Here is a 288,358-nt window from a genome sequence, read left to right on the forward strand (position 1 = left end):
CCTCTCTTTCCCCATAACCTCTGCTATTCATTCAGAATGTCAGAGAGATGCAAACTGCTTTCAAACCCACTTTACTTTCACTTACTGGACCAGACTCCTCAGGACTTATGCAGATAGTCTGTGGGCATGGTTTTGTTAACGATACTTGAGAAGCAAACCACTGGGAGAGACAGGGACATGCTTTTGGCCAGTTGCTGAAGACTACCGAGTACTTTTTGGGGCATGCTTACACCAGGTGCTGCAAATCCTCCATCTGGCTACAGAACTGTTACATTACCTGGAGCAGTGCAAGTCCATATAATTAGACTAGGTGGGGTCCCAGGAGACTCAGTTTACCCACAGTGATCTAATGAGGTTTAAATGGTGTGGCTGTACAGATTACAGTTCTGGAACTAGTACAGTCAGCTCTGGGGGCATCTCTGTATTGACTGCACAGTGATGATAGCCCTTAATTGTTTCCTTTATTAAATATAAAAAGAATTATAAACAGTAAAGGTATATTGAAATACTTTTATAAGTGAGAAATTCAATAGTGTCAAAAGTAGAGTCAGATGAGTCACTGAGTACTGGTATATATGTACGTCACTCCCTGCAACCTGCTGCCCCTGAAGCATGGATGCTTGGGGCAGCCTATCACAAGTGTGTGTTTAAGACTAAGAAACAGAGAAATCTGGATTGCAGATTGTTTTGATGCTTGTTGCAAGAGCTGTAAGGTAATAGCATAATACAGTAACTTTCCTTCTCATTTGTGCTCTCTAAACAGGCTTTTCCTTGTCTCCATCCCTTGCAAGGTACCACCTTACCTGAGCTTAAAATCATGTCCTGTCAATTGAAAATTTACTGGTAAGCACAGCTGAACAGCTCACAAGTCAGAAAAATCTGTCAGCATCTTGGTCTAAAGATTTTTCAGTAACCCATTCTTGGGGGCAATTGCAAGCATATGACTGCCAGCAGAGATTTAACTGAGGTCCCAGCCACGTTAAAGGTTTCTGGTTGTTCTCTTCAATAGGTTGTGAACTATCCTCTCCTTCTGTCACATATACTCACCTGCATTTACATTTGAGTACAATACAGGCCAGTATACCAATGGAAGTCATTTCAAATTAAGACTCTCAGTCTTTTCTGGCTCTATAGTATAAGTTCCAATGTAAAATGTACAGAACACCCACGTAACCCATGGCTTTTAGATCTCAAAGTAAATGTTTTCACATAATCATGGATTGCATCCAAGCAAATGTCTGTAAGATGACATTTCTGGAAGCTTTTGCATCTTTACATTATATTTAGTTTACACAATATACTGTACAACTGGAAAAAATGGCCATATGAGCCAGACCAACATTTGACCTCTCGTAGAGTGCCTTTGAGAACAGGCTATTTCTCTACCCTCCTCTACGCTAACACCTTTTACATCAGACAATTTCCAAATCAGGAATTTCTTTGAAGTTTCTGGTCTTTCTTCCATAGTTTACTTTTCAAAACATCACAAGGCCAGTGGAATTTTTGTATTCATGTGCTGGGGGCCCCCATGCAACTGAGTCTGGATCACAGTTTCTTTCTCTTCTTTACATCCACCTTATTTCTCTCTCTCTCTGATGCAGTCCTGCTTCAGTCTGAGTCACTGGGAGTCCCCAGAGTTTCTGGATGGAGTTGAAGCTTGGACCTCCTGGCCCTAATGTCATGCAGCCTTTGTCCCTAAGGGACAGTCCACCGTGTTTCTCAACAGAGTTCACCACAGTCATCGTGCTGGAGCACCTTCAGTATAAAGAGAAAGGGGCTGCTTGTCCCTCTGAAGGCCCCCAATTCTGCATGAAAGTGATCCAAAAGTGTTTAGGGGAAGGGAACCAACACGTTCCTGCTGCAAATGTATCAAAGGGCAAAATCCAGCACCTTATATCATCTGGCTTACTAATACTACATGCTGTTTCCAGGTCTTCTGTCAAAATAAGTGGAGAGCTGTTTTGTTTGTGTGAACTGCTATGAAGAGGGTACAACAGGAGAAAATAATTTCCTTTTGACTGCCTCTGACTATCCTGTGGAGTCTGATCCAAAGCCCACGGCAGACATGGGCAGTGCTGCCAGCGTGCTGCTTTAATGTTTTTGGATCATGTTCAGCACATTTACATATCAGAAAAAAAAATAAAAAAATCTGTCACTAGTTTTATAGAAATTGCTATGATGCCATCTGGGAACACAGAGAGGGAATATCTCTGTTTTCTGAGTATAAGTGAAGAGGTTTTGTTTGCTTTTTTGTTTTAGGATACTATGAAATCCAAAGATGCGGGAAGAGCCAGTATTCTCTCTGCTCAGATATCTGAAAGCACAGCTTATCTTTGGTTTTGAGCTTTTATCTTTTGCTTTTCGTTTTTCCCCTATATTTCTCAAATATATTGTTTTGCCAGTGTAATCAGAGAAACAGAGCAGAGATCTTTGTCATTTACAGCTTTTTTTTTTTTTTTTCCACGCATTACTCCCCAGCTTGCACAAAAAGACAAGATGTCTTTTTGAATGGCAACTATGATTTGTTTTGCTCAAAGGAAGAAAAACAAGAAGTAGGAAAACATGAATGGGATAGCAAGTGGCAGATACGAGAATGCAAGTGACCTAGAGTTAAAAAAAAATAATAAAAAATCTAATGCAACAAGTAAAGTTGTTAACTTTTTAAGAACTAAATTAATTATAGTACTACCCAGAATAAGATGGTGAGTACTGAATGCAAAATAAGGTCATCTTCACTTAGTTTCTCCATCAGATCTTCATGTATGTAACATCGCTTTGTTCATACCTGCAAAATGATACTTTCTGAAATGAACGCTACCTTTTGGTGTCAATCCTTGTTTTGTCCATGCCTATTCATTGCCAAACTCAGCTATTCTTCACAGGGTGGCTGTGAAGAATATCCCAGAAGCAAGGGATGTTGTCCACATCCCCACCTGAAACATGTCAGCACAGAGTTCCTAAATCCAGCTGATTCAGATGTTTAATTCTGATTGCATGCTCAGATATTTATGCTTAAATTATGAACTCAGGACAGGAATGGCTCGCTGAAGATCTGTGCTTTGCGCAGCGCAGAAGCATAGTCTGGATGCTATAGGCATCCAGGCCTAACCTGGTCTAATACCACAGTGTGGGTGTAGAAATCTGACCCACTTTTGCGGTTAAGAAAATTCGTTCTGATGGAGTAAACAGAATTAAAATACTCCCTTCTTTATCCAGCAGGACAAACCATGTGAGGGGAACAATGGTGCTGCTTCTGTACGTGCTCCAGCTGTGCAGATAGAGAAACTCCAGGAGTGGCTGAGAGAACAAAGGTTTGTGTTGTGAAGTGGGCTCTCATGTGGGTTCTTTGATGTCCCATCACAGACAAGGTCAAGAGTCAGCCTTGTAAATACTTTTTTTTTCCTTTTTTTTTTTTTTTCTACCTAGACAACTATTTTCACAAAACATGTTTTTATTTTAATTTTTTAATCTGTGTGACTGCTGCTCCACAGTCAGTTTTGGTTACAATTGAGCAAGATGATCAACAGCTGAGGGCAAGAGGGTGGCAGAGGCACACACACACTCACGCATACACAGGAAAGCTATATGTGGTATGATGTTGTAAGTGTCTTCTTCATAAAGAATGACAAAAAAATGGTCTTTGCTGCCGAAGACTAGAGATCTAGCAACACGCACAACAAAAAGCTTATTCTAGCAAGGAAGCTAGAGTATAACAGTAATTATTCTCTGTTTCTTCACCAATAAATGCATAAAGTAAAAATCTGTTTGAAATTTTTAAAAAGCAAATCTAGCAAGTCTTTCAAAAAGAATGCCACAAAATACAGTGTTAGTGACACCAGTCTCAGTGAAGACAGAGCTTTTAAGAAGATGGAGTATTTATAAACTGCCATATAAACTGATAAGTCTATATGATTTTATGCACCATAATTGCTCTTTGCGACATCATAGGGAACACAGAGGGGAACATGACGCTTCCCATCAAGCTATTTGTCAGTGTAAGTAAGTGAACATTTAACAGAAAAATAAAATAGTTAACAACCTTTAAAACAGGCTTAAAAACTTGAAAGTAATGGGTGCCTTTAAAAACTTCAGATGTATGTTCTTTATGGGAAACTCAGAATTAAAAAAATGTTTGGAGTAAAGTCAAAATGTTATGAGCAGTGCTCTGCAGTAATGACACATATCAGCAGTATTTGTAACCAGAAGAACAATGTGATAAATTTTAATCGCAAGGGACTGAGCTTTGTGGGAAGTGCCTAATACACAGACATCCTTTATAGGTTTCCAGTTATGACCTATGTCTAAAAGACATTTTAATGATAACTAAAGAAAGTAGATGGATTGTCTTCCCAGAGTGTTGAAGGTCCTGCTTGTTGTCATCCGCAGCTTCTATAAAGACCAGAGATTTTCAAAGGTACTCTTCTGTCCTGCTATCAGCACGCAATACCGCAAGGATGGGACTATCTAAGATAAAACATGCCAGAGACATGTACTCCTCAGGATTTCCTGTGGGAGTCTGACCGAAAGAAGGCAATATTAATAAATATAAATTCTGGAACATTATTATCACCAGAACCGTGTCACGCAGTTTACCCTTGAATTCTTATAACCCCTCTAGTTTCTCAGGCAGTTCAAACATTTAACTGCAACTGGTAAGAGTGTTAGACCTCCCCACTGGGACAATTGTTTTCAGTTACATTAAAGACTCAAAGACTTTGATAGACATGCCAAAGCAAGGAGTTTAGCTTGCTGAATGTTTTAACTCTTTGAACTGATGTGGGATCTGGGAGTCCCCTTGTTCTTGGCCCTTAAAAATCCTTAAAAAATAGATACAATCTGGAAGCAGATTACTGCCAGAAATATGTAATGGTCCTCCCTTTGAGGATGCTGTTGCCTTTTTTATTTTCACTTTCTTGGTAGTGGTAGTCAGAGGGAGCACAACAAACACGTTTTTCCTGAGCAGGATGAACTAGACTGGAGAGAGAAGTCCCAGTCAACCACAACCTTCATCAAATATTTAAAGTGAATTCACCTATTTTTTAGCTCTTCAGAGCTGTCTTTAATTTCTGTGCTCCTCATTAGGGGAATTTCTTGGCAGAGGAATGAAAATACCAGTGCTTGGCAGTTGAAATGCTGCTCCTAGAAGGAAAAAGAAACAGGGAGTAAAATAATTAAAATAAAATAAAATAATAATAATTTAAAAATGCTGATCTTGCAGGATTCTTTGGCCAAAGCCTGTCACACCATACAATGTAGCGTATAATATCATTCTGCCTGTGGGAACGTATAGGATGCCGTTTCTTCAAGGTTTGTTTTTCAGAAATTGCTCTAAGTACTTCACTTTACACAACCATTTGGGCACTGCTGCTGCTGACTAACACTCGGGTCTGTCTAAATTGATGGTTGTGTTGGAAAGTCAAGTAAACACTTTGTTCCATACCAGTCCTTCCTTACAGTAATTTTTTATTATTGTATGGGCAGTGGCAGTACTGTGATCTTGCATGCTTTGGGGTAGTTGCCACTGGCTACAGCTATTCCCCTTCTTTTCCAGTTTAGGACAAATGACAAACAGCAAATAACAAAAAGTAGTTTGCATCAAGTCATGCTAACTCAGTGGAACAGTAGCTTCTAGACTGGAAACGGTTTAAAAGGCAGCTGTGAGTGGGTGGATCACACTTTAACGTTGTATTTTAGCTTTGTTGAGAATATTTTTCTTCATCATTTCCTAGGAAAGAACTGATTAAATCTCTGCCCAAGTACATTTGCAACAGACTTTGTCCTGCTCATTCCAAATGGAAAACTAGAGCCAGCCTTTCGGGCAATGTGATAGTTCTGTTGTTCAAATCAGAGCATGCTGTTCTTTTTGATGAAATGAGCAGCAGAAAGCAACAAAAAGCTTAGCTTTAAATTAATATAATATAAATAAATGCTTTCAGAAAGGAACTTTCATGATTTTTGCTTTCACAAAGATCCTATGAACTCTATAAAACATAAACAATACCTCATAACGAAACACTGTTATTTCAAAGTTGACATCACATCTGACTCAAAGCGTGACTTTTTGATTGGGATTAAATTTAGTTTATTTGAAGGTTTTAGTATAACTCCTTAGTTATCTAGGACACAAGATAAACATAACTAACATAACATTTATCTTACAACTAAAATGCTGATAAGTATAATTTAGATAGTTAAGAAATATTCTTCTCTGTTTCTTAAATTATTTGTATTATACATTTGAGAGCATTTTGCATATAGAAAAATCTCTGTTGTACATGTTAAGATGATCAGCTAACCCTTGTTGTTTATATATTTGTTGTTGTTGTTGTTTGTTTGTTTTGTACAGTGCAGAAAAGGGAAAAATATAAAAAATAAAATCCACATGCCTAAAAATCAGCAAGCCAGGACCTATACTAGAGAAATATATTTTTGCATTGACTAAGTTTCAGAATAATTTGAGAACGTTCAGCCTAGATGGTTGCAGAAGAGTGCTGGAAATAACACCTGTCTTCAGTTATCCTGATGGTTACAAACACGCCAGTCCCCAAAACAGCAATCATTGGTCAGAGCTCAGTCCAAGACATAGCTCTGGCTACCTTATTAGTGTCTTGGTTAAAACCTGGATTTGCTTTGCATGGTAGGAGAAGTGTCGTGGTGGGCAAAAATGAACTTTCAGAATCTATAAATTAAACAGATGAATGAAACTGCACAATGAGGAGCTTGGACTAACACCCCCAAGGCCAAGAATATACTTCTGGATTTGTTCAATTTGCTTCTTAAACTGTGCTATAGAATCCTAGCACTGTCAAAAATATAAAAAATACAATTTGAAATAATAGTAGTACCCAGAAAATTTGTTGCCTGAATTGGGGTTGCATGATCCCTGCACCCAAAAATGAATCACTTTAAGGCATGCAGTGACTCAGTGGTAAAGATTTCCAAATTCTGTAACTACCCGTGGCTTCCCTTAAGAATCTGAGATTGGTTTTAATACTTGTACCACAGGAAAGCTTACATCTCACCTCATCTAATTACTCAATTATTATGCTCATAAAATGCAGGTATCTAATATATTTGATATAATATCTGTTGCTGTATTACTATAAAAATTCTTGAAATAAAGCAAGAATGGTAACAGAAGAGGTCAATACTTTAAACTAATCTGTGAAATGTTCAGTTCCCTGTCCTTTAAGTAGGACAGGCTACAATACAATTATAACTTCTTAAACCCAGGGTTATTTCAAGCAATCATTCAAAAGGTTCCTCCAGGAAAGAGCCTAGCTGGACCTAAGTGAAGTCTCAGAAGGACAATATATATATATACTGTCCAAGTATACTCTAATAACCATTTATTATTCTTTTCTACTTGTTAAATCTGAAACAGAGAAACAAGGGCAAAAATTTGTAAACAGAAGAATAGCACATTGAGACTAAAAACTGAATTCATGATAACCTTAAGCAGCTAAACCTGAAATTAAGTTCCTCTGGTTTTGACAATGTCACCAGCCTGTTTGCAAATGCTGGCTAGCTCAGCACCCAGCTCTCATGGTTGTGGTTCAAAACAGTTGAGATTGACTAGTTTTTTGTTTTTTTTTTTTTTTCCTATGTATACTAAAGTACAAGGGAAACTATCTCATACTTTCAGAACATCCAGTAATTGCAAATTCAAATATGGCTGTCTATATAGCAATCCATAGGCCTCTGCCCTCTTTGCTGTACATGCTAAAGTGCACAGCCAGACAAAGAGAGGTTAAATTGTAGTGCTGGAGATGCAGCTGGGCCATGTTACGCTAACAGGACCAGCTGATGGGCAAGAAGGAGGATTAGAAAAAGGAAAAGGAAATAGACAAAACTGGATTGAGTACTGGCAGAGCAAGTCTGGTTTTTTTGTTTGTATGTTTTGTTTTGTTTTGTTTTGTTTAGGGGGTCCTTGTTTAGGACTTTTTAGGGACTTAGATTGTACAGAGAATTTGAATGTGTTTGTTGGCTACTCATAGTGTTAGATTTTTTTATTGGTTTTAAATTCCAAAATCTGTAAGGGCTACCATTCTGAAGGCACATTGCAAAGTGAATATTTAGGTGTGTTAAGTATGAAGATAAATCTTTCTAAGTAGGATTTTCTGGGTCATAGATGGAAGTGATAGCAGGGCAGTCTGATGTAGAAAGGTTGTATTAGTGTGGGACTGATGTGTACCTCACCAGAAATACAGTAGAGAAAGAAAATAGAAGATAACAAGAGAAGGTCTCCCAAGCTGTGCTTGGAGGTGGCTCTAGCTCTTGCTTTCTCTTCTGTGTTCTTCTTGTGCTACTGAGAACCTGGAAAGGGTTTTAACACTATGCAGGTGTTTGTGTTTTCTCTCAGGTGGGCTTTGGAGCTCACAACAAGCGTTATGCTGTCACAGCCATTTATTCTGGGGTTCTATGCTGGGCTGAGGGTTAATGAAAGTGCATTGCCTTACATGAACAGCAGGTTTCTCTTAACCTAATTCTTGGTTTCTGCGTTTAACCTGAGTTGGTGGCTGGAGGGAACTAGACTTGCTGTCCACCTAGAGATGGTTCAGTGGTGGTACATGTCTAGACTATCCTTGCCCTAGAGTATCCTGCTAGCCTTCTGTTTTAAAGTATTGCGGTGTGGCTGTTGGTCCAGGTATGACTTATTTCAAAGATGGTACCAGAGTTCCCAGACCAAAAGATTTGCATGTGTTTCAGAATCCTTAAATAATAAAATTCCAGATGAGATGAAGCTTTTCCCCATCCTGTCTCTCACCACAAAGAGACAGAGCACCCTCTCCATTCCTGCTGAGATTAATCTCTTCTTTAGAGCCTTATCTCCTAGAGTCTCTGTGCTTGTACAGGTAGATTAAAATTGCACAACCTCATTGCCTGGCATTGTGGCCAACAGCACGCACTGAGAGAGCTGACCCCCCTTAAGCTCCAAACAGGGTAGCTGGGAGTGTTATCTGACATACTGGTTTCAAAGTAATCTCCAAGAAGAGAGGAAGGGGATAATTTAGCTGAGCCAGGCCCCCCACATGGTCAGGAACAGCCCTAACAGCATCTTGTCTGAATAGACTTGTATGCAGGAGCAGCTGCTGGCACTGATTCACTAGTATAGGTATGGCTACATCACTGAGGGCACAGACTGCAGAGTCCTCCTGCACTTTGTCTGTACGGCTCGGGTACCAGGTCCTTACTGCAGCATAGATCTATAACTCAGGGCACACAAATTCAGTGTCAAAATGACTTGCTGTAGTCTTTCCCTTGCAGCAGAAGCAGTGCCTGCCACTACACTAACCTCTTTAATTCTGGGTTTCTGGATTCTGTCACGGGCATGGCCGCTGAGACAGAGGGGACTGAGACAGACCAAGTGTCCACAGGCAGGGGCCTGCTTGTGGCATGCTAACGTGAACAGTTACAGCTGACTAATGTCCGGGACCATGTGCCTTGGCTTATTACAGTTTGTGAGAGGTGAGAGTAATGAGCATGTGCTTTAAATCCATCTGGAGTTTATATCCAAATTCCCTCTTACTCTGATAACTCAGTATTTATTACAGTCCTAATAGACCTCCTGTTCTGTAGCTTCTTCCTGAAAGAAGACCATGAGACTACATAATAGTGCTGGCAGGGGGGGGATGTCATCCTCCTCTCCCTCTGTAACTCTTAGCCATTCTTCAGCTCACTCTTTGGGACTGCATTTACCATTTTCCCACAGGACAGCATTTAATTGCTCCTTGACTGACCTTCTGCCTTGTCCTAACAACTTTGCCCCTGAGGTCATTTCACCAATTCATTATTCTCAGAGAAGGAGAAAAAAAGCCCCTCCTAATGTCTAAACTTCTCTTCCTATTATTTCAGAGTTGATTAAACGAGAATGATTTAGCGTTATTAACCACCACCTTTTAAGTATCAGGTAGCAAAGCATTCCCTGAAAATAATGGCTTGAGAACCACCCCCCCACCCCCTTCTATACTGAGAAACTCTAGCTTTTACACCCAGAAATAGGGGCAACTTGATTTGTGATAGTGACTTAAATGTCACACTGGTTCATTCAGCATCATCTTCCTCGTTGCATCATTTGCTTTAAAAGTGGTAGTAGAGACAATTCAAATCTGTGCTTTCTGTAGCAAAATAACAATGTTTTGTGAGACACAACATTCCTAAAGGTTCAAAAATCTGGTAGTCTATCATGCTGATTACTGTTGTTTATAGCACTGCTGAAATCAGGGGATCACGGTCTGTGCTCCAAGACCATTTATTAATAGCCATGAGGGAAAAAGAGGCATAGAAATCATTTAATCATTTCCATGAGTGCTTCTCCAGAAGGCCACAAGGTCACCTACCTTTCCTTCTCATACACTCCCCTCCTGTTCGCTGGCTTTGGGCTCAGGAGGGAGTTACACTGGCATGGTTTTGCAGTAGCCCATTAACCCTTCATAAGACACTTGTATAATAAGAATGTACTATAAAGTAGGACAAGAGCAAACCACCTGCAACATTAATGCATTTTATGTGCAATCTGTTTTGTCCAGCACTGGTGTTCATTTGTCTGGTCAAATGGCATCAACAATTTTTTTCTTTTTTTTTTTTTTCTTTCCTTTTTTTTTTTTTAAGGAGTTTTCTTTCTTACTTTTCTTACTAGTGCAGGTTTTCTTTCACAAATGTATCACTCACTGGAAGTTTCAAAGCAATATTTGTAAAAGGTTTTCAAAATAATGATGAATTCCTAAAATGAGCATAAAAAAAAAATAAATCTAGAAACTATTCATCAAGATTACAAACTAGAAGTGTATTTCCTCATTTCTTCCAGCTAATATGTGGAACACTTCACCCTGGCATAGATAAATCATGAATCAGCCAAGGGGTTAGTTAGGGCTTCCAGTTTCAGTAGGTCAGCTTACTAAGGCTGGTTTTCTGTAAGTAAGGATGCAGAGGTTATTATTATTATTATTTTAATTATAAATGACTTTAGGGGTGAATATAATAGTAGAAAAAAATATTTTTTTTCCTTGTATCCCAGTGAAAAAGAATCTGAAACTGCTCTTATGCAGTACTCTCTCTCTTTTTCTGCACCAAAAAGAGCATCCAGAAAAGGAGAAAGGAAGGAAGATTTCTCTCAAGTGCAGGGCTACAATCCATAAGAAAAAAAACCTTCCTGTGCACACGTGAACAGGGTAAAGATTTACACTAAAACAAACAACAAAGTGGGGTCTTGTGTTGGATGTACTGACAAGGATGCAGGCACTGGCTTTAAAATGTTTCATCCTGAGTATCCAGTGTCTCCCAAAAGGACTTGCAGTAGGAGGAAGTGCGAGGTTAAGAATTCAATAAGATTGGACAGATAGTCTAAAGGCTTGGGTAGACGGTCTGAAATTCATTATGAGAGCATATCCCAGGGGTCACCACAAACATCTTACAAACACTGGTGAACTTTTTCTGCAGTCCAGAACTGCAGGAATGAGTGTGGTGAGTCATGAGATGTCTCCCCCTCTGTGCACATGTGCTAGGAGGGAGAAAAGGGAGATAATTATAGGTATCCTCTGAAGTGGTTAGAAATGTAGGTTGCTTCTATTTTTAAGATCTCCAAATTAGCAAATGTGATCTGACTTCCAAATGTTGCGATCGTTTCTTAAGTCACACCTCCTTTCAGTCAGCCCCAAGAATATCTCTTAAGCTGAATAGCCAAAACTCCTCAAATTTCTACCCATTTCTTAGTAATCTAATAGAAACCTGCACTTATGCACATGTACACCAATACCCTGTAATTACTAGGAGTGAGGAAAAACACAAGAGTGAAATAGAAAACCCATAGTGAAAGAAAAGTTATAGGCTGATGAAGCAAAAATAAAAGTGAAACAATTTTGCATTTCAGTAAATCATTTGATTAACACAACTGAACCTGTTCAGAAATATTTGCAGAGTGACTCAGTGAAAAATGTATTAAGTGCCTCAAGATCTTACAGTGAGGTTACCCAGCATGGCAAGCAGATATCATCTCGAATAACAGAGTTTGGGTGCAAATCCAGCATTGAGCACACGCGATGTATTTGATTCTGGACACCTGCCTCAGATCCCTTTCAAAGAGTTTTGGGCATCTCTGCCTTCCTCATTTCATTGCCTATGATGTTTTTAATTTGCATTAGCGTGTTACAAGCTTAAAAAGGCAATTATGCCTCAATGCTGTGGTGACATAGGAAATATAAATGAAAGAAAAATATACTAAAAAAATGAAATGACTGTTCTGAACTCCGTGTTACATATAAGCTTCAAATCACTCGAGTTTTATTGCTAAAGGCACTTTGCACAAGAGTAATCCTGCTGAATGCAGTGGGACAACTTTATCTCTGAATATAATGTATAATGTTAAGCATATTAACGGCTTGGAGAACTTGGGTCTAATGTCAGAAAGGTCTTTTGCTGTCACAAACCTGAAAGACCATACCTGAAAATAGCTTCATGTCACATTTGTTCAGGTTTCTGAACTGCATGCCACTTAGATCGTTTCTCTTGCAACACTGCCAATTTGTTGTCAACTTCTTGTAAAGACTTTTCATCTGAAAGTTCAGTTTTGCAAGTACAAGATGTGGGAGCTAAGATGATATATTGAGGCATATAAGTAATCAGGAAAAAATGCAGTTCAGCCCATGTATTCTTTGGAAATATGTATAAATATTTACAAATTATAGAGTTAAATCCAACTCATTTTGTAAATGAAGGGATATTCTGCCTTTTTTTTTTTTTTATGGGAAACATCAAAATCCAGGAAGCACGGGAGAAAAAGACATGAAATCTTTTCCAAGGGACATTCATAAACTCTCATAAAATCAAACATCATGCAGTCTTCAACCTTTCTCCTATTTTCATTGTGTGCACGCCTACACATCTGTGCATGTGTGGAAGCAACTTTCATACTTTTTTTTTTTTTTCATTTACCAATTACTTTGTAAACAACTTAAAGAGATTGGTGAGGGATTGCTCTGTAGAAATGATAGCACATCTGCAGCACAGGCAGTAAAAGTCAACAATTAATTAATTGTTAAGGGCTCTGTTCATCCAAACGTTTGGCTCTGTAGTTCCTGCATGATTCATGGTTTGTGATCACTGGTTTCCAGAGAACTCAGTCTGGTCCTCCATTTCAACCCTTCCCCTGCTCCCCAGTTCACCCTTCCCTGCCCACACCCAGTTTCAGAAAGGCCGAACTATTTTCCTGGTAGAATAACAGTGCTTTGTGACAAACAGCCCTTCCATACATCATCCAGCCCCTCTGAGCACACTCAGGGAACATGGGCAATGCTCTGCTGAAGTCTATCGGACAGCTTTCCTTGGCTGGTGCCAGTAAGGCACGGAGAGGCGAATGTTTACAAAACAAACAAGACACATGGAAGCACATGCAATTATCTTGTGTGTATCTGGATTTTGGTAGATTAAACTTTAAGTCCTTGGTGTAACACAGTGGCTGTCAGTTGTAGAAAACAAGTTTTATATCAACCTGTATGAAGTTGCACAGTGCTACGATCAAGGGAGAGAGTCTCTGGCAGTCTGGGAGGCACATTGTGTACCAGTTTGATTCTGAGGCTCCAGATAAGAAATCTCACAGTGATTTGCTACAGTTGCCTCTTAGGGCAAGACCTCCTATCTTCCGTTGTCTATAGGATCAGTACATTTATAGTGAACCAAATTTATAATACACATGAATGAAAATCTGTAGTTCATAGGTGAATTCTCAAGGAAAGCTGTCCTTACGTATGGAGTGTCAAAAAATTGCAGCAACGATAGCTGGGGTTAAAACATTGCTTACTCATTAATATTTTTACTATTACAAACTCGCAAAGCTCTCTTTGAGTAAAATAGCAGGGCATTAAAAATGTCTAGCAAAATAACAAGTGCCCATCACAGAATAATTAAAGTTGTCACAGAAGAAGCAAAATGTAAAACCATAAACAAGCCTTACACAAACAAGAAATAATCAGTGCATGATGATAAAGGGAACCAACACATCTGGCATCTCAGCCAGGAAACTTCTACAGATGTGTTCTGATGTATGATAAGAAGAAATAACATTTTGTAGTCACAGGCCCTCAGTGAAGTTCCTGCCTTCTGCTCTTGTTAAGTCACTTGGAGACACAGACAACTTTTCCTCTCTTAGTTGATCTCAATAGCCCTTCTGGTGAACTCTTCCCTTCCCTTCCCTTCCCTTCCCTTCCCTTCCCTTCCCTTCCCTTCCCTTCCCTTCCCCTTCCCCTTCCCCTTCCCCTTCCCCTTCCCCTTCCCCTTCCCCTTCCCCTTCCCCTTCCCCTTCCCCTTCCCCTTCCCCTTCCCCTTCCCCTTCCCCTTCCCCTTCCCCTTCCCCTTCCCCTTCCCCTTCCCCTTCCCCTTCCCCTTCCCCTTCCCCTTCCCCTTCCCCTTCCCCTTCCCCTTCCCCTTCCCCTTCCCCTTCCCCTTCCCCTTCCCCACCTTCACCTTCCCTTACCTTCCCTTCTTTTTTCACTGGTTCTGGTGTGTGGGGCAGAATCGGAATCTGATTCATCTTCAAGAATGAAGTTATAGAAGGAAAATGCTCTTTTTGATGCTTTCTTTGGGTACTCCTTTCAGATCCATGTGCTTCTAAAAACAGCTGTATAATAGACTTCAAAATTTGAGTAACCCAGGTTAGATGCTGCTGATGGGGATAGATGATTGGTTTGGTATGTGTTTTTCCTCTTGGATTTCTGTGTCTGGAAGGGGCAAAGGGTCTACTGAAAAGACATTAACGCTATTTCACAGATAGATAAGTTCTTCTCACACTTTCTTCAGATATATTCTTTCAGGCTTGGCTTGCAATTTATAACTGGTTGCCAGATGCCAGACTATGTTCTGTACATCCACAGGTACTAGCCGTCTGCCATTAAGCCAGGCATTCTACTGTAGGCTTCCAGGTGTTAATAACAGTAACTTCAGAAGGCATTACCTAAATTCAAAATCTAGTTGCTTTATAACCAGGTGGCAGGTTGCTAAATGAAGATTCACTGCTGCAATCCTTTAAGAGAAAAATAATTAGATAAAAGAAAGACATCTTGTCTGATTCATGATACATAAATAGAGATGACTGTGGATGCTCTACCTTTTCCACTGTATCTGCAACATTTTGCTTATGGCAGAACACACAAGAAGTCAATTTAAAATAAAAATTAAAAAAAAAAAAAACAACTTGGCTAGCTGTTGCAAAGATCATTTGTCAAGAGAAGAATGCTGTGGAGGGAAACTCTGACCTCTAAACCTGCAACAACAACAAAAGACAGTGTTTTAAAAAGTTATTTTGAAGCCTAAATAAACCTTGACAGACTCCCCTTAAACTTCTTTTCCAGTGATTAATTTCCAGCTAGGGAAATATTGACTCTGAGAGAAAATGAAAATATTTCCATCTTCTTTCTCTCTAACACTGCACTATAAGATCATCTGACCTACTAGATAGAGTGGAAAATCACTATCAGTCTTGATGTTATTAGATGGATCAGGTTTCACACCTCTCTCCCTCTGTTTCCCTTTGCTTCCCCTGTATCAGCATGTTGTCCTCGCCTTCCCTGCTCCCCTCCTTTCAGTCTGGCTGGAGGAGGCATAGCCCTCCATGCTCGCATTGCCTGGCAGTGCAGCAGAGGGATAATTTTGAGCATACAGGGGATACAGAGGATCATGGAAGGCCATGAGGAAAAAACCCACATTGCCCAAGATATTAAAGGGATGCGGTTATGGTTACTTGCCTGTGTGCTGGCTATGTGCCTTCCCCCCGAGAGGAGGAGTGGTCTGTTCTAAGAATGGTAGCCATTTGCCTTGTCACCCACACATCCTCCCTGTTTTCCCACAGATCTCCTCTAAGAGATCCCTAGATGCTCCAGGCCTTCCCTAGATGCTACAAATGCTTTGAGATTCTTTCAGTGGGTTTTTGATCACGTAATGCCTATGCATAGATTTAATGGGAGGTTAAATAAATGATAGTCACCAGCGCCAATTATTCATTTATTATATAGCCTACTCAAAGTCTTCTTCATGAGGGAGTCCCATCTGAATTTCCTAGAGTGGCTATAGTCATCGCTTAAAGCACATGCAAAGCCAGTGTGTATCCTGTTTCTTGTTTGCCTTCAGAGACAACAGGAGGCAAAACATCTTCTGTAGCATGATCCTTGTATGCTTGATCCTTGCTATTTCCAACAGAATTAACCAACTCAAATAAGAAGAAGAGGAATTAGAAAAAAAATAGCTTAACTTTCTGTGTCAAAGAAGACAGCAAAACCATCGATCAATCCCATGGAATACACTGTAAGCTTTCCTTGGAAGGATACAGAATGCCCATAGTTCATTGCTGTAGTAGCAGTGGTTGTAAACTACTGTGTGTCACTGCCCTGAGGATTTACCTCACTGTGTTTCCTTCCCACAGTAGACTTCTGAACAACAGAATTGTTTGGTTTTGCATGAATCAGAAAAAAAGCTGAGGAAAGTTAAGGTTTTTTGTTTAGGCAAAATATACTAGTGGTCAACAGATACTTTCTAAGTGCATAATACATTCACTCTTCATAGCACATGCAATTAGCATCGAACTGAATTAATGGGTAGATATGAACATAGAAAAATAAATATCCTTCTGCTATGGAATCCTCCCACCAGCTGAAGTGCTGACTTTCTTTTATGCCTGACAGTTGAAACAAGCCTTCCTGATGCTCATTTTCTTCCCAGATTTGGATTTTTAAGGTAGGGCACTATTTACCAAATCTTTTTTTAGAGGATTTTTTTTTTGGCTCCACTGTAATAGTCTGTTTCTAGGCATTCTCATTTAATGTATAGGTGTTAAAATTGGATGCTTCTGGCTCTTCTAAAATATTTCAAGTGTTTTTCTATAGATTACTTCATAATGGAATGTTTACAGTATTTTTGTTTGTCATGACATATAGTTCTTAGCTAAAGTAAGAATCATGGCTAGTTCGAGAATTAAGGAAGATTTGATGGGCTGTGCTGTTCTTACAGTAGGTGTCAGAAGCTAAAAATGGTAACCACACACTGAAAGGTGAAAGACCAAAGCCTATGTTACTGAGAGGAACTTCTTGGCTCAGGTCCGTTGATCACAATGCTGGTGTGCCAATTTACAGACCCTAGCTCAAAGATGCCAAATCTGTTAAATAAAAGCTGGATGAAATGGAAAGTTTACGCTTTTCCTGGCATATATAAATATATGTTCAAAATGAGCTCTTTGTTTTATCAATCTTCTGCTGGCAGTTCCCACTGACTTGGCTGTACACTGTGTGAGGATACATACGTGAAGAGTTAAAGAACTTGACAAGACTGAGTAAATATTTGTTTAGAACTGCAAATACACCACAACCCAAGGGGATTTTAGGCCCATTACCCTTCTTAAAGTCTATTAAACCAGACTGAGTCCAGAGCAGTGCTGAGTAGACCCATACTTATCTCTCATCCCTCTCAGTTATTGCCTCTAATTTCACAGTGCTCACTCCCTTCACTTTGAGGTTCCCCAAATGTTATTGCAGAAGGGGGTTCTCTGGTCTTTTGACTTGTTCTGGTTTTCAGGTGTAAAGTTCTGTCATTTCCCTTTGAAGGTAGAGGTACTTGACCCCCTCAAAAAAGCACTGACAGGGCCAGAAACTGTCCTGACCTCTCCTATAAGCAGCACAAAGCACAATTCCTTTTGCCTCCGGGCATCATTCCACCAGTTTTCAGTGTATGAAATCTTGAATGAATATGACCTTCTAATAGCTTTCATGAACCAGACACTGCAAGATCTTTTAAGCTCTCAACTTGCTTCACTGTAAAACTTTAACATTCGCATTTGCAAGAACAAATAATTTATTTTCTCAGTGAGTTTTTCTCTTTTATCTGGTGCCTGGAAGGCACCAGAACCTTCCACAGGAGAACAGGCTAATGGCCACTGCTCTCCTACAGATCCCCTCAGTATACATCATTTTTTCCCTGACACAGATTAGCCGAGGGAGAAACATTTCAATGCAAAACCAATTACCATAAAATCATATACTTTCTTGGCAAAGGTTGTCCATAACACTTGAAACTGCCTGACAATACTCTAACTTTGAGGGGTTTTCAAGATGAGAAAAGAAAAATGGTTGAGTGGTCCTGCCAAACTGTACAGGGGATCTGAAGGGAAAAGAAGGAGTTTTTCCCTTGTGATAAGAAAGTCAGGGCATGCCTACTGCAACTCATCACTCTGCTTAATTAGTAAGGGGTGCAAGGGCTGGCCGAACCAGAATGAGCAATGCGTATGTGGAAATACTTGGAACTGGGTGCTGAGCTGGTAGAAACCAGTATAGGTCCACTGAAGGAAACTAATATTTATATCAGGCCTGGATTTAGAATTAGGATGGAGTATTCAGAGCTGAGATTTACCATTGAAAATTGGCAGTTTTGTGGGGGCAGGAGAAGAAGGTCTGCCAAATAATTCATGGAAGGAGATAGCTTGTGCTCTTAGCAGAGCCAAACTACACATATGTTCTGTAGTTTCAGATGTGCCAGATTCTGAAGCCCTGTGTCTCCCATTCTCAAATGTCAAAATGCAACTATTATATATATATATATTTTTTTCTTAATTAGCAACTTACATATTGATAGCATTTGACAACTGACTTATCTTCACAATGGCTGATGGGCTCATTATCGTCCCACCTCAAAACCTGGGTTTCATTAAATTAATTACCTAGGACCAGACAACAAAACGGATATTCTTGTTTGGCAACAGGATGCTGCTTCTTCTAGGTCCAATGCACCAGACCGTTTCTTTAGTGAAGATGTCCCACTCACGTGCAAGTCCAGCTTTTTTAATGAATGGTTAACATAGCTGTAGCAGCTTCAGTAGGCACCTGATGTGGAAAAGTAAGAGTAGCAATGTATCTCATACATGCTTATTGGATTGCATGTCTATTGAAATATTTTTTTGTTGTGTGCTTAAAAAATTAGGCACCTTTTATTGGGAGAAGTGACAAGCATTTTTCATTGCATTGTTAGAAAAAGAGCTCCTTCAGCTGGAGCAAACAGACAGGACCTCAAAGGCAGAATCTCTTCTTCATCAATACTGAACACTTATTTCTGAGACAGACACAGCAGTCTCCAAGCTATGTACAGACTGGGAGTTACTGCCCTGTCTTCTGAAAGTTAAAACCTGCTGCCTACTTTTCCTCTCCGTTCCATATCTCCTTCTAATCCATTCAACTCGTCTTTATTACTTCTTCACCGCATATTCTTCATAGCCAGCTGGCTTCCCTTGTCTGCCTCTGTTTCATGCATGTACAGCAGTCACACTGAAAAATGTATGATTTCCCTTAAGGAATAAGAGAGGTACCTTAAAGCCATACTCCAATATTTGCAGGATACAGAGTACTTTCTCTCTTTCTCTCCAAGAGCAGAGCATGTTTCTCTTCCTGTTTCTTTCACAGGCATCTTGACTTTCAGAGAGTGACTTTTTTACATCTTTAGTTTTGCATCTGTAGAAGCAGCTGGAACTCAGAAGATGCCATTCCTTTTGACCACCAGTCACAAATTCTTTGGAAGCACTTGTGCCATTGTTTTTTTTTTTTTTTTTTTAAATGCTCTATGTTTTGTAGTATTATTACTGTTATTGACACTATTACAGGGGCTATGCAGTGCATCCAAGGGCTCTAGACAGAAATAAGGGCTTTATTTTTATTTTTTTTCTTTTTTTTTTCTTTTTTTTTTTTTTTTCTTTTTTTTTTTCAATGTAGATAAAGATCAAAAACACTGTCGCAGATGTAAAATAGTGTTACTCCTTCATCTATTCAATAACAAGAGGAATATCATGAAGCTGTGACAAAGCAAATGAATTTTTCACAAGTTATAATAATTGTCATTTTTTCTTGATCACTCCTGTTGGGATATGTAAGCATTCTGGAATGAAAGAGAATGAAGAAGTATTTAAAGAAGAAAACCTCAAGCTGTTAAAAGAGATGCTGAGTGACTGTGGTATTAATAAAGTTGCCTAAATTGACTGTACTAAACAAAACAAAACAAAGCAAAACAACAAAACCAAAAAAGCTTTATTTGCCTCCCTTTTCCTCATAATTTAAAATAAAACACAATAGTAATGGGAGGCTTGAGGTCAAACCAACCAGTGACAACACTGCTCTCCTGTGCTATCAAGGGTGTGGCTGGGGACCTTCATTGACATTGCAACAAGTCCTTCCAGGCAGGGCAACGAAAGGCCTGAAAAACAAAATGGGAGGGGAGAGTGCAGTACTGCAGTTTTTCCTGGCCACCCTCTCTGCTTAGAGAGAAGGATGAGCAGTCTGCATGCCAAGGGGACAGACAAAGGAAGGCTGAGTAGTCTTCTTCCAGAGAGCAGGAGGATGGGTTTCTCCTCCTCCCACTAGAAGAGGTAGTGCAGGGGAAAGCAGAAGGAGTGTATGTGGAAGAGGAAGAGAAAAAGGCCAGGGGGTGTCACACAAGAAGCACTAAGAAAAGAATGGGATGCAGCTAGAAAAAAGGGAAACAGGGACCCTTGAAATTGACAGGTTTAAGGAGGAGACCATTACCCTGGCTGAGCTGTCCTGCCCCCAGGGGTGAGCCCACAGTCATCGGCGTGTTCTTCTCCTCTGATGCAGCTCCTTTAGCAAGGGCTTTGTTTACTACTTTCTAAAACCATAAGGAACCTGAACTATGCCATTTTCTACTTATAATTTAACAACACTAAGTTCACAGAAACCATTTTGTATGAGGGACATGACCTGGCTTGTTAGCACCACATGTTGTAAGATACAGAAAAGGATCTTTCATACTTCAGAAGTCTTGTTTCTCAATTGCCGGTCTCTTACTTTTTAACTTCTTTGCCGTTTTGAATGGATTTCAAAACAAATCAACAGACACATAGAGTCTTTGGTTATTTTTGGCCAGAGTTGGATAAATGAATAGTCCAGAAAGTTTCTGACATCGTGCCAAATGTCTATGTGCCTAAAGTTTAAGAGTCGTGTTTTCCAGGAAACCTTGAAGTTTGCCGAGATTTATGCTTTTGATATTGTCATCCATTACTGTATTCAAAGGAGTTGTCTGCATAAAGGTTGATAGAGGGCAGTCAAACCTTTTGCACTGAACAAATTATATCATTAGGTGTCTGCCTGTGGGTCAACTTGTTCTCAAGCCCCAAAAACTAAACACAGCTGAGATCTAAATCCCCTGACAAATGAAGGCTGTGAGCAAGGATCATGAATAACATATGGCAAATGGAATTTCCAAACACCGCGCTGCCATACAATATACACCTGATAAATGGTTGTCTACAGTGATGCTGTTGAAAAAGGCACTTGATGCAAGCCTCATGCATGGCAGAGAAACATTAACAGGATTTTACAAGACGTTTCCAAGCTGACAAGGCGTTTATCCAAATGTGTTGTCTGGTCCCCCCATCCCCATGTAAGGACAGCATCCTTGTTTTCTTGTACATGAGAACAAAGAGCCATAATAATTTGACTTGTCGTGCCACAACCCTGTGGGGCAAGAAGTGCTCAGTAAGAACAAGGCATAATTATGATAGGGTCAAGAAAGAAAAGGAAGAGATGAAGGAAATGACAGCAAAATATTGCTTAAGATTAACATTTAGGAGCATTTTTAGTCGCTAAAAATGTGAAGATTACATAGTGTTGTCCAAAGAAACAGCTTTATCCAGTTAAATAAAAATGTGAGTACAAGAACCACTTTCTCTTGCTATATATAATACAACCAATTCTTATGTAAATCCAAAGTTAAACGGCACAATAAACAACTGGTTGTAGCAGAAAAAGTGTGGAATGGGGCTGCATTTAGCCCCATCCAGGCAGCATCACAGCCCCCAGACTAATATGTATTATATGGAATTTGGCCAGAACCCTACAGCAGCTCTCAGAAAGCAGTGAGGAAGCCTTTTGACCAGAGACAGGTTTATATCTTAGTTGAAATGGATACTTGGGTATTGTGTTCTTTCTGTTTGTGTGTGTGTTCGTTTTGGTAATGATTTCTGTAGTTGTTAATAACCTTGGGATCCTATGCAGAATTCTTTCTCTGACGTGAGAGCTCGTTCTTGGTGCTGGCTATTGTCCTGAGGTGCTACTTGTCCTTAATGAGGTGCAGGCAAAATAAAGTAATCAATAAAAATCATGGGAATCAGTTATTTTCAGAAAAGGTTTCCAAAATAAGTAATAGTTCTTTGTTGTATTAAAGTATTTGCTTTTGCTAAGAAAAGAAGTTGCAGGATAATTGGTACTTAGGGACATGGTTTAGTGGATGATATTGGTAGGTGGGGGATGGTTCAAGATGATCTTGGAGGTCTTTTCCAACCTTAATAATTCTGTGATTCTATTATTGTATGATTTTATGTTCAGTTTCCAAGATTTTTTTTTTTCAGTCCTTTCTTGGGAAGCAGTTTCATTTCAAATATGAACTAAATATAATAATTGTAAAGTGATTAAATAGTGCCAGGGAGTGAAAATAGCCTATACATCCATTGAAATAATTTTTTTTCGGATGTATTTTTTTTTCATTTTTTCACTACAGTGATAAAAAGAGAAAATAGGAATTCTTTTCATATTGACTCCAAATTATCATTCTTTTTCCAAATATATCAACACCTCCAAGAAGGGACATTGTTACATTTGGAAAAATAATAATAATTCTTTTTTAATGGAATAAGATTTTTTTTTTTTAATAGAATAGGGAAAAAGGTGGAGTTAATTTTAATCCTCATTCACTTTATTTCGTAACCTTGTAAACAGTTGCCTAAGCACAAATGAGAAAGTGGCACAAGGAGGAGTTTTGGCTTCCTTAAGCCAAATGCGTCACCAAGAATGCTGGAAAAGGAAACACAGGTCCATGGATCTCCTATGCCAAAGAGAACTGGCCGCTTAAGTAAGGTTAATGAGTTAAAACTGAGGTTGTATGGCAAGAATCACCATCACTGTGAGACCACAATTACAAGTGAGTCTGGCTGTTAGGTGTCAAGTTCAACTCTCACAGATTGCCCAGTGTTGTCTGAGCCAAATTTTCAGATGTTCGTCCATGCACAGAATAATGTACGTGTCATTCAGGGTCTGTGCTTGCTCAGACAACGCCTCCATTAAGGCTTCAGAAGAGAGATTTTCCTGCCTAGAGGTCATGTGGAGTCTGTAGTGTGACTGGTCTGTAGTTTGAGGCATGGCTAAGCATAGGACCATTCACAAAAGGCACTGTGTTAAGAAGGTAACTGCTTAAAATTCACTAATTGCATGAACTGAGTCTGATAATTATCCTTATAGCTGATATTAAGTTTTACAATAGGAATTACTTCTCCAGATGTTCCATAAAATGTATGGATGTGTAAGTCAGAATTGCTCGATGAAATTCTAGAGTCTGCGTTATGCAGGAAGTCAGATTAGATGATTGTAACACTTCTTTCATGACAGAAAAATTCATGACACTATTAGATGTTTTGTTAAATTGGAAACTAAATGATAAGCAAAATTAATAGATTTCTATATTTCTCTGGGTGGTCCATCCATAACATGGGAATGCTGCTTCTGTACTCTGATCTGCATGTACATGTGTGTATGTATGGACCTAATTCTGATAAATAAATGTAACCCTTTCTCAGGCTGATTTCTTAAAAGCTCCATAGAAGATAGAGACCTGCTGTACATATTCTTTTTGTGCATAAAAGTAACACTGAATCGCAGTAGCCATTCTAGACAAAAAAGCTGCCACTTGCATTTCAGTGGGGCTGTTCAAATCAGCAGACCTTTGCAAAATTGGACGCTAAATGTTGCTTAGAGTTGCAAAGAAGCTTAAGTGCTGAACATGTCTTCTGTACATATTTCTCTTTAGCCTGTTCCTGGCTCTATACCATTACACTTTCTTCGCAGGAAACATCTATGCTAAACATCACTGTCAATTCCAAGACAAGAGACACATTCAAAAGCACATGGAAGCTTTTTTTGTTACCATAAGTTGCCCGCAGAGGGTCCATTCATTCTGTTTGCTTGTTCCACTGTGTAATAGCTCAACTCAAGTATCAACAAGATAAGCTTTTAAAAGCAGAATATTCCCAGCTGTTGCGGTCAGGCAGCAGCAGCAGGTTCCTATCTGAGGACAGCAGAACAATCCAGTGCACCCGCAGCGATGGCAGTGTCGAGGGGAAGCATGTGTTCTCTGTACACAGTAGCGAAGGGTCCAATAGACAGCAATTAGCACCAGCAGAATGAAGATGAACGGTCATATACATAACCTTAATAAAAATGTCACAGAAGAGAAATCTCACACCATATGGATCCATGCTGAACTCTTTTTCCCATTTTATTTATTTATTTATTTTTATAAGGAGCAAGACAGCTCCATTTCTTTAGGGTCTTTTGTATTAATTTCTCTCCTTATTTTTTTGCAGTTTCCTCTCTCCATAAGCAATATAGGACTCTCATTTTGTATGATAACAAAGGAAAATTATGTCTTTATTTCTGTATTTTTATATACCTGCTTAGTCGCAGTGTTCCAACAAAAGTGTCTTCCACTCAGCCTTAGAAATGTTAGTATATTATTTGAATATAATCAGATCCTATTTTCATTCACTTTAGAAAAAAAGCTCCATAATAATTTGCAAGATTTTATTCCTGTCAAATTAGTGTAGTATGAAAGAGGGTATTGCTGGTTTTCCGATCTTCTACTTGAGTTTTGGATGTAGCAAATAACAAAAAGTTCATCATTATAAACATCATTGTTACAAATAATAGTTCTAAAATGATTTTGGCAACAAGGGTTTGAAGTAAAAAGCTGCTTGGTGATGTTATTTCCATCTTTTCATCTCAAGATATAATAAAATAAAAAAAAACAGTTTGAAAAACAACAAGGGGACACTGGAAGCAGGAAGAAAACCCATCCCCAAAAGAGTCATATTACAGTTTTGTACTTATTCTTTTAAAGTTGTTGCTTTTTTTTTTTTTTTACATACTAATCAAAAGAACATTGTCGATACTTTGCAAGCTCCATTTGAAGTTTGAAAGCAAAGTGTTTTGATCCTTTCTGCCTCTTCCCTACTCAGTAATAAGACTCCTGCCCTCTTCGACATAGTTGTGAATTTTGTCAATTACATTAGCAGAAGATAGGGCTGGAGAGGACCTCATGAGGTCTTCTAACAAACCTCTTGCCAGTACACAGGATCAAATATTCATAGATACCCGAAGGCCTTCATAGAAGGAGATTCCACCATCTCCATCTTTCCTTCATAGGCAAATAAGTGTTTTTTTTTTTTTTTTTTTTGTAACAGAAAAGAACCAGCTTGCTGTCTTCTAGCTCCACTGGTTCAAGGCTTGACATGCCAATAAGACGACAGACTGTGACTTAAAAAACAAAGAGGACAGAGAAGTTGTAAAAAGTCTCAACCATTTTACACAGGATTCAGCCCATCCAATACTTAAGTTATATGGTCTTTTTTACCCATGGGAGCATTCCCACTGAAGTCAACAATCATGCTCACATATGCAAAATTTGTTCACATAGCTAATAATTGAAGGATTAGGGCCAGGCTATTTCAGAGAAAACACAAAGAAAAAAATCCAAGTGGGATTTTGGAATACTCCTGCTTTTTGTGCCACCCGTTTCCTGTTAACACAGTGTAGTATTTCTAAGGACAGGGACAGCAGTGAACAGGGAGGCCCAGACCCAATCCCTGGAACATATCTTCCAGGAAAGCAAATTTAACAAATCTTTATTTAGAGAAAGAAAACATTATTATCTCAAGGAACAAAGCAATGCACAGAAATACCCACAGGAACATGAGTGTGGACAAATGCTAGTATGACATCTCATCTTCCCCCGGTCCCCCTCGTTTAGCTTTAGTGATGACAGCAATCCACTTACAGCATGCACTAAGCCATGACTATCTTCTTTTAACTGTGCTCACTTGTAGTCATACTGCCATATACCTCTCTAAACAGAAGGGAAACGGATGCATGCTTACAAAAATTACCTTTGACAATTTTAAATGGAGTGAATAATGAATTGGTTCTGGCTCAAAAGCCATGGAAGTCTTTCTCCCTTCCCCAGCCCCTTACTGAACACTCCCTCTGTGATCTGAACATTAACTCTTAAGGTCTATTGACTTAACATGATTCGGGGGTTGCTGGTTTGCATCAATATTTCTGAAATCCCTCTTATTATCTTGCATACGTCAAAGTTTGATAAGAAGGAAGAAGTATGAAGCTATTTATAATTCAGAATGACTGTTACCAAGAGGTATTTAAAACCAAATCACAGTAAGTCAGAGTTTACTTTTAAATCAGCTTAAACAAAAGACACAGTTTGAAAACAATTAGTAAATCTGACAAAATTAACTTTGACCTTACAATTTTATAAATGCCAACACAGCTTTTCTTCCAGTGTCAGTGTGCATGTGTGTCTGTGTGTGGATTTTTGGCACTGCAGTAATTTCACGGCAAAGAGATGTACTGTCATTTAACTCTCAGGCAAGAGTTATGCTTCACTGCTCAGGAGCTCCCCTTTGGGGAACGTGCTATTTCATTGCTCTGTTATGCTGGAGATCCATCTGTACAGACAAGTCATATTAGCATTACATTATTCTCATTATTTCTAAGCAGACTTCCTCTGCCAGCCCAGACTTTCAGTCATCCACACTCCTTGGCTCACAGAGAAGGGTCTTCTTAGATTTCTTCTTAATTTCTCTTAGCCTTCCTCAAAAACAAGTAAATAATCCAACAAGCAAACAAACAAAGATAAATAAACAAAACCAACCAAACAAAACTCACACAACAAAACCAAACAAGCAACCATACACACACACACAAAAAAAAACGTGAAAATGTAAACTTCCTACCTTCCATCCAGCCTGGGAAAGGCTTTAATATTTCAGTGAACATACAAAAGATGTGCTGGTGAATCTGTCATTTTGCTAAACCAGGAGGTGGAATTTACCAGTCCAGGTGTTGGCAACCTCTTGCCAGCCAGTGTCTGTATTTTCCTGTTCTTGCCCAGACCATTCACAGGCTTACCTTGTGAGAGATGTTTGCACTTCTCCCTCTATAAGGAGAAAGTCTTTTCTGTGTCCTGAGCAGACCTGAGCATCGTGGTCTGTGTCATGTCCAAGCCAGTGGCAGGGCGGGACCAGAGCCCTCCTTGATGTCCTTTCGTTTCCGAATTATCCCATGTTGTCCCCCTAGCTACCTCGGCCCCTTCCATTACGCTGGCAGAGCTGAGGGGACTGGTGGGAGGGCTCTTTTGGGCATCATGATCAGGGGATCCTCAGAGCCATCTTCCTCAGCAGGCCTACTGGTGATGGCTTGAGAGGGCACAGGCTTTTTTGCTCTTCTCTCTGTTGGGATGTTACCTTCCTCACTCAATGGTTCAGTCATTCCCCTCAGGTAGGCTTCATTTCTCACCACTGAATCAATTGGAAACACTATGTCTCCGGCCTATATCAGTAGTTAAAGGCACTTACCTCAGCTGCTGATATAGGCTGGAAACACAGTGTTCAGATTTGTCTCTCTAGGGTCAAGACCTGAAAATGTGGTCCCAAGCTGATCTGGTCCATCTTTGTTTTCTCATGTTGAGTTTTTGCCTTGTTCAGCCACCAGTCAGCAATATTAAGTAACTTGCTGACATTTGGGGGTCTGCTGACTACGAGATGACACACATTTTTCTTTCTGTGTTTCTGTGCTGCTATTTGTGTGATACTGGGTCTGTTTCAAGTTCAAGGACTGGGTCCATGCCCTGGCAGCTTGTTTCCTGGTTGGGATGGCAAAGCCTGGGCAAAATCAGTCCCATTCTTGTAGTGTTCCCTCTCTGTGACAGTTTTCACAGTAAGGAGACAAGCCAGAGGGACACCAAAATGAACTCCCCAGATGATGAGCTGGAGATTGAGGGTCCAGGGATGAGGAGCCCTACTCCTGCAGTGGCACATTCCAACATACAGGTTTTGCCAAAGCCTGAAAGCTATGCATGAAGTATCTAGGCTTGCTCTTGCTGTCATAGATCAGCTGCTGCTGCTGAGCTTCTGCTATAGAAACACAATGAAACACAACTTCTTCCATTTTGCCTTCTCATCATGATAGTTTCTTGCAAACTCCCAGACAGACTTAATTAATCCTTCTTTTCACAGGCTGTCAGAAATATTTAGATGCTCAATGGAGCATCATATCCCCTTGATGCTCTCTCAGCCAGAATTACATAACATAACATCTTCTCTTAGTAATTTTTTACTAAGATAATACAGACTTAAATTCATTTTTTCTTCTAATGTGGAGGAGCACACACCCACTTTCCTAGATTATTACACATACCCCTTCTTTCCGCACTGAAGGATACCAGACATCTGCCAGCTGAGCTGTCTGCCGTCTTTCCATAGCCATCTTTTTCAGCCTGCTCATAATATTTTGAACCATATTCCCTGGCCATCACCCCTCCTAGGACATGGCAGTGATATTGCCATGAAGTTTTCTGGACTTTGTCCATTACTGGCTAAAATTAGATACTGTAACTCTAGACCTTAGTCTGAGAACTTAATTTTTCAATACAGTGTGCAATTCATGCAACCCATAGAACAAGCTACCAACTTTGTTTTCTAATTGCTTTGAAACAACCCCATTTATAAATGTTGATTTAGTCCCACTGGTAATTGTTTTCCTCATCCCTTTAGATAAAAAATGGTCTTTCATGTAGGTTTTAGAAAAATACAAAGTGCAGGCTCTTCTGAAGTCTATTAATCAATTTAAAGATTAACCTATCAATTTAAAATGAATTATACTCATATTTCTGTCCCAAACTACATTTATCAATGTAGTAAGGAGAGCTTACGAATGTTTTTGTTGAAAAGTACTATCTTTGTTGGCTCTATTTATATCTTAAAGAGGCAGCTCCAGAACGTGGGCTTTCATTTAAATAAATAAATAAATAAAAAAGGTCACCCTCTATGGCAGTAAAAATTATTTTGAGAACCTGAACCAAAGTATGATGGCTTGCCTTCCATAGCCTGGAGACAGTGTAAAACTATAGCTGTGCTGTGTGAACCACTTCATTCATCTCAGCCTTTGCTCTGACTTTCCCATTTGTTATTTATTTACATGCTATAGGCCAGAATCTCTGCTGTGCCAGACCTCCACTCAGTTTGGAGATGGGTCATAAGGAAGTCATTACAGCTCCCTGGCCTCCGCACGATTTCTCCTGGTTGCCAGGCAGCCCTGTGATAGACCTCTTGTGCAAGGCTTTTAACGGTACACTAACTTCAACGTGACTTCAGGATACACCAAAACCTTGGCACATGCTTCTCTTCCTGGCATATACAATCCTTAAGGAAAGTAGCCTGATTTCGGAAAGATACTGACAGTTAACTTTCTTGGGTCTGCATGGAACATGATATCGTAAAAATTAGGCCATTTATGATGAAAAAAAATAATCCAAATACAGCTTCAGAATTATATACAATCATCTGTGATGGAAAATAGTTCACAGCTCTGTTCAATGCTTGGCGCAACAGAGCTGAAGGCTTTCAAGAAGTTCTGAAATATAAATACTACTTGTAAAGACATGTCATTGGAAGATGTTTCCCAGGATAAAAGCTTAGATAGCAGGATGGAGACCACTGTTGGAAACCCTTTTGGCCTCCCTGGTGCTCGGTAGCTTTTAACAGCACCACTGCCCAGGCCTTTCCCATACAGCTGTGCCACACGAGAAGAGCCTGGAGATCACCCCCTCCATCCTGAGCTCATCCACCCACTTCAGGCACTCAGAGAGTTGCCTCGTGAGGCTGGTCAGCATGAGCTCCTCCTGTAGCCAGCGGGGAAACATATCTCCAAATGGTGATTCTGGCCACTTAAGATCATCACCTACTTTAAAGGGAGCTGAGAACAGCCTGGATCCTAACACATGGGCTGCTGCGAAGTGTCTAAGGTTAAGTGAGTGGGCTTTTTAACTATTTATCTACACGTCTGAATACACTGAAGACTGTTATGGAAAGATAATGATGTATCTCCACTAAGGGCTTCCTTTCCAAGCCGTTTAACTGAAATGTTTATTGATTTGATTGTTTATTATTCCATGAATATTCTATTATTTTTGCAATGTTCCTGTTCAGTGACAGGACCTAATTGACAGACAGGGAACTGCGGCCCCAGAAAATGAAAATCAGGAGTTCCCACTCATCCTCAGGGCCCAGGGTGAGTCCTAATTTTTGAGATTTTTGTTGTTGTTGTTATTTGGCCACAGCACAATTCCTCTGGCTGGAATTGCTCAGTCCAACTGTAGGCAGAACTGCAGTGCCTCCTCAAGCACCCCTGTGCAAAAAGCTAGTGCAGAAGCCACACCTGGAGCCTCATTTTCAGCTGTCTGAACCAAAACTTGTCTTTTCTGTTAGTGTAAATCCAGCAAGATTTGCAACAGCGAGCTTCCACTGATTATTACAGCACATGAAGCAGGCACGTGGTGGGTAATGTCTCATTCATCATGCAGCACTGGAGCTGGTTCTTTGTGACTTATTATTTACACCAGAGGGCTGACCTTGACAGATGGACTAATGATTTTGCTGGGGCCAGGGAATTTGGGGTGGCTGTGGTCTGTGAGACTCCCCTGCTATCTGGTGAGAGGTGAGCTGAGTGAGGACACTTGGAGATACCTCTTCGCTTGGTGGGGCCCATGCTGTCACGAAACATGTGTGAGGCTAGTAGCTTGGAGTGGTGTCCCCCGGTTAAACTCATCTGAAAAAAGACAAGTTACAGGGTAATGGGGTAATTGACTTGCAAGAAGATAAGCAGACACACTTGCACACCCATTATGCACATATACATAGCACTTCCCACCATCCTCATTTATTCAGAAAGCCCTGCTAAAATGCTAACACTTATCTCACAACCTGTTACAAGGTACGGGCATAAGGGAACCTACCTCAATTTTCACAGTCAGCCTTACTTGTAGCATATTTCCTACTTTTCAACTCTTTGATACCGTAACAAATTTACAAGCTTTTTATACCTTTTTATAAAGTTAAGGTAGGTAAGCATTCCTAATTAAAATTGCAAAACCCCTGAAATACCACTTTGAGACCAATAAAGTTTGACGTGTATGTGTTTGGTTTTTGGAGACTACTTTCACTGTGCGTACTTTAGCTGTTTGTGTTAACAGAGGAAAAAACAGAACTTGTTGCCCTTTATTTTCATTGTGAACCACTATCAGATGAGGATGAGACAAGTGCCCTGCCAGTGGGTTTCAGAAATATTTATTTAAGGCAGTAGGACAGTAAGACTTGGGATGTTTGGGTTCCACCCCAGCCTCTGAATTCCTCTCCTCTGCTGCTTCCCTTCTGCTAGACCCTCTCATTTCTCCAGTACACATCTGATACCTCCTCTCAGTTTTATTCTGCATGCTTGCCCTGTCCAGATCTCTCAGACTTTCCTTTCTCTTCCCACTTTTGTTGCTTAAATAGTCCTTGTGCACTGCCTCAGACAGTTCCCCCACATCCTCAACCAGATTTCTGTCCACTGAGCCACAGGCTACTTTTCCAAGAGCTTGCCCAGTCTTCCTAAGGCATTGAGGGCCCAAGACACAGCATGCCAGCTGGATCCCACATGCAACTAAAGTCACAACAGACATGGAGCAGCATTGCAGGGCAAAGTCCTGGTATTACTGGGCAAGCTGCATGTGTCAGCTGGTCTGTGTAGAACTGTTTTGGTGCATCCGTGGGTTGTGAAAAGGTCCAGAATGCTTAGTGAGAATGGATTCATACAAAATTTTAGCTGCTAAAATCAAAACATCAGTTCATTACACTCAGTCTGATTTTTCAGAGCAATATAATCCCATTAGATTTGAATCAAAACAGAAAGTGGTATGCACTTGACCAGCACAAAGGACCCCATCCCTGCCAAGTCTGAAGTGCCTTCTGGAAAGCACAGGGGCATTTGGAGAAGAGGTTGCCAACATTAAAAAAAAATAATAAATATTAAAATAAAAATATATTCCCCCCCAAGCTCTTGGCTCAGAAATGGCTGAAGTATTTTGCTCCATTAAACAAATAATAATCAGCTTGAGGCATGGAAAATAACAGTACAGCCAGTTAAAGTCTGACAAGCCAGAGCCACAGATCTCAGGAACTTTCAGGGGAGGCACAGAGCATCACCCCTCATAACAGCAATGCTGCCTTAAGGCCAGCAAGCAGGCAGGCTGTTTCCACAGGGGACAGCAGCTTCCAGGAGTGTCTCAGTGTAGGTGCTTGCCTGCTGCTGGGCAGTGATGAACAGCACAGTGTCAGTGCGTGCCATGGGGGGATTGGTCAGGGCACTCTACAGAGTGGTGCACAGATTGCTTCTCTTCTTCCTCATGTTTCCTCACCCAAAAGACTTGAGGAGATGTTATTACTGGCAGTTCAGAGAGAAGGAACTACATGTTCTTGGTCTGGCTCACAAGGAGAGTAAGGTACGAGAGGATCTAAGCATCCTACTGCTTTAGGGAGGAAGCCAAAATGTTGCTGAGTGATGAGTACAGTATGAAAAGTGTATCTCAACCTGGGATGAAATTTAGCACCATGTCAGAGGCAACGTCCTCAAGCTGTCTCACATCTTCACATAGTAATGCAGAACTTGTGTTGAGGTGCTTCCACCTTATTTTCACCACCTCACCTGGATGCCTATTTCTGCAGCCAATGGAGAGATGTGGGCATCTCCAGTGGGTGTTTCAGCCCAGCTCAGACAAGCAAACAAGCTAATCCCTAAATCCAGCACACGCAGCCCTGCCTTACCTCCCACAGAGATCTGATACAGGTATTTTTGTGATGACACTTGTCTCACAAACATCGTTAAATAATGCAAAAGTGGTTCCCAGGCATAGTCTTCCTGTGGGAGGCATTTGTACCTAGCAGAGCTCCTGCTCTAAAAGGTGTGCCAGTCCCCTCCAGCACAGGCACCACCGATCATACCAGTCCCTCCTGGCTGAGTGATCCTGCAGGAATCATTAATATTTTTGAAGAACTGTTTCCTAAGGTGGGGGAGAAACACATTTGTTGCCTGGGGTGGCTCTTAGGTTGTAAATCATATGGCAATCCCACGTAAATACCTTAGAGAGCTTTTAATGAACTGTGTCCCATAGGTGAAAGCCAACAGCAATATTAGAAATGGTGTTTATTTTATAGCCTAGAAACTGCATTTTAAATGCTAGTATAGGTTTATATGACAGTTCTATTAAATATAAAATAGACCCATTACAAAGAAAGCCCTTTACATCTGCTTTTATCTGTGTCTAAATGGTATGCCCAGCTCTGCAATTTCTCAAATGAGACATTTTTAGAACTTTATTTATGTTACAGCCATAACAAACTAGCAACTAGAAAACTATAATGGGCACAAACGGCTAATAAAAATGAGATTGTTGAAAAATACTTCTTAATAGCAATTTACAAAGGATCCTGATAAAACAGAACTGAGGCTCTGTTTCCCTGGATGTTTGCCACCACTGTAATCACAGCTATTTGGCAACAGGTACTCCCCCTCTTCCATCTTCTGTGACTATTTCCCTCTGAGTGTGCTGAAAGCCAAGTACCCTGAGGTTATTCCTCACCCTGCCATAAGTTTGTTGGTGCCTACTGATCCAGAGACACAATGCAATGATTCCCCTTTTCTCCTCTCACACCATGCGCTGGGTGACCTGACAGAGGAGGCATCCCAAAGGCTTTGTTGTGTGCTGAGAGGGGAGCAGGGCAACAAGCCAGGATCCGTCTCACACGTGCAAAGGGTGCCCCCTTTCCTACTGAAACCTGCATCACCTCCCTGATGAACTGATCTGTTTATACAAGCTGGCTAAGATGAGCAGGTCAAACTTTCTGTTTATAGACCGAAAACTATTTTTCCCCAAGCTCCCCAGGCAAAAGGTTGGGGGCTGAACTGATTTCTTTTGCAGGACAAATTTTGTGGGATTCTGACAATGTCCATGTGGCTGCTCATGTGACGTCAGGGAGAAACTTCCTACCACCCAAGGAAAAGATGCCTTCTTCCAGATGCACACTTGTCTGCAGCAGACATACTGGCTAGCCAAGGAAGGGAAGGGCAAGGCAACACTTTTCAAGTAAAGGTCAAAGTCCTCGGTCAAATCTAATTTCAGGTAGTGATGAATATCGTGGAATATAAACTAATGTCTTAACCAGTACAGCATCATACCTACCTAAAGAAGAAAAGTTCCCATTAATGAGTTTTATATTTCCATGGAAAACAACCAAATTTTAGGGGGAAAAAAAAGAATAGAAAAGAAACGAACAAAACAGTTTCTAGCAAAGGGCTGAAAGCACTGAACATTGCATTGGAAAAAAAAAAGATAATCATACATCATAACATCACTTAAGAACTGTCCTGGAAGTTGGGTGTTCATGACACTACTTAAGCTTATATAGTAGGAGATAATCCAAGCTCCATGCAAAGTAAGATTTAAATCAATGTGGGAAGCCACTCACCCAGCGTCCACAAGGAGGCTGCCAGAAGCAGTAGAAATAGCACCTACATGCCAGGAATCTCAGTCCAGCTCCCTTTTGGACTCATAGCTTTCTTCAGGCATTCACTCTAACTCATCCATTATGCTTGCTTCTATTTACAACGAAGACTATACATTATGTCCTTACAAATTCTTCTCTTACCCCAAATAGATTCAACTGTATAGTCTGAAATATCTGAAACTGAAATTAATTGCAAAATAGAGCATACAGAGGTATGAAAAGAGCTTTGTCAGTACAGGTACAGGTGCACATACAGGTATGTATTCAGATTCAGGTATAAATGCAGAGTGATAGCTAATTTATACACTGTGAGGCTGTAGCATTGCCGGGATTTGCAAAAGCTCAATTCGTGGCAGCTTTGTGGCTGTCAGCATAAAATGTTAGGCTTCAGCTAGAGTACTGTTGGCTTTTTCACTGAAAATGAAACATTTGGACAAAAACTTTCCAAGCAAAAGGAAATAAAAAAGCATAAAAGTATGCCTATTAAACTCCCCCCCCCCCAAAAAAAAATCACCACAGCAAAAATGGCAGGAACTGCAGAAACAACATCTGTTTAGAGCTAGGCTAATCACAGCATGTGGATTGGCCAGGCCTGTGGATAATAGGGTTTCCACTCTGAAGTCAGGAAAACGTTTCTTCTTTCCTTGTTTTCATTCTGAGAGAACCAAGGAAAATAAGTATTTCCCCTGAAAAAAAATTGCTAACGTGAATATTAGTATAAAATCACAGCCCCGTTAACTGATACAGAAACACAGGACTCTAGTTTATTTGAATTGGTCCTCAGGGAGTTAGCTAAACAGAAAGAGTAAGCAAAATTTGGGTTGCTTTATTCTCAGGAGTAGTCAATAAGAATACTTGTGTGAGCAAGACAAGTAAGATCTGACCCAAAGAAAATACATTTGGCAAATTCATGTAAACCGGAAAGTCAGTAGCAGCTATTGAGAAATCATAGTCATATTTTTAAGTTGTCCTACTGAGGATTGCCATTAACCACATCTCCCCTCCCCTTTCTCTCTCCCCCTTCTCCCAGACTTTTGTCCCAAGTGCTTAATTGTGAGTAAAATATTTGTACTGGGAAGACATCAAAGGCACTGATTTTAGAAATTCAATTTTATATAACGCAAGACCCCTGAACTTTAGCAAAAGTTCATTTCATCAACTATCACTAATCATCTGTGAGTCTGGTGCTCTACCAACTAAAACACAGTATTATGAATAATGGATTTTCCACACATTTGAAGTGTAAGAATAATTACAAATATGAATACAAGCAGGGATAATGCTTTGCATGAATCTTTTTTTCTGATTTGGCAATGAAGTGCAGAAACAACCTAACACTTTTGGTTTAAAAAGCACATAATCTGCAAAGACAAAAAGTGTAAAACAAATACTCAGTGAAGGGTTTGATTTTTTTTTTCCACATTCGTTCTAGCTATTATTTCTTTTAATCTTCCTCCTTCACTGCTCTTCATCTCTGATGGAGATGCATCTCTTTCAAATCATGGCATTTGAAAATGCAGAGTGCCTGCTAACAAACATGAAAGGCCCTCCACTCTTCCATTCCTACTTCTCCTACCTACTCCTACCTCTTCTACTCCTACCACTCCTACTTCGTTCATTTATGGAATGAGCCTTTGGTGTGATTATGACACTATTGCCTTTACCTGAAGCCGAGTGATTAGAAGATGGGAGGTTTGCCCTAAGATGAGATCTACTGCATTCCTGCTGCCTCCAGTGATGCGAAACAGCCACTCAGCGGCAGGGAAAAGGAGATGCTCTTGGAAACATCCATCCCTGCCACAGGAGAGCTTTCCTCCTTCTTCCCAGCAGATGAAACAGAGATATTATCAGGTTTTGCGAATGCCAAGCATACATACAGAGCATGATCCTTTGCTGGATGATAAAAATTCATTTAGGACAAGAATAGCCAGGGCCAACATCTCTAAAATTAGACAGAATGCGGACCAGCGAAAGAAATTTAAAACTAATAGGAACATACATATATATTAATGGAAGGATGGTTACACACGACTTCTCCTGAAAAAAAGAATGTAGTAATTTAACATATAGCTTTGATTGGATGCTGAAGTTATATTTTCTATCTGTAAAGAGTGATCTCTTTCTTGGATGATATAAATAAAGAAAATCAGTAGTACAAGAAGAAAAATGAGTCAATACTGCAGAAAAGAGCACAGTTCTCATCTGCAACAAACTGGTTTTGAAATGAAAACAAAACAACAGCTACTCCCACAGATGTAAAGGTATAATCCACAGTAAAAGCAAAGGCACACTCCTATATCTCTTGGAGGTATCACTTGAACATCAGAAATGAATGCTAAAATGAGGTATGACCCATTCTGTGCTATGATGTCTAATAGTTCTGAAAGAACTGGTCCCTGATTACGTTGATTCTCTCATATAGAGTTGCAGATCTCTCTAATTGTATAAATTAGTATTTTACCATCAACCTCAGTTAGAGAGAATAAAACTCCTGAGAATGAAAAACTACAAGAAGAAAATTGCATGCTGCATTCATCCGTCAAATTAGAATTGCATTGATATTGTTTTTCTGATCAGCTCTGGTGCGTATTTGATTATCTTCTACAAGTTCAGAGATCTATGTTATAAAATCCCAGTTCAAAGTGAGAGATGTGAGCCAGAGATTTTGTATTGACATTCATAGTTTTTTTTTTAAGTTATTCTTTTCTATTCTGCAAATATGCATGTGTCATATACATATATTTTTTTTCAATGGTTTACAGTTTACAGACCCCTGAAAGTTTTCCCATGGAAGTATGGATGCCTGCAAGGACAGCTAAAGTTGTTCTTATTTGGGAATAGTTTTGTTTTCCTTAGATACCTTTTGCAGATCCTTCAGTGTTCTTCTTCCCTATAAATCTTCAAGTAATTTCCAACCTCATATTGAAATTCAGGTCTCACGCCGATAATAAACAAGCCTCAAAAGATTTAGGTTGCATTTATTTAAGCACCACAAGTCTGAATACATTCCAGAATCTTTTGTGTCTGAAGAATTTCTGAAGAAAAAATGTCATCTCTTTTTTAATTGGTTAACAAACACTAGAGAAAATTTTGTCTGTCTTCTTTTTCTTTACTACAAAACGCAGTAAAAATTAATTCATCACTTGCAGATCATGGAAGGTTACAGAGGCTGAGTTACCCTATCTTGCACTTTAGAATGAATTCCAGTCATTTTATTTTTAGAAACTAGAACTGGAATAAGAGGAATATTATCCTATGTATACACCAATTTAGACAAACTCTCCTCCCCTATTTAAACTTTTCGAAAAGTGCTAGACATGTAGATCTTAGGTTAAGCAGTAAAAGGATTAAAGATTAATCCAGGCCATTCTCAGATCACTTTTCAAAAATAAGAATGAGCAGATTGGAGGGAATTTTATTCTAAACACTTAAGAGTATACCAGTTTTTGCCAGTGAAAGTGATACAGAATGAAAAAGGTAAGTGAGCAACTGAAACTGCAATTATATTGAAAATGTATAAACACATATTGCGTTTATACAGTCCACTGACTTTTGTCTTAGAAGATCATGGCTTATATAAGGTCAGGAAGAATTTATTAGAGGAAGAAGTAATGTCGCCTAGAAAGATCAAATCACTTGACCTGGTAGCACATCTATGCAGCTGAGACTGGACTTCAGCTCTTCTAATTCAAGGCACTGTTTCTTAACTCCTAGGTTATACTGCATGGGTGCATTAGCTATATTGAGGCACCATAATGAGATGAAATCACGAAAGCATCTGTGAGGATGTGTGGTTAATTCCTAAAATCAGCTTGGTTGAAAGATCTGATATTCTTGCAGCAACGTGAATAAATTTTCTTACAGGGGTCTGGTAGCAGTCTTACTTTTCTGGGTGTGAGGAGGAAAAATCTTACTATATTTTAAAAATTCCAGCTGTTTTCTGTTGGCTTCATAGCTGACACCCATAATACAGAATTGTTTGGCTAGATATAATCTGAAGACCAGAAGAGTCCTTGCTGGTTCAAGCTTCCATGAGCTTCCCCTCTGTCTAAACCTCTTGTGACTTTCACATGATTCAACTGGATGTCCCACCACAATCCCTGCTGGACATTTGTGTCACCGGATCACACTCACAGCCTGGATGACTGGGCAGGCATCTCCATCATCTAAACACTTTTTCACTAACAGTTGAAAACAAGACAAAACAAAATTTAAAAAAGGGAAAAAAGACCTAGAAGGGGAAGTTACTAAAGATCCTGTCACCCTTTCTCCCAAAAGATGCAAGCTAAACCACCCAATGATCTGGGAGGAGCTCATAAGGAAGCCAAAAACCACTGCAACAAATCATGGAAAACATCTGCGAGTGACTTCAGCTAAAATACGTGACTCGAGGATATTCTGTGTCCCAGATATTCCTGAGTTCAACTTTCACCAAAAGCAAGGACCACCACCTCTGCTTCAGTGACTTGAAGCATCGGGTTCACAGCTCATGCACTGAGTGTCATTGTCAGTACATGCAAAAGGTCCTGTTGTCCTCTGGGCCACTGAGGAATTTCCTCCTAATAGCAAGTGGTTGCTTTTCTTAAGAGTATTTTTAGAGATGCAAAAAGAATTGTTGAAGGTAAGATGGCTGTGTACAGAGGAAGATTATATTCCAATAATCACTTCAAAGAGAATGGGGGAGAAGGCATGTTTCTAATTTCTATACAAAAACAAAGGAAGTAATTTCTTTCGAGGTTTTTTATTTGTTTTTCAAATTGCACAGTCCTCAACTTTTAAAATAATAATCATTCTTGACAGCCATTTAATAATTGTTAGTGATCTATAGCTTTATTATAAAGTACTCATCTAATGATGTATTTCCTTTACCCTAAGGGCCAAGTACAAAGCGGGGAAATTATCTTGGTGATACTTTTAATAACTTCCTGTGGGATTGCAAACTCTGGCTGAAGCTGTCTCTGCAAAAGAGTTAATCATGTAATTTCACAGATTAGACAACACAGGGTTACTAATGAGAAACTTCAGTTCAGTGATAAACTCTTTTTTTTTTTTCCAAGAATATTTTGAGAGGCCTGTAACCTTTGGCTGACACCCAACGAGGCTATTAGTTTAACCATGGGATGCACTACCAAATGTACAAGAGTCAGCAGAACTTTTCCTTCTGAAAATTGCTCATAATACTCTGTGAATAAGCCTTCAAAAACCCAGAAGGGATAGATGGAAGGGAAAAAAATCAGGCAAAAAGGGGCTGACTTATCGGCTTCCGATAATTGGCATGGCTTCAGCTTCCCGTTTCTTTTCAACAATGTACGCTCACTATAGCAACCCCGGATCCCATTTAAATGTCATGCTGCCCTCTGTTCTATAAACATGTATCATCCATCACTAAATATTTAGATCTGAATTGTTGGAGCTGAGTTCTGTGCCAGGGGTAAGGGGATTAATTCCTTTCAAGGCCCTCACATGATGGATTTTTCACTGAAGTAAACATCCGAGAAGAGCTCACACTACAGCCATAAAATATATAAATAAAGTTTAAAGTTTAATTAAGTCAACATTATTTAAAGTGGTTGTCATATTTTATGGTGAACTCTTCATGTTTATTTTGTATGACTCCTCATAAATAGTCTCTCCCCTTCAGACAAAAGGCAAAGCTGGGTTAAAGTGAAGGGTCCCATGCATGCATGGTAGGGGAAGGAGGATCTCCTGGGCTTGGGGGATCCGCAGAGCGCCATATCGGGCCTTCTGCTATCTCATGTCTTCCTAATGAGCTGAGATGTTGTGCAGACACAGGAAAAGCATGGTGGAGTTTACAATGGATGTGACACAGGGAAGCCCTCCGAGTGGCTATCTGGGCTCAGCCAGGGGAGGGCCTCATCCTGCCAGGTTTGGAGGCCTTCCCTGGCCACAGAGATGGAGCTGTGGCTGGGAGGAGGCAGGTCAAGAGGAGCAGTCTGTCCCAGGAGGAAATTACATCAACTACTTGGGGAGAGCTGGTCTTGCTCCTATTCTTCTTCCACCCTTATTTCTCTCTCTCTCAAAAAGAAAAAAAAAAAAGAGAAAAAAAAAAAGAAAAAAGCCAACCTAACAAGGTGCTTTCAAGAGAAAAATGATAATGATGTTGTTATGTTGCCTAATCCTTTGGAAGAGTAAGAGTCATTTAAAAAGAGAAAGAAAATAAGTGGAGAAATGCATTGAAGGGATTGTTAATCAGTGCTCTCCTGTAGGGAGGTCTGTAATGCCCTGATAAGGACTTCTGTATGATTAGCTAAGCACCCAGAGAAGAAATAGTGAACCAAATGTTAGACCTCCAGGTCAAACCTCAGGAAAACTTGAATTCAACTCCTTCACTCCCCCAGCTGCCGTGGGCAGCTCCTGCCCACTCTCTGCCTCTGTTCCCCATCAGCAGTGGACTGCAGCCTCGCAGTTAAGTGTCTTGTTGTTAGGGCAAACACAGAACTGGTATGAGGTGCTCATATCCTCAAGGGACTTGAGCTGTATGAGACTGAGAGCTCTCTTTTTGTATCTTTCTCAGGATTTTCTATATCTGTGACGGGACCAGAAACATTATCAGTACAGTAAAGTTTAAAGACTGGACTGGTAGCAAAGGTATTTGCTGTGATAGGAGTGAATCACCTCCTAGAAATGATAAGAAGATCATCTCCTAGATGACTGAGAACAAGTCATTTTGTATTTTTGTTCCTTATTAATAAAACTGGATCACTGGCACTTTCTCTTGTTTAACATGCTTCATCTGTAAAGCTGCTGTGGCAGGGCTGAACTTTCAAGCTCTCTATACTGTGCTCACACACACACATACACACACACACAAAAACAGCCTTTAGAAATAATTGCGTATAGCTGTTATCACACTGCAAACACTGAAACCTCAGCAGAGTATATTCCTCTATTTGGTTTCAGTTATTCCGCTCTAAACAGCTTTTTCTGCAAACATGTAAGAAATGCCAGAAAAATATAAGGGAATTTTATTCCTGTACCTATTCATGCTTGTAAAATATTAAATAAATATGCATGTATATACATATCTGTATATGTACACATGCACACACTTTACTGATTCTCAAATACCAGTGTTTTATCTATTAGCACGGACGTGTTCATTCAAATTCAGAAACACAGCAATCAATTAGCTTAGTCCAGAAAGGGCACATACAGCAACACAGACCAGACTGAACCAACAGCGAACTGTCTTCCCAGCAATTGAAGCCACTAGCAGCCATATGATGAAATATCCCTCTGTTTTCATTCCGTATCAGTGCCGATTATGTTTCTTCAAAATCTTTAACATTAGGTAACACGATCATGCTGAAGGTAGTATGAAATTTAATGAGGTCTTAATCTACATGACAGGTTAAAAGCTATGAGAGTTTTTAAGGCTATATGTGGTATAAATGGAGTGCAAGCTAATATTATTTGATAAGATAGAAAGAGGCCCAGCTGAAGGGAAAGCATTTTCCTACAGGCTCTGGACTGCAGTTAGAAGTGAAAGTGTTAAAACTAAAAAGGAATGACAAAGAAATAGGGAAATAAAGAAGGAAGGAAGGAAGGAAGGAAGGAAGGAAGGAAGGAAGGAGAAGGAAAAGGGGATAATGAAAGAAAGGGATAATGAAAGAGAGAAAGAGAGAAAGAGAAAGAGAAAGAGAAAGAGAAAGAGAAAGAGAAAGAGAAAGAGAAAGAGAAAGAGAAAGAGAAAGAGAAAGAGAAAGAGAAAGAGAAAGAAGAGAAAGAGAAAGAGAAAGAGAAAGAGAAAGAGAAAGAGAAAGAGAAAGAGAAAGAGAAAGAGAAAGAGAAAGAGAGAAAGAGGGAGAAAGGGAAAGAGAGAGAGAGAGAAAGAAAGAGAGAGAGAGAAAGAGAGAGAGAAAAAGAAAGAAAAGAAAGAAAGAAAGAAAGAGAGAAAGAGAGAGAGAGAGAAAGAAAGAAAAGAAAGAAAGAAAGAAAGAAAGAAAGAAAGAAGAAAGAGAGAAAGAGAGAAGGAAAGAAAGGAAGAAAGGAAGGAAGAAAGGCAATGAACTAAGTAACTTCAAACTATAGAAAAGCAGCTCCATCATTCCAGGGCAATCAAAGAGTTTTGAACAAAAAAGAGGAGAAAATGTTTCATTTGGATTTCATTCACAAGCAGTAAGGATTTGCCAAAAAACAGCTAAGGAGTGAGTCCTAAAGGGGTTAATGGTGGGTGGGCAGAAGTCAACAGTGCTACATTTAATGACAGAGTGAAATTCAGCCTGTGGAAAAAGCTAACATTATGTTTGTTCATCTCATAAGCCTTGTCCCCTCTGTTTGCCAGCCAAGCTGCCCACAGAGTCTGAGACTTCCTTTTTGAGCTGACAGAACTGGGAAATGGGAGACAAACTTGATTGCACCTCTATGTCTCACTCCAAAAAAGTATTGGAACATATAACGATATTCACATCTCGTAACAGCTTCTGCTGCATTTCCCTTGAGGGGGCTCCCACTGGAGTGTTGTGGGGAGGGGGCAAGAAATGCCTACCTTTCCAACTGAAAAAACAGAGCAGGACTGACACATCAGAATTGTTTTAGTCTTGCTCCCTGACATGGCAATGGACTTAGATCTCAACTTAATGACCACACTTCTGACAGGTTGTGCTTTACTCTGTCATTCCAGAGGCCAGCCAGTTAAGCCATCCATAATATGTACTATTAGTGTTAAATTCCCCTCTTTCTGCCTCATCCCTCTGCCTGTTATCAGCTGCTGTGGTAAACAGTGCAGTAGGAACATGGTGTCTCTCTGGCTATTGGTCTAGCATGTACGTATGTAAAAAGTTTTTCTCTTAGTTTGTATCCCCAAGTACCCTGAAAAATGAGTGCTTAATGAAGTATTATTTTCGTTTCTGAAATACTGCAAGTGGGAAGCAAATATATCAAAAGTTATTGGTATAGACAAAAATATAGATTTTCAAAGTAAAACCAAAATTAAGAAATACATCTTATATTAAGAAATATAAGTATTTTCAGAGAAGTGGGTGGAATGTACAAATGTTCAATCTCATTATCATTTCTGACCAGTAAAGAGTTTTCCCAGTACTCTAAGATGGACATAATCCTTTTGCAGCAGGGGGTGTTTAAGCCAATGCCCTGTTCATTCAGGAACAAAAGTGCCTGTTAAGAGAACAATCCCATGGAAGGGAGGAGAGGTTCAAGTTATTCCTTTTCCTGACAAGAACACAAAGCTACCAGATGGGGAAGTGATGATGAGGCAGTCTCTTTCACAATTAATACTGAATTTCTAGAACTGCATGAAATAGCTCCAAGTGAAGGAGACTGATGACAATTCATCCTGGTCAAGGGATTCATCATGGACTGTGAGAGAAAGGAGCACTTCTGGGAAAGCATGAATATGAACGTTAGCCCTCTATTTGGCATGAGTGCTTGTTGGCTGTACTGTGGACATTTGCTTTCTCTTTATCCTTGATCAGAAATGTGATCACTGCCAAACATGCCGTATATATTTGTGCGGAAATGTTTAGTTTTGACAAATCAACAGGTTTTGACCAAAAAATAATGTATATTTTTTTTCCACTGGAAAATTCTTTAGCAGCCCTAGCAGTCAATGCCCTCAGAACTGCCTTTAAACAGCCAAATCATTCCCACAAGTATGAATGCGCAGTTCCAGCTACTTTAATGGAATTTGCATGTGTATATCAAGGGGCAGAATTTGGCTCTTGTTCTAAAAAACATTGAGCAGTTTTTGAAGAGAAACTCATTTAGCAATGATGTAAGTCTGCAATTTCCCTGTTTTGTCTATGCAAGATTCCAATTTTATAAAAATGGTATGAATACATGATATGTATTTATATTTGGCTTTTATAGCAGTATACAACTGTCTAAAAAGCCAGTCTTGAACATCTCAGACAATTGATATTTACCTAAACATTTATCCCTCAATTGCAATATTTTTATTCCAGTAAAAACTACAATGATTGTCTGATTTTTAATTTCACTGCTTCAATGCCAAGGGAATTCCAGTGATTTCAGCAGAGTTACCCTTGCATACAACTCATCAAGAGAAGTAGTAAATCAGACTCCGTGGAAGAAATCTTAGCCCATTAAACTCAGCAGGAATTTTGCTGTTGACTTTAAGGGAGCAACATTTTCATTTTAGATCTATCAAATAATAATTTTTCTTTGTGTAGGTGTAACATAAAATTAATATCTCAGTTATAATGAGCAGATATGCATTGTATAATTACTGTTTCATTTCTGCATATACAGAAAAAACAGGACTTTTTAATCTTGATTTTTGTTTAAATATGCTGGTAAGTATATTTTGGGCTACAATCATTCTTGGAGAAATTATTCAGATAGGTATAAACAAGGTAGCTTAAGCAAGAGCCTTATCCAAGGCATCCTGAAGTCGAAGTTTGGTGCAGCTGATCTAGAGATTTCTTCAAGAAAAGTGCAAAAATAAACAGTGACATGAAGTGTTTGGGTTTTACTTGTTTTTTGGCAAACAACCTGGCCCTGATTCACCTCTCACTTAATTGTATAAGTGCTACAAGCAATAAAGTCAGATCCCATCATCTGGAAATAATAGAAGAAGGAAAAAATACTGTTGAAATTGTAATGGGGTCTTGACCATGAGAATGCAAGCTTGCTGTTTATCAGTTGAAACATTTTGGTTGAAAAATTTCTTGTAGGGACTGACCTTCTCCAAGGTAGTGGCAGAAGATTCTCTGGTATTCTTTGAACCCACCTATTTTTTTTTTTTTTTTTTTTTTTTTGGATTATGTGGGACCAAACACATACATGGGGATAAGAACAGAGAAGAGTTCATGGAATGACTAAGAACCCGTTCAACAAGCCCATCAACGTGCTCATTGGGGCTTCTGTCTTAGAAGAAAAGACCAGAAGAGCTAGTATTGTTTAGCAACACAATGAATCCTGAGAAAAGACATGGTTACTTTCCACAAGTACAATAAGGAAGAACAGAAGGAGAAATACCAGGAAGAGAAGAAATTTAAATGAACAGAGAATACTGGCACAATGAGAAATGGTTATTAACAGTTCAGGTATTAATTCAGGTTTCAAGGTAGAAGATGGTTTCTGAGTCAGGTGCTCATGAAGGCAACAGACAAAAATTGAAAGGTTCAAGGTGGAACCTAATGAGTATGTGAGCTGACTGTGTGAGCTGGGTTTTGTGAGAATGGGGACAAACTCTGTGGCTTAGGATCATTCTTTTAGTCTCAAATTCCTCTACTCTTAATCAGGTATAGTTCTGCTGACGACTGATTCACAAAGTTGGTAATAGGGAAGAGTGTATTACGTCCTCCCCCATGACTAATCGTTCTCCCTTTACTGACTTTGCTCTGATATCTGGGTAGCCTCAGAAAACCTATTGGCCACCAGAGGGGTGAGCACTTCCTAAGGAAACAGGTATGACCCACCGACATGCATGCTTCACTCCTCTCTGTGTCTGGGATGCCTCATATAAAAAGCGTTGACAGCTCCAGTAGGGATTTTACAAGAGATTGCCATTCATATTCCACAAGGACCAAAAGATCCACATGGGAATATTTAATATAAACAGCAATAGTTTCCCACATCTTTGTTTAGAGAATAGCCCGAGGATTTCTAAACTTTAAGATCATATTCATTCCAGAAGAATAGTTTCACTTATAGCCATATAAATCTTTCCTATACTTAAATTATGATTTTTTTTTTTTTGCATGTATCTGAATTCTTAAAGGTGATATTCAGGTAATCAGACTGCAGTGGGTAGCACAGGTAAACCTCACCTCAGCTAATTTTACTTTACAGTGAAAGACCCGAACTGCAAGGGATGTTAGCTATCTACTATTGTAGTGTGAGACTTGCCAGACTTCCAGGAAACACAGATTTTTAAAATGAAACAAAAGAGGAAAAAGTTTCCCTGAGTTATTAAGATCTAGGGAAAAACAAAAACAAACAAACAAAAAAACAAGGCTGAAAAATCAAAGCCCTACAGGGCTGGTCTCCTAATCAGAGTGGTTAGCTCATGGAGCTTAGTACCCTTGAAAGCCCAGCCTTGCTGTTAAGTGCCTAAGAAGGAGATGTTAGATACTGAGCTTGTTGGAGTATCTGTCCTGAAACATCCAAAGGGCCATTTCTCTTGGCTTGCCTTTGGGATATTTTAAATGCCTTTTTGGCCTAGTTTGTACTTTAAAATGTTCCTAACTTCCTCAATAAAGTCTCCTGCTATATCACTCTTGTCACTACTAGCCACAATCTGATACAGCACATGCAATCTCCCAGGGAAATATAAGGAAGGGGAGAAAAAGCTATATTTTTGTTAAGAGATAGTAATACTGTACTGCTGACTTCCAGCATTCATAAGTCAGGCTCACAGAAAACTCAGAGACTACAATACCTTCCATTTCTTTCTGTTTGTCTGCCTGTTTCTGGGATTTGTAAGGATTTCATGTGTCAGCTTTTCACCACAGCCATGTTGTCTCAAGTGCACCAGAAATGAACAGTTAGTGGATATTGCCTCAGAGTGGAGTGCTGCATATTAGCTAGTCATGAACCATTTTCCCACTCACACGGATCTTTGTTCTGAGTTCCCTTTTTCATATCTATGCACTCTGGTTAAGTTTAAGCAATGCTGACACTCTCTCATTGCACATTGGTTGAATGTTTGTGTCCTGTTGTGTTTAGTGTTCCTGGAAATAGAAAGGATGGATGAAAAATAGAGGTCACAGGTCACTGTAAAATCAATATCTGTTCCTTCACAGCCACAGTTAATCCTTCTTCAGACAATAACTGATATCTGGAGATGAGAGTAGGGTATTTTGCTAAAATTTTCTGCCTGTTACTTCTGAAGAGTGTAGGGACTCAGGGAAAATTTCAAATAAAATTGAGACTTTACCCCTTAACAGCTCTATGTGACCTGAAAGTTTTTTAACATGCATTGTTCCTCACATTCATCACTGTTTCAAGAAATGCATGGTGACATAGATCTTGCTACAACTAATTCTTCCAAATTGTGAACTGGGCATATTATCATTCAGTTCAAGAGAGAAAGTCAGAAACAAGAGAAGAGCCAAACACTCTTCTGTTTGTACACCTCAAGAGACCATTACAAAAATGGTCTCTTGACCATTGGGAATCACTTGTTTGAAAGACTGAGGGAGAAGACTCTTTTATAACCTTGTTGACTGTTAGGTTTTCCTACTGGGAGTTAATAGAGAAAATGCTTTCAGGTCTGTGTGTGCAGCTTTAATTTATTGTTACTGGGCTCAAGTTTTTGATATCAGGAGGAAGAGGGCAGAGGCTTTAGACAGAATATAAAGAGCCTTGTCCACTTGTCAGGAGAACTGCAGAAGTTAGAACCACTTTCTTCCTTTCTGCACAAATTATATGCTGTGTTCCCTTCAGATATACTCATGAAAGAAAAGGAGCTCAGGATTACCAGTGTCTTCTCTCACCAAAGTAGTGATTAAAGAGAACTAAATTTAAGTAGGGTACTTTTATGTAGCATTAAACAGTAATCCATTCCTTGCAAACAGGACATAATTTTTTGTAAAAAGTATATTCAATATGAAGAAGAAGGGATTTTTTTTTCTTCTTCTTATTTTTTTATATACAATGGATAAAGTAATCTAATTCATCCATTTCCTGGAATTCATGAAAGGCAGAATAATATGGAATCATAGAATGGTTTGGGTTGGAAGGGAAGTTTAAAAATCATCTAGAGTTAATTTTGAATTAATTAGTACTTGATTACTCTTTTAATACTCAAGTGTGTAACTGGTGACAAAGGCAAAAAGCCAAAATATAAGAAAGTATTCACGAAAGGCCTACTTTGTAAAACTTGATCAGTAGCAGAAATAGCTGGTGCCAAACTTATTTTGAGCTCATAGTGAATCACAGTAAATATATTAGGCTGGTGCACTTGTTTCATCATCTGAAATTTTGTTTTAATTGTAGCTTGCAATGGGTGAAGTATCTGTATATTCAAAAATTCTTTCTCTGATCATGTGTTTGATAAAAGTATTTATAACTGGGCTTTAGCTGTTTTGTTTAGTTTTGTCTTTCCCTTCTGCAGGCTTTCTCTCCATTCTGTTCTCTGGACTCTTACCAACTTTTACTCCGAGTACGCTAGTATTTTATGGTGTGCCCTAAAGGACACTACCCCTTGAAAACATATTCATAAACGTTAGTACAATACTCAAGTACAACAAGTTCAAAAGAAAAACAGTCTGGAAATGAGCTTTGAGATGAATGTTTTAGAGTCATTATCTGAGGTAAACTGGCAGTCTCTAATGAGACATTTGTAATTTAATTGTGTCATGGAGAGACTATAAATTTCCCCCAGAGCCCACATCCAAGTTGTTTCTATAATGAAGATAAAGTAACACACATACCAAAAATCCTTTAAATACACTATAACTTCTTCCAGAAAGATAAAGACGGCCTATATCCTATTTATGTCACTACACTCAGTTGCATAACAGAGCTTACAAGTAAGATAGAGGGCAAGAGTCAGTCTGTAATCATTTAATGCTGTATAATTCTTTACATTTGTCTTTTAATCATATGATAAGTTTTGGGGGACAGGTTCATATCAATACAAGAAAAGAAGAAAAATAACAGGATTGCAAATGGTCATTCAACATAATCTTTATATGGGCTTATGTTGTGTTTGATGCTTTCCCTGGGAAGAAAATGTTCTAATACTGCATGACTAAGACTCTCCTCATCAGATTTCTAAGACTTTGGAGGGAGAGTTGTAAGGATTTTTATTCCTTAATCAATAGCAAAAATGCTGTCTATTTACTCGACATTCCTAAATAAATTAGGACAAGCATGTCTTTAAGATACAGAAAATAGATTGTGCAATACGCTCTCCTGATCATACTCGATTGAGCCCTCTGGATCCCTCAGCTGCAATGGTGTACTTACTCCTCTTGCAGTTTTAAGCAGCTTTTTGTGCCGTTTTTCTGTTTGTCAAATTGTGCTGGAGAAAATCTTCCAAGTTCCAGCTTGCTGGGACACCTTTTCCTCAAATGCTGAAAACAATTTAAAATTGAAGCAGCTTTTACAATCAAACTCAAATTTCAATAGATATCTGAGCACTCATTTTTTTAGGCCAATGTGGGACATAAAACCTGGGAATGAAGATAGAGGAGGATAAAGACTGCTTTGTGTTCTAATACTATTGAGAATGTTGCAAAAATATCCAGTTTTACAACAACCTGTTTTTGAGTGTTTTCCTCTGGCTTCTTCCTTTAACTCAAGCTGGAAACACGAGAACTGTGATCTAAATACAGGAGAGGGAGTGATCATTCTTGTATTTTAATTCAGTGTTCGACATGAACTGTCTCTGTGTTTTTAGAAAAAGATATCTCACACTAAAATAGCTTTTCAGAAAAGCTATTCTGAAATTTCGTGTGAAGTCTGCAATGTCAGACCAAGAATCTGAAGCTGCCACCGTTGTAAATGCTGTTCACAGTACAAGGTTTCAGATGAGAGACATGAAACACCTCCCCAGAAGCAACGTCTATATGTCTTTTGCCCCATTTTTGAACCCCCCCCTTTTTTTTCACCCTCAGTAAATGTATCTTTCATATGTTTTTTGCCATCTGACAGTGAATATTTTAATCTTTAAATAGCAATTTGGTTAACCAAAGAAGCAGAAAAATAATCTCCACCTAAAAGCGTTTTTATTTTTAATCAAAAATGAGTTTTAGCAAGATCCCTTCCAAACTCTGCATAGTATAATATTTATTACGTAGCTATTTCATTTTCTATTCCAGAAAGTACATACAGATTGCAGTAAAACACTACTGAAACCTGAAATAAGAGATAATTAAATCACTATGCATAGGGATATATGAAAACTGATCAGGAGAAATCGCATCTATTTGACCATTTTAGTCTGAATCTTCATTGCCTAATACATTATAGAGTTATTTACTAGCATGTATAGGGAATAAGAAACTGAGGAATGCAATTGTGAGTGATACATTTCATATTAACTATATAGAATAGTAACAATAGAAGAATATGAATGTTAAGCAGGCAATATATTACTCTCCACACTGCAGTAGCTAGATGATGTTAATGACATTTATTGTACAGGAACTCAGGCTAGACAATGCAATTGCTTTTTCAAGCCTTAAAAATCTAGGAGCTGTGGAGTAAATAATTATATTGGGTTCAAGTCAATGGAGACTGAAGTTCTACTGAAGCTAAAAGGGATAGGCGTTTGCAGAAAGTATAGTAAAATATATACCAAAAAAGGAATGGGTTATTTCAAATAAAATGTTGTGTGACTTGTTGCTAATTGCAAAGAACGAGGTTACATATTGCAGATGAGGCATGAGCTGTAAACTATTCGGGATGACTTTCATTGCTCAAAGAGTATAATTAAAAGTATGAAACAAACTGCCAAAGTCTACAATAGAAATGAATAGTGTAACACCAGGTCATCTGGACTCATTTCTGGAAGAAGAGACAATGCACAGCTGTTAGTTTGGCTTTTTAAAAGTGAAGATGATCAGTTACTATATGAATTGATTGGTATTTCCTGGGCATGTTCTGTTAGGTTTTTAAAATCTTTTCCTGGGCCTTCATGTATCATTGTTTCTTTCTGGCAGCTGCATCCATACAGAAGTAAATGTCTTCCAGTGACTGGAAATTTATATTGTAGAATAAAATTGCTGTAGTTTCCAGAGAAAATTCCTTGGTGCAAAGGAATTTTAATGTTATTGCTGTGACATAATTCAGTTCAGGAAAAAAAAGGGTGGGCAGCTAACTCCATACTCTGGAGTTATCTTCACTTAAATCATCAGGATCTGGGAGCATGTACCTAACCTACTGCATACATATCCATGCAAATAACATCTGAACAATTGCATAAAGCTTCCGAGTCTTGCTGGCTCTACAGTCTGTGTAATATAACTCTGTCCTGTAAAAAATCAGAACAAGGGACAAGGTAACAGGTCTGGTGATAATCTGATCAAAGGACACTGCAACCATCCGTGAATTCCACCTTAGTAACTCATCTAGCTATTTCAGAAGCCAAGCCCAAAAGACACCATGCAAAATGAATAGAGGCAGGCATAGGCAAAGCTAAAAGGCTTTGGAGAACCTAAGGCTCACAAACTTCTTGAGTGTTGTAATCCCCTCAGTCATTTAGTACCACTCAGACGTTTCATCTTCCGTGAGAGAGGGGATTACCACTTCTGCAACAATTATGAAATCACTAGAATAACAGATGTGACTATGAGGAGTCTATTTCCATACTGCTGCCACAGAAAAAGACACACTCTAGAGGAAGAGGTGCTGGGGTAAGAAGAGGTTTATATTTATTGGATATGGGTTGGGGAAATTCTGGGAGATGTCTCTATTAAGCTGAAATACTCAGGAGCACTGCCTACTCCATTGCATTCCTGGAGTTTGCATTTATTTGGGTATGGAAATGACTGCTGCACCCCTTCATGTGACACAAGCAGCTGGCATGGAGAACTTCATGAAGCTGGGTTGCAACCACTTTTTCCACTGTCTGTAACAAAGAGCAGTGACCCACTTTGACATTACCAGACTGGGGAGGACAAGTGTGAAAGGTGAAGAGCTTTCCTGGATCTTGTTGTGGGCTACCTGGGACAACGGCTGCAGTCTAACATGAAACCTGCTTACCCCAGAGCAGAAGCATAAAGAAGTATGAAGGCTGTGTCTGAACTAGCTGGCACTGTGGCTCCAGTGCAAAGAGGTAATAGTTGCTTATGGCTTATCCCCAGACTTGCAGGGCCTTGGGAAAAAAAAAAAAAAAAAAAAAAGAAAGAAAAAAAAAAGAAAAAGAAGAATAGCATGTGGAGGAAGGTCCTGTGGCTAAACCTGGTGCTGTGCAGCCACTCTATTTGATACCTCTTTACTCAGAGGAATTTGTAAAATTTAGGTTATTTTAGTATCCTACCTATATATGGAAAAAGACTATGGATAACCAGTTTTGTTCCTAGGCTTTTTTCGTAATAGTCTGACTCACCCTCATTAGATGTAGGAACAACAGAAATAGAAATTCTCACTGAAATAGACCTAGAGAAGTCATCATAACCTCAGTCTTCACTCCCTCCCAAGTTTTTCTAGGCACTGCTTAGATACATAAGACTTTCCATACCTCAGAGGGGTTTTAATCTAAATGTTACCAGAGATTTAATAGCAGTTCAAATGTTTCAAGGTTTTCCAACTTCAAATATCACATGTGTTACTAGTGGTACAGCTCTGCTTAAAGCAACTTGAACTGTGCAGGTGAACAGGCATGTGGGGATGGGTAGTTTGTGCAGCCACTGAATGCTCTGGGAAATTATTTTAAATGGATTTCCTGACGTGTGTGATGTGCTTCTGTCCTATTTTTAACATCTGCGCACCAGCTCTTTAAATATACTATTCCAACTCAGTTTAGGAAGAAGCCACCTCAAACAGGCAAACAACACAAATTACAAGTTGTGTTGTCAATTATCAGCTGGGTGTCTGATTTGTGACTTTTACTGCTGAGTACACCTACACTGGCTATTAGTGAACACACTTGACTTGAATCAGTCAGTCTTCATTCACCATATCTTATTTCAAGAATAAAGACTGGTAATCCTGATACCAAACACTGTATAAATCTCCTTGATTTGCATTTGTCATTCCTCATTTCTACAGTGTTTAGTGAATTATCTGTAGTAGTTCAGGACTGACTCCTCATGAGATGGATGAGACCTAGATTTTCCTGGAAGTGTCTGGCAAACCTTCCACTAACTTGAATAAGGCTGGGATCAGTCTCTTTTTGAGGGATTTTTATATATGTATATATTTCTTGTATTATTTTTATAAAATATTTCCTGTTCATAACATATTTACAGAACATCTGATAGAAAATAATGTATTGGTGTGAATCTTTCAATAAGCTTTGGAGCTTCCTTCACAATACTCTTCCTTCTTTAGAGGAAAGTATTCAATGGAAGTTGTGCAAGCCTCTCCCTTGTACTGAGTTTGCCAGACCAAAAAAAAAAAAAAAATACAAACTATGGAAAACCTGTAAAAGAGACATTGAAATGCTGCACACAGATTGAATTTTTCACTGGTCTTGCTCCCATTTCAGCTCCAAATACTTTGGCACATCCTCAGTCTTAAACACCTGGCCCACTGCCTTGCCTGAAGAAAGATGTTTGTGTGTTAGGCATCCAGGTTTCAAAATATGTTTGTGTCAGCACCAGCTGTTTTTGGTAGTTTGTTGATCATATATAGGAGAAGATTCTACCAAGCCTTCTAATACTTTAGAAAACCTTGCAGTGAGAGATTTCTTCAGATGTGGATAATATAACAATAATATGTAACAATACCATTTTACGGAACTGGTATTACCTGACAGTAGAAGTTCATTTACAAAGACTGTTACATGGACTAATTCTAATCTGGATTTTCTTGATTTAGATACTCTGATATTACTCTGATATTTAGGTTTCTCAACCCTTTAAAGCAGAATTTTATATATGCATGTATTTTTTATAGAAATCTTCCTTGATTATTTTGCCCCATGGTGCTAGTGTATGGACAACACTGAGAAGCAGACTAATTCTGGAAAAGCAGTCCCAGGACCATAATGAAACTGGATAGGTCACTGAGACTGTAAGATACACAATAATATTCATCTACACTTGTTTCTGAAAGGCTGACGGCACTCACCTTTCAATTTACAGAGGTATCTTTATTTGTCCATTTCAACCATATTCCTACATTCCCACCTGGGATTTCCTGACTGAGAAACCATATACAGAAGAACTTGTCTTTCCCAGGAGATCTCTGATCTGCAGGCAGATTGCAAATATGCACTAAATCTAGGGCTTTCAAAGTATGTTGGACTTTGAGCTTAAATGCAAATGAGCTGTATACCTCATGTGCAATTAGACTGATATTTCTGTGAGCAGCATACCATGTGGAGTCATGGGGAGGACCGGTGCAGCTGATCTGCTTGTGCATTGACAAAGAGGTCCCATACTGTGGTGCATATAGCAGTTAGGTAGGGCGGAGCACAGATCTGCTTCTGCCAGACACCTAAGAATCCTCAAGTGTAAAAATCCCCTAATATTTTTCCTAGATGACATTTTTGAATAGTAAAACAGTTTTCGGGGGAACTCCAGGCACAAGGTAGCCTTGCCCACTACAGGGCCCAGAGGCTTTTCACAGGGATGAAGTTTTGGGGTAGCTATGTTGCTTTGCCTTGACTCCTCACCTCCTCTTTGCCCATCTTCAGTGGGCAAAGTCCACTGAAGCTCGCGGTAGCTTCCCATTTGCTTCTTTGCAGTGGGGAATTAGGCTGATGACCTTCAGCATGGGAGTTTGTCCATTTGTCAGGAGCACAGGAGGGCTGTAGAGGAAGAGAGTGGAGCTAATGCGCATTGCTCTTTTTGTATGTTTCTTCCACATGATTGCTGGCAGATGTGACCTGTGACAAATCCTTGAAATATGTCTGTGCAGACAGAGATGGGATAGATCCAAGGATAAAAAGCCTGTGCTCAGGAGATGCTGTGCTGTGACAGATTGCATGAGATCAGATGTATCTCTCCCCCATTGCATGTTTGCCATTGCTTACTTAGAGGAAAGCAGCCACAGATCTGTGGAGGAAAATGTCTGGGCTGGGTGCATTTCCTTGCTCCCAAAACCTACAGAGTGGGGAAACGCACGTTAGTCCAAACACTGAGGCTCCCCTAACAATATGGATCATTTGAGACTGAGGAGTGGAGCTGAAATGACAGAGACAGCTTGTGCCAGAAGTGCATTTTTTGGGAATGCTGAAATCCTGACATTCCTGGCTAGCCCAGTGTAAATATGGCCACCCAAGTACCGTGGCATTATTGGAGTTCATCTGCTGAATAGTTGCTACGTGGTTTCTTTGGCAGCTCAGTGATTCCCTGAACTGAGAGAAAACTGTGTCCCCGGTCTCCGCAGCTGCTGCGCAGGGGCCAGAGCTACGAACAAACCCAAACACGCCGTGACCCCATGAAGGCCCGCCGGCCCATGCAGCACCAGTGCTTGATGCAGAGTACGCGCGTGGGCCTGGCCTTGGAGACGGATCAGCCCTGAGACTGCATGGCCGTAGCCAGGCCCAACCTGGGAACCGATTTCCCTGGCCCCCCTTAAACACAAGCAATTTCTCACCACTGTAACTGGAGGGAGAGACAGCACATTTGTATTACACTTGCACTTGGCTGCGTGTGTTTACGCTGGGTTTCTGAAAACTGCACTGGGCATGCTAGTAGTGCAGGACAAAGTTCAGTTTGTATGACATAAAGAGGGCTGTGGGGAAAGATGACCTGGAGGTCAATACTGAGGTTCCTCCCTGGGATTTTTTTTTTTTTTTTAATATTTACAATTGGTTATAATCTGGTCCCTCCCAAGGGAAATAATTTGTTCTCCTCAAAGTCGTTGCACAAACTCCAAAGAGAAACCCTCACTTTGCTGGGATGAGAGGAAGAACCATAACATCCCAAAATGGTGAAGAAAGATTCATCACTTTCCCTTCAGACCCAAGAGGGATTTTAGTGATTTTTCAAGAAGGGAAAGAGGAAGCTTCTTCTCTAGCAGGCTACAGCAAAACAAAATACTGATACCTTTCTTCAAACTGAAAAGGAAAAAATCACCAGAAATGCTGTGGGGCTGTGCCAGGAGCTCATGGGCCTAGCCCTGGTTGAGATGACAGCTCAGGATATTTTAGCACCTCTCTGGAGCTTTTTGGTCTCTCCAGCCATAATACGGGAGTCAAACATCAGCCCACGCTGTTTTTTATGGTTAGTGGATTGCACTACTGCACTGTGAAAACCCATGGTTTTATATACCTTAAAGACCTGTAAACACACCAGAGTTAAGGAAACTAAGGATCCAAAAACAGATGGTTTAACCCTAACAGAGGTCTCAGCTCTGCAGTACTCCATTCATTTGCAAATAAGGGTTACACTCCCGAATCCCCTGGGCAGGAATGAAGTCTGTTCCTCTGCCAGCACATACTTGGGGCAGGGGATGGACAACACTGCAGCCCCTAGGGGCAGAGCGGGATGCTTGCCTTCATGATCCATCTCTCAGTGCTGGCATGGGGCCTGCATTTCCAACCTCCTGCTACCTTGTTCAGCCCAGCCCCGCAGAGCTTTCTATTTGTTTAACACTGTCCGACAGCCTTGAGATAACGTGGATGTTGCAGGAGAGAGCAGAGCCAGATTGGGGCAGGTCTCAAAGCTCCCCAGCGCCAAAGGACCTGCAGCCCCAGGCTGCCGCAGGCACACTATATCCCCAGGTGGGTCATAAAGTCCAACACAAGCAGGTCAGAGCGCAACTGCAGGTTGCTGCAGGGGCTCTGAGATGCTTGCTAAGCATCCAGGAGCTCTGCTCATCCCCTAGCCATCTGCAAAGTCTCTGACAGTCCTGGCCATGGACATCCATGCCAGTGTAGGAAATGTCCTTCAGCTCTAAAGAAATAAAAACAACTGCATCAAAAATATTGCATGTATACGCGTATTCATGCATATGTCTACATATATGTATGAGCTTTCATTTCAGAAACGTGCTGGGGATGAGAAGTTTCACAGGCCCTGCAATGAAGCAGTGCTGTCCAGCAAGGGGAAAATAGGAAAGTACAGCAGCTGCAAATCCTCATACAACATCTCACTTAAAATGTCATGTGTGCTACTTGGTTTAAATTGTCACCCCTCCAGCAACCACAAACAATGCAGAAACAGCAGATGTGTTTTCTATTTAGAATTAAACAGTTTATCTCAACCACTGTCATTGTTACAGAGGGAAAATAAATAAATATCCATGTTAATGTAAACTTCAAAAGGTACTTTCTGGCATGAATGGCTGTTCTGAATCCAGATTTCACTGAGAAAACTAGGATTTGACAACAGATTTTTATATATATATATATATATATTTTTTTTTTCCAAAAGGGATGCTGGCAGCTCAGCATGTAGTAAAACTTAGACTGGTCAAAAAGATTTTTTGGCCAGATATAGCATCCAATAACTCATGTCATTTAGACTTAATGGTCCAGAAAATTTAAGTAAACATCATAAATGTCTTTTGTTATTAAACTTTCCATTCAAACATTTTGTTTAACTCTTACTTAATGGAGAGTAAAGATGACATTTTGAGGCACGTATTTACCTACGTGATAATCCTGGAGTCACCTCTTTGAGATTTAAAGTTGTGTCGCAAACTTAGTCAAGGCTGGTGTGAGCATGTAATCAGGAGACTTTAAGGTAATGATGCATTAACCCTTCACAGGTTAAGGTTAATTTATTGTATAACTCTTAGTTTTGTAAGTCTATCATTCTGTTCTTAGCAGCGTCAAGCAGCAGCTCAAGCAAGAGTGACCATGTGAATATAATTGGATACTTTTGTTATTTTTAAGAAGGGATGCTAATTGTAAAGGCTGTTATTGAGCAATGTAGTTGGGGCAGGCTTTAGGAAAATATAGTCTTTTTGTATAAAAAGCAAAAATACAGCTTCATTTATGTCCTCTGCTTACATTTAAATTGCAAAAACAAAGCAGAACTCTGTCTAGTTGTGAAGATATTTTGACTAAATGAAGCTTGATTTGTTTCCACAGTCTAAAGAAGTTTCCAAAACTGTTCTTTGTGTGTGACATGGCCTTCACCAATACCTTTCTTGTGTTTGATTTGCAGCCAGTATTTTAAAACTTCACCAGCCAGCTTGTTTCCAGATTTTATGTTTTTACAAAGAGTTTTTTTTTTGTCTTTGAGCTTACTTCTTGGTCTAGTAACACATTCAATTCAATGTTTGTTTCTCTGCAATTGTCACAATCCTGCAACTCTGCAGGACTTCTCAGTGGTTAGCACTTTGGAATGGCTGAGTGGAATCGTGCAACACGTCCTCTGGAATCCGTGTAAGAAAGGAGCAATTTGAGAGCCACATATTTTCACATTGGTTAAGGCTAGAAGGGAGCATTTGTTTGTCTCAAGGGCTGACTATGAGCATATGATTGAGATTCACCAATATAAAACCTCAACAATCCTTTTCACACCACAGAGAGTCAATCTAAATCAGTTCTTATGTCTTTGGACAAGGTCCATTCCCAGTTTTTCAGATGAAGGAAGAAGAAGCCCTTTCCTCTGGACAAGATGATATTCAGCTGACACCAGTTGAGTTTTGTGAGTGAGTTTCTTCTTCGTCTCTCTAAGTAGTTGCCTCTAAAAGTGAGATTAAAATATAGTCCTCGATTACTTTAATATAATGGCCAATATCATTTGTGTGTGTAAGCTACAAGCATTTTACCTTGTGTGCCTCAAGAAGAGGTAGCAAGTGAGTTGGTAAGGGCACAGTTGATTTCAGGGAATCGTAGTTCTGATCTCACCACTGGCACAGGCTCACTGCAGTAAATCTGCAAAAATAAATGAAACCCCTTGGAATCAGAGCAGCAAGTCTTGACTGGACTTCCGGCATCTCTGTTAATGATTTTCTGCCAGCCTAGCTGATGTGCATCACAAGTTCTTCTGACTGTCTTGGTTCCTCTACTGGTTCATATGACTAGAATATGGATCAGAAGGACTTTCCCAAATGTGGTATTACACCTAAATAGTTTTTCTGGAGCAGCAGTTCTGGATCAACATTCCTGGACAATCCCACAAGCGGACAATTTTGCTGTGCAATATTAATATCTACATGTAGAATTAAACAGAAATAGTTTTTGTGTTTAGTTTTCTACCTGCATTTGTGCCAATCGAGTTTCAAGTGTAAATGATCCCTAAGAGGTTACATATGTACCCAGAGGAGGAAGTACATTCCTTTATTACAAGACTGAACTTGTACAATTAAAGGAACATGTAATACAAATGGAATGGACAGAAATCTGTTACTAAATGGAAACTGAAGAACATAATTAAGTGCATTGTTGAATGACTAAGGCATTTAGTCCTTATTAATAACTGCTTTGAGCATTCATATCCAGGAGCAGCCATGAAATCTCCCAGCAATTGGATTGTATATTTGCATATATAGCCTGTCCTTCTGAGTTTTAGCTTGAAAATATATATAAAAAAAAATATATATTTTTTCTGATAACTATTAATGTTATCCTGCTTCTCAGCCTTTAGTAATTGAATAAGGTGAGTGAAAGCAGACTTTGGAAATTACAGCTAAAGAGGCAATTTATTTATTTTTTAAATTCTTCTGCACAATTTAAATTTGATTTGTGGTAACCTGGACACTTGAGCAGATGAATTTGAAGCAGGCATAACTTTCTCAGTCTTGCTCGTATTTTCAGACAGGCTTATTTGAAATAGTTTTAGTCTATCACTCTTCAGGGATCTTGAGGTCAGACTAAAAAAATCTTCCAAAGCAATAAGAAGTTCATACTAAAACAATGTTATCTGATAGGAAGGTAAATGATAATGTTATCTACATGTCAGAGAATGGTTAAGTTCTTACAGCATTTCTCTGGCAAAATAGATTTTCTTCCTTACTATGGAAATTATGCTATTACTATTAGTCTTAGCAGAAACAACACTAAATTCTGTTTCAACTATTTCTGTATAACAAAGATAAAAAATAAACAAACAAACAAAAAAACCTTTTAGAGAATAAGTAACTACATATCAACTACTTGGGTTCTTTTCCTTTTATTGAGTTGCCTAGAAAGAGCAAACTATTTGCTGAGACTTTTACTTTCTTAGTTTGTTTGCTACGTCAAATTTTGCAACTATTTACACCTCACTTTAAAGTATTTAAGCTGTGCTGATAGCATTTATTCTTATGGAATAAAAACTTACGGAATAAAAATATGGAAAAAATATTCTTACACATAAAACTTTCACTGTCCTGATTCAGTGAATAATTGTCAGACTCCTGTTTCCAATAATCAAACATGCTATGTCATTATTTATTCTCTGCTATCAAATAATATATCTAATATTGCTCTTATATCCCTTTTCTCAGTGAACACATATGGTAGCAAATGTATTCACCAGAAAAAATCATCACCACAAAGGTGGCCAAATTTAATCTGTAATGAATTCAGTTTTATCTGAGTGTCTACATTGGCAAAATTGATAGAAATTCTATAACCCAAGGCAGTACTCTTTCTGTCTCAACACAGGGCATACACCTCTATGCAGGTCAATCATGTCTAGCTGAGATTGTGCCAAACATTTCAGGTTATCTGTAAGGCAGATTTTAGGGGTAAGGCTACATTATTCAATTGTATCTTTTTTTTCTTTTTTTTTTTTTCTTCAATTTTTTGCTTATCTTTTAAAACAGATAAAAGTATTAGGATTCCCCAAATGCCTCCTCCAAATCCTTTCTTTCCAGTGAACAACAGTATCTTAAAGTAAGGTCAAGAGTTGCTTCACTGCTGTAATGTTATTTCTCAGGAATTAGAGGGTGAAAACTTTGCTCTCTGCCTGAGAAGACAGACCCTGCACCCTCATGTCAAAGATAAAATTAACATTCTAGTTTCTTTTCAGTCCTGCACCCTGACTAGCCTCACAGCCTTATCCCATTTCAGCTGTTATTATCTACCTTTTAGGGACTCTTAGCATCCCTTTCCTGGCAGGGCTGACAACAGCCATCTCACTCCATGCTAAACCCTTGTGCCCACAGAATAAAAAGTTTCCATTACATTGAAATGGGTTGCCAGCCACTCCAGAGGCAGTGGTGCCCTATGCACCTCCAGGCAGCAGGAATGGCACAGGATAGCAGGTGTTTAGAAGCAACACTCCCAGGCTAAGAGCATACGGTATATCTAATCCCTCCTTCTAAGAAAACAGAAAGCATAATTGGGTTCTGATTTTCTTTATAGACAATTTTAAACAAATTAAGCTTCAGAGCTCGTTTTCTTCAGTTGAAACACTGATGATGGGAAACACAAGGGTGATGACCACCTCTGTCTAGCCATTTGCCCTTATCACAGTAAAACTGTTGGCTTTGTAATGGAGGAAAATGTTCTTTCTAAGAAAAGGGAAGATGGAATAAGTTGGAGGAGATGAAAATAGAAAAGAGGAGGAAAGAATGAAAGAGAGACTTTGAAGCCTAAAATTTAAAAACACGTTAATTATGATTCATATGATGATGTTACTTGCCACCTCAGAATTACATATGATTATCAAATTATCAAATTGTGTGGTTATCAAATGATCAAATTAATTAAGATCAGTTTGTGAAAGGGATACTTCTGAGTTGGTTGTCTTGTGTGACTTTGTCTGTTCATGGTCATTAAGAAATGCAAAACAACAGCTGTGTTTTCCTCAGTTCTTTTACTGATGAACGAACTCTATTTTGACTTCCTAAATTTCAAATAAAAGAATTATCATCACGATTAAACTATCACAGCTCTCAGAGTGAAGGTAAGCTTTGCTCAGATTTCTTTCAAAATATGGAAGGAATATGAAGAAAATGTCAGTTGTGAACAGTGAAAAAGGAGCTGCCTCACATCTAAGTCAAGAAAGGAAAGAGTTGCCTTCTCTGCCTTCGATTTCTAGTGGCTATTGTGGGTGAATGGGAGGTTGTTTGATGCTGACTGCTAGTAGTTTGCTATGTTTTTTTGGCATTGATTTGTCATTCCCTAACTTATTAGGGCACCTTCTGGCTGATGCACTTGACACATACCACCAGATGAGCCACATGTAAGAGATGACAACAGCAGCATATATAACTAGTGCCATCATAGATCTTTGCTTTACTCATGTTTCTGTAAGGTCTGATTGTGCTTTCATTCCTCAGCACCTGGCAAGCCATCATAAATACAGGAAATATTAACAACAGCCGCATCAGTTGTGAGAGATTAGGTACAGTGTTCAGATGGTGTTTGCTGTCTCTGGTCTAAGCAGAGAAGTTGGTCTAAAGCTGAATTTAGGTATATCCACCTAATGAGCTTGCCTATGGAATTAAAAGTTTAGACTGACTGGATTTTTTTTCCATAATGAAATGAATATCTGTAAATTTTTATTATCCGTGTGGTTCACATACTCATTGCTGCTATTATCAACCATTCCATGCAGGATGTGGTCATGATCCTTGGTATATTTTTGATTGATGGGGTATTTTGCAACAGACCATGGGATACCAGGTATCTCTGAACTGAGAGCTGAGTCAAGGTATTGATCTTGCAGTAACTTCTTTGAGACATTCTCTGGGTCTGAAGGATGCCATCTGTTCCTGCTTTTAGCATAAAGATGCTCTCATTGGAGCCAGTAAAATCTTGGAAGAGTGAAAGAAGCATTAATTCCCATCTTGATTACCTCTTCAGCTTTAAGCTGGAGCACTCCAGCTGGGGTTGAAAGGCCTGTTCAGTGTCCTGCTTTCAGAGCTTGCTGGAACCTTTTCAGTTTTTTTAAAAGCTAAGGGAAAAATACTCTTCTGTGGCAAATTAGACCACTGAGGGACACAAAAACGATAAGATGAACTTCTGACTTTGACTGAACTTTGAATACTTATCTCCCACACCTCCGTTAATTTCCTTAAGTTGTTATTAATTCCACCATAAATTATTATTAATTTCACTATTCCTTTATATATATATAATGTTGAACACTACATAGCAACATTAATTAAAAGTGAATGATATCAGTGACATTTCATACTCTGCATGCAGTTATCTGTGTAAGAACGTCTTGTTATTGCTCAGTGCATATGAAATACAAATCATCTTCCCATCTGGGTAAAGCAGTCAGGGACTCCACAGTACAGAGCTCCTTAAATTGGCATGGAAAATGAAAAGGAAGGGGAGAGAGGCCAGAGGAAGTAGTCCGGTGTTGTTTAGTCACAGCTGCAGCAGCATCTCACAGGAAGTATCTCCAGCCAAAAGGGAGAGGGGTGGTCCCCCTTCCAGTGCTCTGCCCCTTGCAGTGTTGCAGACCTGTCTGCAGGGTGTTACAGCCAAGGCATATGCCTCTCAAGAAAGCCTGAGATGTTGGAGCGAAGTAGTGAATCATGAGCAGTGACTACATCTTCACTGGGCAGGAATCCTGCAGGCTTGATGCTGTCTTTGAGGTGACTGACACGATGCAGGTGGGTGGTGAGCAAACAGCTTTCAAAGCTCCGCTAGCAGCCAGCACTGCAAACTTCAGTGCTTGCGCACTGCACCATGATTTCTTCATTGCAGCCTCCCTTTTGATTCAATCAGATAACATACACTAACAAGGCGAAGAATTTCTGCTTATCAGTTACTAATAATGCCAACGTTAGACACAACAGTCGGCCAGATGAAGATAGTCACTTCCAACAAAGCTTGACCATGGGCTTTGTCCCACACTTAGAAGGAGGGAGGATTCTTCAGCAATACAGCAGGGCCAAACTAAGGCTGTGTTTGGTTTTTAAAAGGAAAGCAAAATTATGCAGATGTAGAATTTTGGGAGGCCAGATGGATTGTATCTGGAAGTGTTTATCATTTTTAATATTTTGAAACCAGATGTTGATGCACAGACATTGCTGGTTGCAGCCATAGGAAGCTGTGTTAGAAGGACACTCGCTAACCTTTGGTAAGAAATTACAATGTTTTGATCCAGTTAAGATCAACTATTAGTACAGAACTGGCCAACCACTGCTGTAAGCCGTTAAAAAAATAGGAAACAGATGCTCAATAGAAAGAAAGCTATCAGCCATAGCATTCCTGATCTTTTTATAAAATGTAAACTTAAATACTTTATGTGTCCTTTAATGAACTGCTATGGAACAACTTTAGTAGTCAAAACATTTCATAAGATTACACAAATGCAATTTGTCATTTATTAATATTTCCACAGAAGTGGTGTCCCTGGGAAAAAGGGCACAAAGGTGGCACATGCCAGGTGATAAATGTAAAGCATTTCTGTGACAAGAGCTCAACGCAGATCTGATACTCGTAAGACTGATGGAATTCTGATTGTAGGAAAGCAGCAGCTTTTATCCCTCAAGTAGACTGTGGCTGTGGGGGAAGGAACAGTCCCATCTGCATTATGAGGCAACATCTATAAATGTTAACAACTGTATGATAATTGATCATATTTGCAGGAAAGACAACCACAGCAGTGCTCAGAAACTGCAAATGGAGTAGAAGTAGAGATTTTGCTGTTGCAGCCCATTCTGTTGTTAGGTTGAAGGATTAACTATGCTTTTCAGTTTTTTTTTTGTTTTTTTTTTTTACCGTTTTGCAAAGCCTCATTTTCCTAACTGAGAATGTTAATGAATGGCTGGCCCACATCAGTGCAGTGCCTGCTGCCCTCCTCAGAACTGTGACTTCTGTGTCAGAGGAAGAACAGAGCTGGACCAAAACCCCTGAGTATGTAAATAGTCTGAATTCCCCATGTCTTCACTTATTTCTTCAGAATGGGAATAATGCTTACCATCTCCTGCTACTTGTTCACTTCAATAATGACCAATAATCAAACATTGCCAAGTTGCTTTAGAATTTAGTGGAGCCCACACAGCATCTTTTCCTTCAAACTGCATTATACAGATTGGCTTGCTTCTTCAAGCAAATTGGACAGCTGGATCCTCCTCCCATGGGGACAGCAGAAGCAAGTTAAAAAAGGAAAGACATCTTCTAGGTATTTCTTAATGTGTGCTGGAAGCCAAGGAAGAATGATCCTTCCTTACAGGAGGGCTCTTTTGCAAAGCACCTTTGGAGAAGCACTTAAAATATTGCCTGTCCTGACTGCTTTGTGCATTGCCCCACGCTCTCATGGAACAGGGAACAGTTGTGGGCAGGCAATGGGATGAACAAAACAATCTGATCTATGTGATCCTTCTGCATTTCCTTCATCATATATATGGCCTGGGGGAACACTTAACTCAACAGTCAGGAGCATGGCTTAATCAATCATAAAGTGATCTGAGATGGGGCTAGGTTAAATATCAGTAAAAGACAGTTCAGAATAAGGTTATTTGTTCTCTTTTGTGGTCATATAGGTTGGGTTCAGAGTACCATAGGTAGTTAGTCCCACTGTAGCTCAGGCCCTCCATCCTACAGTGTAATCATGGGAGGAACTGACCAACAACATACCGTATACCTAATAGGGATTCTCAGAGCTGCTGTCCTGTTGTGAATCGTCCCAGCTGATTCACATTTAAAAAATTCAATTTCTCAAACGGAGCAGCAGTAGTTTGTTAAAATGTTGGAATGAATTGCTGCACAACCAAAATAACACTCCCCAAGATCTCCTCACCATTCAGCAGAGCCTCCAGTGTTTATCATATGAATTCAGCACAACCACAAACTAGTTTTTTTTCCTTTTGTCTTTTGCTCAGATTAAATGTGATTTCCACATGGGGCAAAGGGAGGGGATACCTCCTTTGCGTGTATTTTAGCAACCAAATAATTTAGTCTTTTGTTCACAAACAAGCTGCTTCTTCTCTTCTCCCTGTCCTTGTTTTTGGAGACTATCCCACATTTCTGTTCATGCTAACCAGAGCTATATTACATCTGGCACTGTCCCTGTGATTGCTCAGGCAGCTGGAACAAGTTAGATTGCATTGTTTCCTATGACTTCCCCTTGCATATCGGTTGCCATTACTCCACCTCTGCTGGAGCGCTTTTCCATCTATGTTCTCTCCTTCTGTTCTCTGCAAACTGCCAGAAGTCTTCACTGGTTCTTCATTTCCACTGTGAAGCAAAAATATCCCAAAACAGATGCTAAGGAAAATATACTATGACTTTTGGGTTAAAGCAATACACATTACAATAAATGCTACTGCACTGCTGCATTTGGGCCTGTCTCTGTTAAAGACGGGCATTTTCCTTTCCTGAGGGAGCACAATGTGAGATGCTTTCCAGTTTTTTGTTTTTTTTTTTTTAGTTTACTAATCTGAACACTTCCAAGCGGCGTCCTAAGCTCCAGGTCCACGGTTCATGTAAAGCAGCAGAGACATGCAGCTAATTTCTTCCCTCCTAGGTGTACCCACGTGTGACCCACCCCAGGCAGACCCTAGCCCAGGCGGGCTTTGTGGCAGATGCTGCCTTAGTTTGAGTTATCACTGCTCTATGGCTCTTGTGTTCACACCTCTGGTTTATGACTGGGGCTACCACATGGGATGGTGGGTTTTCCTCACTGCCCCACAAGTGATGGGCTGGAGGCTGTTGAATCCCAATCTTTCATGGTTACAGAAGAAAGAAGGCATTGGATTTGATGGAGTATGGGTAAAGTGGAAGATGTATACATTTTTTTATAAAGTACAGATACACCCCAGCCATTAATTTCTGGTCCAGATTTGGATTACTATTGTTTATTTGTTAAGTGCCAACAATGTGCTCAGTGCGGTAGAGACTTGAAATGAAGACAGTCCCAGCCCTCAAAAACTTGGATCTGAATTTCTCCAAAAGTCAGAATAGGGCTTAGATCAGGTGTTCCAGTTCAGGCTCATCCCCATTATGAAGTGGTGCTGAAAAAATCCAGATGTTTAATAAATAATCACTGCGTTTTCTTGTAAAAATGTAACATTTATTGTAAATGACTAATTTTTTTAATGAATATTTTGGAAATGACATCTATGTGGAAAACCTATAAACTGCAATAAATTGTACAGGGGTTGCCTGATGTTTCTGGGGGCTAAAGAGAATGGAAACTCTTGGCCAAGATGATGAAAAACTTTCAGACAAGCCAGGGAGTGAATGTCGATATGGTGTAATCTTAGGCATCCATTAAAGGTTTCAGGCTACATTATCTGTATAAGTGCTGAACAGGCATGGACTGAGGCATCAGAGCCTGTTACAGCAAATAAATGTTAAGGCTGAGCAAAGCTCATGTGTTAATGCACATTGGGAACTGAGGATCTCTCTTTCTAGCTATTTGCCATGAAATAAAATGATGCACTTGAAGAGGTAAAGGCATCCTTGTAAAGCATAGTCAGGAAGGAAGGGTTTAACTTTCTAGTAGGTATGTTTGGGCTTTAGGGCTCAGCCCTTTGTCCAAGCCACATCAATCCAGCCTACTCATGTATGAGGTGAAATCCTCAACCATAGAAAAGTGGCACACAACACGTGTGTGTGTGCAGCCTTTACCTTCCTCTAAATTTGCACCTCTGCTCCTCTGGGATTCTGGGCCTCAAACACTTTGCATTTAGCATGGTAGTTGACAGAAAGTGCAGATGTGTTAGATGTGTAACCTGCTTTAACCAGAAGCAAATCCCTAGGTGTTCTAGCCTTAAACAGTCTATTCCTCATTACTACTCCTTTGACAAATAAATTCAGTTGACACATATGACATGATACAAAGCCCAGGGAAAGCTCCCATTGATTTCCATGTCCTTTTGATCAAACTATCACAGGGTAGAGAATTACTTAAATTTTAAATAAGATTTATTATTAAGGACAAAAACCCACCACAGTTTTGCACATGTCATGGGAGAAAGCAAGCACCTGTTCTGGGTGATTTTATTCCAAGTTTCTGTGAACATTTTGTTCAGCTTATTTTTCTCCCATATTCCTTTTTCTCCCCGTCTCCCCATACTGGTCACCTCTGACGTTGCATTAACATGACTAATCTCTGGGTGGAAAAATTACATTCCACTGCGGATGTCTCTAGTCTGAAGCAGGGTGAGTGACACACCTGTGCACCAGACCTACGGCGTTGTTTAGTGTGGATAATAAATGAGTGGACGTGATTTGTTCATGGAATGTGTACAATTACAGGCAAATACTGTAAACCACTCAAAAGCCTTTCCACCGGGACAGATCCTCCTGTCTTTACTCAGACAAGATTCCCACCACTTCCCTGTCTAAACACAACCTTATTTGCAGTCCAGGTTTATCGCGGGCAGTCGGAAGGCAGGGGAGAAGGGGAGAGGTGCTGCTGTCCCTGTAGTGCCGAGAAGCGGCTTTCAGGTGGAGCTCAAGGGTGGGATGACCCCTGCTGCTTCGGCTGGGAATTGCCGGCCCCCGGAGCTGCTCGGCGTGGGAGCAGCAGCTCCGGTTGATGGCAGTGATCTCCGCAGCTTCACGGAAAGGTGTGCGACTTTCTGCTGATTTCCAGCACATATTGGGGGAGCTTTGGAGAAGAAGATGATGCTATAGCCTCTTTAAAATGCGCTCAGGTGAGCCCTCCTTAGCTCCGTGTGGGTGACACCAGTATCCCCAAGGTACCAGCAGTGGCTGCAATCCTATAATGGTCAGACCAAAGCTGAGAGCTCTTGAAATCCCCTTCAGCCGGTGAGCTGGAGGCAGGGGCACTGCTGCACGGGGCGGAGGGAAAGAGAAGCCGGTGCAAGGCAGGTGGGCACACAAGCAGAGCTGCCTGGGTTTTCTGGCAGACCAAATTCAACAGGTTGCAAATACTGAGTACAAACAGAGGTAAGTTTAAGATGCAGAAATTTCAAATTCACATCCAAACCTTTTTCAGAGTTCAGGTATTTAGAATCACAGTTTCAGCAATCACAGCAATATCTCCTGGGATCTCTCTGTATGAGAAAAGAGGAAATATGGACAGATAGTGTACTGCAAGTATCCACGGGTTTCAACAGTGTAGGCAAGAATGATCACATCAATGTTCACCTGTGTCATGATTTTGGCTGGGATGGAGCTAATTTTTCTTGTTGAGGCTCACGCAATGCTGTGGTTTGGATTTGTGATGAAAATAGCAGTGATACCAGAGGGATGTTTCAGTCGCTGCAGAGCAGTGCTCGCACAGAGCCGAGGCCTCTCCTGCTCCTGGTGCTGCCCTGCCAGGAAATGGGCTGGGGGTGCCCAGGAGCTGGGGGGGGACACGGCCAGGACAGCTGGCCCAGGCTGCCCAAAGGGATGTCCCACACCGCGTGGCGCCGTGCTCAGCAGTAACAGCTGGGGGAAAGGAGGAGGAAGGGGGGTGTTGGGGTGATGGTGTTTGTCTTCCCAAGAAGCCGTTACGTGTGACGAGCCCTGCTGTCCTGGAGGTGGCTGACACCTGCCCACCAATGGGAAGTAGTAAGTGCATTCCTTGCTTCGCTGTGCTTGCACACCCAGCTTTTGCTTCACCTGGTGAACTGTCCTTATTTCAACCCATGAGTTCTTGCACTTTTACCTTTCCCACCTGGGGAGAGCGAGTGAGCAGCTGGGTGGTGCTGAGCTGCCTGACGGGGCTAAACCACAACAGTCTGTGACCTATAATGGTTTATCTCTGCTTTCAGAGGCTGGCCAATAGGAGAAATAATACCTGCTTTCCCAGGGAGTTTCAATGTGAGGCAGAAAGGGAGGCTGGCATTCATCTCAACACAAGACCATGGCTGGAGAAGGCAACTGCCTTCCAGCAGCCTCCCAGCAGCACAGATGGCTCAGGAGCAGTTTGTTCCCCCAGTGCTGCTGCAGTAACAGCTACACTGATCTCATGCCCTGACCTGTCCCAGCTCTGCTCTGTGCTTCTCCCAGACCAGTTTCATCCCCCAGAGCTCTTTGTGCACCTAGTCCAGTTTGTCACTGAGGAGAGGCTATGCTTCCCAGCTTCTTTCCCCCTTAGCTTTTCTTGTCCCTCAGCAAGCTCCACAACACATCTCCTCCTTTGCCCACCCGTGGTCCTGGGGACTCCCAGGGTGATGGCAGGAGGGTCCTCAGCCCAGAACGCAACGGAGGAGGGGGAGGAGGAGGGAGCCCTGTTCTGGTCTTGCCCAGAGGCTTCCACGGTGAAATGATCTGCCCCAGCCTCGTCTCCCCTCCAAGTCACACTGGCTGCAGCACTGGGCGATACAAGTCATTTACGGCAGTCTCTCATTATTATTATTATAATTATTTTTTTTCAGTAAAAGAACTAGAAAACAATTCTTAAACGAAAATGTTTAGTTTCTCTCTCTCTCCCCCTCTAAATAAATAGAAAAAAAAAAGTCTCTACAAAGTTTTGCCTTCTACCTGGAATTATTTTTCAAAAGCAGAGAGTTTATCTCTGCATTTATCTTTTTATGTCCATCCCTTTTCTCTTCCAAAATGTTTCAGGATTCTTCCGTAAATTTGAGAAAGAGGATTTTCTGACCAACATTAGTAATATGCCTCCATCTGAGATTACTCTAGTCGGCCCAGAAAGTCAATGGGTGCATTAGTAACTGCTTCCAGGCTTTTTTATTTTATTATTATTTTATTTTATCTCAGAGGTGTTATTGAGATACCGAGTATTTCACAAAGTCTTTTGCCAAAACATCATATTATTAAAATCAGTTCTACTTCCAAAATGAAAAGCTGTAACCTGCTTGCTGTTTGTGTGAGGAGCTGAATGGGAGTGTAGCCAAAAGGATCAAGGGATATCATCCCAAACTTCCATGGATGTCTTCCATGGACTGAATTGTAGAAAAATTTGTTAGGTACTAAGTACACAAATTGTATCCCATGTTTCTGAACATTTAGATTTCTGCTATTAGCAGTAAGTTTAAGTCAGCTCCTAGAATAAACTGGACAATTTGATATTGCAACACTGCAGTCCATATCAGTTTGATGTTCTTTCCACCAGTTTTACTGAGATGCTGTGTAGCAGGAAAGACTTACAGAAGTCACTGTAGTTAGAATAAATAACACAGATAGACTATAGCTAGTCTCCTCTCTTTAGAGATGAGAGGCATTCAGTAGTACCCTATTTTTCAGGAAAGAAATTAATATATCTAGCCTCACATCTCTCCTCAGCACAGCAGATGCTCTCCATCAATTGAACTGAAGTATGTTGAAAGATGTAATAGCACTGGCAAAGTCTTTTAGAGACCGACAACTACTGTGAATAATGCTATGACTAAGCCTACTATTTAAATGGCTGACGTCCAAGGAATTTAAGGGTATCAGATACCTATGAGATTGGCCCACCAGCTCTGTTTCACTTGCTTCTTCTAGAATAAACCAATACAGAATATTTGTGACACTGAAACAGGCATATAAGAGAAGGACCACAGCTTGCTTAAGGTTGCTGGCAACTTGTTTTGCTATTAAGCCTCTCTACAAAGAAGGGTATGGGAATGCTGTTTCTTTTTTTAAGTGAAGGAAACTGCAGATATACGAATCACTGTGTCTCAGTATGCTATAACGTCAATAGAAAGGAAACTCATTCAGTGAAAATACTGTATTTTTTTCTGGCTTCTTTGAAAATCCAGTCGTGGCTCCAGAGGTCTTATGGAATGTCTCCTGGGAACATCTCTATGGCCAGCGTGTTGTCTTGTTAAGCATCGGGTGATAAAGTTACAGAGATCCCAATCTAACCATTTATCTCCGCCTGTTCTAACACGTTGAGAGCTGGAAAAGCCCCACACACTGCAGCACAAACTCTGTGGACCACACTCCTGTCATCTCTGAAGGCTCTTTCTTTTACTTCTATAGGCAACAATAGGTCTGGTCTGCTTTGCTGATAAATTATGTGATTCGTCTGAGACATAAATTTGGCTTACAGCAGAAGCGTTTGCCTGGCTGAGAGGCGTACTGTAACAACAAATGTACTTATTGGATTGTCTGCCACCACTGAAGTCATCGTCTTCCGGCTGAGGCCAAATGTTACAGTGCACATGTCTCCCCTCATCTCTCAAGCAAATCACAAGACTGCTTATACAACTCCAAGAAAACTTAACTGCAGATAGTATGCTACGGAGCTGACACTTCTGTAATGTTACACGTGCGATCTGAGTTTATTGGAGGATCATCAGCTTTGGAGACAGCAATTCCAGGAGGTTTTCTTGAGTAACACTCTCAGACCCTCACTACCTCTCAGTAAGTGGGCCATGGGGCCATGCAGTGTAATCTTCTCTTCAAATGACCTCCAAGACATTTTTGCCACATCCTAGGGAGATGTTCGACTAGTCCCAAAGGAGGGATAATACCAAGGCACAATGGATTTTTAATCCCTCCACCTCCAAACTTGCTCAACCATTGTGAAAAGGTTATCCCTTGGTGTGCCTCATACATCAACTGTAAGGGCCATAGTCAGCTGAAATTCTGTCAAAATCACTGGCTCCAGCGTCCTCTATTGACTGGAAGCACCTAACACAAACATGAAATGAGAGAAATGGTTAGAACTGTTTTAAAAGGAAAACAATAATCCTGAAATAGCTCAAGTGCTTGATTAGAATTTAAGTAGGAAAAAGATAATTTTTGAATGCACAAATGTAGAAAACAAACTGGAGACTGTGTCAGAGACTAGAATCAAAGTAAATTATAACAATACTGCATGAACAGAGATATTCCATCAGTAACGGGTGAAAAAGAGAAATATCTAAATGTTGTTTCATCTATTCCAGGCATCTTTGCTGAATGCAAAGCTATGCACTAATTAACTTCTTGAAAGGTATGAGTAAGAAGATACCAGATAAAATTGCAGTATTAGTGTCAAGTACTACTAAACTTTTATGACATGCCATGTCCATTTGACAGAACTAGACAATAATTGTTATTTTACTTTCCCTATATTCCGTATTTCTCTTTTCCCTATAATTTTGTACAGGCAATACCAATAAGATTGAGAAAACACATTCATAACAGAGAGATACATTTTCAAAACAGTTATAGCTGACCTGTAATTTTGACTGCCAAGTAAAGTTTTGAGGGAAAGAGCATGACTGATTTCAGAAAAGACTAGATTTTTACAAGGCAAATAAAAATATCATCAATTCTGTAAGTGCAGGTAGTTAATTATACTGGTGGCCAGCCTGCTTTATTAAACCAGTAGCTGCTGAAAGACTGCTGGAAGAAACCTTTTCAAGATGGGGTACAGTCTCTACATCTTTCCTGAGAGCTTTTTTCTTTTTTTTTTTTTTCTTTTTTTTTTCTGGAACTATCTGGTGATGGTCCCTGTCAGAGACAGAAGACTGTACTTGACGGGCAGTTGGCCTAGTATGTCTTTTCATAAAACACATGGCATCTACCTAAGTTCTCCTGAAAAACTTTGGAAGAAAGACTGAAACGACTCACACTTGTGAAAGCATCCACAAAGCCTCAAAGCAGGAGGCTTCCTCCTTTGAACAACAGCTGGAGCTGACCACAGAGAGCTAGTGAGGGAGTACAGGTCTCAGAACATATGGACCTGGGTTTTATTCACTGAACCTTTCAATTTTCTTCTTACTAGGCTTTGTCCCACGTTGGAGATGGCTTTCTCAATGGACAAATGATATAATGAGCTCAGGGTTTTTAAGAAACAAAAACAGAAAGTCTTTTTCAGGGGAGATCTGTTTATCTGAAGAAATGACTGCAAGTAGGTAAGTGAGCTCCTGCTGAATGGTCAACAGAGGAGAGTGGCCATTGCCACAGGTTTGGGACTGCTGATGGTTCTCTGACCGCCTGCTCAAATCTGTAGGAAAAAAAAAAAAAAAAAGGCAGTCTTCTTTTATTTGGTCAGCCTTAGTACCCTGAAGAAGCCAAAAATACATAACTGAACATGACTTTTCCAAACCAGGCATTAATGCTACATAGCACAGATCTGCTGTGAATGGGGACATGTGATCAGCCATGGAAAGGCAAGCTGGACCAGGAGAAAGGCTCTGCATTTGGGAAGTAATGTACACACTGAAAACTTTTGAGGAACTCTGGACTAAGTACAACGATGGAGAAATAGGAAAGAAGCTGTCAGCTAGCATCAGATTCCAGAGTCTACATGCTCTATTATTCGGTCTGTTGTTTTTAACGAAGCAAATATCAACATGATTGTTTTGTTTCTGACTGTTCTAACAAATCCCAAAAGTGAGAAAAATGTTCTGGCTTCTTCTCCTCATTACACTTTCCTGAAATCCATGAAGATAAAGGCTATGAAATTGTTGCCTCTCTAGATAAAAATGTGTCGTGGAGACTGATTGTGAATTTACTACTGTGACAGTTAAGAAAGAAAATTTAAAGGAAAAAAAAAAAGGATTCTAGTTACAAGGCTAGGAGTATAATGGGATGATTTATCATGACAAATTTTCCTTGTGATACATCTCTCTGTTGAAATCAAGGGTTACTAGAGATAAAGAGGTTCACCCTCTTTTAGTTCAGAAATATACTTTAGCAATGTTAACCACTTCTTTACACCCCTCATCCTCTTAAAAACATTTAAAAGAAGCTGTTGTTACAAGGTCCAATGGATGCTTTCTATAGCCAGATGTTTTATTCTTTAGTGTTATTGCATCACCACAGAAATCACTGCTGTTGTGTCACTGCAGCTGTCACTATTGCAGAGTCTTTGCAGCAGAGATAGGCTTCATTAACCCTGGCTGTCAGTGTGAGTGCCAAGTGTCTGTGGCTTTGCATGCCTGCATGCAGGAACTGGCATCTATAGGTGCAAGAGCTCAGCTGTGGACTACCAGTGGAGGTACATGGGAGGTTGAATTGCCTTCATGGGAGGTTGTCATTGCCTGCAGCAATGACAGCGAGCTGAGGGAAGTAAGGAACCACATGTTCTCTGGATGTTTTCTGCTCTAACATAAAACCACAGAGTAGAGTCTGATGGCTGTTCAGCAGAAGGGAAAAGAGATGGCTGCCAATTAAAGATACATATTCTACCGACATCTATGAAAATGGCTGAATTGCCAGATGGAAAACCAGCAAAGCCTTTTTCAGCAACTCCTTAAAAACAGCCTGCTTTCATTATACATGCACACCACCTTCTTCCCACGGAGCAGAATAGAAAAGTTCAATGAGGAAGTAAGAAGCTGTGTGGGGGCTTGGCCAGAGAAGAACAGGCATTTGATTTAACAGCAGGTACAGGCAGGGAGATGAGGTTAGCCTGGGATGTGTGATTCATGTCCTGCCATGTTGTGCATAAATCACTTAATGCTTCAGCGACCTATGTGTTAGAACAAAATAACAGCACCTTTCCACGCAGTAGGAAAAGAAGCAAGCTGTGGCTCTCTTAAAAGCACTCTTTCTGGGCTTGCTCAGCACCACATCACTCAGAGTGGGAATCCCATGAAGGGCTTCAGTTTGTTGGGAGACTGGATGATTTCCATTTTCTGGTAATTTAATACAAAGGGAAAGAAAAGAAAGGAAAACTTCTGATCGTTAAATACCAATCATGAAGACGCTAGCTGCCTACTCTGACTGCTCTTTTCTACAGGATTTTTGAGAATAACCGTGCTGGGACCCAGCAGTAAGTAAATGAGCCAGGAGAAGGTCCATGTTGTTAACACCTCTAAGCAGGCCTCTATGAACATGATGTGAGTGATGGGTGATGGTGTATTTCAGAGTGTGGGAACAAGTGACGTGTAAGAGGTAAATAAAATACTTCTCTTGCCATTCAGAATGGGGGGTGTTCAGCACAGCTGCAGTGAGGTAGGAGCCGTCTTGGGAAACCACATGTAAACCATAGCCTGGGATATGCATCACCATTCAGAGTGTTTAGAGACCCTCAATAAAACCCAAACTCTGCAGAAATCAGTGTACAAACCTCCAACAAATTACACAGGACAACTTCCCACGTGGCTTCCACTATTCTCAGCTGTGGCTTACAAAAGGGTCTCTGCTTTTATCCACTTCAATGGAAATGACTGAATCCTCCTCACTTTTCACAAAGGGATGTGCACTGGATTTACAGGCTAGATTAGGTGATTACAAAACCCCATAGATGCCGGGGCATCGCTGCCTCTGCCTGTGTTGTGAATGCCTCTGCTTGTAGATGCCTGCGTTACATCCAAGAAAACACCATGGCAGCAGCTTTCTCTTTCCTCCCCATGCAGCCTGGTGCCAGCAGCACAGACGTGTTTCTCTGTGCTGCTCCAGGATCCACAATGCAGAATCTTCCCTGCATACACCTGACGTACACAGGAGATGCCAGGGGCGTTCTACACAGAAATTAATGAGGGGGCAGAGACCAAGTTTTAGTGTGCAAAATGGGGGTGAGGGTTTGAGGAGGGAAGGCAGAGAGGATGAGGAAGACTCGTGGTGAAGAGGAAGGGAAAGACTGGGGCTCCCACACAGCTATAACTTGAGGTGGATCCTTGACAGCATCTTGAGGGACTGGCTGCCCAGGATGGGACAGATTACTGTCCTTCAAAGGAAGGATCCCAAGCGTTTCCTTAGCTCCATGCTGCCACATGCCTGGGGGTGATCTCTTTCCCTACCTGTGCCCCACTGCTTTGGCTGCCAGCAGCAAGGGGGGCAGCCACCGCGATATATTATTTATGTTGAATTCAGGCTTATTATTGCATGGCATTCCAGCACACAGACTCCACAGCATCTCGTGGGGAGATTGCTGTGTGATGAATAGACTGAGAAAGGCCAGGCAAACGGTATTATTATAACACTACATAAATATGTTTTTTTTTTTTTCATTTAACATTAAAACACCTGATTTCCTTTAACATTGTAAACATGTCACTTTATTAGGTCTGGGAAAGCTGATGAATTTAAAGGCATTTTCAGCAAGCAAGTGGCAGCCTCTCTGTGCTTTATTTTGAGGTGAAGGAAAGAAACCTTTGTCATGGCAACATATGGAAGACTGAAAAGGACAGGAAAAACTTGTAACCCACTTTGAATTCTCCTGTAGAGAGGGAAGACTCATCCAGGTGATACTGGTGGAAAACAGTTAGAATATGGGGGAAATATGGGATACAATCTACTTGAAAGAGTTGGCTCAGGTTCTCTGTTTTGTAGCTAATAAATTCATCTTTCAGGAGGAAATTCAAATAAGCTGCGTTTACTAGTTTTTAAGAATGAAAATGAATGCATTAATTATGTACAATGTTACCATCTGCTAAATGAGGCGATTTTGGCCAGCGTTTGGAAATTTCTTCCCGGACATGAAGTTTAAAAACAAGACTTTTCAACCATAAAATTACTGCCCTGTAAAAGGATAGATAAATGTCTAAGCAAGTGCCTCATTACTGTCAGAGAAATGATTTGTTGTTTCATTTTACGGTTGTTTTCCTGGTGATTAGAGCGAAGGTTGAGTCAGCCTTTCCATTACAAATAAACTGCTTTTAAGGAACTGCAGTATGACCAGAGAAGAAAACTCACTTTGAGCATTCAGGCAAAGGGAAAAAAATTAAAAACACTGGCAACTGCTTGGATTTTTAGGAATACCACTTGGGCTGAGAGGTTCTTGACTTCTTGAAGACTTGTGAATAGGTTCTTCCCTGCTAGGACCCCACTAGAACCAGCTTTGTCTAAAGAAGATGTAAAAGCAGCTCAGTAAAGAAAAAAGGAACTGGGGTGGTGGCAAGCTGAGAGGTTGGGTGAGCAGGATGGGTGCCCACCTCGAGAAGAGACCCGGGCAAGGTTGTCTCTCCCCACTCCCAGCCTGCCATGGGGGACAGGCAGCTACGTGGACTCCGGTTTGGCAACCAGGCAGCTTGATTTTGAGCACAAACTTGCTTGTGATAAAAAAAAACTTGTTTTAGTTCCCAGTGAGTAACAGGAGAAGTTAAGCTTTGGTAATTACCTTACCTCCATCATCTCTCAAGTGTCAGTGGCCTGTGGTAATTGTTGAGAATAGGATTGCATTTCATAAATCAGTGTACATGTGCTGTTTGAGCTGAGCAGCCCTCCCCTGCATTTGGCTCTATTCCTTCCCTCCCCTCCCCCTCCACCCTGTCTCCCCCCCTTTTTTTAGCTTGTATTTCTTTAAGCGTGAGTGACTGCAAGGCACAGATGTCATTAAGATTTTCTGGTAAATACTCCTTTGCATAGACTGAAGAAGTGTAACACATGTGCCAGTCATGGCTTGTCCCATAACACCAAACAACATTAAAAGTTTTATGTGTGAGAAAGATAGCATTTGGACCTGATGCACTCTTGTAAAGACAGCATTATAGACAGCTAATGGGGGCATGCTGATGAGATAAAGGCAGAGATCTCCCGCTGATGCTTCACAACCATGTGGCAGCGGTATTTGCTGACAATCTACCTGGCAGAGAAAAAAATATCAAAGAGGGCTGATGGGGCAGGGAGACACCAAATTGCCCTAGCAAGGAGGTACGTGACCTTGCTCATCAACATGCTGGTGAAGGCAGCAGGGACAACCTGCAAGAACCTTGCCTTCCCTCAACGGGGCTCCTGAATAATGGGGATGGGATCACGTACTAGCAGGATACACCTACTAAACCCTGTAGATAGATGAGGAAGGAAAAGGCATTTAATTGTTGCTATCTCAGCTCTTGCCAGGAGGAATGAGTTGTGTGTGGAAGGACTAAGCTTGCAGCTGGACCAGTATGTCCAGTTCTGTACACAAAGCACAGCCCGAGGGGGACAGACCAGGACTGCATGGAGATGGCAGGAGAAGGCACAGAGAAGGCCACACAGGAAGAGGAGTGATTTTGCCACCAGAAGCAACAGCTTTCATGCTGAAGCAAGTTTCACGGGGCAATACACACACGTCTGTCACCAACAGGACAGCAATCAGCATGAGTGAAAGAGAATATTCGTTTGTTGCTAAAAAAATTCTCAGAAGATATCAGTTTCAGCCCCCATTCACTACTGCCTATTCCCACTGGATAAACTGTTTATTCCAGGAGAAATATATATATATATATATATATATGAATGAAAATAATCTTTATAGCCCATTAGTGTGTTGCAATAGCAAGGGATTAAATCAACTGCACCTGATTGTTACTAAGGTTTCACCATAACAGCTAACTATTTCCTGGAGAATTAATTTATTTAAATGTCTGTGTGCAGCAGATGTCATGTGGTTGTGAATTGTGGTGACCCCCCTTGGGTTGCAGAAAGCAAACAGCTCAGCTACCAGGGCAGATATCCCTCCCCTGCCCTCCTGTTTTGGGTGTGGGTGCCCAGGTGCTGGCAGGGGGCTGCAGGGCCTCTGTGAGGCAAGGGCTGGGCCCCGCAGCCACGGGTGGACACCTCGGGACAGCATGGGGCAGGAAATATGGCACAGACAGAACAGGAGGGAACAGATAAGAGAGAGAAACAGCAGAGGGAACACCAAGGTTAGACAAGGAGGAGGAAGAAGGAAGAGTTGCTCTATGTTGCTTGGCGGCCTGGGAGGCCCACAATACTAAATGTGCTGTCTTCATATTAACCCAACTAGCTGTTCTACACACACCAGCCCTCAGCTCCACTGGCAAGGAGACACATCTATTCCATGTGCTTCTTCCACAAACCCCATAAGGTCACTTCTGTACTTCTGTTCCCACCCTGGAAAGGCAACTCTGCTCACCTTGCTTCCTGGGGCTCGGCAAAAGTATATGGCATCTCCTGCCTGTCTGCTCTTGCAAAAGACAGATGTGCTCACAATTGTGCTGGATGTAAGCAGAGTGGCAGAGAGAAATGTTGGCAGCCGTGCCCGCCAAAGGGAGAGTGGCACATCTGGCTAAGATGCTGCCTACTGCTGGTCCTGTGCACGCTCCTCTCTCCTATAACGCCAGTATCCCAAACAGGCCTGGAATCGTAGCTGCAGGGGCTCAACTTGGTAGCCCATGTGGCGTAAGACCACTGGGAGCCTCTTTCTTTTCCCTGCAAAAGCTGTAAGGAGCTGCTACACTTTCAAGGCTATTTGGGATCCTAATACACTCACCCACAGCAAAGAGCAGCTATGGTATGAGCAATGTGGTAACAGAGAAGTGTGAAAACAGAGAAACAAGGCAGCAAAGGGATCAATCAAACCCACGGACTAGAGTTGGTGGACAGTTGGAGGAGCAGTGCTGCTGTGTGGGGTGGGGATACAGAGCACAAAGAACACAAGTAAATTTGTCCTGTGAAACAGGAGAGATCCCCACACTGCACAGACAAAATGCTCTTTCTTGCTGGTTATTTTCCCATGCCTTATCAGCCTGTTCCCACCCTGCAGGCAACCAACCAGCTCGCCATAGCTTCTCAGTTGTTAAATACTGTCCAGGAAGTTTTCTATTTCCATAAGCCTTCACAATGGGCATTCTGGCTTTAGAGCTGGGAAAAGAGAATTATTTGTTTATTTGTTTATTTGTTTATTTATTTATTTATTTATTCCAATTCTTCTTCTCTTCCTTTTTCTTCACTTTTTTTTTTTTAATTTATTATTATTATTTTCTGTTTTCAGAAACATTCCTGTTCACTATTGGGACCAAACCTTTATGAGTCAGAAGACTGGAAATCAAGAAGATACTAACCCAGATAAGATTTAAGTGTATTAGGAGATGGAAAAACATCAGAGGCTTGATATCCCATCTGAAATCCACAGTCACCAGGCTCTTGCAATGGCTTATACTTTTTTTATGTCTGATCCAGTGTGCTCCTGATTCATTCTTTCTCTACGCAGGTGAATGTTCCATTCATCAGTGTTGGTATGTACACACATTTTGGTTTCAATGAGTCAAAAATTTCTAATATTTTCCAAATATTTCCTTTTTATTTTTTATATTTAATATATATAATAGAAAAAGTATGTGCTTCCTGGTGCACGGGAAGTTGTATAGTAGCCTAGAAAACATGAATCACTTTCCTTTTGCTGCTCCTCTGCTGTACTTCATTTTCCCAGACACTGAGAACACAGCAGAAAAAGCAAGACTAATTAACATCTATTCTCAACCTGACTCCTTGGTATGATCTAGTTCATTTAAAATCCGTATCCTTCATGCTCCTCTGCTCTCTTGCTTTATGTTTATTGAAGTGCATATGTGAATTTCTAATTTAGATGGATGTTTGATGACTAATTCATCTGTGAAGTTTGAGAAATGGTGCTTTGTGTGACAAAGGATTTTCTTTGCTTATCCAATATAATTAATAATAATAATAAAATTGTGAAACTTGCTCATGCTTTCTCCCTGTTCTTCCCAACCAAATAAAAAATCCCCCTTCATTTTCATTGGTGGTTTCAAGTCAAAGCCTCAATCTTTGGAATATCAAGCGTTGAACCTTGTAGAGAAAATGACAGGCAAAAATAAACTATTGAGATGTTTTGACTTTGTCAGCATTTCTCCTACTGACTGGGCTTTTGGCAACTGAAACAATTCCCTCAAATTTATAAACATTTGCAAAATGTTTCAGAATCCATTATTTGTTTGGAAAAGAGAAAAACGATCAAACAAGTCATCCATAAATGTGCATGCCCTAGTGATAATATGCATCAGCATACAATGGAAAGGACACGTAGCAAATAATTCCAATCTGAATTTCTGCTTGGTTTTCCTTGGAGATTCACTATAGGTAATGGATACCTATTGCATTATTCACTGCAAGGAATATTTCTGCACCCAAATGAACGAGAGTTATTTCTCCATCCATGCTTATTTTCAGTATAATATTTTTACTTAAGTTCAGTGCTGCAAACTATCATGTGCCGGACCTATTGACAGTCATGGAGAACACCGAGTTTCAGAACAATGAGAAATGAGGCTAATGCTGTGCTATAATCCAGACAAAAGCTGTTAATGTTGAAGCCCCAGATATCTCATTTTTTTATCCCGATGTTTAAAAGGGAAAAGTTCTGATATCTCCCACAATTTTTAGTGGTAGAGAAAAAAAACATTTTCAGCCTACCTTTTAGCTCAGTCTCCTGAAGTGGTACTGAATATTTATTTCTCTTCTCTAGAGTCACATCTAAACCCATCTGAGAGATGAAATGTTAAATCTACTGTTAACAGTGTATCAGTCTGCTCAGTAGGTGAGTCTTATTTGTGTTTTGTCCACTCTATTTTTGATGTATCTTCCTTCTGGTTCCTCAAATTGGAGTTGAAGGCAAATGTACCACGCATATGTTGCATATTACATTCCACTGTACCCAGTAAACATGAAGAAATTTATTACATATTTTTAATTCACTTGAAAATATGCACAATTTTATAAGGTTTTTATTTGTCAATAAGCATTTTCAGTATTGTGCAATATCCAGATAGCCACAGTCATCTATATAATGTTTCAAATAACACATAAATTTTACCCTGTCTACTGATGGACACTGGGAGAGCATAGACATTAAAATTAAACAAAGGAACATTTTATCAGAGAAAACAGTGTCTTTGTTATCACTTGGGAATCTTTACACAGAAAACAGTTGTCTGTGTAACGGAAATGCTTTAATCTAACTCCTGGGAAAAATCTGTTTATGATCTGCCTCTTGTGGTTGAAGCACTGTGGTTACTGAGGATCTGCCACTTGCGATGTTGTTTCCAAGACTGTAATGTCACATCTATGTGTGCTGATAATCTTGCAGCCCTGCTTTTGAAGTGACTGCCTTAAAGCCTGTGCAAGCAGACTGCAGAGGCACTGCATCCTGCAAACCAAGGCCAGCTCCTGACATGAAGCACCACTCTCAAAGACACATACAAAGTTTCACGAGGCTCAGCTTTGACTGGAACGGCCACTTGCTCCTCAGTAGCTCAATCTGTCTCCCAAACAGTCCGTGCTTTGGAAGTAATTGTCCATAAGAAGGATATTAGCATAGCACTAGTAAGTGAATTGGTAAGTGAATTTAAATTAATGTGTTATGTGTCTAGGCTTTCAAATTGGTTCTGTATTTTGGCCATCACAAAAAAACGCATTGTGTCTCAGGCTGCAATCTGGAACAAAACATCTACTGGCTTTGGTAAGGAAACTTCAGTTCCCCACAAAGGCTGCACCTTGCAAACAGCACACAGAGAAGCCAGTCTTTACCAGACCACAAGGTCACGGGGTTGTTCCTGACATGGATCACTGAGATATCATGGACATACTTAAGAAGAGTTCAAAGTAACACTCAGTTCCCATAAGAGGCATCCTGTACTGACGATTTCAACCACAAACCAAACATCTTGCAACATAATATAGTGCAGAAAATGACATTTCCAAGTGTATTTATTGAGAAATAGTAAAGATGTACATAATTTTACAAGCTTTTAATTTTAATTTACATTTTCTTAAATTATGTAGGCCCTAATAAACTATAATCTAATACATGACAGAGACCCTTGGCTTCAATTATATCTCAAAAATGCTGCTTTTGCTGGGATTTGGCTCATGTCACTTCAGCTCCTCTTCAGAGATACTAAATACCACTTTCATTTAAAGCATATGCATGGTATCACTTTTGTAAAGTAGAGATGACTTTTGAACCAAAACCCTGGATCTGGATACACCCTCACAGCTAAACTCTAGACTTGCTGTTGTGTGCCAAGTCCATGTTTCCCATAAAATCTGCAGTTCTGATTGGCCGTGGGACTTCATCTGCTCTGATATTATGTGTGCTTGTATACAGGATTTTGGGTTGGCATCTCTCTTGTTAGTGCTTACACTGGAATATACTCTGCATCTACTGTGGATGTAAACGCTGCTGCTTCTATTGAAATCAGTTCTGGGAGCTAGCTGCCACCTATACCTTTGTTCACTATCTCCATAGGCATCTAAAAAGAAAAATCATTTTTAGCTTTTGCTTCCTCTTTTACTGATATACTGAGCTACATGGAGTTATATATCTATTACGTTAATACTTTGTGACTGCGATCCCACTGTGTTTGTATTCTGCAAGCTGACTATTCAAATGCCTAATGAACATTCAAGTTCTGTACTGACTGAAAACTGCTAATCAGCAAAAGGCATTATATCCTATACTTCATTTTCACAAAATACTTGCAAACATGACATTGTGCTCAGTCTTGGTTATTCAGGAGAGGCAGAATGGAAGGCAGTTTCTGATGAATACGCTGTTGAATTAAAATGCACTCAATGTCAAAATGACCAACCTTCAGTTTAATCTACTCAGGCCCATCTGAGACAGTCTGACATGACTACAACTCTGCCTTGCTTATTTTCTCCTCTGTATAGTTCACACAGTATATTATGATTATCAGAGTAAGTTCTTTCTACAAGGCAGTCTTGCAAAACATAGTTTCATTCAAAGATATATATAACAAATTTTGCATAGGAAGAGAGTATTTGTACTCTGAAATTTTGCTTTAGAATTTTAAGATTATGAAGGTTTTTGAGATAAATCTTTGATTTTCTTGTGCATTTTTTGTGGATTTTTCATTTTTATAATTAACTTCTGCTACGTTAAGACACAGAATCCTAGTTAAAATCAGAACTTTGTCTTGTTCTGAAAAACTTCCATCCTTTTACCTCCATCTCCTCTCTGAAAGTCCGGTATATTAATTGAGCCATACCTGCCATGGAGAGTTAAACACAACTCCACTGCAAACCTTTTATAAGAACTAATGGTTGTTGCTGGTTATTGTTTGTTCTTACTTCTGATTTGGAAAAGAACACTGAAAAGCTGAAAAAAAAATAACTGAGAAATAAAATTTCTTCATGCATTTAAATAACACTATCACTTGTAAGAAACAAAAAAAAGAAAAAAGAAAACAAATATAGGCTACTTCACCATACCAATTATTACTTTTTATTTTATTTTATTTTTTTAAACAAAAACTTTTATGCTGAGATTCTCATGTGATGTTCTGATGCTGGAACTTGAGAGGGGCTTTTTGTTCAACCTTTTTCCTATTCCAGTAGAAACCCATTTTTTCTCACCTGAAAGACTATGAAAAGCTGGTACCACAGGTTTTATGAGAATGTACTTCTAGGCCAAATTTGACTAAGCAAATACTGTATATATAAAGAAGGTATTTGTCATTTTTACTTGTTGGACACACAAATTCATCACCCAAGTAGCTGGTGTATAATGATTTCATATGTCGCTAGTCTCATCTGATGGTTTCATACTTTCCAGCGATAACAAATCATTAGTTCATTGTCTGGTGACTTGTATATTGAATTCCAAAGCAGCAAAGAAATTCCATTTTTATGAAGTTATAAAGGAGTTTTGTATTGGTCTTTTAGTGGCTTTAGGCTTTCACCTACCAAATAACTTTCATGCAATCAACAAAGATGAAATTTGTTTAATATGTGATGACTAGACATATGCTGGCTTCACAGCACATAGATGGAAGAACATCTCAGTGCTGACTACTGTGTTTGTGTAAGCATTCCGGAGTGTGCATTTAACATCTCTTGCACACTCGTAGCACAGGAAACCTTAGGCATCTACATGTACAGTGATATACACCAAAAAGCGGTTTCCTTCTTCTGCAATGAGAGATGAACCACTTGTAGTTTCTTCAGAGTGCTCAAGCTGCATGTAGGATGCTAGGGACCTTGCGTCAAATACAGACCTTGCTCATTTTCCAAAGCTGAAAGGCAGCATGTTCAAAACTTGCAAGGTAATTATCACTATGTGGACCATAATTATTAATAGAAATGAATAAAATTAAGGTAATATATTTCTCAATATTTCTTCATTAAAAATCCCTTCCTTATCCTCTCTTCATATATCTGACATGCTATTGAAATTTCTGGATTCAAAGACTCTTAGGGTTGCTTCTGTGTAATACTCTTGTGTAATCAAAAATAGGTGAAGAAAATCATGTTGACCCAAGACAGAAGACAAATTTATGTGGAACACAATGGAAAAGCCACCAAAATGCTGTTATATTTACCAAAGTAGACTGTGCTCTGAAAGGGTCAATGTCATAATGCCAGCAATTCCAGCAGCCTGTGTTGATCCTGAATATGCTAAATGTAGAATAATTTATGCATCTGACTGGTAAGAGATTCTTTGGGATTTTTTTTTTTCTTTCTAAAGAACTCGTGTTTTATCCCTCACCTGTGCTTAATACCACATTTTCACCCTCCAGTAATGCCACCAGTGATCTCCAGGTACCTTTTTCTGCTGGGTGGGAATTTTCTCTTTCATACACAGCAGATGTACTCACTGTATGGCTTTCAATGGACTAAGTAATTCACGAATATGGCTCTTAGCTCTGTCATCGGAGAATCAAGAACTGATATTGAAGGAGTTAAACCCTTTTTTTTTTTTTTTTTTTTTTTTAGCTTTCAAGGTAGCGGTCCCCAATATCAAACTCCCAACATATTCTTAACTTTCCTCAAACAATCAGTGGAATTATTGAGAATCCAAATAAAAACACAAACTTTCCTTTATTATTTTTTTTTTCTTACTGCAACAAATACTTAAATGCTTTGGTGCAGCCCTGCTCTTTGATTTCTTTGAATTTCAAATTTGGTCATGTCAAAAATTATCACAAAAGCTTTTTTTTTGTTTATCTACATAGTTTTTAACCAAAATTACATTATAACACACAAACACAGTCTTTTCTTTAAGGCACAACACATCATTATGCACATTCTGTTTGCCAAACTTATAAAAGAGACAATATTATATAACCCTCTCCCTCCCCTTCCCCCCCAAAAAAGAAAGAAAAATTGCATCCACTTCCAAAATCAGCTGCTAATAAAGTCACAGTAAATTATTTTCATCAATAATTTACACAAATTACAGGTCTAGACAGGATTGTCATTATACAGTCTGAGTGCATTCCAATTCAGATTTTCTGGGTTAGGTAGGTTAAAGTCTGGTTCAAACCTCAGTGCTGAGAATATATCCCATTTTGAGGAATGTTGTTGAACACCACCTTGTCGGTTGGAAAACGCGTGTTGGTGCTTTGCCAGTTTGAGTCCTCCTGTCAGGGCTCATTTGGTGTGTACCAGCAACCTCCACAGTTTTAATTCATTTAAAAACGTTGCATATATAAGACCATAGAGCTTCCTTACGTAGCACTAATGTTTTAACTCCATTCAGCAATCTGAATTCTTCAATTTGGAATTTTTAATTCCAAATATTTCTTCCCTTCTTAAGACAATTCATATGTGTAAAGCCAGAGGCATTGAATCACACATAAAATTTCAGTGTACTTGAAATATATATATATAAAAAGGATCGCCAACTTTAGAACACAGTTACAAATACTCTAGTTCCAGTGCTTGATGGAGAGCCAAGAGGTCCGAATGACTGGATATCCTCCAGAAAGGCATGTTGTGCTGTGTTTGTCAGAGGGGGGAAAAAGGTCAGGAACAATGAATGCTATGACAGAGGGTGGTGTCTGATACACAAGTCTAGTCAGATTACCACCATGGATTTTACATCACTGTGTTTCAGGATTGATTTTTGCCAGTAAGGTGCTAACAAAAATCAGGCCAAAATAGATCTGATCTTAATAGTCCAACTGGAGGTAAAATAATTAGACAGTCTTTCTTAATAGTTTCTTTGGAAAGAGCCCATTATTTGGTAAGCTATTTGCTATAGTTTTAGCAGGGAAATCCATACAAAGGAGCTTTAACAGTTTCTGCTCCACTTGTTATACTTTGCAAGCTCATCTGACGAAGTTATAAGACTTTCATTAAATGAGGGTTCACACACAACACTTTAAAACAGAGTTAAATTACAGTTTTATCCTTCTAGGAGAAAAAAAAAATGGAGAAAATAACACATTTCTGTTTCTAAAAGAAGATAATGTGTTACAGAAAGCATCAGTATAAGAGATGTAGTGCAGGTATATGCACTATCTTTTCAGCAATTGATCAGAATAGAATAAAAATCATACTTTCATGTTCTGTTCAGATCTATTTGTAACAGGCATCTGTCCCTCTGAATTCTGTATCTATTCATGCAATATAGCCAACATTAAGAAAAAAGCATGCCAAACTGGAAAGTACACAATCCAACCACCTTTGTTTAGCACAAACTATGAAAGACCCATCACCAGTACTGTACCTATATCAAGGAACCATTTGGAATGAGCATTTTAGATATTTTCATTTTCTTTTAATTCTAATTACACCGTAAAAACTTAACACTAAAAAGACACTTAATTTTACTGCTGCTAGCAAAGATGTTTATGTAAATTGCCTTGTGCAGATGTCCTGAGGCAAAATTTTTCAATTTTCTGCACATTTCCAGGGCCAGTACTATGAAATACAATTCAAATTATTACCATTTTGATCTCTTTTTGAACATGAAAACTTATCTGATGAAGTTTAGACTTTTACTCGTAAGATGAGGAAACAACCTTCCAGATTTATTATTATTATTATTGTTATTTTAGATACACAGATTTGGTGCACAATCTGTATGCTGTTTTCTTTTTTAATTTGCAGATGTGTCTTTCTTGAAGCAAACTATTAATGTTCATATTCATCATATTTGCTCCAGCTACCTACAGATCTTTGTTAATGTTAACAAAAAATCTTTACAATCCTTTTAATGGCTTTCCACATTCTCTGTAACACTTCTCTTAAACCACTCTGCTTTCACTGTTTTAAAACAGTGAAAATGAACACCCAACGTTCATGTCAAACCCCTGCTGTCTTCTTTTTATATGTAATTTGCTTGAAATAGTCAGCCATTTTTGACCCAATCATTTTTTGTCTATTTTTAAATAATTTTGCATTTTTTTTCTTTCCAAACTGAAATGAAGCAAATGCTAGAATCCAAATGGTTCAGTTTACTATAAGTGCTGATCTCATCATGCTCTTGTTGCCTTGCACCTGTAGACTGAAATTATATTTGTCATTCTGCCATTGTAAAACATTGACAGAAATGCAAACAGAAAGGCTTGCATTAGTAGCTATGTATCACACCAACATTTCAGGAGACAGGTTACCTTTTTTGCTGCCTGTTCTTCTTCTACACCATCCCCAATTACAACATATACTACTTTTCTGCCAAACCTTTGCATTATTCGTTCAAAGCAACTTTCTTTTCCTGGAAGATAAATGAGATAAGAGTTCAGAGTGAAGTTACCTGATTAGCTGCATGCTCCTCATCTCGGCCATCTCCAATCACAACATAAGTTATGTTAGTGCCAAATCTGGACACTATACGCTCAAAACAGCTCTCTTTGCCTGAAAAACAATGCACTACTTGTTCAAGCTATCAAGCAAGTTATCATGACGCTCTACAAAGGATAATTGCAGTGGTAAGACATTGCTACTACTACTACTTTTTTATAGTTCCCAGCCTGGTGACTTAGAGCTGAAGCTGCTGAGAAGGAATTAGTTCCCTTAATGACACTAAGCTGATTCGGATAAACCTAAATCTATTAAGAGTCACAGGAAAGCCACTAAGTAAGATGAAGAAATTAGAAGCATTGTGAAAATGAATAGGTTAGTGAAAGAATAATTGAATTTAAATATTTCCCTATTATTGTAGTATTAATATTTCAAGGACAGCTACAATTTTAATTCTAACATATCTGCAAAAATGCTTCATGGAGCAATGGAAAATGTGTTTGGAGAACAACAGACACAGAAAATAAAATTAGACAACGGGTTCCTGGGAGAATTTCCATGAAGTATTTGGCACTTTAGAGGAAAGTGGAAACAAGCAGGCTATACCAGTATCAACAAACAATAAACTGCAAAGTCATCTACCCGTCTTCCCAATGTACTACAGCTTCGGTTTTATCACCAAATGCTTATGCTATTGATAATTAAACTGTTCAGATATGATGATTTCACTCTTTCCACAGGCAATATCCATATTTAATTAATTTTTCCATTAGGAAATTTTTATTTGCAACCTACACATGCATCATTGCAATTAAATCATCACTTATTGTCATACCTCCCATCAATGTGGAGAAAGATTCTTTCTTTCCTCTTTGCAATAGCTTCATACCTGGTTTGTTAGTATGTCCTCCCCATATACCCTACACCCCATCCCAGGCTTTTCAGTTTCTTCTCACAAGCTCCTGAGTTCTAGATCTATGATTCATAGTGCTCTTCTCTTTCTTTTTTTTTTTTTTTTTTTCAGATGGTCCATAGGAAGAGGCTTATGATTACAAAAACTGTTGCATGTATTAACTGTCGAACAAGGATGAGATTTCAGTATGTGCAAGCAAAAACTACAATTTTTGTCCTGTGCTCAGCACAGTGCAGAGTTCACTGAGATGAAAAGTAGATCTTGTACTCAAAAGAGTTTGCTGTGTTCCTGACATGGATGTAACTCTAGCCACACTGCTGTTAGGAAGGAAATCCTGGTGCAGGTCTCCTTCCAAAGAGCCTCCAACGACTGTATTTCACTCTTTACCTCCTTTGGTGATGTTGGCACGATTTCTTAATGCACCTTCCTTTGGCCTGAGTGCAATCTCAATAACTGAAGCCAACATATACAGGCTGTATGACAGATGACATTAATTCCAGAGGCTGTTCAATGTCATGTTGTTTTGGGGATACTTTGTGCCTTGACTTTTTTTAAAGGATTCGAGGCATTTCTGTGTCAAGGGATGAGCTACAGCTAATTAACAGATAATGGAGATAATTGATTTTCCTGACACTGCTAGAATACACTTTATATTTTTAGTTTTTCACTTCTTTTCACAAGTTTTTTCGCTTGTGAAAATCATTAAGGAGATGAAATGTAATACTTTTGTAAAAGAAGTGTCAATCTCCTTGTTATACAAGATATCACAGGTATTGAAATTAAGCATTCTTAAATGAATAAATGGTAAATCACAAATTCTGCCAAAATTATCCGTCATTGTAGGCTGTGTCATATCACACAAGAATGGTAACTTTTCTTATACTGCAAGACAGTTTGGGATGTGATTTCCAAATGCCATGAATTTCCAAATTGTACACAAGCCTGTTCTGTTGCATGTTAGCAACAGATTAAGGACATGCCCTTGTGGCATCCATCAACCCAGCTTCTGTTGGTACCAGTTTTCATTACCCTCGGTGATATACTATGTTTGCAGGTAAGATTGTGAAGCTGTGGTCTAGCTTAAGAAGAGTTAAGGGTCAGAGCATAGACTATTTAAAACAAATAAACAAAAAAACAAAACCCCCTTGTGTTTAGATTTGAAATAACAAAACAATTTTCTTAATTCTTTTCTGCACATTTTATATTCTCTGTATCTGAATTAGGACTTTCTGAGGCTTTTAATCAGTATTGGAAACTATATGCCTTTAGGGATAACTGAAAGGAAGCTGAATTTGGATTATTACTGACATAAACAACTCTAAACATGCATGTTTTAAATAACAATGTAAGCGTCCGGAAAATCGTTTTGAATCCATCCAGTACAGGCAAAAAATTATTGATAATGCAGTGTAGTCAGAATAGATAAAAGAATAATTTTCTTACCTATTTTGGTTGCACTGTAAATATTTTCAATAGGAAAAGCTCCTCCTAAGCTGTATAGCAAGACTTTTGCAAGTGCTGGGATAAGCTGGGTTGTTGTTACCAACACATTTACACAGTTACTCCTAAAAAGAGAGAAATAATTCAAATTTGAATAGTTTAAAATCATTACGCAAATGCTGATGAGGTGAACCAGCTGTAGAGCATATTTTCAAGAATCCTCTACATTTACTTTCACTCACAGGGTTTTGCTACTCAGCGTCGTCAGTTCCAGAAAAATATACGTAAACCTTTTGGCAAAATCCTTTAAGACTTAGGTTGGCATGATTTGCAGGAAGTATTCCATGCTAATTTATGAAAACCAGGTCCTTGAAGATGAGTCCATTGAAATAGACATATAAGATCACTAACTGCCTCTGAGAATAGACATCCCAGTGACTTCAAAGCATCATTTTCCTGCTGGTGATTACTTGGCACTAGCTACCAGCCAAACTCAAGTGTTAGGAGAAAGCAGAAACACCATTTGTTACTCCTGTCTTGAGGGAAAATAAATGACCAGTACACATTTCTGCACCCTGACATCATTTTCTTCATGTTTCAAGAGTAAGAGTTTTTCTGAGAAAAGGGAAAGAGAATCATAATTATGTTAAGAAGATAGCACTGAATGGAGAGGTTGAAAAGTTGAATGGAGAAGCTGAGCTAGCTGTTACACAACAGAAAACTGAAGGCCAGTCCATTGCAGACACAACAGCAGTATGACTGTGGTGTGAACATGCAGCTGAGAGCCACTAGTTGTGACTTTTGATCCTGGTCCTTCCAAAAGCTCCAAGCAAGACCTTAGGGTTCTATTTCTGTGTTAATGTATCTCAGTTTCCTGTCAGTAACATGTAGGTAATGTTTTGCTGCCTCATGGGTATATCTTCTGAAGATTTATAATTGTACAATTCTTTGAGACAAGATGAAAGACTATTATTTAACAGTCCTGAGCAAGTGATAACTGTATCAAATTAATCTTCCAGTGCTCAACTAATCTTCACTACACAATGCTTTTCTGAAGACTAGCAGTTCGGAAAGAAATGCAGAGCTACACATAGTGGCATACACAATTGTTTTACATTTTTTTTTCTCTTGAGGTGCTTAAGACTATTAAAATAAAAAACAACAATAGCTAAGTGAGAAGCGTATTGCAAAAGTAATTACATTTAGAGTAATTTTCCACATTTTTCCATGTTTGTTCTTTTAATTTAATGCTGATTGTTTTTTCCCAGACTTGTTCAGAAGGCAAGATGGTTTAACATTGTTCTTTTCTTATAGTTTTAAACTTTTTTTTTTTGGGGGGGGGGGGGGGGAGGGGAGGGGGAGATTTCTAATGAAATACATATTAAATGAGTAATCAGCAGCATTGCTCACAGCTTTATTATTTCAGAAGAACAATTAATTTTATGTCTTATGACTAGGAACCCAGACTTTTATCTCAGTTGTAATATCAAACACAGATATTCATTCTTCTGAAAACTTATATATATATACTTAATCATACTGATTCATTTGGAACAACTGAAGGAAAATGTTCTGGGATTTATACAGTACTTAGGTACCACTGTGAATAGGCACAAACATTGAAGCCCAGAACAGAAACCTGGAGTTCAGAGGATGCTGCCTGCAAGACAATAACTTAAAGGCTGGCTCACAATTCTAAAATACCCTTTCAATGTACACAGGACCATATACCACATTTTGAAAGACCTTTCATACTAGTAAATGCTGGAATCACAGAAAATGAAATCAATTTCTGTAGAATCTTTCCTATGTCCTGTTCAAAAGTCATGTTAGACCTATAATGTTCTTTGAAAGTACTAGTGTATTGCAACCTAAAATGTCAGAAATAGCCATTGCATATCTACAGCTAAAAAAATATATATTTTTTAATAGTAGACTCAATACATACCTTGTGCTGATAATTGATAATGATTTAAGTGCATTTGTTAGCCAGGAGTCTGTCAGAGCTTCGATCTCTGCTCTTAATTGCAACCATGCATCTCTTTTAGCAGGTCCCAGGAGTCCTTTTATGTAAAAAAGCAAGAAAATAAATAAAATTAAATTCTGTATTAGTTGGAATGTATAGATTTTTGCTATTTGTTTCAATTTTACATTTCACCAAAATATGAAAAAACATCATCTTATTATTTTTCATATATTCAGTATACTTGACTATGTTCAAAGTGTACTTCTCAAAAGTACACATTTTTCAAACCAAGTTCTTACATTTGTCTTACACTCTATCAGAGTCAATGAGAAGTGGATACATGCCATGGGGATCATAGGCAGAGACACTCAGAAAAAAACAACTTCAGAATAAACTTGCCTTTGCACTATCTGTGTATGTTAAAAACTGCCCTGCTTATGACTCTGTATATAGGTAAACCTCAGGTTATGCATATGGAAGTACATTTGTTTACTGATGGCTTGCTCTTCACATCCTATTGTAGTTAGTAATGATAGCTCCTTTTATAACATTTACAGTCCCAAAATGTCTGTACATCTTATGTTCTTGTACCTAGGGTAGTCTTTAAAAGCACCTTAACATCTCCTTTTATGTATGAATGGTCAGATTTCAAAAATACCCAGCTAACTGCATGTTGAAACCTGACTTCTTCAGAACCAAGCTATTTTAAATTTAGATATGGTACTGGAAGAACAGAGAAGCAGGCTTCATGACCGTTATTATCCATCTTCTCTGTCAGAAAAAGTGTGAAACAAATCAACTTAAAATGCCTAGCTTGATCTAGCCTACTCTTGTGTACTAACAGCTATTCTGAAATACATATGTGATAAAAAGATTATTTAAAAACAAACAAACAAACAAACAAACCATGTAGTGGATGGATGAAGGAAATTGCTCAGAAAGGATGGATTATATTTCTGAAGCAGGATTTGTGGAAGAGAATAAAAACTTTAATACGATGCACCAGGTATCTGCACTCTGTCTTTGTAATGATGGTACTTCCTAGTATGTTTGTCTATGCCATGCTATTGGATATAAACTGATAGTCATGTTAAAGGGTTTATGAAGTGCAACAGTTTTGCAATTGTGGATGCGTTATGAGATTCTATAAGAAAAACTCAGTAAACCTATGGATATTAATGATTCAAGTATTCTTAATATATAACAACTCCATTCATGACATCAATGAAGGGCAAGGCAGAGCAATTAAAAGCCATCCAACTATTACTAGCCTTTGCTCCTGTTGCTTTATCCTGTGGCATTTAAAGACTCTGAACTACTAAACATAAAATACATATATATGCCAGATTTAGGTAATTTAGAAAATCATTAAGCTAACAACTAATTCACTGTCCATGTTAGTAGACTGCTACCCATTTCTGAGAAGGCAAGAAGTGCTAAAAGTACACCAAGCTAGTTTTGCTGAAGATGAGACTTCCTTTGAGTTTCAGGTTCCTCTAAAATAAATTTCATCTGAGTTGAAAAAGTCCATGTTGTAGAATGGGAGAGTGTTCACTTGGATTGCTTCCTGGTTGGATTGGCCTTGTTTCATCCTCAACTGTGGCTTTAGAAATATTCCCTGTTCTCTCAGTCTCTTCTTGAGGTAGTCAGTTGACCTATTTCCTTCCTCAGAAGAGGCCTCTGCAAGTCACACAGGACTCTCTAGGCCAGATTCTTGCCACTAGACTGCTATGATTTCCTAAAGGATTGCTGGCACTGACATGAGTGAGTACATGAATGAAAGTAGTAAGAGAAGAGTTCTTGTCACAAAGGAAACTGGATTTCTTGCGAACAAAATTAACGGTGTAAGCTATAGAGTTAACAAAAGGGCCTAGTGGTACGGCAATGTTAGAGTTTTTTTGCATTCACTAGAGAAAACAGGCTAGCAGGTGCAGAGCAGAGAATTAAGCAGCAAGTATGTTGTTACCAACTGGTTCAAGAAATTGTAGGATGTAAAAGAAGGCCAGCCAGAAGCAATTTGTACTGTGGAAAATTACACAACCTCTTTCCTAGAGTAACAGCTTGTTTGATGTAGAATAAGTGTCTCAACCTAAAAGTAAGTCAGGAGGATGTAGGTACAGCTAATCTAGATCTGAAGGAGAAAAGTGGCCTCTGTGCAAATAAAATGGAAGCCTGTCTTGCTTCTCCATCTCTGGTTCTCCTGCACAACAGGACAATGTTGGATCTGTCCTTACAGTCAGGGACTTTTAATAGCTCAAGGTCCAGTCAAATAATTTTCTATTCACTCTGTTGCTTGCAAGGCAATTTCATTTGGCAGAAGTTCATTGCCATGCAGTTGAACCTGACCAGCATTCTAAATTGTTTGTGACAATTAAACTCACCTCCTATGTTGTTCTTGTAAGTATTATACAACTCTTTTACTCTTCTGTAACGGAAAGCCAGCTTCCTCATCCAGTCAACCCCTCCTCTTACACCTGTTGGCAGACAAAGGTTTGCACTACTTGCAGCTGCATGGAAGCCATCAGTTGCAAAACTGTAGGTACTGCAAACACCCAAAATACAGTAAAAATAAATACAATGTATTCCTGTAAATTCTCAATGTATTTAATCTTTAAAGAAAAAAAAAAATAAATAAATGCTCTATCTTACCTTAGGTCTTGTCCATTATCATCAGAAGAAACATCATCTATGTGAACTTGATCACATTCCTGTTGAAAAAAACATCAAATGATAAATTATTTTAAAGGAGAGTATGTTCACCAAATGCTCAATACAGATGAAGAAATGATCGTTGCAGGCCACTAACTGTACCAGGAGATGGCAGTGTATGTACACTTACAGCTTTTTACCACCATCAATTTCCTTAATACAACCCTCAATTCCTATGCTGTATAAATTATCAGTTAAAACAGGCCTTTAGAAAAGTGCTCTGTAATTTTAGTGTGACTTTCCATAAAATTATTTTAATTGAAAAAAGGACAATTACAATTCACTCCTGTAGTCTCTGTAGCACACCAATATTCCAAAATCACTGAAACCTTATTCCCCTGCTCCCTAAAAGCTAGCGATGATGAACCTTAAAAGGCATGTAATTTCTGTTGAGTGTCTAGGAGTTTGGATGCTTATCAGATTCTTGTCTTGATTTCTCCAAATCATTTTGGCTGGGAAATTGCAGATAATCAAGGAGAACTTGACTATTTCCTGGTTTCAGAAGGGATGGAAGTAATTCCAGGGAACTGAGGTACATTGAAAACCTGACCTCCCCCCCAGTCTGTTTTTATAATTGGGTAGCTATTAAATATCCTTTTCTGCACAAAGGTTACAGCAGAAAGATAGGAAAATGCAGGGGAAGCACAAATAAAAATCTCAAGCCACCATGCAACAGTAAATACAAACAGGCATCGTATTACTAATTTCTGTAGTTGCTAGCAGTAATAACCTACCCCAAAGACACACTAGAAATCCAGTATCCAGAGACTTTACATTATTCTATGTAAGTGATTTTTTTTAATATTTAAAATAGCTGTTATTAACATAATCCCATTTTATTTATGAAAAAGTTCAAGGATGTATTTACATACAAATGACTCCCCAGCTAATGTTTTCTGATTTAGTATCACCACTAAGACAAAATGAGGCTGAACTTTCAAAATGAACAGTTTAATGCTTCAAATAGTCATTTGAGTCATCTACTTCAAATAATATTTCTCACAAGCAATGCTTAATTCAGAGTCTGTGACATGCAAAAGTACGCAGTTCAGATTTTCAGACCTCAGTCTAGAACTAGTGTTAAATTGTCCAGATGAAGGATAAATCTGATCAGAGGTGTGATTTCCAAATGTGTGTACCACAAGTTCCTAGAATTTTGGAAGCTTGATTTCAGGGAACTACCATTTCTGTCCAAAGTTTTGTTTGCTTTGCACTGAATGAAAACATCAATAGACTTTTATCCACATGAAGTTAAAAAAATAGCAATTTGTGTATAAAATAAACTCATAAGACGTCATTTTAATACAAGTGATCATAATTAAAAAGTATGTACCAAGTCTAAAAGAATGAATGGCCAAATTGGGCTCATCTAGCTTAATACATTAAGACAAGCATGAAAGACCTGCGTTCAAGGAAGACGAATCATTCTTCTCCCCAATGGAGAAATAAAAGTTTTTGGTTCTGTCTAAGAAGATTAGCTTGAGCTTTAGAATATTTTAAAGAAGGTGCTTTTGGATGTAAATAGCGGATGAAAAGAGAAAGAAAAAAGGAAGTGACAGCTGAAATAAAAGATTCATTCCTTTATCCTAATTTATTATGTAAACTCAAAAAAAAGAAAAATGCAACTGGACTCCACCCAGTGTAGAAAAGGAGCTAAAAACTCAGAGGAAAGGTCCCACTGGGAAAAAAATCTAACTTGATATTTTGCAATATCTGAGCAGTATCTGGTTTCCTAATCACCTTTACTGATTACACTGGAACTGGTCAAAGCATAAGATAGTTCTAAAAGTTTAAAAAACAGTCCTGTGGATTTGACCATGTACTAATTAAATGGAGGGTACACAGAAGTCCTCATGGATAAGAAGGACTCTCTGTGCTGTTTGGGTTTTGTTAAGCTGTTCAGCTATATTGTTCCAGCCTTGAAAATTACAGATAACTGTTCCACTGACAATTTAATTATTAAGTTTAATATGAGTGGGTGGCAAAGGCTCAGCTGTTCACTTTTACTTTTTTATCTAACAATTTTTTCATTGGCTCCAGCAACAGAAGAGGGGAACATGATTGATGCCTCTTGTTCCTGAAATAAAGTTGCTAAGTTTTCAGCCATATGAAAGGATCCAAATCAACAACATCCCCTACCTTCCTCCTTTTTCCCCTTCCTCTTCTCCCCTAAGATCTATTGCTCACCTGCTAAGCAATATGGCAATACCCATTTGCTGACCAACAGTAAACTCATGTGCCCCCCACTCTTTGCATCATTTTATTTTGTCTTCTTGTTTACTTCATCAACTTCAAGTAAAATGATTACATTTTACAAATTGGGGTGAAAAAAAGAAAAAAAAGAAAAGAAAAAGCAGGCAGTTTAAGCAGATTGGAGATAGTTCTCATCAACTGGTGGCACAACGCTAAATCTGAATTGCTTGTAAAAGAGACCAAACAGCTGAGGGGAGGAGGGAAGGAAAGATCTCTGTTAATTTATATGTTAAGGTGAAATGCTTTTCACAGCAGCTACAGTATTGACTATACTCGAGTCACAAGTCAGTGCAAGGTCAAAACTAAGAAAGATAAAATATATTTCATAATACTGGGTGTACAGGAAAGGAATCTAGGTATAATAACAGGCTTTTGCTTGAAGCAGTACCAATTATATCTGAGTACAGTCAATTCTTTGCAGCAATTTTTAGAGACTGAAAATTTGAGAGTACAAAATCAACAAATCACCCTTAAAATATTCAACACTATGCTTTCTCAGATTATACAGAAACCTCCCTTTTTATGTATTTGCTTCATTTTCTGTTAAAACCAGTTTGACCTGCCTCCCAAGTTTTGAGACTTATTTATATCTATTTTTTCTCTCTCATTTCCATTTCTAATGAGAAAACAAAACAAAACAAAACAAAACCTTCTTTAAAATATGATACGATTATGATAAAAATGGAAATGTAATTCAGTTTTTTTGAAATAAATATGCTTTTCTTACATTACTCCAGAGAATGGAGGATGATAGAGTTTGAAGACTCATGTCCAAATTCACGCTTGCAAACTGTAGAAACTGTTTTGTGGGTGTGCATAGCATGTTTTATCAACATTTTTAAAAGCTGGCTTAAAATTAATACTGAGATATGAACAAAAACTTCCTTTTATTCCTTACCTGATTGAGAACAGAATGCTTTACTCTGGCTATTGTTACTGACCTTAGTCCCAGCTCTAAACATTGCTTAGGCATATGAACTTTCTAGAGCACCAGACTCCTATTTTCATGGCAAAATACCAACTGCCCTCCCAAGTGATACTTCTCAAACTAACTAAAATTTATACACTGAGAATGAAATAGCTGGAGAACAGCCTAGCCTGAAATAAAACTGCAGCTTGGCTGATTAGGACATGGGTTACTGGGTCAGTGGGGAATGTCTCAACAGATTGGAATTTCTGCATCAGCAGTCATTGTAGTGAGACAGATTTGCATAGAGGAAGGAAAACTTTATTTTTGTATGTGATAACTTTCAATAACTTGGTTGTTATTACTAGACCTTGGTATGCAGTGCTTGTAACCTAGACAGAGAGAGAAAAAAGGGGAGCCTAGAGGATGCTATGACTGAAACATAAAGGAATATAAATTCATTAGTACATTACAATTGCCATATACAGAGACGTTGTTTATTGTGGGATGTAGATGAAAGCAAGGCAGAAGGTATGAGACCTGGTGGCTCAGCACTAGGAAAGAGAGATGAAGAAAGTATAAGTAATCTCAGTAATCTGTCTACTGAAAAAAAGAAAGACATATCTCCAGCGAGAACGGAAAATCTCATGTCTTGATGACCATGACTATCAGCAGATCATCACCAAGATCATAGCCTACCACCCTCCTCCTGCGGGTGGATGGAGGAAGGAAAGCAGAGAGAGAAAAAGAACTGGGGAACTGGGGAATTCTCAGGATTCATCACTTGGTCGTCGTGTAGGTGCACCGTAATATTTAGTGCTTAGAAATGGCCATGTGCCCTGCAAACATATTTAAACAGACAGATCTAATCATCTGTGTATTAAAGGATGCATCTATGTACTTTGGCACAAGATGCCATGCTTCAAAGTACAAAGCTTGGAATTTTGGTAATCTTATAATAGAGTTAGTTTTGAAACAAAGCTGAATTCCAAGCTAGAAAAGACATAATTGCATATAGAAATGCAATCAAATCTAATACATCAAATTGATTGAGTTATGAGATTTTAAAAGAGCATCCCCAAGAACAATTTTTTGATTTATCTAAACCTGAAAACTATCAGGGTAATGTTCAAGCTCTGGAATGAGCTGGTGTATGAATTTTTACATAGGATATTAAAACCACCCTATGAAGAATATACAAAATATGATTACTCAGATTTGAGAGTCAACTATGACAGCTGAACCTGAGATCTACAAAGAACATAAATAAAGAATGGAATGAAGCTTCAATGGCCATAAGCAAGAATAAAGTATATAAAGTGGTCAAAGCTCCATTTTGCTGAACTCTTCCTCTTGAACGCAGCACAAGCTTGAAGAAATCGGGGCACATGCTACTGAAAGGCTTAAAGTTCATTGGGTGCCACATGAAATCTGAACATGCAGGGGCAAAGGTCTGCTAAAAAGAAATTTAAGCAATGCTTTGAAAAATTGATTTGGAATCTATCCCTGGTACAGGGCACTAGAAAGAGAACATTCACTGAATGCACTCGCATTGTCAAGTGATGACTCACTTAGACTGCAATAAAACACTGACTGGTGAAGGCATATCCAGGGTTTTACTGTCCTATGTTTCTGCTGCTGGAAAGAGGAAGTACAGTGCAGGTATAGGGTGAAGTAGATCCTAGTTTCTTGACATGAAAAGAGCTGAGAACAAGTGAGGTCTGCAGGGCATGACAAGGAGTTCAGCCCGGTGCCTTCTGCTTTTCCCACTGCCCACAGCTGACAAAGAAACAAAAGAAGTGCATGATAGAAAAACCAACAGCCCAGTGAATGGAAAAATCTCATTTATCCTTTTTTTTTTTTTTTGTATTCATTCACCAAAGATCTTTCTCTAGCATTTTACACAAAACCTCAAAGTCTTCCAGTTGCTGTTAGTGGAGAAATATCTGTCCACAGAGGGAAATGTGGGATCCACTCTAAGACAACACTGATTTAGGTGAGGGGAAGGTCTGATAAGCCTGCAGTTCAATCTGAGAGCTGTTTTTCACCCACTGTCTGTTCCACAAAATAAATAAAAAGATAAATAAACACAGCTGTAAGACTGCCACATTCCACGTTAGCAGATACAGACTTCTGGAGAGAAACGAACCGTCTGTGAAGCACTGCCGATGGGCCCACTCCCCAGGCAGTTGTCCCTTTGGAGGTCCGTCCGCGTGCTTCCCACAGGCAAGTGATCCCCAGTGGTCGCTCCCCAAGAACAGGCCTCTCCCTTTTCTGACCAGATGCCAAGTGGCACACCCTGGGTATGTTGTGACAAAACGTATGGTCTCCTGGTTACCTCAGGAAGAAAACGTGGGCAACCAGGAGGCTCCACATTGTCAGGATGTGACACACTACATTCTGGATATTTGAAAGCCTGCCAGATCTAAAATTTTGGATGGGAACTTCTCTCCAGATTTCCCCCTTTTATCTGGAAGGGAAATAAATAAGTAAAAGATGAAAAAAAATAATCCACAAGCTAGACAGTACAGGATTTGATGCACAACAGGCTTTGATATGCAGAGGCCATAACTGGATTGACCAAACTCCTATCTGTAATGCTTCCAGAAACCTGGTGGTGAGTGTATCCCAAGTGCAGGGGACAGTGAAGAACCCAAACAAAGGAGTAGTTGTGTTATTGATCATGGCTTACTCAAAGTCTCTGAAAGGAACACATGGTCATAAATTAAATTACTGGGAAGGTAACCAAAAAAGTATGGAATTGAATCAGATGTATAAATGGTGTTTTAAACCTTTAGACTCACAAAATTTAGAAATAACTGTGTTCTTTTCAATGCTTACAAGTTCTTAATGAACTTTTCAGTCCTTTTAACAAAAAATTAAATAAATCCAGAAATTTCTTAACTAAGTTCAGAAAGGCCTCTTTGTTAGTTTATATGGAAATGGAGACTTTTTTATTTTTTTTTAATGTTTTTAATTTTTATTCCATAAACCACTTTGGCATTTTTCAGAATGAGCCATTCCTGTCTGTAATCTTCCACTTGAAACTCACAGTATCCTTCAGGGGGCAGAGAAGAATAGAGGAGATGACTTGCACATATGCTCCTATATTCTAATAGCAAGGTTTTGACACTGATGATCAGAAGAAAATTTAGATTGTGTCCTTAGTTTCTACAACACTGGAGATGACACAGTCACAGTTCACTAATGCTGCAGTCTTTGAGGTAAGTGAAGAATATTCTATCTTTGAGCAAGAAGGGTGGCCAAAAGGCTACTCAGGAGTGTGAAGAGAATAGTGTAGTCTCTTAGGTCAGATGATGCCACCCCCTCAAAGCGAATGTAGAGAACTTCAAGAGAAAGAATGGGAGACACTTACATCTCTCCTGGAAATCACTGCAGAAAATTCTAAATCCATAGGCATTGAAAAGATGGCCATAGGAGAAAGATCTGTCTTGGAGAGGAAGGTGTAGTTTACAGATTACACATCTCACTAAATTTCATGGAAGGAGTCTGGTGCCACAGGAACTCACTGCCACCTAGCTAACCCCTCTCTGATTAGCATATGACAAATCCAAAGTCTGGAAAAGCATATGGCATCACACATAACAAACAGCAATGCACAGCAAAACCACTGTGTCAAAACCCCAGGTATAACAGCATTTATGTTCCTTTGATTCTTACCTCTAAATCATTAAAAAATAAGTGTGTATCAGCAAGATTAAAAATCATTTCTTCCATTCGTAGTCCAAGAGTCACTGCCATTGGTGGATCCTTAAGAAACAGAAATCAAGGTTAACTACTTGAATACCTTTAAGTTACATCATGACTTTAAAAAATGTATTTTGAAAAATTATCACTGCAACAAATTTCTCTAAAATCCTTTCAGTATTAAGCTATTTTAGTGTAACACTACAAGAAGAGTTTGCTGAACCTGTGTGAAAACATTCGGGGAGCTGGGTATGTTTTTTGAAAGTTGAGACATTTGTAACCTGGCTAAACTATGGCAAAGGGGGAAGGCTGGTGGCCCTATGTAAACCTGCATAAATAAGGCTGTAAACAGGCAGGGTACTTTCTACTAAATATACCTATAAGAAAAAAAAATATTAAAATAAAAATATACTACATTTTTCATCCCTGAGTCTTTTATAAAAATATGTAAGTATCTTGATTGTCAATTTGTGGGCAGAAGAGAAAGAGTCAAGAAGCTGTAACTGATTTTTCTGAGCCCATGTACTGTTAGTGGCAGAGGCTGGAACAAAATTATTCCATGTGATACCCAGTCCACCACACAATTCCTCTGGCCTCTTAGCTTGTCTTCCCAATTTTTGGATGCACAGAAGTCCTCAACAAGGCTGTGCTAAACAGGACTAGAAAAGGTAGTTTACCTCTACCAAATGATTTCTTTGTAAGTGATTATCCTACCCTTTGATAGGAAGGTATGGTTTATGAGGCCTTTTCAATTTCTAATGTTTCTGCTTTAGAAAAGTATAAAAGGCAGTCTGAACACTTGTCCATTTCCCCAAACTGAGTTTCTCTTTAGATAAATCATCACTGCCTTACCTATGCTTATGCCTATATCAGTTCTTCCCTAAACTCTGCTGCTCCAATATGCATTGTCACTGTGCTTTGTCCTTTCCAGTCTAAATATGTACTGTTCTCCTGTGCACTCACTGAAGAATTCCCAGGATCTCCTGTATGGTTTTATTGCAGGTATTCTGCAAAGTGCCTGCAAGCATTCTTCTAAGTATTCTTCAGCATGTTTACAATCTATGGCACAATTCTTTAAGTGCTCTACAGTAATGTGAAAGCATATGCAAGTTTGATTTTGTTACAGATAATCCCTTCACTTATTTTGAAATACAGGATTCCTGTCCCTGGATGGGATTCATTCAAAATGTTGCTATCTGCTTGTAGGTCAGCTTTCATTTTATCAAATCATGCTACCTCAGCAAGATACAAGAAATTTCCTGTTCTGCAATAGCTGTTTGTCTAAGAGCCTTTATTGTGCAGCAAATGTGAGGCAATTAACTTGATTTTGCTAGGCTTGCTAGGAAAGAGGTTGAGGCAAATTATATTATCTTATGTTTCTTTAAGGATAAGAGCTCACATGGACAGTTTCTGATGTCTACCTGATAGCTGGTAACTAGTTATTCCACTGCCTTAATCATCTGCCTGAGCTTGTGAGGTTCAGCTAACATTTTACACTTAAGATACTACAATATTTATCAAAAGTGGATGTGATACTCTTCTCATTAAAACAAGAACAAAAATCTAAATTTCATGATTTAAAGTGATTGACACTCGTGAGTTTTTAGAAATCTTTTTTTAAAATACCTTGAGATTACAAGTCTAAAAGTTTACCAGTATGTTCCCATCTGGAAAAAAAAAAAAAAAAAAAAAAAGAGAACAACAAGAAACACCCCATTCAAAACCTCAAATGATCATTCATTAGTATTAGGATCAAAGGCTTCCCAATCAGGATCATACATCTGCTACTCTAGGGCTTCACAAAGACAGATTAAAAGATGGCTTCTGCCCTGAAGCACTTAAAAAACTAATGGTAAAATCTGAAACATAGACATATTTTGACCCTTGCTCATGAAAAAGTCGGACTTGAGAAGAATAGTGTGTAAGAAATTGTAATGATCCAAAGTTAGATCCAGTTCTTTGGCACTGAAAGGCAATATTTCTATATTGACCTTTGAACTGGTCTAGACTACCTTTCAGAAGTAAAAACCAAAGGCAGTGCCTAGTAATGTAACTTCATCCCATACGTCTTCTGCAATCATGTTCACTGGATCTGAAAGCCATGTGGGTGAAGGCAGCAGCAAGTGTAAAGGTCAGTTTTCCAAGGGGATGTTTAAGGAATGCACGTTAGGAGATTTGCAAAAACTCGTGTAAGATACTTAGAACACAAATCATAAAAATACTTTGGACTCATGAGATTCCTCATCAAGCCATAATGCTTTTATCAAAATGTCATCACATATACACGTGTTCCTCTCTCCTTTCTCTTGCAGTTTCTTCTGTGCACAGTAAATTATGATTTTTTTTTTCTCCTTAGATACAATATAATAAAGAGTTTCTGCAATATGTTTTTTTGCCTCAGTCCTATGAACACTAAGGTATGTGCATAGCTTTATGCACAGGTGGTAACTCATTATTATTTATGTGAGTTAAGTTATTCACTGGAGTACTTCCAAGACTGGAATCTTAAACTTCTGATTCTCAGTCTCTTTTTTCTCCTTCCTGGGTAGAAGTGGAGTGAAATGAGGAAATATGCTATAACATATTCCATTATAATCCAATTTATTTTTACAGAAACTACCAAATATGTATCACAATTTCCTGCCTTGCCTAGTATTCTTGAAAGATATAAATATGACATAGCTTTTACGATTTTCTTATTAGTAGCATTTTTGTAACCAACTATGCCTGACTTTATTACTGTTAAAATGAGATTTCTTACATTCCTGTTTTGACAAAGGCATGTGTAGGATATTGCCAGGTACTATAAAATAAAATAGAACAAAGAGACTTCATTTCAGTTTAGCATGAAATCAGTCTGGGATCTCCATGTAACAACATCTACTAAGAAGAGTCACTGGAATTGAAATCTCAAGACAGGAACAATTCCTCCTTTAATAAATTTGAACAAACACGCACTGCAACTGTTTAACAAGAATTAGACATCAAGTTCCAGCTCTTGCCATGTAAGTCCATCCTTTCACATACAAAAATAAACAGAGGAAGCAGATTTGTCAGTGTCTTGTGGTTTTATAATGTTTGCAGAATGTGGGGGAACATCCCAATCTTTATTTTACTGTCTTTCAGCTCAAAACAGGAGTTGCAGACTGACTCAAGTGGCACAAAGAACTGAGTTGAAAATAGAGAAATGTGCAGCTGATATAGATTCGAGCACAGCAAATTGAGAAATTAAATAAAAGGCAGACTGTTGTTCTGTGCTACTCTGCACAAGCACATACAAAAGAGGAAATAATAATAATAACAATAACAAAAACAATAATAATAATAATAATTAAGAAACTAAACAAAACAGAACAAAACTAATCTGGAAGTTTTCCCCAGATAATTTGCAGAATAAAGAAGCATAACTCTTTGGCCCTCAGAAGCATGATCTTAGTCAGATGCATGCAAAGGAAACAGGACCAGCTATGGCACTTCTGTATACCAAAATACCACTTTAGTTACATTATTTTGAAGGCACTAAACTGGAGCCAGACTGTCTGCCTAGGGACTTTTCTACTAGACTGGTCCATCCACTAGAATGCCTCCTGGGAGACTAGGTAAAAATATCCTGGGACAACCAATATTTATATGTTTTGACCAAGAGAAAAGTGGCTTGAATAAAGTCCCAAAAGCTCAGTGGTCATTAGTGGAAGAAAACTATTTAATATTATGTTGGAAGGTCAGTTTTCAGCACTAGATGTTCAAAAATAACTTAATTTCTTGGAAAAATAAAATACAAACATACCAAACAATTTTATACAAAGCCTCACATAACAAACAGGTAAACAGGCAGTCAGGTAGATTCATTTTGACAGGAATTTGTATGCACCAAGTGTTAAACATAAGCAAGAAATCAAACAAGCAAAATATATGAATAATGTTCTAAGAACAGATTTTCAATGGATGGCTGTCCTGAGCAGACTTACAACAGCATTGACCTCTGGAAAAAGATTGGAAATGTTTAAGTTATATACTAATATTTTTTAGCTTAAAGACACTTCCCTACATTACACAGGAATCCCAGATTTAAGTTTAGCTCTCACAATCTCATAGGGGACACTCGTTCCCAGGAGAGTTTCACATAGGTGGTATTGGAGGAAGAGAATACATCTCTTAAAAACCATATCTGGTGGCTGATGAAGGACAACTCACGTACTCCACAAGGAGTTTCTGTTCCGTGCTCTCCAGAAGGCAGTAGGAAAATGGACTCAGAGGTCTCAGACAATGAGGGAGTGAATGGAGAGCACAACTGGAAGTTATGAGAGATACACGATTAATATAGACAAACTAAAGCATGTTCATGAGTGAATTTGAGAGTGTCAACGTGTGCTAATAGTGACAAAGTTTTTCTGTTTAATGACTAGACAAGCGGCATGTGAGCAATAAAATCCTTCGGAGCCTGTTCCAGAGAAGTCTACAAGGTTAACACGGCCTCCCTGACAACTTTCTGGCATTAGCAATTCTATAAAAAATGTCAAGATGTGATCATGAAGTGTGGATTGGTTTTGATTTTTGCACTTGGAGATCACATTCTCATCTTCCCAAGGGTATGAGGGACTTTCATACTTTTTTTTTTTTTTTAACCAGTTTCACTTTAAGTCACAGCACTTATCTGTGCATCCTTGCCCTCTGGTTTGACCTGGGGGAAATGAGTGAAATATAAATGCTCTGAGGTAGAAAAAATGCAGCTTAATCAGCCTTATATCAGTGAGAATAACTGGAATATAACGGAACAGAGAATATATGCTGCTCACAGGGAATAAGAATGTACCTCATAAACTTTTAACAGATGATGAAATATAACACATGTCCTGTCACATCAACAAATCCTTACTTAAGAGTTCAGCATTGTAGAAGAGTGTATCTGCCAACTGGTGCTCAGCTGCAAAAACCATCATCAGCCACACAAGTCATAATATAACAGCTCAAATGATGATGTTCATGATTTACTACTGTAGTAAATAATTAAAAATAGAAATGTACTAATTTTATGAAGTACGAGGCAGATGAGCAAATGAGGTGAACAATGAGAGGTACTTTCAATGCTGGGAAGCAGCACAGTTACCCTGAAACCTAACAGAGGTATAGGGTAGTTTTTATTCTCTCCTTATGTTAATTCTGACCAATGTGATCAAATAACCACTACACCAAAAGTCAGACAGAAGCACCAACAGGTAGAAAACAGCAAGACACAGAATCGTTCTCTGGATATGCTTTATATCTTGATATTTTAAAGTGATACATTGATCCGCCTCTGGCCAAATCTCTCCCACTTCAGTGGAGTTCAAAGCTATACTACCAGTGCTGAGGTAAGAGGCAGCAATTTGCTGGTCTCTCCCCCTAGCTATAACAGCATGACAGCCAACCCCACATACTGCACTACATGCAGTCTATAATGCACAGAAAAGAGAGATTTATTATTATTATTATTATTATTATTAATATTTTGTTTTTACCTGCTCACTGGCAGAAATTAGGTAAAGACATAATGAAAAAGGAGAATGAAAGTTCACACATCAAGAAATAGATGTAAGAGAACTGAGGGTAAATATCCTTGCTTGTTTGTGTATTTGCACTGGTCCTAAACACAGCATTTTACCCTTTGAAAGTACAAAGTGAGCACACTTGGTATAAAAAGACTCCTTCCCTTCCCCAGAGTTCACAATAAAGACTCTCTAATCTCATTTAGAGTATTAAAATATAGAATATTTAAACCCAATTGTTATACAAAATACATATGGAAAAAATACACATGTGCAACTGAGCATTTATGTAATATTACACACCTTTAATTTTATTTTTATTTTTTTTTAATCAGAGAACAAATCATCACAAAAAAAAATTTAGTATCATTATTATTTTGTAGTACCCTGAGAATTTTTAATTGTACAGGCTTTCTGGGAACAAGTAGCACCTGCAACACTTTTGAAAGACCACTGTGCTCACTGGGAACTTCACTATTCATGAGTTATTTATCCTCATAGTGATCCAATTCTCATAACCTTGGTTTGGATTAAGACCTTGTTTATAGATAGAGATCACATGCAGGAATGATAAGGGCTACATCTGCTAGAAAGGTCATGCATCAGAAGCTTACTGAGGTGCAGCTGTGCTATCTTTCCCTTCTCTTATGTCTAACCTCTTAGGCACTTAGGCTCAGACAGATCCCATCTTAAGTTTAGACAACACTTCAATGACATGCAAAAGTTAAAGCCTACTAATGATAAGCTCTCCCTGTATTCCCTTTTGCACTGCCCCAGTCTACTGTTGCAGTCAGCAAGACACATATTCCAGCTTAATTGGTACTTTCTCATTAAGTTCTCTATAAATATGTTAAAGGTAGTTACTGTAGGAAAAAAAAAAAAAAGGAAAAAGTCTACTAATTTTCTATTACAGTCCCTGGAAATGAACACATTTCTCTATTTATATGGATGTTGTTTATCAGTGTACATATATTAAAAAAAAAAAAAGTTACTTAAGAATTCCACTCCTTTTACTTCATGGTTGTCCATGACATTTGTTTACTGATGCTGATGTCAGCAGTATAAATACATTAATTTCACTTGCCCTTGGGATATTTTTGGTTTATACAAGCCTACTGTATCTGCTGGCAATACTACTGGCTGTTAATATGCCTTTACTGTTTCTAACATCTCTGTATGGAGAATCAAGTATAGTAACAGTTGAGTTCTTAAAGACCAGTAGCACTGGTCTTTCTGAAATATTCAAACTCATAACAAAAGCAAGAATCCAAGAGGAATTACTTTTCTGTAGCTGTCTTTAAGACAGTTTATAGTTATCCATAAATGTTTGAGAATTAGAAAAATCTGCTCTGATTTTTAAAACTTTGTAATAGTTGATTCAGACTTTGCTTATAGAGTATGTGAGGTGCATGAGATGGAAACATCCTATGGGCACAATCAAACAGGGATGAAAGAAACGACAGCATCACTGTGGCAATTCTGCAAGCTCTGTGGTAGTCTGTGGGCTACACACAAAAGTAATACAAATGTTCATGTTCAGCTAGGTTTCTCTCTTGATTTGCTAATTAGAAATGTTTCTTACAAAGTAGCTGTTGTTACAGTGTTTGAAAAACAGTAGAAGAGAAGTTTTTGACAGGGTATTGAAATGCATACTGATATGGCACTGTTAAGCTGCAACATAAACAAGCCTATTTTGTACAAGACATGAATAACTACTCTTATCTTAGCATTCCAGAAAATCAGATTTTTGTCTGGGCCTGTGAGTTTTCTTATTAGCTTTCTCTTTTTATAACCGCAAACATCTGCCTTGAAACACAGAGGACTGGCCCATCAGCAGTTATAATCTGCAGGTTCTGGCTTTGGAAATTTCTGGCCCATTGGCTGGGGAGTTTGGGTGTGGAAAACATTTCTCTAATGTACGCTTTCTCACAGGCTTCTCTTAAGCATCTGATTCTGGCAGAGATAAAGAGGCAGGAAACTTACGACAAACAAGCAGTTCTTCTGCTTGTTTAAGTTTTTCTTAAGAAAAAATAGGTTTGCATTTATTACTCTTGAATGGCAAAGCACCTAGTAAACCTTTTGCATGTGTACCAACATTCTCCCTGTCCATTTTTCTCCCGTCTATACATCTGCCCTAATGGTTTTGTTTGATTAACTTCTGTCCCTCTTGGCAGCCCACTCCCACTGCTACATGCTGTTTTTTTCCCCAACCCCTTCTCCCCCTTGCTCCTGCCACCAGCAGGACTCCCTGCTGACTCATCAGGGCAACCCCACCTTATCATCCAGCGGACTGTGGCTCCTTTCCTCTCCCTCCTTCACTCCCTCCCTCTTTTCCTCCCTCTTCCTGTTGCTTTCCCACTTGCTGCTCTGTGACCTGAATGTCTTTTGGATCTCCTTGCAGGAAAGAGAATGAGTGCAACTGTCTGGTGGGGAGAGGGATTCACTCCCTAGCATTACTCAGACTAGAGCCAGCCAGTGGGACCAAAGATGCAATGGAAAAGCTAGGGAGTAAAAGAATAACATCTGCAGCTGGCGCTTAAACAGGTCTGTCTTACTTATCCTGATTCATCAGTTTCCCTGTAAACCCATCATTCCAGTTTTCTTATTTCTTCCTCTATGCATCCAAATGCTGTCAGTTATTTCCATTTGCCCGTCGAATCCATTGTCTGCCTGGAATGTCTGTTCCAATGTACCTCAGGGACCTTGTCCTTGTTCTTCTATAAACTCTTCCCTCATTTGTAACATCTGCTTCAGTCCTGCTTTATGTTTTGTGCTTAGAGTCTATCTCATTTCTATCCTTGACTTTTTCATGTTAACCTTCTGAAAATGGGGTTTACTGCACACTTTCCCTCTACCTTCCCTGAAGCCATTATGAACACATAGGTGTACAGGCCAGACAGCTATGATACAGTGAATCAACACGAAAATCATGGATCACATACCTTGCCATACTTTTGTGCATAGGATCCCGTAAGCAGCGAATGAAAAACTATGATTGTTTCATCCAAATCCCAAACAAATACACGCTGAAAACAGAAGTGGAGACAGTATTAACAAATAAATAACATCAGAGTCCCACAACCACCCTACCCATGGTGCCTAAAATTCAGCTTAGTCCTAAACTTTAACTGTAACTTAACTAAGCAGGTTTTCTCTGAAAATCAGCAAGAATAGTATGTTATGCATCTATTGGTAAAAAGTCAGACGGACAGTAACACTTAAAGGTTGGACTAGGTGATCTTAGAGGTCTTTTTCCAACCTGAATGATTCTATGATTTCAACTGTTCAACCATTTCTTATTCTTCCCTTAAAAAGCTTTTCAAAAAAGTTGCATAACACAGATTTCAGAAACATGATGGGGGTCAAATGCAAGTGTTATCTTAATGATAAACTCAGATACTCCTCTTAGTAACTTAACAAATCTGTGACTCAAGATTCTTTTCTCCTGCATAGCGAGAATCAAGTCCTGGGTAAAAGTACTACCTGCCACATAGAATGTCATACAGGATTTAAATCTTATTTTAGGATTAAAAAAATATATGTTAATAACAGTTTCTGTATAAAAGCAATGTACCTGGCGTGTGCATTCAGTGCTTTGCACTGCAGCCTATCCTGTCACCCCAACAGTGACTGTGTCATCAGCCAAGTCCTAGCCAAGTCTGTTTTCTGCTGTACCCAGAGGTGTTCAGTGAAGGCACAGGCAGCGTGGCTGTCTGGGGCTACCCACTCCGAAAACCAGTCTCGTGGCAGTAGGAGGCACAGCACACAGGCGCGCAGCACATTCTTCCAATGCCAGCGTTTCATACATGAAGGCACTGAGCTTCTTCTCCTGTTGCATTAAGGTAGCACGCTGCTAATGCAGGAGTACTAAGACTATAATTACCCCCTTGCTAAGAGGTCATCTGTGTTTTAAATCATCCCTGCATATATTAGGTAGATATATTTCTTCACTAAGGCATCAATATTGCACTTACTTAAGTACTGTCATAACTTTACTCATGTCAGCTGCATCACTGAAATCCACTGACATCAGTTAAAACATAAAAACAGGTCTGTTCATAAGTACTTGAAAGGCTATGGCCAGATGATCCTGCATATTTACACTGCATTCATAAATAAATGTAGTAAGGCTGAGAAACATATTTGAGATTTCCTATTCCAAAAACTGAAAGAAACTCTGACTATTTTGAATAAACAAGTCTCACAATTTTGTGGTTCTATTGTATGAAGAACTAAAGGACCCACAGTCAGAGCTAAAAAGTGGAAGGCTGAATCACATTTACTTTTCTTTGTCGTACAGAACTGTAATGTCTCATTGTACATGTATATTAAAACAGCAGCTAATATCTGTTAAGTTCAGTTAGCGACATCAAGTCCATTATGTTTTCTAAAGTGCCTTAAGCTATTTCCACAGCTGTACTTTTCAGAATTTACTTTTCATCAGAAGAAACTTCCACATTACCATTCATCAATTACTGCAGGCATACCTCCAAGTCACTGTCCGGAGGGGGTGATGGATTATTCTTCCGCCCTCTACCCCGAGACTTTGACCCAGAACTCCTACATGTTCTCTCATCAAGATCTTTGATTGGCGTGGAGGGGCTCTGTACTGTGTCAAACTCCCCTGTAAAGTCAACCATTCATAGCAAAATTAGTGCCGGATTTTTAAGTAATAAACTTTTTTTCCACAGCTAGACAGACCTGTATGCAAACACAACCACGAAATGTGCCTAAATAAATTGTACAAAATGACTGATAAGCAGTTTGTCCAGTGTAGAAGGAGTCTGCAGATGCCACAAACACTTTTGACTTTACAAAGGAAATGTTATAAATCTTAGCAGAATAAGAGAGAGATAAAAATAATACATACGCTTGTGCAGACCTACACATACATACATGAGCATAAGCAAAATATTGATAGAGCCAAGGAAGATGTATTTTAGAAGTCATACGAATGAACAAATGACTTATCAAAACATGAAGTGTGTTTTAGTTAAAAAAAGTTTATTTCCCATTTTTGGAGTTCACTTGGACTTATTTCCAAGTCCTGTGTTTTACCAGAACACCCTTTGGTACTCATCCACACACACCAGAATACCAAGACTGCTTCATCTCCTCCTCTGTCTCCTCCTCTAGTAGAGGTTTTTTTTTTTTTTTTTCTTCCCACTTTAACTCTGACCATGAATTGGCAGAGGAAAGTCACAATTTTAAATGTATTATTCCACTTACTACCAAAAAAAGTGGAAAGTCGTATTTGCTGTAGTCTGATCATCTTTCTCTAAGTATTGGCCACTGTCTCCTGCCAGAGAAAAGACATTGAGCTAGAAGGACCTTTGATCTAGTATGGCATAGTTGCTCTTAATGCTCAGGCTTATACCCCTGACTTTTTAAATGTAATCTGCTTTGCCTCTGTTGGTAACAAATGGCTTTGGAGGTGATCACACACAACAGCAGATATGTAAGACAGACCAAAGAAGGTACCTCCGGGAAGGATGGTGTGTAACTTGGCCTTCTAAAGCATTTTTACACCGCATCTCAGTAACTGGAAATTATCCTTTTCTTCGTAACACAGTATTTTCAGTGCCCCTTTAAAACTGCTAGCAATAAATACAGTTTGGTGAAGTTCATGAGTGCTAAATTACATAAATACTCTTTCATTATCTAGACTATTAAAGATTTGTTTTTTTCTCTACCAGTGAAGGAATGGGTACAGCTTAGATCTGACATCTACTATAGAGTTTGATTCAAGGGATTCCTCGTGCTGCATGTAATTGTGATTTTCTGGGCTTTTTTATTGTTGTTTGTTTGTTTGGCAATATTTGTTAGAAGTGCTCATGATGCCACTTCTGAAAAAAAACAAAACAACAACAACAACAACAAAAAAACTGGTACAAATGTTTCAAAAGAATTATCTATGATGAATCTGATTTTGAACTGGAATCTGAACACCATACATTTTTAGTAAAGAGGATTGCTAAGACTGCCAAACTCCACCAGGAAACAGAGAAAGTGGCCAGCAGATCAAGAAGAGTGATTTTCTGCTCTGTTCAGATCTTGCAAGACAATGTCTGAAAAAAGGCTTTGTTCTGGGTCCCCAGGTACCAGAGAGAGATTGACAGCTGGAGTTAGTCCAACTGAGAGCAACCACAACAGTTAAAGGGCTGGAGCACATAGGAGGAAAGGCTGAGGGAATTTCCGTGGAGCTGTAGAGAGAAATGACAAGAAACAACAGATACAAATCACAGCAGAGGATATTCCTGTTGGTTAGAACAAGAAAAAGTTCTTCACTGTGAGAGTGGTCAGGCCCTGGGACAGATGCCTAGAGAGTCTGTGAGTTCTCCATCCTTGCAGATACTCAAAACTTGACTGGAGAGAACCCTGAGCAATATGATATAAATTGGCTCGTCCATGAGCAGTTTGGACCAAAAGACCAGTAGAAGTCCCTTCCAACTTGCATGATTGAAAGTTTCTATGACCTTCCCTGAGTCATTCACCTCTTTCTCTCTCCACAACAAAGAAAACAATTCTAGTCTAAGAAGAAAAAATAGAACACAATCTTAAGTGAGAGTCTGAGTGTAACGTAACACCACAGTTAAATTCTTCGTCTCTTCCATCATTTATTTATACCTTACAGTGAACCACATACAAAATATTATTAAAATAAATATACTAGGAAGATATACTTACATATCTTGTATGGAAAGAAAATACTGTTGTATTTCTTGGAAGAATAAGATTTAAGCCCATAATGTTGCATTCCTGAATGGGAGCTCTAGGCATTATGGGGAAAGAATTCAAGATTTAAGGACAGGGCAGAACATGAAGAAAGTTAGATCCTGAGCATATTGGTTAGGATATTTACCTGGAAGAAGGACATATCTAGGTTCTGTTGACCTCTCTGAGGCACATTTGTTTATTTGACTGAATGACTGATATATATATGTATACATAAGTATAAATACAGAGATGCTTTCATGACTCAGAATCCATATACCTGCACATCCAAGTGGAAGATGATGAATCCTCCATGAAACAGGAGGAAATCAAATCTGTCTCTCTCACTTCCTGACAAAGTACCCTAATTATTCTACCGTCACCTGGAAGAGTATACTACTATTTTCTTCTCAAAATAGATGATGACTAGTTCAATGTTGTAAAACCAATGTGTGTCTCTGGCTGTGCAGAATATAGCCAAACTTTCAGGCAGCTGCTAAGAAGAGATATTCAGAACTGTAATTTGAGAATTTATTCCAGGTGCCATTTTAGATAAGTCTGTCCTGATCATATATATTCTGTGGTATTTTCTCTTGTCTTTCAGCTGAAACTCTTATCAGAAAAGAAATGATGGGGAAATTAGGCAGCAATAATAATATCTAATTAATAATGTTCCCATAGTGTTTTTACTTTGTCCCTACACAATGGGGAGAGAGTTCTTATTGACTACTTATTTCTATTCCCAGAATGGTGTTGATGTCAATAAGGACACTGCAGGTCGTGGAGCAATCAATAAGATCACATTATCTTCGTTCTTTCTCCATAAGTAGAACAGCAAAATATACTTTTCTAAATGTAAGAATGTACAAAAAGGTGTTTCAGAATCACATTCCTTGCACAGCAAAAACTGATACTGACTTCAAAAGAAGTTTTGAGTATACAAGTGTTATGTACAAAACTATAATTTCCCAGCTACTCTGACAGAATGGAAAAAGAATCCAAAAACAAAACCCAGCAAAAGAGTCAAAAACTAAATAACTGAATATGAATGTTTACATTCTTATCACAAAAATTTTCATATTTATAACATGCCAAGATTTTACAAGAAAATCAAGGCTCACTTCTACAGTAATCTACAGTAATATATTAAAACATCTGTTTTCAATGAGCGTGCTTACTCCAATCTACCAAAAATAAAATATATATAAAAGAACAACACCCTATTTTCTAAATCTTCTCTGAAAGTATCTAACAACTGAAGTAAACAACTTCAAGTTTCATTTAGCATTAGCCATTACCAGTTGCTCCAGGCCTCTGCTTGGGCCAACACTGTATGTGATTGCATAATTATCCATTAATCAGCACTGTAACTAATCACTGTACGTTCTAAGTCCTATATATTTAGAGCCAACTTTATTTCATTACACTAATCTCTAAATCAGAATGAGCAGCTGTCTCTTACTTGAATGCAAGGTATGCATCTATTTTAGAACTGCATAAGTCTGTAGTGATTTTTATTTTTATTTTTTTTGAAAAACTGTAGGCTTAATTGTTTGATTTGCTTTTTACCAACAGCAGGCTAAATGAGCAACTGCATTTTCTTATCTTTAATTTGCTTTAGAAATGAGGTCAATACTGATAAAAGGAAAACTTATTAAAAATTCAGCTCTGTAAAAGAATCTGAGAAATTCTAGTACCAAAGAGTACCAAAAACCTTACCCTTATAAAGATTTTCTACTGCAGTTAACATTAGACAGAAATTTTTATTGTAATATTTGAATTCTTTTAGCTTTTCCAATATTTAGCACATGCCTAATAAGTACACGTCATAGCCTTCTCTCACTGGAACTATGAGCAGCATCAAAGATCCAATAAAACAAGAGGAAAATGTTAAAACTGGAACGTTGAATGACCACTTCATCACAGATGTTCGTGCACATATTCATACACTGGTTCATGTCCAGCATGAAGCCTTCCATGCCACAGAGACCTTGCAGCAGCTCCAACCAGAGGTTAGGGAGTTACACCAAAACTGGTAAAAACAGAGGTAGTTCATATTCAGAACATTTTTTTCTCACCTGTACTTTGATGCAAGCATCCCCTCCTCCCTGTTAAAACACAGTTGTGCCACTTAAGCTGGAGAAAAGTGTGGGCACAGGCCAGAACAAGTCCTCAATGAGACAACTTCTGGCGTGTGTAATGGTGGAAAGCTACCACTGACTGTCTTGTGTGTGTTTGTATCCTGTTCCAGCCGAGCATGTCGCAGCCTCTCACCAAATACTGTCAGGAGCAGGGGGCACTGAATCTTCTCCCTGTCTTCCAGTGAGACTTCTGTGGAAGTGGCTGTCTCTGGATCCCAGCAGCCTATTGACAGTCCACAAGCTCCTCAAAAAAACAGGACTTTTGCCAAGAATCCCTTTCTTTAGTAGAAGCAAAGACCAGACCCATAATGTGTTATCAGTTGTTATGAGTAGTAGAGAGAGTAATGCCTATTTCAATTTTCATCTCATTTTCTTTACTTGGTCAACAAATAAAATTATAACAGATATTTAAATCTTGATCTGATGGGGCTTTTTATCACAAGAAGTCCTGTGTATATGGAGAGTACTAGAGACTAATTTGAATTAGCAGCTAGCAGAGATGGCGGAAGAATGAAGTGCCTTACTGTGTTTAATCTTATGTTTTAATTGGAGTAACTCTTAGGACCAAGCAATGAAGGTCTGTTAGGCAGCCAGCAAACATGTTGAGTACTGAACCTCTGCAGTATGATCTATCTGAAGTGATTTCTATATCCAAGACACTGAATCTCATGCATATAAATTTATTTTTACAGTGACACACAATGGCACAGGCATGTCATGTATTCTCAAAGTGGGTGTTGCACTCTCAATAAAGGGTCTCATGACCAGTTCAGCACTTCACAGAAATAAGGAGTGAGTGGGCAGATTTGTAAGTTCAGATGCACAACTTACTTAAAAGGAAAAGAAGTTCATACGCTTAAACAATCCACAAATAAGAAAAGTCCTTACTGTTTCATAGATGTGCAGCCTTCAATATTTTTTCTATCTGTTTAAGCTATGTAAAATTCTTTTCTTTTGTCAATTCCTAATTTGTCTGTTTTGCTATTCAATATTAAGGTAGTTTTAAGACATAAGATATCTACACAGCATTTCTAGGAAACAGATACACAAGGTTGAGACAAAGGGAAAATGCTGTCTGATTTTCTCAAATAAAAATATAGAATAACAAAGGAACAAGGAAAAGTGCACCAGACATGCACAATTATCAAAAAATCGATTGTGAATACTCTTTCCACTCTTTTGAAAATACATTACATAAGATCGTGCTTTATCATGAATGTTCTGCAACTGCTGGAATTTCAATTGATTTTAAGTTGTATCTTTTCTTCCTAAAATTGCTCTTTGAGGCATTTTATGTTTTCATCAAAAACCAAGAGAACATGCATTGCCCAGAGAAGTTGTGGATGCCCTATCCCTGGAAGTGTTTAAAACCAAGTTGGATGGGACTTTGGGCAACCTGATCTCTTGGAAGGTGTCCCTGCCCATGGCAGGGGGTTGGAACTAGGTGGTCTTTAAGGTCCCTTCCAACTCAAACCATTCTGTGATTCTATGATCTCCCCATATCCATACCATGCCATACCACAAATATGCACATGCATGCACATATATACACAATTTAAAGATCAGTCTGAGGAAAAAAGCTAGCAGGAAAAAAAAATCAACTCATGAAATTAAACATTCTAAAGTTTTCAGTAAATTTAAGCAGCTTACATGAAGTATGAGGCCTTGCCTATACTCTTCTACACAGTATTACCCTTCCTTTCTACACACTATTATAACAATTTTACCATGATGTTTATCAGTGTTCAGTTGTTAGGATGAGAATTAGGAAAATTTACAGAATGAGTTGACTTTGTGAGCAAAGCACATTTTCCCTTTTCAGACCCTAATCCAAAACCAGTTTGTTAGTGTATTCATAAATTGTCACAGCCTGTGGGCAAGGCAGACTTTAACCACGCTGTATATGTGAAGCCACTGTCCCTACAAGATTGCTCTAACTGCACTGGGCCAGGCAGCTGGCAATTATCTCCTTTCTCACAGATGCTACATGCAGCTCTAAGTAGGCTGTTTAGGATATAAATATGAAATAAAACTGGGATAGATTTTTAAGGAATTCCTGAAATAATTGAAACAATATAGGAAAGTAAGGATGAAAAAACAGGCTCTATTCACCCAGTAAGGTTAACCACACATCTGACTGTGGCTGTAAGTTCCTAAGCCAGCCCACAGAGAAGTTTGAGACTCTGAATTGTACTATGCATCATTTCAAAGGCATAATTTTATCTTGATGTACTTTAGTCCCATATAGATTAAATGTGGGAAAATACATTGGTGAGATGTTCAGGAACTCTAGTATGGAAAAAAAAATCCTTGGTTAACATCTGCATTTTCATGACATGTATAACAGAGAAAATAAATGACTGTGAACTGGGTTATAATGATAATGAGAAAAAATGAGGAGCTGTCATTATCCAACAGTGATGCCCTAAAACACAGATGCTTAACTAAATACTGTGTTGTAATGCATATGCACAAGGGGGCAGAGTTGGGCAGGCAAAATTAGTCTCCTGATTTCTCTTTGGAGCTATCTTTTTCACAGTTTCAGTTACTTTAATTTTTTGTTTGTTTGTTTGTTTTAAAGAATTGTGTTAATAACTGATCACTCTATTCTTAGTCACCTAAATTTGTGAATTAGCAAGTCTGGCTTCTATACGTTTTGAATAAAATGCATGTACACTTGCTGGTATGATTGGGGCATAATTAAATGAAGAAAAACATAGTGTTTTAAATCATTTGCAGTAACACTTCAGAATATGCAAGTAGATACCAGAATGTTACACTGCCAGTAACTGGGGATCTGACTGAATTTTTATTTAAGGTTTATTACTGTACATTTGTTTTTGGTACTAACAGATCCCTAACAGACCATTGCAACAATTTCAGTCCACTCCTTCCACAGATAATGTCAAACTGCAAAGAAGTGGTTTGGTTTTGTTTGTTTGTTTTTAACTTACAAACAAGTTACACAGATTTCTTAAATAAACAAACAAACAAAAACAAACAGAAAGCTTATTTTGATTGGTTTGCATGATAAATAAAGTTTCCTGAAAGGCATGAGCTTAAAATGTCAAACAGTACAAAATCACCAGGGTAGACATGGAAATCTTGGCTTTATACAAATACAGGATAAGATTAAAATTTTGTTTTCACCTGAATGTAGATCTGTACCTGGTTGACTAGTCAGGCCAGGGAGAGATTCCTGTAACTGGTAGGTTGATGATGATGATGAAGTGACATCAGCCGAGTTGTTTGAGGTCATATATGCACCATATGTTGATGCTGAGTAATACTGTGCATACTGGTTTTGGCCAAAAGCTGTGTATGATGGATAATCCTAAAAGGGCAAATGCAGTTAACTGAGTAGAGTAACAAGCAATTTTTCCATAAAGTATTTCTGTATGCAATCAAATGACTTATGCAAGGAGCTGCCGGATTTTATTTTACATTTTCTAGTTTAAGAATATTTATTAGAAGACTATGGGAAGATTGATGAAGTATTTAGGTGCCAAAAGATGAAACTAGGCATCCACTGGGACTTTCATTGTTTTCCACGGAAAATAGCACTGAACCACAGTAAGTCTCATTGAGCATAAAAAATCTAAACTTAAATAACACGCCATCATTAGAGTTACAGAAATACTTTTATAATGCACAAAGAAAATGTTGATATTCATACCTGTTGTGAACTACTGAAGTTTGTAGAATTTGAAACAGAATTGTTTGCATAAATAGTGGATGATGGTGTAAAACTAGAACCTAAAATTAAAACTGTGATTAGTTGCAATAACTTGTGAATCAAAATACAATTCTAAATACAGAATTTCATGTTAAGGCATAGATAAATCAGAGGAGCAAACAATTTTTATTTTTCATTTAAATAATAAAACATTATAATGAGACTTTAAAAGAAATGAAATGCTACTTCCATGCATACAGGCATACAGCCTTTTTCTCACAATTGAAGGAAGGTATTGACAATAAGTCATTACAGTAATCTCAAAAGCAATTTTCAGTGTATTACAGTGTCTCACCTCTGTTCAGATATTGTTATTCTCTTTTTCCTTTATTTCCTTATAAGTTGTAATGCTTACATGTATGTTCACTTATGAAACAAAAATCTTTTTTTTTTAAAAAATAATATTTTAATGATCTGGTTGTTTTTAATCAACCTGTAATGAGGCATTTCCATGTTTTCAAGATAATTCAGATGATTAATATTGCACTTGCAATATTTAAAAAATTTGCCATTGTATTAGAAACTAAAAATGTATTCAGATAAAGTATCAATGATCAAAGGGCAATAAATGAATTATAAATTGAATAATAAATGCAAGAATAGATATGAATTAAGGAGAAATTCTAAAACAAGCATCTAATGATGTCATACTCAGAAACATGGAAACAAGGGAAAGTGACTTGTGTTCTCCGGTAAATACAACTAATGCTTCCAGTCTTGCCATGTGATTTTACCCCATAAAAAACTTAAGTTGCAAATAAGGACTGCATTGCATGTCATGATTTAGATTAGATAATGACCAAAACGAATATATGTATACATGTTAATACTGGAAAAAATAAAATAAAATCTGGCTTTATATTGTAGAGGTGAAAGTAGCTGCCAATGACACGCATATTTGCTAGAGATCACAAAAATGAACTGAAAATATAAAAATGAGGGAATAGCGGGCCATCGACAGCAGCAGGGCAGGATGATGCATGACAGCAAGGGCTACTCACCTGGCATCTGATATGAATATGGTGTTTGGCCTGGCTGTGGGGTGGAAAAACCTGGACTGTAACTGAGGCACCCACTCTGCAGTGGTGACTGTGTCTGCGAGAGCCCACTTTCTGTCTTGATGCCTGGCAACATTACACCCAAATCTGTATAAGAAATTAATTTTCAACTGATTCTTTAAAATATTTTCTTACAGTGGGGAAAAATAATAATAATAATAATAATAAAAAGGCAAAAATGTTCACATCAGCATTGCTCTTACTTCTATGTAAGGAGAAGTAATAAGAGGTCAAATACCGTAAGTAGGTAGGCTGTATGGCTGTCCTGTCTGTGAGTAGGCTGTATAGACCGCTGGTTGCTGCATTCCTGAATACTGGGTTTGTCCGGCATAGGCAGACATTGTTTGAGCTGCTGGTGTAGAAAGAATGTGTGGATAGGGCCTAAATATCAGGAAAAATAGCATTACTGTGGCAACAAATACTTTGTATGTTTATTCAAGCAATAAAGAACAAGGTTTAAAGATGTCCAAAGGCAGTTCATTACTCTGCTAACTCTTCCTCTTTGGGAGTTATTCCATCCCCCACTGAAATAAACTGAAAAAACACTCTGGCTCATTCTCCAGGGCACTATGAGTATTTTGTGCTGTCCCATCACTACAATTTAATTCTTAAGCTTCTGTGTCCAGCTCTAGGTGCGCTGTACCACTGCTGTAACAGTTTTGTATGGATTTGACCCTTTTGAGCCAAGATAGGCATGCTCAAATGAGAAAGTCCCTCAACTTTTTTAATCCAGTGGAGGGACAGTTGGACTGGAAGAATAAAGGAAATACAGAGGAGTACATTAAAGCTACTACATTGTGTTTTCTATGTGTGGTTCTGCTTCAGCAGACACCTAGCAGACATCTCTGGCTTCAATGGGAGGTGGATCATGCCCACAGAGAGAAGCATGAAAACTATTGACAGCAATACTTTGGTAACCAGATGGGCTTTAAACAGTTGGAAAATATGGGCTAGGGAAGCAGAATGAAAATAAAAATGGCTTTAATTTATAAATACTGGGGTTTTATTGAGAGATTGAATAAAATCAAGTTTAAAATTTTTGCCCTCCAGAGTTGCAAAAACATACAGAGAAACATTTGTCTTGGATTGTTTTGTAAGTCAAATAAGATTTTATGGACTAAGAGTTGAATAAACATATTCTGCAGAATTAAGCTAACTGAAACCTGGCCATTAAAGCCATGACTAAATTTCAGATTCTAATTTATTTTTCTTTATTCCTTTTTTTTTCTTTCTAATTATTTCAGTACAGTTGGCAGCCATTGCTATCAGAAAAGGATTACTCATTAATTTAGATGATAGTAAATTATTACAGTAGATTAAAAAATCTATTAAATCTTGTAATGTATTTGGGCAAAGGTATCTGATATAGTCTGCCAAAACTTGTTTTAAGTGGAATAAGGAGGAATGTTTTTAGTTTAGGCATCTACTTTCTCTATCAGTAAATACTGGTTAACATGAAATGAATGCAAATTTGTTAAAGAAATTTGAAAAAGCTTCACTTCATCAGCTATAGTTTCAATGTTTTCTCTGTATCAAATATCAAAGTTGCATAGGTAGATGCATTGAATACACTGAAAAAAATATATGGCATACTGAAATCCAGCACCCTTTTCCAAAGCACTTATCACAGGTCATGCAATTTTATAGGTTGTCAGTTTCATCAGTTTCATAAAACATCCTCAGTGCTTTCCATAATGTTCCCACTCCTCAATTTATATGATTGACAGAGTTAATTTTCCTCAATAAATAAAATAAAAATAAAAATAAAAATAAAAATAAAAATAAAAATAAAAATAAAAATAAAAATAAAAATAAAAATAAAAATAAAAATAAAAATAAAAAAAAATAAAAATAAAAATAAAAATAAAAATAAAATAAAAATAAAAATAAAAATAAAAATAAAAATAAAAAAATAAAAATAATAAATTGGAAGTAAGGTTCTAGTTTTAATAACCTCCATTGGCTTCAAAATAATTTTAAAAAGAGAGAGAGAGATTAAAGTTAATCTGATATAATTTGTTTGATTTTTAGATCTTACGGTCTTGGAGAAAGAGTAGGAAAGGGTGGTTCATAACTCTGGAATGTTTGGAACAATTTGGCAGTACTGGGAGGGTTACCCTTAAGTACGCATCTTGCACATGCAATTGTAGTTTCTAAATATAAACTGTCTTCAAAATATGTCTGTATTTAATGCCAGCACTATTAAGACGCTGATGTGTAAGAAAGTAACACTCCAATTTTTTCCTTCTGTTTTGTGCAGAAATTCAAGGATATCTCTTGTGCAGCAGTACAGTATTGCACAGAGTAAGATCTTACTCTGCAGCCATGTGAGAACAAAAAATTGGACGTAGAACTGTAATAGATTCCGTACTGAGGCTTAAGTATTTTACTTTCTTTCTTCTGGTGATGAATATTTGTTTGCAGCAAACCACAGATCTGCCTACAACCAAGGTCAATTCCATATACAAGACAAGAAGAGGTACAGACACTAACTTGGAAGGATATATCTGTGGTGAGTATTGATGCGCTGATCTTGGGCTGTAACCACTACTTGTTATTACTGCAAAACAGAAAACAAAGAGTTTGACAGTTAAAAACATCATGAGACCAATACAGCCAAACAGTCTAAATACAAATACAGTCACATTAGCAGAAAATCTCATTGAAATGAACAGCTTTTCAACAAAGATGTCACCTGAACTGTAACATCTTAATACACAAACTAAAACGTTTGGCAAACTCAACAAACATTCATTGTTTACAGTCTACATTAACAAGTTTAATTTTGATACTGTATAGTAAAAATATGTTTTATATGGGTATGATCAATTTTAGTTTGCTTAGGTGATGGGAGATACCCAACTGACTACTAGAAACCAAATAAACATCATTATCAACAGGCTGATTAGAACACAGGCACTAACAACATTTGTATTTCAAAAGTAAGCAAAAACAGCCCTGTACAGTAGCCATCAAAATTATGTATGTCTATACTATTAACAGCTGCATTCTTCCAAGAAAGCTAACAGAACAATAGTCACATCCTATTAAAATTTCATTCAAAAGCGGTGCTCACACTGGATTAATTCCAAGTGTTTGGAAGTTTCTCTTTCCTTTAGCCATCTGTCTTGACTAAGACAGATGTATTCCAAATATATGTACTCTAAAGTGTTGAACCAATCCCTTCAGACCAAATCCATACTGGGCAAACATACAGAGTGTCTTTATTAGGCCATCTGCTGCTCATTCACTTTTCAAAAGATTAAAGTAGTACACAACGAAGCACTGGAATTTCTTTAGTCTAATCAATCATAGTTGTACTTCAAAGTGTACCCTCTTCCTGAGTTATTCGTAATGGTAGTAGAAATGAACTTTCAGAATTATATAAGTGACAAATAGGTTTAGGTTCCTAACTATTTTATGAAACATGATATATTTCTACATCCAGGTCTAATTAATGTCTTTGAGATCTATTGCTTTGAACATATGCAGAACTTCATATTTTTAAAGCTAGTTTAAACACATTTAGAACATGTACGACTTAAAAGGAAATACAGTAGAAGAAAAACCATTAGCTTTTTTTTTTTTAAATGTGCAGTTGAGAATGACTTGAAAATAAAAAAGTGAATAATTTTTTTGAACATGTGCTACCAGATTTCATAAAAGAGTTGCTGACTGAAAAGATATTAAGTATTTGCCTGTGATGGAAATCTGCTGAATTTAATTTTGTTGGTTATTCTTCTTTTCTGAGAATGTCTTTCCATGGTTTAAGCTTAATCGGTAGAGTGATCTACTTGGTGTGCATAAAGATTTTCCCAGATTTAGACAAACCTTTAGCTGTATATATCAACATAAACTGCCCATAAAACCCTAAAAAATGCTGGTATTTATTTAACTCTTGAGGAGTAATTAGTCTTGCCTGTTGTATCACTGTGACCTTTCTGAAGACAAGCAATAGCTAACACAGTGACCTTGGTGATTCTCAGGGCAAGGAACTTTCATGATCCATTACCGGCTTATCGGATCTTTTTTAACCATACTGCTCCACTTTTTGTCTATTGTTTGCTGAATGACACATCACTCGATTAATCATCTTGGTTAAAGCACATTTACCATTCTACTAAAGCTGATATAAACTACAAAAAATGAATGACTGTTCATTTGTCTCACTTCAGTTATGAAAAACTAATGTTTTTCAGCAAAAAAATAATATCCTGCCTACTTTTTTATTCTTTCTGCATATACCTTATTTCATAAATTCAGACAAGCAAAGAACTTAGGATTTTTTTTTTCAGTTGACCTAATGTCACTAATGACTGTAGAGAGGAGACAGAACGGGGGCAAGTGCCCCAGAAAAAAATTGTGCAACATTCAAATTAAAAAGTCTCTTCCTTTCACTCTTTCTCTTCTTTTCACATCTATTTTTGAACATTTTAGAATGAGACATTTGAGAAACATAGGATATAAGACCCACAATAAGAGAACACTATGACTGAGCAGGGCTTGTGGACTGTAATTCAGTCAGTTATCAGATTTAAACAACTTTTACTGCTGTAACCCTATTTCTCTTTTGGTGGAGAGGACTGGTGATGGAGGAGATGGTGAAGGTAGGTTGCTATGCTTTTCATAGCCGTGTCATTTTCTATAGCCATAGGAATCGGGGGTAGACAACTTTTTTTTTTTTTTTTTTAAATTAAAAACAGATCTGTCTCTTCTCTGAAAAACTCAAAAATTTCTAAGACTTCATTACTTGACTTTAGCAAATGAATGGTCTTCTGGGCAGGTATAAGACCCTTTATTTCTCAAGTGAAAATCCATCAAGCTGCATACTTCTGAAAAGAAAAAAAGTCACATTTTGCACTTGCTCTGTAAAAGCAGCATGCAGATGTTGGCAGGTAAATTCTCTATTCACTGGGCCCACTTTCGCCGCAGGTGGCAGTTCCGGCTGAACTGTGCCACACAGGGTTCCAGCATCTCCACCCTCTATCCATGAGGAGGGGTGGCCACTGGAAGGAAACATGGAAGGTGGAGATTCAGAAATGGCAGTGAGGCTTGAGGACAGATGTGTAAGAGAAGAGCTCCTTAGACTGGAAGTCTGAGGATGGGGTAGGAAATAGGATGAGGAATGAATGTACTGGATGGCAAAAGACATTGCTGACAAGGGTTGGCTGAGATGAAAAGACAAAGGTTTGCAGGAGATAGGAATGGATATGCTAGGAATGGATAGGAATATCTATGGAGAAAAAGGAGATATACGTGGGCCCACTGAGGTGAGCTCCAAACAAGAGAGCCTGGGAGAGCTGAGGCTCAATACAATGCTGAGGACATTTCCCTATCCCAACCAATGCTGATTCACAGAGGGGGCAAAAAGCTGACGGCCATCTCTTACTATTTACTCCGTTAGCTCAACTGTCCAAGGTGGATGTGGAGAACTGAAATGACCATAAATGATGCTGATAGCATGTGTTGGGTTCAGTAAATTAACAGAGACTAGATTTCTGTATTTTTCCATTAAGCATCTGGAAAATTCTGTGTAGATGATAGGTTAAAAGGATCTCATTTAAATAGTGAATCACAATTTCTACACAAAAGGGAACCAAATGAAGGTTATGCAGTGGTGGCATTTCCCAACCTTGCCTTTAGAGCCTTCAGATTTTTTTTAATTTTTTTTTAATATCATTTTTCTGGGTGTCATAAATAGTAAATAGAAAGGCTGACAAGAACTTCAAATGTTTCCCTCAGCTCCATTAAAATGATGAACAGTTCCCAAATTAATCTAGTATTCTAAGCAATTCAAATACAAAAAGGCATGCACTCAATATAGCAGCTGCAGCAAATTTTCAGAGTATGAAAATGCTCAGTTTAAGATTGTTCTGCAGCTCTCCACACCAAAAAGAGTCTGCTACAGGATCACAAAGATTCAAATTGTATACTGATAGTAATTACCAACTGCCATCCTGAAGAAAAAGGAAGAGGAAGAGGGGTCCACAGTGTGACTCCCTACCTTGCTACCCTATGCTAAGTGGTGTTTTTTTTTCTCAGGGGGTAACTCTACAGAAGGGGGAGAGCAGAGCTCCTAGCATGAGCTGCAACACCACAGCCAGGACAGGGCCACCATTCTAACTCTCATTTTAAATTCATTAGATCTGCATGGTTTATTTTTCAACTTAAATTTTGAGATGTGAGGTTTCTTATTGAGTATATTGAGTTTATGTTATTTAAGTGAGACTCAAGGCTAGCACACTCAGTATCAACTTGCAGGTTTATTGTCATGGACTCATAGAATCATTTGGGTTGGAAAAGACCTCTAAGATCATCTGGTCCAACCATTAACCTAGCACTGGACATAGTCATAAGACCATGAAGACCGTCTTGGAGGCACCTCTGACTGCAGAATGTCAGGGAAGGAACAAGCCTGAGTGTAAGACAGCAGTTTCAAAAAGCTGCAGTGTTTATCCATCAAAAATCAGGGTTCATCCGTTACCTGGGAGGCCTCCTCTGTCTCTCCTGCCATATACCTTGCATGGTACATCTCATCATCACTTTCTGTGTTAAAGCTGGTCATCAGAAACAAAGCTGGCTACTTTATACCCTACAGAGCTTGTTCAGCCTTCTGCTCAGCCCCAGGACATGTCACGGGTTTTCATTGCCCTTGGACCATGGAAATCAATTTTAATGGGTAGAATATTTGAAGGAGAAGAATTCTGCATGGCAGACTCTCAAGTGAGCCTTTCCCCTATGCGATTTTATTTCATAAAATGTTTAATAACATACCTAAATATTTCCCTACTTAACAATAGTTGCTTGAATTCTTCAGACCTATGTTTGTTTAAAACAGAGAAAGTGATATCCCTGCTAGTGGCTAGTGGCTTATGTCCAGGCATCCTCGTGAAATGAGCTCACAGGTGCTCTGAAAGCTGCAGGAAAGTACTAGCATTATCACTTTGTCACAATTGGGAATAACATATATTTGTTACTGATTTTTGGGAAAAAGCAAACAATGTTAAATGCTGGGCTTTGCTATGCATTGTTTTCAATTGCAGCTGGTTCATCTGAAATGGCATCTTTCCACTAGTTAATATTTATTGTCTTTAGCAACACATCAAACTTCCCAAATCACCAATTAGGTTAAAAAGTCAGAGAGATGCTTTTTTCTGTGAGTTTTTATTTTTATTTTTTAAGACATCTGCCACAAAACTGATACAATCATATTGTCCAGTTTACAAGTACCAGTAAAATGCAAGTAATGGATTTACTCCTTAAGAAAGGCTCAGTACATTGTGAAGGGAGCTCTGCCTCTCATTCTGACGATGAAGACTGCACATCACTTTGACAGGCAGGCTACTAATTTCCCACTTTGAATGACCATACTCATTGAATACTTGAGTTTGTGGCTTAAACAGAGAATCAGGCTCATTTTTCATTTGAATATGCAGGTGGCTAACTGACAAAAAAAGATTGTGTAAACCTCAAGTTCCTTCATTTTTTGGCAGCGCCAACTGTTTTCAAATCTCCAAAGATCTCAATGCTTCTTTTCCTGTCAGTGGAAGCTAAGGGGTGAGTGGCATCCTGAAAAATCAAGCTGTTATTTAGGTACCTAAGAATGAACTTGAACTGCAATTTTTGGCACCTCCTTCCTGCAAATGTTGCCTTAGCCATGTTTTGCATGTGTGATACAACTCAGATGTCTTAAATACATGGGACAGGCTGATAAAAATCTCATCAACAATGCCAAAATCACATATAGTCAGACATTTTATAACCTGTAATCATTACTAATAAAATCTTAGGACAGAGTATCAATAATCACAGGGAAGAAAAAAGAAAGCCAACTTTTTTTAGCCAAGACTATTTTTTTTTAATGGAACATATTAGATTTTAAGTTGATGTTGTTTCTTTCATAATGAGAACTTTTTTTTTTCATTTTTACTAATCAGAAAAAGTATATGCTGCTTTACATCTCATAAAAGATCTTTATTTCAGGCACAAAATTTGTTTTCAACTCTTTTTTGAATAACAAACTTCAGAGTGTATCAGCATTTACTGATGCCTAAAAACAATTCCAGAAGCATGTGCTCAGTTTTTAAAACAATGTAATTATACAGAAGCATCGTTATTTCCAGAATATTTTAAATAGGCTGTGACTACCTATGTCTACCAAAAGTGGCATGGCAATTCTTGGTTTCAGTGAAATTTCAGTCTTGAATTGGTATTTCCAATACCACTTGCTGAGTTGGTATTTTCAGACATGAAATCAATTCTCCTCTCTCTCCCTTCTAATGTTATTTTTAGCAGGATTCAGCCTAATAATTAGAAGGCAGTTTTTTTTCCATATTTTTTCACAGTCCATCGCCTTTTAGTAATTTATAGGAAACTACTTAGAAGTTGCTGCTGGCTTAATTTTTTAAGAAGTAACTGAAATTTATGATTAACATTAAAATATTTAAAATGCTTAAACTGAAATATTTACATGGAGAGAAAGCAGCTAAGGGAAATCAGGCTAGTGTTTAAAATAACACAATGTTCATACAGATAGAAAGGTTAGCATTGAAATATAACCCTTAAGATTTAAAATTTTACAAATTAGAACAGCCTTTACAAAGGTAATCTATTTTTTTCTTCCTAAAATCATACAAGACTAGCACTGAAAAAAAGCTACGGTATAATAATAACATTATTACTGTAAGATTTTTACATACAGGAATGGTCTTAGTCATTATTAAAGCTGCTTTTTACAATCATAGCTCATGAAAAATGCAATTATTTTTTTAATCTACATAAACAAACAAAAAAAACTAGAATTATTATTTGGTATTAAAATGTTACTTTTTGTGGCTTCTAAAAGATCACTTCCATGCACTGCAATGCTCATTAGTGAAGGTTATTAAATACTACATTAATGTGCATATAGCGATACATGATCTCATTATGGCTTTACCTGACCCAGTAAAAGTGTCAAGCGATCCATCTCCAGTTGTTGTTGTTGTTTCGTTGCTGTTCATGGGCTCTGTTTTGACTGCAAGAAGAGACACTACATAGAAGAATAAGTAGACATGAGATTTTACTTCTAAATTTATACTGGAGTCCTCATGCCTGTCTCACTAGTGGTAGTCCAGATATAATAATCATGTGGTGCAACAGCTTCGACCTTTGCTCTACCACTGCACTGAGACACTCTACCATTGCTACCATCTGGAATGGCCATGCATCTATATAGCTTTTTATCTGTGCACTCGGCTATCTACTGGCTTTAGCAACTGAAATATCTTCTGGGGTGATTTCAACCTAAATCTAATTGATTCCAACAATTCCCTAAGAGTAGCAGAGAGGAAGGAAACATTAGCTGTCAAGGGATATAGCACATCACAAAAATAGTTTTGCCTGATGAGTGAAACAATAATAATACGGTTTCATGCTCATATGGAAGCAAATTACTTTCACAGTGCCAGCATTCTGCCTTCTCCTTCACCTTTTTCACTGTCTGTGGGATTTTATTTATTTATTTGTTTTGAGCTAGGTCACCAGCAAGCAATTTTCCATAAAAGAAGAGTGAAGTTTAAAAGAAAAGAAGTAAAAGAACTACAGTGGGGCACAAATGACAGCTGTAACAAGTCAGCTTCTAATTCAGAGGTTACCAAACATTTGGGTCCACTATAAACTCAAAATATTTCTTAGAGATAATCACGCAGTCCTACCATCCAAGCCATAACTGAAGGCACCACAGCGGCAATCCAGATTTTATAGTTTAACATGTTACCTACACAGACCATTTAGCATGGATTTTTGCAATGGAGTTTGGGAACCACTGACTGATGTGGTAAGAAACAGCAGTGCAGAATATGCTGCTACTTTTAATAGATATTTGACTGGCAAATGTCAAAAACACTAACATCGGCAAACCCCAGCGTTACCACAGTCACCTTGTGACGATCAGTTAGGCATGTGTGAACATTTATCAGACATATCAGGGGCCTGCTAATAGATCACAGCACTGATCACAGCCCAGGCATGCGGAGTGCAGTGGCGATGAGAACCTGTACGTGCCACTGCCACAGTCATGTGCCAGGCACTGGAACTGGAAAGACACAACCTGGGGTCTGTGGAGAAGCCTTTGCTGTGACAACCAGGCTGGCTGAGCCCCTCAGCAGATGTAACATATCCTGATCAAAAGCATTTTCTGCCAGCTAGCTACCTGACCCCTCCAAGGGATGTCAGCTAAGCCATCAACATCACTGCACCCTCATTTGACTTCATGGGCAAGCCTGAGGTTGGGGGAGTTTAAATAACAAACAACAAAGCAAAACAAAAACTGGCAAAGATTACATAAAATGAACAAAGTCATTTGTAACTGTTCCCATTTCTCTATTTAAGTGTGAAAGGTACTTTTATTTTCATCAATAAAATCAGTAAAATATGTAGCAGGAAAAAGCTTAGGGGTCATTTGCTACAAAATAACAATCACTCCGCTGAACCTCAGGCCTTTCTGATTACTAAATACAGATGTCTGCCTATACCTCAGAAGGAGAATGTCAAACCATAGTATGTGGAAAAGTTTTTTATTTTCCCCTCTGAAGATCTTTGGTCATATGTTACTTTATAAGCTGCATGTCTCTTTTCTCTTCAGAGTGCAGACATTTACCTACATGAAAAAAAACTACTTTTCAGCACCTTTAACTCTTTCTGTTCAAGCAGGTATTGCAGTATTGCCCATACTGAGCTACAAACCTATGTCTAGTATTGCATCCAGAAGAACACTTCGGTTTGCACCTAACCATTTTCTTTAACCAAAGCTTCAGTAACAAACTGAAGTGTTTACTACAGTTTTGTCTATTTCTGGTTAATGCCAGCTGCAGTGCACTTCCATCAGCACAAACATTCACCAACTTTTTCTCTCCCTGTCAAGCAGAAAATGATCTAAAACAAAAGAAACCCTCTCATGTACTTAACTTGAGGGAAAAAAAAAAAAAGCATATTGTCACTGTGTTTTGTTGAAAAATACTTGTAGCAATTATTTTTTTATGTGCTTGATTTTAAACAGTTCTACTTTGTTACATTCAGATTTTATCACAGTAAGGAATTCATCAAGGTCTTTCCTCAGTGTAGCTAGACATTTGGACTAATACTTTTTTTTTTTTTAAGTTGCATGTCATTAAAACAAGAGGGTGAAAAAGCACTACGCTAACTAAAAAAAAAAAAAGAAAAAAAAAAAGAACAATTCTAACATCAGACAAAGCAAACAAACAAAAACTTTAAAGCTGAAATCAAAACAAGCTGACACCAAATCAAAACACAAAATCATCCATAGGTTTCCTGACACATGTGAGATAAAGTGTGGTTGTAATACTACTAAGGCAACTACTCTAGACATAGTGCAAAGATCACGAGTTTGAGCCATCATTGTGAGTGAATACTTAAAAGAGTATAAATTTAATATTCTGATGTGTTCATTTTTATTTATTTATTTTTTAAGTGTGGATTAAGTTTGGATTGTTTTAAGTACTGAAAGAGCAAAAATAAAATGAAAAGTGTTCTCAAGCATTTGAGTGTTGCTAACAGTGAAGACTGCAGATGCTAACAGAGGAGAGCTACCATGATGGTCAGGGCTGGGGCACATGATGTACAAGGACTGACAGAAGAAGCTGTGGTTGTTCAGTCCTAAGTAGAGAAGGCTGATGGGAAAACTAATTGCTAGCCTTCAGCTACCCAATGAGAAAGTGCAAAGAAGATGAAGAACAAAGGCATGCTCTTCTGTGAATGTGTCCTGTGAATGGAGTGGAGGCAACTGACACAGGGGAACAATCCAATTAGATGTAAGACATTCTTCACCATGAAAGTAGTCAGGCCCTGGGACAGTGCCCAGAGTGGCTGTGGCACCTCCATCCTCAGAGATACTCAGCACTGGACTGGACGCTGCCATGAACCCTACTCGGAGTAGGACTTGGCCCTGCTGACCTCCAGGGATTTCTCCCAAACCTAATTACTTCTAAAGTAACCCCTACTACTACTCCAAACAGACAGTAATTTCTACAATATAAGTTCTTTATTTGATGAAGAAACTTAACAGGTCAACATGACTTTTACTCTGACTTTAACAACCTCTTTTTTTTCCTAAAGAACCTCTCTGTGTTAAGGACTGAGAATGTACACGGAGTTTTAGGGGCAGGAGATGCTACTACTATGCCCAAAGCTGGACAAGCACATGCAATAGGTAGAAGGTAATATTAGAGCAAACAAGTGTGACTACAGGCTCATCTTCTTCCGATTTTTTTTCTGTTGTTTAGCCAATGAGCTATGAAAGTTGTACAGAGGGCAGCAGCCAAATGCAGCACTTCTCTTGTGGTGGCTGGCAGCTGCCTGGCAAGCTGAGGCTCAGCTTAGAGCTGTGCCAGGTCTGGAGGGCAGGAGATAGGGCCCAGTTTGGGCAGAACATCTGAGATGAAGGATGGAGATGGCAGGCACATGGAAGCAGCCAAATAAAGGCAGCCAGGGAAAACCTATAGCATATACACCTCATGAAGGGACAGGTTATGGCACATGCAAAACTCCACACAGTTTAAGCACATATCCCGTAATGACAGATATATTAAAAAGTACAGATGTATGAAAAAGCACAGATACAGAACAAATTGGGCTCACCAGGACATATTCAAGCACAGATCTAAACATGCTACTGCCTTTGGAAAATTTAATTTCAGTTTGTACCAAAGCTGAAGTGCCCTCAGTAATGCAAGTAGTTTCATACTACATTTCCCCACTGTTATTAATTACTAGTTAAATTATTACCTTCTATATTTATCTCAACATACTGAATAGTTAACTGAGGTGACAGACTAAATTAGCCTTCCTTAAACTTAAATTCCTTAAACTTAAATTCAGCAGGAACATTCACATGGAACCATTTATTCTAATGTAAAATATTATTTTGTGCTTGTCTGATTTATCTATCTGTCTATTTATCTATCTTTTATTTATTGTTAACTCTGACTTGCAAATGGCAATCTATTCCTATTTTTTTTCAGAAGGAAACTTTTTAAGATCTTCCTAAATTTAGTCCAAACCGTCACAGCTTAAGCACCTGTGTAATGGCTTATAGAGAGTCACAGTGATGAACATTTACACCTGTGATTAATCCCACATGTACTGTGACAATGACACATATATAATTATTATTAATCATTGTATCTCATAACAATTAATAACACATGGGAGAGGAAACTCCTAAATGAAAACAACATCTTGGAAAATTTGGCCAAACGTTTGTGAGACACATGTGGCAAGTTACATGCAGTAGCACAATCAGTACTACATTCCACATTCAGTGGAAAATCTGTTGGTCTGACTTACAGAAATGCTGAGAATTAGCCCTTCCCGGCATGTTCACCACACGGGGCTCTCCCAGGCTCTCAGTGCATCTATGCAGTTAAGCTAATTTTAAGTTTACTAAAATTCTCCTTGCTCTTTGAATGTCTTTCAAAGTACAGTAAGATAACTATATATTGCAACTTCCCTCCAGTTTTCTGGCTGTGGGAATAGCCTCTTGGGAAAGGGTGGAAAAAACAACATGGAAACGTTCAAACCAGAGAACAAAAGAACAGAGCAAACCAAGAGAAGTTACACAGCAGTCACAGAGACACCACCACACACATGCACTGTACCAGGATCTCTCATACTTGTTGCAGAGGAGGGAGTACTGCAACTCAGCAACCAGTCTGCAGTATTTAAAACTGTCATGTTGTCTCCTGAGGACAGGAATGGTACAATGGTTCATTGTCCGAATGTCTGTTCAGTGTACATGAATATTCTTCAATGCAAGTAAGTGTTTTTACTCTTTGAGCCAAGTCTTTTAACTGCACTGTATTGTTTTTATGAGCATTATTTTAACCAGTTTATTTATTAAAGTATAATATAGGGGCATATATTTATTACTGTTCTTTAATGGTATGCTTGAAGTTTTCCCTTCTATTTAAGCTGGAATATGGATTCTATTAAAAATAAATAAATAGGTTGAACCTTAATGGTTCAGCTTTTTTTTTTTTTTTTTTGTAGGGCTCTATTCCCTTCATATGCATATTCACTTTTTACTGAGATTTACAGATATATATATAAATATATTTAAAATAGGGATAAGTAAATAAAATGTTTTACATCATGGCCAGAAAGAACAAACTACAAAGGTCTTTTTGGTGCCAGCTGTTAAACTACAGCCATGTATAAGCTCCAAAAAAGCAGACTGAAACTCCAGCTGGACTTGTATCCATGGTGTCACTCTCGTGAACGGTAATGGGGCCAGGACTCCAGCTCAGAATGTGGTACCCTTCCTCCTACTCCTCCGTCTCAGCTATGGAAGAATCTATTATCTGAAAATATTGGAACATCAGTATTGTATCTGCACAGCAGTGCTGTGTCTACAGTAATAGATACAGCAATAATAAACAGTAAGTTTTGAGGGAAACCTAAAAATCTCTTTATGACAAATGTTCATTCCAAGAAATAGAATTAGCAAGTTCATCATAAAATAAAAATTACCTAAGCCAGCAGTAGTGACAATTTTGATGCACTTCTTTCAACAGAGTTTGAAAATAAATCTACATGGGTATAGTTTAGGGCATAACAGTAAATTATTGTTTAGCAATGAAGTATGAAGCAGAAAATGCAATATATGTCAAGTTACCAACAGGTATAACCAAGCCTTTAAGACCTGGTACAACTGTACAATAATTTTCTTAGTTTCACATTTGCATAGTTCTGCCTCTTATTTCAATTGGTGGAAATTGGAGAAATAGGGATTAGTAGATTTACACTGGTATGACTGGAATTTTTTAAATATTTCTTTCTGGGTTTATAAGCGGGTTTATACTCATCATTGAAATAACGTTAAAAATGCATATGACTAAAAGCTAGCCCAAACTTTCTATGCACCAGAAATGTTTTACACTTACCTCCTGTTCCATTTGTTGTAACTGATGTACTACTGAGATTAGGTTTATCCAGTTTGGAACTACCTGGTGCATCGCTGCTTCCAACAAGATTATGAGGACTTGCTAGATCTTGCATTTCCATAGACCTGTTAAATAAGGTGATGGTATTTATATATATTGTGGTACTACCTATAATAATCTACTTTTTGTAAAAAAGCATTTTTACATGGAAAATTTTTAATGTAGCTAGATTAACAAATCAATACCTGTTCCTGTGAGTTGTTGTTGTTTTTTACTAAACCTAAGAAAGTAGCAAATAATTTGTTGTGAACAGCAACACCAGTATTACCCACTTTTCCTCCAACTATTATGAAGTAAAAGACACAGGCTTACAAAACTGCTCAAAGAGCTTGTATAAGATGTACATAAGGCAGTGCATATATATATATATGTAAATATATGTATGCTTGCACACATGCAAGGATGGATGGCTAGATGGATAAATGTATGTAAGTATGTATTTCTTAGAAGAAAACAGAGAAATTAAGTAAAAAATCAGTCATTGCAGAGCAAATCAGAATAAGAACTTCTGCCTCCCGTTATCTGTGTTCTAACCACCAGTAGTCACTCAATTCATACTAAATCATAGTAACAGAACACACAGGTAAATTAACAGGCCTTTTCCATACATCTGAAAGTTTCTTCACTCTTAAAAATGCATATATTCTTACTAGTTTACTTGATATTTTTTCTTCTGAGTCGTTTCTAGGAGACTCAAAAACTTTCAATAAAAAACAATGATGTAGATATAGACCACAATGGATTCCAGTGTCAGAGTTGTACTGAGGGACTGTGGATGGCTTTCATTCAGTGACAACAGATCTGCCTTTCTCAGACAAAGCAGACAAGGAGTGTTTCTTGTTAGACTGGTAATAACAATCTAATTTGCAGTGTGTGCTTGCCTTTTCCTTGCTTCAGTTATAAATTAATTACTGAGATTTTTTTCCCCAAAGAAGCCTTTTTTCTATGTATAAGCAAAGTTGCCAGCCCATCTGCAACAGGAGAACCATTTACCATATGTATACTACAATGGCCAACAGAAAGATTGTCTTACACAGCTGTAAAGACCAAATGAATTGTAGAAGGCTGAAATGACTAAAAAGAGAACAGTTTTGATAGTTCAATAAGCACAACTGCTCCTGTATCTTCATATTATGGCCAGGAAGAGCAGTGGCCAACTGCATATGCAACACCCAGCATCCTAATTATTTATTGCAAGTTTCATTTTGAAACTGTCTTCTGTACTCCACACATCCTCTTCTGGGAAAAACAAAATAAAACAAAACAAAATAAAATCAATAAATCAATTAAACAAACAAAACTCACCATATTTCCATAAAATATGGGTCTGCTGTCTGAATATATATATATATATATATATATAATTTTTTTTTCCTCCAAGATATGAAAAATATCCAGAATGACAATGTTTTCCATTTTGTGCTCCCAGTTCAGCTGAAATCCTGGGTCATTCACTTTGCCTCTCATTACATTCATTTACTCCAAGACACAAATCGCAGAATCACAGAATGGTTAGGGTTGGAATGCACCTTAAAGACCATCTAGTTCCCACCCCCCTGTCATAGGCAGGGACACCTCCGACTACACCAGGTTTTTCAAAGCCCCATCCAGCCTGGCCTTGAGCACTTCCAGGGTTGGGGCAATCCATAGATTCTCTGAACAACCTGTGCCAGGTCCTCATCACCCTCTGAGTGAAGAATTAATTCCTTATCTCTAATCTAAATCTAACCCCTTTCAGTTTAAAGCCATTCCCCCTTGTCCTATCACTACACTCCCTGACAAAGAGTCCCTCCCCAGCTTTCCTGTAGGCCCCCTTCAGGTACTGGAAGGCTGCAATGAGGTCTCCCTAGAGTCTTCTCTTCTTCTCCAGGCTGAACAACCCAACTCCCTCAGCATGTCTTCACAGGAGAGGTGTTCCAGCCTTTGGATCAACCTCATAGCCCTCCTCTAGACTCATTCTAATACATCCATGTCCTTCTTGTGCATGAGTCCCAGAGCTGAATACAGTACTCCAAGTTGGGTCTCACGAGAGCAGAGCAGAGGGGGAGAATCAACTCCCTTGCCTTGCTGACCACGCTGCTTTTGATGCAGCCCAGGATACGGTTGGCTTTCTGGGCTGCTAGTGCATGTTGCTGGCTCATATTGAGCTTTTCATCTGCCAGTACTCCCAAGTCCTTCTCCTCAGATCTACTCTCAATCCATTCTCTGCCCAGGCTGTATTTGTGCTTGGGATTGCCCCAGCTCAGGTACAGGACCTTGCACTTGGCCTTATTGAACTTCATGAGGTTTGTACAGGCCCAACTCTCTCGCCTGTCCAGGGTCCAGGTTTAGAGCTTTCGAGTCCTGAGTATCTTCTAGTTTAGGAAATACTACATCTCAATTGGGAAAGTGCACCAAGGTCTTATCCAAAGCCAGGCAAAAAATCTCATTTACTCCAATAAATGCTTGAATCCTGCCTGAGATGCACCACTATACTGTTGGCAGGGCAGTCTTCCCAACAGCAGCCTGGATGAGCCAGGGTAAGCTGATATTGCAGAAGGTCATGCATCAGCAGGTAGGAATTTTATTGCAATATTCACGGAAATTCAAAGGCATAAACTGAGATTTGAACTGCTTTGACCCAAATTTCATCATCTAATTGTATATACATTTCCACACATCTGTCAGCAGTGCATTATATTTATTGTCTACTGGAAATGTGATCAGTGTTAGATGAAATAAAATGAACTCAAGTGGTTTACTATTCCGTCAGTTTTTGTTTAGTAGTTTCTGTACAAGGATAGCAGCTAAAGGTTAAAAAAAGTATGTGAGTTTCCATCTTGTATGTATTTAAGGGAGCAGGAGAATGCTACACAAAATAAACAATGTGCGTTTCATTGCATATACAGTTTAATACTCCCCACGTGTTCACTTAGCAGTTAAAGTGTCATGATTTCCTGTTCAAGTACAATCAGCCCAGAGATCCCTAATGAGCAGTTCTAACTTGAAAAGTTCACATGTATTTTTTTCTTGTTTAGCATGAAAACTACAATAATTTATTTTCAGACAGGTATTTATCATGGCCACAAATTTAAATGCTTCAGCTACATTTTCATAACCAAAATCATTGATTTACCCAGATACTGTATGTAAGAACTATCCATCTTAAGCACTCTTCACACTTCAATCAATCAGATTTTATTAATCAGAAAACTAAGTCCACTGGTTTTCATTTGCTTATCAAAGAACATACACCAGTTTTATAAAAGGAAATAGTTTTTGTCCCACACCAGTATGAAACCTTTTATGCAGAAAAGTATAATGTCTTATATTTGTTTTCTACGGTCAGCATCTAGCAAAAGGCAGATAGATGTCCACACAGGGCAAGTTCATTAATTAACACTATTTTTAAAATAGTATATTTACAAATACACATTTTATTTAGATGAGTAAAATACATCTTGCACTTGCAGTCTATTGAGGAAAAAAGAAAAAAGAAAAAAAGAAAAAAGAAAAGAAAAAAGAAAAAAAAGAAAAAAAAAAGAAAAAAGAAAAAAGAAAAAAGAAAAAAAAGAAAAAAGAAAAAAGAAAAAAGAAAAGGATTTCCAAAACACTAAAAGGCTTCACAAAACCACTTGTATACATTTATGCTTATCCTGGGTGCTCTACCCTGTGTGAACAAGTAAGGGGATTATTTTAATATATCTCTATGTGATATATTTATTCAAGTGCACATTGCCTTCTGTGTAACAGATGTCATTCAATTCACCTTTCTGGTTGCATTTAGTTTACCTTTAGCCTAAAAAGTTCTCGAGAAGATGTAATAGACCTACTCAAATCTTACATTTTCATTGAATGAAGGATTCAGGAAAAATGTTTAATAAAATGGATGAAATAATTCCAACATCTTGAATTCATTTTGTCAAACTAAATGTTTATCAGAGTCCTGCTTTCACTAACTTAATCAGAAGCAGGTTTGGGTTCAGTACGTGTTTTCCTGAACTAAAAAAGAGAAAAGAAAAAAAAAATAAAGAGTGATCTCTGAAGGATCAATTAATACTTGTAATTTTATGCTTTTATGTATTAAATATATATATATTTTAGTAGAGGCAGTGTGTTTCAATTAAAGAAAATAATAATAAAGCCCATTGTTAAAGCTGCTTTAAAAAATACATTGTATACCTTTTTTTCTTTTTTTTCCTTCTTCTCTGCCAGGAATTTAACTGTTTGAGCTTTAGTTTTCCCACTCTTTAACTGTCTAAGGCTACTTTTCAGAGTAATTAAGTAAAACGTTAAATTGTATAAAAAGAAATATTTTGGAAGGAAATGTTTTTGCAAGATGTTTTAAATTCCTCATCTGTTTGTTTGAAGACTGCTAACAGGACTCCAAGCTTCTGAGCAAAAACCTGAAATCTGGCAAGATGGATTTGTCTTTTATTCTGCTTTGGCTGCGCTTTAAGTCTTTGAAAATTGGTATTTGCACATGTTTAGTGGATCATTTCAGAGGCTTACTGGAAAAGTCTCTAAACCACCCCTTTTGCACAGAACAGCCTCCCAGACAGACCCCTGTGGGCTTCAACTCCAACCTGAACAGGGACAACCGCAACAAATGGAAGTTGTTTGCATCTGTGTATGAATACTGGCTTGCCATGTTAGAGCACATTTTGTTCCTTGGCATGAAGTGGTATCTTTTCAATGGTTAACCTATGTTCTGTAGTGGGTTAAGGAACAGCATCCAAGGAAATAAATTTTCCCACCTGTCTTTTCAATGGCTGCTAAACAGAACCTGTGATGCATCTTGCTCCACTGAAGAGTACAGCTGACCATCATAATCTAAACTAGCATAGGAAGCTTTCAGCATGGATAATTATGGTTGCTCAACTTAACAGTTCCATTTCTGTATAGTTTCTATATAGTTTTATAACAAGTTCAAGCCTTGCTTCTAGGGTTCTGTTTTTAAAACTCTCACCTCTCTCTTTTCCCCCTTCCCCCATTACAATCACATTTACGTTAGTACACTGCTTTTCTTTGGCAGAATTAAAATCTATTTCTAAAAATTCTGAGTTGTTACAACACTGTTATCTGTTTGCATTTCCAATTAAAATATAATAAACATGTAGGAAGAGCTGGGTTCTTCCACAACTAAAAAATTAATTGATTATTCATGAATTCTACAAGTAGATCATATTTAGATTTTTTTAATGGCATAATTTTTCAAATGCAAAATATATAAAATATTTTTACTATATTTCAAACTGTTTTCTACTAATAACTTTGAAAGTATGAAATCATTTATCAAAGAGCTATAGAAGAAAAAATATTTTAATGTGAAAACAAAGTGTTTTACATCCTAAATGAGTATTTTACAAATCCAAACTAAAAGTGAATTGAAAGGACTATTTAAGATTAAATAACTGATTAAATAACTGTATATAGTTTCTATATTAACCAGAACAAAAGGCATTTAAAAGTATTTTTCATTTCAAAATTCTTTAAAAGGAATTTTTCTACATAATTTTCTTTAGCAGAACCTTTACTAAATTTCACTGTCGCAAAATGTACCCCACTGTTGGGGGCAGAAGGAGAAGGGTCGTTTTCCCTTTTTTCTTACATCCCTCCTGTTGTAACTCCACTTACATATCCATATGTTCTCACAGAAACCTGGAGCCTTCTCCAATTAAGATGTCAGCTACCTTGGAGCTTCTAAAATTAAACAAAAAGGGCATTTCCCTTTATTTAACTTTAACTTATAGAGCAATATGAATATTGAGTAACAGATCTGTTCAGACTCAGCTAAATCTGTTTCCTACTGCTGTCAGCTCAACTCTCTGACCAACTATACAGTTTTGAAGACAAGTGAGCTGTTGTTATTTCCATTCCCCATAGATTTTTTTTTTTCCCCAGGTCTTCCAGCCATGTTCTGAACATGTCTCATAAGCATATCTCTCTTCCACATTCAGTCTGAGCTAGCTCCTACAAGCCTTTCACCCTGACAACAAATCAGAATGCATACACATACACAAATGTCAGTTCAACAAAATTTATGTAAAATCTGCAACAGAGATTAAAATAATCAATAACAACAGGTATATTTTTTAATATATACAGAACTGTATCATAACATTTCTAATTATTATACTAACACTAAAATACAGATTAATATTGTCTTTTCCAGGTGCTTTTACTTTGTGTATGGCACTTTTGCCACTGTAAAAGGTAAGGAAGAAACAGAAAAACTGATGAGATAAATTTGCTCCACTGGGGTGACTGTCTCTCTTGTTTTCTCAGGCTCATCAAAGCCTGCTTTGTATCTTCTCAAGCTCAAGAGATGGCCAAAATACCACATCTCTTGCTATTCTAGGCACAATCTCACAAAAGCATACAAGTTCTGGGAGTCTGCCAGAGAGTTAAAAACAAATAATGCTGCCGGACACTAGCAAGAGCTCCTTTCCACTCTCCTTAAGGCCTCGTTTCTTAATGTGTAAAGTGATCTGATACAGTGCTAAGAAGCAGTGAAAAATGTCATGTTATAGGGATATAACCAGCAAATGTTCTTCAGAGTTTTATTTTATTGCCTTTTTTTTTTTCTTTCTTTCTTTTTTTTAACAATCCAGAAAATAAGTGCTAAACTTTTTGCAACCATTTGGGGATGGAAGGTGGATTCTAGCTATATAATTTCTATTTCTCATGGTCTGGCAATTAGGATTTCAACTTCCATATTAAAAAGATAAGAGGAAGAAGCAAATGAATGCCACAACATTGATATTCTGAAAAATACTCTGTCAATCTGCAACCAATGTCAGATAAAGGGTATCACAGGTAGGAATTTTCAGTGAAACGAAGAACAACATTAGCATTTCTACCATGTCAATAAATACCACCTAGTTAATATATAATAAAAATACCATGGGGTTCGGCTTCATACAATTTTAACAGTACAATAAAGACTGTACTAGAGTTCTTATGACCATGGATGATTCATTGCATACTTGAATATTATCATGCACTTACACAGTGCATGAGTTCAAGCTCACAAGAAAATAACCTCTACCCAGGCATTGCAGTAACAGCACTGCAGAGAGGATCCTTCTAGTACAGAGACAATAAGTTGAAGAAAAATCAGAACTACTCAATTTTGTTTTATAGCTTTTTAGATCTCAACAATACTGCTTATCTTGCAGGGGATGGGACTCCGCTGGTGATCCTTTGGGGCATAAAGTGGCGCTGGCTGTGATCGTATCTCAATTTTCTTTCATGCCTATTGTCTTTCTCTTGGCTATTTAAGCTCTAATTCTAGGAGGAAAAAAAAAAAGAAATGAAAGAAAAAAAAAAAACACTCATGTAGACAGTATTACTTTACAGGAGATGTCTGCCAGGCAGTCAATGTCAGTGCTTAGGCTGCACTTGGTGCAGAGGGCTCAGATGAGACTGTGAGCAAACAGGTTCAGTGACAAAGGCCAGCATTGTAGTGTGCCTCTGGACAACACTTACAGCTAGATAAAAAGTATTTTTCTTTTAACAGCACTGCCACTTCTTCCCCAGCCCCCCTGCCCAATTCCCTAGTCACAATTCTGCTCTTACCCTCCATTTTTGGCTCTGAGCCATTCTGGGATTCTGTGTTTCCTTACAGCCAGGTGTCAGGTATTTTTTGTCTTCATTACATCCATGCTCCCTTCTTTTCTCAACATGTTCTCAAACACCAAAGGCCATATCTTTTGTTAGTCTAGGATATGGCTTTTGCTATAGTAATAAGAAGATACCGTTTTACCAAAAGGAGTATATGGATATCTTCTCAGTGGGTCTAGTGAAAAAAATATGACTAAACAATATGAAAAACAACTGCTTCCAAATTCAAGTTTTCTTTTGCTGGAGAAGAAACACTGCTACTTTCTTATTCTGTTTGAGGAATAAACTGAAGGTGAAAAGGTTAGATTTATTCTGGTGATGTCTAAACACACTAATGAGTTTAGAAGGCTCAGATTTTTGTGCTACATAATTGCTGAAAACTATTATTTGCTTGAGAGTCAGAAACACTATGGTCTCTCTGGTTCTTGATTGACTGAGACATTTTACTTCATTTTAATGTCATTTAATGTGGTTTCCAGCAAACCACAGAAAACTGTCTGTTCTGGTGCAATTGAGTTGGCCACAAATCCACAGAAAATTATTTTTTCACTCCCCTCTGACTTTGCTGGGGATCAACAACATTTTCTTGACACAATTAATAGAAAATGCAAAATTAACTTTGATTTCCACTTGTGGATAAAGCATACAATAATTTCTAGGAAATGCTTCTGGTTTCTCCTATTGGGCATGGTGTCCATTTGTCCAATGCCAAAAAGTATTAAAATAAATACATAAAAATTGAGACAACTCTGCAGCACAAAAAAAAAACAAAACACACACACACAAAAAAAAAACAAAACCAAAAAAAACCAGCAGCTTACTAAATTATTTACTTCAGCATAAACTTCCAGCTCACCCTCTCTGTGCTCAAGAGGTTTCTTCAGTTATACAACACAGGTCTACACTAACCACTAACAAAAACAGGGAGACTGTCATTAAAAAGATTTTCCCTGACAACCTTTTCCCTGTGTGGCTCCCCTCCGCTCCACCTCCCCAGTCTGCAGTCTGAGATTTGTTTGATTTGATGAAAGCAGATGATAGCTTTATATGGGAAACTCTTATATTCTGCTGCAATAAATGGATGCTCACAAACAAAAAAAAAAGTAAAGCTACGTTGACTGATACCTTCTGGACAGCTGGATCCAAGACTTTGAGATTTCTTTTGTGGGTTGTGATGGGCACAGGTTTGTTATGATACATTTTTAGTTCAGGGTATTCGCTCCAGGCTCTGAAGGAAGTATCTGTCAAGAGGTAATGTGGCATCTGAACAGATATTTCCTATTTTCTCCTTGAAAAAGGTAGATGGTAGGAGAAAATCTAACTCTAGGATCCAGGCAGAGAACACCTCAACTGGTAGTCAGAGTGAACCAGAGGCTGTTCTCTGGCTTATGGCTACCTGAGGAGGAGTAGCTGAGAGAAGGGTAAGGAGATAAACTTTCTTGGTCTGCATAAAACCTGGCCCACCATGGACCCCATGGTACCTACAGCCCTAACAATTTCATGGCACGAATGCTCCCTTGTCACAGCCCTGGCTCACGCCTGGACGTTTAACACCCTGCCGTGAGCTTTGCCATACAGTCCACAGGCTGGGTTACGGACTTCTAGTCCCAGTGTGAACAGAAAATACAGGAAGGTACATGGGAGGTTAAACCCATGTTTAACCTACTGCTTAAAAAAAAGGTGACTGAAGTAGTTTTTGAAGTCATTATGTGGGCATTTAAGTAAATCAAAAGCGATAATGACACTGCAGTTCCACAGGGAGCTGTCAAATATTGAACTTACATGAAATACAGACTACCAGTTTACAGATACGTAAGGTCTAAATACCGGTCTTTGGATCACAGGGACACATTTTCAAAGAGCAGTTCACCCAGCAGCTCCCTTTCGCACTTCTGATCACTTCCAGATGTGATCAGCACTTACGGACCCTGTGGTTCTTACGACATGATGATCTGTGTCATAAACAAATAACAAACACTTCTGTGGAGATGGCTAACACACAACCAACAAGCCTGCGGCCTTCTCTCCCACACTACAACTTCTGTAGCACAACTGGTCAGGGGAACTTCGGCTTTTCCTGCATCTCCAGCAGGTGACCTGACCCAGAGGAACAGGCAACCACCTGGACAACTGGAGGATCTCGCTGAGTCTTTATTTGGTGCTTTTAAGTCTCATTTGGGCAAAAAAGACATTTCTTACATATACAGACTAAAGCGCACTTAGACAACTGACGATTAGCTCTGCCAACTACTAGCCTGTTGCAAATCTGTCTTTTGTTAGAAATGGCCTTTGAAGTCACCCAGCTCACTGCATATAATTTCAAAACATCTCAGGGAAAACACACAGCACCATCCTTCATTGCATAACAGCATGACTTTAACTGGAACAGTGAGACGACCGTCTGGGTCCAGATATCAGTTCCTGGTATGTATCTACATTATTAATTGCAACATAACAACAGTGCCAACTTTAGTCATGTACCACAATATTTAAGCAAGCCTAAAATTGGGAAATCATGGATGAGAGACCTGTTAAAATTTCTGGGAATTTTGCTGTTGGCTTCAGTGGAGCCTGGACTGCACGATATAAACATTAGCTCACGTTTTCATAACAAGACAGCAGAGGGTTAGTTGTGTCTCTGACTCCCTGAATTGAAATGTCTGTTACATTTCAAACTAGTGGTTGAAACACGTGGTTCTTTGTCAGGGATTGCCCAAGGGAAAGAAGGTCTTTCAGGTGTGCAGTATTGTACCTAATTTCAACGTAATTTCATTAGCCACCAGTACAGGGGCCTGCAAGAGCTCCATCCATCTCCAGAAAGAATGAGTTATGATCGTTGACTAAGAGTTGTCAAAAACATATCACTTTCACACTCAATTCAAACTTTATATTTTAATGCAAACATTCTGAATCTTCTCTCATTTTTTTTTTTGGTAAAGATAAAATACAGACAGCTACTGGCAAGCAAGCTTAACATGGGAAACATTAGCATGTCTCACTTTTAACAGTGAAGTTCCCCTTAAAAGTTAAACCTGATCTGAACCTTGGCTCCCAAGACAAAAATTCTGTAGCTTACTTCATGTGGAGCACATTATGTTTGGCTCTAAAACAGTTTGTGTCAAAAGCAATTATTTCTCTTCTCTAATTGCAGTCACAATAATGTTCTATGTTTAGAATATGAAATAAGCATATGCAACTTTCTGACTGCCCGATGCTTTAACTGCTTTACCGTTTAATCATTGCTATTAAGTAATAAGGTGTAGCTATGGGTAACTATTCTGGATAGCAAGGTACATTGAATGCATTGCACGCATCCCTTTTCAATTTGTCCTGATAGATGATGTCCTGATAAATATACTCACGCTGGTTACTCTTTACAAATGATATTGAATGATTACATTTAATTTTGCTTCACTATTTGATTTCCCTAAGTCATTTTATAATTTTATAATGTAAGACCTAAAGAACATACACAGTTTTTATGTACCTTTTTTAATTTGGGTAGAATTACACAATCACAGAATCACAGAATCGTAGGGATTGTAAGGGACCTCCAGAGATCATTGGGTTCAACCCCCCTGCCAAAGCAGGTTCCCTAGAGCAGGTTGCATAGGTAGGCGTCCGTAGAAGTTGGTGATTTTTCTAAGAGTCAATAAATACATGTAGCTGAGGACTCTAGGGCATAATCCCTTCTGAATTATCCCCTGAAGCTGTAAGGAGTGGCAGGTACAGATGCAAAATGGGAACCCTCCAGTCTCAGCTCAGACTGGATTCTGACAAGTGAGCTGCAGTAGGGGACACCTGCCTGTCCATGCAGACAGAGGGCAAAGGCAAGGACAAGCACTGGCTCCAGCTACTCCATATCCCATGCCCCACCCTTACCCCCTCCCCCCTCCCCACCCCCGAACCAAAAACCAGCATGTCTGATGCAAACTGTAAAAGGTTTGCTGGTTTGCCTGTACTTTATACCTCTGTCTGCTAAAAGCCCAATTTACACCAAATGGTTTGACCTCAGTATGACTTCTGACATACCATCCTGCCTTTAAAAATCATAATATACCCACTTCTGTCAAAGTTCGAGGGAAAAACAGGGTAGGATGAAACAAACTCTGTGGTGTTGTTGGTTTTTAAGGTCATGCACATCTATACTGCAGACTTCCTGGGGCTAAGACTGTAATGTTACCACACTTAGCACAGATTGCCCAGTGGTTAAGGACTGGATTAGCAATACAGGGCACGCGACTAGGAGACATTAATAACAACATGATTGCGTTTTATATGTTTTGTTTCTCAGTAAATTTTAAAATATTACTGTTGTGAAACATAGTATAATAATTAAACCCTAAAGGGAATGAGTATGCTTCTCTAGTACTATTTTGAGAAAGACTTGAAAAGCACTACATTATTTGAGAACACAAAGTTTTTTCCATTGAATTTAATATATATAATTAGAAGGGAAATAAGATAAAACCCTGAAATAACATAAGAATAAAAGGTGATCTTATGTCTAGTCACCTGCCAATTACTTCTACAATGAAAAGCAAGTAAAATAAATACAAAATTTTAAACATTAAAGTCTTAGAGATACAGTTGTAAATTTAAATAGAAAATTCAGGAAGGAAGATGCATTCCCTTTTTACCCTCTTCTTCGCTCGGGTCACACAATAAATAATTTTGCTAAAAAGCCAATCCATTAAATTGCTTTATTTATTTGGGCATTGTATATGCTTTTTTTCCATAGATCTGCCAACATACCTTCCCAAAGAATTGCTGCTGCAGTCCTGGACCTCTCTTAAATGGTAGACAAGAATCTCCTATGAATTAGATTGAGACCATCATACTCATTTTCACTTATAACCAGATCCAGATTTGAACTTAGGTTTTCAAAGGTGGAAGGCTAGTAGAAGGCAAGAATATTTCATGCTTTAAGGGGAGGTAAAGTTACCTCTGCTCTACAAATGACATAAAGTCAATCCCACAGAAATTTGACAAACATACAGACTCAGATCACAGTAAATTATATCACTTGGCAGCTAAACTGGAGAACTAAGTCCAGAATTGCCAGCAAAACTCAAGACACACATTTGGATATATGGAAAGCTTTGAGATTTCTAACAGAAAGGAGTATGCACAGGCATCTTATGAGACTCATAAAGAACCTTATCAGTTGGGAAGGACTGTGTAAATTCTAAGGATCAGATGAAAGTTTTTTTGTGTTTTTTTCTTTCTTTCTTTCCTTTTTTTTTTTTTTAAATAAAAGCATTCAAAAGGAGAAGATAGAACAGACAGACCATCTGCAATGTAACCACATAAAAGACCCCTGGGCAAATCCAAACCCATTAGCAGAAGTGCTTGACAAATCTGCCAAAGAGCCAGATGCTGCTTATGGAGGAGTCTTTTTCCCTCCTTGTCATCTGGATCCTCTGACTTCTGTTCCCAGAGCAGGACAATGATGACTGGTGCGCAGCCTAAACTCTGTGTAAAGAGAACTGAAGCACAGGAATTAGGCTACCTTAAAATAAATAGATGAGACCAAGTCTGAAATATTATAAGGAAAACATTCTGAACATGCATACAAGTCATGTATAACATGCAGATGTTAGAAAACAGAAAGCAAACTTGCATTTACTTTATTTCCATGTGGTCTTTATATATGAATTTTTTGCAGTTCATTCTACTCATTTCTTTTTTTTCTTCTTTTTTTTTTTTTTTTCTTTTTTCTTTTCCTAGTGACTGATCAGGGTCTGGCAAGATGGCAAAGAGGTGATTTTTGGTGTGCTAAATACTAGCACAACATACTAACTACATGGTGTTAGTTAAGTACTTATAGAACACATAGATTGACAGATGACATTTAAAATGTATCTGAACATGTTGTGAAATATCTAGCCAATGAATTACACCTAAAAATATTTGAGAAAAAAAAAAAAAAAAGGTGATTCATTTAAACAGCAATGTGTAACAATCTCTGAATAGGGAATTTGGATCGAACTGGACAATTTTTTAGTATTGCATTCTTCTAGGAACTTATTCAATTGGATTTGAAGTGTAAACTAGGTGGAACCAAATACTTGTATTATTCAGGCTCACCATTGGTAAAATATATTTGGATTATCTAAGAGGTCAAAGAAGCTGGAACAGAATTTGAATTAGTTCTCCTGTGTGCTGCTGTAATGTGATATGACAGCAAAAAATAGACTAGGGAGAAAGAAAGAAAGAAAGAGAGCTCTTTCTCATTGTGATTAAATGTGCTGAATTTGAAGAACCAACACCGTCATTTTATGTCTCAAAATCCAGTTCAATTTTAGGAAAAAAATCTGTAAAACTATTGGTTTAAGTAAACACACTTGCAGGTATAATCTCAGCTTATATTTTTTCACTCAAAACCAGTATTTCCCTTATCCCAAGACACTCCTGAAGGCTCAAAAATATTCAGTTCTGATTAATACATTATTTAACTCAGAAATATATGTACTTGTTTTCCAACTCTCTGAAATTCAAGTAGACTTTGTATGAAAAAGTACTATGACTTTGCAGATCAACACATTCAGTCTAAACTGGTCACAACGGGCAGGGGTGGGGGGATGACAGAGAGGGAAAGGGAAGTGTAATGAATGCTTACTTTTAGAGGCCAAACCCTTGGACCTCACCTTGGGGCACAAAGCACCTCGTTTTGCAGAGCAGCAATATACTCACTTTAGACAGAAACTAATTTCAGCCTGCCAGCGACTGCCAGACTGTCACCTCGGAACGGCTGGCAGACAAGAACGCCTGGTGGTGAGCTAACGCACGCTGCCCGAGCTAATAATGCAACATGAAGAACAGGCAGAAAAGCGAACTTAAATACCACCAGTCTATGCAACTAGTGACAGCTCAGGCTTTATGTTGGGCTGCCAGTATCCACACCATGATTTAAGAGAAGCAAATTGTGTCATTTGCAGGTGGGGAGGACTCTAGCCCACCACCCACACTGGTACCTGCTCAGTCCAAAATAGATGAGTAACAACCAGGTTGTTACAACTAAGTCACTGGGATTGCTTCAGTCCTGCTCCCTCTGTGCACCTGCACCTCCAGCTACAGAAAGTTGGTGATGGAGAGTGACAACAGCCTTGCAAATGGACTTAAATTTCAACTCCTGCCGTCTCCATGTACATCACATTGTGTCACCTGTTTATTCAGTAGTAAAGGCAGTACATGTATTATAATTCCTTTCTCATGGAATTAGCTACTGTAGTTGCCCAAGTTACATCGTGCAACAGCACCTGTGTATAAAAGGGAGAGAAGATAGCATTGTGAGAACTGCCCTGTGCACTGCTGTATCTGTGCTGCTACCACACTGTTCTACAATGATGACTAAGGGATTATATTGAATATTTCAATGTGCTTGAAAAACTTTGATCATAAAATTCATATTGCATTTGTTTATATGCTTATAGGTATTGCTTATAGGTTGCCAACCCCAGTCGAAAGCTATTACTATGAGTTTTTTGTGTCTACTTCTTATATATGAAATTTTGGAAATTTTTGTTGCATTCTTTTTATTTCTTCAGTTGGTTTTTTTGTGTGTTTAGTTGTTGGGGGTTTTCTTCATACTTAACTGCCATTAATACTTAGTCATTGACACAGCTTTAGAACGTCATTTCTGCAAACCTTTCCCAGCCCTCACAGAGAGCACCAGCATGCATTTCAGTTGAAGGGCACTCACAATGCCCCTGTCTGGGATGGCTGAAAGCACCTAACAGTAGCTCAGCATGTGTGAAGGGTTTCATGACTGGGGCATGCTAAATAACTTGTGCTCTTGGAGCTGGCTCAGAAATCACAAAGCACTTTGGAAGTCTCAATTATATCAAAACTATTAATTATACAATTACATGGCATGGTTCTAGACCTCCTCACAATTAACCAGAAACATTCACAAATGGAAATTGTTGCCTCTTATAGGGCACATAGAAGACAAAACTGTGAGAGGACTTTAAAACAGAGATGTGGACACAGCAATATCCTGGGAGTCACTGCTATCATTCATATATAATAGTAGTCTGTAAACTACTAACTACCCAAGATGGCAGAAAATTTTCACACAGATCACTATGGGATAGCAAAAGGGACTTGATTTATGTCTGCTGGTTATAGGATACCTTGGATGAGATCCCCACTCTAAGAAATATGCAATATTTTTACCAAGTGAAATGGCTTAACAGTCTTATGTTTAGGACACGTACTTAAGATATGTAAGACATGAGGTCAAAGGTCATATCCAGTGCATAAATGTAGAAAATAGCAACTATTTCTTGAAACACTTTAAGTTTAGATAGTTAGACAGTATTCAAAGGGATTTTAACTATTTTCAAAATACACCCTAAAGAGCAGGAATGACAGCACCTCTTTAAGGCAACAGCAAATAAATAAATACTTCTAGTTTAAATTAGCACATTCCAGCATGTAGTTGATCAGTATTTTGTATTATTTACTCTATCTCATTAATAAGACACAGTCCAACCAACATAAAAAATAAATTCAGAGAACTCAGAGCTGTTAAAATATGTTTCTTTGTTTCTTGGAGAACTTTCAATTTCCAGATGTACTATTTTTCTTTCAGTTTTTAGTATAGGTTTAAAATTATTAGCAGTGGTTGGTTCTTGCATTCTAGCAGCACAAATGCATACTAGAAAGCACTTACCTTCATAATATGTAGTGTTAGACAAAAGTACTATGTGATTGCACGTAAGAGTAACTAAAAAATTTCCAAATTACTACTTCTACTAACACCTCTGTTAAAACCTTGTTTATCCTAGTCTTTTTTTTTTTTTAAAGGTTATATAAGTTTCCAATAGCTGTTCAAAACCTCTTGTTTTTTCCTTGTTGCTTTTGCTTGTTTCAGAGTCTGACCCACAACTGATTCAGGTTAGTGGAAGTCTTGATACTGACATGATCTGGCTTGGCATCACACAAAGAAATTATTTGTAATATAATAGAAAATATGTTATGCCTGATTTTAGCAACAACAACAACTACAACAAAAAACCACCGGAATTTATAACAGAGGAAAAATATAAAAAATACATTAATTTTATCGTTAAAACCACAGGGATCTGTTAATATAAACCATTCCAATACTTCTCTGTGATGTCATCAGTTACCATGTGTTTGTACTCTAAATAGATTATTGCAATTTCTGTAAACATATCATGTATATTTTTAGAACTCTTTGGGGGCTTGGTCCAGAGCCAATGAAAACCAACGGGCAGACAGTGACCAGCTTCAGTAGGCTCCGGGTAATCAGAAGACCAAATTTCTAAAGTTAACGCATGAGAACATCAGGGTATGGCATGCAGAGAGACACCGCACAGACTGCTCCAAAAATAGGAAAGACTTGTGCTGTCTGCAAACTACATGCCTGAAAAGCATACAACACACATAGCAAGAAAACATACTTGTTGCAAGTGCCATGTGATGGTCATGGATGTAGTATGTCATTCAATTACGTGTATCTGCGCAGTCATCTTGCTAACTGTATTACTTTGATTGACTCAAACTGCTGAAGTGGCATGCAGACTAAATATGTGCACCAAACCTTTAATAAGTAACAGATTTGTGTAAAACATTCTCTTGACTGCAAGCTATGCCTGTGTGTCCCAGAATGCAGCCTTTATAAGAAATCTTATTCCACAATGTAGTTATTTTAAAATTGGAAAATTGTGAAACATTTTTTGCCAGCCACTGTCTTAACTGAGAAGTCTGCGCTGGATCCTGCCAAACGTTTCTCTTAGGTGAAATGTTTATAACTATAGAGAACTCACTGACATGAATGCGATATTCTGACAATCACATACTGTACCTCCTGTTGACTGATTTTTTTGTTCCAATTCCTAAAATTACTTGTGGCAGTCTTTCAATTTTAGCTTTATTTATTCTGCCTTTTCCTAGCAAATTCATGTTGCTGTATCTGTTCCTCCTTATAGTTTGCCCCAAACCCAAGAAATACTAGCAGCCAGTAACAAAGCATTAAGCGCCCTTTTTTTTTTTTTTTCCTGACTAAAGAATAATTTTATTTTTGTATGGATTCCCTTATGGAACTGAACAGTTTTGCAGAACAGCAGAATATGAACAATCAACATAAATGCTTTCATTGGTATATCTAGCTGGTCTTATGCAAAATCAGCAGTGCAGTAAGTAATTGCTGGTGGAGTCTGCAAGGATATTCAGGAAAAGAGGAATACATTGTCAATAGAGAGAAGCGGTTCAAATAAATAGCATCTCAGAAGCATCTTCTACACATCTACTTCACCATGAGATGAATGTGACCTTAGGAGTCTAAATTAAACTGTCATGTCAATATCTCATTTCCTCAGATGAAGCCCATTTATCACGTCACCATGATCTACAGGTTATTCAGTGTAAGATAGAGTGGTGCTACACTGCTCTTGACTCTGAAAAGTGTTTCAATTAGCCTCTAACCTAAATAAGCTACATTTGTCTCATAAACAACAAATCCCTACCTTCTAATGAAAACTTTTCAGATAGTTGAGAATTAAATGTAGGAGCGCATTCAGCTAAACAACATATCTGAAAACTTGAGAGTCTGAGCTCGCTCCCTTTTTACTGCACAACCAATACTATTTATTTTTTCTGTTATAACTGCTGAAACATTAATGACAATTTCCATAGCTGTTGCTGGCTTTTCTTGCTTGGCAGTTCAATCGTAAAGGTCCTCTTCACCATGTAATAATAAACATTTATTGTTCATCTGCTGAGCTGCAAATAAATGGAAAGGTACTGCTGGTCTCACACTCCTACAAACTGGTATGCAAATGGTTGGGTATGCTCAAACGACCCTGGGAAAGGCACAACAGCTTCTGTCACAGAACCCATCAGACGACCTGTTCTGCTTGTATTTGGGTTGAGAAGTTATTAGACCTGGTAAATACAGATAAATGCAAGGTATCATAGAATCACAGAATAGTTTGGGTTGGATTATTTAATTCCAATCAGCCATCAAACCTGAGCTAAGAATGGGAAAGTTCTGTTGAACAAATTAGTGCAAGTAAAATTTCAGGTTGTGTTTTAACAAATTGTTAGCTCAAATTGTTATAAATGAAACACTTTTGATGATCTGGTTGTCCAGAATAAGGTGCAGGAGATATGCATCATTTCCTTTTTATTTTTGTTAAATGCACTGATGCCCATGGAAACCCTTTTAGGTAATGCACTCAGTGTTAACATGGCTCTGGTATAGCAAATATCGTGAAAACTGTATTCATACCAGTGTCCCGAGTTACAGGGGAACCAAGCCTTGGTCTCATGGATGCAATGTGAAAACTGTGGTAGCTCTCACTGTTATCCAATACCATCTATTTACCTGTTAATGCATTAACTACAGTAATTGTCTCTGGACATGTATGTGCTATATCCTACAGCATTATATCCTCACAAAACAAAAACAGGAGTAGGTATCCAAATGAGAACAATGAAAAAATATAAAAGCCCATTTCTCATTCAGGGGGGTTGAAAGAGACTTTTAGGATGAAGGAAGAGAAAAGGAATGCATACCTTTTAAATCTTACAATGTGGTGCACTTTTAAGAAGGTGGGTTTGGAAGGCCAGAACAGCAATCATCTGATGAACAGCTGCAATCTATGCTGAAAGCCTCACTGAAACCCATATTAAATTGAAATATTGGAGATCTTTTTTAAACATGAAAAAATCCTCTGTGTTTTTTCGGACAGCCTATTTATCTGGCAACTGTGTCTCTGTGGACGTGACTCACCAGTAATCAGCGTCAGTGAATTTGCTTTTCAGCAATACATAGGAACAAACTTTGTCTAACTGGTACTAACATAATAGTTACCTCTCCAGGAAGAAAATAAACTGTCTCATCTGTCAGAAAAATCTATTCATTCTTCTGCAGATTCTTCTATCCTCTACAAAGGGCAAAAAAGCCCTATAATCAGTGGACTTAGAGGAAGCTGCAGAAGACTGCTAAATTTTCCCTTTGCAGGGACTTCCTCTTCCTCTCCTCTCTATTTGATTTTATAATCCAGTAAACTAGATATCTTGGGCCAGATCTCAGTTTGTGATGTGACTTTGATCTTACAGTAGAATCTCTGACAGGCCTGGTAGGAAGGGGAAGGGAGAGGGAAAGGGGAAGGGAAGGACTTTGGGCTAGCAGTGATATGTTCATCAAGCAGTCTGTTGTCACAAAGAAAGATGCTGCCCTGGGTTGTATAGCCAAAACCAACGTGTTGTAGCTGACAGTGAAATGGAGAATGGGACCCAGTATTTACCATTTTACCAGACTTCACATATATTCTAGTATTTAACTCATTTTCATAGGAATATCTTGAGGTATGAGGCTGTAATTGTAGCTTACAAGTTTTAAGGCAACAAAACACTCCATTATTAGTATTAAAAATACTTCTCTGATTATCTATGTAAAAATGGAGTTATAACAACTGCAAACAAGTTAACTTTCATGCATCACACTAATTTTCAGTGTTTCTTATATAATATTAAATAAAATGTAGGAGCTGTTCAGCATATTTGGGGGATCGGTCCCATTTATACCCAGTATATAAGACAATTAAAAGCAATGTGTGTTTATAGGCTCTGAACTTTTCCTAATCTCACTAGTGAATTTAATACATGGCCAGAGTGATGGAGTTGTCACCCATGCATGTTGCTCCTGTCTCGTCAGACCTGTAGTATGACAGTCAGCAAGTCCCAACCTTTCTGGCTCCAGGAAGATATAAACATTTTGTCCAACTAGACAGATATTTAGACATGCAGGGTGAATTTGATTTTTATTGCAAAATTATGTAGAAAGAATGCCTTAGTATTGCTATAGCCACAATAGCACCGTGATAGGTTTAATGCGTAAACAATCTGAGAAAGGTATTTACAAACAGCTCATACGGGTTTTGCAAAATAACCCTCAAGAGACTTAGACAGAATTTGTAAAAGTAAGGAATTTGTGAGTTACAATTTGTGACAGAGATACTGAAGATCCATGCATGGTTTTTTGCGTGTTTATAATGTGGTGGGTGCCTACCCACCATGACTTCAGTTCTTAACCACAGTTACCTGTGCATGTCTGCAGTTTACCTGTGGAGATAATAACCATTTTTGTATAAAAAAAAACACTGGTGACAGTTGATTTTTACTGTCTATATAACTGGATACTTCTGGAAGGCATATTTTGATATGCTTCATAGGTTAGTATTTTTTTTTCAGAAGGGAATTTACTAGTTACATCTGCAGTTTGAATGTTTCTTTCTAAAAGACGAACCAAGGCCAAGCAAGACAAAGAATCTGCTGATACACACATGTCACTCCAAGAATTCTCCTGACAAAGTTCCCACACCCAGTTTAATTACTTCCCTACTGTAAAAACACTTTCCATCTGCATTTATTGTAATAGTTTCAAATCCAAAACTAACACGCTATAAAGCTAGCTAAATAAATGAATGATTTTGGCCTTAGGTCCCAAGCCAGGAGCTATTCTGTAAGGCTGTGTGTCTCCAGCATTCATTTTTATGCTGATGTTTCATTTTATGTGCAATGTTTTCACTTAAGACTTGTTTAGAGAAGAATTACCTTGCTCCAGGCTTTCAAGTGTTTTGTGCTGTGCGGTGCCCCCTAGCGCTACTGCAGTCAAAGGCCGTCAGAGATTCCCCTGGAAGACCCAAGTCGCACCGCGGATCGAGATCTGACAAAAAACGCTTGCTGCAGGCTGAATACACAGCATTACACACACACGGGCCAGGAACGTTAATTTCGACTGTTTCTGATATATCCTCAAACTGAGACCATGGAGCTCCAAATGAAAAAGTATTTTGGGTTTTGCTCATTAAAATAAATAAATAAATAAACAAATAAAAATTACCTGATTTCTCCTCCAAATTGACTATTTGTAACATGGTTTCCCTCTTAAACTTGGTAAAAAAAAAAAAAAAGTTTTCTGTTCCTCACACCTGGTATGAAGAATTTAATTACAATTCTTAAGAAATTTCCTAATGTGCAGAGATAATGACAGTATGTTATATCCTGGGTCCTCAAGCTTGTTGCAATTCATAGTCTGAAGAAACAACATCCATGGATTCTTCAAAATTTTAAATCATAATTTTAAATGTTTGAGATACAACAGTCGTCTTTAAAATTACATACATGCACAAGTGTTGTGATAAGTGGAGATTTGTTATGCCATCAAAGTAGTTGGAAAGAGCTTGATCTTTATAATAAAATTTAAACCAAAGCAGCAGGACAGCAGATACATTTTCCATTTATAAGTTATTAAATGAGAACCAAAGGACGAAATATGCCCCAAAGTATGCAAAACTACTACTGACTTCACTGGAAGCATATCAAGACTGAATTTTATATTCCCTTATACATATTCATCTCTTACCAAACTAAATGAAAGGCAAAGATGTATTCATAAGGGACACAAGAAGCTAATCAAAGAAACTCAGACAGTGCACTGCATAGCTCAAGCCACAGATACTACATCGGACTTTGACATTACATGTGGCCCCCAGCTCCCAAAGGATGCTGCTGCAACAGTGACACAAAGCTGAGGATGGGATTTGGCAAACCTTGAATTACTTAGCTTTTCTGAGTTTTAATCACAATGTTAGCATGATGTCAATTTTTGTGAAAATTAAATAGTTCTTCTAAACAGAAGCAAGACAAAGATAGGCAAAAAACACTGCAAACCACCAAATCTTAAGAAAATCACCCATTGTGGCTCGACAGTTTACTAATTAACAGAAACACACAAACCTAAAACAATTGCTACTTCACCTGCTCAGAACTATACGTACTTGTACCTCCACGTGCAAAACACAGAAATTAAATGCATCTCCTATTCCCCATGTACATGAAATTAGCAAAGACAGTGTTTGAAAAGTTTCATTTTAAAGAGTACATGGCCTCTTCCTAACTTATAAACACAGTGCCATGCTTTTCGGAAGTGAAAAAAAAAAAGTTTTGATAAAGGTAAATTTTCACAAATTACGACAGAACTGCCAACACAGGAAATAAACTGTATTACTAGTAAACATCAGGTTTCTCATGTATGCAGAAAAGGGACAAAAGAAAAAAAAAAAAGTGAAATTTGATTACATAGATTTCTTTATGATATTTCTTAGGATTTTCTTTTAAGTTGAGAATGATAATTCAGCATTATGGCACAATTTATACTTATCAACCCTGATGACAGCCCCCATCTCAGACTGAGGGGGGAAAACCTTCTAGAGTGAAAAGCACTTAAAATTAACCCAGTCCTTCACTCTTTGCAAAGCAGGTCTCTCGCACACAGTGCTATGTATCTGCAGCTCAGCTCTGTATCATGCTGCACCACCGAGCTGCAGGCAGTCAGCACTTGCCTTTCGTTACCATACCTGGTGTTCGGAGGCTCTGACACATCTGATTCTGTACACGTTTTCTTTACCTGCAAAAGCAAAGGATTTCCACAGTTACTCTCACTTGAAACACAACTTCCTTGCTCACCGTTCACGCACTTACATTGCTTAAAGTGGATGCAACTCTGCTCACCATGATCTCTATAAAATACTTCCCGCATTTTACAGCAGCAGTATGCAGTACTAAACAGTGTGTTTCATTATTATCCCGTGAACGGCTGCCAAATGCACTTCCCTAGGCTCCATTAGTATGTAAAATGTTCAGCTAAAATAGCTTGGGAGTAGCCTAACTGGGAACAAAGAAAGCAAAGAACCAGGTTCCCCACTTGGAAACCAGAAAGCCATACTGTTCTCAGCTCAGTAAAGAAATGTTTTCCCAATTGATACTGCTTCTGTTTCCTGCTAAAGCTCACAATAATAAACACTAGATTCTGGGGCAAAGTGCAGTGCTAGCTAAATAATTCATACACTAATTTTCATTTTGTAATCTCCTAACTGTATGTTAAATGTGTTTTCCTAATGCATCAATGAACTTAAAACACCACATACAGCATTTGCACACATATTTGCAATATATAATCACATAAACGGTAGTTTGACTTCCATATTAATCTTTGCAATACATTGCTGTTAGCCAATTAAGGGTGAAAAAATCCATTACTTTCCAATAAAAATATAAAACTGTTCTCTTACTATCAGCTATCTCTTTGGGATCTTCAGGATTTCTTGCAAAAATTTAACTGTACCTTCTGTACAACTTTTCATACCTTCAGCAGAGAAACAAGCATTTTGATCACTTGTGTGCTAATGCAGAATTCAGGGTTGTACAGGAGGTTTCAAAATTCCTTTTCAAAGCCATCTAGAAATACTCATAGTCACTCAAATTCACTTCATGTGACTTGCACAATACAAAGAACATTCCCATTACAACTAGCACGTGTTCAATGACAGTTTTTGAGATTACGTTGCATCAAAAGATTTTCCTATAACTTCTTGCTACTTTAAAAGTATTTTTGAAAAAAAAAAAAAAAGATTGTGACTCTGACTCAGTTCTGTTGAAGTCAAAACTACAAATATTCACCAGGTCCAAAAGAAAAAGGATTAGGTTAATGCTAAGTATTTTCTCTGAAAACCTTGGCTGAATGCCATGCAATATCACTCAAAGATGTCTAAGCACAAGCATGGAGTTAAGGATGGTCATTATTGTTCTTCATTTGAGTTCTATATACTCAGCAAACAACATAGTTACATACTTGGTTATTCATAGAAATCAGTTTTCGGTAGCAATAATGACAGTTTCCCCCAAGAAAAGAACAACTTAAAAGAACTTAAAGCTGTATTTATTACTATACAGTGACACCCTAAACACTAAAAAAACATAAAACACAAAGAATCTTCTAAATATTTTGTCTTGCTTGATTTTTGCTACAAAACCTTTTTCAGCCTATCCATTTATCAGTTTCATCACTGCTGATTTTCAACCTCATGGATTTTTTCTTCACTGTTCATACTATGCTACTCCATGGACTGTAGTTTCAGCGTATTGTGGAGACGGTGCAGAGACTCAGCCTGAAGGACAATGAAAGCCCATGTAAATCTATTCCATAAGTATTTAGACACAAATATCATTGCTACATTTTTTTGTTCACTACACTATTATTAAAGTAATACTAGATCTGAAATACATTAAAAAACTTGAGATATACGCACGTAATTGAGTACCAAGTAAATGCCCACAATTTGTGTTAAGGTACAAACAAAAAAAATACCCACTCAGATTAGTGTACTGAGTGTCAACATTACAGGCAATTGTTCAAAACAGTAATTCAAAATCATTCAAAGAAACTGAATTTGAAAGAAACCTTCCTTGAGAGGCAGGCGTGTACTTTCAGAAGCAGACTTTCTCAACAGGAAGTTATGGAGGGACTTGACCAGAAAAATAACGTTTCAATTTTACATAGAAAATTAATATATAAATGCATCTAATTAATGTATGCAGTAAAAACCCCAGTAAAGCTTTTTCCTTTCTCTAACATATATTACTTCTGGGCCATTTTTGCCATCTCTTTGCTGTTAAGTTTACAGGCATTTACCTTTGTCAGTTCCCACCAATAGCACTCTCAGTTATATTGGCACCAGGGCTCAGATCTTAATCCCCAGGTCAGGAGAGTTCAACCAAGCACTTCAGCCAGTGCTTGCAGAGTCTGACAGTCACCCAGCACATCCTAACACTCTGATTTTGCAAAGTGATGACAGGTCCTTTGGTGGGCAGTTACCACGGAAGCCCAAAGATAATTCAAACATACACTAAAGCTATTTGAGCACTTTCAACACACACAACACACTAAGAGCCCTTATGTTCCTGGGCAGGGAAGAGGAGGACTTCTCCAAGTTATGCAAAAGTTGGGTATTCACAGCCAAGTTGTCCTACCCCTGCTCACACAACTACTGCATCGTGTTTTGACCAACATTAAACAAAGAAATTGAGATGACTGAGAGATTATGCACTACCTGCATGGTGAACATATACACTACCTACATGGTGATCATATGAAAAAAAAATAATATATATATATGTATACTGTTATACCTTAAAAGGTAGAAAAGCCATGGTCCAATTGTATCAAAAAGACTCACCTGTGAGGTGGAATAAACTCTAGGGAGAAACAAAAACAAAACAAACAAACAAAAAGAGTACTAAATATTCAAGAATATTGCAATGAAAACAAAATACTTACAAAATAAGAATATTTCAAGTTTTCAGCTTGGTATATATGCAGTTTGTCTGTGATCATTGTCTGAGGAAGCGTGCAGTATGAGCACACTGTATATACTTGTCTTTTCCTTTGAGACTGAATGTAAACTTCATTATGCATCTTTAGGGTCTCTCTTTGAGAGAAAAGACTTAATAAATAAAAATGTTATTTCTTAAAGGAGGATCAGGCATGTGATTTTCTTTCAAGTGGCTGTATGGAATGAACACCATTTCTCTTTAGGGCTACTCAAGTAGCAAAACATATTTTGTTATTCATAAAATTATGCCACCCTTGAAGGTGAACAGAAAATCACTGTGAAAACTTATGATCAAAGACTAAATATCGTTTCCTTTGTCTTCAGCTGCACTGTTTTTCCTCTTAATCTGCTTTGCTGACTGTTTTCAAAATAATTAACTTTCACTAACACCACATTTATTTACATTCGCATGTGTTAAATGTTATAAAAAGAACCTTTTTCTTTACTCCTACTCTGTTTTCCTTTTTTCCCCCCTCTGTTTACACAGGTTTTCTCATCATTTCAGTTATATGCTTGTTGAGAATCATTCACTAGAGTGGTAAGATATCAGTTTCAGTTGTTTTTGAATTTTACCAAATAGTGTTGAAATCTCCTACCCTGTCTGCCTACTACAAAACACTTGAAATGTTTCAGCTAAAAATACTTAAATCCAATTTTTTAAGAAAACATGCTGTTGAGTTCATATTTTAAGTCATCTAACTATGCTGTTGAGTGGCTTTAGTGCCCATAAATTCTGAGGCAGAATCCCAGAACTGGAAGTGGGTGAGTACAAGGTGTACTGGTACCCAGGAATCATCATCTCTGTGAAAGGGTGTCCAAATTTTTTTTAGGTTTATAAGCTTCTAAAAGTTGTTTTCACACCATTAGTGGAGTCCTCTTGTAATCTGGCTCCTGAATTTTTGAAGACCCTATCTGTACTGAATGCTCTTGATCTCAAAGAGGCTGGAGCCAAGTAAGAATTATTAACTACTTCTCTTGACTGCCAGGAGCACCTGTGGCATCAGGAAGGGGACTATCCTTCTTTACTCGGTCAGTTCAATGTCCCTCCATGAAGACACCTGGGCAATGTCAACAAATAGAAAAATCCTGTAGCCTCAAATATGGGGACGAGGAACAGGAGAAAAATCTTAACAGGGAGAGGGGACAGAAACCATGATGCAAAAGAAGAAAGGGATCTGCAGGTAGCAAAATCACAGGAGGTCAGAAGCCAGCTGAAAAAAAGTGGCTAATGTAGGGATGGGTGTGGATAGTGGAGGAGTACTGCGTCTTGTTGGGACAGGACAGAACAGCACATCTTGCTCTCCTGTAATAGGATTTGGGAGTAAATACCATAATGACAAGCCTGTGCAATCATCAAATATCGATGAAAGTCACTAGTAGAGGCTTTATTTACCAGTCTACACAGAATAACAGGCTATTTCTGGTACACCATCTACACTGCACACCTAATTAATGATCCAAGCTGGGAAACTATACTTTGAACTTACAAGATGGTGCACAAATGTTACGTTTAACCAGAAAAATGATGGTCTAATTTGCCTCAAATTGGTGACAACTTTAGTCAATGTTTTATACAATTTCTGCCTTAATTCCTGCCTTGGTTCTTCAGATTTCAAACATAAACACTGTTTTAAGTGTCTGATACTGTGAGAGCAGCATGAAAACGAGACGCATTTATTAAACACTGAAGAACTTTGGTTAATGTATATAAGAAATATCTACAGGACAAAGAATGATTTTATAGTCATTCTGGAATTTAGATGCTTCATGTTTAACAAATATAGACTGAGGAACATAAAAAGAAAAATCTAACTACGCATTCACTGAAAAAAAGTAGACATCCACTGGAAAGCCTAATGTGTCACGTAATAAGAGCCGCACCATAATGCATAAGAGACTGGATTTCCACAGGCCATATTAATTCTGGCATTTCCTTGCTTCTGATGTTTTCCTTTGCAACGTTAACATCCTTTTAACATGATTTTATTGGACCTCATTACACTAGATGTTAAACCATGAACTGGTCCTGCTCTGCGAGGTGTTCTCACACACACACTCACAGTATTAAACTCATAATGCAACACAGGTGAGAAATCCCTTCTAGCACTTACAGTAAGCACAGCTGAAAAATCTTGCAACATCAGCAGTAAATTATTCTGGCAATGAATCTGCTGAGCTCCCTCACCTACGACATAAAATACGGCCTTGAGCACCCCTCCCAGACTGGTGAGCATTTAATGGGGAGCCTGCAATGCTTTGGGTCTGAATGAAGTAGCTCTGCATGGTGGAGCTGTGGAAGATGTGATATTAAGGAGACAAGAGTGAAGCGGGAAAAACACTCTTTGCAGATGCAAAGACATATCAAAGCATGTCTACATGTTTGTTCAGCCTGTGGTGATGCTGCCTCTGATTGGTCTGGAGCATGGGCACACCAAGTGCACTTCTACTGCCTAGATGCTTCCCTACAGTAAGTTACTGTTGTGTGAAAGCTCACCGGCTCCCACTGACCAGCAAGGGAGAGGTCCAACTCTGTGGAATGAGCAGGGGAGGATGGGGAATTCAGGGGAACATTTTGATGGACATATAGGAAAAGAGTTTAGCTCAGGATGTCTGTGCAAGTGAAGAGTAAGGAACAGTAGCTTATAGTTCAGATATTTTTTATGTGCTGACATCAACACTACTTACATACAGCTCTGTAACTGTCTTGATGATAAAATGCTTAGAAAAGAGACTGTCTGTACAATGTCTAATATAACCAGGATTTCCTTTGCTACCATGACACCCTTCATTACTACTATAAAACAAATAAATTAATAATTTCTTGGCCTGCAAAAACAAGGCAAGGACTGGCTTAAAGATACAGTGCTAAGGTATAGTAACAAGTTGTAGGCATTCTATACATGCATATGCTTTCAAACTGATTTAAAGAAAATATATAAATGTTTTTGAGAATTAAGCAGGCTTTTGATGACCAAATTCAAATAATACTATAGCTATGCATATATATATATATGAAGAGAAAATCTCAGTGAAGGTTCTGCAGAGAGAAACAGAAATGCTGAAGTCATTTAGAGAAATATCTGAAAATAATTCTAAATAATCCCAAATTCTCAACTGAATTTTTCACAGTAAATCACTTATGTTACACTTCTAGGTCTCATCAGGGTTTCAATTACTTAAGACTAATAACAATAAAATTTTATAACACAAATTTATATGAAAGTATAAATAATTAATGCAATGCTTTAATTACTTACCATCAGGTGGTAACTAGGTTTCTGACTTAGTTAAAAACTCAAACACTGATGCTACTGCTGACGGACAGATCTTGACACAACAGTAAATTGATTTTTTTTTTAAATTATTTTTTTCCACAGTGAAGAACTGTACATCATTGTATTTTATCTGAATCACATCCTGAGGTAGATTTATCGTATCTCAGTGGATCTAAAAATACAACAGCTCTAATTTCAATGGAAGAATGAAGGAAAACTTGCTATAAGAATCAACTTAACTTCAAGGAGAAATTTGAAGAAATTCACAAGATTAAATTTAGTTAAGTATTAAAGTTCTGGTTTTTTTGTTTGTTTGTTTGTTCAGGTTTTCCATTAAATCCTCTATCTGAAACACTCACTACAGTAATGAAGAGGGATAGATCCTGGTAAATTTTTGTGCTTCATAGCCTCAGCTTCTCTGAACTAGTCATTGTCTCTACTAATTTGAAGAAGGCACTATCACTGACAAAGCATGTATTAATCTGTTAAATGCTTCCAGTTTTTGAGATGACTCTCTGTAATCGCTTATAATCACCAGTTATCACTGTAATCACCAATATTTCAGATCTCCTGAATAGACTGTAGATGATAATGAGAATGAAACATTGACAGGAACCAGCCTACAGACAGGCCAAGAGGCTGCAAAGCTGTGTTGTATTTCCCATAGATCTTCTTGCACCAGGCTGGAACGATGAGTATTGCCACACTAGAGCCCTTTGCTGGAGTGCACAGTACATAGGAAATGAAGTAACAAGGGATTTAATCAATCCAGGTAAATGTATTTTTCATACTTACTGACCATAATGACTGTTTCTTTCAGGAATATTTCACAGTCTTATGGCTGACACAAACCCTGGTGCTAATTTAATCAGAAAGATTTACCTAATATAAAACTGGGTTTGTATTTGCAAAGTTTTACAGAAGGAGGTCTCATTAAGATGTATTCACGGTATAAACTGATAAAATCTGAGACAACCTTACCTCGTCAATTTCCTCATTCATAGGCTATCTTTAGGGTCAAAACTTTCCTTCCCTGGTACTTTCTTACCAGTGGAAGGGTTTCATACATGTTTGTTTTTGCAAACTGATTAATGGGTTCACTCGGTTCAGAGTTCTAAGCTTCTTTCAAGTTTTTTTTTTTTTCCCTCTTTTATATATATACCTGAAAACATTTTTAAAACACATTTTAAATTCTCTTTGGCACAAGTGCACTTTCAAAAATATCAAAGGGTGTGATGGTCTAGTCATAATTTAAGTCATGGTAAAGTACTATCTTCTTGCAATGAAATGCCTTTATTTATACACTGTGGGGAAAAAAAATCATTCTTTTTTTCTTTTTGTTTGTTTGCATTAGATGAAAGAAGGAAATATGCCTTTCCTTAACTGGTGGAGCAGGCAGGGCAAATGCCATACCACAATAGCACTTTTTGTTTCAGCATCAGTTACCTAATAGCTCAGAGCTCACAGAACACTTTCCCCTGCCCTGTTGGGAGGATGGGCCATCGGGCTGGCTTCTTTCCCAGAAAGAGAGAAAGGAGCTAGCTCCCCATTCAGCAGTTGCAAAGGCAAGGAAGCTCCACCAGTCTGGAGGAGGGAGAAAGTCGTTTATCGACCAAGTCAGGTTCAGGAAGAAATACTAAAGTACTACCACTGGAAAACTCTCTTACCCCCCCCCCCCTTTCTCTTTTTTTTTGACCGTTTGTTTTTTAAAAAATGAAGTTAAGTCTGTGGTCTGCTGTTGTCAAATCAGCAGTATGCATCAGTGCAGCTGAATCTGCAAGTACTACTTCGGTGCCTCCCCACTATCTACAAACTGGAAATCAGCTAGAAGATACTGAAAAACACTTCCTGTTTTTATTTCAGTTATGGTCCCATGACCTCCCTCACACTTGTTATAATCAAACCATTTTTAATTAGTTTTAAGTGTATTCTTTTTTAAATCTCAATATTCCTAGATATCATTGATCTCTTTTTCAGCAGAGAAACACAGTGAGATGCATGAAAAGAGCCGTGATACTCACTGCTGTCTAGATTTAGTTTTGTGATTCCCCAGCTCCACAGATGTATCGTAAGCAAAAATATCGAAAATGCTTTGGAGTTACCATTTGATATTCAAAGGAATAACAAGTCATCTCCTGTTATATGCATAAAATTCAGCGCCCCCTCAAAAAAAAAAAAAAAGAATTATTTTATTTCCTCCTGCTTTTCAAAACTAACCAGGGCCAAAAAATGCAAAGAAAAAAAAAAAGTAAACTTTGAAGCTGAAATTTAAAGCAATGAAAGTCAGGAAGTTCAAAAGTTAATGTTCCTATGGCTGTGTTAACTTGGCCATGTTGCAAATACATCATGCAAATACTTCAAGTTATTTTGTTAAAGGCACATAGTACTGTGCCATAAAGCACAGTAAAAAAACATACTGTTTTCTTTTCATGTGGAAACCATCTTGTATCAACAGCGATACAGTGTCCAGTGCTAATGCTCTACCACAAGACAAGTACCTCTACCACAAGGGGCCTCACTGTTCTGAAGATGCTGATGCTTCTTTGGGATCCAGCTTTCTCTTAGCTCACCCAACAGTCTACATGCTGACCTTCCAAGTAACAACAGCCAACTTATCTCCTGAGACTTTTGCCTCACTGGAAAATAACACCTTTCCCCCACTAATATCAAAGAAAATTTGCATCGCTTTTCCAACCCTCATTTAGAGGAAATTTAAAAAAAAAAAAAAGGCCTTGTCCTTCTACCTAGGAGCACTGCTATCCAAGTGCCTTTCATGGGTATAGCAAACATGGTCACACATCCATTGAATATTCATCCTCACCACAGATGATGAAATACATATAGGTAAAATTTCCTCTTGTAATAGAGAAGTCCTTCCAACCATGTGTTCTTTTTGTTTGTTTGTTTTTTGTTTGTTTGTTTTGTTTTGTATTTTGTGTTTTTTAACATACATATGGTTATGTGCTAAGGTTAAAGGTGATGAGCTCCCAAAAATGTGCCTTAGTCTTGGCCAGCAATCTTCAGTTTCTTAGCTCTGCTGAGAGGTCCACTCCCTGAACTTTGGTGAGCCTTGAGGAATATCCATCTACACTACCACCAGCTTCACCCTCTACTCTGTTTTAGAGGTGAACATGCATCAGCTGCATTCTTCATCTCAGAGCTAAAGGGGCTTTAAAGACAAGGCTTGTGGATTTGTACTATATTCAGAAAGTTCCGGGCATGTAGTTTAGGGCAAAAAAAGACAGACCTAGTGTGTTCACAATACTGTGATGTGAACTTTGTACTAATTACTTTTCTAGCATCAAAGTCTTCATCAATGTCTAGCCAATTTAAGAATAAATGAATACCTGACTCAAATCACTCTCGGATAGAATGGCATTGAATAGTTTGGGTCCACTGAAAGCATAATATACGGAATTGGCCACATAACAACTTTGTTCATTAATGATAAAAAGGACATTCCCAGGTTGACTTGAATTACTCAATTCTACGTGGTAGATACAAGCCGTCTCGAGTGTAGTCACTCATTTACCACTATCACTTTTTGTCCTGCTCAGATACACTTTTGCTTCACTGTTGGTCTTATCCCAGGCTTTGGGGTCCTATAGCTATGGCAAATACAGCCAGATGTAAAGGCAGGGGATCAGTATATTATCTGTGTCTGGCAGCCCAACACAAGTTTTGTGACCAGCCCAGCACATACATGTCATACAGAGTCAGAAGAAGTACTGATCCATGTAGATGTGCTCACGGAAAGCAGAAAAACTAGTGATGAATCACAGCTTTTCATTACAATTTTTAGTCCATTTATTAAAAAGGACTCAAGTCACTTCTGTATCTTCTGGATCCCTCTTCATCTCTCAGGAGAGAAAACGATTTTGAGCGGATAGTGTTGTATGTGATAGAGAACCAGAAAGACAGGAAGGTGTAACTGAGTGTTATTCACAGATCAAAAAAGATCATCTAACTTTTCAGTTAAAGCAATTCACTTCCACATCCTGACTTGAGCTCAGACTGTACATGGTCTAAAATATCAGCTTGAATTAAATTATCTTTTAACTGGCCATTGGGTAGTTTTGCAGTGGTCAGGTTCAGGAAATGGGAGGCTTGACTATGGCTGCAGAAAAGGATCACTCCAGACTCTTGGCTTCTCCAGCCCCAGTTGAACTCCAGGATGCTTAACAAAAAAAAAAAAAAAAAAAAAAAAAAAAAAAAATTCCTGCTCTGAAAGGTGATTATTTTTGCCAGAAAGGATGACAGTTGTTAACTGCTCTCCTTCACAACCCTGAAAGGCAGGAAAATTTCTATGTTGAGTACATGTACTAGGATTTGGGAATGCAACAGGCAGTGACTAACTGCACTAATCTCAGGAAATGATATGCTCCTGCCTATATTCACATGGGCATGCATTGGTACCTTCTTATTTCAACAGCTCTGAGGGTAACAGAAATAGCTAATTGAGGCTATGTTGTACTAAGTCCTTTAGCAAAGGGCATTTGCTGAGCTAGAGTTGTCAAAGATTGGGGTAAACCTACGAAGATTTAAGCATAAGTTTAAATAAGAACATGATGGTTAGGCTCATTATCCACAGCGAAACAATTTAGAATAAAGAAGGTAAGCATGTGAATATGCCTTTGTAGGATGGGGGCAGGGGGGCTAAATTAATGCCAAACAGCAACAGGTGGATAGAGTGAGTAGACAGGTTGGAGGGAGGACAATCACAGTAATATGAGCAGGTAATATGAACGCGATCTTAGCTCAGCACCTGCCTACCATTATCAGCTAGCAGAGTCCTGTAGGCATTCTGGAAGATGGGAGATAGATGGAGACCAAGTTAAAACAGTATTCAAATAAAAATAATAAAACAAACCAAACAAACGAACAAAACCAAAACAAAAACAAAAGCTGCCCTCCTATTCTATTCTTACTAGTTTTAGATCAGAGATATTCAGCTGTAAGTATCTGTCTTTTCAACAGGTACTATCTATGAATCTGAACATAAATAGATAATTCGGTCTAGGAAAATAGTCCAAGGTAAAGTCATCAGCTAATTGTACAATGCCAGTATTTTCTGTACCATGCACAGAAGCTATTCCAATTAAAAAGATGTACTTAGAATATGTACAGATGATGACATTACAAATCACAAACAAAAGTGGATTCAAGACTGGAAAAAAAATACGGAAGAGAAGGTAATAAACTTTTAGGCATCATATTCCACCTTGAAAATTACCAAGTAAACCTCCAGTACATGTACAGTAAACAGCTGTCTTTTTTCTTCAGTACCATACATTTCTGTTCTTCCTCATTACTGACACTAATTTGCTTAGTATTGTAGAAATAATTTCTAGCAGCTGCTGTAACATTAATAAACTACATCAGACAACCAAAAACTGTGGCAACCTACTTCCATTAGAGTATGAATGCAAAAAATTCTCTGTAGCTCAAACTACTTGCCGGTCAAAATGAGATAATCAGTTCTTTATGGTCCATATGTTGTCTAACTCATGAAGAAATAATTTGTTAGCAGAAAGATAAAGTAACACACAACACTGCAGTATAAAATTTCACAAACAAGTGGACATAATCCAAAGACATATTCACATGCATTTGTATCATCATGCAACAGAATGTAGTTAGTTTCTGGTTAGTTTCCAGTGTCTCTAGAACACTTCCATAAAAGTGTTGTCTAAAACACTTTAAGAAAATGCTGCTAAAAAACAAGTCTTTTTTTAAAGGGTGGAGAAAAAAGAATATTAATTTACCTGAGGCAAACTACAGATAAAGGAATTTCTAATGAGTGCATAAGAAAATATAATACATGCAATGTACATCTAGTTACTCTACTTTTGCAAGTAACATAGAAGAAAAATACTATCTAGTGAGACTACATTTATATATATATATATGGTGTGTACATATATATAAAATTTACATTTAATTTTTAAAATATTAATGAGCAAGTGAATTCCAGGTACATTTACAGCACAACACCCGCAAAAAAATATTATAACTATCACAGTGTTAAAATAACATCCAGAGAAAATAATCACAGAAGAATAAATGTTTCATTTTATTTATATAGAGGAATGCAATGTGTTTGCTTTTAGAGTAGTAACAACAACAGCCACAATTAGAATGCATGTTAAAAACTCTAACCATTCTTTCTTTTCCTTTTGCTTTATGCAATAGTTCTTAACACTAACCAGAATAGCTGTATTTATAGTATAAAGAATGTAAAGAAATCTCAGGCCATCATCTAATAATATATTTTTCATTATTAGTCAACAGAGACAACATCAGAGGTAATACAGCTCTTAAAATGCCACAGAAAGAATCACAAGATGCCTTGATAGATCATATTTCACCTCATATATAAGCCATTTTTGCCTCATTTTTCAGGTTTGAAAGTTTGACTGGTTCATACTACTGTATACTACTTTACACTAGCATACCAAAACATTTTTCAGATTTTTCATTATACTGCTATTTTAAAATGTGTATTTTACTTTAAAAAAAAAAAAAAAAAAGTTTTATAAATAGAAATAGTAAGATCAGCTTTCCAGAAGCAATTAACTGTTTTTTGTTTTTGTTTTTTAATTTCTTTTTTTTTTTTTTTTCAAATTCATACAAATTTGTTTATATTTGCAGTCCTCCAGTAAATTCTTTAACCAACAGGCAATTATTTGGAATAAGGCATTCCTCCAATTTATTTTGAATGGCTTTATACACATCTAAAGCATTAAATGAAAACCTCTTTTGTTTAGGAGAATATAACAAGCAAGATTCTCTAAACTCCAAAAGCATTCAAAGCAAAAGCAGGAGACAGATTAATAGCGAAGGATAAATTTCATATACCAAGGTCAACTGTTAGAAATGACAATAAAGTATATTGCAGTGCATCTGCCATACTCTCTCCCATATGCTTTCCAGGCATATTCAATGGAAAGGGTATGCACATTTGCCCCTCTTTCAAACAAACAAGCAAGTGTCCTTTGTCTCCTGCCTGAATGTGCCAAGGCTTCTGCAACTTTTGACTCCCCCTCCCTTCTCTCCTGCCTCCCCAACCTGCGATACTGGAATGTTTTGGCCACAAGGTTAAGAAAGATTCCCCCATTCATCACAACCTGCCAAGCACAACAGGGTCACAGTCCCAGCCACAGTCCTGCCGCTTCGCTAATCTGGCCTCAGCGCAGGCATGAAACTTCAAAGATTTTTTGCCACAGGCAAAAATTAGTTCTTATTTGCTTTAAAATCCGAGTATCAATCAAGTTAAACTGTGCTTCAGTGGAGCGAACACTCTGGGAGCTCAGAGGAGCGCATACATTTGGTGCTCAGTTCTGACTCTAATTGAATGCAGAGCTCACCTGGACGAGCAGCACAAATACTTCAAGTGCCACAAAAACTTAACCGCGAGATAATTCCTATTATCCAAAAAGCAACCTCTGGTAAAAAAAGAACTGTTCAAACATGCATGCAAGCATATGAGAATATATATGTGTGTGTAAATAAATATAATACATACAGATTCTCTGTTCATGTGAAACTATTTCAAATTATTTTCCCTTCGAAACTTTTTATTATCAGTTATACCAGATGATCAGCCAGAGTTATATAATTGTAAAGCTCAGTTAATGACCTTTAAATATTCCTGAAATGAATTTTGAAAACCAATTATGGATTTACTATGAGAACACACAGAGAACTTTGCTTTAATATTTAGTAATCAAATCTTCAATTAACTATAGCTAAAATAATAGTATATTCTACTATTCTGGGATACTGCCTACGACTGTTCAATCCAATACAAACAATAGAATAATTACACTTTTAAATCAATCCAGGTTTTTCAATATATATTTTAACTGCATCCTTTTGGAGATAAAAAGGGATTTGTTTAAAATGAGCTGTTTAAAAACCTTCACATTTTCTTCAGATATATACTTATAACTGGTTATTGTTTAATTGTGTATTAACTCAGGGCAATGAATAAACATTGCATTAAGTTGAGAAATAAACTGCATAAGATACTCAAATATTATATTTCCTGTTAAGCCAATAGAGAAATGCGAATTTTTGCATTTTTCCAACAGAGTAATTGAAAATAGAGTTCATAAAATAAAACACAAAAATAAGTAGAACATTAACCAGAACATTAAAATCTACAAACAGTTCACATATTTTTTACAGATAAATATAATACAGCCATGCTCTCTTTAATTTTAAAATACTGAAATGATGTATTATGTTAAAACTTTAACCATTCCTAAATTAACATTTACCGAATCAGTTTTAAAAGGCAAAGATTAAAACTAAATAAAGTGCTAAGTATTTCCTAGATTCTCCCAAAGTACACATAACTTTAATAACATTTATGTATAGCTACTTGCAAACAGAAAACAAAAGATTTAAAAAATATGTAATAATGCAAATAGGAGACAGTATGTAGTGTGTTTTTCTTATGTTTCCTCTATTTTACAGTATCTTCAGCCATTTTTATCAAATCCCCATCTAAGTTTACAAATTAACATGGACTTCTAATTTTTGGTAGCAGATGAATTAGCTTCCCTGTATGCACACTCAAATGTGCATATACATGCTTGCATGATCATACAAACAAACAAATATTTCCCCAAAGCCAAATTCAAGTTCTTTTGCTTGAGATTAGCTGATGCTACTTGATTCACTGTAGCATTTAACAAGTTCTGTTACACAGTTCAATAAATTCAAAATTATGTTGGAAAAATCCTTCGGTGAGAACTGTGTTTTTCATTCAGGAATTTAAAGTGTTCCTTGCTTTATGTATCTTTTCAGAATTTACATTTGATTTACCTTAGCAGATAAAGACATTACAATGGAAAAAAAAGAAAAAAGAAAAAAAAAAAAGGTGGTGAGACAGTTAAAAGCTGCTTAGCTGAAATGTATTTCAGAAAAGAGTGAGCAGTCCAAGAAAAGAAACGTGTAATAGGATACTGCTACTTGCTGCTCACCAGACCCCAGAAACAAAATCGAAGAACTTATTGGCTGTAATAATTTATCATACCTTTCTTCAAACAGGTTCCCTAAACATTACAGTTCCCTATAGCAGTAAATCAGTTTTTACAGACGGACCAAACTGGGCTGCCCTTTCTCCTCTAGCGCGTTGTTTGCTTTCCTAGGACAACGAAACGCTGCTCCCGGCACAAGCCCCCTCCGAGTCTCCCTGAATGGAGCAGACATTTCAGCAGCCGGGTGGTTGTGCCAGCTCACGTCGTGGCCCCCTGCGCACAGCACGGCAGCAGCATCGCTGCGCCCTCCTGCTACACTGGCTCAAAGGCAGAAAAAAGCATTCGGGTGCAACAGCAACGCGTGCTCCCACACTCCCTGGTCAAGGAAGTTTTTAATCAGAGTTTGTTTTTAGAAAAAAATGAGCTATGTAATTACAAAACCCATTTAAAAGTTTGAAACAGTCACAGTGCTCAAATAGAAAGACACAGTGCCAACTGGCACATAATGCTACAGAGATATAAAGCGTGCTTTAAGGGTGCATTATTTATTCCAAACTAATGCCTAACCAAGTTAGAAATGGACTAAATAGACTGAAATGTAGTAGTAAATTAAAATCTCTATTTGCCTCCATAGTTTTTCAGTTTAGGGCTAACCAATTTCAACTCCGCTCGTCTAGGCACCTGTCTCAGTACACTAGCCTTTAAGTGTCTCTTACAATGATGTTATTGAGTAGCCCAACCAACAAACTGCCTAAAGATTTGACAAAATGTGTCATTCACAGCATACTACAGAACAACACCCTTCATTTCTTACAGCACTTAACAAGTTACCTCCTGTGGTAATAAAGAGCTGCTCCCAAAAGAGGAAAGTACTTGAGGGATTCGGACAAATGACTACCTAAATTACGGTACACCACAACCACTATTAACAAATACATTGTTCTAAAACAAGTTTGAAACTGCTACTATAGAAATGAAAACAAAAACTCCTTTTCAGAATAAATCCAACTGCACAATTAATACCCACTTACATTTCCCGTTGTATCACTGAACAATTGCATCAGTATCGCAAATGGAAATCCATCATAACCTTACCTCATTTATCTCCGAAGAACAGAACCAAATTCCCCAAATTTGTGAAGTCACCAGGACACACACACAAATAAAAGAGTGTCTGTGATGTTCAGCACTAATTAACTTCCACTGTTCAGCAGCTAAGGTGTTCAGACAGATTTTCCAGACAAAAACCTTATCCACCGGCCAGCTACGACTTCCTAAACTCAGAAATACTGAAGACACTTTGTTCTTCCCTGAACTGTCAGACCAAGCCTCACGCAGTCAGATTACTTAAGTTAACTAAGAGGAGATCTGGATAGTAAACACGCTTGGCTCTGTCCAATGGCTTTCCACACCCTTCTGTTTATAGTAAGATGACTTGCATTCAGAGGTCACCCCATCAACAGCTCCTGTCTTTCAGTGGGTATCTAATGTGCTGCATTTATCCCAAGGCTCTTTTAATGAAACCACCTTCCCAGTCCCTGCTCGCCTGCTGTCGCTATGACACATCTGCTCCTTATTGTACCAAGTCCCATTAAGTGTTAAAATAAGGAGACCTACCTGGGCATATATCCTGCAAGTAATACAGATATTTATGAGTGCTAACCTTGTCTGTGAATATTCACAAAATAAAGTCTTTTTTAAGATCAAAGAAAGAATTTTGCCGGTAACATTCATCTTGTGAATAAAGAAATTCAGGAGGGAGGAAGATGGATGCCATTGTTTGATCTGGACTTTAAAACTTTTACAAATACTCCCCCAAAGGATAATGCCTGTGCCAGATAATATTTACTTGAATATGTTAACATGCTGGAAACAAGAGACGAGGAGTGTCCTCGAGCTCTGCTGCAAAATGACACACAGCCAAGGAAAACAAGGGTCAAGTGCCAGGACTCCAGTGCAAACACCAAGTCAATTCTATGCTGAAAGAATACAGGGAACTGATTGCTCTTACAAAACACAGTAAATATGCAGCAGTGTACAGACCACTAGCTCTCATTTTTGATGCACACAATATGCTACTGGTTACTAGTGTTCTGCGATCCAGCTGGCAACTGTTATTTTCTTCATATAACACTGCAAACCAAAAAGGCAAAACCCAAGCTTACATTTCTTTACTGTACTGGAAATTACTCATCACAACAGCTGTATCTAAATAAACTGTATCTTAAAATGGGAACAAGAACATGGTGTTTAGCATTTTTCTTTGTAAGTCCAACGTCCCATAAAAATAAGAATTGAGAACCATTTCCAAATTTCTACTGGTACTTTGTTCTTCACTTCTTAGCCATCGGACAACACTCAAAAGTCAGCCTTGCTTCATGGGGAGACATGGAACTGAAGATGGCACTCTCTCCCCACACAAACCCAACCTGACTGCTGCTCAGAAATGCTCTTTGAGTGAAAGTTACACCTGCAGCACATTTTCGGCACCAGTTTTTGTCACCACTACAACATCCAAATGACAGATAGCAGCTTGGCTCTGTTAAAGCTAATAAAACATGATTGATGAACTGGGCTAGAAAGCTACGTCAGTTCAGATTAGGATATTTGTGCCATCATTTGACAGGTCCCACACTTTATTATTAGAATGGACTGTCAGGACTTTAAGAGCCACTAATAAATACATCCATCCAGATCCCTCGATGCCTTTTTTGTACCTAAACCTATTTAGGCAGTTTAAGTGCAAAAGATTTTTAATTGGAAATTTTGCTTAATTTTTATAAAATACTTGTGTTTAGGAATACAATATACGTCCTTAAACAGGTGCCTGTCAGCTGCTATTATCTCATGCTCTGAAAGTCCAAGTAATCCTCATTTTACTGCATTATGTGGTATAATAAAGGCCCACCTCTTTGACAATGAAAACCCACTGGAGCATACATAAAGAACTGGGGAGAGCATAATCAGCTTTCAGATGTTGTTTTTGACATTAGCATTGGGCATAACCTCATTCTTAACTGCTGAAACAACTAATATGTCAGATGTTAAAGTTTGTTAATGCAAGACTGCGAACAAGCAATTGCTTATTTCACCATCAAAAAAGGGAAACAAAGGAAAAAGCAATCATGGAAAATGCTGCCAAGGAAAGACTGAAAGCCACGGGACAGATACGAACAATGAGTTCTGCCATGGAAAACCTTGGACACTGCTCAACAAATTGCAGAGTCATCACAGTAGTAGATGATGAATAAAATGTGCTTCTTCTACCAGGCATCAAGGCAGAGGAAGTGCAGCGTGGTTGTGGATTCCCCAAGTATTTCAGGAGCATGTCCTCACCCCCTTCATACACCTTTGTACACAGGAGGTCTTCAAACAGTGGCTCCAGAGAGGAGGAGGCTCACTTGCCCCCCAGCCCCCCCACTGCTTTACCTCTGTCCTCCTGAACTTCCCCATCTCCTGCCACAGACCAACACTTCTCTGCTCCCAGGAAGGCAAGGACCAAGGAAATGACCATCAGTCTTCCTCGTTTTCCCAGTAAAGCAAGATAGTTCTGTCGTTTCACAGACCTGTGTGCCTGACACCAAGCTATAGTCTTAGACACTTTTAACGGTAATGTTAGTTTATCTCATTAAAGAATGAACACAGTGGTGGTGACAAAAGAAATAAATCAAAACCATAATTCTGTGCACATAGCAATACTGTCAAAAGATGATCAGAGAAAATCATTACATCTACAGCAAAACATTCTTTCTTTAATAGACAGGGAAACCACTGTCCCAGCATCTCTGTGACTAATGAGTGACTTCATTCACAAGTTGAGATCACCAAGGGGGGAGCTGTTTTCTATGTACACATAAATGGGGAGTTTCTTTGGGCCTTTACACCACCATTCTAAGGACACAAATATAAAAGAAAGGAACATTAAGCAAGAGTATTGCAGATATTAGTGAATTTAAAAAAAAAAAAAGTATTAATTTGAGAAAATATGACAGCGTGAAATGTTAAGTGTTTTGAATTTCTCAATTAGTTCTGAAACTGAATGTGTTTGGTTTAGGGTCGCAGTAATGAAAATTGCTTCAGATATAATTTGATGTTTCTTATTCTGTAGTTTGCTTTGTACATTGCCGTTCACTGCTTGTCAGCAATAGAAAGAATACCAAAGCAAAAGCCAGTGCTTCTTTACCTTTTACATAGTCACAAACTAAAAAACTGTTCAGGACTAAATAAGCTTCAGGTACTGTTACATCCACATCTTTCCAAACTAATAAAAATAGCAGGGAAGGTAAGAAAGATTTCTCTACTAATTTTTTCTCCTTTTTCCTCTAGGTGGAGAAATTGAAGAAAAGGAAAATGCTTTATTTATATAAGCAGTAATCACTTATTCAGATACTGATGGGAGCATATGGTTCCCTTGAACGCAATTTTGCCGTTGCTTTTTTTTAAAACTATTCCTTCAGATTTCATCATATTATATGTGAAGTACTTCTCAAGATACATTAGAGGGAAAAGCACACGACAGCAGCAAATTTTGTTGCTGTAGAGCAAGCCTGTCTAATGCATTTTGAGAGCCATCACTACTATTTCACATTTTGAGTCAATACGGTTTTTGAGCAATACAGTGATACAACTGATGACAAATGAATGCGAGGAGAGCACTTTTTGAGAAAGGGCTGCTTATGAGATTTTGGTTTGGTCAACAGTTTCATAATTAGAGATCAAATTCAATGCCAAATAAATATTTTAGTGGACTCTGATCTTGCATTCAAAGAGGGTTTGAAGGCACTTTGATCATGAGAACTGTGCAAGGCAGTGACTTCGATCCCCCTCGGGGCCTCTTTACATTTCCCTGGCTGTGGGACTGGGTCTCACAGGTCATGACAGGCCCTAGGGGTATGAACCTCTAGCCAGGCTGGTCTAATGGTGCCTCAAACCAGCCCAATTGTGTCAAAAAAAAAAAAAAAACTAGCTCAACTGCTTTTAACTTCTTTGTTTGTTCCTCTTTTTAGCTACAAACTGTTGGAAAAAAATAAATTCTCAGGTCTGAACTGCCATGCTTTTTCAATAAATTTAAATTAAATTTACATTTATAAACCCCTCTCAGATGCATTTGTCATCTCTGACCTTTTTTGTTTGTTTGTTTGTTTTGTCCAAAATGTTTATGTTGCAATTCCACAACACCTGATAGACCTCATAGGAGGCCAAACTATCCTTTGAATTGCATGTCACAATTGCCTCCTACCTTCTACAGGGCTTGTTTGTAAAAGCAAGGGAGATAAATAAAATCATCAACATTTTAACAGTTCTATAGATAGGTGATATTGTATTTGTTAGACTCTGGTCACAACTAAAGCTCTGTTATGTTCTACCTACTTAACATCTTGCAACTCATGGAGGAAAGTTCAGTTTCATCACCATCCCTGTCTCCTTCCCTCACTTTATTCCTCTCAGCCTTGCAGAAAGCAGCTTCTCAGGTCCAGAAAACAAAACAGCAGATGTCAAGATATCTGTGGCTGGATGTCAAGATATGCCCTTTTTTCATTATTGGACTTTTTTCATTATTGACATTGTTACCAAAACCTAAAACGCTTTCATAAAATCTCAAAAAAATTTGAAAAACAGTCAGAAGCTATCTAAATTGCTGAATTCGAAGTAGAAATAGATATAGCAGTATATCAAATTTACAAACAGTGATAATGGGAAAAGTTTACTAACAACAACAAACCATAAATATTTGAAAATACATTCCCAAAAGAGCTTAAAAAATCACTTTAAAAAATTGCCTGTTTTTTCTGTACTCACATTTTCCAATTTATTTGTACACTCTTACATGTAACTTTGTAAAACACAAGTATACATCTTCATGTCTTTAACTTGAAATATTAAGCCTTTGATATTAAGCATTTAACTCAAATCATTAGTATCATAAATACAACAAAATTGTCAAAACTGGAAACAGTATTTTTTGCCTCAGCATCTCCACCTCATTTTTTTTCCATTGATCTCCTCCATGAAATTTTGTCTAAAAGTACTTACCTACATCTTAATCTCAGGGGGCATTTTAAGAGACTCTGTATTAAATCAGAATTAATATGAAAGTAACTTGAATTAAAAATTTAAACTGTAATTTAAAACAAGAAAAATCCTGAACATTTCAAAATGTACATAAAGTTCAAGGGACAAATTATATGAAAAGAGTTTTCATATAATTTCTCCTAAAGGGAAGTTGTCTTGTAACACTTTACCTAAGGCATTAAAGGTAAAAATAATTTTTAAAATGAAAAAAAAAAAAATGTCACGACATTTTCTAGGGCCTCAGTAAAGATCAGTGCTGGGCATACAAACTGAAAGTTTAAAATCTAGTTTTTCCTTATGGCTCTTCAGAGTCAACTCTAGTATAATCTTCAAAGTTTATTTTATGACCAAATAAAAAGTTTATTTAAATAAGTACAGGAGAGAAATACAGTCATGTGAAAGTTGGGAAGAGGATTTTAAATTTTTAAAGCAGATCCTAAAAGCTGCAAGGGAAATAAGAGGCTGAATTGTTGCGAGTGTTTTGACTTGAACTTCTGATTAACAGACCACAATTTCTATCATTTTCACCATTATGACTTCAAAGACACTTGTTAAGAGTGTTTGTTAGTATTTTACTGCTCTTAGTCAGGCCTCAATCTAGATAATATCCAGTCTGAGTAGACAAAATGCTATCCATTTTTCTCTCTCTCTCTTTTTTTTTTTTTTCTCCAGATGCTTTTCACTACTTGTACTGAGCATTTTTTTTAGCTATTGCCCTGCTCCTGCAAGGCAACCAGCTCTCCTTCCTCTTCCCCTTCACTCCTCATACATTTGGCTATTTTATTGTACATGCACAGAAATAATGGTTTGAGGAATGGTATGATATATTTTTCAAATAAAACAAGGGCTCTATCCTTGATTTAACTTACTGTTTATTTTGAAAGCTGACTGGCACCTTCATAATTGCCATAGGCCTCCTCACCAGAAAGCTAGAGCAATATCAAGCCCAAGGTAACTAAAGCAGGGATTCCTAAGCTGCGGTATGCAAACCACTTCAAGGCGGTGCTCTTGTGCTGGGGCAGGCAAAAGCAGGAACAGCAGCAACAGAGCCTGACCTTTCTGGGCACAGTGCTAGGATTCACACTGTTTATTTGTGCCTGGAGCAAAGCCTGATGTGGTAGGGGAAGTGCTTTTTACATGAGGGAAAAGATGGTGTTTAGCTTCTGACTTGGGAGACACGGGAATTAAGGAATGGCTGACTCACCCTGAAAAAGACTGTCCATAAATGACTGTTTTCTAGCAAGTAAGCTCTTTCAGCTATCACTCTAATGGTTCAACAAAAGCAGTGTTTTCACTGGTGTCGCCTCCTTTACTAGGATTCATACAGAAGTATGGAACAAAAATGTGGTTGCCTTTTTTTATTTTATTATGAACTTTCAATGCAACATGATAAATTTTTATATGCATTAAAAATAAACCAACACAAATAAGGTACTACAAAAGAAAAAATAAATTATAAAAGCTTGTGCAGTATCCCATTAAACAAACCTAAAGAAAAGCTCTCTTTGGGATTGAATGAAGTTTATCTTTCATATGCTGAGAGAAGCCAGCCACATTACAAAAAAAAAAAAATGGTTTTAATTGCATGAAAAAGTGATCCTCAAGTAAAACTTAATGGAATACATGAGCTACATAGGATATTACAGGGAAAGTTCTTGGTCTTCTCCATATCTAGGTGTGGATATTCCAGAAAGACACCCAGCCTAGCTGGGTCAGTTAACCTTTCAATATCCTTTAAAAGTTCGAATGAAAGCTAAAATAATAAATACTATTTCATGTACAAAGATTTGATAGATCTTTCTGCATAACTACATTTAAGCTTGAAGTCATCAATGTGTTAATAAAGAACCCATACTCTGAAAGTACTGCTAAGCAATGCTGCTGATTCTTTACAGATGACACTGTAACTGTTGGGCACCTTAGTATTCCATATATTTAAAGTGTGCATGCATTGCTAAAAATCATCCCTTAGAAACACAATTCTAATGATATTTTACTATAATTAGCTAACTATTTTCTTATTTATTTTCTTTCTTTAGGGTAAGATGTCCATGCTTTTCCCATAATACTTTCATAAGGTTTGTATCAAACACGGTGCTGATAAATTCATTCCTTTGAATGTATATGTTCTTCTGTGTATCAAAGGAGAACTTGCACAGAAGTTTCCATTTTTTCCTTTGTTTGTGTTGGCAGCTTTACCAGTGGGAATTGCAAAGAATTTCACAGCCTGGCAAAGGGAGGAAGTGACATCTCTATATCCCCAAATTATCCAGCTTTCATCAGTTTGCTCCTTTTTCTGCTGTGCTACACTGTAGGCTTTTATTTCTTTTTTTTCTTCAGTGACAGCCTACTGCTTAAATAAAACACAATCCTCCCTTTTTGTAAATTTATTAAATACACCCTTTGCTTTAAACTACTGTATCCTGAAGTCTAAGTTCATTTTTAAGTCCTCTGCAACCCAGAAAAGATGTGGGGGCATATTACGCTCTCTGGACAAGCTCATCAGCTTGGTGTGGAATGCACCACAATAACCAAGAGCACAATTTGGCTTTTGGCTTCCACAGAGAGTTTTGCCAAAGCACCCTTGTATTAAGCTGATCACCTGCTAAACTCTACAAGCTTATAAAATTTATAAAATCACTTAAAATTCTGTACTGCTTCATATGCAAGAATCCTATAGTAATTTTCAAACATGCAGATTTAAAAATAGAAATGCAATGTTATTAATATCCATTTATGACCATACTCTCCTTTACTGCAGTGTCGATCTAAAATTATCCATGACATACTACCAAAATTTGGCCCTTCCTTTATCTTTTGCCTGGTATTTCTATGTATAAAGTTTTAATTTAGTGATTTTTTTTTTCCCTCATCAGACTTGCAATTCTACTACAGTAAATAGTGTTGTACTGTTGTGAGAGCAAAATTTGGATCAGGATAGAGATTTCAACACCGTTCTACTCAAAAATATAGTATTTCAGAGGTTTTACCACAACTTCAAAGGTGGATCATCTTACAAGTGACTAGTGCTGGAGAGCAAACATCCTCCATCATCATAACCAATTTTTCAGCATCAGCACAAGCTGGTGGAAGAATAACTTGGATTAAAATCATGATCTCTGCTTCTGGATACAAGTACAATAGCGTAGACAAGTTGCTTCTCTACATGCTATTTAGATTTGCATATATAAATGAAGAATAAAATATGTCAAGAAATACTATGATTTATGATAATTTAGAAGCTTTAGTAAAATCAGGTTATTGTTACTGTTATGAAACATTAGTTAAAAAGTGCTTTGAAATGGATAACAACAACAACAAAATAAATAAATAATTTTAAAAAACTATAATGATGTTGTATTTTGTTTTTATACCTATCAATTTATTTCTTCCCTAAAACACACCTCTAAAAAATATATTGCTGCCTAAATAAGAAACTTAGAATTCTGATTCTTCAGATGGGCTTTTGATAATTTCCAATAATTGAATAGTACTTTTTTCAAAATAGAGAATAAAATATAGAAGCTTCAATGACTTTTTCTATGGAGAAAGAAATGAACTAAAATACACAAAAAATGAAAGTATTTGAGGAAAACCTAGTTACTTTTGCAGGTGAAGAAAACTTCTTTCCAAACGGGAAACCAAGAACCAAACTCTAAAGGAACACAGACAAAAAACACGAATGGTATTTCCTTGTAGTACACCAAAACAATTTTTTCTCAGTTTTAAAGATAGTGTAGCGATTCTTGTCATTGGTAGAATACAGATATACAGATAAAGCTTTTTCTTCTCTGTCAGACAGACACAACTGTAGTTTGCCAATTTTTAGAATATAAGAAAGCATTTTGGAGATGTACATTCAGGCAGCGTATTTCTTTTTAAATACTGGTTTCTAAGCCAGTGAGAGTATTTGACACAAACTGTAAAAATGCTTACGCGTATGCTTATCCCTTCACACGTGAATTGTTTCATTGGTGTTAATAAGATTATTCAGCGTGCAGTTAGGCATATGTGTAAATCACTACCTGAATGGAACCGAAACTGGAATATGGTTAAGTTTCCGTCTGATATTTCAGGTCTATTCTCTTTACCAGATTTGTAATTATTTACTGTTCTCAAAAAAAAAAGACATCACTTGGTAATGTGTGTAATTAGAAAGGAGACTTACACAGCACACATATTTCTAGAGAGCTACAAATACATTGAGATATTATTGAAAAATATATATAGTGCATAAAAATATTGCTCCAGAGATTTGAAACAACTCAAACACACACATACTCATTCAAAATGAATCCACTAAAAATATCTTCAGTTTTAGCTAGAGTTCAAGGGAATATTAGAAAATACTAAGAAATCTTTTAAATATCTCGAGGTGCAGAGCAGAGAGAGGAAATATGCAAGCTAGTAACTCAAATACCAAACTGAAGTAAAGCACAGTTACTTCACTACAAGAAAACTTCTATCAGAGTGCATGGCATTACTGGCTGCCAAAGCCATGTATGCAAGATTCATGCTGATTTGGCCCAAAAGAGTCACATCTGGACAGAGGCAGGGCCCAAGCAAATAGCACCCTGTTACTAAATATAACTCTAGTTCTGCTTTCTGTCCCTGCTGTGAGCGTCCAAGCGCTGCATTACAAGCACTGAGGAATAAAAGGCAGTTTCAAACCCATATTTTAAAAAATTAAATGAATGCCTGACTGTGCCTGTGCAGAAGGATGGGATAAAAAGAAAGGGAGTTACAACTGAAGTCCTTTTTACACAAGTATCTGCATGACAGGGGAGCAGAGAGAAATTGGCAGCAGAAGAGGGAATTTTTTTTTTTTTTGCCCAGCGAGTGCTGCACTCCAGAGCTGGCTGATAGCTCAGGATATCAACCACGGTATCTCTGCCTTCAGTCTCTATTACGAATTAAATTACCAGATGAGATCTTTGGGCTGTACAGTATACAATGACATATTTTTGGAAGTGGGCATTACTGACTATTTTAAAAGTAGATACAGTCTCCCCACTGTACAGTGTAGTTATGGAATAACCTGCCATTACAAGGAGTTCAATCTTACCTTTATTCTCCATTGATTTTTTTCCTGTGTGAAATATACATATTTATATCTGGACAAATCAAAACTAATTAATATTTGTGGATGATCTTATTTTTCATGAAATAATCTGAGTCATACAAAACTCAAGTTTTAGCCTCCACGTTCTCTAGTGGCAATGAATTATAAACCTTTATTATGTGTTGGTAGGAAAACATTCCTTTTATTAGTTTGAAAAATATTTCAGTTTCTTTCAATACTCCCTAAATTGCAGCACTTGACTTACAATCCCTATCCTACGCATTACTGAGTATGCATTTCTACAGTCACCTGTCAACTATATTAGCCTCAGTCCATAAAGAAGGGTTGGGTTTTTGAATATCTTTATTAATTTCCATTTCTCATATCTGAATTCCATAGTTCTTCCAAATCCATAGCAGGTTGACAAACAGAATTTAATATAGAGGGCAAATTTCCCTCCCTCCCTCTGTGTGGCAGCACAGAAATACTGGAAGAGTCTCAACACCAGACACTGGGTAACCTTAACATAGATTTTGTGTGAAGCCCCACTTTAGGGAACTACAACATAACTCTACTCCTCCTACTTTTTCTGAATAGTTAACAAAGATTAACAGCCCAATTCAGGAACGTGTTCATCCCGGAGACTCTTTCATCAGGAGACACTGAAAATCAAGACCCATTTCACCGTTCCAGAGGCCACATCTCTTCATTGACTCACTTCTAGCTTGGGTTTCTCAATGGGGAAGTAGGTGGGATGAACCTGAATTTGGGTTCCCTAAATATCTATATAAATTTAGATGCCTGAAGCAGTGGTGCAAACTCTTTGATTATTGTATTTAAACAGATGATCAATTTTGTAAGTTTAGCCCAAGATTTTTCTACAGTTAAGAAACCCAACACTGGAGCCTCAAAGCTGACACTTCATTTCTTAGTTACACAAAATCTAAACTTCTGGTTTCTATAATAAGATTTACCATATAGACGAAAAGGGAGTGACGACCACAGATTGCTAGGTTAGTTTTGCAGTCTCAGAGGGACACATTGTTTCAGAGTTGCTTATTGGGAAAGGAACACAAATAAGACCTGGAAGTGCACCAAGTTTTAGAATAAATGAAGCAGATCAAAGATGAATTCTGGGTATACAAGTAGTTTGAAACAGCTATTATCTCAATAAAATACAGAAAATCATATATAAAACAGAGATGATGGAATGTTTCAGAAGAATGTATGAATGAACAATTAAACCTTGAGAATTAGGAAAACATTAACTAATGTCTTTCATTTGATGCTGTGTGGCAAGAGCTTTCCACATGAAAAAAAAAAATGTATTGCTTTTCCTAATTATTTATCATAACCTCATCAGCTTACCAGCACAGATAAAGATGAAGCCATGGGCCCTTGAAGATGGGAGATGGAGATTTTCACATCTCTATTTTTACGATAAAATAGTACACATTCTTAGATTTCAGGGGGTTCAAGAAATCAGCTGAGTTGTTCTGCAAAATTACTGAGGGTTTTCTGAGGGTTAGAAAGCAGATTCATATATATCTATTTCAGCTCAAAGGGAACTAAAACTGAGAATGAATATAAAGAGGAGCTATCCAAATAGTAAAAAGGGAGAAAATTACTAGTACAAAAATGTTGTATTATGCAAGATTCTTAGAAGTTACCCATGAATTTGAGAAAAAAATAGCACTGAAGAAGGTGACTGAAAAAAAAGATTTTGATAGGATACAGTTAAAATTCACCAGCCTTGAGAATAAATCAGGATAATCATTACAACATAAAACTGGCTAACAAGAAGCATCTTTCAGATTTTGTCTTGATGTCTAGGTTATACAAGGTTTGAAAGTTGTGAAGTTATGAAGAGATGACTCTTGTGATTTAGTGCACCTCCACCTTCAGGAAGTTGGTTTAAATGCCTATCGGAATAAAACTGAAAATTCTGCTGAGGAAAGGAGGCCTGATATCACTCATGAAAACTGTCCAAAGCTGTGATGAATATGGCTTTCTGCAAGATTGTCTTGCTACAGAGAGGGCCGCTTTCTTTAAAGTGTTCTTACAGTATCTTTAAAGACTCACAGAAATAATTAAATGTACCAAAACATTCCAAACAACTTGTATCTATCGTATGAAAAACTGTCAGAGAAGCAACATATTAAATTATATATACAGTTTAATATTTAAAAAAAATTGGGTTCACTTTGTGTTTCAAAACTTAAAAAACAAAAATCAAAACTTCAAAAAAAAAAAACTTAATCAAAGCATAATTTTAAAATATTTGTAAAATAGTACCTGTAATTTTGTCGGTAGACTAACAAAACTCTGAAATTATCGAGTTAAAAGGATTATTTTTAAATTGTGTTATTGAGTCTTTATTAAACATAAATGAGAATTTTTATTTTAATTTCAGACAAAAATAGAAAGAAAAACTTTTAAGTATAACTCAAGATTAAAAAGTTAAACTAAAGAATTATATTATTCAATTGCATTGTTTTACAATATACAATGGAGAAAATGTTGGCAATTGTTTTTCTCAGATAAACATTTTATTTTCACTTGCACAGAAATGAGTTTTCCAAGACACTGTTTCAGCTTTCTTTCAAGAGAAATCAAGTTTTTATAACTCTAACATAAAGGAACTCAATTAAGAATTGAAAAAGCAGGAAATTTTCACTTTTCCAAATCATAAATAACAAATCAAGTAAGAGAAGCTGAGCTCTACCAGTTACTTTTTGAAGTCCTTTGGCACAGAGAACATCAAAGGTGTCCAAGCAGGAAGAAACCTAATTCTCAATTCAAACTCCTTTTTTCTTTTTTTTTTTTTTCTCCCAGAAATCAGTACTTTCATTTGTAACACCTTTCTGTAAAGAAAAAATCCTTTTGTATGCCTTTCCATACCTTAATATATCCAGGTGGTATTGAAAACCTGTCCCAATATGATGACTTGTTCACTTTGTAATTGTGATTAATAATTCTCTTGTATAATAAATCCTTTAGTTGTGCATTAAGATATTTTTTATTTATTCAAACTACTTAAGGTAGTTTTATTTCAATTAAATAAATTAAATGTTTTTTCTGAAGTTGGGTGGAATTCTGATTTGCATTCAAACTGCAGGTTGATCTGAATAATGAGTTTAACTTTAAATTTTTATCAAGTAAAAAATGCAGTTTCCTTAGATCTAACAAAATATGAACTGAGATTCAGAAGCTGCTGAAGTCCATAAAATTACGTTAAAGACAATTATTTCCCCAAATACTTATTTTTCAGATGCCATTCAAGGCAAACCCATGTTTAATGATTAAACTGTCAATGACAATGAAGGTTTCTAAAGAATAACAATTTTAAAATGCTAATAAACATAAAGCAAGCAAGCAAGCAAACAAACAACAACAAAAAAAGATAAAAACTTTATTTTTGATGGGTAGTTTAAATCATGGTTAGAAATGGTGATTAAAAATCATATGGTCTTAAACCAGGCAACTCTGGGAAGTAGAAAGGCTTGGATTAATTCTAAGAAATTCATAGGCACTCATAGGCCAGACCCAGCATACTCTGAACTGTCTAGGAAACGTTTCTCTGTTAGCTTGATTTTTAGTCTCTTGACTCTTGGGCTGTCAAAACAGGCCTTAAGAGCAAAGAGAGTGAGTCTAGAATTGTAAAGCAGGTAAATTTATATCCACATTCATTCACAAAATTTAAATTACATCTTTCTATGCATTATCTCTGAATTTGAATTATTTAAATATGTTTTAGCTTATAATGACATTGTTAATAACTGAACAGTCAGGAGAGAGGCTAAACAGGAAACACAACTAAAAAGAGCACGAATTAATAAGTTAGTTACCCACTGTTATAGTAACTTACACCTTCTTCTGGCTCTTTGGTATGTAAATTAAATGACTGAAACCAATTTACATTCATATGTATACATCAGAAAGCGAGTGGATATCTAGATTGGCTGAACTTACAAATTCCAATTTCTTGGCAAGTTAGATATCTCATCTTAGATCTCCTTATCCATTTATACATTAGGAAATGTGGATAAACCAATTATAGAACAGACACAGACCCAATCAGATCAAAAGCAGATCAGTATGCAAGGGTGATAAGACTAATGAAAACATCGTTTCGAATGGGATACTTTAAACTCAGTGGGAACCAACTAGGACTTTGGAGCATGGAACAAAGTATAAAGAAAAAAGTCCAAATGCACAGGGTTTATGTCCACTTACAAATTGTGGGGAGCAGACATTTCTCTGAAGTTAAGAAAAGGCTAAGTTAATGGCCTGGGGGTAGTTTTGACTTTCAGCCAATGCAATTAGGGTTCTGCAAATGATTGTGGCTGTCCTGCCCAGAAGACTACCAGAATGTTCTACAGAGCTGTGCTCTTCCAAGTAGATCATGTCCAATTGGCCAAGGTTTAATTTTGCAATTTAACAATGATATTAAACATTTGTCCAGATCTCAACATATGCTTGCAGAAGGAATGGGATGGTATGTTAAATATATAAAGACTAGCCAGTATTACCCTCCAATCTCTCATCTATTGAATGCATCTGGGAGAAGCTGGACAGAACATGAAAATAAATCCACAGGCCAGTGAAACACTTCTCATTGAAAAATCTCATTTAAAGCTCGAAATGAGTTGGATCAGTAGACAACTTTGCAAACATGCGGGTGTGTTTGCACACCCACCCTCAAAAACAGATTTCCTAACATCTGCCAGGCCACCATGCCAGAAGTGAGTTTTCTCTCTTCTGACTGGATAGGAATATTTTTACTTGTAGCTGTTGAACAAAATATTCTACATAAGCTTTGAATAATGAATCGTTTGAACGCATCCAAGTGTGTCTGTGTGTGTGAGAAATAGTGACTCTTCTTTGAATGTTTCCAGCCTGCGTTATAATACTCAACTCATTCCAAAGCCTACAGCAGTTACTTGGAAGACTGCTCTGTGCATCAGTGCACTTTGGATCAGCTCCTGGAGAACAAGCCCAAATTTAAGTTTGATTGCAATGTAGAGATATATGTAGGAATCCAACTAACGCAGGTCAGTAAACCTGACTGCTAATATACAGTGGAAAATTTTGTTCTGCCACAGATTGTCCGGCATTTTAACAGAACACAGTGACAAGGGCTGACTGGCCAGCACCGGGGAATTTACAACACTGAGCTCAGTTACTCAAAACTAACTGACACGTGCCCTTCTAGTAAGGCATGGGGTATTCAGTTTGGAGGTACATGCGGATCCCAAATGAATACAATCTGTGTTAGCATCGTGGGTCATGTCACATTCCCAGAATTGAGGTAGGGACATGCAAATAAGTTTGGATAAAATCTCTCACTCTAGTCAGGCTTATCACATGAGCATGGGCCACCCTTGGTTCTACAGAAGGCAAAAGCAAAGCTGAGGGGAACCCGTCGAGTGAGGGTGGGGAAAGCAACCAGGTCCTGTGAAACTTTGAACCAAGACTGTTACAGAAGGACTGAAAACTAAGGGGAATTTCATTGCTTAGTAGCATGGGAGAAACGTATACCAGAAAGTAGGACATGATCTGAAAGTATGTCCTGTGATGTGCTTGGGAGATCACATTATGCTCAAAAGCTTCTCAGATATGATCCCAGTTAAATAATTATTATTTTTTTTACTGTCAACAACTCAGCTTCATTTTCTAACCCAACCTGAGGCGACAAGATACTAAGCTTGTGCACAAATCAGGATATTAATTTCCGTGAAAGGCAAGAAGGAAAGCACCAACATCTTTTGTTTTGGTATCAGAGCTAATTATGTCCTTACTGCAGCAAATGATGCTGGGGCATTTGCAAGTCTTTGCTTAAGAACATAAGGAGATCTGCTCAATATGACAGAAAGTGCAGTGAGACCAACATCCCACCTTCAGCAAATGCTAATAGGTAAACAGTTAAGAAAATGTGTAAGAACAGGGAAATCACATAGTGATACTTTCCCAAAGAATTGTCTAATCCTCCAGCAATTGTTGGACTAACCAAGGGACTGTCAGCTAATAGTGGGATCTCTACACATTAACTTTAACTGATTTCTTTTTAACAAGTAACTTTTTTCCATGATGACATCTAACCCCCCTTTTCAGCATTCCACTTCTTGTTTCCTATCTTCTAAGCAGAATTTTATCTATGTAAGAACCTGTTCTCCCAAGCCTGTTGAATCAAAAGCATTCCATGAAGAAGACTACTGAGTGCCTTTTGGTAAGGCATGAAGAACTGATCAACCAGATCTCCATCTCCTAAGAGAATTTTAAAACAAATGAGGCATTTCAATTCTTTAGTATTATTGCTTACTATTGCATAAGAGAGGAATTGGTGGGATAAGAGCCTTATTGGATAAAAATGTCATTTTGAATTAAGAATCAGAGTATCTAAAACAGATGCTATATGTCACATACATTGAAAAACAGGTAACGCTATGATATAGCAAATTTCAGTCTGCTTATTTTAGTAAAAGCATAGAAAGGAAAGGCTTCAAGAATCTGTCATGCTCCAAGCTTTGGTGATTATTTCTCAGAATCTTTACATCTCACTTTTAAGTGAGCCAGAAAATTCTTCTGGGCTGAGATGTTTCTTCCTGTAAGTAACCCTTTACAAAAAAAATAAAATAAAATAAAATACTGATTCATATTGTATACTATAATTATTTATAACTTTTTTGACTTACACAATTATCACGTACAATACTTATAATTATTCATATCATATAGCATAAGCACCACAGAACAAATGATGCAGACATCACTGTATTACAAAAACAATAATGACCATTAAAAATCCGTGGAAAGTTGATAAAGAGTGAAAAGTGCCCTTTCCAAAATCCTCAGTACCTGAGAACAGTTATGGGGCATACACAAGAAAGTCACTGGGATGTGAACAATTCCCATTACAAATAATTCTCAGCTGTGCATAAACTGATAGTGAATCATGTCAGTCCATGATTTCTAGGCATATCTGCTTTTATCACTGTTTGTTACAAGCAACATAATGCCCTTATAAGGTCCAACTACTGTAACTATATGTTTGTATGTGTTTGGGAGGGAAGAATAAACAGAATCCCTTCCTGTTACATAACTAGCAGCATATAGAACTTAATACAAATCCCTTTATCCTTTCTAAGAAATCCACACCTACCTGTGTAGTTTTGTAGGAAAGAAAGCTTACAGAAAAGTGTCACAGGAACTGCTACCTTCTACAGTCACCACTGCCAATAAAGCTGCCAAATGCTTGCGAGAGAAGTGTTGTATGCCACTGAAGAACATGGTAGCTACCAGAACTACAGCATTTCAGCTTGACAAGGGACACAACATTGATGGAGCACCAGAGCTTAAATTTGAGCTCTGCGATTACAGATGGCAAATTCTTATCAAGTTCACCAGAGTTAAAATCTTTCTTTGAAGGCCTTTTTGTTTTCCATACCTTTTATTTCTACCTCCAGTGCCAATGGTTTCCTTTCAACACCTAAAGGCCACAAAGTACTGTCATGCCTCTTCACCAGCACACCCAGACTGAGCTGGGAAGAGATATTCTTCTGAAAATGACCTTGAAACTAACCCAAAATGGAATTTCCTCAAATTGGAGAGGAGTCTGTTCACATCCTTACTCATTCTCACATTTAACGAGGCTCAAGCATGGGCTGTGCCATCAGGTGAGCAGGCTAATGGTAGCCAACAAAAATTGCATTCAGGAGCTTAAGTATGTGGAAGGTTGTTACTGATACTACTCGGTATCAACAGCTCTGGTTCTAACTTTGGTTTTATTATTCTTTCTGAAGTAAGATAATTTTTCAACTTGAAAGCAAAGACAAAAAAGAAAAGCAAATACTCATGGAATGATGGAGCTAAAACAAATGACTATTCCTTCGAAAGGAATTCATATAGCAGGTAACATGTGCAGCCCAGGAGGCCAAAGAAATAATCATTCTGTGAGTAGTGAATAATCACCTTCAGCTCTATGGAGCTAGTTTGCATTTGGCAAGTGAGAGCACAGTGGTATTCCGCTCGCTGATGGAGATAAAGGCAGAAGTGTTCACTCCACATGTAAGATGATCATGACAAGGCTCAGAGTGTTTGTGGCTGGTACCCACAAGGATCATTTCTCATATGCCAGCCATGCTTCCCAGATAAACTTATATTATGGCTGAGTCACAAAAGTCTCTATGAACAGCATTCATAATACAAATTACACTAAGGTAATCCACATGAAAATGGACATTACAGCAGAACAAGGGAAAAGCTGCATGTGTGCAAGCACATATATGCATATAAATATAGGTGTGATAGCACAGATGAGCCAAAGAATGGCACACTTTAAGCAGTCTTAATAAATTTAAACCTACAGTACTTATCTATAATGTATATTTCCAAAAATTAACTTCACTATTGTTAGATATGAAAAAAAAAAGTAGAAGTTAACTTCTGGAATAATGAAGGTCACTGGTTATACAATGACTGAATCAAATTAAATATTTAAACATTAACACTTACTCCTAGTATAGGGATGAATATTCTGCCTTTAAGCTTAAAGCAGAAACCAAACTCAAAAGAACAGAAAGAGTGACAGTGCAAAAACCAAACCAACCAAACCAATAAAAAAAAAAAAAAGAAAAAAACCCAACATCACAAAAAGCACTGCTCTTCTAAAGTAGGTCCTTTCTCAGAAACAGAGCAGACACAGCTTCCATTTATTATTTATGGTGCCTTGTGCCCATGTCAGCTCCTTATTAATAATTAAAATTAATCTCATTAAGGCAGATTTCATTACAGGATAATTTAATTAAATGATGAATTGGCTCCCAGATGTCACCATTTGTGCCATCTTTTAAAAGATGTTGCTGATGACACAGATTTACAAGGTTTTAGTCCTAACTTGAGAAGCTGTATTATTTAACTCTTTTCTACATTTTTTTTTTCCTCTTGCCAAGCAGGGCATGCAACCTGAAGTATAATTCAGGTAAGGTGGGATAGACATTTCCAAGTATAATGAAAGAGGTATATGTGTGTTGATGTGTGGCATGAGGTAGAATGAGGTCAGCTTTGAATCTGGTAAAAAGAACTTTAATACTTGTGAGGACTTAACATAAGAGTATTTTAAGTAGCTTCTTCTCTGAATCATGAAGCAGCTGAGACAGCCACAAAATATTTCAGATTGGTATACAGAAAATTAATTTGAATTTCCAAATTCAGTGTGTAAAAGAACAGGCCACTGAGAGAGAGGTTGTTTTGTAAGAAATGCAAAAGAAATACATGTCTAATAAGGTTGTTTTGTAAGAAATAGAATAAACATAACAATGAGCAGATAGGAAGGCAAGTAGTGGCATAAAAATTCTGTGACAAAAGGGTTCAGAACAGTAGAAAGATGTTTTCTCTAATATTTCTCCAGTGTGCTATATCTCATATGACAGTTTACATTCCACAAAGCCTCACAGAACTTTTTAAAAGACTTCAGTGTAAAGAAAAATGAAAAAAAAAGTATGAAACTGAATTATAAGACCCATGTCAATGGGTGCATTTGTGGGCTAATGGTGTTATTTTTAGGCAACTATATTTGCCTGCTCTTGAACTGCTGCATACTACTGTTTTCACAAACACGGTTTAACAGAAGCACAACATACATTGAATTTCATGATCACCAAACAATACTTGAATGTATCAGGCAGAGAAAACAATGCATAGCCAAAGTCTCCACTTCAAGCAGTATTCTTTTCACACCGTAGATTGCTCCCAATAAAAACGCAAGTTCTCCTTCAGCATTGAAAATTTTATACAGATACTTTTGATTAAAATCATACAAAACTGCCCAGGATACTTTGAATATTGAAGCTGCACCTCCATCAGGTGGCCCTTACCCATTCAAACCATATGAACTCTGCCACAGGACTGTTAACAAAGCCTATGCAGAACATCATTGCTTCTGTTTCTGTTTGGCAGCAAGTGAGGTTACAGCTTGCGTAGCCCTCACTTGTGAATGATAAATCTGGTGGTCGTTTTGATCACCAGATAATCTTACTGAACAGCCAACAGTGTTACTAAAGCTGTAAGCAATTAAGTACGAAGGGCTAAATCTAAAAGAACAAATCTAGGTATTTAGAACTAAGGAGAAACGTGAACCCTAATTTACTTTTTGGGCTCACATATAATACACGGAGGAAAAAAGGCAGTGCCAAAAAAGTCAGCATGCTGTAATATTCTGCCCCAGGAGAAACACTGAGCAGGTGGAACAGGTTTGATTGTTAAGCTGCTATTTACCAGTTAGATCAGTGATCCACCTTGCTTTGGTGTTGGATTCTCAACTAGGAGCCACTTGGCCCAGTTTGCAAGACCAGACCTTTTTTGGGGAGGGTGTTCTCCAATATCAGATTAAAAGGATAGCCTACAATAGATACATTCATATGTAATGAATATGAAGTCTCATGTCTGTCTGATATGCAGCAAGAAATGCTCGTTCGCAAACCCAGGGGGAACGCAAAACCAAACCAAAACAACAAACATTCAGACACACATACGGACAGGTACCTCCTTCATCACCCCCAAATGCCTTAGACCCATACACCCCATAAGGACATACAAGATTTTGCTGGTAGAAACTTAGTGCTGAGGACAATATGCAAAAGAGATAGAGGTAGCTAGAGTGGGGCTGGAGCGCATGTCACAACTAAAATAGCACTCAAAACATCCACTCATTAGCTGTGTTGTAGCCCTGCTTCTGCACAAAACCAGAAGAGTCCCCTATGGAAAGACTGACAGCTCTCATCTCTTGTTTTATCTCCATTATCCATTTTTTAAGCTCTAATGACCTGGAAACTATCTGTGGCTCAAAGTTACTATTCTCCTAAATTTAGCTATGGAGAATACCAAGGAATCAGCAACATCTGGCTATGCACAAGATAATGCTGATTGACATTATTATCCTCAAATACTCGTCTGGAAGAGATGGAGCCCTCCTTTTGCACCATAGCCTAAGATCTAGGGTTAACCGCAATACTAAAGATGGACATCCACATTCTTACAGACAGAGGCACAAAATCAGGTTATTTTTAAGGGTCAATCTGTCTCACTGAAAAACAGTGTCTAAAGTGAGTCAGACTAAAAACAGTGTCTAAAGTGAGTCAAACTAATGGCCCTAAAATCTCTACCCTGACTCTAAAGGAAGGGGCAGAATGATTATTTAAGAAGCCAACAACTTTACTGTAGATATCTAAAATTAGGTGAGATGAACCCCACTATGACAACAGCACTCACCTAATGGTCAGTTTCAAAGCAACAAAAACATCAGCTCTCCTTCTTGCAGTGGTTTGTCTTTATAGCTTAATTTTATCTTTGTATTCAGTTCCTTGCAATGTGACAGCTAGGCTTAAATAATACAGGTATTTGGAAATGTAATTATTCCATTAAATAAAAAGTGTACTTTCCCTCATGCATCTTCTCATTGCTCACTTCTTTAACTCTGTTTTCTTTCCATTTCTGTCTGCATTTAAGGTATATAATCTTCAAAATATGTATCTTTGAAAAAAGCTTTTAACTATTTTAAGTCTGCCAAATTTCAAAAACTGCTTCTAATTTTTGGCATATAGAGTAACTGTTTCCACTCGTGAGTGGAAAGTTGCACTTAAAATCATCAATACCAGACATTAGTTGAGACCAAGAGTTGACAACCACTCCTGTAAGAATCCTGGAATGGTGCACATTTGGTATTTTTGCAAATATCAACAATTCTGTTTTGATACTTGTATTTTAATGTTGAAAGTGACAATTTTCCTGTTCATTTTTGGGAAACTATATACATATATACAGAAACACCTACCTTTTTCTGTATATCTGTTCTAACCCTGTTTTAGCATCTGCAAAATTATTATGTCAGTCCTTTAACACCATATGTCTAGCCTCTCATCAACAAAATATTGTCTGAAATGTGAAAAACAAAAAGCCCCTGTCACTTGTCAGTTTCATGGTTCCACTGCATGTTGTAACAACTTCTCTTCCTAGATCTATATCTTAATTATTCTGAAGCACTGTTTTTATTTACATTAGTTAAATAATTTCATAGCTCATCATCAAAAGAAGCTATGCTGCAATGTGTTCAGAACTGCCATCATTTAGATATGGGCCACATACACTCTAAGAGATGATTCGACTGTTACCCTATTTCCGTGCATACGAGCTATGTGCTATCACAAAACTGATTTAGCAGCAGTGCTGTTTATAAACATATACGGGAAGAAACTTAACTCCTGACCCAAACATCCCCACCTGCCTCTGATCCCTCCTCTCCACCAGACTGGAGAGAAGGTTGGAAGAGAACAAGGAAAAGACATCTCCTTCAATAGCTGCTTTCCTCTGCTTCCACATCTGTGTGGATTAGCTGTAGAGTTATAGTCAAAGAGCAAACTATTTTATAACCTTAAAAGAGATTTGGGCTATGTTGGTAAAAATGTCATGCTGTAATTCAAACTTTGAATATCATACAGAAGCTACATTTATATTCCTTCATTGCTTTTCTATCTTGATCAGTGACTTTGGGGAAAACTGCAGGCTCCAAATAACATACTGAAAGCTCATATGTTACTTTAATGCTGTTAGGGAAATTTTCCAAAAGGCAAGCCTCTAAACTTAAAATCCATCCTCAGAATAGCTATGGTCTTTGTAAGCAATCAGCTTTTGAGCAGCATAACTGTACCTCACCACCAAAATTTGAACTTCTCCGCTGAAAAAACTATCCCAAAAATGACAAAAATTCAGGTAAGTTCTTATTTGCTGGAGCTCTATGGCTGTATTCCTCTTAAAAATTTGAAGGGGGTTGGGGGGTGAGACCTCTTAATTGTTCTTCTGGTTTTTATATTTTTATTGACAATTTTATTAGCAGTTTTATAGCAACAACATAACATCATTCTGGGGGGTTTCCCCCACTTTTATCTGCTGGTTCAAGCTGATGCTTAGAGACTCCTGTTCCCTCTCTCTCTACCTTTTCACTAATCACACTTGGCTGGGCTCAGCATGATTCTAACCTGTTAACTAGCAAGGACACCACTTGCATACTCTCACTTTGTAACATGGCATGTACAGGCATGGCCAGTTTCACCCTAAGGTAACTTTTCACTAAAAATACAATTCCAAGGAGAAAAGAAAGAAAGAAAGAAAGAAAGAAAGAAAGAAAGAAAGAAAGAAAGAAAGAAAGAAAGAAAGAAAGAAAGAAAGAAAGAAAGAAAGAAGAAGGAAGGAAAGAAGGAAAGAAGGAAAGAAGGAAAGAAGGAAAGAAGGAAAGAAGGAAAGAAGGAAGGAAGGAAGGAAGGAAGGAAGGAAGGAAGGAAGGAAGGAAGGAAGGAAGGAAGGAAGGAAAGAAGGAAGGAAAGAAAGAAAGAAAGAAAGAAAGGGCAAAACAAAACTGACATTCTTTTTTGACACCAAACCTAGACAGAAAATCTCTTATCAAGTACTTGAAAATAAAGATGATAGGAAAATATAAAATGTACAGATAAGTGATTTGTACATCTTGTTGCCTTTAACATAATTTTCTAGTAAGCAGAGGAAATGCTTTCTTCTCTTTCCTAAAGAAGCCTTCAGCAAAGTTCTTATTTACCTCCCAAACCACACACCCTGTGGCATCCCTCAGACATAGCAGGGTAAAGAAATAGCAGTGTTTTCTATGGTTGGGTGCTTAGTGCTAGGTCTTCCTATTTTACAGAGATTTAACATCATTGCTTTACACTAAGCTGAGAAGATATAACAAGGCATTATCATGGTACTGTATAAATCATAAACTTGTGAAGTTGTCTTAAACACAATGGTGCTTACGTTCCAATTTAACTGCCCTACAGAGAGGGGAAAATGCATTAATCCTATTGATTTCAGACTACTTATAGCAGTGATGTTTGTTGCTTACTATCTCTAGAACTGCTGGTAGCTCAAGAGAGCTGCAATTACTAATTTAGTCAATGCTTCTATTATTTTAGATCAAAACAGATGAACACCATTAATGTAACTGTGTATCAGAAATTATACTCTGGTCACTAATGTGGACAATGGCTGAAGTTGTTTTCTCCTACATGTACCTCTCTCACTCTTGATTACATACTTGTGTTTTTCTGATAGAAAAACCTTTGCTCTACAAAGAAATGAGTACAACTGACAATATGCAGAAAATATGCCAAGACACAGGGAGAAGATCTAGAGAGTCCACAGGCACCCTGTCTTCAATATGATAACTGCAATTACTGCTATCTCCTGCCCAGAAACCAATTTATACTAATAATAGGAGGGGGAAATATAATAATAATAAAAAAATGAAAAGCCACATCTTTGTGGTTAGATACCATGCCTGAAATGCCACACCTGAGTGGTTCGTGGGACAAGTCAGAAGAGTGCAGCAGTAGCTGATGCTTGCTACTTCAGCTTGCTTTAGCTGAATACCTTTGCTTTATTACTCATTCCCTGCCCTTGTCACCAAGGGAGCAGTGCTCACCAGTGACATAAAACTACTCTCTAACAGAAATGAGATATACAGTTGATTTCTACCCATGAACTAGAAAGCACAGAGGTAGAAGGGAAGACTGAAAAGAATGGAGTGGGAAAGGGGAGCATTTGCTTCTGTAATTTTGCCCTGGGCTCTCAAACCTTTTTCTATTTAGAAAGAATAGATTATTTCACCTATGTTAGGAGTTTTCTTTGTAATAAGGGCATCGATTTTATTGCTTCTAACTGGTTTCCTGGAACTAATTTTACCTTAAACAGTATACAGTTGTGAGAACACCACCAAAAACAGGATGGCTTCTTACTGAGCAAGCTTTGAATGACATTCTTGAAGTTTATCAACACATCAAATAAGTGATATTCACTTATTGCAAATTATATTCTTATAGATTTGTACTAATGATTTCCATTCATCAGCAAAGAAGCTTCTAGATATCTACTAGTTTTGATGTCTTATCTTACAGACAGAACATAGCCCAACATCCATTGGATAATTTAATAATAATAATACCATTTTGATTTAAATATTTTCCCTCAATTTTTTTCTTCCATCTAGTGAACAATAAAAACAACATTTTCATCAACAGTCTTTGTTTTACTTATTTAGCAACATTCTGCTAAGGATCTAAAGACCCAAGTATAAATGAAGAGTTAAGGAGACACTGATAATCTAAAGATTTAAAAATAAAGATGAATACTTTTATTTCAAAATCTTTTAGAATCATAGAATATCCTGAGTTGGAAGGGACCCTTAAGGATCATCAAGTCCAAAATACATGTTGCCAAAAATACATGCTGCTTTCTAGAGATGAACCTACAGAACAGTAATCCTGCAAATGTTATTAAAGAACTGCTACAGTGTTTGGGAAGCTGTTTTTCCTTAAAAAAAAAAAAAAAAAAAAAAAAGGTGCTTTTGAGTCAGGTTATTTTCAAAAAACCTTTGCCATTTTTAGAGGAATTGGGTGAATAGATTTCCCATATTTTGCTGAGATGACAACTTAGGCAATTCTTCTCTGTTACCACAGTCTAATTCTAATGCTACTTAAATTCTTAATGTCTTAATCACTTGGGCTTACTAAATTATTCAAATTGTGCTCTGAACAACAATGAAAAGCAGGATCTTCCTCTGCAGCTAATGAAGCAAAGGAACATTCAGGTTTTGCAGTACCAGTAGAGTTGAATGGGCAACTGAGGAAAAATGCCTTTCCTTTGAAAGTTTTGTTTGGTGGCTTTTGCCTTATTTTCCTACTTACAGAAGAGTGAAATCAAAAATGGATGAAACAGTAGCAGCAGAGTTGCCATCTTGCTATATATTTTTTTTTTTTCCCCAACAGGAAACCATTATTGTTCCTGGTTCAGTTTATTCATGACGTTTCATGATCACATTCAGTAATTCTTGCATCTCAAAAAGAAGGTTACAAAATTGAGGCTTCTGCTCCAATGCCTTCAAAGTGTTACATTCCCTGAAGGCTGTACAGGGAAACTGTGTCTTCTCTACAGCTAGCTCCTCAAGAAAAGCTGTAAAACAGGCAGCAGGTGGCAATATCATGAAAAAAGGGAGGAATCCAAAACCCTTTCTTTGGTACCAGGTACACAAGCTAACACCAGCAATGGGTGTATATGCAAAGAAAGTGCCAGTAAGCAGATAGTATAGGGATAGTACATGGGTACATGCAAGACAGGTGAACCAGTGATTATGTCACCCCTTGAACAATTTGTTTCCCACAGAGCTGGAAAGCATTGTCCGTATCCATACATTAAGATGCAATTCAAAGATGTGTCTGTCTAAGCAATGCAATAGCTAAAAAGGCTACTAACTACACAACTGAAAGACATTTGGAAGAAATAGTACAACTATGAAATGAGTATAAACACTGAAGACCACAGAACATCTGTCAAAAAAAAAAATCAGAAAAAAAAAGACTTTTCTAAAATAAAACAGCAACTTTTTCATTGATACAAATATCCTTTTTGATATATGTGTTTTGTAATATTTTGTTACGTTGCCAAATATAAGGAATACTTTGTGCTTCATGAATGTAGTGACAAAGCTTCTTGATTCCTGTGCATTTTTTCCTATTAAGTACTCTACAGAGATCTCAAAGGAAACACTGGAAGCTACCAGAATTCTCACAAGTGACAAATAACATGCAAATTACAGAGTTTACATTATTTGAATAACCTCCCAAAACTAGACACAAAATGAACCTTGAAACCTATTTGAATTTTATGTATATACATCTATTTAGGTGTGGTAAATACAAAAAAATATATATATGATTTTGATTTGTGACTTTTTTTTGCTTTAGTAGAAAGGCAACAACACTAAATCAGCAATACATTATTACTATACATTACAGAAATTATCAAGGGTGAAATCAAATTTATTGCAGCTGTAACACTTCCAAAAGAGAACAGGGATCTGGGTCTGTGCCAAATAACACACTTCAGGCAGTTGATCACATGATCTTCAAAATAACTAAATTAATTTTGTTGTAAAAATAAAAACTAAACCCCACTAAATATCAAAACCAAAGGGTACGAAAGTGATTTCCAGATTGAGAAGAAGGCTTTATTTAATTTCTTTAACAGGTACCATGGCATCTAGCTTTCTAACATGAAATTCAAATATGCTTTTTATCAATTACAATTCATATGAATTCAAAACAAAGGCAACTAAATGATGAATACCATAAATAAAAAGCCTGATTCATCTCACAGATAAATGCACTTTATCAAAAACTAAAATCACCTAGAGCACTAGGAGACTTCCAGAAAGCAGGAATAGCAGAAAAAAAAATAGTTTGTCTTTTAATATCCACCTTCAGAATGTCCCAGGTGGGAGATTACGGCCCACATGCCAGGTACTCTTATGGGCCCCAATTCAGAAAAGCATACCTATTCAGGAAAGCAGTTAATTAAGCACATGCTTATGTGCTTTTCTGAATCAGGTCCATGGTACCATAGGAAATGGGTATAACAGACATAAACCGCATGAGTAAAAGTAACTGAGAACTTAGTTCCATAACATAAGCTTTCATTTATGTGCTTTTGTATTTTTAAGATATGATGCACTGCTTAAAACATAACCCAGCTAAGCATGATCAACTGGAAAATGCAGTATGGCCAAAAGGAGACCCAAGTATAACCATATCCCAAGACCTATTAAGTATCTCATCAGGTTAGTCCACTGAAAAAAAAAAAAAAAAAAAAAAGCTGAACAAGTCCAGAGTAACCTTTTTTCTTTGCATTACTTTATTTTCTAGCAGATGGGAAGCTTTGGGCATATTGATATAATGGGAATAAATGGCAGGTGGCCAAAGAGTTGCTTATCACAGTAGTTTGGAGCTACCAACACATACCTAGTTAGAGTCAGCAAAAACAGGGAACAAGGAAAGGAAAAGCTCTGTGATGCTACTCATGCACAGAAAAGGTAACTTCAGAGTAGGTCATTCATTTTCTTTCACTAGCAGCACTGCAGAGCAAAAACTTTATATTTGCATTTTCGCTTCCGTTCAGCGCATCCCTCTTTATGGGAAATACTAAGCTGAAAAAGATGGTGGCCACTAGCAAGTAAGGTTGCTCAGCTGCTGCTTTTAAAAAAGCAGGAAGCTGACTGAGGGCATACATAGTCCAGAAGTATTAAGAGCCACTGGCAAGGACTAAATAATGTAGAGTTTTGATATGCTGTCATTTCTGCATGTGATTATCAGCCAGCAGGAAAACCCTGCGGTCTGCACTGGAGAAAACCAAGTCTAAGGATGGTAATTATGCATATGTATGGGAATACCAGACCCCTTATTTAGTTTCAAATAACTGTTTTGCTAAAAAAGGTTACTCTTTTTTTCATCTAGTTCATGCTGATTTTCTATCACTTAAAAATAATATGAAGCTGAATAAAAGTGTATTATAGCAGAACCATCCAAAACATTACATTGAGAACCACAAAGTTTAAAAATATTCTGTTGCACATAACAGCTTGGATCAAAGAGTTAAAGGCTAGAATTGGAATCTCCCTCAGTGCAAGATAACCATGGTTTTAATAAAGGAATATGAAATATAAAGCTACAGTTTCATTCGTTGGCAATTATTCTTAACAGCAGTTAACAGCAGTAAGAACTAGTAAGAACTGGACACTCTAAACTTTGGATATAACAAGCCAGAAGCTACACATAAACTCTGACAACATTACAAACATATTTTGCAGTCAATCTGTCAAAACACAGAGATTTTTGTATAATTCAATTGCAGAGTTATTACATGTACCTCTGTGAGATAATCTTGAAAGTCAAAGTAGCCACACTAATTAGACGCCATTCTCTACTTGCAATGCTAAAACATAGCATCGTGCACTTAAATCAAAATAATAGTCTTTGAATAGGCAGCATAAACTAAGAACTTGATGGTCAACCCAACTTTGCATAATGGAAAGGTATATACAGCATGAGCATGCTATCAGGACTGCATATGCACCTCAGGAAGGGACACAAGGTTCCTTTCAAGTCACAGCAACATGACAAATAAGTAGGACAGAAATTGCAGTGGGCTGCAAATTCTTCATACCAATTAATGCATTGCTACCATGGACTGACTTATGATTTCCAATGGTTTTACTTCTCATCATGCAATGATCCTTGAAAGATCTCTAAAGCACCACATACCAAGTCACAAACCCACACAATCGCACAGAAATTTCTTTACTGCATGCTTTTGTATGCCAAGTAAGGATGGGGGAGTTCTTCTTTAAGTATAAAAGCCAAATACTGAATCATGGGTTGTTTCCTTCCTGCAGCCCTCAAAACCAGTATCTGGTTCAATTTCTCTTCACAGTCAATATATACATACAGCTTGAATTATAGATATGTGCTGGGCACACACATACACATCATTACAACCAAAACCACTACCAAAAATTTGTCAATTTTTGTCTCATCCTTAGACTGACTTTGCTGAAATAACAAACATTTCCAGTATGAACTACAAGACCCTGGCACATGTGCACCTGCCTGTGAATCCCACTGCATAATACAATTAAGGATCTGTAGGACTTGTTTGTGTTACCATGCATTTTGTTTCTTTGGTTATTGCTATTTTGGAAACACAGAATTTTCTGACGAATTAGCAGATATTTACTGGCTTATCAAAATTCAATATTTAAGGTATTAACATATTTCAGTATTTAAACAGCGGTGCTTTTTTTTTTCTGGAAAGGAGTTTAAACTGATGCATTAAAAATCTTCAAACTATTTCCATTGGAATTTGATACATTAAGGTATTTACACTGACAGTAACTGTGAAAAGTGCTTTTCCTCACATGATATGGGAAGTTTTTGATGTTCAAACCAGCTCTTCCCTAACATACAGGCTAACAATGTTAAGTTCCACATAAACGGAGCGGGCCATATAGGATCCACTGTAAAACTGTGGAGGTCCTGATTTTAATATATGATTTCTTTTCTTTATAGAGAGTTTGCAAATTACTAAAGTCCCAGGGAAGCAATAACTCTTAAGCCAAAGAGTAATGCTGGTCTTAGGCACTTAGTCTGCTATTCAATACATGCAGTTATATTGTTTTAAGATGAATATAACTACTCAGAAGAGTCTAGTGTCATATGAAAGGAGGTGCTCTTTAACTGGCAGTGGAAAATTATAATGTCTTTTATAGTATTTCATTCTCAAACCACACAAGCATTTCAAATTGCATACATTACATAATAAGTAGCAAGACTTTTTTTTTTTTTTAATTTTAATGATTTAAAATATACAGTGCCATGTTAGGCAGTGTAGACTCATTCATAAGATACAGCCAGTTCTATATACAATAACAGTCACTGTTGTCATGAGTAGACCTCTGCTGCCATAATGATAGAGTTCATCTGCCGACATAATACACATTATCTGCTTACTAAAAATGTGTATACGGGTCATATTCAATAGTTGTAAAGAGTGAGTAATGTATCAAATAATTATAAAAAGAGGGGACTGTACATCTGAATAAAGTCTAAGTCTTTAGAATATCTAAATATTGTCAAAATTCAATTAGTTGATTCTTTGCTAGGGTAGAAAATGGATGTTGTGATCTACTGGAATTATACTATAAATCTCTTGGTAGTAGCACAGATGTTGGATGTTTTTCAAAATGTACCGATTGGAGACAGGATCCAGGATATGCAAGCATACAATGAGACTACTAATGAACCTTAGACTGCTATTCATCATAAGCTAGATTCTGGGGAAAAAAATTGTCATCTCCCAAAAGATTTACTTAAATATATTTCAACCAAAGTGGGCTTGTACTGAATAATGAGAATAAAAAGGACCATTTAAACACAACATTCCCACTAGCTTAAATGCATTGCTAAAGAAATTCATTTTTTTCTTCTGCATACATGATTTAATTCTATTCTTTTAAGGTAGATAGGGATAGAAAAAAAATGTTTACTGGAAGATATGCACTATTTTCTATGCTTTCTTAAAAATGTAATATACAACAGAACCCTTTCATTCTTGTTGTGCCATGCTGATTTACCTTTCTCTGCAGTAAAAAGGCACATTTGCTTTGTACAAGTCACTTGTGTGAGTACTGGGCACAACATGCACAGCAGTATCTCTTGTGTTCTAGTACATGCTGCCATTAAAATGACGTGACACTAATAGCTTTGTTCAAGCAACTATGAAAAATACAACAAGCATAAAAAAAGCCTAAAGGTGGTTTGAAATCTACTTAGTATCTACCCAGTTATGTATCTTTTCAGTGCCAAATAATACCTAATGTACAATACCTTTATTGTACTTTATTACAATTTTAGTGTTCACTTTTTATTAATGCAGAATAATCTTGTCAGCTCCAGAAATGAGAGAATGATTTATTCGGTCATTTTCTTTCCCTTTGGAAGGCAGCTACAGTTTCTTTTTATTTTAAAGATGAATCTTTTCTCCATTTACCTGCTTTAATCTGACATCATTAAGTTTATGACTTATAGTGCATTATAACCTCACAGTATGTACGACATGATGTCAAATGGGAAGCCCTGGGAATGAAGCCAAGTTCCAGTGGAGCTTACGGATGTCAAGCTCACAAACATAGCTGAGTTTGACCTTGGGTAATTCAGTCATTGTGTTACTTTAATTTAAATGGAGACATTTTATTTCAGGAAAGTAGAAAAGTTACACATGCAAACTTACTGGGTGACATTACTAACATTTACAGATAAAAAGACGGCTTAGTCTTTTCTCCTACCTGCACTGAGCTTACAGTAGACCAAGAAATGGAAAACAATGTCAGTTTTTGGTCTTCACATAACAGTAACCTCTTTGTGTAGCCAAATGCACAAGCATTGTGCATGACAATCACAATGTCATGACAAGTCATGACAAGCCTCATGACAAGTAGTCATAACAGAGACAAGACTCCTGTGCAGATCTTCATCACCATCATAAAAACCTTATTCTTGCAGACAGATTTACACACAAACTTGTGCTGCCTGCTTTGTACCATCGCATCTGCTAAGGACAAACTTCCAAAACCAAATTTCAAGAGAAATTATTTACAGTCCCCTAAGAGAGAAATTCTTAAAAATTACAAGGAAGGATAGATCAAAATTATAAATAAAGCAGCTGGAGACATTCCTGCACAATCTATTGTGTCCATGCCCCTAAACAGCTTCTAAATTTTTATAATGATCTGATTGTCTGGGATGGAGGTTTCTGTTAATATTTTCTCTATAAACAGTGAAATCATGCTATGTACTTGCATCAGCACAGAGTGCAATAGGCAATAAACTTGATTTTTAAAGGAATGTGCAGTACTGATTATTTTTCCACAGGGTTGGGGGAAGCTTTTAGGCAGAAAAGGATCCAATGCAAACTAGTTCACAATTGTGTTGAAAAAGGACAAAAGTCATCACAGAGCAGCAGCAGAACAGAAGAACCTGATTCTACCATTCTTTGCCAGCAAAGAGTAGTAAAGGATGGACGAATATCGGGAACAGACCAGCAGACCGGGCTAGCTCAAATCATCAGAAGAGTTAACAAATATGACATGAAGTACAAGCTCTCTTCACAGTCAGGCTTCTGAGCTGAGACTCTCAATAGGCAGAACCCAATACAAGGTGGTACTTAGGACCAGGATTCAGGGGCTTTCTATAAACATGGAAGAGGTGGTTTCCTCACACTGTTATGTTCCTGGAAGGTAAGTCATTACCCATTTCCAGTCGTTGTCACCTAATAATACCATCATTCTGCTTCTCTAAGCACTTTCCTTAGCCTCCCCTAGTCTAAATCCATTTTTCAAGTAGCAATCAGGCACAGCACTTTGATATTTTGCTAAAACAGCAGCACTGAAAAGTACAAAACATGAAAAGTAAGCACAGTTACTTGTCAAAAGCAAAAGCCAAAGATTCATATCTGAACTTGTTGACTGTATTATTCACCACAGCAGGCTGCCATGCTGCATTTCACATTTCTACTTTGCTTTATACACTTGGTCAAAGTACCTGCAGTATTGTCATTTTCAGCCTTGGTTGCTCTTTTTTTTTTTTTCTTTTCTTTTCATTTTTACTCACAGCATTAAAAAATTGCAGGAAAATCACCCCTAACATCTTCAATCCTATTTATACTTTTCACTATTTTTTTTCAGTAGAAAAAAGAAATATTTTAAAAGAACTGATCTAGATATTAGAGATGGTATGAGTATTATAGGCTTAAAAAAATATTAATAATAAGATAAGATAGATTAGAGGGTTCAGCATTCACCTGTGTAACTCAGTCATGGTCTATGTCTGAATTTAATTAATGAAGAAACAAAACTATGTCTCAACAGAATGATATATAGAATATTTATAATACACAAGTGGGGACATGGAGAACACTTTGCACAGCTCATGTAATGTGAAAAAAAATACTCCACATAAAACTGCCAATACTAGTATCATTCTTCTGTACTTCAGACATTGTTTCTGCTCTATCTACTGGAATCCTATCCTCTTCAGAGGAATTAATGTGTGCCTTTGAAACTACAGCCTTGCTACTACAAAGAAGGGTGAGAAAAAGTGACATTAATTCAAAAATGTCGTACTATGTTGGTAAAGAACCTTTTTAATGTTTTCCATTTTAGCTAAGAGTTGCAGGACAGCCTTACCCGGAGAGAATTTTAAAATTGCAATGCTTAAGCAGCAAAGTCTCCAGCTAAATCTTTCTAACTCAAGGTGTCAGACAACTTGCACTGCATAGACATAGAAAGGAAAGCCAGATCCATGCACAGCCAAAACTCACAAAATGAGCCTCTTCATTTGAACAATAGCTTAAAATACTACCCACAAAGACAAATAAACTTCACTATATTTTCTTCCTCTCATCACCCAGGGAATGGCTTAACTAGAAAAAAGACAAAAAAAGTCAGCAGGAAGAACACTATTACTAAGGGCAATGAACTTTCAAACTCCAAAAAAGGAAATGGCCATTTCCATAGAATAATAAAAGAGAGATTTCCAATGGGGTTTATCAGCTGTGTAGTTTTTTCTTTCCATTTTTTTCCCCTTTTCCTGAGTTTTATGGTTTTCTCATTATGGATAATGATTTTTAAAATACACTCTTAATTGGCCTGCATTCTGAAAATTACTATTTTCTCTAATCTTTTTTTTTTCTAAAAAAATGCTCGCAGCAAGTACAATTTTTGAGCACTGAAAAGCACTTGGCTGAAAAATTAAGATGTTTCAGAATACTGCATCATTTCTCGTTGGGCACTGCATCCCATACTCACTCCCAGTATTGTCCCCTGGGATTGCTGGAAATTGGAGGAGGACAGCTAGTAGGTCAACTCCGGCTCTTAAGACATGCCAGATGGGGTTTTGTAACTGCTGATTTTAAAGGAGCCATGCTCCAGCCCTTTTGCAACCAGCTGGCATCCTTCCTCTTCAATGCACACCATGTTAGGTGAACCCAGACGGCAAAGAATAAAGCTCTTCCCTGAGGATAATTGCAGTTCTTCGTTAACCCCACACTGTTACTGGTAAACTGGGTGAATTTTGCAGCATGGTCTGCAGATCCACTATCAGGTGATACCCACAACAACTAGTTACATTGCAAAGCAGTTATAAGCAGAAGTACCTTTAGACATCAAATGTTATAGAAGTCTTTATGATGTGCAGTATGTTCCTCATAAACATGAGAAACTCCTTCATCCATGAAGGCAAATGTCGTACAAGCTCTCTGATCATCATAGTCTGCTTTTTATCATTATGTATTTTAGCACACAGGCCACACCAAGGTTTCCTTGTCTGACAAAATATACAATTTCCCCTACACCACAGAAGACAAAAGTAGCAATTAGTACAATCTAAACATACCTCTTTTTCTCCTGCCTTTTTTAAGAGCTCACATAAGCTTTTGCACAGTAGCTCTGCCTGACATCCAGTTGATAGGTTTTCTACAACTGTGGAATTTTACAGCTCCAGGACTAAAAGATAACTATGTTAGGATCATACTCATTGTTCAGTCATTCAACTCCTGTAGACATAAAAAAGAAACATCAACAGTTTAACTCTAGCTACATGACTAGAGAATGTGTAAAACACTCAGGATATTAGAGAAAAAAATGATTCCAAGTCATCTTTTATCAACATACAGGTGCTGAGATAAAAAAATAAAGCAGGTTTGTAGGCTTTCCAAACCTCGCAGCTGTGGACAGGTAGGATGCTTCTTCATACCTGATTACATGTGGTAGGATATTCTGTTAGGCAGTTATTCCCAGTCTTCACACAGCTCAGCACCATAACTTTCAACAGAACTCTTCATAAGGTTAATGTACAAAACAAGATTACCAACAGCATAAAAACAGCTAAAGTGTACAGTTATTATTGTAATATATTTGCTACCATACAGATATTCTAAACAACCTTTTAAATTGCATTAAAGAAATTTTCAGTAACTAATTCTAATTCTACCCTATTTAAATTAACATCAGGAATTTCAACCTGTAGCATTCAGGCCAATGTTGACAGCTCAGGGAAAACTTATTTTCAGTCTGTTCTTACTATAGTGAAAATTAAGTATTATTGAACTCTACTACTAATAAGAAACAACTGAAAAGGTTATGAACGATCAACCAATGACTCATGAAATATCCATCACATAACTGCGCCTTGTCCTACAAAGACTGCTCTACTGCTAATTTTATTATGCAGTTATTTCCCAATTACACTTAGCAACTGCAAGAAAAATAAAAATTGCTTTCACTGAATTTATAATCTGGATTCCTTGACTTAAAAGAATGCCATGCACAAAACTCAGGAAGGTATCGACTCCTTGATGGCCTATGATTTACACTTGTGATGACCTGAAGTGTAAAGTTTAAATTTCCATTTATGAATTTACCTACCTTTACATTTACATACCTTTACATACCTATACATTTACCTACCATTTGCCTACCGTTTGAAATAATAAGGACCTTTGTACCTTGAAAGCAATGAGAAAAGGGGGAGAAGATCAGTTATTTTTATGAATCTTCTAAATACAGATGCCACACTACAGAGTTTACAGGATAATGTTTACTTTTTAAAAGAAGGACTGCAAAAAAAAAAAAAAACCATGGAAAGTTATTATTAAAGCTATTTAACTTGGGCAATGAGTTTGCAAACATGATACACAATCAGTTAAATAACAGACTGGAGAGCAGGGTGTTGGTAGCCCATCAAAGCACTAACACCCCTACAAAAACCACCCCATGAAAGAGGAAGTACAGAGAAAGAAATACCCCAATACAGCTCTTAAGATTATTTAGCATTAATTGACTATGTGAATGTGCTAATGACTGGAGCTTGAGCTTAGCCTATCTCTAATTTATAACCTGAAAAGGAGTTAATAGATACATAAAGGAAGGTGATAACCAGTAGCTCAATGTATGATTCAGTGTACAAGAAACTAATTAAATGTATGTAACGGGAAACTGTGGTTGGATTCAAGCTCCTGAACAGTTAGACCCATGCATAAAAGATCTGACTGACAGCACACAGCATTTACCCTTTCCATCTACCTTACTTCCCCGAGAATAGGGACTCCTGTGCCCAGTGCACTGAGGTCTGTGTGAATCTACTTCCTGAAATAAGAGAGATTAAAAGTACTCTGAAAAGGCCGATGACAATGGGCAGGTAATCAAGTGGACCTCAGATGCTCATAATGGGTCAGGGTCCCTCAAGGCCAATACCTGCCAGTAAGACAAAGAAGCCAGTAGGTGACACCTAACAGTGCAGATGCGCCTGAAAGCACAGACAATGATCTTTGAATGATATAAACATAAAACAAATGCATATGACTATAAAAGTGGCAAATTTGTTTAGTTTTATAGAGGTTGTTTAAATAAATGCATTTAATATTGGCTAATGTAAAACATGGGATAACAACATAACTAGACCTGTTAAGCATAGAACACATTGCTCCCTCCAATACCAAAACTCACTGAGAGAATACAAATGTTCCGAAGATTTCACTGCAGAATTATTTTAATTGTTTCAAAAATTGTCATACAAAACTTTACTTCGTATCTGAAATAAACCAAGATAAAAATCAGGAGAGGCAATAACAGGCCATTCCACTCAGACAAACATGTGAACTGCTGGGAAGCAACATGCTGCACTTGATACACTGATTATTGAAAATTCCTGTTAAACAATACCAAAAAAATCTTGTAATGTTGCCATTTATTGTAAAGACTTGTTTTTTTCCAGTGCATACCAATGACAGTTCATGCTATAAACAACATCTAACCAGAAGATTGTTCAGATCTCAGTATACAGCTTTTTCTTTCACTATGGGAAAGCACATTAAACTGTTCAGTTCTGAATTTATATCAGTCTCAAGCAGAGGAAGAAATGTCTTGTCTGCATACTGCCCAAACACAGCTCTATCATCTATTGGTGTCAGTAAAAGTGCACAAACATCAACTAGCAAGTCCTACTGCATTTGAGACTCTGGTTTATCCAAACGCACCTGTGCAAACCACTATACTTTTTTTCTCTCTGTCCTTTTTTTTTTTTTCCTTTTTGGCTTTAGGCAATGCACCTGGAAAATGGGTAAAACTCTTGACTCTATTAAAACACAAAAATTTTACAATAGATTGCCTAGGCTTTCCCAGGTAAATAACTTTTTTTTGTAAGTACTGGTCTCTTAAATGCATTAGAACTGCAGGGTAGAGATGTTTTCAGAGTATTTCTCAACCCTGTTGTTAGTTGACAAACGACTAACACTCAGTTTTGCAGTGCCTTTGTTTGACAATACTCTGGTCTGGCTTTGCTTTAAATATCATGAAGCCAGCATCAGGATGCAGTTAACACATATACACACAGAAGGAGAGAGAGAGACGATAAACTAGGTCTGTTGCCGCATTTAAGAAAAGCTTGGTCAGTCAGCTCTGACTGTCAGCTTGGTTGAAATAAATTCAGTTTCTCACCCAAAATTTGCCTTTATGAGAGTTACATTCCAACACAAAACTGTCTCTTGGCTTCAATGCTGCTTCATATTTGAGTCTGTGGATATCTTGGACTAAAGCATGGTCACTGCAAAGAATTCCATGATGACATTTTCTCACCTATCATCAGGTGTTGCTTTCAGGAGTAGGGAGCATGAACCAATCTGAAGACAAACTGTGTTAATAAATCAATAACAAAATAACCAATACATGTTTTGCATTGTTTCTTCAACAGGATCCTCTGGGACAACTTCCACCTTAACTAAGAGTACGGCAAAACTATTTTCATCCGCTCTAACCATAATATCTCAACCCTTTTAACTTTTCAAGTTGCTAGAGAAGTAACCTAGTAGAAAAGAGGACAAGTCTATGACTATAGTTGACCAGGATGTGCTCAATATGTTTAAGATGTATTTTGTAAAATATGTTATTGATATTAGATTCTTCATCTAGTGTCATTTTATTGTTTAAAAATTTAGCTTCTCCCTATCATGCTTCTCTTTTATTAATAAGAGTTGACTTGCAAGTCAACCACTTAGATGCTGAGCGGAAAAGTTACTACAGAGAAAAGTTACTACAGGGGGAAGAAAGAAACCATGACTGTTATATGATGCTGAACAAATATTATCCTTAGCCACAAATCATTCAAAAGTATTTGCTAATAAAATATTTCTGAAATTACTGCTTTTATTTTGTACTGTATTTCCAAGTTGTTTCTTTTTTTTCAGAAATGTATTGAAGCACATGCCTAACTTAAAGCACATGAGAAATCCCATTGATTTCAATGGGTTTAATCTCACCCTTAAGTCCCGCACATTCTTCAGTGCACTGCTGCATCTGGGCTTTTACAGTAATCAAATGAGACTAAACAAAATACATGTTCAGTGCAATATGTACTTGTCACGTAAAAATGTAGACATGGTCATTTAATTGAGATGAAAGGACTAGGCCGTAAGGCTTAGAGTGTAACAGTGTCATACAAAAATGTAAGGGCTGATCCACTGTCATATTGTCAAATATTTTGTGTGCATTAACAGAATTCTGACCCCTTTTACTGAAGAAGAAAGTATTTCAGGACATGGTAACATCACGTGGACACTGTTAAAAGTCTAAGCAGATGCACAATCACTGTCCTAGAGAAATTATAATATTCTTATTTTTCATTCTCAAATAGGACTGACATGGACATCGCTGGAAATTTCATGGCTAATTCTGAAGTAAAACACAATACTAAAATCAATTAAAAGTACAGAATTTATAAATTTGGCATTTTAAATATTTGAACAAGTATCATATCTTGCATCCAATATCTGGCTGCAAAGCTTGAAATGTGCTTGTCAGATTGGATGACTTAATACAGAGAAGCACATCTATATGGAGGGGTAGTAGCTTTTATTATACTGGCTGATATGTTCCAAATCTTACATACACGTGCATATATACATTTTCTTAGGTGAGTGAGCCCTTCTTAAAGCTGCAAAGCAAGTCTAAGTTGGCCCAGTTTTCAGATCTGAAAGGAAGTTTGGTACCTGCAAGTTTCTTCCATTTTTTTCTAGTAGTATAATCTGTTCATGTATAATAGAACTTTCCCCTGTCGTCCTTCTATCATCAGAGCTCTGACATCACCATTAATATGGAATTCGATACTCTAGGCACCCTGTAGCCCTATGTGTACCTACTTTGAGGGAAGCTGATATAGCTGATGGAGGTAGCAATTTTCCCAAGTAGTTTTATCCCTAAAATTCCAAGCTGGGGCCTCTCCAAAGCCATAAATATCAGTCATAACAAACTGTATAGCAGCTACGTGTCAGTCTCTGTCAGCACTCCAAGGACAGTATGTGACAACAGAACATACTTCTTTTATTGGTTTCCCTTGTTATTAAAAACAGCCCATATAATGCCTTTCCATTTAAACCTCTGATACAGACTTAGTAACATCTTCCAGAAGACAGGTGGAGAGCTGAGCTAGAGGAGATGTGACAGTACCGATAACATGCACATTTCTGTTTTTCTGCTAACCCCACTTACCCTGTCTTGCAAGGTTACAAGCCACAAATGTCATTCTATTCTATTCTCTTGGCTATTTTTTTGAAGACATTAACTAATTAGCTTTTAAAGAAAACTGCATTCAAATCATATTTTTAATTAACTTTGAAAAAAATACACATTTCTATTACATGTGTGTCAATGGTGAACATTTGTGTCTTTGACCAATGCCAAACAGTATTTCTCCAATTACTTGCAACCCATATGAAACATGAGTCAGCTCAGTTTATTCTGATTGTCAAAATACATTATCTGCTTCTGAGTTTTGTCTGATTTGGTCTGCAAACAGTAAATGGGAAAAATAAAACACATACACAACCACTAATGTAGTTTGGAAAAATGCCTTCAAACTTATCACTGGTAGATTATGGTACAGAAATCACAGCATGCTGAAATGGTGAAGGGCAAAGTAATTAGAAAAATAGTATTTGAGTGTTCACAGAGATTGCTATGTAAAGGTCTGACAGGAGGGAGAGAACAACAATGGTGTTTCTACCCCAAGTTTGTTGGAACAGGAAAGATTCAGCTCCCTCAATTTTACTGTACTTTCCTCTTTGAATATAGTCAAGGAATCCTGCTATTACAGTTTATTCTTGATCCTCTGCAATGTACAATGGGTGATCATTTTAGACCATCTATGGCAACCCATCTCTCTGTGAGTTTCTGTGTCTCTAGAAAGGGGGTAATAAAATACCTAAGCAATTCTTAAAAACAGTCTCAAACATACCTTGGAAAGATGTGTTGATTTTCTTTATCTGACTTTCAGTTACAGCATTTTTCTTCAATGATTGTTTTTAGTTAAAAGCAAACAATCATTTAAGGCAATTATTTTTGCTTGTTAAATCCTTTTTCTTTTTCGGAAGGTACTTGCACACCGATATGTAATATAGCTCATTGCTTTCATAACAATGAAATATTTTCAGCAATTCATTACTGGAAGCTAGACAAGACAACTTCCAGAGCTTCCTTTCAACCACCAGTTCTACAATTCTGTAATTTGGCAAGATGAATTGCTTGTAATATACCAAGTGCTACAAACATTGATATTACAGAGATAAGAACCACAGCATGCTATGATGTAATACAGAACAGTCTTTTAAAGTATGACTGACACTTAAAAGAAGGCAAGAGAGTTTACATTATTTTTCATTTCACTTAAATTAGCTTCAGCCAAAGCCCAGGGCTCCAACCTTCACGGCATGAGAAGGCTGCCCAAACACAGCGGGCTACAACAGGACACAGCCTCACCGAAAGCTGCAACTGTGGGGACTCTGCGACAAAGAACCAGCTACACCTGAGAACTGATCTGCAAGAAGATTGCATCTGACACCTTCACACATTAAAATAAAAAATAAAATAAAATAAATAAATAAATAAATAAAATAAAATAAAAAATAAAAAATAAAATAAAAATAAATAAAATAAAACAAAATAAAATAAAAAACACAGAAACATTACAATCCGAAAGACTCCAGCTACGTGTCGAATATAAATGCAAATGACAAATACGATGATCTGCATAATCTGATGAAAACCAAGTAACTTACCCAGTGCACAATGCTGATGATTGCCCAGACTTCACAGAAATGAAAAAAGCAATTCATTCAGTTTTAGCCTCACATCTGCTAGTGTCCTGTCCTACTCAACTGCAATCTATTGTTTAATTCTAGTTTAAAATGAAGTAATCTAAATATGCACACTGTTATATAAAAGGGGCAGAGGATGAAATTACATCAGTTTCTAATAAGGTCCTTTGAAACCCTAAACTAGCTAGTTAGCAGCCAAATTATTTTTTTCTACTAATACAGATTGAACAGCAAATAATGACTAGAAGAATATAAAATAATTAGTTTAAAACTTCTGTAGTTCTGAAAATTCTGTTTGCTATACCAAAACACAATAAATAATTATCCATCCTAAACATAATTTATAATTTTATTAAACACTGACAGTCTTAAAAATATTAAATATCTTCCATCTTAAAAATAAATAAATAAATAAAACATTTTTTTCCTAAATTCTGTATTCTTCGTAAATACAAGATCTGTAAATTTCTTTCTCTCCTCTTTCAAAACTAAACAGAAGAATTTTTAATATGCACCCTTTGAAAAAGTATCTCTAGTTAGCATTTAGTAAAAATCAGGATATTTATTTTGAAGGAGAGCAATAGTAATACAAAATCTAATGTGTTTCATTATATCATCTACAGTTTTTTAATATGTTGTATATAGAATATATGGCAGCTAGTTATCAAAACTACATTTTCCATAGCTACATCTGTCTCCGTAAAACCAATTTATGTGGCTTTAATTGTTCTTTCACTTGATAAGTAGCAGCCTGCACATGGTGACTGACATCACATCAGAATATGAAAGTACCATTTGGTTATTTTCTTCTAGCTGTGACGTACATGTCTTACTATTTTCTTCCTTATCTTTCAGAATACTCATAAATTGAACCTTTCTGCCAATTAACTTCAATTTTCCCTCCTATGCATGGATGTCTGAGCATGTTGTGCATTTGAATTTGGAAAGAAAAAGAGAACTGTGAACTCTTCAGGATACAACACCCCCAGAGGTACAGCATCACTGAATGATGAGCCCCACCACAGCCCATTCCCTGTTGGTTGCAGGAACCCAGTTAGAACTGAACTGTGCCTGATGGATTCCATCCCTCCTCGTGCATCAGTTTCCTGCTGTTCAAAATACTGCTCTTTACCTCTGAGGCCACAAAAAAAAAAGACAGGAAAACTAAAGTACAATAAGCCCTGCTCTGATTCTGACTCTGTTTTGAACACGGTAATATCTAGAAGAACAGATTCCTCCACCTCTGCCACACAGGACTGGGAGTGAAAAGGGAAAGGAAAGCAAGCACAAAGTATTCCTCACTATACTGAGGCCCCACTGTCTGACAAGCTGGCAAGGAGTACATAAAAATTTAAAATGTAGCAGGGGAAAGGAGTTTACTACAAATAAAAATAGGAAAAACAAATAAATTAGTGACATAACACAGCAAATGGTGTATATCTTATATCTAATCAAGCAGGCATCTCAGAAAACACAGCAGCTGCTCATTTCAGTCAGATGCAATTCCTGTAGGGGCTCAGAGAAGAGGGGTGCACTTTGCTGAAGGAAGCAGCGTGTGGTCATGCAGTCACTACTCGGAGACAAAAGTAGGGGAATGTATTTCTCATATGGTAACAGGGATGTTGTGGAATTGCTCATGCTACAATAATGTGAGTTTCACATGATCATGACACAGTTTAACGATAGGAATTGTAGAACCAATTGTTTCTTATTAGTTTATTTTAAAAGAATAAAAGAGAGTAAACAACAAAAACTTGAATGAAAGCAAGAACAGTGATCTCAGAATTATGGAAAAGACTGTAAGAATCAAAAGTACACTACACTACATTATACTTTAGGAGGACTACTTACTTGAAGAAATTAGCATAATTTCTTTTCTTTAAAATAAAACTTGAAAATCAGCCTCTTTATTTAACTATTCCAAGTAACTGTGTCTGGCCTCCTTTACCAAGAATGAAAGGCTCTTAACAGACTGCTCGGGGAAATTAATTCAATAAAGGAATCTCTCTATTCAGAAAACTCATCTGTCCATCAAACATATTATCTAACAGCAAGCACCTTCTAAACTATCTCAGTTGCAGAGACAGGCAGTCTTTCAAGTAATTATGGACTAGAATATTCAGGGCAAGATGCCAGCACAAGTTTGAACACAGGTCTTGCATTCATGCTTATTCACACAATCTAATGTGCTTCCAGCAGAGGCTGGACCCTTAAGCGCCTAGAATTTCCATGATCTAAATCTTATGCACCTAGCTCCCAGAGAGAAATCCTGAAGCCAAAATTAAATGCCTAGATTCCCTGGACATGTTAAAAACCAGAAATCCTGCATGATGAACAGGAGCTGCCTAGAGCTAACCAGTACGAAACACACTAACCACTACAAAACGCCATAGCAGTACAAGAAGAAGGTGTGTAGCATATACATCTGATATTTTCCTGGAGCTTAAGCCATCAAAGCCTCGGCTAGAGAACACCTCTTTCTACCTGGAATCTCCAGTCCTGCCCTGTGGCTTTTAAAGAACTAAGCCAGAAACACTATTTTCTTTTTTCAAAACTTGGCTGTGAGAAGAGTTCAACTATAATACAACAATAAAAAGGCTTATGAATTGGGGAAATCAGTATCTGCTGTAGGTAGACAGGCTTCACACTGCAATTGCTTTTCTCAGGATAGCGCGCAACACCTGGGCTAGACCTTAGTCTGGGTGCACACCTAAGAGGAAGGCGATGATGAAATGGGAAACTTCCCACCCATTATGTTGAAATTCTGCTGCTGTTCAGCAAAGAGGTAGAAAAACAAACTCCTGCCTTAAATCACTACTTTCTGTGAAACTAACAGTAGTGTTTGCTATCTATATGCAATATAACATATATGTCACCCCAATTTTTAATCTGCAAAACTGTTCTCACATTAGCATAAAACTATGTCATAACTATGAAAAATACTAGAGATAAGACTACGATAAGGCAATGAAATGGCTATTCAAGTATGCATTTATCAGGCATCCAGTGGTGCAAAAATATTTTAACTGCTATGAAAACACATTTTTGCACTAAGCTAAACTGGCTCATCTACTTCCCATTAATAACCATACTATGTGTATTGCACATAATAATTGTTTCACAGACTATGAGAGAACTTCTGCTTAATCTTTTATGATCTTTATAAAACTTTATTAAATTATGAAGCCATGTAGCTTTTACATGCTCTAAAGTTTTGGTTGGGAACTATTAAGTACATAAATACATGCAGCTGTCCTGAGTAGTGCCACCACAGTGACTTAAGACGCTATTAAGACTTTCCAGTTCTGTCCCATTTTAAATAAGCTATAAAATTCTAGTCCAAGATAAAGTCTCAGATAGGAACTACCCAGTCAGGAGCAAAGTACTTCTTATTAAAGAAAATTACTGACATTTTAAAAACACGCACAAGCTCTTCTCAGTTCCTTGCACTTGTGTTACATATAAAAGTCTCTGCTATAAAAAAGATATTAAAACTAGTTTATTACATGGATAACCTCTTTCAGCATGTCAGAAATAGAAATATGAAATCCCTTTATTGATCTTTACTACACCGAACCCAAGCTGAGACTCATGGGGAACATGGTGCTCACAAAATCTGCCAGCACTGTGACCGCTACAAATTAAGACGTTAAAAACAAAGCCAATACTTTGGACGGCAAGCCCAGCCAAGTTTAAATTTGATCAGAGAACACTGCCTCCTCAGAACTGCAGTCTGGTGGCTAAGAAGTCTGGAGACCACATCCTTATCGGAAAGGAAAAATTAGAAAAGACGTAGAAGAAATGTCCACCCAATTTTTCCCAGCGATTTCATCAGTGACACAGAAGATATGCTGTCAGTTCTCACAATCCTCTTGAAAGCCAAGAGAGCCCTAGAAGAACTCATGGACATCATTTTCAACAGTCAATTACCTGACATTTCTTGTTCGTGTTTTTGGTAACACTTGCTTTAGCAAAACTGGCAGGCCACTACGGATACACATTTTGATACAGTTATTTGAACAAGACATACCGCTGTGCAATAGTTTAATATTTATTTTCCTCTGGTGTACATCAATTATATTCATCAGCTCTCCAACAAATCTAGTTCTGCAAAATCCTGTATATCTGTGATCTTCCAGTAGGAAAAAGGCAAGACTAAAACCACTCTTTTCATATATGAACTAAGAAAATATTTGAATCTAGAGGCACAGAAGATTTTACTATCTGAGTAAGATACTATCTTACTATCTAGTAAGATCTTACTAGTAAGATTGCCAGATTTTACTATAATTCTCAAATCTGAAGTAAAATACCTCCATACACAATTTGAACAGAGTTCAATTTATTCCATTAACTTTAACAGCATTTGTACTTACTGACTGTTCACTTAGATCCTGAGAGTCTTCCATGGAGGTTGTTCACCTTTCTTTTCCACCACAAGCAGAAATTATCTTCCCTTCAATTTACAGCTCACTGGTCTAAATTAAAGAGGAGATAAAAATTTAACATGTTAGTCCATGGCCCTCACTTCTAATGCAAATCTGCAATAAACAACACCCTAACTGAGGCTGTGGTTCCACTAAAATCTGCAGCAAGTTCCCATTGATTTCTATGAAGCCTCATTTCATATAAAATGTTTCAATGCCTCCAGTATTGTTTTGGGAAGCTATCTAAAATACACAGACAGATACAGAAACACATTTAAGTAATGACTTTTCCACTCCTAGATGAAAAAATAGCCATGAAAACAAGCCAATGGAAAAGCTAAAATGTTTAATACAGGCAGCTGTTTAAGTAGACAAAAAAGGATAACCCTTGGGAGGACATATTAGAGAGACAATTATAGAACACAGAACAAAACAGCTTAATACACATTTAATGATAACCTCTTAGTCATGAAGTGTCTGGCAGAAAAAGGTTATTATGCAATTATCAGCATGAAGTCCCCTCTCTAAGGTCCATTAAATTCCTTTAGGATTAAATAAAATACACAAAGTGGTTTATAACAAGCAGCTCCCTGCAATGTGCTAAATGATAGACATCAGCCTAATTGTCTACCATGTCTATGCCTACTCTCATAGGGTGAATCACTATCATCAGATATTGAGATCTTAAATATGGCAATGCTAAGAATTCTGCATAGCAATGATTACGGTAATCTTAACTACAAAGCCACACAACTATATTACAACCTCCATTCTCAGAAAAGATCCACTTCAGAGTAACAAGCACTTTGCATAATTTAAAATAAAACATGTGCCAGGGATATTTTATATATAAATAATCATAAAATTATAAATCAAACCTAGTGTTACATTCAAAAGAAAACAAAACACATCGTGGTATGCAAATGCATAAATTAAGCAGCCCAAACAATCTGAGATTACCTGGATTTTTTTTTTATCAACAAGGTGCTCCAAGAAATTGGAAGTTATTGGGAGTATTTCCAACAAAATAAACATATTATGGATACATCTTGGAATTAAATTCGACCAGTAAGTGCTTATACCTTATGCTATCTCCAACCAGCATAATTGAAACCATTACTTATCTGAGCTTAAATGATTTACAGCTCTGTCTGCATGCAGTGGAGCTCCAGATCATTCCACCCATATCTCCATGCACCTCCCTGCATTCACCTACGAACACCTCTCCTCTTGGTCTGAAGTGCCTCTTCCATATCTCCATCCTCAAAGTGTTAACTCCCCAGATTTCCTTGGGTTTTGCACTAGATATTTTCTAGAACACACACACATACAGAATTAGAACCCCAGTCTATTTTCTTTCCAGTTTCCCATCATTCCTGGATTACACGCTCCTGTTTTCCTTCCCTCTTGTCTAAGTTTCAGAAAAAGTTTAATCAGCATTTCATTAAGTTTGCCATTTATTTACATAAGGAAAAGACCAACTGCAAGCAAATCCTGTGGTATGTGTTTCACCTTAAGAGAAAGCTGCAAAGAACTTCTGTCTTTCAAAATGGCTTCAATCTCCTCTCAGTTTCAAAGGGATTCAAGACACAGACATCTTCACCCAGGATGCCTTCACTACAATGGTAACCACCTCCCATAGTTTTTGGCTTTGGGAGCCAACACCCTTGTATTTGTAAAAATTTTCTGTTCTCTTTGTCCAGCTGAGACAAAAGGACAATTGAAAGCTTTCTTTTAAACACTAAGTATAGGCATATTTAAGATGGGAGACTAGAGAGAACAACGGATATTTTGAAAGAAAGCAGTTCTACATGGGATTTCCTGTAGCAGGCCATTACTCATCAGCCCCTGCCAAAGAAGGCAATTCCAAACACAAAGGTGAATTTTCACAACCAATGCTAAAATATTCCACAAAGAACTTAAACATAAAATCTGTTTTAATTTAATTAGGAGTTTGAAGTGTGTGCACGTTATTGCATTAGTAAGATTGCCTACAGGAAAAAAAAAAATGCTCAAGCACTCACAGTAAAATAAAAGATTCAGAACAAATTTTTTGACCAGTTTTGAAGTTTACTGACTGCAAGTCAGTATCTGGATTGCATTCAAACAGAAAATGCTCTAAGTCTGACTGCTGCTCATAGACGGTGACTGATCCCTCACTTTCTTTATGAAAGCCAACTACAGAACCACACCATAACAGACAGCCATATTTACATTTCTTTCCTTAGCAATCATGAGCTTAACCAAAGCATACTGAAATCAATGGATGCATGCCACCTTTTTCCTTAAAAAATAAAGTTTATCAATATTTTAAATAAATCCTGGCCTAAGTCCAACAGGAGTTTTACCATTAAGAACCCATGTCTCACCCACAATGTGTAAGCTGTGTCCCAGAATCAAGTGGACATATCCCACTGCAATGCATCATTAAATATGCCACTTATATTAGCCTTCTTCTAAAAAAGGCTGACCTTCAGGAATTTTTTAAATGACTTCACTGAATTGCAAGACAAGCTTGTTTTAACCTTTGCATAAATACACCATGTGTTAAATATATCTTCCCACAAGCATGCAATAGTATAATCATTTTCAGGGCTCTCTTGTTCATCTTCACACTGCCTCAAAATTCAAATACTCTATTACTGGAAATGAAGCTTTTTTAAAAAGATAAAATAAAATTCAGACTTACAGTTTTATCAGCACTCTACTTACTGGTCTAAGATATCAACAGCTAAATTCTACTACATTTTGAGCCCAGCTAAAGCTGCTGATTATAACCAACTGCTAACACAATGATTTTTATAATGGCAGTTATTCCAATTGCACTTAGACCAAATCCTTTAGGGTTTAGTTTTATAAATTTGTAAAAGAGGAGAAAAACCATTAGAGAAGTCAGTGATTTAAATAAGACCAACATTACTCCCTAATAAAGATATAAAATTAAAGGATAATAGTAACCTCGTGCTGTTTTATGAGGCAATAATCCAGTTACCAATTCAACCTTGTAGTTTATCCCATCAAGAGAACCAGATTAAAAACAGAGGGAGGGAGGGCACTCTTATCCCTGTTATACTGCAAGTGTTTCTAACTGTTTTTAACTATTTTAAAAACTGTTGTTAAAAGTCTTAAACTCACAGACAAGCCAGAATGAAGAAAAATGTCTGTTTCTGCTCTTGATCCAGTCGTTACAGATGTGGCTTTAAAACTGATGAAGTGTTTTATGCTCCCAGATAAAAATTTTACCTTTCTAAGAAATGTCTTAATTAGAAGGATTCCTGACTTTCCTCATCAACAAATGCATTTAAATATAATTTTTTATTTATTTATTTTTATCTGGGGGAATAAAACACTTCATCAAATTTAAACTGCAACTTCCAGGACTCCACCATGAGGAGAAACATGTGTTTCTTCCCAAAGATACACCCATAAGAAAAAAAACAAAAACAAAACCCTACACAAGGATCTCTGGCATACCACTTCGTAAATGACTGAAAATGCAAGACAGCAAGGACACAGTCTCTCCCCTAACAGTGATTTCTTCAGCCTTTTATTCAACAGAAAATTGGGATTGCAACAAATAAACAATTGACAGAGGCAATTTTATTTCATAAGAGATGTGGAAAAAACCCATGTCTTGCACCTTTCCCAAGCTCAAAACAGAATGTTAAGCTTGGGAACTCACAGGTTAAAAAACATCCTTAAAGCATGAGGCATTTCCCAAGAGTCTCTGAGCCTGCTTCAGGCTGTCCACTCAGCCAGATGCATGGGTGATGGTGTTCCAACAAGAGTCCCTCATCTGGAAGAGGATCTTGGCAATCAGAAGAAAATTTTAGTTCCTTTCACCTTAACCTAAAAGGAGCAAGAAAGACTTCTCTTGCTCCACTAGAAGTTGCTCTTGCTACTTGAAATAACTGGGGGGAAGGGTCCTCAGTTTCTACCACATCAACATTTTTTTGAATGAGAATCCCACGCTGGGGACATCGTCAGATTCTTTTAATTCTTCTTTAACTGCAGAACACCTACTTTGAGGTAACCTATATAACCTGTATTAAGGTTATATCATGGTTATGCTCTGGTTGTATAGTAAAGGAGCTGCGCAATACCAGTCAAGTTTACTATATTGCTTTTACATTATAAAGTGTGTCAATAATAAGTCTAGAGAATAAACAGAAAGGATGCTGCTGTAGTTAACACAATTTGTAGCCACAAAGAATCATTTCTGTTATGGCCACGGCCTGGTTAAGAGTCAAAATGTTAAGTGATAAGTGTTCACAAAGAATATTTTCTCATTTTCTAGTTCTCCACTTCACAAACCTGTGATAGCAGAAGTACGTAGCGCTTATAACTGCAACTGAAGATATGCAGCACGTGTCACAGTAAGGTGCCATTGTGTGAACAAATAAGCACAGCCTCAAGGCTCTGAACTCCCCCAGCCTCAGGCAAGCCTCTGTCTATTTTTTTTTTTTTGTGCCTTTGCTACAAAACATCTGAGGAGGAACATACGGCACTATGAAAGGTTATGCATGAAGACCACAAGGAAATCAATTGCTCCAGAATCAGTGCAAGAAACTGTAGTGCATATGCACTGTGATCTCACTAAATTAGATGATTTCATGATCATTTTTTCCCCTAAGAAATTAATTTCTTGAAAGGAACAAGAGAGATGGTACAGCCACTGCCTAACATTCAAGCATTTCCTGCCTGGAAAGCATTTTTCCCTCTAGCCGTCTGCATGCATATCACCTGCAGTCTGCTCTGAAATAAGATAAAATAGAACCTAGAATAAACTAAAAGAAAAGGAAACTGAATCCTGATTTAATAGAATATCAACTTAGCCTATAGCTATAGTTAAGAAAAAAAAAAAAGTTTTTTGTACAGTAAAAACATGCTGCTTTCTCAGTCTCTATTAGTATCACATTTGGAAAAGAAGAAAGATCCACGCTCCAGATGAGAAATAATAGTGATGTGCTTTATAACCAAGCTTTCTTCAAAATTCTCTGTTAGCAGACAAGCAAATAAGAAAAACCATACTAATTTAACACATTTAAAATAAATGAAATTATAACATTAAGGCTTTCTGAAAACTGGAGATCATTGTCTGTCCTTGTTTTGGTAGAAAAAGAGAGCAGATCAGCCTTCTTATGTTGTAAGGCGAAATGAAATTTCAGCTCCTAACATAATTTCTGAAGAGATGTTACTTGATATATTTCCCATGGTTAACTATTTTTTAGTTTTGCAGGCTTCTGTGTTTTCTCTTATGCTGTATCCTCTTGAAAGGAATGTCAACTTTAATTGAAACAATTCTTCAGTGGAAAAAAACAGTAAGAAATATTATCATTTATATCTAACTTCAAGGGAGAGCAAATGATTAACAAACTTTAAATATAAATCTAATAAACAGATAAAAAGGCAAGCAAAGCCATCCTGACAGTAGGATCTAAACACATATTGCTTTTCTGAGGAAAGCTGCCAGGTGGAGAGAAATATATACAGTGTACAGAGTATATTTATTTATTTATTTTAGCTCTCACATTTTTATTCCTGCATTCCTTTTTATCAGAAGGATCCTTGCAGGAGGTAGAAGTGGCTTTGAAATCTTTCTAAAGGCTTAGCTGAGGTAACTGGTCCCACTACCTGAAATCAAGGTGGGTGAAATGAGCCTCCCAGAAAGCTCTTGCTGTGTTACAGAAACAAACCTTTCTCCACCATCTAGGGAATTAAGAGAAATATGGAATGCCTCTCTTTCCATCCCTTCTAATACTGTTTTTTTTTTCCCCTAAGGCCTTCATCTCTAGAGGATAAGATAAGGCCTTCTTTGGACCCCCATGGTTTCAGTCAATTTTTGCTTTGCTGAGAATGAGAATTTTACCCTTAGAGAAGTTTTGAAGTTTTCCTCTAGAGCTCCCTGTAGCATGCCCAGGGCACGAGTGACCCCCAAAGCCCTGGCCCCCAGCCAGCCAAACAACCCCATCTACGAGTGACCTCCAAAGTCCTGAGGTCCCTCTCTTAGAGGCCCTGGCCCCCAGCTGGACATGTCTCCAACCACGAGCGACCCCCAAAGCCCTGAGATCCCTCTGTCAGAGGCCCTGGCCCGCAGCAGGTGGCCAGCCTGGCGCACCATGCCCAGGCCGTAGCTTATTTTAGCTCTGGGTACGTCCAGCGGCCCCTGGTGGAGGCAAAGCTTCTTGGCTGGGCTCTACATCCTGCTGGGACTGCAGCAATTCACATTTACTGTTGGGATGCTTAAATAGAGAAGTCGCATTGATATTCCTTGTTTTTAGTTATCAAAATTACACCAGGAATTCATACAGCAACTCGCACAACCTGAGTAGGCTTTGGGGAAAGGATGAGTGCCCACACGCACCTCCCAACTGCTGGGCTGCATGGAGGAGACATGGGAGGGATCTACAGGACCTACTGAGGAACAAATAATGAGCGCGGCCACGTCCTCTGTGACACCGAGCCCTCACCTCAGACCCAACTGCATGGGTGTCAGTGTACCAGCTGGGTGGAGGAAGACATGTAGGAACACCTCAGGACCTGCTCACCATTCTTTTTCTTCCACTCTACCTGGCATGCATGTGCAGAAGACCGTGCACATATCTATGCTGGGTATGCAATGTATGTTCTATTCTATACAAAAACTGTACATCCAAATTAGTAAGTTTCAAGGTTCAATGCCAGATATTATCAGCACAAAAACAAAGGAAGTAAAAATCAAATCTGGGTTTCTATGATAGTATGACAATAACCCTGAGGCTTGGATTTACAGGGAATCCAAGGTCTGCTCAGTATTCCTGCTGGAAATGAAAGGGTGTTTGGTTGGTCCCAGTAACACAACTCAGCCATTTCCACATCCTGAGACAACAAAATTATCCACTCTGAGTTTTCATGAATGTTAAGAACAGGGGAGAGGGCTTTGACACTAATTAGGTGTTTATAGCTCTATATTCATCTACTTTCCTCTTATCTCCTCCCTCCTCTTAAAAATTACACAGCTCTAACTAGGACATAATATGCTATTTTTTAATATCTTGCCTTCTGAGCATGTGAATTCATGCCAGATATTAAATAGAATAATTGAAACAGACAAAATTCATGCCACCAAACTGTGATACACTGAAAACTTCTCAAAATTCCAGTCAAATAATTGGCTTTCATGCCAGTCACTATGAATTCATTACACACAGTCATGTAAATTCTGCGTGATCTTTGGTGAACATTTGTACCATTGTCAGTTCAGTGCAGTTTTCTTCCTTAAACTGAGTTTCCTGAAGGAGAACACTGCTTGTGTAGTTATCGTGGATATTTTATTCAAGAAAAAAATCAGCTCCTGATTTTTTCTGTATCAGATATTTCTGAGTAGGAAGCAACTCAAAGCATCACAAAACCATTTGTTACTGGTTAAAAGCAACACTCAAGACAAAAAGGCATGGCAACACAGACCAAGAGGTCTCTGCCTCAGTTATGGAAGTAAACAGGTAAAGGACTGCAATGGTCTGCAATGATATATCAGCCTGCTGTCCCATTATTATCACACAAGAAAACAAGTAAAAAGTCAAGAAAATTGAAAGATTTCTTGGCAAATGGTAAACAACTGCAACCACTTTGTTTCCTTTACTTTTGGTAAAATAATGCTTCAGTGCAGCATTTATTTGTCTTGCAAAGCTGGGTATGAGTTTGGTACCCAAATATATCTCAGAATGACTCCCATGCTCTTCCTACCACTCCCATCCCACACTTGTGTAACAAATATCAAGGACTAGCATTCAAAATTTTTTAGTGCAGAATTATAACTCAGTCATTCCTCCGTTATCCTAACAGTTCAAAATATGCTGCGAAATTGCCAAGATTGAAAACAGAGCTGCGAATCCCCTCGTGCTTGGGGGCTTCCCAACAGTTAGATAAAGCATGCAGCTACACAGACCTCTTTTGACTCATTCCAGATTAATCAATTACAGGTTATTTCAGCCAGAAATAAATAAAACAAATGTGAAGACTGCTTCTGGACTCAATTTGTAAACAAATCTGATCAAGAACCCCACTGTGTTCTCCTAAAAATAAAGGAAAATTGGTCTGCAAAAAAAATTACAAGTAGTGTTTTCAAACTTATCAGAGTTCAAAACCACACAAACCTTACCAAAAGGAACGATGATCCTCAGGGAAAAATAGTAATAATAATAAAATAATTATAATAAATAATGCAAAGATGCTACACATACATGAATACTCTTTTATAAATTTAATTTGAAAAAAATAGATTTATTTTCCTACCAGCTGGCCATTTCAATGTTTTGAACAACTAGAGTTTTTTAGGGGAAGGATTTTATTTTTTACTACATAGCCTATTTTTGTTAATTTCTGAGACATTTTGCCTCTCTTTTTTGAAGAAAGTAGCTGAAAGCAAACCAAATAAAACATTTCACTTCCTTATAAACAAGCCACTGAAAACAGAAAGAAAAAAGCTATGTTTGGTCAGCCAGAATATTTAATGTGACACTGTCAACTTGAAAATATTAATTATTTATGATTTCCTCTCCCCAAAAGATCTGTCAAATTTACCTCTCACACAAATAAATAAATAAATAAATAAATCATCTTGTGACACAGAAATAGCATAAGTTAACAATAAAGATTATTTTTAAAACAGAAACCATATTTATCATTTGGGAGAACTTAAAAAGAAGCACATCCTCCAGTAAAAGCAATCAGCAGTTTTATATATCAAATTAACCCAAAGAATCCAATCATTTGTTAAAAAGAAAGCTGTGACAGCATACTATCTATACATCTTATTTGTTTTTAAAAATCACGCCACGCTTTCAATGCTGTATTCACCAGTCACATGCTTCAATGAGTATGCAATGCTAGCTATAGAAGAAATCCAAACAATGGCTAGGCTTCCTCAGAACATCTGGGTGCAGGGAGTAGAAGGCAGCTCGCCCATCCCTCCCAGCTGGCAGCATCCCCCCAGTTGCTCCTGCACCCACCTTGGGTGTTTTCATACCCAAGGTAAGGACAATCACTACTCATCCAATCTCAACAGCAGCACCAAGCCTGTCAAATTAAAATGAAACAGTCAGAAAACAATGAATGAAAAGGAGCAAAACTCTTATGTTCCATCTTTGTACATCACAAAGAAAATGTTAAAAACAATATTAAAAGTGCCATGCAGTCTACGTTTTTGACACTGCCTTTTTGCCTACTTAGATTTTTACTAGTTGTGGTCAAATTATGATCATTCACTGGAAGACATGCTGTTCAATTGTTTAGTTATTCCTATGGTCTTCTCCATTTTTTCTAGCTTCCTTTCTAAAGCTAGAAGAGGTTGCAGCTCTCCAACAGTAGATGCACCCATACTACCTATGCAGATGATGTCACTCCTCTTGCTCCATGCAGTTCTTTGTTTAAACAGTTATCATTCCTTTTTTGGCTCTGACACTAATCTGATCATTTGCCATGGCCTCCAGGGTTTTTTTGTTTGTTTCTTTCTTTTTTTTTTCTATTTAAATAAACCGCTGATTTATACTGAAGCACAAACTGTCTGCTTGTTCTGAGTTTACTGAACAAGCTAGAAGACTCTATCAGCATCTATCTGCTCTCTATCTGCTCTATCTGCTATAGTCTATAGTCTCTATAGTCTATATAGTCTGCTATATAGTCTATAGTCTATATATAGTCTATAGTCTATATATATATATAGTCTATATAGTCTGCTATAGTCTGTAGACTCTATCTGCTCTCTTTGTTTACTCTTCCCTCAATCTTCGTAGTAGCAGTACTGCAGTTATTACAGTCTATTGACAGAAGTACAACATATTTTGCAAGAAATTCTCTCTTAGGTCAGTAAATGATCTAATAAAAGATAACACTTCACACAATCTTACTAGTTTTTGTATCACCTATAAAACAGTAGTTAGTTTTGATTTGACGACTAACCCTTGAAAGGCTCTGTGTAATAGTGCCCTCCTTTAAGATTCATTAGCAAGTAAGTGTTTTTGAACTCTATATTTAATTTCCTTTTTAATCCATTTCATTTATGTTGAGTTGGTTTTGTATCCTTCAGGTTTATTAAGCAAAATGTCATGTCAAGTCAAAAACCTTACAGAACTGTATTACATCACCACTCTTATCTCTAGAACTTGTACTCACATCAAAAATAATATTGCTAGTTTGGCATGATAGCTTTCATAAGCCTGTGATGCAGTATACTATGCACATTTCAGTGTTATATGTGAACAACTTACAAAAGGCATTTGGAACGTGATAGCATGTAAGTTAATACTTTGTGACAGTGGAGACTAATAAAAAATCATTGCCATAAATTAAGCACTTGTCTACAGTGACAGCTAAGTAATGGCCATATTTTAGAAATTATTCAACCTCTTTCCACAGGAATAGTGGTAAAAGAACACAACCAGCTGTGAATGCTATAGGCTTTGGAGATGACATTTTCCTGCTAGTGCATTTACACTCTGCCTCTCCTTCGTGAGTGCTGCTTTTGGGCACCAGTGTCTAGACCTGGAAGGTTTATGTATTCTGGTATCACATCTGATTTCCTGCATTCCTCTGAGAACATCACAGCCATCCCCTTCAAAGATACCTAAACTTTCTCCATTGTTTTAACCTGCACGTATAGCAAATTATTTGCAGTAACTTTAATTTTAGCTAAAGAACACATTTATGACAACTTTTGATTAAGTATCAAGCGACCACTTTTACAGACAATGTTTTCATTCTGAAAAATTCCACCTATTCCACAGACTTGACCCCGCACTTCAGTTAATAGAGGTGGCAGATTAGGTAACCAAGGCTGTGGTTCCACAAGTATTTCTGCAGCACCAGTGCCAGTTTCAGCAGCGTGGGTGCTGCCACTCATTCCGACCTTTGCATCGTGCCAGCACAGCTGTTTGTGAACCATGGTGAGGAACGGATCCAGCTTAAACGAGTGGCCAGCAGAGGAGGGGTAAGGGCTGCTTAAGAAGCACTGCCACCGAAGGAGAAACCACAGCTTCACACTCTTCCTAGCTCTGCCAAAGAAAATGGATAGACATAGAAACTTCAGGTACAGTCAGCCACGCACATGAACTAGTCGCAGCTTACTGGTATCACTGCTTGTACCAACCAAGGCCCCTAGTGAACTGGCACCATGAAAACAAAGGAAACAGATGCTCCTCTTCCTACAGACCCTACAGTCTATCTACTGGAGTCTTAGCCCTGATTTGACAGCATCTCTTTAGCTACAGTTGAAATCATGGACTCCCTGAATGTAGATTTAAGACTACAAGAAGCAAGGTAGTTTCACAACAACTGTCAAGGATTAAGCTCCTTCTGTTTCATTTGTGTCTTAAACCAAAAATCTGCTGACTACTCAGCTAGTCCTTGGAGAAATTAGAGTATAGTTTAATCACAGAATTGGAAAGCAAGCCAAATCATATCTAAATAGCTACCAGAAATGTTTAGGAAATACACAGCTGGCCATTTAAGGTGAAAGATGCTATTCTTCTCATTGCACTTGACTACCAGCAATACTGCTGCACAGCAAGCTCAGCGTGCTTTGAACAAAAAATGCTTCTCAGAAGGTGCAATAACCAAATTAACATGAACATTACTACAGCTCCTTCTACCACACCAGATTAGGGTTGTGGTGTGGGAAGACATGTGGGATGGCTCAGTGGAAAAGCATTTGAATCTTTCCACTCTGGAAACCTACCACAGTTCCAAATCTTGCCTCAGGGTAACCTGAAAATTTTATTTTGGAGACCCTTTCCCAGAATACCATTACTCAGTTTGTAAAACCTCTGTGCTGTTCAGCCCCGTTAGTTTCCAGCTCCTTAGCTCTCTGTATTAAGAAGACCAGAACAGGAACATTAGACTGACTCTGAGCTGCACTGCTAGAACTTGGCAGGGGAAATGTGCATAATCTGTCTGAGCTATGCCTGTTTTTGTGAAACCACGTCTGCGCTGGGACACTCAGGAGAGTTGGAAGAAAGACCTCACATATAGTGTGACGTCAGTATGCATAAGCTGAAGCATACCGAGTCTTGTTTAGTTGCTCTCACGTGGGAGCATGGTGACCTTCATTTTCTGCAGTTCTCTGGGAATATACTGCAGTAAATAAAAAGGAACATCCAGGTGGGATTTAACATGTTAAACTGACTTCACACCTTTCATTGAATAGACTTAGCATTCATGAAATGTCCCTGAGTAAATGCAATCCGGCTGTTCACTTCCATGAGCAACAAAGTTGCCTAAAAGGAATTAAAAGAATGTAGTTAATTGACAACATTTCTAACAGAATCACTTTCAGGAATAAAACTAATGTAAAAGATATTTCTGTGGTCATTTATAAAGTGTTATTAAAAATATATATATATTCTAACACAGGAGTATGAAAATGCCTTAAAAGGGGGGGGAATAAAAGCAAAACATGAATGTATGATTTTGACTTTTTTACCTAGCCCTCCTTTATTTTTCTCTAAGCATTGTGGGATTACTCCTCTGTGCATGTGATCTCACACATACAAAGTATACTACAATACCCGAAAAAATAACAGACTGCTCTAAGAATAGAGGACTAGATACTCATCTGGCATAATGTGAGACCGCTCCAGTAATTTCAACATTCCTACTCCAATTTGCAACAGCAAAGGATCTGGCACAAAACATCAAGCTAAGTTTCCAATTACCTCATGCACCAGCATTGATTTCAATAGTTACATACACATAGTCATAGAGAAGAATTATTTGAAAAGTTGCAAACTCAGCTCTGTATTTCTTTTACTTTTGTGGGTTAAATCAGACCCTTCATGGTATTTTAATGTAGGTTTTTGTGGTTTAATTATATATGTGTCAAGAGCAGAATATTTGCTGTGTCTACCCAGTTTTTTAAAAAAAGCAGCGGTAATTCTTTATGCTGCTGACAATGTCAACTTACACTGAGTCACGTCGCAATAGTAGTAAATTTTAATGTTGCCAAAAAACGTAGTATGTATTAACTTAAATGAGTAAGTAAAAAGTTATCACCTATATGAGAGTTAGTCTTCTATAAGTGAATAATTTGCATATGGGAGGTCTTTTTGCAGTTTGCTGCTCCAAATCAGTCAAATTGTATAGTCCAGGAGGCAACCCCAGTGCAGAGACACAGTATTCAGTCGGCCCAGACAGACTCTGTTCTTCAGAGACAGCACTTAAATTACATACAATTAAACAACCCTACACATGTTATTCATTGTGCTGTACTTCTGTGGACAGCTGCTTAAGGAAAAATTGCCAATTATTCGTTTTATTCTAGAAAAGGGACACAGACCCTCACAATAATTTAGGCACAGAAAACCTCCAAAATCTGGCTTTTAAAAATTCATTGTAGTGACAGTCCATATCAGAATTTAGTCCAGTACCTGAGTGTAATAGCTTAAGACAAAATATATACTAGTCTCACTGGGATATGAATCTCTGAAAGTTCTGAAGATAATCACTTCTTATGATAATCTTCCCTTGTGATGAAGAAATTTAAAACAAATAGAAAATAAAATGCTTAAACATTAGTATTCCTCAGACAGCCATTAGCATTTGACATTTTGCTCAAAAATCTGACAGCTAGCATATAGACAGCTCTGTGAATGAGATTACCCAGTGATGCATTTTGATATAGGGTAATCAATCATCAAAGTAATTTTACTTTTTACTATTAAAGCAAAAGGTGGGCCGCCTATTCGTCACATTTCTTGGGCTTAGAGAAGCTAAGAAGAAACCACTTTAAAATATTTTTCACCAGGGTCCCATAATACAGGCATCCCAAAAGGAATCCTTCTGGCAATATTACAACCTACTATGTGGACTAAAATGTAAATTTTATTGCCTTTTCAAATAAATTTTATTCTTTACTTGACAGATAAGCACTCTTCATATCAGTTCTTTTACACTGCAAAGTGCATCCAAGTTCCTTTAAGCACTTCTGATTTAATGATAGATTTAGTAACAGTGCAACACAGAAGTGTGGACTTCGCCAAAAAAAAAAAAAAAAGTTTCATAAAAATCTGATTTCTGTATAGTAACATCTAAAATGTCACCTAATACATATAAGCAGAACAGAAAGTTTTTAATGTATATTGTAGCGAATTGTAGCGGATAGGTCAAACATCTACTGACCTTAAAAGCAAGTAAAGAGATTTTTAATAACCATTTTTATTTAATTTCAAAAAGAGTAGCAGCTTATGCCTTCAGCAGAACCCTGCCCTGAAATCTCAGGGGTGATTAAAGGGCCATGCCAAAGCTGAATGGTTTCAAATATCAAACTATACTATTATGTCAGGGCCAGCAAGATCAATTAGCGCTTTTCAATGACAGAAAGGTTAAGTTGAACACACATTTACACAATATTTAAATATAAAAAAGGAAAATATCACATATTAACTTAATACTACATATTAGAAGTTTACTTGTAAACCTCTTAATTGATGGACAAGTATCAAAACTTTTCTTCCACTTGCACAACATAAACACTGCTTTTCTCAAGCAAAATGGCCAGAAGATTATGTATATGTCAGACAGTAGAAATAACATTGGATTCACAAGTAAAAAGTAAGACCTAAGGCGGACAAGTGTTTCTGCTACCAGACCTGGTTTAGTGCTGAAATTTCATAAAGCTTTAAAAAACACTTGATAAACTCAACAGATGTCTCTCAGTCTGACAGTCCTGTGTTTGCATTCTTCTTGCAAATCATGACAATACTAAAAATGAATGAGAATGAATAAGTACACCACTCATAATTAAACCATGTTCAACTGAAAGACAAATAGAAAACCACTATTAAAACAAGATAAACAAGAAAAAAGATACAAATACTTATCTGTAAATGAATTCATCTTAAATCTGGAAAACAAACAAGTGTACAGCTTCTGCAATTAAAAGCCATACAAGAACACTCATGACAGGAAGCAAAGGAACTTACATTTCAGCTCCCGGTATCATAAGGATACTCACTGGAAGCACAGGTATGTTAGAAGTTAATTTGATACCCGTTAATATAAGTGTTGCCACAGTAAACATAGCTTGAACAAAGTAGCATACTATGATATCAAATAAAGTCAGTTTAAAATTAAAAGAAAAGTGTAGGAAATGAAGAAAACTTAAGAAAAATGCACACTGTTGAAAACAGTGATTTAGATTGAAACTGTATTATTTTGAGTAAAAGCAAAGCAAGATTACTTTTGTTTGACGATAGATTTGAAAATGTCTCTTTTTAAAGCCCATTTTATTTATTTCTTCAAGGAGTGATTTGAAATATTTACTACCAGACAGTACCTAATTTTAGGTTTTAAGTGCTTTAACAGCTCTATGAAATATGATCAGCAGCTGCAATATAGAAGTATGCTGAATAAACTCTCCTTATAAAAAGGGAGACCTGTTTTACCCCGAGTTCATAAAATCCTTACTTTCACGAAAGAAAAAGATAACACATAAAAACTTCACAGTTACGTCCTACAGCGTTTGACAGAAATTCCAGGAATTTCTTTCTTCTTTACGAATTAACTTTCATATTTAATAGAGGAAAAAGTAGTTTAAATCTTAACACTTGAAGATTGTATTGAACATTGTGCAACTCCGCCAGGTCATCATGGAACCAGGTACGTTTCCCATACCAAGTTTCAGTGCTTAACATTGATTAATTCTAGGACTAAAAAGTAGAACGCGATATATGAAAGTCACATAAAGTTTAAACAGTAGCTCTGAAAGCTTGCATCAGAGGCTAAAAATATGCAACAGGATACTATCTATAGCTGGATTTCTAGTTGCCTTGTTTGAAACATTTTAACTGGAAACTGCAGTTACCTGGGAACTGACCAGTTTTGTACTCATTAAATTCCTTGTTTAGAATTTATCAGTTGCATTGGCATTATCCATGAGGCAGAATAAATTTCTACTGCAAAGTGTTGCGAAGCCAGTAATACACACAAATCCTGCAAGAATAACCTTCAACTAAGCTTATTAGCAGTACAACCATATATACATAACTATTTATAGGTGCATATGCATTATCTGAACAAAGGTACCTAAAAGGTTAGTCAACATATTCCTCTTTTAGTTTTATTAAATTTGATTGAAGACCATTTGGTAACGCAAATACCAGAAACTTCAAAAGAAAACAGGAAGAACTGTTTAAGACGTAACCCAGCTAATGTTAGATGTCAAAACAGACAGGAAGAAGATAGAGAAACGTCAATCTGTATTTCCACTTACTCACAATCTGATACATAGTGTAGGTGTGCAAACATTTGTAACTCGGCAGCATTTCTGAGAAATACTTACAGGAAAAAGTCAAACCCATGGTAATTTTAGGAAACTGCTTTTTGAGCGTTAAGGAAATGAAACAATGAAAGAACCCCAGCTTTAATACAAGGTACAGTCTTCAAAAAATAAACAAATAAATATTGAGGTCAGACCAAAAAAAATATTTACTCCACGGTGAGAGAAGATGCTCGCTTTGCATACCTCACTGTAGCTCTAAACTGCTGCTTAGTTTACCTCGGACACAGTTTCTAGTCTTAGCAATTCTTTTCTGGTGTCCCACGCCCGCAAATAAAACCTCGGAGAAGTGAAAACACTGGTTTCTTACTGTTCTAGCACGATTTCGTGCTCAGATTCGAGCCAGCAGAGGCGCTCCCCGGGGTTGGGCAGGCGTGCGTCCCGGGAGCGTTGCAAGCAGCAGACACTTCACACCGCCACTTGCTGGGTCCCGGCGGCCCCCCGAGCGCCCCGCTACCAAGTCCTGCCCGCGGGATAGCGGCCGGGCAGCGGCGCGCCTCCCTGGCGCTGAGCAGCGCTCGCACAAACGCGGGTGAAACTTTAGACGCCGGTGACCGCTGGGCGCGGGGTCCCGCTGGCCTTGCGGGGGCTGCTCCCCTCGGCCGCGGTGACAGCCCGGGGGGGCAGCTCAGCGGCCGGCAGCCCTCGGGGTTTCGGGCACGGAGAACGGTGCCGGTGGCTCCCCTCGGGCACCCCCCGTGCCTGCTGCCGGCGAGCGGGCGGGCGCCCCCCGGTAGGGCCCGGCTGCCCTCTGCCGCTCCCCGTGCCCCGCTCCGGGGGCTGCGGGAGGCTCGGGCCGGGAGCAGTGCGGTGGCAGCCGGTGGAAGGGGGGCCAGGGCGGAGCGGCAGGGGCCGGCAGCCGCGGAGGGGCCGGCCGGGTGGGGAGGAAGGCAGCCGGCTCGCACCGGAGGGCGGATTTCTGCCGCTCGGCTCGCCCGGTGCCCGGGGCCACAGCCCGAGCCGGCTCCGCGGCCCCTTCCCACGGCGCTTGTTTCGCGGCAACGTTTTGTTTTGTCGGAAAACAATGCTAAATGAGCCCTAAACGCAAGCACCCGCTCACACCCATCCGCACGGACACGGGCACATGCGACAGCGAAGCGGCTCCCGGCACCTCTGAGGGGCGGGAGGGAGACACTCACCTTCTCGTAGCCGCCGGGATATGCCACTACCTTTATTTTATGGCCGCTCCTTATTTATTTATTCTCGTCCCTTCTCCGAGCCGAGGTTCCCCTTTTGCACTGTTCCTCTGGCAAAACCAGGACATCCCCCCTACAAGTCCCCGTCCCCCCCCCCCCCCACCCCACCCCCCCCCCACACACAAATAAAGCGCAACTCGGAGCAAAACGGGAGGGGAGACTCGGGGCGGGAGGGGGAGACGGAGGAGGAGGCTGGTGCGGGAGAAGCCAAACACTCTTCGCACTTCAGCGAGCGCAACCAGTTGCCTCTCACGCAACAGGCACGTAAGGAAGTTTCCCTGGCAAGGGACGGGACCTTGCTAAGGAAAGGTAACCCCCTCCCTGCCGAAAAGCCCGGTCCCGAAAGCGGGGAGCTGCGGGGCGAGGAGCGCAGCCCCGGGCGGTGCCGTGCACTTGTGCCGGGAGGCACCGGCCCGGCTGCCCCGCGGCTGCCGCCCGCCCCGGCACGGCACGGCACGGCTCGGCACGGCACGGCACGGCTCGGCAAGGCACTGTAGAGCCTGGGGGCTGCTCCGTCCTGCCGTGCCCTGACCCCGCACCTTCACTGTGCCTGCGGAGCGTTGGTGGGAGCAGAGGAAGGAAAAGGAGCTGAAGGGCCTGGGGCACTGACCCACTTGAGTCCGGGTACCAAAGCCAGCAGTTCACTTCTCCCGCCTGTCCCCTCTTGTTTGTTCTACAAAGAACCACCACAGTAAAGCGGTTCTGGCTTCTTGGGACGGTTGGTCTTCTTTGAAGGCTGACCGAGCACCACAGAGTACCCTTTTACGGGATGCGTTTGTCTCCCTCCTCTCAAGCTCGTCAGTGTGAATGGAGACACTTCCTGCTTGGAAGCTGAAGGCTGTTTTCTGCTGGAAGTTCAAAAGCTGTGTTTGGTCCTCTTCGCTACCCAGTGTGGATAAGGGGAGGAAAATCCCTGCCTAGTCACTTTTCACACTCTTACCATCAACCGTGTATTTCCTCTTGGGTTTCACTGGGTGGATTGGCTGGCTCTTGTTCAACCAGTTGCATCACCCTCTTTCTGTCAAGTAATTTTGCTCTTCAAAGGGATAAAGTCAAAAATTCAGAAGATGAATCAGAAGTTAGGCCCTATAGCTGGAGAGAATGACAGCAACATTCAGAGAAATGCCATGATCTTCAGAAGAAGCACGTCAGAAGCTTTTGAGCTCAGTGAATCACATGAAATGGGGGGGTGGGGGGGTGGGGGGGAAATTGCATACTCCTGAAGACTCTTTCCTACCTGCCTTCCATTTGCTTGGTCTTGCATTCAATGATACTATTCAAAGCATTACTTGACTGAAGCTGTCTGCCTTTGAATTTTATGATTTGCATCCAGTGAATTGTACAGACAATGGTCATCTTTCTCCTAAATAATTTCAGACTTCAGATGACTAAAACTTCATGAAAACAAGTCTATAAAAAACTTGTATTTGCTGTCTTGGGAGAGTCGCCACTCAGAAAGAGAACAGACTTGGAAAAATCTTTGACCTACACAAATACAGCTAGAAAAACATTTAAACTCAAAAAGCCCCCAAAAGCCAGCCTTCAAATTGACATAGTCTAGGACAAGCCAGAAAAAAAAAAAAAAAAAGGAAAAAGAAAGTGAATTTTGAAACTGGAAGTTTAGAGAGCAACTGGCAGGGGGAAGAACTCAGATTTGCAGAAAATAATTGCAATTGACAGCCCTGCTACAGAGTATCAGTTGTGACTCACACCAGCACCCATCTTGCTAACAGACTCCTTCTGTAGGAAAACGTGCTAACAGCCCGTTCCTTTTGAGAGGACTTTTGTGAACAGCAGTGCTCTAATATGAGGCACTTGAACACGATAATGAAGGTTTTCTGAAGTCTGGTTTCCTTCCACTTTACTTCAATGAAGCAAATTCCTGCTACAGGGAACTGTCACCAAGTAACCTGGCTTGTTTTAATGTTTTAATAGACATACCACTTTAAAGCAAACTTTTAACCATCTGTTGCACCCCCTCTTAAAATGTAAGATGCAGGTGACTTAACAAGATTACACATAATTTTTGTTGATGTAACCAGTTTCAGATTGAGGAGGGGTGGGAGAACCTCACTGCTGTTACCTGGCACAAGGCAAATCTCCCAATAAAGGGCCTAGACTTGCTGTCATTGAACATCATTGCTCTTTTGCTATAGATTTCGCTGAAAGCAGGCAGGGTCCCATACAAAATCAATGGGCCTTTGGCCTGGGACAGGTGCGCTGAAGGAAGTCCTGCAGAAACTGTTATCATAAATGCACACTAATTTTTGGCAGTGGTTTATTGCAAATATGACTTTTCTGGGTAGTAATTAGATGATGATTTTGGTTACATTGGTGCCGTTGGGCTGAAGAAAATTCCAGTGCTTAATGGAAGTGACCTCAGTAGGCTCCAAGTCCAAAATCTAGTGCAGTGCACTGGGTCTTATAAATGACTCTGTGTGACCATATAGAGCCCTGCGTGGAGAAGGTCATGCTAGAAATAGTCCTAGCGGAGCCCAAGGAAAGGCTGTAGGATCCACTTTTACACAAGAATAGAAGAATAATACCTTATCCATTTAAAGCTACAGGGGAATGTAAGTAGGCAGGATGTAATTATCTAGACTGGTATTTGGCCAGGCACTCCTACACTTGCAAAAAGTACCATAGGGTGTTTAATGACTGCAAGTGTTCGATATTCTTGGTTTTACTTCTTATATAAAGACAGCATTTGTGATCATATATACTTCATGCTTGTTCAATACTGAGTCAGCAGAAGAATTTTGCCCTGTACAAATACCACTTCATACAGTAACTTGGAATTTCCTTGCAGGTCTTCCATGCAAGTACCATAGGCCCAACCCTCCTTACCTTGTGAAGGCTAATGAGATTACAGCCATAAATAGTATGGTTCCAGATAATCATGTTTGCACATGTTATTACAAACAGTAAGGTTTAGAATCTTTATAAATAATTTTGAAACAAAACCAATATGCTTTTAGATTGCATCTCAGTAACAAAAGGGTATTTTTTGTTGTTGTTTAGTTGGCTGACTTTTTTTTTTTTCTTTTTAAGCAACTATACTTAGACACTCTAAGATAATCAAGTGATCGACTGCTACTATTTTGGCAATGTATCATTATTATGATTTGTTGAAATGCCTATCATATGTTGCATCTAGCTTATGTACCTGTTGTGAAGTTTATTTTACAAAAGCATGGCTTTGAAATATGGCTGTTAATTTTCAGGATCAAGAATGAAATCCACAAGTGTGTTAATTAGGCTAAGTTTGTGGATCTGTATACTTAAGATTGTTATTGGTGCTTCGTGGCTTTATAGTCATAAAAAGAAAGAATGAATGGGGGTTCTTTTGCCATGGTTATCAGATTTCAGGTTTAAAAAGAAAGTGACCCACCCTTTTCAGTAATTTGACATCCAGAGTTCAGCTGTGGGTTCAAAAGCAGGTTACAACTGGCTAGTCATTGTGAGTTTGAAGTGCCAACTGTGCCTTTAAGTATGTTATATAACCAATTTTTCAGTTTCAGTTTTCAAGTATGCCATCATTTAAGTGCTTTTAGATTTCCGTATTTATTTTCTTTTAAATCCAAACAAACCTGGCCTCAATCACAAGGTTTCATGTCTCCAAATAGCTGAGCTTTTCTAATATTTTATTTTGAGTGCCTACGTTCAATACTTCATCACATAGATATGTGCTGTGGATGGTGCCGAACACAGTGCCGGGGTGTCCTCAATTATCTTCAGTGCTTACCAGGAGAGGGCTCTGCTCTGCATCCCATACACAGACAAAAGTCTCACTGATACTAGTGGAAGTTTTGTCTTTAAAGCTTGCCTGAAATAAAGCTGGCTAGGTGCAAAGGAAAACCTGTATTTTCCAGTTGGCTGTGCAGGCAGAATGAGGTGTGCCTAATAATTTTTATTTTGTATTCTGCAATTATACCAGGATCTTTCTTTCCTTCCTGGGAGAGACCTACTCTCTCCTTGCAGCAAGATACCATTCCTTCACACTTCATGGAAGTTTCATGGATGTAATATATGGAGCTTACCCAGAAAAGTTTCTGGGTCATCTATTTTTATGATGAGCCACACCTTCGTTGTCACCACGGGACACAAAACTATGCCTACATTAATCAGGGCTAGCACGCAGATCTGTTAGCTTGGTTATTGGTGTGCTTTTTGCTCTCACCAATCAGCGTTCTGAAAAATGCCCTGGTGACGTTCAGGGTGCAGCACGGGCCAAAGACCAGTCCCAGTGCTTTGTCTGATGCAACCATCCTGTGTTGGAGAATATGAGGGTTTTAATATAGTTTTAATAACGATGAGAGTTTTAGCCTTACAGAAACACTGCTGTGGCAGGGCTGAGTAATCCCCGGACCATTTACATGTGCAGGTGTAGCCCAAAAGTCGCTCTTAGACCTGCTCCAGAGACAGACAGCATTGTGTCATGTTGCTGGGGAGGTGGGAGAACTGTCAGGGCTGGTAGCACCTCACCTCCAGGGCCTCAGCACACTGGGAGGTCTGCGGGTGTGCCCTGGACTCATCCGTGTTTATTCTGGCAGTTGAGTCTTGTTGCAGATTTCACATCATCACAAATAAAATAAAGTGCAATCCTTGAGTGATCTATAAAAATGTGAACATTTATATCTGTTTCATTAGACATTAGTTCTGCAGCACAGTGTAATTCCCTTGTACTTGCTTTTTAATTGATTTCATGTTAAATGTAGTTTCCTGACTTTCTGATTACTTCTAGGAATTTTCAGCCATTTTTTAAGCTTTCTCTTTGTTATTTACATATATTTACAACAGAGTAACTTTGGTATGGCCACCTCACTATTTCTGTAAATCTATTTAAGACACCGTCAAATTCTGCCAGACATAAAACCTAGCATTTTGAAAATAGTTACATATATAGGTAATATAAACCAAAGACATGATATAATCATGTTACTGTTGCTAATCAGAAATGATCTATGTAAGTGAACACTGGTGTTTATTACTCAGTTATCAGGCAAGTTTTGTTTTCTGGTGAAACCAATGGCAAAACATTCATCAGTTTCATTGTCAGCAGGATTGAGCTGGTTATGAAATAAACTCAAATATAAATTCATGCCAAGAATTTTTTTACTACACTGTAACATCATATTGTTGCTGTATTGCATTATAATGTAATAACATATATTCAGTAAGGCATAATTGACCATGAGCTTTCTCACATCTTTGATAGAAATAAAAATGTCATTGCAAAGTGATGCTACAAATGACATTATATATTACTGTGACACTAAAAATAACCTTGTTTCTTCCAGAAACCTGATTGAATTAAATTCTCCTAGTAGTATAAGATTAAATGAAGCTCAGGCAATTTCACTCATTTATTTGCAGGTGGTGTGCAATAGAGGAAGGAAACACAGAAAAACTATAAAATGAAAAGCAGAGATTCCAAAAAAATGATGTCAAAGAGTGTTTTTGGAAGAAACTGTTTTATTTCAAAGTACAAGTTCCTTTCTCCTGTTAAAGTGTTATATTCAAAGTCTTGAGACATTTCTGAAATTGTAAGATACAGTTCCAAAAATTTATATCGATTTAGGCTGCTATTTTATTTTTAGCACTTAGAGTATGGTAACAGGCAGAAAGCAGTGCACAGCATTCAGGGACGCCTGCCATTCTTTTTCAGAAAGTATTACAAAATTGTTTTTCATTGGGATATTCCTGACCAGACGTTTCAGATGTTAGTTTCTCTGAGGATTTAATCCTGAATCTCAGAGATATAAATTAGAAATAAACTGTTTAGGTTATTTTAAGGACATTTAAACAACAGTCCTAGGGGGTCTGTTTTTCACGTGTCTGTGAGCTAATCTTGAGGGCAAGCTCAGTGTTAAGTCATTCTTTATGTACTGAAATCTTAGGACATCCAGCAAAATGTAAATTTGTTCCTTTCTGGCTGTGAGGTGATAAACATATTCTGTAGTTATTATATTTACATTTGGTTACTTACAGACATTTATTTGTAATGCATATATTCTGGATGGGGGCTTATTGTACTCTGTGAACACACAGGCAGACACAGTCCCTGCCCCAGAGATCTTACAAGCTAGCCCCACGTAAACAAATTACTGATATAATTCTCTTGTGGCACAGTCATCCATCTGCTGAAATCAAACTTTTCACTTGGAAGGAAGCACTTCAGCTTTAACATTAATCAGACTGATGAGTATCTGGAGCTTTAGACCCTAGTACTGTAAGTGCCCAGGGTTACATAGGTGATGGAACTGAGACATGCGATAGAAAAGCAACTGCTTGAAATATTCTCTAAACCACAAGCTGCGAATTATAAGATAAGAAGATGCTAGTGTGAAACTAGGCCACATGGCCTTGTTTCAGATAACTGAATAATGTTGATAAATCAAGAGCTATGAGAGTTGCCTGAGCTGCCATCAGCTGATCTTTCCATATCAGACAAGTAGAGCTTAAGTTAGTTCTCTGTTCCATTTTCTGGGAAGAAGAGCCCAAGTCAGACAGACTTCTGTGTGTGAAGCATTGAGTATTGATGCAACAATATATGTGCACTTTTTTCTTTGTTTACACATTAGTTTACAACTGGGCTACAGGAATTCCAAGACAAGAAAAGGACATTTTAAGCAATGGTCTCCAAAGCAGGCCCAAGCAGGTTATAATAGGAGGCAGAGAGTGCCATCAAGGAAAACATGCTCTCCTAAACCTTTATCTTTTTTGATACCTCTCCCACTGTATTCTTCTTTTCCTCATAACATTTTTTTTCCCAAGGATTAAAATGAAATGGCATAGGTTCTGCCACATCTCCTAAGTTGTTTCTGAGATGTACAAGTGTTTGTTTCAGCTCTGGTTTCAGAGTATCTTTGCTATGACAGTGAAGAGAAGAGGGCTCAGGAAAGGGACCCGTGGGATGTGAACCACAGCTTAATATGAGAGGAAAGAACAAAGCAGTTAATATAAATCTTCACCCCTTGTTCTATGGTACATTGAAAGACATACAACGCTCTCTTGCTCCTCATCTTTTCCAGTAGCTGACCACACTTGGGACTGGCTGTGAATGTGAGTACCTTATTAGCATGTGAAGGGCCTTTTCTGCTATGAAAATGAGACTAAAGGTTGAGCTTCATGTCAGAAGAAAAAATACATATCCTAAAAGATGACAATCTGTGTTTCATTTTCCCTGCCCCATATCCTGTTCTGGGAAAACTTTTCTTCACTTCTGACTTAATAAAAGCATATGCACATACTGAACCTTTTTATTATTATTATTATTTTTACTATTCACACTTTTGAAGCCCAGAGAGAGACCAATTTACAGGGCCTAAAATCTGGGGAGAGTTTTGCTCTGGAAACAATTATTTTCACTGAGAAATATTGATGAGGTGATTACCTAAGAATTCAGTGGTAGGAAATGGAAGAGGAGGCAATTTCTGGGTTTTGAAAGATCATCAATAACAAGTGAAAACAAGTCAGGTTACTCAGTGGGTTGTTTATACAAGGGTGGTTGTTGATAAACGAACTTCAGATTGTGTATTAGAGATGCACAGTACCTGTGTACTTGTGCAAAGTGTAATAAATTTTACTGCTCTCAGCTTGTGAGTTGTGCATAATATCACAGAATCACAGAATCATCTAGTTTGGAAGAGATCTCCAAGATCACCTAGTCCAATCTCTGACCTAACACTAACAAGTCCTCCACTAAACCATATCACTGAGTTCAACATCTAAACGTCTCTTAAAGACCTCCAGGGATGGTGACTCAACCACCTCCCCAGGCAGCCCATTCCAATGCCGAACAACCCTTTCAGTAAAGAAGTTCATCCTAATATCCAACCTAAACCTTTCCTGGCGCAGCTTTAGCCCATTCCCCCTCGTCCTGTCACCAGGCACGTGGGAGAATAGACCAACCCCCACCTCGCTACAGCATCCTTTAAGGTACCTGTAGAGTGTGATAAGGTCACCCCTGAGCCTAATCTTCTCCAGGCTGAACAATCCCAGCTCCCTCAGCCGCTCCTCGTAAGCCTTGTTCTCCAGACCCCTCACCAGCTTCATTGCCCTTTTTGCAATTTATTCAATCTTTGCAAACAAATAGTAAAATCCTTATAGTAGTTCTCACCATCACATTTTTTTCCATTTTTTTTATTATTATTATTTTTTTGTAACCAGTTGTAACAATTTTCGTTAGTTTTCATTTTTGTAAACAAGTAACAACTTCGGGAGTAACTTCATTTTATTATGGATGGAGTTTAATACTACCTACTGGGAAAAAAATTTAAAAGAATTGATGCTAGGGCAATATATTGTTTTGCTTTTCCAGACTAATTCCATAGATGGTTCCATATCTTAGGCAACATATACCATGGTTATGAAGCTCGAATATGTGGTGTCATGGCTTTGCTCTAGCTTTGTTGTACTTAAGTCTTCATATTACCACAGATGGCAGCAAGAGGAGGTGATTTTTCAGTTGTGTAAATATGTGGTTAATTATGCAAAGCGTAAAAAAAGTGACTTCCTTGATAAGGAGGCAGGTGGGAAGTGCTGAAGCCCTTTCTTTGTTCTGCCAAGTTCAGCATACCTTGCAGGTGACATGGCAGAGGTGTTTTCCCACATTTTTTCTAGGTACCCTCACTTCTCAAAATGAATGGTAACAACATCTATGTCTTAACTTTGCACCCAGTTGAACGTTTAAAGAATGTTTTGTCATAATGAAACAGTTCCAGCAGGAAAAGATTAACAGAGTGAAAGTGAAGTAGTTTGCTGAATTATCCAGGAACATTTCCACTTATCCTCTTCAGTATCATGCACAAAGTTTTAAATGAATAATAAAAACAAATAGTATTTCTAGAAGGGACAGGTACTGGTGAAGTAATTACACTTTCTGAAAATCAGAGAAGAGTCAGGGGAAGCATAACGTTTGCTTCAGGAATTATTCTCAAGTGAATCAGTCTGGAAAAGCAAAACAATGTATTGCCCTAACATACAACCAAGTGACAGCAAGAAAAGATGAGTTCACCTGCTTCCCTGTGGCAGAGGTTGATTTCCTCCATCAAAAGAAAGAACCACAAAAAGAACTTCCTCAGCCTGTATAAGCAGAAATGTGTTTTTTTTCCCCTGTTATCACCAATATTTTGATGAAAATTGGAGTAAAGAAAAATAATGCTTGTCATTTTAATTCTGGAAAGTGCTTGGCAATGAAAATTCTTACAGATTTTAATTGTGGAGGAACAGACCTGAAGAATAGACTTAAATAACATCTTCTGTTGGAGAAATTTCTTTGTCTGAATTGTTCTGAGGCTCTGCAATAGTTGCAGCCTGTATTATAATCTGTAAGAAATGTCCAAGGAAGGAGGAATTGCACTCTTGTAACAGCTGAGTTTGGTGACATTTATAATATTGAGATAACAGGGTGTTGACATTGGCCCATATTTTTTCCCCTTGTGATCATGTTCTGTTTGAAGTGATTCGATATGTATCATATTTGTATAACAAATACCACATCTGTAGTTTGTACACAAATGTCTGAGAGATTGTGTCCACATTATAATTCTCTAAATTTAAAAAAAATAATAAATATACATATATATATGCATGTTTACAAATAAATTCAGATTTTCAGGCAGTTTTTTAAGATTATTAGGTAGCTTATTAATAATTCATATTTAGTAGAATTTCATTTATGATTAAGTACCATTCTCCATGCTTTACGTTAGTCTCAAGAATTGCCAGATCATCTTCTGTTTTGTTTCTCTGGATTTTTTAGTTTTAAGTCTGCAATCTTCAACTGATGCCACAAAAGAAATTGCATTAGTACTTTCCTAATATAGAAGCTGCTTTTTAATAAAATAATACTTTCTGAAATTTCCCTCATTTATTTGCTCATACAGTATTTACTCATACATCAGCGGGTTAAAGTTTATTTCTTGTAATGTGCATAAATATTTCTAGCACAATTTTACAAAACCAAACCAAACAAACAAACAAACAAAACACAAGGAAATAAAGTATGAATTATGTTTTTCAAGGAAACACACAAAGTCTGAGCTCGACAGACCTTTCATACATATGGAGCTTTGGTTACCCAGGTACCTCTTTTCATAAAGCTGTAAACAAATCCTCTGTCTACAGAAGAAGCAGGTGATTAATGTTGTCAGTGAGATTTCTTCCATCCCCACAAGAATCCTAAACTAGTATTTTCCCTAATGTTTATACAAGTTGTCAATACTAAATATATAGAAAGAAAAACAACAACAACAAAAAAAAACCCCACATGTCAAAAGGTGAGAAAAGAAGAAGAAAACTATAAATACATGAAAGACAAGAATCTTTCATACATCTATAGGTTTAGTGGTTGTTTCATTCTGCATAGTGATTATAGTTAAGCTAAAATTACTATAAGAGGAGGCTAAGTTTGCATCATTGGAAGTCTCTAATTAAAAACAAAACAAACAGAAACTAAATAAACAACAACAAAAAAAAAACTGAAAGAAAAGAAAAAAGGAAAATACAAAAACAACAACCAAGAAACCAAATAAACAAAAACTTCAGTGAACTGCAATACTGGTTTCATAACGTAGTGTTATTCTGAAAACCAGAAGTTGATTTCTACTTTATTTTAGTGTGTAAGAAATGAATATGGGCTAGTTAAAGTAATTTCGCCGGTGAAACCACTCATCGGTTCCAGTAGCTGATACAGAACCATGGCTTCTGTCAGACAATGTTGGTCCTGCAGTTAATACCTTAAGTGTAAGTATAACAAGTAGGAATTTTCATTCTCAAATCAAGAGAAACAACTGATTTAACAAATCACAAGGGTAAAAAAGTGCAATCTACACAGATAAATCAGCCAACATTTTATGGCTTGAGCCACATGTTACAGTATACTTCAATTTTAGGAGAGGTAGGTTGCTCCTGTGATAGATCTCCATTTCTGCTGAAAGCACATAACTGACAAAACAAACAACCAAACAAAACAAAAACAAAACAAAAACGAAACAAAACAAAATAAAACAAAACACCGCCTTCTTGAGTAAAGAAAGGTCAGATTTTTGCCAGTCCCACAATAACACTGAAGATTAGTAAGGAAAACTTTGCTACTGTCTGCAAACAGCTTAAATGCCACTTTGTTTTCTAAGCTCAAGTGTCCAGAGATGATAAAAGGTTTCTTCCTTATTCTTCTCACATACCTCCTTTGAGTTAGAGCAGAGGTCAATGGCACAGCTCTTAAAATTAGAAACCATCCATGGTGAGGAGATGCCTCATGAAACTCAGGACACTTGGCTCCTTTCATCTTCTATCTTTGTTTGAAAGATGGAGGAAAGAGGGTAGAGGGTTGGAGAAATGAGGGTACAGGATGAAAGGAAGAAGTGGGAGTAAAAATATGATTCCCCTGGGTTTTAAGTTATCTTTTTAATACATTTTTTAATTATACCTTTATATATACCATAGACTCATAGAATGGCTCTGGTTGGAAGAGACCTTAAAGGTCATTTAGTTCCAACCCCTCTGCCATAGGCAGGGATGCCAGTTTTTCAAAGCTCTATAAACTTGCCAGTGGAGCTTTAGTTAAGACATCTTGTGTAGTCAGTAGTACACAAAGACTTAAGGAGCTAGTGAGAATTGCATTTTTTTCTCCTCAACCCAACTGACAAGGTATCTATTTACTTTGGCAAACTGGAATATTGTCTTCAGCATAATTTAAACTCACACTTTTGGAATAACTTTACCATCATGATAGAAAGCTTGCCTAAATAATGCTTCTACTGAAAATATTTGCTGGGATGTTTAGTTACATTGTTCTTACATCCCCATTATTGCCAGTACCAAATTGTTTTGTTTTCTTTAATATTAATGTTGATTCTGACTAATAATTAATTTTATATCCCAATCATCATATCGCTTAAAATCTCAACTGCACTGAGGAAGGCTCTATTTGGGTCATTTATATAAAAAATTTAAATCCGTAAAATGTAGAGTCTGTTTCAGAAGCTACAGCTTGGTCCTTCGAGTGCTAAGCTGAGACAACCCAGGTTTTCAAAGCTAGGTATATCACATTACTTTGAAAAATATCACTCTTGTCTTATTTTTACCTCGTCCTACTTTCCTTCTCCCTAAGTCTTTTCTTTCCTCCATGAGGAGGACAGAACTTCCCCAAAGTTTGAGAAATACAGCTGTCTTCACCTTATGAATTCCGAATATGAAAGACACAGGGTCCATCACTTTAAGCATTCTCTAGTCTGAGGATTGCTCTGATCTGTAATGAGAAATGAGTAAGGCAAGATGCAAGCTACACAGATGCAAGAAACATGCAGCTACACAGAAACCTTAGCAGGGTTTATTGTAAAAATGAAGTAAAGAAGCAACACTTGTCTGTTATGAAAACCTCTGGTTTCAGAGGGTGTAATAGACAAGTATTCAGTGAACTGTAAAATTACACATGTAATAGCATGAAAACTGAGAATTCTTAGCTTATTTTACTGGCAGCAGGAATAAGTCACTGAAGGATGGCCAATAAGACTAGATCCATCTGAGTTTAATTGTAGGAGAAACTGAGGCACGTTTGCACAGCTAGACATAGCTATTGCCCGACTCTTAGGTCAAGATACAGACAGAAATAAATTGCACACATGCATTCAAAAGCATCCCTAACTCTTCCAGTTTAGACGTAGCTTTAAAGAGGCCAACACATTTGGTACCATGAGTCTGAAAGGAAGCATGAATGAGGAGATGAGCTTTGGGTCTTTTCGTCAGCTCTGCAATGACTTCCAGTCCATTTCAAGAAATATTCCTCTCTGATGGTGCAGCATTATTTGATCTTGATCAGTAGTGTAGGAAAGTATTTAGAAAAGTCAAGAGAACTGAGGCTTCTCCTTGCTGGATCCAGCCCAGGTACACTTTTGTCCAGCTTTAAGTATGATATTGGATTCATACTTTGGGCAAGCAGTCAGCCTTTCAAGAATACAGATTATGGAATAAATGTTGTCCACTGTGTCCATTCAGCCATCTTCTTTCCACTGCATATACTCCAGTAAAGGATTCATCAAATCCATAGTGTATTTCTATAAATACTTCTATAGATACATCTTCAAATCTTCATACTGAAGCTTGTCTTTCTACCATTAAAGTTGCCTTAAACAGTCTCATTAAAAATCCCTTTAAAACCTTTCAGAGAAAACAACCCATATTTTTTAATGTGGAAAAAAACTCTTCAAAGCATACAGTCATAATTGTTGGTTTAATCTAACTTTTCATGTAGTGTATTAATCATTTGTAATTTTATGGATGTTGAAATTCCATGATGCTTTTCAGCTTCTACAGAAGTTTTCATTTTGTTTTTATGAAATATGACAAAGATGATTTACTGCTAAGGCTGTTAAGCCTTTTGTTTTCTTTCTAATTCCATGTTGGCACCATGTTTCAGTGTAACTGAAAAGGATTTTTATAAATTCTTATGCTTCTCCTTCAATATTCTTTATTTTAAATTCAGAGAATTAAAAAATGCAAATAGTAAAATCACCAGGAATTGTTGAACTATGAATAAAAGAACATTTTGCTCACTCACTCTTCACTTTTATGCAAAAAGCATGGGCCATTTTTAAACAATTGAGAACTTCAAAGCATTGCTTGCTCACTGTGTGTAACAAAGGTGTAAATACATACAAGCTTGCAGTCAGCAAAGAACTGAGGAAACCTACAAAGCATATAATAGCAGAAGAATCCTGTTTATCAACAAAAAGTGCATGCAGTGTAGGCATGTCTGTACTAAGAGCTTTTCTTATGTTTCACACTTCCCCATTAAGTCGTTTGGTAGAACTATTGCACAAGCTGTGCTCTCCTGGTATCCCACTCTCCTGAAATGAGATCACTTTCACCTCACATCACCATGGTCCCTGCACATGGTCCCTGCACTGTTATCCTTTCTGTCCCCAGTAGCACACACACAGGTGCCAGGCCTGAGGGACATTTTTCCAAGCCACTGTGAGGCCTGGTAGCAGGTTCAGTGAGGTCAGGCAGCCTGAAAACAACTGGTGCATCTTCTGTGATGAGGGACAGAACTACTGCCTTGATAACCACACGTAGATGGCCTGCTGTCTTCAACCAGACATTTGGAAAAGAGGGTACTCAGAACCTACAAGGTGGCAGTGGGCTGTGCATTTGGAAGAAGAGCAGATGCTGATCAGTAAGACAGTCTGATCTTCTACCAAAACCCAGGCCAGATAGCCTTCCCTGTATTAGCTCCTTTTCTGTGAAGTCCTGTAGATTTCAGAGGGTCTCCTTAGAGCCCTGTACTTTGCTGTCTTACAGAAGCATAACAGAATCCAGAACAGGAGAGAATTTCTACCTCAGTCTTTACTTTATTCCTAAATTCTTTTCTTCTTGAAGTATGTTAACATCATAGGACTACATCTATATTAAGGGCAGCTTCTTCCCATGACGGAGCTGTAAAACAAACTTCAGGGATATATCCTTACTGGTGCAAAGATTCACCACTGTGGATTGCTCTTCTTTTCTTACAGCCTAGTCGGAAACTACTGTGAGTTTTGAAGGGAGATAAATTCCACATTAAATGACAACACCAAAACCATGAAGACAAATGCTAGAGACAACATTTATCATTTTCACTAATATATGCTTGCAGAGGGAGAATAGGATGGCCCAGCAAAGAAGGGGAATCTTAGATACCTTCAAAAGAATGCTTTTTTCTCAACTTTCTCTAATACCAGTGAAACCTTAAATAGTGATTTTTTTCTCCACTACATATGATCTGTAATACTTAGAAATTAAACAACAAAAGCCAGAACCACTTGACAGACAATTGTCTGAGAAAAAGAAGTACTGTAACATAGCAGCTCTGTAAAAGGAATTGGAAAACCCACCACTGTAGACATTTAGAAAAACAGGATAGGAAGTTCTGGGCCATGCGAAATCAGAGGCTGAGCTCCTGATGACTTCTGTTGGATCAGAATTTCACTCAGCAGGAATTGTGAGCAAGCAAAACAAAACTAAACTATCCATATGTCAACTTGGCCCAGACAATGTAATTTACACTTGTGAAAGTGCCATGCCACTGATGCATCAGTATAAGTATATTGCAAATCAGATATGCATTTCAGTTAGCACAGATAGCTGTGTATCCTTTCGTGATTCACATGAATAGCGATATTTAAAAAACAAACATATCTAATGCTAATGTCGTATCAAGACATCTGCATAAATCATCTCTGCGGGTATGTAGGACCTTGTCCTAGAGGTTATATTCATACAAAACTTCATATAAATTCTCCAGAGAAGTGCAGAACTGCAGTGTACATGCAGGGTTTGCATAATGCTGAACTGAGGAGTTCTGTCTTCGTAGCTGAGTGATGTGTTTGTGATGTGAGGAGCAAGGAGGAGGAGCTATTCCACTTTGCCTGACAAGGAAGTTAAGATAGCTTACGATTTAAGCCTACATTTAAGATAGCCTCCAATAATGACTGGTTTTGTAAGAAGAACAAGTGTTAACAGTGGGAAAAAGCTTAACCAGAATCCCCACTGGTGCAACTGTCAGTTTACAGTCAAGGAAAAATAATTTAATACTAGGTTTGAAAAAATACAGGTATATAATCACTTCTCGGGCCTTTTGGCTAAGATCAAGTGTAGAGTAGTATAAAAAGATTTGGCCATAAAATTGTAGGTTTCTTATTCTATTTGACTATTAAAGTATTGTAATGTGCAAATATGTCAGTGTTCATTAACACCCGAACTACTAAATCAAAGCATATCCTTGTTATGTTGCATAGAAATTCTCTATCACTCTTCATAAAACTGGGTTTAAACACACTGCAGTATAAATAAACCTGTTACTGGAATATGTTTGCTGTAAGTTTATGTGCTACAACTAGTAGTCAAGTGACAGAAGAATGGAACTAATGAAAACGTTAACATTTTTCACCTCCACATTTTGCCAGATTATGCATATATTTTGTCTGCTCACGGAGCCATACTGCACATACTTTCCCATGTGAGTAGTTACAAATTGTCAGGGTTTGCAGACTTAGACCCGTTGGCTGTGAACTATTGGCAGGAGGTAGGCTTGACTTTGGGTGCCATGAGCTACCATGCATGTTCCTGGCTCAGTGTGCATTGTATGCTTTGATAGCTTCCTGCTTCCTCTTTCTTTCCCAGATCTGCCTATCCAGTGCTGTAATGTGTTTGCCCCTGCAGCATAAATGTTTCAAGTAAACATCGACAGTACTAGTCTGTCAATTTATTAATCACTATATAAAACAAAAGTCTAAAAGAGAGATTTTTAAAAATGAGATCACCACAAGCTATTTACTGTATAGTAGAGAGATGCACATGGTGAGCATTCCACTGTATTTTAATACCAGTGCTACATCTCAAGAACAATCACACTAACAAGAAGCCCTGTTAAAATATTTTCCCACCACACAACCCTCCAGCCGGAGACCATTTCAGACAATGGTTTCACTTTTTTAGTAATGATATTCTTAGCAGCCCCATTGTTCTGAACTGGTCCCACAGATATCTAATTTTTAGTAGGATAACATACATTATTATAACATATTAGAATTTTTAACCAGAAAATTTCCCTCTAACTTTACAGACTTAAGGGAGCTATGTCACCATATGTGGTTTCTTGCATTTTTCTGACTACCGTATTCTAGGACTAAATAAACTTTGTCACACCAGCCTTATCCGTGACAGATTTCAACTGCCTGGGGGTGTTTATGGACAAGAAATAAGAAGTCTGTTTTAACTCATCAGAAAGTGAGCCTAATGAATAGGCTTAAAGCCTCATCTATTTACTAGTATTTTATTATTTGTTAAACTGACTTGTGGTCTTTCTTACTGTAGCAGTGCCATTCTCACCACTACACTTTAGCCCATGGCCTATCATCATTTCCATTAGGAACTCTTTTTGAAAAGTCTGTGACTTCACAGCAAAAATGTGCAATAGCAATACCTAGCTCCCAGATGTGGTTTGAATATTTTTATTAGCATCTTAATATGAATGTATATGTGAAAGTTAGCAAGGACTGTTTACAGCATTATTTAAACCAGAAAGGCGCCGCACAAGTTTTGGCTTCCTGCTGCTCAGCTCAGTGCACCTCAGGCTTCAGACGCAACACCCCTGTTATTTTACTTGCCAGGTTCTTTTGAACAGCAATATGCCTTAAATCAAAACCCAGGGATCTACTATCAGCTTGAAACTGGGCCCAAGTATGCTCATAAGGTTCACGAACATCATGACATGCCAATTCAGACTGTGCTGCCAAATTTGCAGCCGTTGGGGACTTCCTGATGTTTATTAGTCATATTCCAGTGTCATGCGGTGTGCAATATGAGCTGCTTCTCGCTGACTGCAAACTCCAAAGTGGCGTCATGAACTCTCTGGGGAACACAGGCATCATTCGTTTTATTAAGGACCTGGCTGGGACCCATCACAGGTTCTGCTCACATCTTCTTTAAGAAGAAATATCTGTGGGATCTTTCCTCCTTTATTTTTTAAAAATTGAGTACTTTCATCAGTTCTGAACACTTTCCTTTTACTACCAAAGACATAGCCTGTCAGGAAACTTTTTCAACTTTTATAGGAGTGGAAATGTTTGGCAAAACAATATTGAACAGCAACTACAATGGTCCAATCTGGCTGGAGGGCTGCACTACATTGTTACAGCGAGTACATCACAAATCAGAGGAAGCCTCTGCTAACAGGAGTAGGAGAGTAAAGCCCCTCTGACATAATGTTCCCTGGTTAACCTACAACTTCTGAACTTTTCAGTATGAGCAAATAGTTTTGAAAATACATTTTTTACATGAAACTGCTGGAAAAACAGCTGTTCTAGGGATACCATGATGTTCCCATGATATTCAATCTAGCCTGAGTCAAACCCATACCAAGTAGTAGCCTGCTAGTAATGGGCAGTGCTGGGCAGCAGTGCTCAGCCTGGTACTCTGCTACTGCTTTGTTTAGGTGTAGCTATTGAACTATAACTCAGTACATTAGTAGACCATTCCACCAGAAACTAGCAAAACTGCTATGAAGTGCACAGGATAGGGTCCTGAGAGGGTGGATGTGCTGACTTCTGCAGGGCACGCAAACCCTCTCTGAATGGTTCACTCTGAATTCATGGAAACAATCAGCTCCACACTAGGTCTTGATATATTGTTGAAAATGGCTGGTCTGGTTTACAATGATAGCTAAACTGTCTTTAGCACTGATTAAATTGCTTATATGGTCAAAGTCCATTGATGGCAACAAGTGACTATCTTGGGTGGCAGATTATAACTGAGTGCACTAAATACCACAAAGATTCAGACCCTGGATGTAAAATGTGAGGTACAGTCATCTCTTTCTGCATACCTTGTACTGCTTAATACAATTTATCAATTATAAAGAAATAAATCTGGGTTAATTATTATATCTAAAGAAGGTTAAAAGGTAGCAATATTTTCAATAAACAATTTGAATCTTTCTAAACTATTATTAAAGAGCATAGCTCTAGAATAAACTATCTTAAGCTCTGTATTAATTTCAGAATAAAACTCAAGCAAGCATAGGTCTGTATTCACCTTTCTTGCTTGAATTTAACATTACTGTCTAGTTGAATATTCTTCATTTCTGATAGTATTTACAAGCTCTGAAAGATAATCTAATGTTCTTATTGGCATTAAGAATTTTCAATAGCTGTACAATTGCAAAATGAAACATAAATAAGAAGTAGAGTCAAATAGGAAATAAAGTGTATATTATATTCAGTGCTATTTCAGTAGAAAATAAAATTTTGTAGATTGACCCATGAAGAAACTTTTCAAATGAAACTTCACTCTGCATCAACAGAAATTTCAGATTTGAGAAATCAAATGTTAAATCGAATGAGATTTAAACTACCTCATTTTAATACCATAGAAACATAAAAACTATGCTAAAAGAGACTCCGTGAAGTCATCCAATCCATTAAGTGTAGCTTTACATAACTGCACATGGGCCCAGCAGCCTGCTGATCAAGTCTCAACCCAGATGTCTGCTCATTTGAATTGGAACTTAATATCTCCTAGAGCTGGCTACTGTAAGGTGGTAAAGACTAAAAAATGGTGACCACATTTTAATCATACAGATTCATCTTTTAGGAGGGGCTACTTTGGAAAGTAAATGAATCCAGTGGGAAAGAGTGTAGTTCATTGAGCTCTAAATACCTACATGCAATATTCTGGTATGCACTTTTTTAATGACCTTCACATTTTTCCCTCTAGAAGGATTGTCTGAGTTGACTAAAGGAGTTTAAAAAAACATCTATGATGGTGTAGAATTTCATGTGTGAATGCAAAGACCATTCATTACTCTCTCTGTCTCTATATATATACATTTATTTTCTTCCCAGGTTAGAAAACAGTATAAACTCATTCAAAGTTCATGTTCCAAGTTCTTGTTTTAAGAGGATGTCCTTTCTGTGATATTAAGCAGTTGTATTTTTATTATATCTTTTGTTGCTGCTATGTAGATGTTTAAACATATTTTGGTAGTTCTTAATGTTATATGTGGCTACAGATGGAGTCTTACTATTCAGACTACTGCATGAGCCATTCAATTAAATAAACCATAGGTTAGCAAAACAGTGTTCCTATAAAGTCATACCTCATGCCTTCTGTCCCTGGAAAACAGCATATTTAGTAGGGCCATTGCATTTCATTTACTGGCTAAGCCCTGACTCAAATGTTCCCAAGACCACACAGACGGCCACAGCTTCATCAACAAGAAAGGTAGCATCAGGTGATGTGAAAAATAAACTCCACTCTGGGTTTATCCAGGTACCCCTTGTCACATCAAGTCACATGAAGAGGATGGCCATGATGCTCTGTGGGAGTTTTCCTTTATCAAGACCCCTTTAGTACAGGGTCTTATCTAGGCAGTATGCTCCTAATATGGCACAGACTTTCATCTTCTCACTGACTCTATTTTCCAAGCACAAGCAGGAAGTAAATCATACCACAAAGCCAGCCAGGAGCATCAGGAACATGGGTCTTGGAGCCAGAGGGGTTCTACCATGCTACTCTATGACTACCTGATATGCCAGTGATTCAGAAAGTGTTCGCAAGTAGAATCTGTTATATGGCCCAATACAAGCAATATGGGTATTGGCAGGAAACTAAAAGAGATGAAAGAAAAACAGGATCAATTAAAAAAGCTAATTGAATAAACAGGTAAAATAACTTTTGAATTAGACTTTATATGTCAGAAGTTGAGAGAAGTTTATGTTCTCCATTATGCCAGGCTTGCTTAGCCACCTCCTTCACTGTTTGACACAATCATGTAGGAGTTCTAGTCTCAGCCTGAAAGCATAACTACAACATGCTTTATGCATGATTCTTGCACAATACTCCAACAGCAAACATTGGGAGCCCAAGCGAGTCATAAGGCCACATTTTCTAATCCCAGTTCACAAGCTATAAATAAACATGTAATTTATCCCTCTTCACAGAACAAACAGGATGCCTTCTGGTGCCAGCTTTATGTTAGGAATAAGCTTTTTGTTTTCTTCCCAAATATCCAAAGGTAGTTGACCTATTTTAAATATTTGGGGCAACATCATGAAATCTTTAGGAATAAGTGGAGAACTGAGTTCATTACTGATTTCACAAGTGCTTCTGTAATGGTTTTCTACTCCTTTTTTCTTGTTCATATAATTCAAGATGTGAATAGCTATTTACTTTTTTGTCCTGTTGATTGCTTGCTTTTCAGATCTTAGAACTGCTTTTGACTTCAGGCAAGGCATTTTCTGCAAGAGCCTTGGATGTCGGTACTTAATTTCTCAGTAGTCTGAAATAGTTGGAAACATCTTCTTCCAGGTACATGGATGAAAACTCAACTGTTTTTCAGCATTTGTGGAGACCACTAATAGTGTGTTTCACACAGGCAATGTTCAGTGCCTGGCATTTTCACAGGGAGAAATATGAAGTACTAGAGTGCTCCTGTACCTAGTAGGAAAAAAAAAAAAAAAGGTGGGGAATAAGAAGGAAATGGTTTAAATTAAAAAAAAAATAAATAAAAAAAAAAACATTTATTTTTAAACGTAAGGGATGTTCATTACTGGAAAAAAAATCCTACAGGAAATAATGCATCCGCCATAACCTTATGTCTTTCTAAGCAAGTCTAAATGCTATAGACAAAGACAAATTATTTTGATTATGAATGGTAACTACACACATTTCCCTAATTTATATCCATTTGGGGTCATCATTACTCGTTGTCCCTTACAGATTAAAAATCTATTAATCTTCTTGTACAATTGTGATAATGTGGATAACAACAATTTGATGGTTACTCACTGGCTGACTTTCTGTGAGAATGATCATTGTAATACAGCTGAGGTTTGGGGTTTTTTGTTTGTGTATTTTTTTGTTGTTGTTGGTTGGTTGGTTGGTTGGTTGTTGTTTTATTATTATTATTATTATTTATTGGAGACTACCTATTTATTTTAACTAATTTTAATAAAATACATAAGTCTTGATTTTAATTGTGTTTAAGGTATTTACTCAGCTACATCCCTCTGCAACTTTGCAAGTACCCCAAACGTAAGTTAGACAGGAATTATGAGCAATTACCAGGTATTGGATGCAGAACCTTTCTAAAAGGAGTGAGGACTTTATGACTTAGGTCTGTATCACCTGGTTTTTGGAAATGTGATCACAGCCAGAGTATTGGTGGGGTTTTCAAGGTAAAAGAAAGCTTTGAGCCTGAAGATACCTTGCAACGATCAGTTAATGTTTTAAGGTGGTCAGATTCATGGCAGGTCAGATTTACCCCTTACACAGTACATCTTAAAAGATAAGACCTACACAGGCTAGGTAGACAATGAAGCATTTTTCTCCCTTTATGAAAGGGGAATGGTAGCACTGGGAGCCTTGCCCCAGGACACACAGGAATTCAGTAGTTAGCTATGGGCAGAATCCATGCCATGCCTTACCAACAACCCTATTAATTAACATTATTTATACTCTTTTTGTTATTACAAACAATTATAGCAGGTCTGGAAAGAAAACTAAAGGAAAATAAACAATCCAGTTTATCAGTCTGTTTTATTTTATCTATTTCAGTATAATTGCTAATACAATGTACAAACTCTGAACAGTACATAAAAAGTTTTAATGACCAGGACAGAGGGTTACTAGCTAAAAACAATTAAGCTGTTACCTCCTAAGTTGCCTGTTATACATTCACATCTGGAGGGAAATTATACTCTAAAGTCTAAGCCTGCAAAGGGGTCTTTGGAAACACTGGGCGGTGCTCTGCCTAATCTCAAGCATCCCAGGGCCAAAGCCAAAAAGAAGCCTCGGCCTTGTAATTCTTTCCATGGCCGTGCTTGTCAGCCAGTCACCTCGCTCCAGCAGCACAACGCACCCGCCTGCCTCAGCGCCTGCTGGAATTCGCAGCAGCCAGCACACGGAGCAGGGGACGCTCGCCTGGCCAGAGAGAAGTCTTGAGGACATGGTGGATCTTGGATGTCAGTACTTTCTAGGGCACAGATGCCTTACATGAGCTGCCAGGCTCCTCTCCTCCACTGAGGTCCTTAAGTATTTTTTCTTTTTCTTTTTTCTTTTCTTTTAATTTCCTTTTTTTTTTTTTCTTTTCTTTGGCCATGGAATAGGTTGTTTCTTCCCTTCTGAAGACTTCATAGAAGAATCTGTTGGTACTCCGTGTGTTTCAGGAATCCCAAAGCCTTGCAATATGTTGGGAGGAGAAAGGAGTCCTTGGAGTCAGGTTTTGTGCAGGAACTTCTTACATCTATTGCTGCTGTGAGATGTCCCCAAAGGCTTTGTACAGTTACTTTCAAAGACTAAGTATGGTGGAATCTACAGACTTGACAAAACACATGAGCAATGTACGATATTTAGTACATTAAGAACTTCTCAGTGTTTTCAGAATATGTATTAGTCTTACAGTGGTATAGTTCAGGGTTGAAATCAAAATGCAATGTAGTGAAGTGAAAGTCACTAACACCACATTATAACTGAGTGGACACAGGGAGCTGTGGGGAGGACAAGAAGTGGAGCACTCAGAACTTGACCCAGGAACGCCTCTATGTATCTTCACTGTCTTGCTCCTTAACCAAGTACACACTGTGAGAATTACAGGTGAAAAAAAATGGAATAACTGAAGAAGTGTTTCAATAAGTGCAGGCTTGGAGCTGGTGGGTATCATGCACCTCATTCCTTCTTTGTCATTAGTCACTTAATGGTTTGAGCATTTCCCACCCTGAGTTCAATATCTTCCTTGCATCCCAAGGAAAAAGTCACCACAGCAAGACCAGAGGCTATACTGAGAGAGAAACAAATAGATAATTCAATTTACTAATCTAAAGAAAGTGAAAGTGTGAGTACAATCAGAGGTGATGGCAAGTCACCTGAGATAACGAAGGAAGGCCTGGATTGCTGTATAACAGACCAGAAGTGTTTCAGTAGGAAGAAGTTAGATATCCCAGGATAGACAAAACCTTGACGTCTGAGATAAGCAGATAAAGGACAGAACTGAAGCTGCAGAAATATTTTAACCGGTACTAGTGGTTAAAACTAGTGGACTACTCCACTAGTGGAGTACTAGTGGACTTTTTGGTGGCCGTAGTTGTGCAGGGCTTGAATATTTAAGGATATTCAAATATCGGCTACCAGATCAAAGTTCATTTGAATGCTCAGTGAGGCAATGACCATTGAGCTTCTGGAATGAGTGAATTACCAAATTGCTTGGTAAATAATATTCTGGGCATATCCAGTAGCAGATTTTTGACTATTTGCAAGTTTTAAAATAAAACATTTAAGTAGGATTAGACAAAAACTGAGAAGGGGGGTGATAGTCTCTATGGCAGACTTTGGTCCTTGAGGGTGCAGGTTGCCATCTATTCCTTTATGGATGTGGCTGTAGCTCTGAAGTGGCTCTGTGGAGATACATGAGAATTTCTCACATCCATGCTGAGGTCTGAATGCTGATCATGTTCAGCATGAATTTTCCACAGAATAAAGGGAATAAAGGGAAAAAAAAAAAAAAGCACGTGTTTAAATGTGCTGATTTTGATTCAGTAAATATTTAGGTAGGATTACCAGTCCTGGTCCCTGTAAAACCCAGATTCAATCAATCAAAATTACAACGTTCCTTTAGAAACTCTTAATTAAGAAAAATGATAAAAAGTAATGGAATTTTTTCATTACCACTTTGGGTTCGAGTGTTTTTCTTTTTACTGTTTTGTTTTGTTTTCTCCCTGGCACTTAATACCTACTTAGTTTACACCATTTACACCATCACATTATTCTTGGAGAAGAAAGAGGAGCTAGAAACTCATGTTATTGATGAAAAAAAAAAAAAAAGAGAGAGAGATAACACCTCAAACTTGCATGATTTTAGTGCTTAGGGTTGCCGGTAAAACTCTGAATATGGTTCAAATAATGATGTAAACCTACTATCTCCTAAATGTTATGTCTGGCACTTCTTTGTCAAAGGAAAGCTAAAGAATGCTATGAATGCAGGTAAAATTGCCATTGCTGTGCTGGGGAAGCACAGAGAAGGCTTATTCCTGATCCCTATGATGGAAGAAATCCCCCTGGAGCGGATGAGAAGACAGGCATCACTTTTCTTCCTTTCTCGAACAGCAGACCAGCAGAGCTGTCTGTGTACACAGACACTGTGATTTCTCAGGACAGAGGACAGCACAGAACTGTGTGTCTCCCCTCACTTATCTGGATTGCTCCTAGAGTTAGGAACACATGCCCTAGGAAAATCCTTGAGCTGCTTCCTCACAGAAGCCCTGCTCTATCCTAAATCAGCCAAAACCTGCAAGGTACAAGCTGGCCTTGAGTGTTATATTACAAATAATGTGCAACAATATTCTTTCATAAGGGGCATCCTCCTTTCTGTAACCATTTAATTCCTTTTGCTATTAATGGCAGCTGCTAAAGAGAGAGGATAAATCTCAGAAAACAGTGACTGCAGCATGATGTGTGTGCTTAGCTTGATGAGTGAAAGCACATGCAGTATGCTTTCCCTCTCTTTAAGGGCCATAGAAGAGTTGAGGGAGACATTATTTCCCGGAGTCATCAGAAGTGCACCCAAAGTCCCAGCAAACATTTTTTTTTCCCACTGTATACTTGTTTTGCTTCCTACTCCAGTAATTTTTTAGTTTAATGTCTCCAAAAATCTCAATAGGGAATATACTCCTGCAATTGTTGCTATTATAAATTATGAACGATGAAGGTAAGCTATGCTGAAGGTAAGCTATACTGGAAGTTGTATGTTCCATGCTTTTTTACCTATTAAAAAAAAAAAAGTTGAATGATTCTTAAGTTTCAGGGGACAAATGGGATATTTTCAATTTTATTTTATTTTTTTTTATTCCACAGAGAAATATTCAGTGGAATAGAAACTTTCTATAGGAACACACCAGTTCAGTGCAATGTTTTGGGGATCTCTCTAGTCCAAAACTCAGTTTTCTTCTAGAGAGAAACTAGCAGAAGTGATAGGAAGAGAAAGTGACAGAAAACACAGAATAACAAAAAACAACTTAAACACTGACTTGGACAGAGAAACACACAGGCTAAAGGCTCTGCTCCACTTAGTATTTAGATATTGCATAAACTTAGCTATTTCAGCAGGAGAGGCTTCTTATGGAACATGTAGCAGTCTATTCTTTAGGGCTGTTCACTTTCATATAAAAAGGATGGCAGAAAAGAAACTGAAATTATCTCTCTTAATGTATCTTGAGCATCCAAAACAACAGATTACCGTGATGGGTTGCTTTTGACTGCCTTTTCCTTTATCTTCTTTTATAAATAGAGCTTTGAAGAATCTTGATGTCATGGTGGGAACATTTATGAAAACATGACAAGTTTAATGGTACAATAAATGCGTTTCTGCCCACCTTTACTGCAGGTATTTACTCTTTAAATTGAGACTTTATTGCACTGTGATAGTCTGCAACATGATATTATTTTCCTAATACTAAAACCAAAAGTTTCCCTACCAAAAAAAAAAAAAAAAGTTAAGTGAGCTTTATCAGAAACCAGGACTGTCATAATTATGATTGTCAGGATCCTCAAAATTAATTACAACTTCAAGCTGTGACAGAGCCTAAAATAGCAAGAGCTGCTGGTGATCCAAAAATCACTCACAGCATGTCCAAGCTAGTATTTGGCAGACAGCATATGCAACTTAAAAAAAGAACATAACCCTTTAGGCCCATGCAAGCAATTAAACTCTTTGTGGAAATGTCAGGCCATAAGTCTGAAAAGACCTTTCAATTGTTTACATACAATTTTCCTCTAATTAGTGAGAACTGATTTTAATTTTTCCCCCTTCATTTTTCAAATAAGACCAGATGGGCTTAAGTTTGGAGGGCAGCTGTTTTGTTAAAAAAAAAAAAAAAAAAAAAAAGGTGCTTCTTGCCAAGTCAGACCCCATGATTCTTATAGTGAGGGGGGTACAAGTAAATGCCAATCAGCTTAGCAGCATTAAAAGATACGTAAGGAACTTAGCCTGGGAGCTCTGCTGACGACGTAAAACAAGAAGACATTTCCAGAAGTGTCTGTCAAACAAAGTATAAAAATAATCAGAGACTGATGGCACAAGTTAGTGACACTCTAGCTGATGTACAAGTGGCTGAAATTTAACAGTGCTGTGCTAACTTCATTTCATTGTTTCAGTGCTTCTTGCTAATATTCTAAATACAGTGATCAGGGGGTTAAAAATATACAATATGGATGTGTTTTATCAGAGCTACCCTAAAATGCTAATAAGGAGGATTTTTCTTTCATTGCACAACCTGTTAAATCACTGCCCTCGTAATTAGCTTGTGCTGTCTGTGCCACTTCTCTGCTGCGCTATTTTTAACTGAGTTACAATGGTTTATTCTTCTGACTCTGTCCACTCTTTCTGCTCCTCTGAGCCTACAGCAACTTTCAGTCCTGAGCATGACGACCCTAAACCTGTCTAACTGCAAAGTGGGTCAGCAGAATGCAAGGCAAATGTCTCCTGTTAGGATTGCACATCTTCTGTCCTGGAGTCTTTCTTCTGCTTGGATTGGTCAGGAAATGTTGATTTGGTTTTTTTTTTTTGGTGCTTCATTCCGTATATGGAGAACAATATTTATTGATATCATTGGAGAAATGGGGGGATTCACAGTAGTTGTTTGAAGTCCTTGGATGAGAAGGTGCCTGTATAAATGCAAAGACATAGACAGCTCTTTTATATGAGAGAATAAATAACATGAAACATAGTGACTGTATTTTTGTATTTTCTTCTCAGTGTCTTTCAAACCTCCCTGCACTCCTGCTAAAGAAGCCCAAATGTGGGATCATATTTAAGCCAAAGTTATACTTTTGGTTATAAATATGAATCCTTAGAGGTTATCATGTTAGTCTGAGCTCTTGTTAGAATTTAGATGAGTTACCTTTTTTCTCTTTGCTTCACCCTTGCATCTGTGGTCTGACCATTTATCTATTTGAACTGGAAGCTCTTTACAGCAAGGACTGTTGTAAAGGATCTCTGAGTCGATCTTATTTTGGCCTTACTGACTCTGCCATAATACATAGTGCTAAAATTTAATCAGTTTAGTGTTTAGATTTACAACTACAGTCCAATGGAAACTTACAATCTGGGAGACAAATGATATCCTCTTACATTGGCACAGCCTGCAGAAAAGTGTTCCACTCAGTAGGTCTAAGCAAGGAAAAAAAAAAAAAGTGAGTGATGTCAGTGTTGCTGCAATATAAAGCTGAGACAGAAGTAAGATCTCCAAGAAACAAGTAATAAATGAACACTGAGAACATCAGTGTAGATGCTGTTGGAATCTTGTGTTGATTGTAGTTTTTGTGAGCCTAACTGCTTAAGTGCTACCTTTCTATTCAGTTCCCATTGAATTTTGTTACGTGTTCCCCTTTCTTCCTGTGTTACTTGCTGTATCTTTCTTGTGATATATATGAGTAAGAAATGTTACTGAATGCTTACATCGATTCAAGACAGAAATATTTGGCTGATGACACAAAAGGAGATAAATAATGAGTTCTTGTTCATTTTAATACTAAAATTGCAAAAAGATAGGATCACTGGGATTCCCCATGTAACATGGAAGCTGGGGATGGGTTGTGTTTCAAAGCATCTTGTGGAGATTGGAGTCTGAGGGTGATGAGTAATTTTGGTCCTGTGGGACACTAACCACAAGAATATTCAGCACTCACACGGGCGTGGGTGATGACTGGGTTTCAGAGGTTAATCATTTGCCCTAAAAATCGAAAGAAATGCAAGTTGATAACAGTGATGAGAAGCTGGCCAGATGAAGAGGCAAACTGGTGGTTGTCCTGAATGAAAGAATGAATAGTAGGGCTGTGTTTGAAATACAGAGACGGTATTACAGCACAGAGTAAAAACATGACTTCTTCAGATACAAGTCATCTTGGCAAATGGATACAGTTGTGAATTCAAATATCAGTCTGGAGAGTCTCTTCAGCCATGCTTACATTTAAAATGTAGGAGGAGGAGATGGCTGTAGCAGAAGCTGCGGTTAATTCCGCCAACTTCAGCATAGTTTGGGGCTGCTCTGGAAAACATGTCTCACCAGAGATGGTGAGATTTAGGAAGGTTTTCAAGCACTGGCTGTACCTCCACTCTGTCTGGTGAGGCTCAAAACTATACATAAGCAAGGGACTGCTCACTCTGCCTTCCTTCTCCTTCATTTGTCTGAAGAGCGTTCAAAGAAAGGTTGCCCAAGCACCAAACCATCTGTGTGAAAAGTCCATTTCACACAGATCACTCAGAAGCAATGGAATGGCAATAACGTCCACTCATTAACATGAACCTGGTCTGGGGCTGACCCAGCACGCCCAAAACAGAAAGTTCTGTATCCCATTACCAGAACCCTGAACCCTGTAACTCACTTGACATCTCATTGTTTAGACTATAAATAACTTCATTCCAGACATTGCCAGGTGGTACAACAGGGTGAAGACCCCAGTAGAGGACAGTGTGCCCTCCTCAAAGCCTGCATCTGAAAGCTTTCTCTCATCTTGTACAGCCAGTGGTTTACCTTGAGGGGAGCCTCCTGACATGGGTGGTGTTTTGCTGACAAGCCAATAGATACTTGCTGTTTTTTGACTGGAGAACTCCGTTTCCCTCATGCTTCAGAGGGAAAGAAGGACGTACCTTCCGAAGGATTAGGGAAGCCAGGGGTCCAAGCAAGAGCACTCAAGTGCCAAGGAGCTGACTTTGATGTATTGGTTCAAACTCTGCAGGAACCCCTGGGCCAAATCCCATGGATCCTGGTGTTGGCATGTGGGGGAAGTTTCCCCCTGAGTTCCTACCCGCTCCCACACCCTTTTTTCAGAGGCAAGGTGGGCAGTGAGACTGTTGGGATGCCCTTGACTCCCAGCCAGCACCCACATGCCAAGCCCTGGGCCAAGGGCAATGGACCACTGTAAAATCTGCAGTCTTCCTGAGGCACACTTCTTTTCAATTTCCTTCATAGTGGGCTTACTTCAAATTTGCCACCATGAGATCTGATTCCTCGTGCTCTCAGAGTGCTGCAGGGAAGCTTAGGACACTGCTTTCTTTGTTGAAAGTGAGAAGAGATGGAATGACATTGGATTTGATTTTGTATTATTTTCATGTATAAACGGAAATAGATGTCATAGTGGCTTGGATCGTTTACATGACCACATCATTCCTATGGAAGCTACATGTCTGCCCAGTAAAAAGACAGTGATTCAAGAGGCTGTATTTAAGTTTAGCAACGGCTAAATCACAGAAATGGTCTACAGTTGTGTCTGTTTTCTATTCCTGTAGTAAGGGACCTAGAGGACAAGACTGTGATCAGAAGATGAGATAAGAAAGGGAAAATTAACACAAGCATGCATTTAAAATGAAAGTATTGCAGTATTAGCAGACCAAGTCCTGTTTAGGAAGGCTTTTAACAGTTATCAACAATTCTTTAAAAAACAGCTACAGTTTACATGTGCAGCCAGTTGCTTTCTAATTGCTACAGCAGGCTACCACTGGGAAGAACAAAGGAAATATTTAGCACATCGTAAATTCTTCTGCGGCCCTGCCGAGTGGCTGGAGTTCAGATTACACGTTTATAACCAACATTTGAGAGCAATTTCTCCTTAGCTTTGAGAAAGTGGGTGGGGAAGCTGTTCGACACTTTCTTCAAATGCCTGAAGTAATGTGTGTCTGAAAGAAACTTGGGTTCAGAATTCTGTTCCACTTGTCTTTTGATTCAGGCTTGTAATGTACTGTAATATGTTGAAATGTTCAGAAAAAAACTTTGTTAAAAACAGATGTATGTGCCATTGTTGGTGTTACTACTATTTGCTTCCAACTTTACCACAACTGAGTGTGATTTGCTGAAATCTTGCAAACTGATCAGTGTTTACTTCCACAGATGCTAAGGATCTTGCAAACGCTGTAGTGGGCTGTGCTGGTACATGGACGGGAGGTACTCTGAGCTGGTACTTAATTATATCCTTGTCTGGTGAATGGGATGCTGGGGCTCTGACAATTGTAAAGATTTCATCATATAAAAGGAAATATGCTGGTGCTCTGAGCAACTCAAGGCCATGTTTAGGTTTAATTCTAAGTAAATTCAAATGTGGCTCAAGTTTGTTGTGGAGTTTCACATGAATAAAATAATCTACATTACTTGTTCTTAATGGGAAAGCAACATAACTGTCTACTCAGCAGTTGCCAATATTGTAGAAGAGGTGGAAGCGAGGGAATCTTTTGTCTTCATTATTTTCAGTTTTTAAGCAGTTTTGATGTTAACACACAACTTTTATGAACTACTCTTTAAAGAAAAATACATATCTTAGCCTTTCAGCCATTATTACAGTTACAGATGGGACAAGATTTTTTTTTTTTTTTACTGAATGACTTAAAATGCAGCACACACAGAGCTGAAAAATCAAAACTCATAAGTATCTGCAGACATATTAGGAAAAAATAAAGCGATGAAGTATATATATATTTTTTTAAATTACTTATCAGTGTTCTTGATGGTACTGAATCTACATCCTTTGCTACATGTAATTAGATGGAATTAGATTATCTTTAAGGTCCCTTCCAACCCAAACCATTCTATGTAATAAATATTTTTACATTGCAGGTCTGACAAAAAATCAGCATAAATTTGTATGTTCTGTTCAAACAGCTGAGTTCTGTCGCCTCAGAGATGTCCATGAAAAATCCTCCCCAACCTCCAAGTATATAGCTGTAAAATAATAATGTATTTACATATCTTACTGTCAGTCATTTGTGTAAAAATTTGCTGGAGATGTATTCCTGTGTGAATGAGAGCAGCTACAGTCTAATCATCCAGTTTACAGAAGATACAGAAATACAAGGAAACCATCGTCATCTGTAATGAAGGGAACAAGGTCAAAGACGATGGTGCTGACGTTGCAAGAAAAACACAGGATGAAATCATAGTTCCTGCCAGATAGTTTCCTTAACTTCTGTGTTGTCTAGTCATGGTGGTTTTAGTTATAAAATGTTATAGTAGCACTAATACTTGAATTTAGATTCAACTACTTACCCAACTTGTTTCAAAACAAAAATCATTATTTAGATGTTTTTAAAAATCCTTAACTAACACAAAATTATGAAGCCTGCTAATTGCATTAAGATAATGTTACATTCAAAGTGTTCACCGTCAGTTCTTTAGTACAAAAATGTGGATAGTTAATGGAAAATAGTCATAAGAATGAAGACAAAGTAGTTGGTTGTATTCTACAATAATAGTAATGTATAACAATTCGTCTAAATCTATAAAGAAACAAACAAACATAAACCAGAAGTTACAAAAGTAGCACCAAGTTTGAGTCCTGCCTTTCACTTCAGGGAATCCCAGTGTCCCACTTATGAAAGACAACTGTTTCAGAGATAGACATCTATGATAACAGGAGCACAGCATACAAATACAGCAAAATGCTAGCTGTCAGGGAGAATGATCCACACCAAAAGGAATTTGGGTCTCTATGTAAAAGCAGCCACTGGTTTAGTATGGTTTGGTACCATTACTGTAACTCCATAAAAATTTATCAAGATTAGATAATTTTTTAAAAATATTTTAGTGGATCATTAGAGGAAAGTCCCAGCACCCAGCCATTACAGGGAGATTTAAACACACACGAAGCAGTAACACAATAGAATAGCTGAGGTGTTTGGTAGATGTCTGCTTCTATTTATGTCTTTCTATCTTCAACTTCACACTCTCCACCCCCACACGTATTATTCCTCTTCCACGGAATAAATGGAATATTTCACCCATGAATAACAACGTTCTTTCACTAACCAAAAAGTGCCACAGGATGCCTTCACACCTGTGGCATTTATAAATTGCAGGTCCCATGGTCATGAAAGGAACTTAATAAGCACTCTTTGCAGGTGAGATGACCATAGGTTAGAAGCAAAATGTACTGCTAAAACCTATCGGATTTTATCATTACAAAGTGTGTAGTTTCCCCAGACTTATGCTCCTACAGCCCACGGTCACAGCAAACTATTTCCGTGGCAGTAAAGCTATCTAGAGGGCATATTGTAAATGCATTTACTTTTATAGTTTGTTGCCAGTTTGGTAATCCGTGTTTGTGTGAAATTGCGGAAGTGGTTTTAAATGTTACAGAAATATCCAGACTAGAGACCTGGACATGGAGGGTCTGCACCCACCTTCTGCCATTAAATGAAATGACAGATGGATGAGACCTTGTATCATGAATATAACTGGTACTTTCGCAACTGATGTTATTGCCACTCTTTTTCCATTCATGTTTCATCAGAATTCAGAATTTTCCTCTCCCTCCCTGCCTCTCCTATTTACTTGTTATGAAGCACTTGGGTCTCCATCAGGGGACACAATCTTGCAAAGACTTCGTACAAATGAAACGTATTTAATGTGCATTAACATCATGGTACCTACTTACCTGAGCAAGGCAAGCAAGCTGAGACTTTGCTGATGACTTGTGTTTTCTACTCTTGTCAGTGTTACCATTTTCATCTGAATTTCATGTAAAGTATGAGCCTCATGCAAAACAAGGTAACATTGGCTCTTTTCAAGTTCCTTACATTCAAGGGTCACACAGGATAGAAGCAGTAAGGCACTCAAAGACTCTTGGATCTCAATTTCATTTTCTCAGACTACCCAAAATTTATTCTCCTTTGTCTATTCTGGACTTTGTAGCTGTGAGTGTAGGATATTCCAGTGTTGTAAAGTGTAAGGAAGAGTGGCCATGAGTCTTAAAGAGGAAAAGATGTGGCAGAAAGGTGAGTGCTGGACTGGGAGAGGTCAAGACCTTCAGCCTAAAACAGCTCTTTGGAGTCCTTTGTCTGTGTTGAAGATCATCTCCCATGACAAATAGAAATTGGGCCTGATGAGTTAAAACTCAGAAGGGAGAATGGTAGCCCATGTGCACATTATCTGCGTGCTGTGCCAAGGTGTGAATGTAGGCATATACACACAAAACAGAGAATATATTTATATTAAATAATGGATAGAATATATACAATATACATCCTAAAATGTTTGGATTTGCATCCATAAGCATGCAATATTTAAGTTTGTATAAAGTGTACATTGGAAAATAATTGGCTTTGTCCTTAGATTTTAACTATTATGCTACATCTCGTGGCAAAAGAGAATCTTGTCCTGGTGAACTGCAAGGGACATGCATAATGAACGTTTAAACCCTCATAGAGTCTTAAGACAAAAGGAATTTTGATTCTAAATCAACAATCATCTTAAATACCAAAATAGTAAGAGAAATGAGACCAGCTGATATGTTAATGGAAAAGTGATAAAAAACAATGTCTTTGCTTTAGATTATTGTTGTTTCACATTTTGGCACACTGCCCCAGAAGCCCATGAAGTTGTTTCCTGCCAGGAGGCTCTGTACAAAGCAGGTAATGGACATAAACTAACCAGTCTGTGTAAAAATAGGTGAAGCATAACCCAGTGAGAGTTGCAAAAGTCTTGTGCAGGAAGAGTTTACTATCCTCTGGGCTCTACCAGGGCTTGTGAAGGTACATCTGCTGAGGAGAATCTGGGAAAGTCTAGCAGATGGTTAGTGGGTCAGATGTTTTTGTGTCACGCGGGACTTTTGGAAACATCAGACCCTAAGTGATCATATAACTTTCAGAAGCCTGAAGTCACCACTGTCTGCATATCAGTTCCCTTTTGCTGTTGCCATTCCACCAGAGCAAAGCTACTACTCAATGTTTTGAGCCTTGGCATAACACAGAGCCTCAAACCACACAAATCCCATGACCAGTGATGAGTGTGCAGTTCTATTGTTAGAAACAAACCACTTCAAAATACCAAAACACACACTTTACACATATTTTTAACTGTCTTCTGTGTGAGCAGAAAAATCATCCTTTATTCCCTCCTCTTCCCCTTTCCCCGCCTTTCTTTTTGAAGTCTTTAAAATCTCCACAGCAAGACCTTGCATAGTTTTTATCTTGGTAACGAGTACGTTTTATACAAGGGTATTTTGACATCAGTTCTTTCTCTTGCCAGACTTAGAATTTCTGCGTGTAATCTGCACCCCAAATTAGTTATGATGTCACCGATAATTACAAAAGGGCATTCTTTTGTTGTGGTTTAAGTGCCAATGACATCATCTGTTGCAGTGGAAACAAAATCCTAATGTTCAAGCCTTGGTATATAAATTGAAAAGGAGTTGTTTTTTAAAATATTTTGCTTTAAAATGAAATACTTAATTTAGACACAGATTCTGTTAATGATTTGGGACCATGAATGTTCTGTGTACATGAGAATTCCTCTTAACCTTTAAGAGAAAAGAAAAACATTTTATTCAAGGTTATAAAATTATCCCTAGAACTGCTCTTTGAATAAACATGAATGTAATTAGTTGTAGGAAATGCTTTCTGACTACCTTGTAAGGCAGACCATTTGCTTTATTCAAGTTTATCAAAGTTGCCCCTGAAATGGCTGGAGCCACAGAAGTACATGAAAAAGAAAAAATGTGTTCTATCTCATGAAAGAAGTGTTTCCAAAATGCACTATATTTAAACCTAGCCCAACATCCCACCTTGATCTAAGTGACCATAATAGCTTCAGAAAAATCCTAAACTGACTTAAAATACCATTCTATTAACAATGATGATAACTTGTCACATTTGTGGACAAAATGTAAAATAATAAAGCTATTTATATGGCACAATTTCTTTACAGATTTTTTACAAAAATACTTTGTCCATCTTCAGTACATCTCCCTACAGAGCATAATCTAGTATGCATTGATTCCAATGAAAATAAACAAACAAACAAACAAAAACCCAACAAAATACCTAGATGATACCAGCCCAAAACAAGACTATCTCTGCAGTACTTGGCTTGGGATGGAGCAACCCCTTCACAATCAGGATTCTAGATTCGAAAAGCAGATAGTTTTATATGGGGCAGCAAAACTGTAAAATTCAAGACTTTTTCATTCTCAGAAGACCTAAATAGGAGCATGATAGTTTAAGTACAAAAATGTGGACTTCCATTTCTTGTGACAGGGCTATTAGGTCTGCATTGATCGCTGATTTTTGAAAGCATTTATTAAGGAGATTAAAGGCAATTCCATAATTTTCAGTAGCACATGCAGTGAATTAGATACTGTTTCCACATGGAAGCTACAGGTGTGTTTCTCTTAGTGACTGTTCTCAAATTGCTAATTTATCCATGAACAGTTTAATGTAATATTCATACATAAACCTCTCTAGGAGTGGAATCCAGCAACTTGATGAATAAAGAGTTAAGTTAGGAAGTGGAAAGGGGTCTTAAAATCCCCTGAGAGAAAGCCAGGAACTGAACCTTGGTCATGATTTCTTCCACCAATGCTCAAAACACAGTGTTATGTTATAAAGGCAGGATAAGTGCTTGGGAGTCCTTCTCCAGCTATTCTGACCTACAGAGTGCTACTACATTTTATGGGTGACTGTTCCTCACTGCTCTGCTTTAGGGGTGACTTCATGCAGTTTATTTTCACAGACCCTCAAGGAACTGAGCAGAGGGTTCCTAGATGCCAGGCATGCCTAAGTGTGAAGATTGAAGTGAGCAGCTCAGCTTTTCTTATTAAGAATGAAATATTATTGCATATATAAAGATGAACATTTTCGAGTGAATAGGCATCTTTCAGATTAGTAGCTACACTGCCTCAAGTAATAGCTTATCGTGAGATTTTAGAATCCCAATATTGCATGCAGTTATCTGTATTTTCACTTATATCACACTTTAAGTGCCTAAGTCCTTGTTTGGATGAGCACAGATAAAGACACCACCACTGCTTGAACACAAACCTCATTTTTGACAGTGCTTATTTTAACTTGGTGCAAAGTGACACCTACTGTCCCTCTATATTTATATTATTATCAGGAATTTATTTGTGGTGGTTTTATTATTGTTTAATAGTAAAGCTTATACTTGGCTAGAAACATCTTGAAAATGAGAAATAAAACAAAAAGAAGACAAGATTATCTCAAAAACATCTGTGTACATTAGCCGTTACCATTACTCTAGCTCATGGATAGCCTCACAGCAACTTCATGCTCTAAAGGTTCTGGAAGTTGATTGATTGTTCCCAAACTACTACATAGTTTTAGTTGATTAACCACATATATTTTTTTGCCAGTATGTCTGGCTACCTTTTAGAAGTTAGTGCATTGCTGGCCATATTACAGAAACAGATTTTTTAAGGATTGGAATCAGATTTGGCAGTAAAGGGTTCAGTTGCAAATTCATAGGTGATCTTAAAATTTCATTTGACATAAAAGAAAACTCTTTGCAATGGAAAAATAAGAACCTGGATTCTATTTAAAATGACATCTCGACTTGCAGCTTTATTTTTTATTTTTTTTTAAACCTTTAACATAAGCCCTCTCAGGGACAGTGCTCATTGAAAATTCTGGTATTTTCCCCTGTTCATTTGAGATTCTCTTCCTAGGAATGAAGTAACATCCTGTCTTTTTAAAAGCAGAAAAATATCTGTTCAAAATGTCTTCACATTAAAAGATCTTTTGTCCTTTTCTTTGGCTTTTTCAGTTTTTAATGAGTTGTTTATATATCTCAGTGGTTTGAAAAGACAGATGTATTTTATGTAATCTTCCATGTAAGCTTTTTTCATTTCTCTTATAAATTGCTTTTCCATATTTTAAGATGTCATTGTGTTTTCAGGGAAAAATGACCAAAAAAACTGTGACTAGTTATTTGTTGCCCACCATGAACTTCCAGATAAAGTGAGTATAAATTGCAGTAGGTAATAAAATCCCAACTTATAAATAAGCCACGATTTTATTGTAGAAATGGCAATTAAAACTACGTTGTTCTGTTTTATTTTTACTTTAAAACTGTAATATATGAGTTTCATTTGGGTAACAGCTAAACAGTTAACAGCGCACGCTCTGTTTTGCTCAAAGGGCAGCTCTAAGTATTGAAGTTGCAGACTCCAGGCTGCCCAGAGATACAATGATGAACGGCCTCCTTATAGCGAAGGGCTTCCGGAGTCTACCAGGACAGGCTGTAACCTATACATTATAAACTCATAAGGAACAATGAAAGACAGAGATGCCAAAACTGTGAAACTTGTAACTGAATAGCAATAATTTAAACCCATATACCAGGCTGTATATCGTAGATTTCTGCTTCCTGAAGTACTAGCCTGACCAAAACAGTGTCCCATTTTTTCACTTCTATAAACCTTTCTTCATTTTACCAACAGATATTCTTCTAACTCTTATGGGTTTGTTCAAGCACAGTCTTAACTGCATCTTGAGCTTAAGTCTGAAAACAAACAAAGCACAAAACAATTGTTTTGGTGGTCTAAACAGATGTGCAGATGTGTACTTTGTCTATTGCTTTGGAGTACCAGTAAATGTGGAAGCTGTTTGACCCATGGCAGAGGTCCCACATCTGACTTTAAAATCACCAGGCATTTCATAGCAGAGTAAGATCTGTATTGTTATGATTTGATATGGGAAGTGGTATCCATAAATATCCTAAGTATACATTTGAAAAAAGAATGTACACATATTCTTACTTGGGAAAAATCAAAGTCTGATGTCTGTGAAGCTCTCGAAGCAAAACACAGAAAAACAATGACAGATTTGCAGTTACTGCTCTCTCTGGTTAAAAACTGTGAGATGTTTGTATTTTTGTGGACTCTTTCTCTGTTCAAATCCCACTCCTGTTTACATTATTATTTTTAAATTGGACGTGGTCAAATAACTCAGCCATAACTGATGGTGCTTCTGTCTGCACAGAGCTTAAGTACTGTTTAAGTTTCACTGTCTTCCTTTACATAAAACTGTGCATCATCAGGCAGACCAAAAGTCCTGCTTTCGAGGACTGCAGAGCAGGTGAGGCATTTACAATAGAGTAGCAGGAGAAGAAGAAGGTTGAAAAGATGAAAAGGGAAGGGAAGGGAAGGGAAGGGAAGGGAAGGGAAGGGAAGGGAAGGGAAGGGAAGGCTAAAAGAGTAGGCCAAAAAAAAAAAAAAGAAATAAAAAAAAGAAACTTTGGATGATTTAATTGGGGGCTGGATTTATCCTAGTGTTATTTTTTTATTAAATTTGAGTTGATATCATTTGCTGAAATCTTTACTAAATTATCCTATTGCGTTGATTTCGATACAGTAATATGAAGGGGCTGAATTTGGTCCAGTATATCATAGTATCCAGTACACACAAAAATAACTAATCTATTCAGAAATACATCATGGAAGTCTACAGATAATATGGATTTACAGAAACATTTTTTTTTTTAATTTAGAAAAATGGTTTTAAGTAAGAAAAACTCTCTTGTGCTCATGTGTTTTGGAAGTAATCCCAAGTTTTCAAACCATCAAATAGCCATGAGGAAACTGTTGAGACAAAGAGCCAGGCAATAGAACACACTATAGTGAGATGAGTTCTAATATCACGGACACATTATAGAAGTACTTAATGATAAGATAGTAGAATATGAAAACAAGAAACCTCTTTGATTCTCTGGCACATGTATAGTAGGATATATTGGTATGCTATAAAGCACTACACAAAATGCCTTGTCCAGTAGTATCCTTTAAACATATAAAAATACTTTACAATTCTGAGTATACTGATCATGTGACATTTCACATAGATATTATTAAATTAGCAAAATGCTATTGTTTAAATACATATCTACTGTATTATTTTTGTTGACAGTGATACACAGAGGTCAGATTCTGCTCTTGACTATTCAGATTCTCCATGGTCATCAATGTGTTAGTGCATCCTGAAGAAGAATTTAGTGCTAATGAAAAAAAATGTTCCGGAAGTTTCAAATAAACCAAAATAAAACATAGTAACAGTCATGATCATTTCTTTATTTCTGCTGTAATGGTGAAAAATGGACAAATGTAATAGAAACTGTTCTGCAGAAAGGTAGTTTGCAACTTCAAGATGGAATTTTCAGTTTTCCTCACACAAGTTTTAAGTGATTTTAAAAAGAATAATGTGTGCTTGAATCCTATTATATCACTTTTATTCACTGAAATGGTCCCCAGGGATAATCCTGCATGAGTAGTATAGAAGGGGGGTGGCCCACCTGGAGGAAACTGGGACAGTTCTCCTAACAGAGAGAAGCTCTGGAATATAGCAAGGCCACACATTACGTTCACATCCTTTAATTGAAACTTAGTTCCATAAGGCTGTCATATGTGTGAGGAGAGAAGTAGAAATATGGCTTCCTTTACTGGTCATGTCTTCACAGCCCTCACAGCTGGTTGCATTTTTCAGCTTCTAGCTCCTAATGTCCAGATGCGGTCCCACTCTTGTCCTCAAGCCACACAGTTGTAGCACAGCACGGTGACAGAACTGATAAGCTCTGCCACATCCTGGTTCTTGACACTAGCTTCCAACTCATATACAGGAAGAAAGATTTCTCCCCATGTATTTTATAGAATTTTCTAACACTGTTCTATCCACTTGCACCAGCAGCCTGGGAGAAAAGCATTTGGCCCCTAGTGAGAAGATAAAATATAGAAGTGACGCAAAACTGGAAAGGCTAACTGTCTTTCTCATTACTGTGGAAATACCAGAGTTGTTTTGGTTTTCTTATAAAAAAATATGCAATAATTAGTTGTTTGTTTATTTTTAAATAACTTAATGACAGAGTCAAAGTTTGGGGTTGGGGATTTTTTAGTGGTGATGGGGTGGTTGTCTCTGAAGATGTGAGGAACAAAAATTAAGTCACCAAACCATGGTTTCTAGGAGCTTTGAGGACAGAATTTGGAGGAATATTGCCCTCAAAATGTGAATTATGCTGTAAAACCTAGTGAATGCATTACATTTTAAAACACAGAAGACTGAGGAACAATTTCCTTAGAGACCACTAGAGCTGTAGAATCAAATAAGGATATGTTATTGACTGCTTTACTTGGGCACAAGCTAATCAGACTATGTGTATTTTAAAACCCATATATAGTTTAATTTATGACCAATTGCACTACTTGTATGGTATGGTGTCACAGACAGTTTGGATGTAATCCAAAAAGCAAGCAATGTTTTCTTCTTTCTCTAAGAACCAAGCAATACACTTTTCTTTCCTTGATGAAAGATCCTGGCTCAGCAGGCTGAGCTGCCTCACAAAATGTATATATGTCTGAAATATAAGAAGCTTGCACTGACAAAGAAAAAAAAACAAAAATGAAATAAAGAAAAGGCAGCTAGCTTGATGACAAGCTGGCATGTTCAAATTTGAGGCTCAAATTCAATGTGAATCACAACCATGTGAATCTTACTCTGTTTCAGAACTGAATCAGAGCTCAGATCTTGCAAACAAGATTGATACTTGTTTTGCACAAGATTCATACTTGATTTGCACATGTGAGTAGACCCACTGCAGTCAATGGGGTTGCTCACTCATGCGTAGAGCTAGATACGTGTGGACTGGATTATCTGGGTAATACCCTGGAAAAACTTTGACTTTTTTTTAATTTTTTTTTTCTGATGGGTTGCAATCATGACACTTTCCCATCTTTTGGAAAGGCTATCAACAGGAAAGACTGCTGAATATCATGAAACATATTTCCTATGAAAATAAAAACTGGACAGATTTTTCAGCAACACTACAAGTACTGTTTTTACAATCCTTTAAAATGCATGATTGTTTCTAAAGACTTGAGAGAAGGGTTTCAGTAGAAACAGGGCATCCATGGTTTCAGTGTCTTACTGCGCTGGGAGCTGTCAGAGAATGGGGGTAACCAGCGTGAGAGGTAGGAACAGATTGTAATAATAAAGCCACACAATAGTATTACACATGGAGTTTAGCATTAACTAAAGATTGCCCAAATTCCTACCTGCGAATGCTTAGTCTGGCATTTGTTACACTTCCAAGTGTGAAAGAAAAGCCACAAACATTTATCATGATTGTCAGTAAGGCCCCCTTCCGCACCTCTCCCATGCTCTCTACTCCTTTCCCTGCTTTTCAGAGCTGTCAACATATGTGCTTGCCTCCATTTCTGGCCGTTAGTATGGTACAGGATTGTTTTTACATGGCCTGCCCAGGAAGCAGCAGCTTGATCTGAGTAAGGAAGGTTTTTTAGGAGCTGGGAACATTCTGAGCCTTGACATCATTCAAGGTGTCCTCTTTGAGACTTATATCCCTTGAATTAGCACAGTGCACATTGAGCCCTTCACATACATCGACGCCTACCAAACACTGCCATTTAGGGGAATGCTACTATTGGGTGGTTAGCGTGTGCTGCAGAGGACTATCGGGTGGTTAGTGTGTGCTGCAGAGGACCTAAACTGCAGAAATTGCTTTGTACTGAAGTCACAAGTGCCTTTTTCTTCCTAATTAAGGAATGTGAGAAACTTCTCCCGTCTCTTCGCAAATTCTTAATATTATTATTCCATAGTTACATCCTCCTATTGTGATCTTTGCTCTTTTTTTCTTGGAATTCAGTCCCTATTCTTTCTTATGTTTTATCCCTATTACAGATTATCAAGGTTTCTTCAATGACCATTTCTACATTTACTTACTTATTTATTAATATACTTAAATATGTGGTACAGTTCTTGCTGAGTCTATCAGTAGAGGGAGTGCTTTAGGAATAAAATTATTAATCATAATTTTTTTAACCCAAAAGCTAAGCATTTTACAGAAAAAAAAATATAATTATTTTGTCCTGAAAATGTTGTGCTGGAGAAGGTGGATTATTATGTCACATAGACATAAGCAAAGTAGGACCAGCTTTGGAGGGAAAGGGGAGCTCTGTGGAAAGGATTTTAGGCACATCCAGGGTGATGGGGATGGCTGAGTTCCACCATGTTGGCATGAAATGAAATGCAAAAGAAATGCAGCGGTACAGGTGCATATGGCTTCTCCATTATTTTTCAGAAGTGTTTCATGGCATATGGGGAGGGCAACTTCCCACAGTTGCCTTTCTCTCTCCAAAACTAAGAGGAGTGATGTTGCGCCCAGGTGACACACAGTTTGGCTCAGGGTGGACCCCTGGCAGCTTGAGTGTCCTGCAGTGCCAGGCACTGACCCAGTAACCCGAGGGTCATGCTGTCCTACCCCACTGTCCATGTTTTTACGGGACCACCCACTGCTTTGTGGCCCCAAACAAAATCAGGTGTCCAATATGACAAAGCTCAGCCCAACATTTGCATTGTGGAGCTTCTGCCAACAACTACCTGCATTGAAGGATTTAGGTTTGCCCTAAACTCTTCCAAATAACCCCCCAAAATCTTTAGGGGACCTTCTCAATGTTCCTGTATTAGTACAGTAGATACAACAGTGGTGGCATCTCCTGTACATGTATTTCAGTTTCTTGCTCTAGAAGCTGAAAGAAAATTCAGTGTGCATTCAGACTTTGAATTCTTTTCAGTACCTGTGAATAAACAAAGGAGACAGTTAATACTTATTAATAAGTTAATACTTATTCTAGTTGTGGTTTTCATGATGGAGCAAGGAGACGAAGCATGTGTTTAAGATTATAAAAGGCAAATAACGTGAAAAACTTCAGTCATTGTCCAACTGAACTCCATTCGCAGCTAGGGATGAAGGGATTTCTTTGACTTTAACCACAGCAGCTTCCCTTGGGGAATCTACACCATTGATCTACTTTTAATTATGGTGATAACTAGTAGATAATTTCATTTGCAGTCCCAGTTCTTGTATTTTCCACTTTTGCTATTTCATAGCTTTAATTCATGCCACTTTACTGAGATTGGCTTTGCTTGGCAATTACACACAAAAAAAGAGTCCCTTAACCATCCCGTATGCTTTATGTCATCACCACACAATAGCAGCCATTGTCACATTTTGAAGAAAGGTCTGATGATGAAATTAGTTGTAAGTGTAGCCAGTACTTCAGAGACTGAACGATTGAACTGGATATCTCCTAGTTGTACAGACAGCTAAATGAGATTTTTTTTTATTTTTTATTTTTTTAAGCTATCAATGACTTACCTGTTCAGGATTCCAGCATTCACTCCTAACTTCTGTTGTGGTTTCTTTTCAATATCTGACCTTAGATGTTATGATAATAGGAATTTTCTGTTTGAGAGTCACTACAGTTTTTGAGATAAGACTATGTAGACACTTCTCAACCTATACAAACATGTATCTGTATTCAGTTTTCTACAATATTTTCAAATGTACTGTAGGCTACTAAGGATCTTCAATAGTCCTTTAAACTATGCAGATAAGCTATGGAAAGTACAGCCTGTATGGGACAGCTCCAAATCAGACTGTAACATGTATTGTGGTCTCACAAAAAAAGTAAGCTGCTAGTTATTGTGGTACAGATTACATTGTTGATTCATCAAGGAGGACCAACAGATAAAGAATTTCATAGAATGGTTTGGGTTGGAAAGGACCTTAAAGACCATCTACCTCCAACCCCCCTGCCATGGGCAGGGATGCCATTCACTAGACCAGGTTGGTCAAAGACCCATCCAGCCTGGCCTCAATCACTTCCAGGGATGGAGCATCCACACATTCTCTGGGCAACCTGTTCTAGTGCCTCACTGCCCTCATAGTGAAGAATTTCCTCCTTATATCTAATACAAATCTCCCCTCCTTTAGTTCAAAACCATTCCCCCTTGTTCTATCATTATCTGTCCAAGTAAAATATGTATCCATGCATTCATTCTTCTCCAGTGTTAGTGGTATACAACAGGGGAAGCTTCATTATCATCCCTCTTCTCTTCCTGTGCTGGGAGTTTGTAGGTGTTATCTCCTGCTCACCTGCCAGTGACCTCAGTGTTGAAACAAAATTCAAAATGCTGGAGTCAGCTCAAACTCTCAGAAAAATCTACTACAGGGCTGCCAACCCACCAGAGAAGCTTGCTTCAAATTAAATGGGACCATTTTATACAGATGTGTCTGTAACAAACCTTTCCCAGATGCTGTAAAATGACATCATGACATTTTTGATTTTGAGCTTATGAAAAAGAAGAGTTATACCATTTTGCATGCAGATTTGTGGAGGATAGTTACCGAGGCTTCTCTCTAGTTCCTATTTATATAGATAAATCATGTGCTCTTTCTGGAGTCTGTTTCCTAATCCCTTCCAGCGACTACTTGTATTGAGTAGGACTAAAATGAGACTTTCTGCAGAGCAAGAACATGACAGTAAGAGGCTTGGTGGTCAGAAATGAGATGGGATGTGGAAAATAAATTTTTTGCACCCTGCACCACCTTCCTTCTCTCTAAACCAGACCCAGGGTTATGCTTTTATGTTTGTCTCACTCTTGGATGGAAATACACAGTGAAACTGGTTCAAGTGTCTTCTCTGTAGCATTTCCAGTCTGGGCAGCTTGTGAAATGTTGAGTCCCAGTGAGCCAGTTCTGATGGTAGTTTCAAGACACACTGACATTGGCATGACATAAAGACATATGCATTTAGAATGGTTTTGGAAGTCATTCCATCTGACTCCCTGTTCCTTATTTCCTCTCTGGCTTCTTTTTAACTTGTTTGCATTTTGCTACTAATGCAACATGTCTTTTTCTCATTTTCCCCAATGCCCCACCATTCTCTGGAAGACCTTGCTTTTCTAAGCTAAAAAATGTATATTCTGATCACATAAAAAGACAGGGAGTGGTGTCCCAAATTGGTGAAAGAAAGCCTGAATTTATCACGTAACTTTAAAAAATGTCTCAGTCCTTTGAGTGTTGATACCATTGAAAGCCAAGAAAAACTGGGAGATGAGTGGTTGGAAAACTGCCTGGCCGAGAAGGAGCTGGGAATACTGGTTGATAGGCAGCTGAATATGAGCCAGCAGTGTGCCCAGGTGGCCAAGAAGGCCAACAGCATCCTGGCTTGTGTAAGAAGGAGTGTGGCCAGCAGGTCTAGGGAAGTGATTGTCCCCCTGTACTCGGCTCTGGTGAGGCCGCACCTCGAGTACTGTGTTCAGTTTTGGGCCCCTCGCTACAAGAAGGACATGGAGGTGCTCGAGAGAGTCCAGAGAAGGGCAACGAAGCTGGTGAGAGGTCTGGAGAACAAGTCTTACGAGGAGCGGCTGAGGGAGCTGGGGTTGTTTAGCCTGGAGAAGAGGAGGCTCAGGGGTGACCTTATTGTTCTCTATAGGTACCTTAAAGGAGGCTGTGGCGAGGTGGGGGTTGGTCTATTCTCCCACGTGCCTGGTGACAGGATGAGGGGGAATGGGCTAAAGCTGCACCAGGGGAGGTTTAGGTTGGATATTAGGAGGAACTTCTTTACTGAAAGGGTTGTTAGGCATTGGAATGGACTGCCCAGGGAGGTGGTGGAGTCACCATCCCTGGAGGTCTTTAAAAGATGTTTAGATGTAGCCCTTAGTGATATGGTTTAGTGTAGGACTTGTTAGTGTTAGGACAGAGGTTGGACTAGATGATCTTGGAGGTCTCTTCCAACCTAGACGGTTCTGTGATTCTGTGAAAACAAAACCAACCAACCAACCAAACAAACAAACAAAAACCCCACAACCCAAACAAGCAAGCAAACAAATAAACAAACATACAAAACCAAACCAAACCAAACCAACCATATAAACAAACAAAAAATCACTCAAGGGGATGACACCTTCTCCCTTCTTATTCTGGGGAGCCAGTGTATGGCCACCAGCCCTAGCGATACAAAAAAAAAAAAACCCTGTAATTACCTGTGTGGAGTTTGCACAGAAATATGGAAATGATTTTGAAATCAGCTATGCCTCTAGTGAAGTTCTACAGCCATGAAGTCGGAGAATTAAAAAGCTGAATGCTTAGAATCCAAATTTAGATTAAACTGCATGGAGAGGCCACTCCTGATGCAGTCAGTCTAGTAAATAGGGGTAACGTTCATGTCTGGAAAGTCTGGGGCTACAGTCTCTGGTGTGTGTCAGTCTGTTGGTCATGTATCATGGAGTTATCTTTTCCCAAGCAAGCCTGGTGATTTTCATTCCCCTGCAGTATTGAATATTGTCTGTTTAAATGTGGTTTTATGGTTAATAAGTACTCTTCACGCTGCTGGTAAGGACCCCCCAGAGCCTTACAAAGATCACTCTTTGTTTTAAAAGAATCTCATAAAGGTAGATTGGTAGTTGTGATCACGTAGACAGATGTGTGCAGTCCCGACACTCCCAACCCCCTGTAGGTCCTCAATGTACACTTCAGGAGTTTAGTAATATGAACCTCACTAATCATCACAGTGTCAGCTGAGGTCATACCATCATGGAATGAAGTAGACGTTCTTGTGTTAGATAAGCAACAGATTCCCATCATGCTCTAGAGTACAAAAGAGCCACACCGTTCTGCAACAGCAGAGGCATAAAGCTAACCCTGAAAGACACACTGCTCTTTAAAAGGACAGTTGGGACTATGTCATTTTAGCAGTTATGGAGCCCGAACATCTCCAAGGGTGAAGCTCTTCATCCCTATTTATTTTGTCCCCCTTACCCAAAAGGTTCAAAACAGCTGTTCCTTTAAGTTTCAGCTTTCATTTTTAATTTGTGTCACTTAGAAATGCATTCACTTTTCAAAGGAAGGCACACCAGGGTTCTGGGAATCAGGCAGTATGTGTTTAGACATCAAGTAACCTGGAGGACTTCTCTACGTGGAGTCCACTCATGTATTTTTCCCATCTTCGTACAATTCCACTGAGTTCCTGATCTGAGACCCATTTTTTTTTTGGTTTCTAACAGTCCTCACAGATAAAAATTTGCCACTGTCAGAACTACTGAATCCCTCTGCCACCTCTTCACTGCTTAAACCTCCCCTGTTAATATCACTGACTCCAGCTACAAAAATTTTCCATTAGCATTCTGCTTACAAGCATCCAGGTTCACCTTTGCCTGCCTTCCAAACCTTATGCTACACAAAAGCACACAGGTCTCCTCTCAACTGTAAACTACCCACTGATACTCTTATTTCACCTGTTAACAGATTTTCAGCCCTTCTTTGCCTGTCTACACAGAACCATCCTTTCCTCTTTCCCCTCTATTTGACTACATGAGTCGAATAGATGCTAGCATTTTTTTTCTCAGCCCTAAGCAGATTTCCATAGCCACCAGTTGCTTCTCTATTATTCTTGCCAGCAGCATCCATTTTAACTTTCATCTTCCAGTGATCTTCACAAGAAGAAGTTTGTGCACTTGGCCAGTGACAACTGGGCATTTGTTTATGTTTAAAAAATCTCAGATAAAACTATTCTCTGAAGCGTCTCTTACGTTTACAGTCATTCTGCTTACTTTTGTATGGCTGCTTTTGAGCTGACGCGTGTACAAGACAGTTCCTTTATTATTTGCTGTAATAATTTATATGGAATTGTTATGTAGCTTGGAATGTGGTGAAAGTAAATCCTTTTCTAATACACAAAGGCCAGTACAAGGAATGCTCTGCTCGTTGTTAGGCAGGCACCTGGGCTGAACTCAACAAGGCATTTGGCTAAAAAAGCTCACTACTGACACATCTGCTTTATCCATCTATTGTTGAGGGAAGAGGGAGAAGGAGTGGTGGGAGAGACTATATACATGTATATATATATATATATATGTATATCCATAAACAAATCTCAATTATTTTTTTTTTTTTTGTGAATGTAGAAGATTAGCTGGCTTTCTGGAATCACAGCACGAAAATGACAGCGATGTTTAGGATGAAATTTTTTTTCTCATGCTCAGAGACATTCTATTCCTTCCTCTGTTGCACTGTTGTGTGCAACAGAGAGAGACACCAAAGATTCAGCTCACAAAGCTGAGCCAGAAAGTACTTTATTTTTTTTCTTTCATTGCTCTTTTCATAGGCAGGCAATGGAGTACTTTCTCCAACCTGGAGCCCATTTAAAAACAGACAGAGCTGTTTCTTTCCTTGCACGTCAATCTGGATGTCTAAAAAATGTCTTCCAAATGTAGTGCTCTTAAATATACAAAATTCCATTTAGAAACAACAAAGAAGTTTTAAAATCCACGTGACTAAAAAAACAAACTAGAAGGGTTGTGGTGGCAACTGATGTGTTTTTTCTGACTTGAAGACTAAATACATCTGAAAGGCAAACTAAAGTAAACTATTCTGACTTGCATAAGAGCAAGGAAATTAGTAATATTTGCCATGTGCCATCTTACTCCTGAGAGTACTCACTGGTTGTTCTTAATTCACATTTTGTAAGAGGCTGTTGGGATGATGCTGAGAGTCCATGTGGTGGGAAATGTATAGTATAACGTGAAGTGGACAAGGATGTAAAGG

At 38.0% G+C, this 288,358-nt stretch overlaps 1 protein-coding gene across 23 annotated transcripts; it reads right to left on the reverse strand.

The window, feature by feature from the left end:
- Positions 1-82,060: 82,060 nt before the first annotated feature.
- On the reverse strand, positions 82,061-240,537 carry EYA4 (EYA transcriptional coactivator and phosphatase 4). 23 transcript variants are annotated; one of them, XM_066994266.1, is made up of 20 exons: positions 240,259-240,537; positions 222,093-222,194; positions 159,917-159,966; positions 136,854-136,978; positions 135,570-135,653; positions 130,853-130,945; positions 124,408-124,474; positions 122,153-122,295; positions 121,858-122,001; positions 120,797-120,876; positions 120,271-120,454; positions 112,753-112,889; positions 111,208-111,291; positions 102,714-102,803; positions 95,813-95,871; positions 95,545-95,705; positions 93,146-93,260; positions 91,201-91,322; positions 88,718-88,818; positions 82,061-87,095 (listed from the first exon to the last, which is right to left on the reverse strand). In XM_066994266.1, exons 2-20 carry the CDS (start codon positions 222,123-222,125, stop codon positions 87,015-87,017), a joined length of 1,953 nt encoding a protein of 650 aa, XP_066850367.1. In that variant the 5' UTR covers positions 222,126-222,194; positions 240,259-240,537; the 3' UTR covers positions 82,061-87,014. The 23 variants fall into 23 exon arrangements, with proteins under 23 accessions (XP_066850367.1, XP_066850365.1, XP_066850366.1 ...); XM_066994264.1 differs by lacking the exon at positions 240,259-240,537 and adding an exon at positions 239,592-239,754; XM_066994265.1 differs by lacking the exon at positions 240,259-240,537 and adding an exon at positions 238,763-238,899.
- Positions 240,538-288,358: the final 47,821 nt, after the last annotated feature.

The sequence above is a fragment of the Anser cygnoides genome, chromosome 3 (genome assembly GCF_040182565.1).
Source record: "Anser cygnoides isolate HZ-2024a breed goose chromosome 3, Taihu_goose_T2T_genome, whole genome shotgun sequence".
Lineage (NCBI taxonomy): Eukaryota > Metazoa > Chordata > Aves > Anseriformes > Anatidae > Anser > Anser cygnoides.

What these genes read in the sequence shown, in the direction of transcription:
- EYA4 (XM_066994266.1), bottom strand. Translation starts at nt 222,125, where the DNA reads ATGGAAGACTCTCAGGATCTAAGTGAACAGTCA. An exon ending in ATACAGCCTACCTACTTACG is followed by an intron (nt 122,002 to 122,152) that starts GTATTTGACCTC and finishes TTTCTTATACAG; the next exon opens with ATTTGGGTGTAATGTTGCCA. An exon ending in CTCCGGACAGTGACTTGGAG is followed by an intron (nt 111,292 to 112,752) that starts GTATGCCTGCAG and finishes TTCTGTTTTCAG; the next exon opens with CGTGTATTTGTTTGGGATTT.